Source organism: Chaetodon trifascialis, chromosome 19 (assembly GCF_039877785.1).
Source record: "Chaetodon trifascialis isolate fChaTrf1 chromosome 19, fChaTrf1.hap1, whole genome shotgun sequence".
Taxonomy (NCBI): Eukaryota; Metazoa; Chordata; class Actinopteri; order Chaetodontiformes; family Chaetodontidae; genus Chaetodon; species Chaetodon trifascialis.
Genome location: NC_092074.1, coordinates 22,534,062 through 22,813,002, shown reverse-complemented (window position 1 = coordinate 22,813,002; position 278,941 = coordinate 22,534,062). Strand labels below are relative to the sequence as shown.

Genomic DNA, 278,941 nt, shown 5'->3' with positions numbered 1-278,941 from the left:
CACACACACACACACACACACACACACACACACACACACACACACAGAGGCAGCCATCAGTGATTGAACTGTTTTTGCTTCATAATGTCTGAGTGTCAGAAAGTAAGAGAAGGCTTTTAAAAGGCTGTGAAATGACCACCGTCAGCAGTCAAACACTGTTTTTAGCCCGTCTCTCCCTGTAATCGCAGCGAGCGATGCCTTCAGGTGCAGCCGTGTTAGTCAGCTCGCTCCCCTCCAGCAGCCAGCCAGGCGACAAATTACTAAAAATAAAGTGATCTCCATTTACCTCTCAGCCTCCTTGAATTTGCCGTCTCTCTCCAGCTCCTGAGCTCTGCTGACGTACAGAGCCATGACTTCCTCCTCGGTCATACACTTCACCGCCAGCTGCACAGACAACACGCCAAATGACGACGAAGGCTGCAGTCAGTTTGTCTGCTTCGCGGCTCGAATGACAGACTGAATCAAATGTGCATCAGCGTGATTGTAATCAGACTGTGATGGTTACGTGTGTTGTTCCACTTTGACGAGATGGGGAAAAGGAATAAATATTTTTTTTGATTTGTATTTCTGAATGACTTTTTGTGTCTCCACACCGACCTTGTGAGCCTCCTCCCAGCGTCCTGCTGCAGTGTACATGTCTATAGCATCTTTGATGTGACCTCCCCTCACAAACAGCTGCTCTGCCACCTGCAGGCCACGCACACACACAAAATACACACAGCGCATGAGAAACAGAGGCTGAACGTCACGAGTTATCAGAGCAGAAGCTTGTATCGGACGTTATTTTGGAGAGGAGAATGAAACCTTCCCGCGTATCTGCAGTGCATTAATGTATTAAAGTGACTTTCCTGCAGGGCAAACTGACTGTCACTGCAGGGATTCAGCAGAGATTGGAGGACGCATCCACCGCTTCAATGAGAACACATTTTACTACATAAAGGCAAAGTTACATCCGTGCGCTAACACTGGGATCACCGCGGCGAACGTATGTGCCGCTCAGGCGTCCGTCCTGATTAAAAAACGTCCAGTCATTGTTTTTTCCTGATAATTTCCGCACCGATATCACAGGTGTGAGCTTCCGTCATTGTTTGAGTTTGCACCAAATTACACTTTCCTGCAACTTCCAGAGTTGGAAAGCAAAGAGCTTGTTATCTTAATTACTTTCTGTGAATATGCCCATAGAGCAAACAGGCTGCTATTTTCAGAGGCTGGCAGTCTGCGGAGGCTGTTTGGCTCAGCTGAGCTCATCAGAGTGAGCAGAGCTCCGCCGTCACCGCTCCTCTTTGTATCTATACCAGATTCCTCTTCCTCTTCTCCTCTTCATCGCTCCCGTATTTCTGGTATTTAGGCAACTATTGTTCAAACCGTCCAACTTGTCGTTCCTGCCAAAGCCCCCTCGAGCCTACACAGCTCCAAGGAGAGTGAACTAAAGTGTGTGTGTGTGCACGAGGCTGTGTGTGTGTGTGTGTGTGTGTGTGTGTGTGTGTGTGTTAGGGTGACTGTATATATCCTGCAGCCATGTGCAGCAAATAATTGCCGCTGGCAAAATGTCACTTTATCCCTCCGGCTGCCTCCGTCTCACCGTCCGCTGTGGTGTTCGGGGAGCGTAGCTCAGCTCAGCCAACCACGAGCCCTAATGTGCCGGCGTTTAGGCCGACACACACACAGAGCCTGTCTGAGGGAAGTGTGTGACAACACTCATGGTGAATGATGGAGGGGTCCATGATCTGTGGCAAACAGTGACCTGTTTACACGCAGCAGAGTTAGCATTCATCTCACAAACAAAAGCAATTTTCTGTCTGATATTCACTCTCTTCTCTTCTCACTCTCAGCCTACACCTGTCAAACACCTGGCTCTTTAGCTGCTAAACGCTAACTGTGTCTGCAGGCTGTAAAAACCAAAACAAAGAGCTGAAAGATGCTAAATCTCTCTGTAAAGCTTGGAGCTGCAGGCTTGGATGACGGCGAGAATAATTCACGTTCCGCACAGAAACTTTTAAAGTAAGAATTCACAAACTCCACCGACTGTGTGAAAGAGACAAACATCAGCTGATGTGTTACACCTGAAACATCTGGTGCCTCCTGAGTGAGCAAAGGTCAGTTACTTTGCACACTTTTACACCGTTTCAGCTTAACTTCTCATTATAAACGTATGATATTTGCCCTTTGACTAGTCATAAATTTCAGTTTGTCATGTTGAGCTTTCGTCATCATCCGCCTTCAGCTCCCTCCACCTGTCGCCCCTCGTCTCTCACCTCGTAGTCCTGCATGGAGGCGTAGTGCTGACCTATCTTCATGTAGTATTTCCCTGCCGACGAGTCCTCCTGTAACTCCAGGATGTGGACGGCTTTCTTCCACTGGCGAGCTGCGATGGCCGCCTCAATGGCTTTCAGCGAGCAGCTGAGAGGCGACCGGAGAAAGACAAGTTCATCATCATCATCATCATGAAATCAATATCGACTCTGAAATGCAGATGATGTGTGTAGATGCTAACGTTTGGTTAAGACAGCCAAACTAAGTAAACTCTGGTTTGGGTCTGAGTTAAACCAAATGATTGAAACTTTCCTGGCAGGAGAAATGACCAGCGCAGGTCGTATTTTTAAAACCTTTGTTTCTGTGCAGTTTTAGCTTCCCACAGTCAAAATTCAGTTTCAGATGCTTTGTCAACCTGGAAAGAATAAAAATCTGGGCACCGACTGCACGTCTTTATTTGGTATTTTTGGGAAATGAATATAATGTTTAAAGATATCTCTTCTCATCTCTCTCTCGTGGTCCTGGTGATGATTGAAAGAAGCATTGGCCGTCTCTGTTGGATTGTCTTTCATGTGTAATCTGTCCTCCTCTCCATCTGCCCGAAGCTTTGTCTCCTCACTCCTCTGCTCTACGTACCCGGCTTCAATGAAGTGGTTGATGGCGGCGTCCATCTGTTTCTGCTGGACGAGGTAGTCTCCCCAGGACTCCTCCAGTTTCACCACCTCGGCAGGGAAGGCGATGCGAGCCAGCTCCACGGCTACAGGAAGCAGGAAGGACAAGCTTTATATATCTACTGTAAACCTACACACGTCCACCTGCTGTCCAACATCTCTTCATACCAGTGATCAAATGTAAAACTTGACTAAGAGCGTGCAGCTATGCTAGCTGCACTTTGAGCTGAGTGCTAACGTTAGCATGCTGCTAACAATGACAATTCTAAAATGCTGCTGTTAAGCAGGTGCAAAGATGGCTTTTAGTTTAGCATGCTAACATTTGCTAACTAGCTAAGAACACAGCTGAGCCTGCGGCAGACTGTTCTTGGTTTTGCAGGTATTTGATCATGAGGTGGACTCGAACGTGTGCAGTGAACTGGACGCTTCAGTGAATGACGTCATGCACAGTAAACTGCAGGTGAAGCGTGCTCACGCCACCTCCACGTGACGGCCTTACCTTTCCTGAAGGCGCCTCCCTTGCAGTAGCACTCCAGCGCTCTCTGGTTGTTTCTGATCTTTTCATACAGATCTCCGGCCTGAACAGAGGACACACAGTCAGTTTATTAGGACAGACGTGCACGTGCTCCCAGTGTCCATTATAGGACATCTATTTTCATCATTTCCCATCATGCACCTCCTCTTTCGGCCTCTCACTTTTTATTTATTCTAGTGGGCTGCTTGTCCAAAATACAGTAAGCTCCAGCTTCATTAAGACCAGTGTCAGTTTCTTCGTCCACTGGTTTGAAGGCTGGATACGCTAAACATACCGAACGTCAGCAGCACATATTGGCTACCGCAAGTTAAAATCACACGTTTCCAGCATCCACATCAACCTCCAAACACCTACAGACGGCCATCAGGATGCAGGAGGAGAACTGGTTGTGAGGTTTCTTTCTCTCTTTGCCACCTGTTACGTAAACACAGATGGCTGCAGGAGAAGAATCGAGTTCTCCGACAAAGAGCCGAACAAAGACAGAGAGAGGTAACGGGCAGATGGAGGAGGAGAGAGGAGGAGGAGAGAGGAAGACGGAGTAAACAAAGAAAATGTTGCTCCCCTGTTGATACCTCTCCTCTCCTGGCATCTGTTAGGAGAGAAGAGGAAGACGAGGTGTCTGAAATGAAGAGCTGAAGACGAGCAACGCCAGCTGCGATCAATTCTGCAATAAACAAGAGCTCGAACAAAGACGGAGACAGGCAGACGGAGGACGGCGCAGGCTGCTCACCCTCTCGTAAAACTCTCCCTTGATGAGGCTGGCGGCGATGCGGCTCACGGTGTCGCCGTTGGCGGCGATGTCCGGCCGGCTGATGGCCAGCCGGGCGGCTTTGGCGGGAAGTCCGGCCTTCAGGTAGAGGTTGACGGCGCCCTGGAAGTCTCCCTCGCTCTCCTTCACCTCCCCAGCCTTCTCCTCCTGCCCCGTCTCCGTTAACCACTGGTAATAGTGTCCACGCAGGGCGTCCAGCTCCGGGTGTCCCTGAGGCGAGAGGACTCTGTTTATATCTGCTTGTTTCTAAGTTAGATGTCAAATCCAGAACTGAAGCAATTAAAAGAACTAACAGCAACATTAAAAGATTAAAAACAAAAATCTGCTGCGTTTCCCTCTTTTAATTACTATTGTACATTCAACATCTTTGGATTTGGGCTGTTAATTGGAAAGAAGTGATCTGAGGACGTTAGCTTGGATATCTTTCTCTGATGTAATCAACAGATTAATCATCAGCTGGAGCCATTTTCCAGTCAGTCACAGCGAAGGGCTCCTCCAGGAGTTTACAGTCCTGCCAACAGTCTCACTTAATTCCACTGATTAACACGACGAAGACTAAAATACGACATTATAATATTAAAATACGATTAAAAAAGGTTTCATGAGGAAGAAAACGCGCTCGACATATTTGTTAACCCTCGAGGACACACGTGTTTGGTGTAAAACTCCTCAGGGCAAACTGATGAATGTTGTTCAAAAGGTGTTTTTAGGTGCAGGTTTAGACCGGAGCCACACAGCACAGCACTTATATAACAGAAAACAAGGACATGATCGGTCACGACTGCACGACTGATGTTTCAAATGGTCTCATTCAGGATCCATTTTGACCTCGTTTCCCTCCAGCAGAAAAAGACGTCTGTCCAAAGGAGGATGTACAAAAGGACACCTGACACACTGGAGTCAGTACTTTGTCTGAGTAATGATGCAGCCTGTGTGATCGTGTCGGGGTTTGTCTCTTATTCAGGACTCTGAAGGACTGAAGGACGGCTCCACGGTCTGAAACCACACGTCCAGAGCAGAAGCTCCCTCAGACTGAGTGTGAATTCAGTCCGTCCATCACTACCTTGTCTTCAGCCACGGCGATGCAGTCGTCCCACATGTGCAGCTCCTGGTACATCTCTATGGCTTCATCGATGGCATTCTGCAGACACGAATGGATAAAGGTAAGGCGCTGTCTGTATCAGAGCTCCTGATTGGGTGCACTTGCAGGTAAACTACCTGACCAATCACAGGTGGTTGGTGCAGGCTGAGTGTGACCGACCTGCTCCATGTAGTGAATTTCAGCCAGTTTGAAGTTCTTCTCCAGCATGGCCATGTGGGCCTGGACCTGGAAACACGCTGTTCCATCTCCTCCCTGGTCAGAAGAGACACACACACACACAGTGAAACACACAAACACACACACACACGCACACAGTGAAACACACAAACACACACGCACACAGTGATGACTCAGTTTGTGCTGAGAACACTTAATTAGTTTGACATTTGAGGAATTGCAATGGTGCATTTTAAACAAGAATTAACACAAACGGCTCATTTTCTTTAGTAAATTTTAAACAATCATTGATCTTCAACAAGGGTGATCGGCATGAGTATTGATCCCAGTGCACAGTCCTGGTCCTCTGTGCTCCTAATCCTGGTTTTCATTTCCAGGAGAAGATGAAATCTTTAAAGCGAACACAATCAGATCGATTATTGATGATTGATTGTGGTTTTGTTGCTGCTTTGCACAGAGTTCAGGCTGTTTTGGAATCAGGGATGTGTCACTGAATCACACTGATTTATCCCTTAATCCAAAATATCAGCAGCACCCTCAAAGCTCTTGTGTCTGCTGCGAGCACAGCTGTGTGTGAGCGTGGGGATGTTTTGTGTCTCTGCTGCTACAAACACACCATTTCCTGAGAAACTTTGTCTGCAATCTGGTTTGTTTGGTGGAGGAAACGCACAACTGAGACGTCCCCCAACGCAGCGAGACACCTGGAAGAGAAAAGAGGAGGAAAACGAAGAGCGGTGAACAACAAGAGGAAGTCAGGAAGAAGCTGATACCGACCGGACGAAGCTCACAAAGTCTGCTCACTTAATGAACTGAGATAAATTAGAGCTTTTGTCTCATTAGCCTTTAGATTGGCTGCAGTCTGAGGGCTGAGAAACGAACAGGCACATCTTAGCATTCGGCCGCTTTATTAGCAACTCTCTCTGAACAGTTGCATCAGATTAATGAACAAGTCATGAAAGAAAAAGTAAGAAAAAAAGCCTCCCTCTGTCTCTCTTCCCTCCCTCATTAACATTACCCACTCCAGACAAAACCGTTTCTCTCCCCGATTTCATGATTTATGCAAATCAAGCTCATGCCTAACGAACAGCATATGCATTATTAATGACAGAGGAGCCGAAAAGTTTCTGAAAACAGAGAGGAATAAGGGGGGGGGAGAGAGGGAGAGAGAGAGGGAGGGAGAGGGAGAGGGAGTGGGAAAGGGAGGGGGGGAGGGGGGAGAGAGGGAGAGAGGGAGGGGGGGAAAGAGAGGATGCTTATGATAGAAAATTAAAAAAACTGTCTTTGATGATTAATGAAGTTACAGAGGAAGTCAGGCAGGGACAGTCATCTGCTGTGTGTGTGTGTGTGTGTGTGTGTGTGTGTGTGTGTGTGTGTGTGTGTGTGCTCTTATACATGTGTTCAAAGTGTGTTTTTTTTTCATTGCAGATGACCAACGTGTCCTTGTTGTGTCCCTCCTCCTCAGTCACAAAGATGATCTCAGTTACAATGCAGACTGATGCTGTGTGTGTGTGTGTGTGTGTGTGTGTGTGTGTGTGTGTGTGTGTGTGTGTGTGCGCGCATGTGTGTGTGCATGTCATGCTGACCTTTCTGCGATGTGCAGCTGGTGAGTCTCCAGAGCCAGCTTGCTGAGCGTCTTCCACATGGCTTCAGTCTCTGGTGACATCTCCAGAGTCTCCAGGAATGCTGTGGCTCTATTAGCGCGCGCGCGCACACACACACACACACACACACACACACACACACACACACACACACACACACACACACACACACACACACACACACACACACACACACACACACACACACACACACACACACACACACACACACAGCTGAGTCAGGCAGTGAGACAGGCCTTAAAGTGAGACATGGCAGAAGAGTCTGAGCAGCGTCTGGTGCTGCAGACTCAGCTGAGCATCGAGCACAGACGCAGACACGCAGCACTGCAGCAGCACTCTGTAAATACTGACAGATTCAGGTAATTCAGAAGTCAGTGGTGGGCTCGGCTCAGTGTCAGTCAGTCTTTGTTGACCTGCGTGGTTTATTCACCAGGTTGAATTCAAGACATTTTAACAGCTCAGAAAAGCCACGCTGGCTAAAGTACGATGGAAAAACCTGGAGACAACAGAATGACTGTATTTTCAGCAGTATATGATCAGAATTCCTCATGATACTCTTCATTAAATCATTAACCTCTGCACCCAAACAAGCTGCAGAAAGTGGAGAAAATGATTAATTTATTTGAGCTTTCACCAAAATTGAACTGAAACCTGTTGCAGTAGCTGTCAATCAAATTTAACATCTCCTGAACTAAATGCTGTTTAACACTTCAGAAGACCTGCAGACGCCCTGTCCTATCGTCTTCATGTGAGCTCAGAGCGACGGTGAAGAGGTCAGCTGCTGCTCCTCCACGCTGAGAGGTCAGTTATGGCATCTGACGAGGAGGCGTCATTTTGGAGGTCTTCAAATCAACCACGCTGAGGAGGCTTTATGTCCCAGCTGGCCTGGGAGCTCTGAGGAGACCCTCGAGAAGAGCTCGAGGAAGCTGCTGGATAAAAGGACATCTGGCCTGTTGAGCTGGCCCGGCTGCCGCTGAGGCTCTGACCCAGAACAGCGGCGTGCGGTCCGGATGGACGTGGACAGAGATCACAGCTGAAGTCTGCGAGTACACACTCACCTGTCGTAGTCTCCGTCATCGACCGCGGTGCCAAACTCAATGAGGCCTTCGTCCAGGGTGTACGACACCGTGTTGACGCCCTCCGTCACGATCACGTCTGTCTTCCCATCGGCTCTTTCCAGATCCACAATATCTCCCTGACAACGAGAAGTGAGAGCATCTTAAACCTGGTTTACAGAGGGGGGGTGAAGGAGAGGTGGGATGCAGCCAAGTACATTTACTCGAGTACTACTTCCATTTCATACAGTTTACCACCCAAAGGAACATAAAACAGCTAAAATTAGCTCCACTTCAAGCAGCAACGACAGTAAAACGAAGCTAACATTAATGCATCAGTAATAATCATCAAATTACATCATATAAATGTTAGTATAACACTCACAGGAGCCACTTTTCTGCACTGGGCACTTTCACTTCTGATACATTTCGCTTTCACACTTTCACTAAAGCCACTTTCCTCCGCTGGGATGTTGTAACCAGATGTAACACCACATGAACATGCACGGCAGCACCTGTCCGTCAGCTGTCTGCTGCTCGTCTGTGACACACGCTGTTTGTCTGGTTTTTATTATTCAGCAGAACAGCAGTGAATTTTCCACAAGCCAGTTTTAAAAAGTTGCTTGTGCCGAGGGCGAGCAGCTGCTCCAGGACAGCAGCGCTCCGTCGCCTCAGCAGAGGCACGAAGCTCGAGGACAGCAGCAGTAAAACTACTGGTTTGGGTATAAAAACTTTAAAAAAACATCCACTGCAACCGGCACAAACAGGCCAGAGGCACAAACTGGGATGTTGCCTTTTTTAAAGATTTCGCAGCAGTTTCCAAACACTCAGTCACACACACAGTCAGCGAAGTGTCACCTTGATGGGGAACATGGTGATGCTCTCCGGGCTGTCGATGCTGTACCACACACACAGGTTTCCCCTGTTCTGGGCGACCACCACATCGCTGCCGGGCACCCACTGGACATAGGAGCAGAAGCTCAGCACCGTGGCCTTCACGCTGCTCTCTATGTCGTACAGGTGGAGCTGGGGAGGAAGAAGAGGGAGGTGCAGAAACAGCTCTCTTTGATTGGTTCACATAATTAGATTTATATTTCTCACACAGTGTCTGTCCCTTCAATGTGAGGCTGGAGTCAGGGGACAGTTAGCTTAGCTTAGCATAAAGGCTGGGAACAGGGGGAAACAGCTAGCCTGACCCTGTCTGAAAGAGATTCTGGGGTCGTCACAGCACCATCTGCTCGCTGGCTAACGGCCCCCCCCCACCTCTTCATGACGTGAGCAGCTAGCAGCAGGTGAGAGAAGATAAATGGACTTAAATGTAAGACTTTCTAGGACCTTCTATTACCTTCTGTTGTGCTTTTATGAGGGAACTGACTTCAGTGCTTTTTGAGGATTCTGCCGTTAGCTTGTGTCTTCATGACGAGCTAAGCTAACGGCTGCTAGCAGCTGCTTCACGCTGAGCGAACAGATGCGATCGACCTTCTTCTCCAAACATGTCGAACTACAAAAGCTTGCTTCAGCGCAGTCAGACGGCTGAGAGGACCACTCCGTGTTTCTGAGGGTCTTTCATGCTTTCCGCTTGCAGGAAGTCCTCTTTACAGGTAGATGTTGTTTGGTATGAAGGTTTTGAACATGGAGAACAAAATGCTGCCAAGAGTTCAACCAGAGAGACAACTGAACTGAACGGGCAGAAAGAGACAAAGAACCTCTGAGTTAGATCACACAACAGAACAAGAACTTAAGAAATCACTCCTAAAAGAAACCTGAAGCTGAGCAGCTTCAAATCTGTGCAGATCTTAACAGAAACAGGCTCCCGCTTCAGTGCCAAGAGCACAACAACGATGACAAGCTGGAATTAACAGGCGTGATGCTTCAGCAAAGCTACGCTAAAAACATCAGAACAGCAGCAGGAGGTTAGCCTCAGGTGAGCGCTGCTGGAGCACCAGCTGAACATACCAAGAACTGACAATTAACAGCGTAACCTATTAAATCTGACCGCTGTGCAGACTGCAGAGGCTCTGCTGTGGGTCACTCTCACCTTTCTGGACTGCAAAACATGACTAAAATCAAAGGGTGTTTAGGGGAAAATAGCTGCAACGGTAAGTGCCCACCGGGTGTTATCAAGCCTCTGGAAGTCACTGACAGATATTTCACTTTGTTTCTTCATGTTTCTCTGACCAACATCCCTCAGGGACAAACTCAGGGATTGTCCTCGCTGTCTCAGTCAAAGTTTACATGTCACAGTTTTCATCTGAAGTCATTTCCACCTGCTCTGTATGAACGCTCGCACGCTGCCATCGATTCCACTCTGATGAGCTGAGGCTCTGTATATTCTATAAGCTGCAGCTCCCCGAGCACTTAATATGCATGTGAGGTTACGAGGGGCCGCCCGCTGCTGTAATCAGCTACCTTAATACCCCCCCCCCACCATTTTTAATAACGCTCTGTCTATAGTTTCACCCTGGAGCTCAGCTGGCCGAGTTTTAATGCAACGAGGAAGCGCGGCCTGTTGATAAGCTCACTTGAAAGCAAGTTTCAATTAAAGAGACGTTTATTATCCAACTTGACTTCTCGTGATGTCTCACTGATGGGAAATGCAATGAATATGTGCCACGAACGTCAGCGTCTGAGAAATAGTACGAATCACGCAGCACTCTTCCTGTCTGACGACCACTAAATGCTTTCTACAGCACGTCTGCCGTCACCCGTTCACACACTGATGGCACAGCATCAGCAGCATCTTTCCCGAGGATGCTTCGACATGTAGGCTGCTGTGGCCGGGGATCGAACGGCCGACCTTCTGATAACCTGAGCCACAGCCACAAATATTCCACAGTCTGTCCCACTAAAGTTCATTTTGTACAAACTACACTAGAAAAAAACTAACTTATATATATAAAAATCTTTAACCGTCATTATGTGACATAAGCCACAGAGGGATTCCCAATTACCAGAGTCCTCCGTGTCTTTGCCCCGAGCCTCCAACATCAAACTGCTCGACTACCCCGGGGCAACAACTGACAGCAGCTCCCTGCCACCGCCGTCCTGCACAGCGTCTCAGAACGAAGCTCAGCAGAGCCGAACGCAGGACTGAACCACACTGAGGCCTTTCTGCTCTCAAACCAACAGACCCGAGCAACAGAGGAGGACGTGAAGGCAAGCAGAGCGTCAACAAAACCACCGACTGCGCGTCTGTTTCTGACCGGTTTCCAACACGAGAGCGAGCGAGAGCTTTGAAACGTCCTCATTATTAGAAAAACTCGTGGTCATTCTCAGGCAGTGCATGCCAGCCATGCTGTAGCACGGTCAGCAATAAATGAGCATCAGTTCAATCTTTTTTTCAAATGTTTGAATGAAATATGAAGGATTTATAAAGAATCTTTCATTTGAACCTGGAGGTCCTGCCGGGTCACACCGACAGAAACGCAGAAGAAGGCAGCAGAAACGTTCATGTTTGACTAAACTAAGCTGGATCTGATCAGTGATTGGTCCCTGCACGGCAGGACGTGAGCAGACCTTCATTAATCGTTTGTCTTTTGCACTTGTTTTGTTTGGTCCACGCTGAGAGGCGGATGAGCGACGTGGTCATGTGACATGTTTTGTGATGGAGGTGTCTGCAGCTTCAGACGTGCAGCTCCTCTCCTGTCGTTTCCCCTCGAGCTTTCGTTCTCACCCGCAGCTTCTTGTCCCTGAACAGCAGCTTGCGTCCGGTCTCGTTGAGCTCCAGCCAGTCGATCTTTGAGTCGTGGCTGATGGTTCCCAGATTGTAGCCCGCGGCCAAGTCCACTGAGGGGACAAAAGAGAGGACGACTGAGGTCAGACCTCCAGCGTGACGACGTGTGGGACTAAAGTCTTTTATTCGAGACTAGAAATCAGTCATTTTATGATTATTAACGATTCCATCGGGCAGTTTCCCTCCTCCAAACATTTACCTGCTCTGGGATCAGGTTGATATTATCAGTCAGCTAATTTATCAGCCCACATCAGCTGTTTAATTAAAACAGAGCAGCGTCCAGTCAGTGGAAAACATACAGCTCAGCTGATGACACGCTGCAGTTACAGGAGCCGGAGCACGTCAGAAGTTTACCGTTATCATGGTGCGTCTATTATTTAATAATGGCAGCATCATCAGCGTCCTACAGAGCTAAAAATCTGCAGATTGAAATGGTCTCCAATCAAAAGGCGTCTCACAGTCCCACAGCGCAGAGTGATGGTGTTAATCTGCAGGAGTGACGGAGCTGCTGATGACTCACTGCCACTCGGTCAGGTACTGAGCCATTGTTCTGAAAGCTCGATAACCGAGCTGTTCTTCTCGCTTTGGAACAAAAGCCCGTCACCCACCGAAGATTCAAAACCACAGTTGGCATTTAAGGCTGAAGCTGGCAATAATCTGCATTTGTCTTATTGTTTACAAATCCCACGAAAAGACCAAAACTGAAGTAACAAGTACTGTGAGTGAATCCAAAGCCTGATAGTGTCTGAGCCATGGAGCTGCACCGTCGTCCAAAGACTGTAAAACACATCAGTGAGGCTGACTGCAGCACGGGATGACATGTTCACACTCATCTAATCTCTAATCTGGGCCTTTAACGGTGAACAGCGTGAGCAGCAGCACCTCGTCATCAGCTGCAGGATGTGAATCTCAGCTTTAGGACAGTGAATGTCAGGCCGTCGTCCTCAGAGCAGCAGTTTTAGTTTGGAGGAGCACACACTCGTTCTTACCAACAGCAATGGTCTTTATGTCGATCAGATAGGCCAGCTTCTTGTTGTCTTCAACTCCTCTCCGCTTCCTCTCGTTCAGGCGGACGCTGCACGCACGCACGCACACACACACACACACACACACACACACACACACACACACACACACACACACACACACACACACACACACACACACACACACACACACACACACACACACACACACACACACACACCTTTGTTAAAAGCACTGCTCGGTGTAAATTCAGCTTCAGCTCAGCGTAATTGGCTTCAGCCGCCGTTCATCGTACTTTGAATCCCAGGACAGCCCTGATCTGGATGTTGTCGTGCTACAGAGTCCAGCCGGAGGCGAGCAGCAGTCAGAGCGTCCTGAAACCTGCTGGCCTCTACGGCAGGCTGCCATTAGTCAGTCACCCGGGGGCCGCCGGCCCTGACACGTTTGACAGGGCTGAATATTTTAACATGGACGAGTGCTGAGTGGCAGGCTGTCGCTCTGACTCTCCTGAAGCCTTACTGACACCTTACCTGCATTTCTGCACAGCTCAATACAGCCACCTAATGGACAGAGCTGGAAGCACAGATTGAATATGAGCGATCGGGGCTGTGGTCAGACGTTAGCGTCTGTGTTTGAACTGTCAGGTGTGGATGTTTATCTGTGGATCCGCAGAATCTTTCTGACTTTTCTGTTTAATCTGAAAGCAGATAAACCTGTTCGCGCTGTTACTAAACCACCTAAATGAGGAGTGTTTGTGTTGCGAAACTGAACGTGCCTGATGAGGTGAGGGTTCATAAATTCTGTCCTGACAGATCCCAGGATCTCATTGCTGCTGTATTCCACCAGGCTCAGCTCCCCGGCATTGAAAATCATACACACCTGAAAGGGAAAACAGAGTCCAATAAAAACACGCGAGGAGGAGGCGGCGGCCAAAGGACGAGACGTGACAAGACCTGAAACATGACAGCATGCAGCTCTTTACTGCTGCTCAGAAAACACTGTGCTAACAACAGCCACTGATCCCAGAACAGTCTGCACTCAAAAAGGTAAATAAATCTGAATCAATCATTAACAAACAAACTGAGCTCAGTGACAGCAGTTTCCTGAAGTGTCTCTGAGTCCAGTCATGTGTTCACAAAGTGGTGAACCTCCTCCATCCTCTATGAACGACTGAGTCATGCCCAATCATGATCCTCTCACCTGTCACCAATCAGCCTGTTTACCTGTGGAACGTTCCAAACAGGTGTTTGTGGAGCGTTCCACATCTGAACGTCTGTGAAACGTGTCGCTGCATCAGATTTAGAATGAGACACATGCTGTTTGATATAATAATAATCTTCACGCTGCCAAAAACACACTGTGAGCACTCACGGTTTCATTTTCAAAGAAGAACTTTTCGTTCCCACCAGAGCCGGGCCACGGCACCTGGGGAGAGGCGGGACAATCGAGGCTTCAGTTCACGCGTCAGAACAACACTCACTGCAGAATCCGACAATACGAGGCGGGCAGTCCGCCTCCGTTCACCTTTACGTCCTACCTCGCTCAGTTTATTGGTCAGCAGGTCTCCCAGCAGAAGCGTGTCGGAGGTGTGAGCCACCAGGTAGCGGTCTTTGCCCATGATTTTGACTTCTTCTATCTCGTAGCCGTAATAGGACTTCAGGACCACGCGGGTTCCCGTAGAGAGGTTCCTCACGATCACCTGAGGAGGCGGCAGAGGAGATTAGGACAGCCGGTAATAAAAGAGTCAAATAAGACATGAATTCATTTCATTTGTATTGTTGTTATTGGTTACATTCAACGACTTGATGTCTCAGCAGAGTAAATCTACGCTGAGGTCTTACAGGTTTGTTTACTCTCACGCACACTCATCAGTTAACTCCGGTGGAGTCGGAGGGAAACGACGGACGACTCACTCACAGCGGGAAAAGTTTCTCCTCAACTCTCGACTGGAAAACGTAATCACACATCAGGAGTCTCCTCAGCAGCCACAATTAATTTCTCAATCATAATCTCATCAATTCTAATTTGTTTCTTTACGTTTTCAAACCAGCAACGAAATCAATTCAAGCTTTAATTAAGTCGGGATGTTTTCAGCTCATCAGGAAATCTGATTGAGTTCAAAGGTTCATTTCTATCAGTTGTGTTTCCGACATTTATTCTGTGAGTATTTATTGTTAGAAATGATGCAGAATAGCAGCAGATAAGATGAAGAACTTGTCTGTTGATGTAATCAGACGACCTTCAAACCACCTTCATCAGTGTCTGTGTAGGACGTGCAGATCATTTTCAGTCAGTTTGGTGTGTGGACTCGCTCACATGGCTTTCAGCTGGTCTGCTCTTCGTTTCTCGATCAGGACATTGAGACACTGGGCTGTTTTCTCGCACTCGGATGAATTAAATGTGTTGTTGGTATTCGTGCCACAGAAGGTTAATAATGAGTGTTTCCATCCTGCTTGACCTGAATGTTTCCAACAAACAGTTGACTAAAGCACGCAGACGAAGGAAGGACTCATCGGGCCCTGAGTTTGACTGACTGTTGTTGTGCAGTTAAACATGGCCGTCTCCGTCTCTACCTGGCTCAGGCCGACGTAGGTCATCTCAAACTTGTTCTTGTAGATGGTTCTCCGCAAGCAGCAGTCGAACAGCTCCACTCCTCCACACAGCGTCCCCTGTCAGGACACAAAGGAAGACATCAAACACCATCTGCTTTCTTACAGGATGGCATTAAAGTCACGCTGGATCAAAACAACGCGACAGGTTAAGTATTTACAGCACAGAGGCGTGAGCCGTCCTTCTTCCAGGCCAGGCTGGTGATGGTGTAGAGGTTGAGGATCTCTTTGGGTTTGGCCTCATCCCACACGCCTCTCCGGGGAGCCCAGTTAAACACCCGCAGCCTTGGAGAGACAGCAGGAAGAGAAACAACCTGGTGACACACTGGAATCCACCTGCTTGCACTGACAGCATCACTCACATCCCTCTTAAAGGGGTTCTTCTGAGAGGACAGGCGTCACAGCGCTGTCTGTCACTGAACCCAGAGACCACCACTGACCGGTCGTAGCTGCCGAGCACGACCGACTGCCCGCTGGGGCTGGTGGCGGCCACCGTGAACTCCCTCTCCGTCCGATCGCGGGTGTAGTCGAAGGTCTGCAGAACGTGACCCTCCCTGCCGTAGGCCACCACCTTCTTGTCGCAGCCGCCCACCACGATGCTGTTTGTCCCCCAGGCCAGAGCGTAGGGTGGGCACGGGTGCATCAACAGCTTCCCCTGTGTCAGAGAGTGTGTGTGTGTGTTTTATCAGGCGTGTGATGTGCATGTGAAGGTAAAGTGATGCAGCAGTGCGATGACGTGCGTTGATCTGTGAGGCTGCGGCTACCTGAGACTCCCCTAAACCTTCATCATCAAAGAAGTAACGCACGACCGTCCCGTCGGCGTGACCAGACAGGACGCCTTTACCGGAAACACTGACACAGAACACACAAATAACGTAACTGAGCGTACCACAGAAGAAGAAAATTATACCATTTAAGGCATTTTGAGAGCAAACCAACTGTGCACTTTGTACGAACTCGTGATTATATGTGAATATGCATTTACTTGGATGCCAGTGAGACAACACAGGACTCAGTGCCGTAGATGGTTGATGACTTGTTGGTCTGAGTGTTGGCAAGGCGAACCTACGACAAAAGAAAATTAATTCAAATTTAAAGTGAGCGTGCAGTGTTTTCGGTTGGCCAATCAGAGCAGGCTGGGCTTTTGGCAAAGAGACAGGCGCTAAAACAGTGTGAATCAACTGTACCGCTAACAGACAGACTCCTGTTTCTGACGAGAGGCGACAGCTCGGACTTACCTTGCCATCCACTAACCCATAAACAATGGCGTGCTCTGCAGGCCAAAGCAAGCAGGTCACAGCACTCTGCAATACAGTGAACACAACGCTGCGTTACAGACATGTCGGAAAGCTGGAAATCCAAACTTCCTGCTGGGAAAAAAACTTTTCTGACACACAAAATCCATTAAAGTCTGAATTCTGTGTAGGAATACCAAAAGGCAAAATGTTCCAACCCATGACTTCCTAAATATTCATGTTACATCTCACAAAATTAACGCCACAGCTAATCTATGCTATGCAGCAACATGTTTGTAATCATTAAACATTTCTGGTCCCTTTTCAGCCTTTCATGGCCTCAAATCCCCTAAAAAAATCTGTAGAAAATACTAACTTACGGCCCAAATTGCCTTTTAAACATTAGCTTTTGCATTAGTAACACTATTATCTGTCTAGGTGTGTTTACTTACTGTCTGAACAAATTTGTTGCAAATGGCCTTCTTGTCCCCCCTAAGAGAGAAGATAACACTGATAAAAATCTGCTCACATGCGTCAACACAGATAACAGAATCCAGTTCAGTTTGGGATACGAGAGCAGCCAAAGGACATTACCAATCCTCTCCGATTCTGTAGACAAAGATGATGTTGTCAGACTGACCGATGGCGATTTTGGTGGAGTCCGGTGAGAAGGCCATGTCGTTGACCACATAGCTCTGTTTTCCATACTGACAAAAGATTACACTGGATTATTAAAGGCATGACTTGTACATTGAATTGAAAAGCTCAGGAACATCAAACCTGGCGCTCCGGGCTCAGAGGAACGTCTTTATACGTTTTCATACAGTGTGCTTGGAGATGCCACGCCATGGCCTCCTGCCTCACCTTGGAGTCCAGGGGTTTGGTGGAGAACTTGTCTCTCCTCTCTCCCTGCTCATCGTACAGCAGCACCACTCTGTCCACGGTGCAAACAGCGAACTTGGTGTTATTCGGCGCCCAGGCCATGCACGTCACTTTGGCAGCTCCCTCCTGTGCAGACACACAGAGCTAACAGTGAGCAAACAGAAAGCGCCTGAGCCGAGCATCCCTTCGGCTCAGTTCAGCTAACCTTATCCGGAAACAACCCCTTATGTTCTGCTTGCTAAGCGCCAAACTCCATGGAAAATTTAACTGTCTAACTGCTCCAGTTGATGTAATTTGTAATTTCTGTCTGTGTCTAAATCACCGAGACAGTCTAGAGCTAATTTGTGTCGTGTTAGCATTACTTTTTTCAACCACATAACGCGCCGCTGTTGCTAGCGAGCAAAGTATGATAACTATAAAAGTCAGTATTTAATACCAATTACTCATGGATAACTGAAGTCACTTAGATGCCGAATAGACAGCAGGATGTTAGAGTTTCGTTCCAGCTTTCGGGTCAAGTTGTTTGATCACTAACGTTTCATAGCCACACTTTTACCCGATGTCGCTCTCCAGCATCAGCTAGCATTAGCTAACGTGTCACTGAACTTACCTGGGGCGTTAAAAGTGTCTTAAGATGCTTCAGTTGCATTTTCGGGACTTTTTATGAGGCTCGTACAGGGAAGGATGTTATTACTGCTGAGATAAAGCGGAATCTTTAGATTACGGTCATTTTGTTGACCAGCTCCATGGCAGCAGCTAGCAGGGAGGACATCTTTGCCATAAACATAACTGGGATCTCCTTAGTTACCGCTGGGGCGGGGACTCGTGGTGCATTTACCACTATAGGAAATCAGAATCTCTGACCAAATAGTGCAATTCGTTTTATCTCGAAAATAAAAAATACAAAATTAAAAGCAGTAACGCTGGACGTTGAGAATATCGTCGTAATGTATAGCTCATTAGCTATCATAGACGATACATCAATAAATGCATGTCCACTCAAGACTAAAAACACCTGCGTGGTCTCATAGGCCTCGTGTTTCAAAGCGATGGTCTCCGTCATTGCCATACAGCGATCTAAATAATTAGACAAATAAGGGACAATTCTCTTGTCATGTTATATGTATGACCATTCTAGGGGCAGAAAATGAGTTTTTGAAACTTATTTCATTGAACCGTCATAACCAGTGGAGAAAGAACTTCCCCTACACGCGAAAAGGGAACACTGGAGATGCCGGGGATTGAACCCGGGGCCTCATACATGCAAAGCATGCGCTCTACCACTGAGCTACATCCCCTTCCATGTTACCCACTTGAAATATGGTTTATTTAATCTTACGATCTATATATGAGCTGGTTTCAGATGTTAAATGTGTCCTGACTGAACTACATCCTTCGTCACTGTCATTTTAAAATAATCACTGCACTGTACAGCAATATTTTTCATCTCAAGAATGAAACAACAAACAGTAACGGCAGCGGTTACGACACTTAAGCTGCCTTTCATACAGAAAACTATGGGCTGAGAAAAAGTCAAAGATTGATATGTCCCCCTCCCTCAAAGGCTGCCTCTAAACTGTCCTTGAAGAAAGCAGAAAGACTTCCAGCTGTGGTGAAACCGCTGCAGCAGGTACGAGCCCTGCTAGCGTGATGACGTCAAAGTGATGCCGAACTGTGTTAAGTTTCTTGATGATACCGGAAATGATCGATTTCACCTTCAATCTAAAGCAGGGCATTACGATATCATGGTTTTGGCATAATATACTGTATACAAACTTTGTCCAACTTCACTATCTTTTTTATATGCATTCAGCCATAATGACTTTCAAAATTACATGTTCTGAATTATTGAATAACATAATGAAGTTTGATCATATCCAAATTTTCCAAATCCAAAGATAACCTGAAACTGAACAACCAGCACTGTAAAAACTATTGGCTTCTCAAACCATACTTTTCTTCATTTTCTTCTTCATTTTTGTTTTATTGGTCTTGAAAATACTTTTTCCCACTGTCATCTGTTGTTATCAGACAACTCCTTGCCGTGAATTCATAATGGATTAATAGAGTATACAGCATAACCTAAATCTTGAGTAATTTAGCAGTGTGGCTTTTAATTTGAAGTTCCTCAACGGAAATGAAGCGCGCCACTGCGTTAAACTCACCGGCCCATGCGGCGGGCCGACTTCCACACTGCTGGCGGCGCGTGTGGAACACTTTGCACGGATCGTCCCGCCCGACTAACCGCAAAATAATACATCAAACCCCGCGTTTTTGTCTCATTTTTCCCTAACTTCCTCCGGATTCACCGAGACACTGCCAGAGATCTGCTCGGAGGTCAAATCTGGTCTCCATCGGTAGTTTTGACGGAGTCTCATCTGCATCCCCTGCCTCCTCGCGCGGCGTGAGCTTCACGTGGAGACCGGGGCTCATCACTGCCGTGATTCATCTATCAGTTTTCCGGTTACAGTGGGAAGCGTTAACTATTTGAGTGAAAATGACAAAGATGGCAACCTTGATTCTAGAGGACGGGACGACGTTCAAAGGCCTCCTTTTTGGTGCTAATGTGTCAGTGTCGGGAGAAGTTGGTAAGTCCTTTGAAGTACAGGCTAATTTCTAACGTTAACTTCAATTCGTCACACCGACAAATTTAGCTAGCTCATACAAAATAATCCTCCATTAAGAGCTAACTTTAGCTTAGACCTCTGTTTCTGTGTATTTTGGGCTTTTGGACATCTGATGCCAACTTGTCCTGATATCCCACGATGGTCAGGGATCAGAGTTGTAAAGCGCCAAACCGAGTTCCGCTTTCCCCATAGGAACATATCGCCAACTCTAAAGTTGGCTTGTTTACCGTTGTCACTTGGCACGCGCGCACACATGGCATTACTCTTCCACTTGTAAATACCGCCTACAGATAAAGATGAGCATTTCATTTCACTCTCTTTCTGACTCTGCCTGCTGCTCAACCATCTCCGGTATGTTTGGCAGGTGAATGCGTAGCTAAGAAGGTATGTGGAAGAACCGAGGTTACTCTTTAAAAATGGTCTGTGTTGTAGTTAATACACGCAGCTCAACGTATGGCAGGTGTGCCGAATTAAAGTTTAGGTAATACTGATTTTATGAAAGGCGGGACTTTGCTCTAACATCCGTGCGCGTGTGCCCATGAGCAAGTCAGCAGTAAAAGTGAAGGAATTTTCCGCGCAGCTGTATTAAAGGCATGGCTGGACCGCGTACTGATGAATAATTTGTGCGTTCAGTGTTTCAGACCGGCATGGTGGGCTACCCCGAGGCTCTCACTGACCCATCCTACCGCTGCCAGCTGCTGACCCTCACTTACCCTCTAATCGGCAACTATGGTGTGCCGAAGGATGAGGAGGGGGAGTTTGGACTGAGCAAGGTGGGCATCGTTGATAACCTTTAACGCTCCTCAAAGAGCTGCAGAAGCCTTGAATTAAGGAATTCAAGCAAAGTGAGCTTGTGTTTTTGTTTTCTTCCTCAGTGGTTCGAGTCGTCAAAGATTCACGCTGCAGCTCTGATTATTGGCGAGCTGTCTGAGAGTCCCAGTCACTGGAGTTCAGTCAAGTCACTGGACCAGTGGCTCAAAGAGGAAGGTGTTCCTGGATTACAAGGTCAGAAAAACTGAATCAGACACCTTCAAGAAATTAGACTCCACTGCAAGTTTTAACACATCTATTATCTCCATGAACTCCAGGCGTCGACACCCGCCGGCTGACCAAGAAGATCAGAGAGAAGGGCACCATGCTGGGGAAGCTGGTTGTGGACGGGACCCCTGAAGACAGTGTTCCCTTTGATAATCCGGACCAGAGGAATCTGGTCCAGGAGGTCTCCATGAAGGTAACGCCCCAGAGGCTTGGAAACCCTGAGCCCGGCAGCTGCCTGCGTATTTGTTTAATGTGTTTATTCATTAAATTTCTGTTCTTTTCTCCTTTGATTGTCTCCAGGAGCCCAGAGTGTTCAACCCCAGCGGTGGTTTGCGGATCACAGTGGTGGACTGCGGCATCAAATACAACCAGATCCGCTGCCTGGCTCAGAGAGGAGCCTGTGTTACGGTGGTGCCCTGGGACCACCCGCTGGACAGCGCAGGTCTGTCACTCATTTCTGCTGCCAGACATTCAGCAGCAAATCAGCTGACTGGGACGTCAGACTCGGTTGAGGTGGTTTGTCATTATGGCGAGTTTCCTTCATGCAGAACATGTAGCTAAAACATGGACTGTGTGTTTCAAGGAAACTCCCACACGAGGTTACGTTGATTCAACTTTGCAGACAGATTCATGAAGAGTTTTTTTATTTTTTCTGAATAAAAGGTGGACGAGTATCAGAAACGTTCAGAATCGTTCAAATGTCAGAACCAAGACCCGATCGACGCTGATTTCAGAGCTGTTTGATGACCAACGTGACTCAGCTTTGCCTTTCTTTGCATCTAGCGTGATGAAGATAACTTCGACTGCTTGCTCTTCTGAACTGTAATTGTTAGCATGGCTGCTAATGTTAGCATTGCTAATTGATTATCATCTGTCTGACATCTGCTCTCTGACCCTTCACCTACTGAGCGGGGACACTCGCTCATGCACATCGTTTGGTACCACCTTGTGGCCACAGATGCATCTTGCAGTTTGCTCACAGTTGCACTGCACACACACACACAAACTCACACACACACTCACAAAAATCATGGGTCTGAACCCATACGGGCCTCGGACCTCCAGCTCAGAGCCCCTACCAGTGAACCGTCTGTTGTTTTCTCATCAGTGTTCAGTGAAGTGACTCATACGTGGATCCAGTTTTAAAGTTTGTTGGTAACGTAATTATTTCTGTTTCCTCGTCTTTGTAGATTTTGATGGTTTGTTCCTCAGTAACGGCCCCGGCGACCCTCAGCTCTGTCAGGCCACCATCGACAGCCTGAGGAAGGTGGTCTGCGTGGAACGTCCCAAGCCGGTTTTCGGCATTTGCCTCGGCCACCAGCTGCTGTCTTTAGTCATCGAATCAAAGACCTTCAAGATGAAGTCAGTACCTCAGACTGAACTCTCGCATTTACCGAAAACAGAATTTAAATCCAAAGGTTCAAAAGTTTAAGAAATTGACCTCGAAGTATTAAATTTGCTTTCGTTTTGAGCGTTCTGCTGGTATGCACTCACGCCTGGAGCTCAGCCAGCCTCTCGCCAAGCTTAAAAAAGGGTTTTGGAGCAGGACAGATAGACGTGTGTCCTCATTGACCTCAGCCAGGTCTTCCAAACCCTCCACGCTCAGACATTCGCGCACACACTTTCTTTGGAGCGCTGCGATGTGAACTGCAGGTTTTCGCTGTTCTCAGCAGTCTGCGCCCTCCTGCGCCAGCGGCCCAGCGTCGGCCCGCTCGCCCTTGTTATGAAAAAGACTGAACAAACAAGCCGGCACGCGAGACGGGTCGCTCCGCTGAGCTGCACAGCCACATCTGCGGGGTTAGAGAGGCCGTCCTTCCCCTGAGACTCCTCTGACGGGAGCTCTGTCAGGCTCGGCGTGAAGGTCACAGCGGCCGGCCGATGTTTGCGTCTCCCTGCTGGAATGTGGACACATGAGATTAGAGTGAATCTGAAATCACAGATAGTTCACAGGGAAGAAACCGCAGGTGGTTTTCTCCACCTGGAAGTCCAAATCTAAGCGTAGCTGGATTATTTTAACAAGTGAGTTTATTAATGAAAGGCTTTTGAGGGTTTTCATGTTCTGGAAACAGCTTGTTTCTGCTGTTTGCTGCTTTAAGTCCGTGCACTGACATGCACTGAAAGCATTTTAAACTGGAAACACCTCAAATAACCAGTATGAGGGTCTCGTTATTGAGGGCTGATATTTTGTTCTGTCCAAAAGTTTCACTTTTGATAACTCAGATTGGAAATATCATGTTGTTTTCTTCAACACAGTGCGTTTTTGGTTTTCTTCCTAAATCACGGGGTGTCTCCAATAAATGTCTCTTGTCTCTCAGGTACGGTAACCGTGGCCACAACCAGCCGTGCATCCACAAGGGGACAGATCGCTGCTTCATCACCAGTCAAAACCACGGGTTTGCCGTCGACCCCGACACCCTGCCCGACGACTGGGACGTCCTCTTTACCAACGCCAATGACCACACCAACGAGGGCATCGTACACAACACCAAACCCCTGTTCAGGTAACGCACGAAACTCCGGAGTCCAGTCGGCTCGTATGTGAATGAACAGTGTGGTTAAACCTGCTGTGGTGTGTTTCCAGTGTCCAATTCCACCCGGAGCACATGGCCGGTCCCACAGACCTGGTCGGCCTGTTTGACGTCTTCCTGGACACCGTGAAGGACCAGAAGGAGGGCAACGCCACCAGATCTGGTACTAATGTCAATGTTTATTCTCTCGCTTCACCTCCTGATGTTTTAATAGCAGCATTCTCAATCTGTGCTGTTCGTTGATTTGGGACTTCCTCGCAAAGTTTGCATGATACTTTTTGCTTCGCCCCCCCAGTGAAGCAGCGTCTGATGGACCACCTCACCTACCCGGGTTCCCCGAAACCTGACGAGGTGGTCAGACCCAGGAAGGTCCTCATCCTGGGCTCTGGAGGGCTGTCCATCGGACAGGCCGGGGAGTTCGACTACTCCGGCTCTCAGGTCAGTCAGGAGCTCCTACCTGATGAGACTAGTGAAGATATTCTGATGTAAAATTTAGTTATTTTATTTTAGGAGAACGCAGCCAATCACAGGATTTGACCTGTTTCTTCCTCCAGCTGATGTCATTGTCTTTTGTTTTTCAGGCAATTAAGGCTCTCAAGGAAGAGAATATCCAGACTGTGCTGATCAACCCCAACATCGCCACAGTCCAGACCTCCAAGGGCCTGGCCGACAAAGTCTACTTCCTGCCCATCACGCCGGAGTACGTCACTCAGGTGCGGATGAACTGTCTGGACTCTGGGGATGTTTCAGACTCGTGTGTCAAAGCTTTTATCAGCTCAAATCTCTCAGTAAAAGCTGCTCATCATCCCACTTTCTTCACTTTCAGGTGATTAAGAACGAACGTCCGGACGGCGTGCTGCTCACCTTCGGTGGTCAGACGGCTCTGAACTGCGGCGTGGAGCTGACCAAGTTGGGCATCCTGGAGAAGTATAAAGTCAAGGTTCTGGGGACGCCGGTGGCCTCCATCGAGATGACCGAAGACCGCAAGATCTTTGTGGAGAAGATGGAGGAGATCAACGAACACGTCGCTCCCAGTGAAGCGGCGCTGTCTGTGGAGCAGGTGAGGAGACACGTCGATTCATGAAGAGCAGCTCGGCTTCATCGCCTCCGTTCCTTTTCTTAACGTGTCTGTTTAACTTCCAGGCGGTGGCAGCTGCAGAACGTCTCGGCTACCCTGTTCTGGTCCGGTCAGCATTCGCCCTCGGCGGTCTGGGATCGGGCTTTGCAAACAACAAAGAGGAGCTAACCACCCTGGTGACTTCAGCCTTCGCCCACACCTCCCAGGTCCTGGTGGACAAGTCCCTGAAAGGCTGGAAGGAGATCGAGTACGAGGTGGTCCGCGATGCCTACGACAACTGCGTCACCGTGAGTAAAGAGGCTTTTTACCCTTAATGCTCAGTGATCCTCGTTTTTGGATCAATCAAAGTAAGACAATGATTGAAAGACAACAGCACGTTCTGTCTGTTCTGTGTCTTTTGTAGCATTAGCATCATTGTGGTATTGACAGCATGTGTGAGACTTGATTCCTTCTTCTTGTTCAGGTGTGTAACATGGAGAATATTGACCCTCTGGGCATCCATACCGGAGAATCCATCGTGGTGGCGCCCAGTCAGACGCTTAACGACCGCGAGTACAACATGCTGAGGAACACGGCCATCAAAGTCATCAGGCACCTCGGCATTGTGGGAGAGTGCAACATCCAGTACGCCCTGAACCCCGAGTCTGAGCAGGTATGAACGGAATAATCCAGAAGCAAAGAGAAATGTTCTGTCAGATTCTGCTGTGACCTGCGTCTGTTGGTGCGTTTCAGTACTACATCATCGAGGTGAACGCCCGTCTGTCGAGGAGTTCGGCCCTGGCCAGTAAGGCCACAGGTTACCCTCTGGCCTACGTAGCGGCTAAACTCGGGCTGGGGATCCCGCTGCCACGGCTCGTGTACGTCTCTCACTTAATCAGCCAATGAAAACAGATTCCACTGACACGCCTCATCACGTCCTGCGATTCACTAATAAAAGTCTTTGGATGTATTTTCTGCAGGAACTCTGTGACCAACTCGACGACGGCCAACTTCGAGCCCAGTCTGGACTACTGTGTGGTGAAGGTGCCGCGCTGGGATCTCAGCAAGTTCCTCAGGGTGTCCACCAAGATCGGCAGCTCCATGAAGAGCGTCGGTAAGAGGCGGCGGCCGAACTGCGTTTTACTGTCACGCCTTCAACAGCGGGGTCAATGAGAAGCTCTTCACCTGTGCTTTGCTCCGCAGGTGAGGTGATGGCTATTGGCCGCAGCTTCGAGGAGGCCTTCCAGAAAGCTCTGAGGATGGTGGATGAGAACTGTGTTGGCTTCGACCACACCATCAAGCCTGTCTCTGAAAAGGTATTTTTGTTGTTTTTACTGTGTTTTAAGTCACTTTTAAATGTTGAAATTCTTTCGTTCTTGAACCTGCTGTGAGTCACTCAGGGTCCGTTATTCACATGATATCAGATCACCTGTTCAGTCGTCATCAGTGTGTCGTACCTGTATTAAGGAGAAATGCATTAATTCAGGTTTTTTTCCCCCTCTGCCCTCCAGGAGTTGCAGACGCCGACAGATAAGCGCATCTTTGTTCTGGCGGCGGCGTTCCGAGCCGGCTACACGGTGGACCAGCTGTACGAGCTCACCAAGATCGACCGCTGGTTCCTGCACAAGATGAAGAACATCGCCGACCACGAGCAGCTGCTGGAGACGTACAGCCAGGTGAGGTGGACGAGGACGTACCTGGCTGGGAATGTTAGCGGCAGCTGTCTTCTCCTGACTCTTCACATTTCTTGTTTGCGTTGCTCTCCACCAGGATGGCAGCGCCATGCCTGCAGAGGTGATGCGAAAGGCCAAGCAGCTCGGCTTCTCCGACAAGCAGATAGCGTTAGCTGTGCAGAGGTGAGTGGGACGGACGAGGACACTGAAGACGATGTCTTTGTACTGCTAACCTATCATCTGTTTGCCTTCATTCACGTCTAAACGATGGAGGTCTGAGGTGTTTTTGTTTTTTCCTGCTACAGCACAGAACTGGCAGTGAGGAAGCTGCGTCGCGATTGGTCCATCCTCCCCGTGGTGAAGCAGATCGACACAGTGGCGGCCGAATGGCCCGCCCACACTAACTACCTGTACTTGACCTATCACGGGACAGAGAACGACCTGCACTTCAACGACCAGCACGTCATGGTGATCGGCTCTGGGGTTTACCGCATCGGCAGCAGCGTGGAATTTGATTGGTGCGCGGTCGGCTGCATCACAGAACTCAGGAAGGCGAGTCTCTGAGATTGAAGTACAATGCTGATTGGATGTGCTACCAGTCATTCGATGTTTAAATGATGAAGATAATCGTTTGATCTTTTTATAGGTTTAATTTGCTGACATGTCTTCCTAATGCATAAATCAATATTTATCCATGTTATCGTGTTGCAGATGGGCTATAAGACCATCATGGTGAACTACAACCCAGAGACGGTCAGCACAGACTATGACATGTGCGACCGTCTCTACTTCGATGAGATCTCCTTTGAGGTAAGACTTTAGCGTCCACAAAAAGCCCGCGATGAGCTCTGTTCTGATGACGGCTTCGAGGTTAATGACTGCTGGACGTCTCTCAGGTGGTGATGGACATCTACGAGAGGGAGAACCCAGAGGGAGTGATCCTCTCTATGGGAGGCCAGCTGCCCAACAACATCGCCATGTCCCTGCACCGTCAGCTGTGCCGCATCTTGGGAACGTCGCCCGAGTTCATCGACTGTGCCGAGAACAGGTTCAAGTTCTCCCGGATGCTGGACACCATCGGGATCAGCCAGCCGCAGTGGAAGGAGCTCTCTGACACTGAGGTACAGCCGGTTCGGACCCGAAGAAGACGCTTTGTCTTTCTAATGGAGTTCATGGTTTGAATTCTGTTTCCTGTTTCTTCCCGCCTCTGTCTAGTCTGCCGTGAAGTTCTGTGAGACGGTGGGTTACCCCTGCCTGGTTCGTCCTTCATATGTTCTCAGCGGGGCGGCCATGAACGTCGCCTACAGTGACCGCGACCTGGAGAAATACCTGACCAACGCCGTGGCTGTGTCCAAGGAGCACCCGGTCGTCATCTCCAAATTCATACAGGAGGCCAAGGTGAGAAAAGGAGTCGCAGAATCACTTAAAGACTGTAACTTCACAAGGATTTGTTGTATTTAAAGATCCCTGTGTCCACTTTCCAGGAGATAGACGTGGACGCCGTAGCCTGTGACGGGGTGGTGATGGCCATCGCCATCTCCGAACACGTGGAGAACGCCGGCGTTCACTCCGGCGACGCCACGCTGGTGACGCCGCCTCAAGATCTCAATCAGAAGACGATGGAGAGGATCAAGATGATCGTCCACGCCATCGGCCAGGAGCTGCAGGTCACCGGACCGTTCAACCTGCAGCTGATTGCCAAGGTGGGGGTCGGTGGGGGTCGCTGTGGAGGCTGTGCCGGGCTGCCGCGGATCAGACGCTGGACCATCTAACGCTGTGCTTTTTCTGCCAGGATGACCAGCTGAAGGTGATCGAGTGCAACGTTCGAGTCTCCCGCTCCTTCCCCTTCATATCCAAGACTCTCGGCGTGGACCTCGTTGCCCTGGCAACTCAGGCCATCATGGGGGAGGACGTGGAGCCCGTGGGCCTGATGAGAGGGAAAGGGATTGTGGGAGTCAAGGTAAGCGAAGTGGACTGAACTCTTCAGTCTGCACTGCAGCCTCTGTTTCCCATCAGTCATCATGCCTCCTCCCTGCCCGTCGCGTCCTCCAGGTTCCTCAGTTCTCCTTCTCTCGGCTGGCCGGCGCCGACGTGGTGCTCGGGGTGGAGATGACCAGCACCGGCGAAGTGGCCTGTTTCGGGGAGAACAGATACGAAGCTTACCTCAAAGCCATGCTGTCCACGGGCTTCAAGATCCCCAGAAAGAACATCCTGCTGTCCATCGGCAGCTACAAGGTACCTGCAGGGCGTGATGACGTCAGCGTTAACGGAGTCTGTTACTGCTAGTTTGCGCTCTAAGGTTTCATACGTATCCGTTTATTGTGTTAATCAGATCTTATTGATCACTGTTTGCAGAACAAGAGCGAGCTGCTGCCCACCGTGCAGGCTCTGGAGTCTCTGGGTTACGACCTGTACGCCAGTCTGGGGACTGCAGACTTCTACACCGAGCACGGAGTCAAGGTAACTGAAAAGATTTCTTTTATTTCATCTCACCAGCAGCCTCGAGCAGAGGAGTATGTTCACACGTGTCGCCGCCGTCGTCTCTTCTGACGTTTTCCGCCTCCTGTGTCAGGTGACCGCGGTGGACTGGCCGTTTGAGGAGGACGACAGCGAGTGTCCCACCAAAGAGAAGCAGCGCAGCATCATGAACTACTTGGAGGAAAACCACTTCGACCTGGTCGTCAACCTCTCCATGAGGAACAGCGGCGGCCGCCGGCTGTCCTCCTTCGTCACCAGAGGCTACAGGACGAGACGCATGGCGGTCGACTACTCCGTCCCGCTCATCATCGACATCAAGTGCACCAAGCTCTTCGTCCAGGTTTTTGACTTTTTCATCTCACTGATGGGAAAGCTTTTAGTTTTTCACTGAACATTAATAATCTGAACGGATGTTTTCAGGCTCTTCGTCAGATCGGCAGGACGCCACCGGTGAAGACTCACATCGACAGCATGACGTCCCAGACTCTGGTCCGTCTGCCGGGTGAGTCACTGCCTGACGTGTCCGTCCATTCTGACTGATGCTGGACGCTTTGCAACCTTTCAAATATGAGACTTTCCATCATTTTAACGCAGATGCACAGGACTGGACAGACCGTTAGCTTCATGCTAAGAGTTTCTTTCCCAGCAGACATTTTGAGTATCTAGTGTCTGTTTTGCGGATCATATCCTGCGTCCACAGACGTTTAAGTAAATGTTTAATCCCACATATGGTGCAAACCGGGATGAGACTTAGAAACACAACCTCGTGTGGTCAAATCTTTGTGTCTGTGATCGATTCTCAGGTCTGATCGACGTTCACGTTCACCTGCGGGAGCCTGGCGCCACACATAAGGAGGACTTCTCCTCCGGTACGGCAGCTGCTCTGGCAGGAGGCGTGACCATGGTGTGTGCGATGCCCAACACATCCCCCGCCATCACCGACCCCGCCACTCTGACCCTGGTGCAGAAGGTAAGGTCCCGTTTGTCCGGGCCTGTGAGCAGGAGGACGGGACGGACGTTTCTAACATGGCGCTGGTGCTTTTTCAGTCACTGTTAACTGAAGTCATGAATAAATAAACCTGTCGTATCGTCAGCTGGCCAAAGCGGGCTGCCGCTGTGACTACGCCCTGTATGTGGGCGCCGCTTCAGACAACGCCGCCGTCCTGCCATCCATCGCCAGCCAGGCTGTCGGCTTGAAGATGTACCTGAACGACACGTACTCCACCCTGAAGATGGACAACGTGTCTCTGTGGATGGAGGTGGGCGGTTACGGTGTGTTTTCACACTCTTTACTCCTCCAGCCTGCAAACTGAAAGCTGAACTCTGTCTGTCTGTTCTGTACGAAGCACTTTGAGAAGTGGCCCAAGCAGATGCCCATCGTCGCTCACGCCGAGAAGCAGACGGTGGCGGCCATCCTCATGGTGGCGCAGCTCTACCAGCGGCCGGTCCACATCTGCCACGTGGCCAAGAAGGAGGAGGTAAAGCACGGCGTCTTCTTTCCTCTTACACTGCATGTTATAGAAAATGCAGAGATGTGCTGCTCAGTATCATGAAACTTCTGACCTCCTCTTTTTCAGATCCTCATCATCCGGGCAGCGAAGCAGAAGGGCATCCAGGTCACGTGCGAGGTGGCGCCTCATCACCTCTTCCTGTGCGAGGACAACGTGGCAGAGATCGGCGGTGGGCGAGCGCAGGTTCGACCCATGCTGGGAACACGCGAGGACATGGAGGCTCTGTGGGAGAACCTGGACATCATTGACTGCTTCGCCACAGACCACGGTCAGCAGCCGCACAGACACCGTCCCGTTACTCTTCTGTTGGTCGAAGCGCTTCGCCTCTGAAATGTTCTGTCGTGTCTTTAGCTCCTCACTCTGTGGAGGAGAAGAACAGCGAGCGTCCTCCTCCGGGTTACCCCGGCCTGGAAACGATGCTGCCGCTGCTGCTGACCGCCGTCAGCGATGGACTTCTGACTCTGGACGATATCGTCAGGCGTCTTTATGACAACCCACGCAGGATCTTCAACCTGCCCGTCCAGGAAAACACTTACGTGGAGGTAAACAAACAACACAACGTGATTTCTACGTGCTGATGGATACTCGTCTGTTTATCACACTGCAGTCTAGATTGTTGTGCTGTACATTACGCTAAAACCACGTCTCTGTCTGTGTGTCTGTCTCTGTCTGTGTCTTTCAGGTGGACCTGGAGCAGGAGTGGGTCATTCCTCAGGCCATGCAGTTCACCAAGTCAAAGTGGACGCCTTTCCAGGGTATGAAGGTGAAGGGAAAAGTCCGCCGGGTGGTTCTGCGTGGAGAGGTGGCCTACATCGATGGCCAGGTCAGCAGACACACGTGCTGTTAAACTCCAGATATTTATCACTTTGTGTCATTTGATTGTTTGATTGATTGTTTACGCTCATTCGATGCGTCTAAAGCTTCGGTTCCTCGTCTCTCTCAGGTGTTGGTGCCTCCAGGTTACGGTGAAGATGTGAAGACCTGGCCCACCGCCTCGATCCCTCCTCCTGAGCCCGTTAAAGAAAGTCCCAGGGTACTCAGAGTGGACCGAACGCTGACACCAAACGTGTTGTTTGTGTTCATTGTGATTGTGTGATTTATTGTGTTTTTCCTCGGGTTCAGACTCCGGAGCACCCGCGTCCGACTCCTCCGCGGGACGGCCTGATCCGAACCCGAGCGCCCAGCCCGCGACGATCGGCGGGAGAAAGCCGCTACCTGCTGCCACCTCGCATCCACCGCTCCTCTGATCCCGGACTGCCACCAGGTACTACAGCTCCCATAATGCTGTGGGGCATCTGCTCAGTCATGCCAGTTGGTGTAGATGCAGTAAAAGCGTAAATTGTGCATCGTGTCACTTCGCTGTCTGCAGAGATGGTTGCGCTCCCTCCAGCCGCCGCCGCCGCCACCACCACCACCGGTGATGGTTACAGCCACCCCCCTCCTCTGTCCAGGCTGCTGTCCCCTCAGTCCGGAGCAGGACTCGCACCTGCTGGACCGGCGTCCCACTTCCAGACCTCACCTCTGCTGCACCCGCTGGTGGGCCAGCACATCCTGTCTGTCAGGCAGTTCAGCAAAGAGCAGGTAGATCACTCACTCTGGACGAGCTGCAGAAATACCACCCGGACATCATTCTGATGCTCATCATTTTGGCTTTTTTGGTGTTTGTTTCAGATCTCACACCTTTTTAACGTCGCCCACACTTTGCGATTGATGGTTCAGAAGGAGCGAAGCTTAGACATCCTGAAGGTACGTCCTCGACACAGACGTCTTCACCTGATTACTGTTTACTGTTTACTGTTTTAATATCTCCTGTCTGAAAGCAGCTTAGAACTTGTCTTTGTCGAGCCCAGCTCAGACACTCTTCTTTGCCGTCCAGGGTAAAGTGATGGCGTCCATGTTCTACGAGGTCAGCACTCGCACCAGCAGCTCCTTCGCGGCAGCCATGCAGCGCCTGGGCGGTTCAGTGGTGAACTTCAGCGAATCCACCTCGTCGACGCAAAAAGGAGAATCTCTGGTGGACTCGGTCCAGACCATGAGCTGCTACACCGACGTCCTGGTGCTGCGACACCCGACGCCTGGAGCGGTAGAGGTGGGTCTAAGATAAAAGGGCCTGATGACACTGAAGTGCTCGTGATGGCTTCTAGTTGAATTTGTTAAAATCTTTGGCGACCCCTAGTGGTGTTATCAAAAAGGACACATGGTGCCAACCTGGTGGCTTTAATATAAAATATATAAATATAGTGTGAAGTTACAGTAATTTTAGCCAGTACTGTGTGTAATACACACCGCTTCAGTGACACTCTTGTGTTCAGAGTATTTTTGACATTTTTGTCTTTATGTTGACTTCAGAGTGCTTCACGTCATTGTCGTAAACCTGTGATCAACGCTGGAGACGGCGTGGGGGAGCATCCGACCCAGGCGCTGCTGGACGTCTTCACCATCAGAGAGGAGCTGGGGACGGTCAACGGCATGACGGTGAGGGACAAAACGAGCTCTCCTTCGCTTTCCTTTAGGTTTCTTCCGTCTCACGTTTTCGTATGTTTCCTGTCAGATAACCATGGTCGGGGATCTGAAACACGGCCGTACGGTTCATTCCCTCGCCAAACTGCTGACTCAGTACCGCATCACGCTGCGCTACGTGGCTCCCAAGAACCTTCACATGCCGGCAGAGATCATCAGCTACGTGGCCTCGAAGGGCATCAAACAGGTTCAGCAGTGCGACGGATGAAAACAGACCTGAGCAACAGGAAACGCTGTTTTCTCTGACTAAAGCAGGTTGTTTTTTGCCTGCTTGCAGGAGGAGTTTGACAGCATCGAGGAAGCGCTGCCTGAGACCGACGTCCTCTACATGACAAGGATCCAGAAGGAGAGGTTCGCATCCGAGGACGAGTACAACGCTGTGAGTGACCTCTGTTTGATCGCATCCACTGCTTTCACTTCCATGTATGGAAGGTTTAAAGCGCCGAGACAAGAAGCTGTAAATAAATTCAGAATTAAGGAAAGCTTGACTGAATGAAAAATAAGCTAATTTAATGCTAATAATTATAATAAGATGCTCAAATAAATATCTAATTGAATCCTTGTAAATAAATCCATCACCAATCATGAAACTTTAAACATAAACGTTAAATGTATTTATATATTGACACATTTGTGTCCTGCTTTGTTCATTCTTACAGTAAAATTATTTTCTTAAGCACAAACTTGCGTATGTGACTATAAATCTGCTTTTTTCTTTCTTTCTTTCTTTCTTTCTTTCTTTCTTTCTTTCTTTCTTTCTTTCTTTCTTTCTTTCTCAGTGTTTTGGCCAGTTCATCCTCACCCCTCACATCATGACCGTTGCCAAAAAGAAGATGGTGGTGATGCATCCTCTGCCCCGGGTCAATGAAATCAGGTAAGACCCCGTCAGCACTGTGGCCTCCCACCGTCTCAGGTGTGTCCTCTGAGCACCTGAATGCACCAAAAAGATAAAGTTTTCAAAATTTCTTGTTTCTTTTTTTTGTTCCTCGAAGAATATTATTTTTGACTTGAAATATCTCATAAAACTGTCCTTATAGAATAAAGATGCACATGTTTTTGAGATTGGTGCTACGTGACCAGAGAGCACAGAGACACAGCGCTTTGGTCATGTGCATCACACGTGAGCTGAAACTGACCCTCTGTTTCACTTCCTCTTCTTCTCTCAGTGTGGAGGTGGACACCGACCCGAGGGCGGCCTATTTCCGTCAGGCAGAGAACGGCATGTACATCCGAATGGCCCTGCTGGCCACCGTAGTGGGCAGATAGATCATGTGCTGCCTGTTAGCAAACCTTTATAGTAGTAAGTGTTAGCCGCCAGTGTTTTCTTTCCTGGGATCTGTGGATTTCTTATTTCCAGTCCTTGAAGGTGTTAAAACAACGCTAAGACTCGTAGTTTATAAAATCATGCTGCTTTTCTTCAGTTTGACAGACCGTGACTTGTGTAATTACCAGGTTTCATTTCATAAACTGAATAGTTTTTTGTCTTAAACGCACATTTTCCATAAAACTGTTTCTTAACTAAATAATCATTTAGATTTAAGTGTTTGGACCAATGAGATTTTGTTTTTGTTGGACTGTGATGTCAGTATTTCAGTAAAGAACAGGAAGGTGGCCGTTAGAGATGTGTGATATTAATGAAATCAGTGTCACTCTGCGGCTGCACAGATGTTTCCTCATCCACTCAGCAGTTGGTGAATTTAAAGGGACCAGTGAGGACGTGAAAAGGGAGAAAGGTTGAGATTATTAAGTGATCTGTTCTGACCAACAATGGTTCCAGCCGTCTCCTGAAACTCTCTTTGAACATGTGACGCTAACAGGTCGCTGCTCTCATGGTCTTGATGGTTTTGGGCTGATTGCTGGAACAGTCTGTGATTTCTTACACTATAGCAGTTTAGGAGCAAACTTTCTTTTTTATGCAAATGGGATTAATGTCATTTCAGTGTTGGTGAATGACTTTGTATTATAAGGAGAAATAAATAATAAAAAAAGTTTTGCAGCTGACTTTGTCGTTATTCTGCATGAAGCAACACGAGAAATGTGACGTCCCCTTGTGTCCAGACTGGACGTCCAGGTCGTTCAGGTGTCATGCAATAACACTGTAACATCACCTTTCTTCTGATTTAGTGAGTTATTATGTTTTTGCTTATTAAGATGAATTTCAATTGAGTCATAATGAACATGAACATGTCTCATGTTAATTCAAATTGTAAAAATATTTGTTCAAAAGAAAAAAAGGTCATAACCGTCCACATCCACCTGCTGCGTCTTTTTAGAGACATGTTTTTATGGTTTCAAATGCTGCTGTCCACTCATTGCTATTCCGGATGTCAGAGTTTAATCTGAGACGTATTTTAGAAGAAAACAGAAAACTGGAAAGTACTCATGTGACAGCAAATTAAATAAATCAACAAAAATAAAAAGTGGGGGAAATGGCATCACTGTCTCCACAAAGCTGTTGATTGTCGGACCGTTTATAGAAACGTTAGGAAATAAAATCTTATAATACTGAGCAAAACAGTGTTTCTAACAAAATTTGAAAATGATTTGATAAAATGCTAAAATCTAATTTGATATTTATGATCAGGAACAGAAGACAAGCAGTGAAAGCATGTGATGGTTTTTAAAAAAAGTGGGGTTACACTAAATGCTGCGTTCAGTAACTGTCAGAAAAATCCACATTCAAATGAATTCAGAGGTGTGCACGAATGACTCAGCAGTGTTTTAAATACTAAAACAGAATGAGATGAAATTTTAAGAAATAGATAGAAAGTCGGGCTGCTGTATGACACTGGACCTGCTGAGGTGTTTAAAGGCCAGACTGGACACACCTCATGGCTCTGAATTCCCTCTACTTTCATGTTATTGTCCTACATCCTATTGACATAAAGTGAGGAATTGTTTTCATTCTTTGTTTACTTTAACATACACAGGCTAATTTTCTCCTGAAAGTACTGAAAGACATACGTTTTGGTGAATAATTAACTTAAAACTGTTACTGAAAGTGCTATTTTATTTCTCTTTATTCTTCAGCTGCTGCATATCAGCTCTGTGGTGAGTAATTTGTGGTATAAAAAAAATCATCTGGTTTGAATATTAGCTTAAGCGCTTAAAAGGTGGATTTTGGACCAAACCTTGAAAGCAACATCCCCTCCTCCTTCATTTCCTGGAAGGAGGAATCAGCCAATCACCGCGCAGGTCCTCCAGTGGCAGGCAGTTATACGCGAAGAAGCGACCCGGCGGCCGCAGCAGGCGGGCAGGCTTTTAGTTCTCTGTACCGGGCTAATATGAGCCCTTAAATTGAGAGTTAAGACATTAAACCGGATGCCTCTATGATCCACCAAACCTTACAGCGAGATATACAGTGTTCAGTTTGCACAAGGTAAGACATTTCCGCAGTACCACACCAGCTAGCATGATGTTAGCTAACCGTGCATAGCTGTCACGGTGACGTACGCCGAACTCCATTCAAAAAACTGTCAGTTTAACGTTGACTCGCTTGACAACAAAGGTACTACAGCTTTATTACCTTGAGACTGTAGAATTATTCAAAACATGTTATGAAACGTTAAGATGCGTTTTGATATCGGACAGTTGATAAAATACCGTATAAGGCGCAGTTTCATAAGTTTAACCGTACAAAATTGGAGGGCGGTGGCAGCAAACGGTTGTAGATGACTGCTTGGACGGATCTGCACTTCTGTGGGAATATAAGAGCATGCATGTGTTTGGTTTGCGATGAATCGTAGCGTATGCACGGAAAACGTTGAGCAGAATTTTAAAATTTGCACGTTGCACCTGCAAGTTATCATACATTAAATTGATAGATTTTCAAATGCAGTTTGGTTTATCTTTGTATTCACGCTTCAGCGGTATCGGGGCTACTACTGGCTAGCAGGTAGTTCAATAAAACGGGCCAGTGACATTTTTATACATGTATTCCTGAAGTCTTGACTTGGATGAAACAAATTTAGTCGTCAGGTGTCACCTGTATGGTCTGGCAGTTAGGTTAGCTGACGGCTAGGTGACGTTACCTGTTTACCGTTATCCGTTTCTGTGGATAATTACAGTAAGAAACCCGGAGAGAAACAACTTGACAGAACGAGACGAAACACGAGTCGTTCAGTGAAACTGTGAAATGATTGTTTATGAATAAACTAAAAATCATGTAAAATAGAAAGTATTTCTCCATGTGAAGGGAGATTAGCAAAGGATTAGGGCTCCACAAGGACAAACAGACGACTATCACGCGGCATTCCTTCCTCCGTCATACCGGACCGTTATTCCCAAAACCAGCCGGTTTTTATCCCAGACCGACGTGTCTGTTTGACCAGAACACCGTTATATCACCCGTCTGTTAACCTCTGTGAGTATTTAACACGGAGGCACGCGCTGCAGCCTAAAACTTGAGAGCATCTGTAGTTTGTGTACGTTCACGCCTGATTTAATGACCTAATTATGCAAATGGAGTTTTTTGCCCTGAATCAGGTCTCCCAGGACGCGCCTTCCTCTCTGAGCTGCCTCCTCTTCTGCCTGTCACATCAGGTTGCTTATAAATGGGACTGTTAACCTGCTCTAAGTCAGACTTCTGCAAACTCCAGCGCCTGACATGAACTTGCCTCACGCACAGATTGCACTGTATTAATCTAATACACAGTTTATGATGCGCCCACACAGTCAGCGGCTTCACGTTTTATTTCTAAGTGGCGTTTCTCACTTTTTACTTACCGTAAGCAAACGCAGCATTGCAGGTAGAGCCTTGGTCAGAGTCTGCTGGAGACACATCCTGAGGGTGAAGTCTGCCTCCACCAAACTGTGTTATCCATACCTGCACGTAAAAATGCAAATGTCACTTCTTACAAGCAGCAAAGAATTAGGGCGATAAACTGACCTCAGACATATGTTTTGCATTGCTGTGCTGCAGTTAATCCTTAATTATTGGCTGATACAAAGTGCACACTGACATATCTACAGTAATTTACTGGCTTAGTTCGGTCTTGTAAATTTGTCTCGTCTCACCCAGCTGTTCACGCCTTTGTAAGAAACCTTAAAGGGGGGCTGCACCCACTGAAACCTGTGTATTTTACAGTCATTTATGTCGCCTTGTAGGAACTTTGGGCTGCTTGGCCTCGGCTGCTGTGATTGCACAGTTAACATGTCGCCCACCTCAGAAAAGCGTCTTTATTTTTAACAATAAAGGAGAGAGAGCTATTTTAAGATGAACGGTCTATCTTCAGTCGTCACTGAGAGACTTTTCGTGGGAGTTGTTGCTCTTTGTCTTGGCATGATTTTTCTAATTTGTGGATTTATGACAAGCACCTCTGCCTCCAGCAATAAAAATGCCCCGTTGAACCGGCACAAAAAAGGACTTTGATGTCTTCAGAGTTTAATGTTCTGTTATAATAATAGCCTTTTGAAAGTGATGATTCAAGTGTCTAAAAATGGACCTGAACAGTAGATTAAGTGGTTTTGTGTGCAGATTTGTTGATATCTATGGCTCTTTGTGATTCTGATAAACTGGCTGAACATCTCAGAAGACGGTTTGGTCGCAGTCGTTCAGTGTGAGACAAATATCTGTCTGAACGTGTTTGAGTCAGTGCTGCTGACAGTCTGTTTGTGAATAATCTTCCTCGTCGCTTCTGCTGTTTTTCTGTTTTTTGAGATGTTTCCCTTTGTCACATTTGCTTTTGCAGTGACTGAGCAAGCTTGATGTTTAAGTGACATATTTTTATATATCAAACTACAGAACAACTAAATAATGATTAATTCAGATTGTGTAAAACACCAGTTTCTGTTTTTCTGCTACAAGCCTCTCTCTGTTTTTTATTAACCACTAGCACGGTCTGAAGATTTCAATCTAACCTTAAACACATGCAGCAGACACTCTGATAGCCTCATTTCCTGCTTTTGTCTGTCAGCTGACGGCCCTTCAGCTCAAAGCATGCTGCATAGTGGCTAAACTTAGATTAATATCTGCACTTCATAAAACTTGGAGTATAAAAGGGTCCCAGTCAGCTGTTTGGAGAGGAAGACAAAGGACTCAGTGTGTCTCCGTCTCTAGTTTTAGTGGCTGTGCTGGGGCTGCTGTTGTGTTACGGTTCATTTTCATACCCTCAGCCTCGTTAGCGTGATAAATGAGAGCCGTTTGCATGCGTGCAGGCAGGGCTGGTTTTATAGTCTGCACCACAGCAACTGCAGTTAGTTAATTAACCTAATAGCCCGGCTGATGCTCGATCGATGCTCCAGTGTGAGCTGCAGGGTGGCACTTTGATCGGTGGTCTTGAGGGTTTTTGTAGAAAGAAAGCGTGTTCAGGCCTCTTCATGGACCTGCTCCTCCTGCCAGGCTGCCGGTGGCTTGTGCAGCATGTTTGGAGAGTTTGGAGTATTTACATCAGCCTTCTTGGCTTCAGCGGGCGCGCCATCTGGGCCTGCAGCGTCTCCATCGTTCACAGAAATAAAGGTCTTTGTGGCGACATCTTTGCAGGGTTTATTCTGATCAACATCCTCAGCAGGTTTTCGTTTCGTCACGCGCACTTCATGCAAGACTTTGGTGCTGTTGACGTCCCGAACACGCAGATGCTGATTGAAATGATGCTGTCACAGCTTCTGCTGAGGCTGAAACGTGCAATATGTGCAATAAGTGAAGGAAAAGCAGCTAATTGTCACTCCTGAGGAGCCGGAAGCACGTCTCCAGCGTTTTTGAGTTAACTGGTCATCAAAATCAAGCCGATGCATGAATAATTTCTGAATGGAAACTCTTCTCACATAGTCTGTCAACTAACTTTATGCCCCAATTATGGCAAAGTGATGAGCATGTTCTGCTGTGTAATCTGTAATAATCCCCCAGCTGGCAGAAGATATTGAGCCTCTTCACCTCCCTATTTATTCTCAACTTTTTTTTATTGTATGCAGCCCAATATCACTGCATGTTTGCCAGTGCAGCAGCGTCAGGCCTCATGTGAATGTACTCAATGTGAGTTGATTCAGCACGATATGAAACTGTCACGATACAGTGATTCTGCAATACTTCATACACTCAGTCATCTACGATGCATTGCGGCGTCTGAAGGAAAAATAACACTAAACAGGCAAAAATTTCCAGGGGAATCTGTTAAGAGCGGCTGCATGTTTTAATAATAATGCTGACATTTGGTGTCGATCAGGATATGCTCCTGTATTGATATTTTGTCCATCCCCTACAGTTGATATTGACATTTGAAGCCATTTTGCCAAACCGGTTATCCAAAAAAAGTGAGCTGCACGCCATCTTTTCTCATTCCAAACGCATGTCAGCGGCGTAAAGCTTACGGCCTGTTTTCACAACAGGAGGCTCTCGACTAATCGGATGACAGATAACAGAAGCAAAGCTGGTTTCTCTTTCACTGAAGCAGCACGAGAAGTTGATTCTGGGCCTTTTCTCATTAAAAACGAAACATACGATCTGGATTAATCTGCCTCTATATTCTCATATATCTGTATCCTCACTCTGGTGGTCGGCTTGTTTCTGTCTTGGCGTCAGCTAACTCAACTATTCCCACCTCTGTGAGAAGCATGAAAGGAGGGTTTCACCCATTCAGACCTGTGTATTTGTCATTACATGTACACACATACATCATACTGGATAACCTGTCTTGTAATGATACCGTATGTAGTATCTACAGAGTATTTCTGAGTATCCAGAAGCTCTTTCGTAGGAACGTCGAGCTGCACGTCGTCCACCTTTTGAGAGATATTAAGCAAGCGTGACGTTGACTGCACGCAGCAGTTTCCTCTGAAAGATGCCCTCAGGACGGCCATCTTTTTATAGCAAACTGTACAGAATCGGGATGTGAGCAGAGCGACGCGCTGCCTGTGGGTGGCTGCTCGGCCTGTCATCATCCAACGAGCCGTAACTCGCCTCAGAAGTTAATAAAGTTCAGTGTTTTACAGGGAAATCTGACGAACGAGATGTACCGCTGTTCCATCACAGCGTGTCTGGATCAGTCTGTACCATCTTTGTTTTGTCCTTCGTGTACCCCCAGATGAGTCCTCAGGTCAAGTCTTCAGCACGAGCTGTAGGTCTGCAGAAGCAGCACCAGAGAGGACGCCGTGGATCCACCGGCTCTTCTCTCTGAGTTTACCGACAGCAGACGTCTGTCCGACGGTCAGCTCAGATGACAGAGGCATGTTCGACCGTTAGCCGGCGTCGCTGTGTGACTTTAATAACTGCAGCGTTTTTAATCTCACGCAAATCTGCTGACTTTGCAATAACAGAACAAATCCAAGCAAATTACCTGCCATATGCCAGAAAATAAGGCTGCTGTGTTACTATTGCTTCACTTTCACAGATTTTCTCCCTCGTGGAGGCGGCGGGTCAGCCTGCTTTAAGGCCGCTGTGCACAACGCTAGCAGCCTCTCTAACTCCCTGTGTGTGCGCGCTCCTTCCCATGATGCATCAGGCACAGAAATCAAGATCTGTGGACACTTTCAGCAGAGTTTGTGGTGGTGGTGTGTGTGTGTGTGTGTGTGTGTGTGTGTGTGTGTGGTGGTGGTGGTGGTGGTGGTGGTGGTGGTGGTGGTGGTGGTGGTGGTGGTGGTGGTGTGTGTGTGTGTGTGTGTGTGTGTGTGTGTGTGTGTGTGTGTGTGTGTGTGTGTGTGTGTGTGTGTGTGTGTGTGTGTGTGTGTGTGTGTGTGTGTGTGTGTGTGTTGGCCTGTCTAGCCAGACTCTGACCAGGACATTGGCCCTCTCTGACATGGACTCGAGCGAGTAATCTGTGAGATCAGCAAACTGTAATCTTCTTTAGTCAACGACCCGCACAGCATTATTTGTATGGCTGAGTAAGAGTGTGTGTGTGTGTGTGTGTGTGTGTGTGTGTGTGTGTGTGTGTGTGTGTGTGTGTGTGTGTGTGTGTGTGTGCGCAGTAGTTCAATAGAAATCCCTCTGTATATTGTAATTGCGCAGCACCAATTCCAGGCCATGAAACAATGGTGATTATGGGGGTAAATAAAGGTGCAGTGTGCAGGATTTAAGCAGATCTGTCAGCAGACGTGGAAAACAATATTCATAGTTATGTTTAAATAAGACTCGTTGTGTTTTTGTTCCCGGGTTCTTCTGGTCCTCTTTCATGAGGTCCAGGCGAGGGGTGTTCAGTTGATTGCAGTCTGCAGGGTCAATCCCACACAGTCGTCCTTTTTGGTTTTATTTCTCCCACAAATCCGGTGGGAGGTCGGTGTGATGCACTTAACTCCTTGGAAGCATGAACTCTTCTTCTTCGCTCGCAGCTCAGGGGTGAACACAAAAGATGGAGACTGTTTGATTTCTGCTTTAAAAAGCTGAGAGCTGACGTCTGATTTCACTGTAAGCAGACCAGCTGAGATCTGCCTCTTATTCTACCTGCTGACAGACTGAAAGCATGTTGTCTTCTCACGTCTGTCCCCCGGCGTCTCTCTCCTCGTCCCTCTCCAGCTGTTTAAGCCTTCGCTAATTAAAGTCGGTGCAGCTGCATCATGTGTGTGGGACCATCCGCCGAATGACTAATTGATTAACTGTTTAACTGAAATACTTGCAGCTTTCCTCTCGTTTGGATCACAGATACGTTTAATGGACTTGTTTTGACATTTAAAAGAGTAAATTATTAATAAATCAATGGGAAAAATCTTGAGCATCATGAGCAGATGAATCAATGCAATAGATATAGATATAGATTGATCTGCTCAGTCAATGCTGCTCTGGTTATCATTAAAAAACTGAATCAAAGTGTGAGAAGCAGCAGCAACATAATGAAGTGCAATAATAAATGAAATATTTTGTCTCTCAGCTGTGAGTTAACGTCCCTGACGCTGCACGCAGAGATGATTTTATCTGTAATAAAGACTTCTGGACGGAGGACGCCGCTCTCTTCTCAGGAAGGAGAATCTCTTGCTGATGAAATCTTCTGCTGATGCTGTTCACTCTGCACTGTAAGCTCAGAGAAGCCCCCCCTTCACAAATCCAGAGTGACTGGTTTATATGGGAATTAACGTGGTAATCCTGCTCTTTGTTAACAGGGGGAGGAAGAGGAGGAAGTCCTCCTCATGTCCTGTAGAGACGTCTCTGGGTCTTTGCTTCTTATCTGGGTTCTTCATCATAATTTAAAAGCATCTCAAAGAACCAGCAACTCGTTTCATTTACTGCCTTATTCGTGTTTAACATTTGCTAATGTCCATTATTTCCATATTTAACTGCGCATTTGTATATTTTCTACTGTGCAATAGTACAAAACACTGCATTTTATGATCCATATCTTATTCAATAACCCTGTCTGAGTAGCTTGTTGTGTTTGTATTGACAGATTTGCTCTGTTTTAGTGCTTTATTTCCAGTTTGCTGCTGCAGAAGCAAAGTTTGCATATTGTTTCACTTCCACCAGGTGTTGCTTGATGTCTTTGGTCTTTGGAGCACTTTGGAGCTTAAAGCCTGAGCTCTTATGCATCGTTCAGCCCTGCAGCGCTGTGTACATTTCTGAAGCCCGTCACGCCTGCTGACTGGAGCTGCTGAGCAGTTACACGCCAGTCTGGCTGCTCCTTTGGTAAACAGCGGCGCTGGGAAGTTGAAGCAGGACGTTTCAGGCTGGCGGGTGAACTGTGCTGAGAGGCTGCAGCTCTGGATCTCTGAGCCCTCAGCAGCAGTTCATAACATCAAACTCATCATCTCAGGATATCTTCTGACTCTGTTTATCTTCTCTTCGCGACAGAGGTGAGCCATGGCTGAACCGAACTCCTCCCGTCCCCAAAGGAAGATGTCCACCGCTGGGGAGAGCGTGTACAAGGTGCTAGGCCTGGAGAAAGGAGCGTCACCTGAGGACATCAAGAAGGCGTACAGGTGAGCAGTCTGAACGTCCAGTGATGGGAGTTATTAGTCCGATGAAGCCGTCTCAGCTGTCACTTCAGAAAGGATTAGACTCTCCGGAGCAGCCACGCCAGCCGTGTTGGAGTTATTGCTTTAGGTATTGCCTTAATCCTTCGCTTTAATTTGTGTAATCCTGCTGCTGATTGTGTTGGCAAATTCCCCTCATAAGTGGTGAGATGACTGGAGCTCTTCGGAGACGTTCCTCCACCGTCGTGTTGCTAAAGAGCAGATTTCTGATGATTGTTTCGGTTATTGGTTGATCTGGTGACTTTCATCTAAATTCTGCATATCCGCTACGTGTGCTCTCGTCTCCTGTCAGGAAGCTAGCGTTGAAGTACCACCCGGACAAGAACCCGGACAACCCGGAGGCTGCGGAGAAGTTTAAGGAGATCAACAACGCCAACTCCATTTTAAATGACGAGACCAAGAGGAAGATCTACGACGAGTATGGCTCCATGGGCCTTTACGTGTCCGAACAGTTCGGAGAGGAGAGCGTCAAGTATTACTTCCTCATGTCCAAGTGGTGGTTTAAGGTTGGTGCCTGATTCTGAGGGCTTGTTTGAAGTTCTGTTTGCTGTCATTCGGCTGGACGCCGGTTAAAGGCTGCACCGTTTCTTCCTGCAGGGTCTGGTTCTGTGCTGCACACTGTTCACCTGCTGCTGCTGTTGCTGCTGCTGCTGTTTCTGCTGCGGCAAATGTAAACCACCAGACGACGACGAGAACTACCAGTACGTGGACCCTGAAGACCTGGAGGCCCAAATCAAAGCAGAGCAGGACGGAGGTGAGAGACGGTCCCACGTTTGGACGTTTCACAGTCATCTGTGTACGGTGAAGTAAGCAGAAGCTTTAGTGTGAAGAGAGAAAGGTTTATGTTTCAGTCCTGGAGATCCTCCATATTTCTACATCTCAAGTCAAGATTCCAGCTCTAATGGAGTCTGCAGTGATGGTTTCAGTGCCATCAGTCAGCTGTTGGTCTTATTCTTGTGTTTGTTACTGGAGCCGGCGCTGAAGGCCAGAAGCGTTTTGGACTCGTAGCAGGCTTCCTGCATCGGTCATGGCTTTTTGTGGTTGTTCTTCATGGAGGAGAAACATTAAAGTAACCTGTTTGTGCCTCAGCAGCTTCAGCAGAACAGCTTCCCGAGCCGACGGCTCGCTGTGCTTTTCACTGTTTAGCTTAACAACGTGAGACACGTCGCTGTAACTCAGCCGCCGTGGGAGCTAAAACGTCTGCTAACTTTTTATCTGAAGCTAGGTCATAATGCCCCCAAATTTTAAATTCTTCCACAGTCTCATCTTTTAATTTCTGGCGTTCTGCCTTTTGTTTGTGAGTCGACCTCAGCGAATGCACATCAAACATGGGCAGACAGCGATGTTGCTCTAATCTTTGACCAGTGAACGAGGCCATAAACATCAATGATGCAGTTTTATTACCTCCATACAGTACAAGTATCTACATGTTCTACAAATGTACAGGTCTGCATGTGTACGTGTTCGCTAATATTAGCAAACATTAGCCATCATAAGCTAACGGTCATACCAGTGGAGCGCAGACATGATGGCTGACTGCGGTCGCCTTCCCGTCCTCCAGACAGAAACATGCTTTATTCTGAAGTAGAAGAACAGTTTTTATCTGTGCCAGTTGCTCCACATGGTGTCGCGTTTCGTTGCTTATGAAACTTTTAACTAAAACTTGAAGTCTGTTAATGTGCAAACAGCGTCTGCAGTAAAAGAAGAAGAGCTTCCTGTGACCTCACCAGTGAATTTAACGTCTCTCTCACGCTGCAGGATTCGTGTTTTCATGCTCCAATCCAACAGGTTTCACAGTTATCATAGGCCAGCCCACATCTAATGTGGGTCCAGAAAGCCCAGAAGGCCAGAGTCAGCCCATCCCCCTGCCGATGCCGATGCCGATGCCAATGCCTCCAGCTGAGCCCCAGTCGCCGCCCAGTCCAGCAGCGGAAGAAAACCCCGGGGAGACCTTACCAGAGTCAAAGTGACTCGTAAGAGCCGCCTCGCCTCATTTCTGTGTCTCATCGTCCGTCCGTCCGTCCATCCGTTTGTCCTCATCCTTGTTGCTCGTCAGCCGCCTGCCTGGCTGCTCGTGGCTCATCGCTGCTGCTTCACTCATCCGTGACAAAGCGCCCGTGCTGTCCAGTGACCGCCGCCACACGTCTCCCGCCCCAGTCGCCGTCCTGTGCATGCATGTTGTCTCGTGCTGTCCATATGGCTGCTGTCAGTGTTACATTAAGCACGGTGCGCTTGAACATAAGCATGGCTGAATGAACGACTGCAGCTTCAGCCTTTTGTACCGTGCAGCTTGGACTCCATGTTGTGCTGATGACAGACTGGAAAACCTTTGCTTTCACCATGTGGAGACAGACGACTGAAGAAGGAAGCGTGTGGTGTCGCATCAGTGATCAGATCTTTGTTGTATTTGTCAGATGTGTCTTCAGAGCTCCTCACACTGCATGTCCACTAACATGTGACTTTATGATTGGATTTATTTCCTGTTGTTGCTCTGTGTCCTGCCGGAAAGCTGTGGATGCTGCATGAAAATAGCCATTCTGACCATCTGTGACTGTTTGTATCATGGTAACGTGAGCGTCTTTCTGTCCTCCCACAGGAAAGTGACAGCGTGGACGAGCCTCGACGAGCAGAAGCAGGTAGGAAAGAGACTGAGTGATGTTTAATTATTGTTATTATTGGATGGATAATTGTTATTTGTCCACATGCTTCAGGTAGAAGCTCCGTGTTTGTTTGACCTCCTCTCTCCTCCCTCTCCAGCCTTTCGAGCCCCTGTTACGATCCAGCCACATTTGACTGCTGCCAGCGACGCAGAGACCAACCAGCCCAAAGCCACCAGCCAGCCCAGACCCACGCCTCCACCCCGACCCCCCAGCCTGCCTGCTGTACCCACTGGACGACACCTGTGAGTGGGCACTTCGAGGCCCTTGGCCCCCTCCATGGAACTCAACTTATGGGGGAGAATTCATGCAAATTAATCTTCCAGCTGGACTCTGAAAACACTGAGACACCTCACTGAAAATAAAGGTCCCCTTCCTTCAGCCCTGGCCGGGCGAGCAGCTCCGTCATCCCACACGCCTGGACTTACTAACCTGTTCTCATCATACCATCACAACCAGTAAGGACGTGACACTGGGCAGGAAGATGGCGAACACTGGGTGATACGAGGGCCAACACAGCCTGGAGCGATGATGGTCATCTTTCATCTGCTGTCCAGAGCAGGACTGGAGTTATCTTTTCTATCCTCTCTCTGTCCCAAACCTCTCCGTCTCCCTCCATGTTGGACTCCGATGGTCACCGACGGGAGCTTTTCTTACATTTCTCCCCCTTTAACTTGTTCTGGAAAGAAGCCCAATGAGGGGTTTTGGTAAAAAATAGTCCAGTACGGAACTGGATGCCATCATCAGACGCCAGCAGCACGACACCCCCCCCCCCCCCCCCTTCAATCGGGACACTTCTACTTTCCACACAAAGACATAAATTAAATAAAATAAAATAAAATAAAATAAAAGATGTGAGGCAGCAGAAGTGCCAGATGATGTTTGATGTCTGAGCCAAAACCTGGAGCTGAAGATCCGGAGCGTGGATCAGGAGCAGAGTCCAGGCGTCCTGCCCCAACGTGCATGCGTTGTTTTTGTTTTTTCAGATGCATGCCCCCCCCCACACTGTACAGCACTGAAATACAGTACACACCCCAGACCACAAAACATGACAGAACTGCCTGTACAGACTCTGGTTACACACACACACACACACACACACACACCAGCCCCTCTGTCATTGTGCGCCCTCTGCTAGAAGAAACATCCTGCGCGTAACCTGTTGACTAAATGGACAAAGACAGACGCCATACAAGGACAAAACACTGAAGTGTAAACAGGGAAATGATAGTTCAGTTATGTTTTGTTGGCTCTGCATCGTTTCGATCCCTCTCGCGTTGCAGTCAGACCAAAGGCTCAGCTCCATGTAGCCTGCCGGCCCGCGACGCTCCGGTCCAAGCCGGCGTCTCCTGACATGCAGTTTGCTCTGGAAGCCGGCGTTCAGCTCGTCAGCGCTTTGTATAAAATGCATCTGGGTCTATGCACCTCGTGAAGCGGGTCTGTGTCTTGTTTCTTTAAGCTGTTCAGGTTGTGAATCTGTAATCGTACCTCTAAACCTCCAGAACTACAGAAACCGCCATCGTCACAGCTGCTTGATAAGCTCAAGTCCAGGCTGCACGGCCGGTCTGCTGGTGACGTTTTCAGTTTGCCCTGAAGCCACATGATGCTATGCTAATTAATTTATGTCTGTTTGATTTGAAGGAGCACTGAGCAAACAGTCAGCCCTCTTTACTGCAACTTTCTGGCACTCTCATTTCATCTGGAGGACTGATCCGTTAAGTCCTGCGTCCTTTCTCCATGAATCTGCTGACACGATGGTGACAGCGACGCGCTTTGGCGAAACAGCTCTCGATGCCTCGTGCGTTCATGTGTTCTGCGGCTGTTGGCGAGTGCACGACCACAGCTGGAAAAGAGGCTCCGTTCACTCGTTTGCTGGTCGGGTCATTCGTTCTTGCTTTTCCCCGTGCAGTCCTTTAGTGAACCTGGATCAGCGTGGTTGTTTTAGCGTCATTGTTCTGAAGGTCGCTGTCTCTCATTCGACGTCTGTCATTTGGATCTCAGTTTGTTGCACAGGAGCAGTCGTCAGTTGTCTTCATGGTCGACGTCAAGGTTGCAGCTAACGGTTACTTTCTGGATTCATCCCTTCGTCTTCATGCCAGAAAACACTGAAACATGGCCGCCACAGTTTCCCAGAGCCCAGGGCGATGTCTTCAGATGTCCAACAAACAGACCAGAACGCGAAGACATTTAGTTTTCTGTCCTGAAGCAGCAAATGTTCACTGAGAAACTGGAACTCGAGAATGTTCTGCGTTTTTGCTTAACATACTCAAATGATTAATCAATTAACTTGATCCATTAATTGACTGATTGTTGTTAACTGTTACACCGGGACACTAGAGGTCCCTTTACGAGTTACTGCCACAGGTCACGACAGCTGATCAGGGTTTGAACTGACTCCTGTGGTGACTGATGTGTGAATAAGGCTGCATTCAGAGGCTGCATTCACAGCTGCGTTCACAGCTGTTTTCCCCTCAGTTTGAATTAAACTTCATGAGTTCAGAGGAATAAACTGTTGCCAACAGTCGGTACCACGTGAACCGTTGCGTAATGTTTACTGGAGTGGGCACATGCTGTAATAGCAAAGCTAAGTGCGACTTTCCTCCAACGTTTTCATGTTTAGTTACTTTCATCACAGGTGCTTTGACAGGTTCAACGCACTTTACCTCTGGAACATGATTATTGATCTTATGAGCATTTGTGCCACTTTAACATCGTCTCACCTCGTTATCAGCATTTCTGATTTGTTGAAACGCACCAGAAATCTACAAACTGAGTCCTCTGACGTGGGGGGATGGACACTGACGCTACGGTTTAATATGGTGAAGCCAAATCTGCATCGCAGGGTGATTAAACACTACTAAAGGAACAGTTTGACGCTGTGGGAAATGTGCTTATTCACTTCCTTCACCCTGTTCCTGGCTAAAAAACAGTCCAGCACATAGCCAACAGTAACAGCTCACAGCTTTTTTTGTTTTTTGTGTTATTTAAATGAGATATAACATGTTACCTGACAGGATTAACCTTCACACAGAGCCACGCTAGCTGTTTCCCCCTGTTTCCAGTCTCTGTGCTAAGCTAAGCTAAGCTAAGCGTCTGCTGGCTGTAGCTTCACACAGACTGAACAGACATGAGAGAAGTGTTGATATTCTCATCTGTCTCAGCAAAAACATGTTCCTTAAAATCTTATTTATTTGAGCTAAACTAAGCTCGTCAAAACAAACCTTTAAGGTCGTTTACTTGTTGATGTGCAGAGTTATTCTACTGTGGAGTATTTGTTGGTACATTTTTGCAGTTTTAAGCAAACTGTTCTCCCTCTGAGTGAACTTTGTTCTTCTTCTAACAATAAATAAAGGTCGTGGCGTGTGAAGGCTTCAAGTGCACCGTTGAACAGCGACACACACGCAGTTCAACTCGTCTCTCAGCTGCTAAATGTCCTCAGTATCACCGTTAACTGCAGTACGCTGAAGTCGACCTCCTCGTCGGACCAGCAGCCAAACTCTTTGTGTCATTTTGTGATTTACAAACCAGCTCAAACATCTTCATCGCTTTTCTTTGGCTTTGGTCGATCCTCAGAGGGACGATCCGCGAGCCCGAAGGTCGTCGCGTCATCGAGTTTTTAACCATCAGCAGCCAAAACCCGCCGTTTGAAAGTGTCCCGAAACATTTCAGGAATAATCATTTTTGTCTTTTTTCAGATCCTCTCAAATCAGATCAGTGAAGCGTAACGCGACGAGGCCGCGGAGCACGGAAAGAAGACATTATTTATTATTTTTGTAATTGTTGTAAATAACTCATAAAGCAGAAGAATAACAGACAGAACTCCTTATTGTTAACGGACGTTTTATGAATTAATGTCTCTTTTAACAGTGTACATACATTTTTATGATTTTTTTTATTTGTCACATAGAAATACCATCATTTGACTTAATAACAGTAGAGTTGGTGAGTTTTAAACGATGAGCGCAGACTCTAAAATCATTTCTGTGTCTGCTCTAAAACACTGGCTTAAATGCTCTCTGCTAACCTGTTAGCCTAATGCTCATGTATGCTAAGACAGTTAGCATGCAGCTAACATTCTTCCAGCGACAGATGGATAATTTTTTTCTGTGTTCCCGTTGCACTCAGTTGACCGGTGGGACAATCTACCCAATTTGCTGTATTTCTCTTGAGAGTGACACGAAGCATTAACGTGAACTTTAGAAGAACGCTACGAAGACGTTTCATCAGCGTAGACGAAGGTTTTTCTCACCGTCGTGGTTCCCTGTGGACGATCTGTACATGACTTACTATGAAATTCAACCAAATAAAAAATGGGGATTTTATAACTTCCTGTCTGTCGGTTTGTTTTGTATTTCCACGATATTAATAACATTTACTGTAAAGTATAATTCATATTTAACAAACCGTATAATTGTACTGCCATAAATCCAGCAGTGTGTTTACTGGGACTGTTTTCAGCGGCGGATGAATCCACATCTGGTGCTTTGGTGAGTGTTTGTGGCAGCAGGACAGTCGAGCTCTGTGACACAGAAGAAGAAGAAGATGAAGAGCAGGCTGTCGTTAGGAGGATCAGTTAATTGCTGAATATCTCACCTTTAAGCTGAACAGCCAATCAGAGCTGCTGCTCGTGAAGCCTTTGTGATGCACGATGACGAGCAGGAACAGTAGCCGGCGGTTCAGAGGCTTGAATATATCAGTGTGCTGGTATGTTTAGCTTACTCTGCAGCAGCCCCCCCCCACCCCTCCCAGCCTATAAATAGCCCAGTAATCCCATTAATAGCTTAGTCTGCTTAGCCGGCTCCATTCTGTTGATTAGCAAATAGCTGGTGTGTTCGGTCGCAGAGGAACCGACCTCAGTGCTGCGTCTCGCTTATCAGAGCGCTGACAAAGGTCAGAGGGCAGGAGGACAGGGTCTGCGGGGAGGACGGGTTTTGGAATTGATCACTGATTTGTGGCACGTTAGTCTGGTTTATTCATTCATTCATGAGCTCGTTTACTGGGGTTAGGCAGTTGATCCAGTTTGTTTGTTTCTTCTGCAAAAACATTTTCAGGTGCAAAGTTGAAAAACAAACATTAGTTTTTGGTGTTCTCAGAAGTTTGACAACAATCCACATTCAGACACTTCTCATTAAAAAACAGTCGTTTTTGGAGCTTTGCAGGTCAATGGATCTGATATCCAGAGACCAGGAAATATCACGTCATTAGTCTCCTGATGCAGCCAAACTCCTTTTTATTCTAAATGTATTAATTCTATTTTGTTGATATTTCTCACATTTAGCAGTTAAACCGTTTACATTCCACATAAACGGTTACGTCTTATAAGTTTTCTGTTTGGCTTCCACCTAAAAAACATTGCATGTAGACAAAAATTCCTCCTCTGATCCTTAAAATCCCCAAATTTCCCCCCAAAACACATCTGGTGATCACAGCGGGTCTGTGTTTTGGTGGTGCTGCACCTTCGACACACTTTCAGTAAATTCAGTCTCTCTTAATCCCACGAAGTTCAGAAGAAGTCTGGATGAGAACATCAGACGTCGTGTTCGCTTCAGAGAAATATTCTCGTTATGAATCTGGTTGAATGTTTTCTGGCTCTCCGTCTGTTTTATTGTCACGCTGCTTCTTCTGCCTCGATGACTCGAACACAGTTCACGTTTTATATTTAGCACGACCCAGCGGGTATTAAATATTAAAAAAGAGACGTATAGATTTCATGAATTGAGCCCTGATCTCTATTAATAACTAACTAATATATTCATGAGCCAGTGCTCTGATTGGCTGGCTGTAGTCTTGTATTATTGTCACTCTCTCCATTGACAGTCTGGAAAGCTGTTTGACATATAAAACATCTAATGTGCATGATACAAAACTGAGTGCCTCAACTGTTTCTCAAGTTGTTTTACTAACTTTAACCAAAGTGATTCAGTGTTATCGTCTGTATTTTGACTCAAACATTATGGTTTAATCCAGTTTTGATGTCCAGACTGAGTAACTTTAACAGGTTGTTTGCAGATGACGTCACGTCGCTCTCTTGTTGTGGCGCGAGCTGCAGATGGAGGGCAGGAAGTGATTTTCTGCACAGGAGGCTCTATAACACAAACTCAAAATGCTGTTTTGTGTTGTTTACGGTTGCTCAGATCGAACAAACCGAGAAACCACAAAGAGCTTTGATTGAGTGCCAAAAGTTGCAAAAGGTGAAAAATGCAAGAAATTGACCAAAAACGTCAGAAAAAATGTCCTGTTAACGGTCTGCGACCAGGAGTCAGATAATGGTGGAAATGGTGGATCATTAGCCATCGTGTTGAATCTGTGCTGATAGATTACGCTCAGTTCACCTAAACAGAGTTTACTTTGTTAGCTCTTTGAGAAAAGCCAGCGAGCTAATTCAGCAAATAAAGCAAATTTAAGTAAATACAACTCTGACTCCAAAACACTCCGTGACAGAATCAATCATCAATAATCAAACTGTTCACTGACAGCAGCTTCATGTGTTCATCTCTTCATCCTTCATGTGTTCACAAAGTGGTGAACTCGCTCCATCCTCTATGAGCGGCTGAGCCTTTCATACCCAGTCATGACCCTCTCACCTGTTACCAATCAGCCTGTTTACCTGTGAATGATCCAAACAGGTGTTTCTGGAGTTTCCACATCTTTCAGTCTGTGAAACGTGTCGCTGCATCAGATTCACAATAAGAGATGTTTAAATATATTGACTTTGAGCTGTTTGCAGGTCAGTTTGTGTCAGAGAGGATCAGCAGGAAGCATGGTTGAGTTAGCAGCTGTGGTTTTGACTTTGACTCATTTCAGAGACTAAAGGATTCACTAAACTAGCTAAACAATACAAAACCAGTATGTTACATCAGTTTCCATCAACAGCTCTGCTCTGGAAACTGTTGTGACAAACAAAGTCTAAGTTGAGAAATGGAGCGAGCTGTTTATGCCGAAGTGCTAATGGCCTCAAACATGGCGGCCAGAGGTTGCATTATGCCACCAGGATCCCCTCTGAGGTATCGGACTTCGTACAAACATTACGGTTTGAACCCGGTGCTGAGCACTGTCGCGATCCTGTGCCGCGCCCGGACTTTCCAGTGGTCTGGCTGTGGAACGCAGTTTAGACAGTAACCCAAGCCAGAACAAACTGAGGAGCTAAAAATATCAACAGTCAACAGTGTGGGGCTGAGACAGGGGCATGGGGGGGTCTTTACATGGGGGTAGGACAAGCTGGCAGAGGGCTAAAGGGATGGACAGCTGGGGAAGGAGAGTTTGGAAGAGCTAGAACAGAAGACGGAGAAAATACAGCAGCAGCGACAGTTTCTGAAGGCAGAGAAAGTCCAGACTGATGAATCGGATGTTGGATTCCAGAAGAAGTCGTTAGAATATCCTCCAGCTTCTTGTCGGTCGACTTTGACCTTTCACTCGCCGCCTCTGGAGGTGATGAACTTTACTCTGGGCTTCGAGCCTCCATCGGCAGGCAGTTCTGGGCCCGGTGCCGGCAGAGGAGTCGTCATGGAGAACCTGGAGAAGCAGCTGATCTGCCCGGTGTGCCTGGAGATCTTCTCCAAACCCGTGGTCATCCTGCCCTGCCAGCACAACCTGTGCCGCAAGTGCGCCAACGACATCTTCCAGGTGAGGCGGCTTCACGGGTTGTTCGTTTGACCATTTTCATGCCAGCTAATTTCTGGAAACTTCTCAGTTTTTGCCACAAGTGCTCCAAACTGTTGATTCTGTCAGAATACGGCTAAAAACACACCACGAGAAACAAAAGGGACCGTCTGTCCTCTGCACTCCTGGCTTTTTCTTGGACGGGCTGCGAAGACGTAAACTAAAGATCTGTTTGACTTCAGTTTGTCGTTCAGGTGATTCTATTCTAACGTCGCCGTGTGCAAATGTCTGCATGTGAGCGGTAGTAATGCAACATCAACACGTTGACACACATCGAAGTGAAGCAACCAACTGTCACGAAACGTCGCCTCACGCTGGGATTAGACGACAAATATCAGCTGTCAGCAGCTGTAAACATGGCGTGAAGTAATGATGCTGAGGCCGTCAGGTGAAACGACCTTAAATAATCCACGTCCAACATGCGACCTGAAAAGAAAAGAAGATGGCGGCCGTGTCTTTGTCCATCGTTGGACTCTTTTAGGTTTCTGTGAGCGTAACTGTGAAAGTCTTTTCCTTCTTTGGTTGTCACACCTGAACAGACTCATGTTGAACCTTTCCTCTGTCTCTATCCAGTCAGCTAACCCTCTGTGGCAGCCCCGCGGCTCCTCCAGCATGGCGCTCAGCGGCAGTCGCTTCCGCTGTCCGGCGTGCCGTCATGAGGTGGTCCTGGACCGCCACGGAGTCTTCGGCCTGCAGAGGAACCTGCTGGTGGAGAACATCATCGACCTCTACAGACGGCAGGAGTCGTCCAGGTGGGTGTGTTTGTGAGGCCTGACTACACACTTACCTGTGGGGGCTTCCTGTCATTGTAGGACAATGTCAGGTCCCCGTGAGGGTTAAGGCTCGGTTTAGAGTCAGAGGGGGGTGTCGGTTAAGAAAACATTAAGAAAAAGGAGCAACACTTAACTTAAATCCCCTCATTTAGGATTTCTAACAAACTTGAATCAGTGGTTTCTTACACAGTATGATGTAGTTGTGAGGTTCACCAGGAAAAGCCGTTATATAGAATCTGAGCTCAGTCTGCACGTTGTTGTAATATGAGTGACCACCAATAGGGGGCAGTATTGTTTTCCCTTACTGTCCACAGGCTCCTGACTGCAGCCTTTCTTTGAGGGTCATGCAGAGTTGGGAGCAGACAGCAGTTTAACATTTTGAGGCTGATATAAAAGTCACAGCAGTCAATACGTCAAACTGACGCTAAAATGATGTTTACAGCAGTTTTAAAGGCAGAAAACAGCAGGAAGGGTTATTTTCTTTTTAAATTCACGGTCGTTTGCCTTTAAGTGATGACACGCTGATTATTTTCTCCTCAGTTTTCCCTCATTTGTCTTCACTATGACAGATTTTTGGCCGGTTCTGTGTACATGCTGTTTTGGTTCTAGACTTAATGTGTGTGCGTGAAAAACAGGTGAAGAGCATCAGAGAAAGGTTTCTGTATCATCATCATCATCATCATCATCATCACCATAAGGGTAACGACTGATGCTCTCACTCTGCTTGAAAAAAGTCGTGTTTTTGTGTTTCTAAAACGCAGAATTTCAGCTCAGATCTTCTGAATCGGAGCATCTTCTGCCTGCAGGGAGCTGCAGAGATTCAGGACGGTTGTAGTTTCACTTGCTTTGTGAACCTTTTTCATAATTAATACCTTCAGCAATGCAGCAATGCAACAATGCAACACGGCCGAGCAAATCAGGCCGATGATACGCAACACTTTAATTACTGGCCTGCATGAGGTCACAGCTTTGTTAATTTGGCCCTGAAATATCAACCTGTTTTAAAACATGTTGTGTGAAGTTCACTGCGACTGACGGATCTGCATACGAGCCTCTTCATGTGCACTTACTACGACTGCACGGTGATATTTAAGTCGTCCTCGGTGTAGATTTGTCACTTTGCTCTAAAATAGAAGCCGAGTGAGTCACCGGTGAAGAAGAGACATGCTGGCATTCATTAGAGACAGAAGGACAGGACTCCCCTCATTATCTGTGTGGGCTAAAATAGACGTGATTGTTCACTGAGAGGTTCACAAATGTTTTGTAACTTGTAGTGTCTCATCATTTTTTGATGTGTGGAAACATTTCTCATTACTTAATCATCATTTCTGTCAGAGACACCTACGTCAGAGCACAAAGGACCGTTTATTGCATAAATGTTTGCTTCCGTTAAATAAGCCTGTTGTTAAGTAGGACGCTCCACAGTCTGCACCGAGACCACACCTGTCCCAGCGGCCTCCGTGTGAGGCCTGAAGGGAAACCCTGGTGGGACTGTGGTGCGTTCGTGTGTGGGATAATTGAGCGTTTGGCACTGGATCGATCACACGCTGTGATCATAGTGACGAATCACACCGAAGCATACATTCATTATCCCCTTTGGATGAATACAGTGGGCAGCTGACTGAGTTACTGGGAGCAGTGACACCAAGGTGGCAAAAAAACAACCAGTCAGTCAAACTGTGCAGTTCTTCCATCATCCACTGACGTCTGCTTACGTCAGCGGCAGCAGACGTAAACCCAGCTGGGCTAGCTGCATCGACGAGCCTGAAAGAAAACAAAAAGCTGTTCACGAACCTTTGATGATCCGTTCACACTTCGTGTATTTACACCACGTCCAGGCTTGTGGACGTGAAGCGGGAGCAGCAGCAGCAGCGGCTGATGTGTGAAGACCACGAAGACGAGAAGATCAACATCTACTGTCTGTCCTGCCAGACGCCGACCTGCTCCATGTGCAAAGTGTTCGGAAAACACAAAGACTGCGACGTCGCCCCGCTCAGCGCCGTCTACGTGAGACAGAAGGTAAAGAGCCAAAGCCGTCAGCTTCATCGAGGTTTATTTCATTTAACTTTCCTTCATTCTGCTGCGTTCCATTTCACTTCACTGCCCTCTGCGTAACTCAGTCAACTTCACTCTCTGGTCATCTTCACTTCATTTGACTTCACTGTAGTTCACTTCACCAGCTTCTCTTCATGCCGTCCACTCCCACATAACTCAGTGGACTTTGTTCTCTACTCACCTTGGCTGTCTCCCACTTCATTTAGCTTCACTCCACCTCACTTCCCTTCACTTCAGTCCACTTCCCTCCACCGTCAGGCAGAGCAGGCGGGTTTCTGGGCAGCAGACACTGAGCTGAAGCTGAAGCTTGTTTAAAGGTCAAAGGAGCCTCACAGACAGTGCGGGGGTCTAAACTGAGTACATTTGTCCATGAGCCACACAAACACAGAGTATTCAAACACTGTGCAGCCACTGAAACCAGGACGCACCTACACGCACCTGGAGGAGGTATTAACACCTTTTACTGAAGTAGAAACACCACAATTTGTGAATACTCCTGCATTCAAATCTTACTTCAGCAAAAGTATGTGAAGTATTGTCAAGAAAATCTACTGAAAGTATAAAGTAAAAGTACTCACATGCAGCCAAAATGTTACGTTGTCAAATATCATACTATTAGATTACTATTGATGCAGTAATTGTATTTCAAATTGAAGTTGGCTGCAGTAGTGGAGTACTGTAGATATGTAAAACCCTGAGGTATTTGTACTTGTACTCCCCATTAGAGGGAAATACTGCAGTTACTGTGATACCAGACGTTGTGTTTAATGCAGAACCTGCACATCAAACATATCAAACACATCTGCTGAGACAAAGTCACAGAGACGCGGCGCGGCAGCTGCGTTGTCATGCAGATGGCGCCGGCGGCGCCCGGCGTGTTATTGAGCAGTTGGCTTTGTTGACATTTCAGCGGCGGCCTCTCCATCGCTCACTCCGCCTCTGATTCACTCATCTGAAATTCAGATGAGCTCGAGGAAAGTTGTTGATCCTCCATCTTCACCCTAAAGGTTAACCCGAAAGACGAAAGCGGCTGATTTAATCCGGCCGCCGAGAACATTTGTTAGACGAATAACACTTTAAACGACACTCAAACTGCACAGACGCTGCAACAGCCTCCAACAATGTGCATGATGTCACATGGCGCCCGGAGCAGATGCACGCCGGTGACTCATGGTGTTGTGCTTCGGGTGGTGACGAGCTCACTAACGAGAGAGCAGAGCCAACGCCGCTCACAGACACTTCATCTGGCTCTGCACAGACGCCAACGCTGATTGGTGCATTTACCACCGCTAACTAACTTCAACCATCCATCATGCTTCTGTAGCGCCACCTGTAGGTCAGTTGACATGTGCACACCTCGAGCTCAGAGGACTGACGTCAGCCATGTTGTGCGTGTTTGCAGGCCGAGCTGAGCGACGGCATCGCCCTGCTGGTCGCCAGCAACGACCACATCCAGGCGGTCATCTCTCAGATGGAACAAGTGTGCCACATCACGGAGGTCTCACACACGCACGCACGCACGCACGCACACACACACACACACACACACACACACACACATGCACGCACGCACGCACACACACACACACACACACACACACACAAACACGGCGGCATATGATGTTATATTATTTGATATCAGAGAGCTCGCTCACCTCACAGGCCTGTAGGTGAGTGAGTCACATGACACATCCCACCTTCCCTGACCTCTGACCTCAGGAGAACGGGAAGCGGCAGCGGGAGCAGCTGGCTCACCAGTTCGACGTCCTGGTGGCCATCTTGGAGGAGCGGAAGCAGGAGCTGGTGGGGCTGATCAGCAAACAGCAGGACGACAAGCTGAAGCGCGTTCGAGCCCTGATCCGTCGGCGCAGCGACGAGCTGGAGGCCGCCGTGACGCTGGTGGAGTCGGCCATTCAGACGATGGAGGAGCCGCACATGCCGCTGTTTATACAGGTGAGACAGGTAGATCAGCGCTGAACACTGAACTGTGTGAGGGTTTGTCTTTCTGTTCCACCAGCAGAAGCACGTTTACAGCCGCAGTGACAAACTTTACCTTCAACACCTGCTTCATGGAGGTGACCATTAAAGTGCCCGGCTCACCTGTTGGCCTCGTTGCTTGGCGTCACAGAGCGGTGATGAAACAAGGCAAACGTTCAGCTGGAACTGATGAACTTTGAAGAGTTTGCTCGAAGTTTTGAACGAAGCGTCTTTGAACTTTCTGACTCTTTCTGAAGCTGCATTACGTCCCACCTGACGCACAGGAAACACACAGAAGAAGAGAAGACGCTCAACAAACAGTCTTAATGGGACTTCTGGCTTTATTGAAAGTGTCAGTCAGGCGTCACATGTTGGTTTTTGTGCCAATATTATGAGTAAAATAGTCAATTAATTACTAAATCTCACTAAATGACTGTAATATTTACACCCTGATTCAAGCTCCTCGTCCTGATTCCAGAAAACTCGTTTTACTGTTTTGTGACATTTAATAAACCAAACAATTGAGGGAAAAATCGTCATTAATCGCAGCCTTAATTTGCATTTTCAGGAAACCAAAGTTACTTGTTCTTTAAAAACAAGATTTCAACATGTTTGTTTTAGTGAAATGTGCTAAAAGTTAGTTCAACATGGCGGCAGATGGTCCGACCTCAGTCGCCTGAAGAGACAAATAGGATGTTAGCAAGTTCAGCGTCGTTAGCGCTGATGCGACATGTCTGCATCAGTCCTGTGAGGAGTGTGTGTGTGAGTGTGTGTGTGTGTGTGTGTGTGTGTGTGTGTGTGTGTGTGTGTGTGTGTGTGTGTGTGTGTGTGTGTGTGTGTGTGTGTGCGAGCCTCAGGTGTCGCTGTTTCATGCTCGTCTTCTGCCAAAGCAGCTGCTGGAGCAGACAGAGTGAGTGGAAGCAGGTCGTAAACACGGCGAGGCCGATCTGGCAGCGTTCCTTCAAATCATGTTTTACTCTGCACGCCGACGTCTGTGACAGACACGTCTGACAGATGTCTCTGGCACAGAGAAGTGAAGCACAATGGGATTAATTCGGTCTCTTTCCTCCTCTCTGTCTGTCCTCTTCACTCTCACAGAGCGCCGACGTCCTTCTGGAGAAGTAAGTCGAGCGTTTGTGCTGAAGCTCGGACTCTGAGCTAACGACGCTAACGGACTGACTCTAACAACTCTGTGCTTTGTTTGCTTTGTGCGCTTTGTGCTTTGATTTCATAACAATCTAAAGTACAATGCATTTTCACACAGCATGTTAAACTACTGAAGAGTCGATGAAGTCGTTAAAATTAGCTCCACGTCAGCCGACCACAACATTAAAAGGTCACACGAGTTCTTCTGTTCAACTGTCAGGAAGTGAAATTCTTCTCTAATTTACAAAACTAGACGTCTCGATTTGAAGAAAAGCTTCCACTGAGGTCAATCACAGCTGATTATTTCGTGATCATCAGGTTCATAAAATATGTTTTTATGATCTTGAGGAGGTCAAATTATCATTTAATACACAAGAGCAAAAAAACATGCATGTCATTTTCTGCTTTCCTGTCCAGTGAATCATCTTGAGACCGCTCAGATTCACCTTGCAGACCCTTTTAGGGGCCCTGAACCTCAGTTTGGGAACCGTGGATTTGTACGTTTCCTGACTTAAACGAACTGTGAGATCAATACAGTCTGATCCTCTCTGCACTGAACACTGAATTCATGTTCAGCATGGATATTAATATGAGTTAAACTCCAAAAACGCTGGCTCCTACATTTCCCATAATGCAATATTAAGATGTCCTCATCTGACCATCACTTAACACCACAGAGCAGGCTGAAACCTGCTGGACTGATTTCATGTTGGGACTAAATGAAGTTCAAAGGTTTTGAGGCCACTCGAGCAAACGTTTTAATTTAAATAATAGATTTAAATCTGTCGTTTCCTCTGAGCTGAAGACTCTCAAACAAGAGCCTTCAGAGTGAAGTTTATGGATCAGCGCCGGCTCCTCTGAGCAGCTCTGACTCACACCTTTAGTCATTTCGTTTACATTATGCAGCAGACGATCAACCAGCTGCCGGAGATCCAAACAGCAAACTGAAGGCTGCCGTCAGCGATGGGCCTCGGGAGGCTCAGACCCGAGCGTCTGTGGAGGGACGGAGTCGATGCTGGCCTTCGATTTAAAGCCGGCAGCCTCATTAAATACGTACTGTGGAAGTGTTCAATACTGCAAAGGCTGCGGGTTAAAGTTAAACCACACGAAGGCGATATCTGACTCTGAGCTGTTCCTGTTTTTGTCCAACATTTAAGTTTTTATTTGCTTATTTAAAGGGTCAGTTTTCAAAAAATCCACTTTCTGTTTGTGCGAATGTTGCTTCAAACTGTCCTCTGGTTTATGATAGACAGACGAATCTGGATCAGGATCTGCTTTTACAAATTTGGATTGTGTGTGTTTGTTATGTATTCCTTACATTGTGGGGACATACATCTGTTTGCGCTGTCACATTGTAGGGACTCACCATCCTTATGAGGACCAAACGCAGGACACATGATGTAAATCATTAAATTTAAGGGTGAAGACTGGGGTTGAGGTAAATCTCCAAGAAATAAATGTAAGTCTATGTAATGTCTTCATAAATGTATGTGTGTGTGTGTGTGTGTGTATGTGTGTGTGTGTGTGTGTGTGTGTGTGCAGGATGGCAGCCACAGACAGGGCGTCTCACCTGAGGCGTCCACAGCTCGGTTATGAGAGTTTGAGCCACCTGGTCGTGGACACGGACGAGCTCGCCGTCATGCTCATGAACATGGACTTCTGCTCCGGTACGAGTGTTTTCATTGGTCGACAACACACCAATCAGCTGCTCCTCAGGTGTCACACAAACACTGGATTTAAGCTCTGTTTACTGTCTAAATAAAAGTGTGTGTGTGTGTGTGTGTGTGTGTGTGTGTGTGTGTGTGTGTGTGTGTGTGTTCAGGTGAGGGAGATGATGCTGAAGAAGATCCTGAGGAAGCCGAAGAGTCAGACCTCTGCTCCAGATATTGAGACCAAATCTGAGGTATCTGCAGTTTTTGACAGGATGAATTCATATCCTGAGACGCCGACAGAAGACGTCTGTTTGAGTTCTGAACCCCGTCGACCTTTACTGACCAATCGATCGGGGTTTTGCTTCGCCGAGGCTTTGTGGCGTGTTTGATTGTGGTTTAGGAAGTGTCAGACGCCTCTCATTAGTGATTCAGCTTCCAGGGCTGGAGGTGAGGCGGCGCGTCCCTGCGGCCTCGTCTCCTGTCCTCACAGCCCGAAAGCCTCACCGATAATGTTTAGTTTGAGGAGCGAATGAACAGTTACGACATTAGATTCCAGTTGATAGTCTGAATCTCAGATCTGTCGTCGCTGTTCTGGGTGAAAGTCGAAGCTAGAATTGTGGCCAAAATAAAAATGTTAAAATCTCACTTACTGGCTTGGAGATTTCAAGCGCACCTCATGGTCTTCATTAGCAGACGGAGTTTTCATGGAGGCCGCTCACGTCAGACAGACTCTAAACACAAACAGAGGTTTCAAGAAGTTAAAATCAATTTCGAGGAGCCCTTTGTGTTGTATTCTTGCATTTTTCACCCTTATGAACGACAACTTTTGGTACTCAGTAAAAGCTGCTCGTGGTTTCTTGGTTCGATTGATCAGAGCGACCGTAAATGATGCAAAACATCTGCGTTTAGAGCTTGTGTTATTCTGCTTCCTATGCAGAAAATCACTTCCTGCCCTCCATCTGCAGCTCACGCCACAACAAAAGAGCGATGTGACATCATCTGCAAACAACCTGTTACAATTTTGACGAGTTACAATTCAGATTAATGGCAAACAATTCAGATATCTCCAGTAAAAATGTTAATTATTGATATAAACAGTTAAATAAATGGATTTCTAGAGTTCTGCAACGATTGCTTGATTAACTGTTTTGATAATTGATTAATCGTTTCAGTCATTTTTTAAGCAAAAATGTCAAAAAATTTGCAGCTTCTTAAATGTGAGAAATTGCTGTTTGCTGTTGGTTGGACGAAAGAAGCAGTTTGAAGAGGTCAGAGTACTAATTGCAAAAAAAAATCAGCAGATTAATCAATAATGGAAATTGTTTTACCACTTGCCATAGCCTGACACTGTACCACAATAACCAACTCATCCAGTGATTTATCTTCTTCACACACCACTGGCTCAGCTCCAAATGACAAAATTAGCCACTAGCTGGTGAACATGGTGGAGCATCTAATGCTAAAGAGCCAGAAGTTTCCCTTTGGAGCTGGTGGAGACCAAAAACGGAGCTAAAAAGAGGGAATATTGGACTTAAATTCATCATGATGCCAGAAACACGACTACAGATGGATGCTAATGTTGTGTTTGTAATTTGTCTCTGCTGCCCCCAAGTGTTCAAAAATAATAGTTCTTGCATGTTTAAGTAGATGTCAGAACATGTTAGATTCTGCATAACAACAGTAAAATAGCAGAACATTGGAGCTTTACTTGTAATGTGTGTGTTTCTCTGAATGTGCTGCAGACACACTCATCTCTGAAGCTGCAGAAAAAGCACTCGAAGTGAAGCCGTGCAAATGTGTCAGAGCCTGTTTGTGGATGTTCTTGTTGCTCTGCTGATTAACTGTAATATTTGGACATGTGCACAGTCTGAAGTCAGCAGCAGCAGCAGCTCGCTGTGTATCGTACAGAGGGGATGTGTGAAATCATCTCTAACCAGACCGCTTACATAAAGAGAGCTGCAGAGGGCGAAGGATTCCCCTCGTCCTCTCAGGAAGGGGACAGCATCAGTGTGTCCATGCTGACTCAGTCAAAGGCAACAGCAGCATCCTCCTCCGTGCTGCGTTTGCGCGGCGTGGGAACGCGAGGCCGAGCAGCTGGAGAGTCGCTGGTGGTTGTTCAGGCGTGGGATGAAGACACTGATCTCATGATACTTCGTCTTTTGTTCTTTACTCGAGGTCCCTGCTGCAGTCCGGAGGAAACCTGAAACAGAGGCGGAAACAGAGGTTTACCATAATCCCCTGGAAGAAATCCACGGCGACAAATTCAGCCGCGAATCACCAAAGACAACGTGGGGAAAATAACAGCATAAATGATTCAAATCGTACCTTCATATACATTATCCATCTGTGCTTCCTCCTGCAGCAGCCCCGGTGCACCAACACTGACTTGGCTGGATTTTTGCCTCCCACATTGTTGCCATTGTTCAGTGAAAAGCCGACGTATTGTGTGTAAATATATCTCTCCACGTAAAGCTCGCTGGACACGTATGCAGTGGATTCAGCACTGCGTTGTGTTGTGGGAGGAAAGTAGAAAGATTTTGTTCATGTGTGTCTTTTTCTGCAGGATTTAAAGCCCCTCCGCAGCTTCCTGTCACAATACCTTTTACAGGCTTCCGTAGAAGACTACAGTTTCTGCATATTGTCAGTTTTATAAATCTTTTCACATGTTGTGTGAATTTAAAAAAACAACGTGAGGATTACAGTCAGTAACACAGAATCTCTGAGCGTTGACTCATTTTTCACATTATTTTGTCAATTCATGCAGCAAACTGTGTGCTGAACAGCTGAATCGTGTGTTTTAATGCAGAATGAGCAGGATGTAAACCTGAAGGAGTGGGCAGATAAGCTCATTACTGTCCGCAGGACTGTAGCATGTATGACCAGGAAATAAACCGATCCATACTGCCTCCTCTACAGCTGAGTGTTGGTTCAGGTTAGCTGTCTAACACTGTTTGCTTAAAGGAAAAGGTTTTCTATTCCTCTGACTGTCAACAATCCCATAAAAAAATCATCCTCCAAAAACTGTTAACAACACAGCAATGAGCAATGATCCTATAAATACCCACTACAGCACCAAATGTGTATTAATCCATGGCTGAAAATAGTCCCCAACAAATGCACCATTTACTCCCCCTTGAGTCACGCTGGGATGTTTGTCGGTCCATCCACCACTTTGCTCCAGACTGAAATATCTGAGCGACTATTGGATGGATCACCATGAAATTTGGTTCAAATGTTCACGTCCCCTTCAGGATGAATTCTTAAATCTTTGGTGATTCCTTCAGACGTTCCCATCTGCCTCAGATTTCCTACTAAATACCAAATGTTAGCATGCTAAAATGCTAAACTATGATGGCAAACATGACACCAGCTAAACATCATGTTAGCATGTTGGTGTTGGTATTTAGCTTAAAGTGCTAACGCTGTTTGCCTGATTGGCTCCAAAAATGACACGATTTGTGATTTCTGAAGAAATCAGTGTCAGGAGGAGCCGATCGGGGGGTTTGGAGCTCGGAGACGAGCTTTGGGTTTTTCATGAGATTTGTAGACAATAATAAAATAAAAAATAATATCAAGTTTATTCTTTTAGGATTTGAGATGACGTTGACTGTTGGAGGAGGACGTCCGGGTGTGGTGGACAGGCAGGTGCATCTTGGGAGTTAAAGAAATGTTATATCAGAGGTGATTGTTGATTTATAAAGAGAAATCTGTTCTTTTATGTTTTCATAAAACTATTTTTGACAGTGGAAAGTCAGTTATGACAAACATTTCAGTTATCTCGTGTCAAAATGTCAGTAATTGACATGAACAGTTCAGTTGTGGTGATGTTCTTTGGAGACGGTTGTTCTTTCAGACATCAGAAATGGAATTCATTTCTGACGAGTCAAAATTAAAATGTTCTTTCTACTTTTTAGGCTTCGCTCCAAAACGTCGTATTGATGTGTTTTGGCTTAAAAACATTTGAAAGTGAATATTTGCCATGAAATGCTTTTATTCCAATGTTTCTTTCATTAAAGACGTGCCTACAGTTGTGTTTTGATCTTGAATGTTTTTCTTCCTGTGAAATAACTTTTTTTAACTTAATGAAATTGCAATTATGATGATGATTATTTAAAAAAATGTGGCACAAGTGTTTATTTCATTGTGTAATCTGATAGTTTGTAACAGTTTGTGGGGTTTTGTAAATACACCAAAACGTCATCTGTCAGCGTGATCTTCATTCAGTTTCAGTCCTGGTGCTGCACAAATACAGCAAGTCTTTGATAACCGTTATGTTTTGAACCGTTATAATAAAAATTTTAATCAAAGAAAAAAAAAAAATATGCTAAAGCCACTGTTCAATCAATTTTTAATTGATTTTAAATATAAATCTTCATTATTTAACTATGAAAACACTGAAATGTTGGGATCCTGATTGTGATTCTGCTTGAATGCAGAGCCGCCTTTGTGGAGAAGTCTAGAATTTAAAGAAATGACAAGAACGTCGATCTGTAAATGACATGATTTACCTTCATGCACGAAACAGTTTCACATGTTTTCACGCAGAGTAAGAAATAATCTCAGCCACGAGCTGCTCTGGTCACTGAGTCTGTATCATGTTCTGGATCTTTTGAAGTCTCTTCTGCAGATTAAAAGTACGGTGACACAAAAGTTGTCAGAGCTTTGATCTACAGAGTGATGTGAGACGGCGTTTGTGAAGCACAATGAGCGAGATGACGCCGAACAACACATACACACACATACATGTGCTTGTATACTTGTGAGGACCCTGACATTTGACATAATCCGTCCCCCTAGACCCTTACCCATCACACCTAAATGACTAAGCCTGAGCCTGAGCCTGATTCTAAGATGACCCTTAAAACCACGTTTCAAACAGCACTTTGAGGACGGGCCAAAATGTCCTCACTTTGCAAAATGTCCTCACTCTGTTGGTTACAACTTGTTCCGGTGTTTTTCCAAGGACAAGCACACACACACACACACACACACACACACACACACACACACACACACACACACACACACAAACACACACAGGGTGATATGGCAGAAGAATCAGTAACACACCCACAGTTTGGACTGAGTCAGAAACAAAGGAGCCAGAGGCCGTTTTGCCTGCTGTCTTTGTTTTCTCCCTTCGAAAATGTTTTTCTGTTGCAACGATAAGTTTCAACAGATGAAAGATCAAAACTCAAATGTCACTGCAGTTTATATGTTCTATCAACGTTCTGCAGCCCAGCAGGGGTCTGATTAGACTGGTGGGTTTTATTTAATTTACTAACAACCCACATGAAGTGATGATTTTCACAGGAAGCTGCTGGATGCAGTGAACAGAAACATCAGCTCAAAACCAGATTCCCAAACACTGCCTCCTCGCACTGCTCTTAATAACAGCTGACTGTAAACGCAGCAGCAGGTACAATCAACGCCAACAACAAACAAACCAGTGTGAAACTGACACAACTCACCGATCGATAACACTCTGATATAAACGGCTCAAACATGATTATCATCCACAGAAAGCCGTTTTATCGTCCCAGCAGACGTGCTGATAATCCAGTTTTTATGTAAGTGTTTGGGATCTGAATGGCCGCTGCTCTCTGACCTTTCCATTGACGCCTCACTTGACTAATTAGGATGTTCCATTTCATCTCTGCAGCCAACAATCGTCAATGAGAGTCCACATTAAAAAGACGTCCCTCCCTCTGTCCTTTGTGTGAAGATCGAGTCAGTTTGTTAGTGACTGTGCAGATGACTGGTGTTTGTACAGACGATGAAACCCCAAAAACAAGCACATGATGTCTCAGAAGGTAGTTTGCATCCAAATTCAGTGTAAATTGAGATATTACACAGTTTGAAATAGTTTAAATTCCCTGGATATAGATGAGTATAATAAGTGGGCTTTTTTTGGAGAATGCTTTGACATGCCATTAAAAAACATGCAAAATATTGATTTTCTGTGGTATTGTTATCAGTTTTTATTGAATTTGGAGGAGAGTGAGGCTTCATGCTGTGGTCCTATTGTGTTTTCCAGCTAATAAGGAACAGAAACAGTCATCTGCAGGCAGGTACGCCTTGGATAGGCGTTTTAGGCTAATTAACAGTTCTGTACAGTGACCTTAAAACTTCATGAAGGGTTTAATACTACTAGTAACTGTTAAAAATACGAATGAGGGAAAAATGCAATGAATACAGCGATGAACAACTAATGAATACATGAATGTGACAGCAGACAGTGAACGGCTGAACGCTGATGTCTGAGCAGCGAAAGCAGTGAACGACAGGAAGCTGAAACACAGAAGATCTTTGAGTGGCAGTGACCTCCCTGATACAGCCTCCATCATCATCATCATCATCATCATCATCATCATGGGGCTACAATAACAGAATCGAGAGCAGTGATTTTTACGTCAAACTTTTTTATTACAAAATATAAATGGCAAAAAAAAGCTTTTTTATTCTTTTGCTAAAACAAGAACGACGTGATCAGTGTCAGACATGAATGTTTACGGTAAAATAAAGTTTTTTTTCTTGTTTTTTGTAGATTAGCATGCTACAGTTGGTACAGTACAGGTGGTAGTGCTCCCGCTCAGATCCATTTTCACACAAATCCCATCAAGTTGGATCAATCAGAGTGGATTTAAAACAAAGAAACAAGGAGAATTTTGAATTTTCCTGCTTCATTATTTCACACCCTGCAGAGTTACAGTAATCTTTTTTCCAATTTAAAGGCTCCTTACAGGCTAATTGTGTCTCGAGACATCTGCAGGTGGTAACTGTCATTTTCACTTCAAGCATCGAAACATTCAGACAAATGACAAAGAACATATCCAGATTAAATGTGTCCAAATGTCAGAGTGTGAAATCCAGCGACACCCGACAGCTTCCAGAGGTCCAGTGCGGAGAGGAGTGTGTGTGAGGAGGGTGAGGGTGGAGGTGAAGGTGGGGGTGAAGAGAGGGGAGAGGGGGTCTGAGAAGTCCGGTCCCATATTTTCCATCAAAGTCTTTAAATAACACTTAATTTACATTATACTCGTGGATGCTGTGATGCGTAAAATGGCACCATTTGTGCGTAAAATGCTGTGGAGAAGAAGGCAGGCGCACAAACAACAACTAACGTCAGAGGTCTTGAATACTTAGACAGCGTTTGGGCTGCTTTAATTAAAAAATAAAAATAAAAAAATAATAGAGCTTTACTTCCCGACCTCATCGAGGACTTTGCGGTTGAGCTGAGCCTGCTCCCTCTGGCTCTCCATCTTGGCCATCTGGATCATATTCCTCAGCAGGTGGAAGGTCAGGTCGATGGACAGCGGTGGCTCTTCGCTCCGTTTCAGCAGCTGCGCCGCCGTCCTCACTGCCTCCTCCTCCTCGCCCTCCTCCTCTGGTGGGAGCAGCCGCAGGGGGTCCGGGTTCCTTCTTTGGAGAAACCTCAGGATGTTGTCGCCCAGCAGATCCGAGGCGGTGCTGTCCCCGGCGGCGGCCGCTCTCAGGAGCACCTCGTCCAGTTGCTGCGTCTGGAGGCGGCCGCTGCCATCCAGCCAGCCGGGATGGATGCGCGGTCTGCCGGCGGCGGGGCGGAGGTGCGACGAGAGGAGGAGCGAGGAGAGGAGCAGGAGCAGGGGCACTGGCTTCATGTCCTGCGAGCACAGGAATTTATGAAGATGAAATACAGACAGTTCATCAGGGAACCATCAGTGAACAGTCAGTCACATTAAACACTGCTTGTTGCGCCTTTTTTTGCAGCAAATTCTAATTTTTCCTGTCATGAATTAACGGCCGCCAATAAAGTCAACCAGCTTCATGCTAAGAGTCAGATGCCTGTAAGAAACCTGCTCATTTCATTGCTGCTGAGGCTGATTTTCAACATGCAATCTGTCATTAATTCTATTCAATGTAAAACAGGCGTTTGGTCACGATGAGCTGCTTCAGGCTTAAACTACAGGATGTTTGTCTTCTACAGATCATGAGATGCAAGGAAACATTAGCACATATCAAGATTTTGGAACTTTTTAGAAGATTTAACTTGATTAAAAGGTACAAAAAAGTCATGGATATCAGCTGAATTTAACAGACAAGAAGAATAAAAAACTCGGATATTGAAGCGTCTGAAGATGCTGCTGGTCTGCCTGCACCGTCTTCTCTCTACCTGTCATGTCCTCTCCTGCACAAATATGTCCAAATCCACCAAACTTCACACTGCAAATTAACAAAGAGTGAACACTTCTTACTTTATTCTGTCCAGATGCTTCAGCTGAACTTTGTGGTCGGCCGCTGGGATCTCAGGTCGGAGCCGAGTGTGAAGAGTCGCTGCGAGCCGCAGAGGACGGAGGGTTTTATACATCCAGCCTGCTGCTTTGACGTCAATGGAGCACAGAGAGCTCTGGAAAGTGGACAACTATCGAGACGACGAGGCAGTTCAGTCCCGAGGGGCAGCTGGGGATGCTGTGATCGACAGAAAACAATCATTCAGGTTTATTTGCTGTGAGGGTTGAGATGAGGGTCGTCCCAGAGGTACAAGAGGAGGGTGCAGAGGGGCTCCGGGGGGCCTCTGAGGTCGGTGAGTCATTCAGAAAGTTCATCATGAATAAAATGTTTTAATCAGACTTAATGTGTCTTCTTCTTCTTCTCTTCAGCTCTTTCTGCTTCATCACATTTCTGATTGTTTTTATAAATTGTTGGTGTGATCTGTTCTGAATTTGAACTGAAATAAAGTGAATCTCCTCTTGCACAGTTCAGAGTTTGGAGTGACAGTAACACACTGCAGCTTTTACATTGATGAGGTATGATGAAGGATTAAAGTGAGCGTCTGTAGATCAAAAGCCAAACAAAAAGATGAAAAATGCCATTTAAAGTTTCCGTGAATGAATGTGGGAGCTGTCCGCGGTGCTGAGCCTGCAGCTGGAGGTCAGCAGCTGGAGGCCTGCAGCTGGAGGTCAGCAGCTGGAGGCCTGCAGCTGGAGGCCTGCAGCTCGCACAGTTTCTGAGCTGTTTACGCACATCTGAGGCCAAAGTAAGTCCACACCGGACGAACCTGCCAGGAGGCCACAGGAGAAGACTGAGGAGACACTGTCTGCTCTGCAGGAGGATGGACAACAGCAGCTTTCCTTTCTCTGATTTCTCTCTGATGGTTTGAAAACTGCTCTGAATCCAAACTGGGTGACAGTTTTGGGGTCATTTGCTTATTTTTAAGGCTGAGCTGAAGCTGTTTTTCAGTGTGAAAGTCACGAGAAGAGTTAACAGAGGAACTGAAATCGTTGCATATTGAGTCATGAGCGAGTTTTCAGGGTCTTTAAAGGAGAAGCTTACCGTCTTTAAGCTGCATTCAGTCAGTGAAAATGACTCATTTGTTTGTATCAGATAGTAAATAAGTGTTTTTCAGTGCAGATACACATTGAAGGGTTGAATTCAGGGGAAAAACTGAAGCTTTATGACTCAGATTTGTGCTCAAAAAGCCATTTAAAGCCCACTTTCAGTCTCTGCCTGTGACGACTTCAAGCTGAACGCGTTCAATGCAGATGTCAGCTCCATCGTGTACACGTTAATAAGACGACGCACTGGGTCTTAATTTAATTACCTTGATTTAAACGTAATAACGCAGCAGGCCTCTGCCGAATCAAAAAGGATTCCAGCTTTCTGGGGAGAGGCTCACACACCTCGGGGAAAGAGGCTATTTGGCGGATTTTCAATGGATTCGTCAGACGATTTCCGCTCGCTCTTCCCTGATTTAGCCAGAATGTGTTTGTGTGGAAAAAATGTGTGCAGTCAGTTTGGTTGACAGCCCAACTGAGCAGAATCCACATCTCCCTCCAAACAAGCCCCATCACAGCAAAGCCGAGGCGGCCATAAAGTTAGAGAGGTCAAACACACCATTCACATCATCCCAAGTAAAACTTTATTCACTCATCTGCGAGAGGCGGCCTTTGTTTGTACAAACGTGCACATTCTGAGTATAAAAACTTAAAATTTACTTTGACAAATAAAAGAGAAACCCAAACTTCAGCAGCCACTGACAGTCAAGTCAGATGATAAAATCAGTAGACCCAGCAGTCAGTTAGCTTAGCTTAGCTTAGCATAAAGACCAGAAACAGGTAGCTGCTCCACTGCAAAGGTCAAAGTCCTCCCAACAGTAACAACACAGCTCATGAAAATCTGCAGATGTAAAAATGCCAAACTGCAGATTTTCAGGTGTTACAGACTATTTACTGGACAGGGGCAGACTATTTCTTGACTGCACCCAGTCAATAAATAATCCAGCACAAATCAACCTAAAAGTGAAACTTACACAAACAGATGTGAGTCAGCGGCATCATCCTGAAGTATGATTGGCTGTCTGCGCAGTGGGAGGCGGGACCTCTGCTTGATTTTGGATGTCTTCACGTGTTTCGTTTCCTGTGTAGTCTCACATTCATGGTACAGTTTCTTTCTGAGGACTTCATATTATATTTGTACAGTGTTGTCAGTGTTGTGATTTTAGGACTTTTAATCTTTTAAATAACAAAGTGAACAGTTAGTAATTAGTCATGAGAAATGTTGAATTAATGTTATCCTGATGACGCTTTTCCAGCTCAAACTGTCTTTTTATATAAGATGTTCTTTATTTTTTCCGGACAGATGATGTTCGTTACTTCACCTACAGACGCCTCAAGAGACCACAATGCATTGCAACGGGCATCTGATCAGACTTGGTTTTACTCACTTTATGTACATTTAGAACAGGTTTGTGAGAACGGAGGGGCTGTTTTTTCCTGAAGGGCTGTTAAAAAGGCATTTTGGGAAACAGTCAGTGAAGCAGAAAGTGACTAAACCAAACATGGAAATCTCAACACATGATGATAAAATCTGGATTGTATTAAAACTCTGAGGATGAGACGAGAAGTTCCTTCATCAGAGGACAAAACACGCTCGCATGAATGTGTAAAAAAACGTTTTATTTCAGTGAGCAACAACACATCAACTGCATGAGAAAAGCTTCCTTTGTACGCAGTGGGTGTTGATGTACGAGTGAGAGTGTGTGTGTGTGTGTGTGTGTGTGTGTGTGTGTGTGTGTGGCAGCACCACTGCCAAATCCCATTTCCATAAATAACAAACTTTCACAGACATTTCTGCAAATGCAAGTTTGACTTTCAAGTGTGAATTTGTCACTCAGAGGAGACGAGCGCGTTGTCCGACCTTCAGCGCTGACTCAGTCACAGTTTTACACGTCGGAAATATCAGAGGAAGAAGAGGCATGAAGCAAGTTAGAGCAGCCCGGCCCGTCACACACGCTACAGACGAGAGTCAGATCCTCCTCATCATCATCATCATCAGCGAGGCAGGCCGGACCTGAGATCATCGGTCACATCTTATTGGCCTTCCAGGTCAGGTAGGAGTTCCAGCCGACAGCCACGACCTGGACGACGGCCAGCCTGCAAGCAGGAGCACAGCCATGAGTTCAGAGCCCGAGGAGCTTCATCAAGAGGGAACCTAAGGCTAAAAAGACTTTTTTTCTCGTTCTGGTGGCATTTAAGAGGTTTTCATAACTGATGATTATGAATTCATGAATATTGTTCAGCGTTGTTCTGCAAGTACCAAAAGCTTTCAGCTTTACAACAAACAGGCAGCAAGAAAAACGAGATTTAAGTCAATTTTGAGACGTTTTCAGACGTGTTCGGGCTGGGCAGAGGCTCGGTTTAGTGTCTTTGAACGCTGCGTGTGATCAGTTCAGCTGGCTGTATGTTAATACAGTCTGAACGCTCACCTGTGGTGCAGCGGGACGAAGTAGAAGTTGGCGATCTGGATGGGCGGCCACAGCTGAAACACCGACAGACGACAGTCAGGGACAATTTAAGAAAACTGATTCCAATCAGCAGGTTCATGTTCACAAGACTGAGATTTTATTTTACATGCAGATGTCAATAAAGAGGTGAATCCTACAGGAAGGACTCACGTAATAATTTGAGATCAGGGCGTCTGTGTAGTCCTGTGAACAAGGTTAAAAACAGTCATTAATGATCATAATCGTTAATGATGGAGGCTTTAAGAGAAATTCACAAAGTATGTTCAGACTAAAACATTTACATCATGCGGCTCCTTCAGATCCTTTAAATAACTCAAAGATCTTCATCTCGATCTCCCTGCTCGCGCTCCTGAGCTGGAAACGTCTAGCAGAGATCAGGACGACTCGCAGGTCGAGAGGTCGACACAGCCGACCGTAGAAAAACTGTAAGAAAGCCGAGCTGCTCGAGAGATGAAGCTCTGAAATGCATCTTTGTTCTGGCCTCCACACTCAGGCACCAGCTTCAGCCTCCACCTTCCTCCATCAGTGAACAGCTGAAGCTGCCAGTGGAGGACGATGAGAGGAATGATGATGTGATGAAGCTGCAGGCGGTGAAGAGTTTCCTTCCAAAACAAAGCAGGACGGACGTTTTACAGCCAACAACACCAGCAGCAGCCAGGCGACTGTTGAGCAACTGTCAGTGACGGACGTCTCCATCGCCTGCAGATCCACCATGTTCCAGTCAGTCAGCTCGAGTCTGACGCAGCAAATCTCTCTGCTCATTTAACACTGACTGCATTTTCATTAAAGAACGATGGATCTGATGTGACACAAGCTGCATTTTCTACAGGAAACTGTACTAAACTGAGCTTCTTATCTTCTGGACATAAAGAAACAGATGAGCAATAATTAGTTAAAGGAAATGAAACGAAGCCAAAACTGAAATCCGAGCAGCTGAAACCAAAAGAGGAGCGGCCGTTATGCGACGTTAAAACATGAGCTAGCATCATGGATCAGCTGGTGAGCTAGCCAACTGCAACATCCACTCAGTTAGTGTTTTGCCAACGATAACGTAAGCAAGCTAACAAGTTAATGTTAGCCAGTTAGCTGTAACTTAGCTACGCTGGATGGATCTGGTGTATCTTTAGCCGATAAAGTGATTTGCAAACAACAAGTGAATCAATCTACCGACCGGATCAGCCCCCGGTATCAGGGTGACTTAGCTGACGTTATCCTCTCAAGATGTTTTGCTACGTTAGCTAGCTAGCAATTAATCTGCCTTAGCAAACAAGCTAATGTTGGCTAACGTTAGGCAGCTACAACCACAGTATATGTTATATATGTACAATAATGTTGTTTGACTTTGTCTGACATTAGTGGACTCAATGTCTAAGCTAACGTTAGCTAACATTAGCTGGTCATTTGCTGACGTTAATGTTTGCTAATGTAGCTAATGTGTGAAGCTAATGTTAGCTTTTTACATGGATTCATGTAAACTGCTTCGTGTTCTTGCATCTCGTCCCTTTAACTTAAAAACGTGCGTTAGCTTTTTGCTAAATGATGAAACAAAGGTTGGTGGATGCAGACTTTGACTCCACAGTAAATATGAAAGGTGTGTGTGTGTGTGTGTGTGTGTGTGTGTGTGTGTGTGTGTGTGTGTGTGTGTGTGTGTGTTGTTTACACACAAACAACTCTCTCTCTCTCTCTCACACACACACACAAACACAAACACACACACTCTCTCAAACTGCCGATGTCATCTCCTGAAAGGTCACCTGAACACGTCTCGACGTATGAAAACAACGAGGTAATGTTCCGCTGACGCTCTCTCGGCTCGGTTTTGTTTCTCGGGGTGAAAACTGTTTTCTAATTACGGCCGAACAAGGTGCTCCAGCACCTGAGGTGAAACGAGCCAATCACTGCGTCACACACGTCCAGATGTTTCCTCACACACTCTGGAGAGGATGGGACCTTTCTCGGCTCTGCGGGGTTGCAGGAACAGGAAGTGACACAGGACAGGTGACACAGGTGTCAATCAAAGTCAAAACAGCTGCCAGCTGAACCTAAAGAGGAAGCTGAATGTTTGTTTTGCTCTGTTGTGATTCTACATCAGACTTTCAGCCCGTCGTGTGTTCTGGAGCTCGCAGACGCCATCCCTGAATTAGACTGTGCAACTGAATTCACATCACACTGAAATCACGGCTCAATTTTGCTTAAATTAAATAGTCAGATAACTATTGGATGGTTTGTCATTAAATTTCGTGTTCATGGTCCGCGGTCTTACGTAAAAACCGTGGACGGCTGCAGAACAAAGTTGAGTTAGAGATCGCTCACAGGTAGGACTGCTGGTCAGTGCTGCCCTCTGGTGGTTGGGAGTATTAACGCCTCTCACTACAGCGATCATCCACAACAATATTTACATGAAGCTACTAAACTAATTAACTAATTAATTTCATACGCAGTAATTCATTAAGTAATTTGATTACTTTTGAGAGAAGCAGCCCGTAAGTGCAACTAAGTACTGATTTTCATTAACTTGCACACCTCTGATCTCAGTGACTACTGGATGAAACTTGGTTCAGACGTTCATGTTCGACTTAAAGCACAAAGCACGGACCTGAAACACAGCAACCATCAGCCGGTGGAGGTCAGAGAGGTGAACAGGTGAGTCTCAGGTAAAGTCTGAAGGCTTCAGCAGCGTTTGCTGGACGGCCGCATTAATTTTCCCCTCACATCTCCTCAGCCCGGCCCGTTTGTAATGAGCACATTTGTCATTTATTTTCTGTCCTTTGTGACATTTACCAGTTTGGCCTTTCAGCTCGAGCCTCCCTCGCTAAATAATTGATGGTGACCAGCCGCACGCTGGGTAAGCAAGGCGCTGATGGACGTCTGAGCGGCTGGCACAAGACGACAGTTCGCCCTGACCCGGCATACACACACACACACACACACACACACACACACACACACACACACACACACACACACACACACACACACACACACACACACACGTATACATGAAGCTATGAGTCACTCCTGCTATTTCCACAGTCCCCCGCCACCCTCGCCTCTTCCTCCATCTCAGGAAATAGTTTCTAATAATAATGAGAGGTGAGTGCTGGAGGTCAGATACTGGACCTGCAAATCCAAACTTCCTCTGTGTACTCTCATGTACCTGGAGCAGTATTTTTACACAGTGCGAGTACGGAGGACCAGGTCGTCACACGTCTGATGAAGAAGAGTCCAGCGCCAGCTTCAAATCTGAAACGATCCTTTTTGAGGCCTAACAGGTCCCGCTGAAAGACCCCTCACCCTCCTCTACAGTGTGCGCTCAAAATGCAGAAGTCAGCGTTTGGTTTGTCCATTCAGGCTACTGTAGAAAGATGGCGGACTCCGTGGAAGAGGACCTGCTCGCTCTGAGCTCGTTTTGAGGTACCGAGAACACACGAGTGATAACATACGCATCATATTTGACCTCTGCCCTCTGTAAGGCAACAGATCAGGTGACCGCTGCCCTCCTCTTGCCGCCGATCCGCCGCGATGTGGCGGCGAGCGAGAGCGAACTCACCCTCTTCAGCTTGTTGACGTTCTCCTCCACCGTCAGTCCGTTCAGAGCTCCGGAGATACAGAGGAACGCCGCCAGGAAGCCCGGAGCGAAACACAACTACGAGGACACACAGACGGAAGGAAAGACGGAAAACTGGTTTATACTTGAAGTCAAAACTACATTTAATGAAATACGACTTCTTTCGTGTGATTTTTCTCTTCAGAATTGAGGAAATAAGTGAAGCTACGCTCGTCTATGTTTGTGTTTTAGATCGATCGATGACATAGATCCCGAAAACTGATGCATGTCAGCACATCGAGGCTCCAGATTCAGAGATTTCCACATGTTTCCTGGATCTTCTGCATGTGAATGAACACAGAGGACGCTCCATCTGAATCTGAATCTTGTTCAGGTCTGACGCAGAGGGACCACAGACCCATTCAGCGCACAATAAAACATAAACATTAAAACAATATTCGACATAACGAATAACCTTTAGGAAACATCCTGATTATCACATCAGCGTTTCCATTGGGCGAACACAATCCCTTACGTGTTATATTCGGCCCTAAACTTTTGAGCCTGTCTGAATTTTGGACACTAAAGCTCTGAACTGGCAGCTGACGACGAGGACGATCTCATCTGTCTCGTGATCGTCAGCTTTGGTCTTCGACGGCCTGAAGCTGCACAGTTCAGTCACTGATCAAACAAAAATCCAGCTTCTCGAGGTTTGGATGTTGAAACAGGAAACAGATCAAACTGATCGACGCTCTGAACCCTTTTATGAGCCAAAGCTTTGTCATAATGACAGCAGATGCACTGAAGGGACTGAGGACAGGAGGTCAGGGCGGGACGGGGACTCACAGAGGACACGCCGGCGCCTGTCAGCCTGATCTGAGGGAACAATGTCCGCTCCCCCCGTTAGACACCACTAACGAGCACGTGGAAACAAACACGGCGAGCGGCTCGAGTGCATCACTGAGCGTCTCCTCTGTTTCTTCGTGTGCTGCGTCTTCGACAAACAGCAGCGGGTAATTCAGCAGCAGAAGAAGAGAGGAGAACGAGCACAGGTGCTTCTCTCACCTGGTCGAACAGCATCTTCTTCATGGCGGCGCCTTTAGTTCCTCCGACCACCAGCCGGTCCAGGACTTTGTACCAGCTGCCGATTACCGGACCCTGAGAGGCAGAGCAAAGCCACAATCACAGTTAATTCTTCTTCGGTGGTTTTCTCGAACTCTGGCGTCGGCGCGCTGACGGCAGGTTCATTCATAAACGGCCACAGCTCGTGTTTTATTGATGCGAGGACGAGCGATACATGATGCATGGAACAGTTGTGAGTTTCTAGCTGAGCGAGCGTGACATGACTCCTGTGTGTCTGCACGCCGTCCTCCATTATTCATGACGACAGGCAGCCGATTGGAGGAGTTTACTCGTCTACGCGGCGGTGATGTCAGAACGGAAATGTGCCGCCGTAGAGGTGAAACGAGAGAGTTCACACACATACAAAGGCATGAAGAAACACTTCAGCACACACACACGCACGCGCACACACACACCTACAAATACGACTTCAGATGCTGTTATGTTACGTTTTTCCATGAATATCTTCAGTTTGCTTTATATTTGCTTTCTTGTGTTGACAAATAAACATCAGAAAAAGCACATTTTTATATAAAAAGTCTAATCAGAGTGTAGTGCAGCAGCTGAATGCTTTCATCTGTCTTCAGCGCACAATAAACTTTATTTATACATCAAACCAAAGCGGTCACGTGTCGTTTAAGACGGAATAAAATCAGTCGAACCATCAAACGACTTACCACGAAGAAGAAGCCGATGCTCATCATCCGGGCCGTCCGCCGCACGTTGTGATGAGCCAATCCCCTTCTCTCGATCACCTGCTGGGAGATGACATCGCCGACGCCCACTAAAGAGCCTGCAGGACAAGCAGGTGCAGAGTTAGCATGAACACAGTCAAAGCTGCTGATCAAGAAGCTAACGTGCTAACTGAAGTCACTGCAGATGTAATGACGTAGTCACTGCGGACAACACCAGACTCACAGCTACACAGGGCTTTAAACCAGAGCACAGCTGACAGTTTACTGTAGATTTCTTCTGTCCCGACTCATAAAAAGACAGGAAACACCTGTTCAGCAGGTGGAAAAAGCTCAGCGCTGCGCTCACATTCTGCCCCACAGTTAAAATCAGCAGCACAGAGTTTTAATGTAGACTAAACGAGAGCTAACCTTTGCTCAAAATGTCATGGGAGGACTAATAAAGGTAGCTGGGGTGACGAGGTGGACGCAGGCGGACTCACGCTCGTGTGTCGGCTGTTCACCTTGAAAGCAATAAACTCGAGCATTTCCTGTGGCTTTGACGTGATGGGCAGTAAAGCAAAGAGGCGAGTTAAAGCTCCGGAGCTTCAGTCACTCAGAGCTTCACTTTACGACGATAAAAAACAGTCAGCGAGGTCACCGATGGAGGCGAGGACCAGGCGGACAAAGAGGACAAGGACGATCCTCACATCAAACGCCTCAAATCTGATCCAGAATCAGAGTGACGGAGCTCCGACTCGCCTCCAGTCAAACCTCAAACAGTCCTGAAGTCTAAATGTGAATAAAAGTACAGAAAAATGTACTGTAAGTATTGAAAGTATTTATTCTGCAAACCTTCAAAGTTCTACTTTCATTCAGTTAATGTTGTACTTCATCAACAGTTTGAGATGTTTTGTCCACTACAGGGTAGATCAGTAACACAGTACTGCATCATATCATGTAATCCTGTCGTCCTGGAGGATAAAGTGGCATAAAATGGAAATATTCAAAAACTAGTACGTCAAAACTGCGCTTGAGTAAATGTACTTTGTTCGGATCCACCACAGTCGATGAAGAGTCTTTGAGTGTTGACAGTTTTCAGAAAAGGATGCTGGTTCAAACATCTGCCTCCATCTAGTGGTGGTGAGATGTTACTACACTGGAGGTTATTTCTGACTTTGTTGGCAAACGGTCTGAACGAAACACAAGTTAAAGCTGCTGCAGCGTCGACAGATCAGCTGCAACAAACATTTTTAGTGCTGATGAATCAATTGATTGTTGTTCTTTTACTCTTCAGAGGTGAAAAAGTACAGTTACTATGAAGGACTGTTCCAGCATCTTCAAAAGATGTCGTAGGAAGTTGTAGGAAACACGTCTGAGATGTAATAACTTTATTGACAAAGAGCCTGAAATAAGCATCGAACAGCTGATTTCTGAAGATTCAAAAGGTTTTAAAGGGATGAAGTTTTACAAGAGGAGGAGGAGCAAAGCTACGATGTCCTGGGATGTGACCAGCCAAAACCGGCAGGGGAGACAGAGCTGACTGATTATTAGGAACAGAGGGGGGACATCTCGGCCCCTCGGGTCAAAGGCCTCTCTCTGTTGATTCTGACTGGAGGTAAACTGGGCCAAAGGTCATAAAACATGAGCAGAGCCTGTTTGTGCCATCACTTAAAGAAAAGTGAGTTTGAGCTCTTCGCTGCATAATTAAGATGATTGGTTTACAACATGAGGTTTGTCTTTAGGAAATAAAAATGGAAGCGTTGATCCTACCAGCAGTCACCGTCTGCACAGCCAGCGGGTATTTGGTCATCAGGGCTTGGTAGGATCTCCACAGGCCAGCCATTATCCCGCCTGGGAAGAAACAAGACAAATCTTAGTTATCACTAGCCCGCCCACCGGCAGGCAACGTGACCCAAATCAAGCGCTCCCTCTAATGAACGCCGTTAAAGTGTCAATTACGGCTGGTCGGTTATTAAACCAGGAGGAAGCTAAGTTAGCACTTTGTTCAAAACACAAATTCTGTCAGTTCAAACTATAAAACCTGGATGAACAAACACGTTTTTACACATCATTTTTACGACTAATTTACAGGAAATAGCTGAACATCCGGCGACACTTTGAGTTCATTTTCAAACACTTCATCGACACGACGTGCTAGCTAATATCCCCACTGACTGTAACGGCGGAATGGTTATAATATAAAGTTACTTAAAAAAAAGAAAAAAGTATGTCCTGTGTGAAATCTGTCAATGCCGAATTTAAGAGTGGCCTCAAACGTGAGAAAAAATAAAAATCAGGGTCTGACAGACACGTACACTTATCAACAGTTGAGGAAACCTTAAATTGCCAAGTTTTTGAACGGAGTTCGGCTCCACTCTGGCTAAGCTAACGCTGAAAGCAAGTTCACGGTGATGCGTGTGAACGAACGTTTAGCGCGCTTTAAAGCTCGTCGTTCCTGGCTAACAACTGCAGTCTGTAACAGCATCAAAACAACCTCTAATGTTATTATCCTGAGTGTTGTTACCGGAAGACAACTGAGATGCTACTCTCAAACACAAACATCCCCGCACGCAACTGAAATGCGTATCAATAGACTCTACATTACGAATCAATGTAACTTACATGCGTGCCTACCTGAGCCCGGCTCTGCAGAGTGGTGATGCCTTCACGGCCCCGCATCAGCTCCGACATTTGTTAGTAATTTATGTGAATTGGTTAGAAACACAATAAATGACAAGCATACGCTGAACAGCACATTTACAGAGATATCAGGATTGTCTTTCACACATAGTAACTTGTCCTTTTTCCTCTTTGCTTACCGCTAAATGCACGGAACACAAAGTTTAAAACAATTATTTCCTACAGTCAGGGAAGGTAGCATAATAACAGCAACGTGCGTCACGTCCGCTGTAAACACGACCCACGACTGTGGGACTGTGCTGCCCCCCTGCGGCCAACTCCAGAACAACACTGACAGAATGAAGCTCGTTTCACAAGTTATTTCAAGTTCATATTTTTATTCTGTTCAAGTGAAGCAGAATTTACAAAAACACGACAAAGCGACACCAACAGATCTTCCTCACAAAGGCCACGCTGACTTCCAAACACAGGTGTAACCACTACCATGAATCATGGCTGCATTCCATTCAGGTGCACCGGCGCATGCTGACACCTGAATGGAATGGAGCCATTGTTGGTGTTATTTGTTACACCTGTGTTTTCCCCTCTGTGACGTGGCTCACACTGAGGTTCACCTCTACAATGAACATATAAGCAACACTTCACAAAACAGTTTCCTGTAAATGAACGAGAGGTAAACGGCTTGTGTTGTACAGTACAGATGGGAAGTGACAGCAGCTCACTTTCTTTTCAAGTTTCGAGTAACTAACTTGCATAAATCTGGACGTGATGCAGGACGACATTTGACCAGAGCACAGGTGTAACTACCTGAGAGAGACTCAGGTGTGATAGTTAAAGCTGTGTCGGGCTGTTTGACATGATCTGGACAGCGGGTGAGTCTGCAGGACTCCAGTGTCATAGCATTAAAACAGTCATATATTGGTTATGTAATGAGGATAAATGGCTGTAATGGAAACAATAAATAAATAAAAACATTAAAAAAATGGCCAAAAGCAGCAAAAAACCACAACATGTAAGCGCCAAGTATGGATCAGTTTCTGTATCACATCCAAAATAAAAAAAAAGGGGCAGCTCACATGAAAAGCTACGGAGACTTTGAGCCTGTGACGAAGTGTGTCTGAACACACCTGTCCAACGCTAACAAGTGCTGTCGTTTGATTTAAAGCGACCTCTGGGCGGAGCGGTAACACCTGGTGTCGTTCCGCCTCCAGGTCGAAAAGATTATCAGAGCTCAGAAGTGAACAGTGATGCTAACGAGCTGCTACAAGCAATGCAATGCTAAGCCTTTGCTAGCGATGCTTTGGCTGAATTAGCAGCTAACGCTAAGTGGAATGCTGTTTGGTACGATGGTTTTTTAACTTAAAAGAACGAGTGTTTTCCTGAACTGTTATTGCTGGGGTGAAACCTGGAGAGTGGGACCGTCAGGTAAATCTATTTCACAGAGGAATAAACTACAACAACCACAGCTACGGCATGAAAAGCACTTTGACAGTTTGTGTCATCAGTCCCACGGCCAGAAGGGGGAGACAGAGGCTCCACACTTCAGGTTTACGCTGCAAGATAAAAGTTAAAGATAAAACAAACATATTTGACCTTTTCCCTTAATCGTCACCAGTCGTCTTGTTCAAGTATGAATCCTTGGTGTTGTTTTCAGTGAAAGTTGCCTGAGATAAAATCATTTTAGAGTACAGACAGCTGCAGCTTCGTCCAAAGCTGAGACTAAATGACAGAACGCTGCTGACGAGACACGATGAGCGAGCTCAGACTGAAAGACTTCAGCTCGTGAACGTCCAGGACGTCAGATCAGCGCTCGAACACTCGCTGATGACGATTCGATTGTGACTGATTAGACAGAGCAGGTGGATTCAACGCGATGACGGACGTCTTTCTACGAGCGCTGAGGATTCAGTGAGCTCAGTCCTCCTGGCTGACTGCAGCTGCACGTTCTGAGCGATGATTCACACGATATTTGGTTCATGAAGGCGAAGAGACTCCAATCCTGTTCGGATCTCACAGATTTGAAGGTTCTTCCAGCAGACGGACAAAACGTGAATTCAAGCATTTCAACATGAAGCGCGAAGCTTCGCGGCGACAGAAACTCATTACGGGCGACAGCATTTACATCATTATCAAGCTTAAGCTGCGCGTCCTTTTGAGGCTGCAGTGGACTCATTGGAGCCGGATGAGAAGACGTTAGCTCCAACAAACGTCCCCTGTCCTGCAGGACAGGAGACACTTTGGCCCCTTTGATAAACTGTGCTGTGAACGTGGATGAGAACGGTCGAATCCTGCCTCAGATCAGCCGTTACACTGACCTAACGCCGACCTCCGCTCCGCTCCTCTGAACAGGAAGCAGTCTGTCCAGCACCGCCGCCCCATCAGGAGGACGTCGACCAGCCGGTCAGAGCAGCGAAGGTCGACGGAGGCTCTAAGTGCTTCTGTAACGACCCTCCTCGTCCCCGAGCCTCTCCTCAGAAGTCCATCCCTTCATCACTTTCACACCAGTCTGACGGAGCGTCGGTGCCAAAGTAACGATCCCCAAAGTTACCTGGAAACGAACGGAAAGGTGAGACGGTGAGAGGAGAAAAAGACAACAGGAAGTCTTCAGTTCTACTTAATTATTCATTCCAGCCAGATGTGGCTTGTGGCACACCTGGATCACACCTGTGTGGAGAGCTCTCGCTGCTGCAGCTGCTGTGGCTTCAAACAGCAGCAGCTAATCGATGAATCGTTGCAGCTTCTGTACAGAAAAGTTCATTTTTGTGTGTTTTCGCAGTGAGAAAAGCTCAGCTGTCTCTAACATGAACGATGGCTCCTGCTGCAGCAGCTGAATGGAACTCAGCCGTGACTGATCTCATCATTTACATGTGTGCTCTTCCTCCTGAGCTGCCTGAACGTCGCCTGTGTCGAAGGCTTACTGTCACTGCATTAAACTCCATGAGAAGCTGCACCTGCGGCCACACCGGCAGTCAGAGCAGGTGTTTCCATTCATTTCGCTGTGATTCAGCCTCGATTTACCGTTCAATTCCTCCTCTGACGGATCCATAAATAAACGTTTAAGAGAATTCATAAAGTTTTGCAGCCGCTGGCTCTCGCGTACACGGCTGAGCTGCTGAGCTCTTACGGCTCTGCGAGGTCATTTAAGGCGTCTGAGGCGATGGTGCGTTCACTGCTCGCTCTCGCTCTGGAAACCCCAGAATCACGTCAGCTGGCTGACCGGCTGAGCGTCGTGCTTCAAGCAGCACCTTCACACATCACGCCTCATTCTGTCTGATCTACACTGAAACGTGAAGCTGCTTCTCGAGGGGAACAGAAACCTCACCGATGCCTGGTATGATGTGGAACTGGTCGTTGACCTCCTTGTCCACGGCGGTGGTGATGATGCGGACTTTGGGGAAGGCGTAGGCCACCGAGTGGACACCCATCTCTGCCATGAGGAGGGACAGCAGGAAGATCTTATCCTCTGCCACATCGTGGTCCTTCAGAGGAGAAAGGGGACGTTAAACACCTCAAGCCTGGTCTCCTTCCCACCAGCCTCATCTGAGTCAGACCTACCAGCAGCACTCTGACAGCCATGAGGGCGGCGGCGCCGGTGGACACGGTGCTGTCCATCAGGATGACGTAGTCCTCACTGATGTCTTTGGGCAGACGGAGGTAGTGAAGCTGAAGCAAAGAGACGAGACGCACTGAACTTTCAAACTGTGCAGATGTTTCAGATTCACTGCCTGCATCGATCTGCTCGGCTCGGCTCTCGTACCTCTGGTTCACCGGTGTCGTGGTTGGTCTGGATGAGGATCTTTCCCAGTCTGATGTCTTTGCACACGGCCATCAGAGCCTGCTCCATGGTCTCACCTGCCCTCAGGATGGAAACACCTGTGATCTGCAAACACACGCCATGTTTGAACCTCGGTCTGAAGCTGAGCTGGATCTGAGAAATGATGATGAAGAACAGGCGCACGAAGGCAGACTCACTCTTTTACCGCTCAGCCTCTTGCCGTCATAGACGCCGCCCTGAGGCGTCTCCACAGACACTGGCTGCAGAGGACGAAGAGGAGACAACAGGAAAAACACTTACAGCAGTGGACTGGATGCTCGAAGCAGACTCAGCAGGTCAGTTCATCTTCACTTTCACACCAACAAAACTCACCTTGAGAGGCAGGAAGGAGAGAGCGTGTTCGATCAGAAGCCTCATTAATCTCTTGGAGTAGAAGATGAACTCGTCTCGGTTGGTCTCTTTGTTCCTGCACAAACACACAGAGGTGAGAATCCAGTTTGTCCCAGAGCGTCTCCTCCTCTGCTGCTCCGGCTTTCACGTCCTCACCTGATGATGGTGTGCATGCCGCGGACCTGCGGCGTGCTCTCCATCACGCTGAGGGTTTTGGGTAAAGGCTGCCCCTGATGAGCCGAGGCCAGAGCCGATCTGTGAGAGTCAAAGAGACGCAGACACACAGGAAGTGACCGCCATGCAGGAGCGACCGGGAGCGATGAAGAACGCACTGCAGCAGCCTCATCTTACTCTCTTTTGGGTGAAAGGTTTTTAATTTAGAGCTGAATCAATGAGAGTTTCTGAAGGCCAGTCTCAGTTTGATCGATGAAGTGCCAGTTAACGCTCCTGCCTGCCAACATGCATCTTTAAATTAGACCTTTTAGGGTCTTTAGGGGTGAAATCCAATGCTGTGACGGCCTTGGAACGATGCATTCGGGAGGGTGGAACAGCTGCTGAAAACGCACTCAGATGATGAGGGAGAGCAGGGAGGCACGATATGGGACTTCTGTGGTTTGGGTCGATGGCTGATGCAGATTCAGGTTCATGCAGGTGCAGAGAACATTAAACCTCTCCTGTGGTGGAGCGAACACATGATTATGCTCCTCTGATGGTGATGTGCCTGCCAAACGTCCCAGAAAGCAGCTTCGTTCTCAATTTTGGACACTTAAAGCGTCATTTTATGAGCAGAAACGTTCATTCTGGGTCAACAAAGAGACCATCGTGCATCCCTGAATCCACAGATCATGAAAACGCTTTAGGTCCAGCAGCTGTTAAAGACGTGATGTCCAACCACACCTGCACAGGAGCAGCAGCAGCCTGCAGCACGAACATCGTCCTAAAACGAGCTGCAATCAGCTGACGGATGAGCTGGACTACAGAGAGCCTTCATCACTAAACAAACCTGTTCTGAAAGCTCGTAAACACACGAGAGCAGGAGGACGACGCTTTGAGCTGAACCAGGACGCAGGAGGACGAGCCACAGGGACGACTCAGCAAATCAGCTGCTAACATTCAAATGACGGGCGCTCGCTGCACACGGTACGCTGCTTCTGATCACATGCTGGCTGCTCGTTACAGGTAACAGGTGTTTCCAAACGCTGTACAGGGGCGGGTTTCACAAAGACAGAAGGCCGACTCTGCTATGCAGGAACGACTGGACGACCTCGTCCAAACGCCACACTGATTTGCACTGTTTTCCAGCAGGTGGCGCTCGCTGGTGTGATCTTAAGGATTATAATTCAGTGTCTGACACTCTGCACAGCATCTTTGTGCAACTGGCCCCAGTTTGGAGGTTAGACAAGCTGCTCTGATCTAAAAGCCAGACGAGTTTGGACCAACACAAGCAAGCCGAGGTGAAGGTACGTCACCTGTTCGATCTCGTGTTGAACTTAATTCTTTATTGAGAACATATCACTGTGCGTTCTGTGCTTAAGCCAATGAAATGCAAAACAGGAAGTGAGATTAGCACATGTAGCCAGCGCACTTTCAGACACATGCTCCTCACGTTTGAGAGCGATGAAGCAGCGTTTGCTCCGCCCGACCCTCAAACACACACAGCATGCTTTGGCTTTAACACTCACATCTGCAGTTTGAGGCTTTACAGCCAAAACAAATCAAACGAGACCAAACGAGCACGCCGGCTTTTCTAATTAAATCAGTTACAACAAGCCCTTTTTCAGACAACACTAAAGGAGGATGCACACGGTGAGCCTCACATATCCCAGCGCAGCTTCCTCTGGAGAAGGTGGCAGACATTCATTTGTCCAGATTAAGTGATAAAAGAGACGAAAGACACAGAGGACAAGAGGAGGGGAAACAGAGAGGAGACAGAAGAGTATTAGTGCAGTGGACACGACGTCACTGCTGTGCAACACTGAACAAACACTCTGTAGTTCAGGCTGAAGAGCAGAGATCAGTTTCAGCGGGTTCCCGTCAGGTGACTCATTCACTCCTTTTCCATTGGTCGTTACTGCCCAGGTGGGTTCACCGCTGAGGCTAACGAAGCACCGAGAGCCTCTGAACACCTAAGCTGACAGCTTCATGTGAGTGTGTGTGTGCAGCTTTTCTCAACCAGTCCCATGATGCACGTTTCACCTGTCTGCATGTGAGAGTTTATGTCAGGTGTTCGCCTGAGAGCGTTTTACTGCTCTGCTTCAAGAGGTGTTCGACTGCAAATGTCATTTTTAGAAGGTGACTGATCAGAAACGTCTCCTCTGGACTGACACTGCAGGTTGGTGCAGCCAGTAGTAACTGATTATTTGGGCCACTAGAGGGCAGCAGAACAAGCTGTGAACAGCGTCGCGTCATTAAAGCTATTTGTCTGTCATCACCTGAGGGAAACATCTGGCTCTTCAGCTGCTGAACGTCTTCACGAGCTAGCTGCTAACTTTGCCAGCAGTTTGTTGCTGGCAGGAGGCAGATTATCAGCAAACAGCTGCCGGCGACGGCGTGAATCAACGGTTAAATCCAACATTTCTGAGCGAAAAGCACCTGCATTTGCTCATCAATAAAACAAAGACAAATTTTTATTTTGGCATTTTTCAAGTGAAGTTTGGCTGAAAACAGAGTGAAAACAGGAAGAAGGAGGAGGAGGAAGAGGAGGAGGAGGAGGAGGAGGAGATGTGGTAATAAGAAAGCTGCAGTCATACCTCACTGTGATCTCACGCTGGAATGGTTACAGAGTTCAGCCAGGCAAGGAGAGCCGTGCACGCACACACACGGGAGGGTGGGCGTGCGTGTGTGTGTGTGTGTGTGCGCAAACAGTGAGACACATGAGGAAAAAAACAGGAGATAAGCCAACCTGCAACACAAAACCTCTGAAACAAGACAAACATTTAAAGCAAAATAAATGTTTGTTAAAACGTGGAGCCGGGGACGCCTCACCTGCGAAACGTGAGAGCTCAGGTGAGCAGCATTACCTGAAACTGTCTGACATGACCCTGCCTGGTGGATGTTCAGAGGCTGTTCCTGCTAATCTAATGAACTCTGACCTGCTGGGAGAGTCAGGAGTCGTTCCTGCTTTCACAGCTGGAACAGGAGCTTCATGCTAACCTGTGTGTCTGATCTACACTGTGTGTCCTGTGAATGGAAATGTCGAAGGTGGAGCAGAAGATGGTTTGTGCAGGTCATAAAGTGACGACACCTCTCCGGCTCCAGGCGCTCGTTAATCTCAGGCCTCGGCTTCAGTGGAGTACAGAGAGGAAATGAAGGGATAACGAGGCCGGGAAGTCTTTCTGACGGCCGAGGAATTAAATGTTTAGCTTGTTTTTAGCGTCATTTCATCATGTGGAAGGATAACTACAGCTCACTGTGCCTGACCTCCTGAATGGTGAACCTAATGGGACAGGAAGTTAAGCAGGCAGTCAAAGACAAACACTTTCATCCAGTTTTCACCTGCAGGAAGCAGCAGGAGAGGCTGAGCCCCCAGCCGGTGGGTGGGGGGGACATGAGGTTTAACAAAGAGCACAGACTGTAGAGACCTGACCTGAAGATGCATTCGTCTCACGTCTTATTTAAGACCGCACAATGCTCGACAACCAGTTAACAGAGCTTTAAAAGGTGAAGCCAGCAGAGAGCCTCAGCCTGACTCGGCTTAACGTCGTCACTCTGCGAGCTCTGCAGAGACGCAGCAGATGTGATGAAGATGTTAAAAAGCAGCAGTGAGTGAGTGTCAGCAGACTTAAGAGAAATAAAACCACCGATTTTCTAATGCAACTTCTAAGAGAGGGATGCAAACGACTCATGGTGTGATGAGAGGTGAGGTTATCAGCGTGACATCTACAGGCAGCACATGCAAACCAGCAGACCGACAACTGAGAGGAGGAGGAGGAGGAGGAGGAGGAGGAGGAGGAAGAGGAGGTTTGTCTACGAAGCACCACAGACCACCTCCACACAGCCAGCGCCTTTTCTTGCTTTAAGTGAGTAAAAGATGGCTGCCAGGCAGACTTTCCAAACTTAAGGAAGCTTCTAGAAGAGCACGTGAGGCTCAGGTTACTGTGACTCAGCAGATTCAGCAGCTGAGTGCGTCTGATTGGTTTGAAGGCCGCGAGCTGTGATGGAGGTGAGACTGTTCTAGAAGAGAGACAGTTATTAGCAGAACATGCAGCTGAGGCAGCACTCTCCCTTTTTTTGGGCATTTCTGCTGTTTTATGAGTGGCAGTTGGGGGGGGGGGGGTGGGGGGGGGGGCTGAATCACCACCATGAAGCAAACATCAGGCTGAAGAGGAGGAACTCTTACCTTCTCCAGCTGACTGTGGACGTGCTGCACGATCAAGTCCAGAGCGACAAAGTTTTCTCCACCTGAGACACATGAAGACACAGAGGACAAGGACTCGCTGATGGTCTCTGAGTGGACGTCCCACCTTCAGTCAAACTGGCGTCCTCTCACCTCTGGGCACCACGATGTCCGCCGACTGCACCGTGGGCTCGATGTACTGCTCGAACGCCGGCTTCACGAACTTATTGTACTGTTTGATGATGCCGCTGATGTCCCGCCCACGCTGCGAGATGTCCCTCTTCAGCCTCCGTATCAGGCGGATGTCGGAGTCGGTGTCCACGAACACCTTCATGTCCAGCAGCTGGCAGCCAGGAGGGTGGGAAGAGTTAATCTGAGAGCAGCAACAGTTCCTCCAGAGCGCGTCCTTTCTGACGCATCAATCGATTGTTTTATTGATTACTTTGGACTGACCGTCTCTGAGGCTGCACATCAGAGACAAATACTGGTCAGATTACAGAAGTATTGAGCGAGATGTGGACATTTGATCTGATGAAATACTGTCAGAACATCAAGAAGTGAGTCCATCATCAAATACTCTGCTAGTTATTTTGATCCCATGTTTACTTGAGTTGGTCTTTAATGATCGTTATGATTCTCCACAGTGTGAGAGGAGTTATTCAAGTTGTTTTGTCCAAACAGCTGTCTGAAATTTCAAAGATATTCAGTTTAAGAGCAAAGATGGACGCTGAACGTCAGTGGAAAACTGTTTCTGGCTGCTTCTACGATTCATCACTCCTGCAGCTGAGATGCGACGTCGGGGTCAGGACGAGTGAAGCGAGAGGACATCAGTTATCGTCTCTTTAGAGTCCGTCTGCTGTCCGTCTGTCCACCAAGCGCCATTAAACCGAACCTCGACTCAGCAAAACCAGGAAAAATCAATGCGGCAGCTTCACGACAGAGCTGGAACAACAAAGAGGCAACAGAGCCGCTCGGCGAGCGTAGATGGCGGCTGAAAGGAGAGACGTTCATGAGTGATTTAGACTGGGGGGGGCAGGTATAACTCAGACGGACAACAAGCCGGTGGACTCTGTCTGCTGTAAATCTGACTGACCCAAAGACGACATGTTGGACGAGCGCGGCGGCGGCGGATCGTGTCTGACAGGAAACCACTCGGTGGGTTGAAGCATCTGTGCGTGCAGATGGTCGACGTCTCACTGACTTTCATGGGATTGTTTTGTTTCTGAGTATTTACAGCAGATAAGTCTGTTAGATGGCACGATTTCCATGTCCACGTTGTGCAAAATATCCAAAATTCCTGTAAGTTTCCACACCTTTTAGAACCCTAATCTGACATAATCTCTAATGAGTTGCATTATGGGAAACGTAGGATCCCATGGTTTTGTTCTTGGTCAATAGTCGGGTGTAAAGGTGAGGATTCTCTGCTGCTACGATTTTTTTATATCTTTTGCTTTTTAACCTGGCTCTGGTGAGTCCCCCAAACTTATAGAGGAGTAAACTAAATCCCCTGAGTCCACCTTAAAAACCTGAAACCAAACCACTTCATCACACTGACGTGAAGCAGAGCAGGACGGTCCAACGACAGCGTTTAAGAGAAAAAGCACTTCGGTCCTAAAAGTAGAATAAAATCCTCAATGACTCACAATAATCTGCTTTTATACGCTCATATCACAGAGAGTGTGTGTGTGTGTGTGTGTGTGTGTGTGTGTGTGCGTGTGTGTGTGTGTGTGTGTGTGTGTGTGTGCGTGTGCGTGTGCGTGTGTGTGTGTGCGTGTGCGTCTCAGTTTCTCAGACTGACCCTCTTCATTAGCATTTCAGATCTGCAGCTATAATCGACTTCAATTACAAGAACGGACACAAAACACAATGAATCACTGCGGCTGTTATTAACTGAACCGGAGGGGAATCAACCAACAGCTGGGTCTCAGGGGAGGCTGCGGGCTTATCGCCACGGTCCAGCTCTCACACACACACACACACACACGCACACACACACACACACACACACACACACAGGAAAAGGTTGAACAGAGCGAGTGTGTAGCAGCGGTGTTTCTGCTCTGCTCTTCACAAACATCAGTGGAAATACCAGCTGAATTTTGCGTGTGAAGGTTTTTTCTTCACCTTCCCATTTTTAGTTTTGACATCTTTTATGCACACAAATATACAAAACAAACGTCTGTGATCACTCAGTGGTTCTCCCAAAATTCAATTACCCTTAAAAATATCTACATAATGTTATTATCTAACGTTAAAGGGAACAGGATCAGCATTAAAGAGGAATTCTAAGAAAACTTAGAAACACAGCCTGATTTAAGATAAGACTTTCTCTAAGATAAGACCTGCGCTGCATTCACTGCCCACTGTGTGTTGGTTAAATGGGACACTTGGTGCGTGACAAAGAGCAAACAAAGCCTCTTACCTTCAGCAGCTCCTTGTTGGCGAAGGCCAGGATGCCCTCGAAGATGACAACGTTGGCCCCGTACACCGTTTTCTGTCAGGAGGAGCAAATTAAAAGGAGTGTTTCACATTTTTCAAGCCCAGCTTAAAGCTCACAGGCTCGTGTGTGTGTGTGTGTGTGTGTGTGTGTGTGTGTGTGTGTGTTGGTTGCTGTGATTACTCCTCCTGTCCATAGCGGCTGTGATGCGTTCGCTTCCTGATGCAACTCCAGTGTAAAAGATGGGGTCAACGTGCAGACAGTCTGCAGTGAACCAAAGCTCACACAGACTTCAGTCGAAGCTGAAGCTGAAGATAAACATCGACTCCCTCTCAGTCCAAAACCACATCAAACCTGCTGAAACTGCGTTCAGACTTCCTGTAAAGCTGCTTTAAAACAAATCAGACTCGTGTCGAGTTTTTAGAAAGCAGCAGACAAACGTGACAGACACACGAGGTGAAGATCAGAGACACACAAACACGACCTCAGCACATGTTCAGGTGCGTCACTTCACCTGATAAACCTGATCGTGCACTCTTTCACGACAGAGGAGAGCGCGCGTGTGTGTGTGTGTGTGTGTGAGAGAGAGAGAGATTAATCACTGTCTCAATCAAACACACAATAGTGCTGAGTACATCACAATCCCATTACCTCCCTCTGACCAGCTGCATGCTAAAGCCAATGGACTGGACACTTTGGTTATTGATTAGGAGAGAGCGAGCGAGCGAGCGGGCGAGCGTGAAGAGACAAAGCCGGAGAGGCGGCGAGCGTCCACGCCAGGCTGTGCGTGAAAAAGCAGAAAGTGAACTGTGAAGAAACAGATGAGCGTTTATCGATTGGTTCGTTTCCCTTTTCTTCTCTCAGAGGTGATTTAGTGGCTCTTTAACATGTTTAAGAGCTGCCTGAAGGTGACCTCCAGGAGGAGAAGAAGAAGAAGAAGAAGAAAGTTGAACTGTGGCCTCTGCTTCCTCCACAGGATTGAGGGAAAAACACATAAACACACGCAGCCTGAAGCTGGTCGGCCCCCGGCCCCCGGGGGGCCTGAGGCTTAATTACATTCACCTCGGTACAAACGCCGTAAACTGATTTCAGAGCAGTGATTTCCCGCGTGCTGTTGCGCCTTTCAGCCATGAAATTACATCGCAAAGAAATAGAGAGGAGCTGTCAGAGTGTTACGCAGCCGGATTGATTCTTCATACTGCGTTTTTTTGGGGGGGGGGGGGGGCTCGTGCTCTGTGCTTCGGTTAATGCCCTACACTCACTAAATCCTTAATAATTAGCAAATTAGCTGCATCTCAATTGGCGTCAGCTCAAATGAGGAAGACGTCCCTGGAGGGCTTCGCCAGTTTGTAACCGGAATAATAACTTTACCCTGTAAACGGCACAGAAAGGAAAAAATCCAGTTCAGTGCTTTTATTTTGGTGAGTCAAACTCTCTGCCACGTACGTCCAGTTGTGCCCAGTTTACCCAGTATGGAGTGAAATGGTTCTGGAGGGGTGAATCACAGTGAGGAGGTCTTACCCATTCTTTGCGCCTGCAGTGAGACGTGAAGTCGTAAACTGGGACTTTGATGCTTTTTCCCTTCTTCAGCTTCCTGAGGACGGTGACCAGCAGCTCGAAGTCGAAGGCGTCGGGGTGGTCAAAGTTATACTCGTTCTTGGCGGCGAGCTCCTGCTCGTCTTTATTCAGCACCTGAGGCACAAACACAAGGTCAGCGCGACGTTCAGGACTGAAGACGTTTGTCTCTTCACTGTTTGACAATCAACAGTCTGCTGGCAGAAACGTCTGAGGATCAGAGATCGATCAGCGTGATTCTGAAAGCCAGCGCTGACACTGAGAGAAGAGCGTGTGATACTGAGAAGACCTCATGTCTTCATACAGAAATGTTTGAGCACACACATTAAAAACCTGAAACCTGTCGCGTCTCATGTTGGTTAAACATCTGTGTCACCGACAGCTCGGACGACGCAGACCTTCCTGTTTCACTCATTCTCTCGGTTTTGTTCCTAACACCCGTTTCCTGCTCTGAGGTAACGTTTTCTCAGTTTGGTATCAGCTGTCTTTCACTCTCATGGGCTGCAGGAACAAAAGCGTCTTTAATCTTCAGAAGAAAAAACATGCAGCGCCTCAGGTGTAAAATTGAGTTTAAAGGCGGCTCAACGAGCAGAAAGTAAAGTTCTTCATCCTGAATGAACGCGCCTCCTCTTCCATTCACCTTCATTACATCACTGAAAATCTGCATACTGTCCAAAGTATGACCAGCACATAAAACCCATCCGTGCAGCTGTAATTCAGTTCTCTGCTGGAGGTGAAAACTGGTCACTTTAAAGCAAACAACAACAACAACCAGCAGGATCGATCCATGCAGACATAATTAGCTCTACAGGACTGAAAAAAACATCAACGCCTGCTCTCAGACCAGAGAACAGGATAATTGATATGAACTCACTCGGCGATCGATCAGCAGTTTTCAGCTTACTGTGTTGATCTCAACACTAAAGACCAATGAGGACGTTTGATTTTAGATCAGTTTAATGGTTCATTTCCATCGACTGGCTATTGTTTTAAAATAAAAAACGACGTAATTATTATGGACCACTGCGCTTAAAATGCGGAAAGAGTGATGTGAGAAAAGACTGAAGTGATTTATTAAACAGCAGCTGGTGTCCATGAATCAGTGCTGCTGAAATACTTTTAAAGGTACAACGTGAACGATATGGACAAAGTTTCAGTTTAAAACGTTCACAAAGTGAATTAAAGTCATCAGCAGAACGTGAAGAGGATCTGATGGTATCACAGATGTTTCCCGTGGTCACATCGTCCACTCTGCGCCTTCAATCAGAGCCCTCGTTCGTACGTTAAATCACACGTCACGTTGAGCGTCGTTCACTGGATTCCTACCTTGTAGAAAGAGTCCATGGAGAGCAGGACCACCCAGGGAACGTCCAGCGCTTCGATGATCTTATTGGCCACTGTGGTTTTCCCAGAAGCACTTCCACCGCACAGACCTTCAGGAGGAAACAGGAAGAACGTTGACATCTTCACCGACAACCAAAGATCTGCACACATCGACAAATCAAACCTTGCGTCTGTGGAACTTCTCAAAGCACAAAAATCGTTCCAGCTTCTCAAACGTGACGATTTGCTGCTTTTCTTCGTCTTTTCTGGCAGTGAAATGAAAATAATGGAGGTTATTTTTCCAGACTTAAAGACTTCATAAACTGTGTCAGACTGAGCAGAACTAACCAGGACCAGCACACTGATGTGGGTGTGCAGAATCACCGCAGTGGCCCTTCACTGGTTGATACAGGTAGATATGCTGTAAGCTAACGCAGCGCTCCAGTCTTCAGTGTTTCCTTCATCTCACTGTCAGCGTCCAGACAGACTGTCACAGAGACGGTCCAGAGTCCTGCAGCAGGCTGACAGTGACGGAGCGTGTTCACAGCTCAGGTACGTCATGACCGACTGCTCTTATAGAGGACACACATATACAGAACATACAGCTCGGCATACCTGCAGCCGCTCATCCACTCTGCTATTCATCGATAATCTGGTGCTTGTCATGGAGTTCTCTGTGTTTTTAGTGCATCCCTCTACTTTCTTGTTCAGTCTATTAACTGATCGATTAGCTTTTTGATTGGACCATTTACCTTTTGGGCTCAACAGGAAGTCAGAAATAGTGACATCGTCAGCACTTATTAGCATGTTGTTTAAACAACACAAAACAGCGGCAGCACAGAGCTCGTTTGATTCGCACTGCAGAGATTTGTGGTTGTGGAGTCAAAGATGTGGAAATAAAAACACTTTCATCAGTTCCACCAATGAAAAAAAAGTCTGGGAAAAGGGTGAAAAACTCAAGTTTAGGGTCAAAGAGCACAACAGAAATCCTTCAGCACAACAATCCTGTGAAGACGGCCAGAGCAGACAGGCAGGGAGGTGAAGAACAGGAGGCCTCCTGCAAACGGCTGCGTGTGTGTGTGCGTGCGTGCGTGCGTGCGTGCGTGCGTGCGTGCGTGCGTGCGTGCGTGCGTGCGTGCGTGCAGGGACTGAAATAGCCTACGGAGCTACTTCTGCGGTATAAACAGCTCTCTGTGAGGTGCTGGAGACGTTTTCTGCTCAAGTAAGACCCATCAAGGTCAAAACTGCTGACGGGGAGTCTGAGGCTGCAGCGCTCCTCATCTCTGCGTTTGATTGGAGCTTCAGAGGGCAGAAATACTGGTCAGACTCGCAAACTGAGTGTTAAAAAAAGGGATCAAACCCGGTTTACGGCGCTCCTATAGATTCTGCCTCCGTGCTGAATTTGCGGCTTGTTGCAGCAGATAAAACTCTTTTCTATTAGCAGTAAAAGCTGAAGAGATGGAAAACAACCTCTGCTGTCTGCGACGCTTCACAGTGTCTTCCTGTCCTCGTCTCTTCGTCCCTCCTCTTTCTCTTCATCCATCCATCTAATCCTTTTCTCTTTCTCGGTCTTCCGTTGACCTTTAACGCAGGTTGGTGCTTCCTCTCAGGGCACGCTGGTCCAGTTTCCTGCAGTTACTCAGTCTTTTTAACGACGACGGCACCACCGAGTGTCAACCTGAAACCGGTCGCTGCGGCCCGTCGACAGTGACACACTGCCTGCTGAAGAGAGCGTCCCGCTCTCCCTACACGTACTCCCACTCACGCCGATCTGATGTGTTTGACCACAAAACATCGGCTGCATGGATGTCAAACACACACACGCATGCAGAGGTGTACGTGCGCACACGCACACACAGCCTGTCACGCTTCAGCTCCTGCATCTCCTCCTGAGGCAGATATTTTACTGTGCTGATCAGCAAGATGCCGGAGCGTCACGAACACTTAAAGATGGCTGACTGGGCAGAAACACACAGCCGGTCGCCGAGCTGAACGTGTTTTATTCAAAAACGTCCAGAGCCGAAATCTGGATCAATTAGTCGATTGGTAAAATTAATTTAATTCATTCATCTACGGCTTGAGCTCCTCGTGTCAGAATTTCCTGTTTTTATCTGGTTTATATCGTTAGAAACTGAACATCTCTGAGTCTCAGGCTGAAAATGAATCAGTTTATTGAAGAGGATCAACATATTAATCATGATGAAAGTGATCACTGGTTGCAGCTCTTAAAGTGTTTGTAACTGTGAGTTTCAGCTCAGTCACACTTCTGCTCTGCAGATATTCACTCTGTCTCACATCCACCTCAGCTGAAGCTGCAGGAGCATAAACTGACACACAGGCAGCAGGCTGAGCCAATCAGACAACAGCAGGGCAGACAAAGATGGCAGCCGCCTCATCTCTCACCTATAACAAAGGCCTCTTTGAAGGTGGTCCCGGTGACGTTGTACCAAGGTGGTCTGCCGGCGGTGTAGATGGTCCGTTTGTTGGTCCTCAGCAGAGGAGGCTCGGTCTTAGACTGGCTCGTGGTCCGCTTCTGCGGCGATAACGACGGGGTCAAAGGGCATCGGGGGATCCGGTTTCGGAGGCCGTCCAGGGAATCGTCTCCGCTCCCGCTGGAGTTAAAGACGGGAAGACGACACATGTGGAAAGATCAGGAAGCAGCACATTGACCCTCTTCTACAGGTTCAGCCCACTGGTCTCTTTTCTTCCATTATAAACTGCACTAACAGCTGGGACTGGTCAGGAACTCGCATCTAAAGTCAGACACAACTCAGACAAATGAGAAGCTACCAAACACACATCATCTTGAATAAGAGGCCATCAGAGATGCCTTGTGAGCTCATAGTCGGCCCCGTGCTGCTGCTCCATCGCGGCAGTTCATTCGTTCGTGTCTGCAGGTTCCACAAAGCTAAAAGCAGGTTTTACAGCCAAACGGCGACTTTGACTGGAAGACCTCAAAAAGGACTTCAGCAAGACCTCTAATATTTTAAACACTGGCCCAAATGTGGCCTTCAGTTTTAGACTTGTGTGGCCCTGCAGACAGTCTGTCCAGCAGAGAGACGGGAGGGACTCTGTCTACTGTCGCGTCTCTCTGAACTCGTCTCTCCGCTGTGAGGTCTCTGCTGTCGGTGTGGCTGAGGGGGAGGAGGGGGAACTTGCCAACACTCCCCAGGAAATCACATCGCTGCCCTGGACGCAGCGCGGCACAGGGCGGGGCCAGCATTCACATGAGTAAGGCTGTCATCACTTGGCCGAGACGTTTCGATAACACTTTAAGAACAGTTTGGAACGCCTCCTTCCTCCGTGCAGCGTTTGGTTTTGCCGTCTTGTAATAGAAGCTGCTGCTGTAACAGCTGCAGGAGGATCAGCTCAGGACGTAGAGCAGAGGAGCCGTCATTTGTGAGGTTGGTGGTTCAATCCCCGGTCCTCCTGTCTACTCGTCAAAGTGTCCACGAACAACCCTGAACACCAACAAAACTGCTCCTGTTGTGTGTATGTGGCTTTAGATGAATGCACTGTAATATAAGCTTGTCTCTAATTGATTCGCATACTGAAGCAACAATTATCAAGGTTTCTGCCTACTTAACTTAAATTATGTCTCTAATGATAAAAAAGGCCCTGCTGCTGCTTTCAAGTCAGGCATGTATTAACCTGATATATTTATAAAAAGGGTTTGGTCGTGAGACAAAATGACACGAGCTGGATCCTCCCATTTCAGAGTGATCCTTGTGGGAAATGTAATACAGCAATAATCACAGATGAGCTGGCCGGACATGTGTTTGTACACGTAGCTGCAGGATGTCCTGATTCACACCACCAGGTCTGCATGGCTGCCAGACACCTGCACGTCCTCAGTGCTACGTGTTACGAATAGGCGAGCGTTAGCCGTGAAGTAGCATTAGCTCGCGCTGATATGAAGGGCAACATTACTTGGCATCACTGCCTGCTTCTCCTTACAATTGTATCTATAGACTGAAGGTAGTTTTCAGTTATGGTTAGTGGTTAATTATGCCGAATTTACCAGGCCACTCTGAAACTCTGTCAGATAACATTATGTCGTCCATAAACGTTAGCAAACACGATAACGTGCATAATTCGTCAAATTTTCACTGGAGTCTGGCGTGGCGTCCTCCATGAAACTGACCGTTACAAGCGTCAGTTATGTCAGTCATAACATATCTGCACGTTTGTATGACGTTGCAAAGAAACGTACGGCTAATATTTCACGGTTTGACCAAAGCCATCCTGCTGTTACGGTGTTATTTAAAATTCCCTCATCTCTTTGTCCTCCGCTTTTGTGTACTGCAGCCACGCGAACACAATGCGTGGGTATGATTGTGGGAGCTAGCCAGCTAGCTGCGTTAGCTAGCTAACGAAAGCCGGTTTCTCTGCGTCGCTCCGCCGCAGTGTTCCGGCTCGTGCCACAGACATTATTCCGTCATGTTTTACCTGTCAGACCTGGACATGGATCTGTCTGCGTCCATACTGTCATCTGTCTGCTGCTCGTCAGGTTTAGTATCGACGCTGGTTTCCATGTCGATTCTCGGCGCGGCGCGGAAAACAAACACGGGAAGCGTCATGACGTCAGGAGACGTATACTGATGCTGTATTTATAGTATCCGGAAAAATGGGATGAAATCCATACACCTGCTCTTGCTCGTAATTCACAAATTTGAGATTAGTGTGCAGATGTAAGTATGCGTTGTGAAAAATTGAAATCACCTCAGATTGCCATTCAGCGTGTTATTAGCCGAAAGAAACAAGGATTAAATTATTTACAGAAATTATATGGTAATTTCGATTAAAACCTAAAACTTACGATCACTGTCAGCACGTGGCAAACAGCTTTGTAATATCAATGTGCTCAGTGTTGTAATGCTTGTGGTTGAAAATACGTAGCTGATAAATGACGAGCAACTTTTTCTACCACGCACAGCGAGTGATGATTGATTTGTCCCATCGACCCCTGAACGCAGCACTGGCTCGGTTGTCAGTGTACCGCAAATCCGCACTGGCCCCATGTTGCGTTGAATTTTTGTATCCTTTAATACATCACGTTATAAATGTTGTCCAAAGGGACCAAGACTTCATCAGTGAATAGTTTAATTGTTTGCATCTCAGTCTTTGGCCGTTTACAGCCATAATTAATAAGTAAATAACTCCACCATTTAATGTTTTCAATGAAACTAAAAAAAAAAAAAACTAAATTTTAAGCAGTTCTTACTCGATTGACAGCAATAAATAAATATTAACGTAAATTTATCTGGTGTATGTTTTCGGACACATTGAGCTTGTGTTATCTGAAATATTCTATTGCATGAATCCTGCTTTTATTTTGTTGTACTGTTGCCTGCACGCATCTGATTTTTAAAAATCTTTTGAGAGGATCATGAATCTCTTGAGCCAAATTATTTAAACTGGCATACATCTTTGCACATAAACAAAAACACTGTAAGCTCCTGACTTTAGTCTGAGGATTAGGCCTATGTTTAAGACTGGCAGAATTAAAAAAAAAAAAAAAAAAATCCTTTCAGACGCAGAGAAATGTGCATTTTTCATATCACAAATATTTTTTATTTTAAGACTGAATATGTGACAATCAATAATGTTCTGCTTTGATGTAATTTCCACATATTTTCAACATGGCTTGTCACCACATGTCCAGCTGGTTGATTTCAAACCTGCTGCACTGATTTAAGTGAATATCTCCTCACACTTGGTGAGGTGAAAAACACGTGAGCCTAAAGGAAATGATTATATAAATATGCTTATTTACAGATGTTTTATTCTAACAAATGATTTATTATTGAGGGGGGAAATCTTAAAAAGCTCAAAGACACGTAAGCTGATGTGTTTCTGGGAGTGAGATGATTTGGCTCATGCTGACGCTTCTTCAGGTTCACTAACCGGAGGTCCTGCCTGCGCACCAGTCATGCTTCAGGCAGCCTGTCTGTCCTGTCCATTCATAACAGCTGCAGTGTGCCTTATTACTGTTGCTGCATCTCCATGTTCGAGGCTACAACTCCAGCCTAATTAAAGCCTCCCTCAGAAACCCCGCGTGTGCGCACCGCAATGAAGGAATTTCTCCGTTTGTGCTGAAGTGTCTGCTCACAGAAATGAAGTGTCGGCTGACTTTTCCCCGCGTCGACTGAAGATCAGGGAGCCGGACCTGTCGATTCCCACCGGCAACTCCTGCAGCATCCTCCAGAGAAGAGCAAACCGCCTTCACTTCTGCTTTTCTCCGACGGGACAGCGGCTGACTGCAGGCGGAACAAATGGATAATAACGCTGCGAATTCGGAGAAATCTCAGCTGATACACGAGAAGAATGCCAAAATGTATTCTTTGAAACTACAAAGGTGGGAGTGTCATGTTTCATATTGCAGCCGCATGGAGGATAATGCATGTGGGACAGGCTGCCCTGCCAAGTTACCTGTGCATGTTAAATATGACATACGATTTTTTTTTTAAATGTGCAGGCTACGACCAGAAAAAGTAGGAAATCATGCCAAGTTTAAAGAAATATGTATTATAGTTATTTATTGATTGATTTATTTTGGAGGAAAATGAGCAGTGTGAAGTAGAAAGTGAACATTTTGCACGCAGCACCTCCTGATCTGGCTCGTGTGTAACGTGTGATGGCAGCAGTTGTTTCTGTGGTGCATGTTAAGCAGCCCGCCGCTCGTACGGGCTGTTTTATGTGAATGAACAAATTCATTTCCATGCTTGGCTTGTTTCTGGACAGCCTGTGACAAATGGCCCCGGGGCCAGTTCACTGAGCAACGCTGAAAACTCATCATCTGTCATTAGGGAGGCACGAAGCGGCTCCGTGCGCGTCCGGTCTGCGGGACGGAGGGAAAAACGACAGTAAAACACACGGAGGGGTTTGCACCTGCAGGAGGAGGCAGCGCAGATAAATCCAGAGAGGGTTATCATCTTTAATGTGTTTGAATCAGGAAGACATTCAGAAATAAATTTAGATTTAAAAACTGGTCCTCAAAATAAGTAAAAAACGAGGAAGATGAGCCTTTCAGAGCAACTGTGATGTCACTTATTCTGCAAAAAAAAAAAGAAAGAAAGAAAAAAAAAGGGATAGAAATCAGTCTGATTCCTCTAAGACACATAAATCTTAAAGGTTTATAAAGGTATTTATATTTACTAAATGACACCTCTACATTTGTGGAGAGGTAATTGTAAAAACACAAAAAAGAAACAAAATAATTTCAAATAAATAAAAATCTAAATCTTAAATCTATGAGCTGACGCGCGTTTGTCGTCTCCAAAATACGGCAAATAAAAAGGCCTGTTTTAGGTGCTGCATCAGACCAGCTGCTGCAGAAACACCTGCCGGCTCTCTGCGTCCCTCTGAGCTGATTTAACCTCAGAAAAATCGGCCTGCGTGCGGAGAAACGAAGTCTCATCCAGGTGAATCATCTCTCAGCGTCAGGTCGTCTGCAGGCCTCCCGACGCGCCTGCTTTCATGCACCTGATCAATAACTGTACCGGCGAACTGATCCGTCTGATAAACTCTTTAATGCTCCCTCATCAGCTGTTTCTCCCCTTTCAGAGTCCATCAATCCACCGCGTTAAAACAGGTGAACTGATTCATTTTACGCGTCAGAAGCGGGAGAGAAGCGACGTTCAGGAACCTCTCTGCGGAGGTTTAGGCCTCTGAGGAAGGACCCAAACATCTCCCAACCGAAGAAATGATTAAGGTTCAGAGGCTGCGGTGCGTGCGTGCGTGCGTGCGTGCGTGTGCGTGCGTGCGTGCGTGCGTGCGTGTGTGTGTGTGTGTGTGTGTGTGTGTGTGTGAGAGAGAGAGAGAGAGAGAGAGAGAGAGAGAGGTGTGCATATGGCAGATTTCATGCACCATTTGCACCGTGCGTGTGCGGGATTGCTTGTGTTTGTGTGTGCGTGCGTGCATGCGTGTGTGTTTATTTACTGTGTCATCTTTAGCACTTTTTTCCAGCTGGCAGCAGAGAGGTTTATGGTCAGAGCTGGAGGAAGTACTCAGTCCTTTAAACTGAGTAAAACTAGTGATACTACAGTGAAGAAATACTCTGTTCCGAAGAAATCTTACTGAAGTAAAAGTACATGAGTGTACTAGCATAGAAATTAAAAGTACTCATTTCTGCTGACTCTTCATCCATAATAACAAACCCTAATTTATTTGTTGATTAATACTTCATATTAATAACGTGATTCTGCAAAGTACAATTAAAAAAAAATTAAATACAAATTACTACAAATGCTCATGAAAACTACAATACTTGAGTAAATGTAATTAGTCACATTCCACAGAATAATCTACATAATACTTTGTCAGAACCTGAAGAATTAAAAACTCAGATTTGTTTGGTAGCACCTTCTGATGAGGCCTCCTTTGGTTAATAACAGAGAAGTCATTCAGTTATAAGAGCAGCTCAGGCTGTGCAGGGCTGCAACAATCAGCCAATTCATCAATAATCAATCAACAGAAAATTATCCAACTGTTTGGAAAAATGATTCTTCATTTCAGCCATTTTTCAAGAAAAAATACAGAAGATTGTCTGGTTTGACTGTGAGGGTTCAGACAGCAGATAAGAGACGCCAACGATTCGATTAACGGTGAATAACTGGTAGTTTCATTGATCATGAAAATAATCTTTAGCTATATATATATCTATATGTGTGTGTGTGTGTGTGTGTGTGTGTGTGTGTGTGTGTGTTTTACATCAAGCCATCAGCAACAGTTTGTAAATCACTGATCGATGAATCCATCAGTCCAGCTTTTGTTCTTGGTTCGTGGTGCAGACGCTCAGCTGTGGTCGACCGCTTCAAGGAGTCTTCATGATGATCTCAGGAGCTGTAATCAATGATTATTTTTTATTATTGATCTGTCTATGAATTATCGTCTTGATTAAATTATTAATCTTTTGATCTAAAAAATGTCAGATAATTGTAAAAAAGAGTCTATCAGTGATGCCTTCAAGCGTTTTGTCTGACCAGCCGTCCAAAAAGGAAAGACATTCAGTTTCCTATCGGGGGGGGGGGGTTGGCCAATTTTTGTTTGAAAAAGTATTTAAATGATTAATTAGTTTTTACATTTTGCGGACTGACTCATTGATTAATCGACTAATTATTGCACATCTTAAAAAGACAAAGTGTTGTGCTGGGGGAGGATAAACGCTGGCAACAACCTGGCAACCCAAAATATCTTATTAATGGCTGATAACTGAGCTATCGAGGAAATCCATCAGCAACAGCTCATAAACCCTGGATGGCTTTTCACAGAATCTGATGTGGAATAAGCTCACAGTCACTCTGACAAACAGACAGTTTTCACTCACTTTGTCTTCACAGTTAAAAGTAAAGTACCTCAAATTTGCACTTAAGTATTTCCATTTTGTGTAACTGCAACTAAAAGCTATTTCAATTATCGAGTAATCTGCAGATTATTTTCTAAATCATTTTGTCTATAAAACGATGGTAATCTGTCGGCTGTGAACTCGTAGCTGAGATGTAACCTGCAAGCAAAGATTTAAGAAGGTGGTGCAAACGATTACTTGATAATCACAATAGTTTCCAGTAATTTATTTATTTAGCAAATAGTTTCAGCTCTGATTTAATCAGACAAAACATCTAAAAACACAGTGATTGAGGAGCAGACCATCAACAAACCATCCAAAAATTAAAAAAGAGCCAGACCACGTGAGGCATGAAACTTAAACCAGATCTGACCAGACGACCACCACGAAGCCTCCCTGCTGAGTAAAATAATGCTGCCATGTAATGAAGGCTTATGATTCAGACAAGCAGAAAACAGTAAAAATACAGAAAAGCACAGTTCAATGAAAACATGATGACTCAGCAGAGTAAAACCCATCATTCATTCCCATCCCTTCATAGCACCACTTACTGCCTTATTACTGGGCCTTTACGATGTTACCCAGCTGTACTTACCAAAGCCTATTTGTTGGGTCGTTTCCTCCCTGATAATTGTGATATTTCTGGCAGCATAATTGGCTGAAGGTTAATGGGGATCTGGCGGGAGATGCTGGGTCACTGCTGCTGCAGCCTCCACAAGCCAGCTCACGACTTCTGCTCTGACGCACCAAAGACGAGTTTAACTGAATGTTCAAAGAGTAAACGAGTGTTAAATCATTGTTAAATTAATATCAATGAAGGCCAGAGACAAAACGTATTGATACTCTATAAGTTCAAACATTTATTGGAAAGTGTTGACTTTGCATTGCAAATGTAAATATTAATATTCCAGCAAGACAAATCACGTATTTAACTAATTCCACTGCTCTGGTTTGACTTAAAGGCTCATTAACTTCTGATAGTTGCACATATGATGTTGAACATTATAGCTTAGCACGTTGTCATGCTAACATTTGCTGATTATGAGCATAAAGTACAGGTGAGGATGATGAGTGCCATTATTTTTTCAAGTATTTGGACATACAACTAAGCATTAGTCAACATGAAATACTAACCAGATGATGGCGCTAAACGAAAGTTAAGGGAATCACCAAAGTCATCAGGATATGTCCTCATGTCTGTCCAAACGCGATGCCAGTCTGTCTGACAGGTGTTATGATATCTGAGTCTGGACTGACCAAAGACACGTTGCCAAAAGAGGATTGCGATGGCTGCTGCCTTGGTTACAAAAACAACCAAACCAATCAGAGCTTTGAAGGCGGGACTAAGAACTGGACGACGTGTTCTTGTGCCAGAGCCAGAAAAACAGAGAAACTGGCACGTAAATTGGAAAAAAAAGCATTGATGACACTGAGGAAGGCGGCTGCACAGGTTATTAGAGACCCAAAGTAATCAATATGAAATAAATACCACAGTGACAGCCAACTGGCTCTGCCCGCTGATACTTTGTGGTTTTACAGGGTCCCGACGTGACACCCCAAAAAACTACAAATTCTCATTTTCACTTTTTTTATGGATGAAACAAACAAACATAACATGCTCAGTAGCTTCTAGGTGATTTTCAGACCATTTGTATTGTGTTTCCCCTTTGTTTCCAGTCTGTGTGCTAAGCTAAGCTAACCGTCTGTAAAAGAAACAGCAGTTATAAGATTAGCATCGCCGTCATCTCGTCGACTTGTCCGTTAAAGCAGCTGGACGAACATTTCTCCCTCAAAAGACAAAGCGTTGACTTGTGCTCTGCAGCATCGTCTCTCACTGCAGCCCTGTTGTGTCAGTTCTAGAAAATACAGACTGCAGAGATAATTAAATGCTGCATGGCTGTTTCTTTGAGTGGACGGCTCCTCTGAGGTCTCTACATATCGTATCATTTCACAGATGACTGAACGCTCCCTCAGGTCCCTGCACTGCTGACACGGCCTGTCAGACGGACACTGTTCACCTGCCCTGCGGGATAATGACAGATGATCTCTGATATTTAGGCGACACAACATGAGCTCAGTGTTGCCAAACAAGAACTTAATGCAGCAGCTACAACAAACTTGATTCAGTGTCTCGTAGACAGTTTGCCGCCGTGGGCTGGATGATTGCTGCAGAAGTGCTCAAACCACTGCGTTAGACACGTGAGATTAAATATGAGAGCAGCAATAACTGTAAAGCTCTTTATTAACTTTGGATTGCTCATCAAAGTGGTTTATTCAGCACTTCACACTAACGCTTGAACAAATCCATGACAGGCGGCAAACGTGAAGCAAGCCTAAGAGCTCTGAGAAACAGGAAACAGCACCAGGTGCACGTCGATATTTTCCCAAAACAAGTCAGGAAAAAGAATCAAGAGAGTCACCTTACGTCTTAATATTTGGGCAGAAACTGAATATCAGATATGAAACGTCATTTGTCCACCAGCATCAGAACTGATGTGCTTTGCCATAAAGCAAAGTGGACCGACTGTATAGAAGAAAACAATAATGTGCTCTGCCGGAAATCTGACCGATCCGAAGAGCAATGAGGAGTTTTAGCATTAGCATTAGCTTATATTAGCTAAATACGGTTATAAAATCTGTCATCATTTTAGCCCACAAACTCCAGCGTCGTCAGGTAGAAATGAGAAGTCTGCTTTTGTTTACTGGACAGGAAAGACGTCAAAAGGTCCGTTAATGAGTTTTAGGTGAAAAAGCACGTCAGGTGAACTCAGGTAAAACGGAGCCAAACTGGGCTAAAATGTGGACGTTGCTAAATGCTAACAAAATAATCATCTTTCAATCTTTGTTGAAATAATGAGTGGTTAAATTTACTTTCCCGGTGCTCATTTATTTTCAACAAATTAACAGAAAATTATTTTGGCTTTGAAAAAAAAAAACTAGTTTCTTTATGAGGAAACTTACAGAAGCTAGCCGAACTGATGCTAGCTAGGAGAGCTTATTGAAGCTAACAGCCACTTCTTCGGTCTTGATAACGTGTAAACGTGTGTGTTATAATCTGCCACATTAAAGCCTCCATGTTTTGTTCCTGTCTGGGTTTCTGTGGTTGTTCATTTGTTGTATTATCCGGATTCAGTTGAGGATATTTTGCATAAATGCTCTAAAGACTAAAGACGATGAGTCTGTTTTATCTTAATAATAAGCACATGGTCCCATTTGAACACAAAGCTGCCCTCAGGTTTCAGAGCTCCAGAGTGTGTGTGTGTGTGTGTGTGTGTGTGTGTGTGTGTGTTGTGCTCATGTACATGCGTTTGGGGGGCGTTTGCTCTCGTGTCCCAGCGGTATAATTGAACAGAATCTGTTTTCCACTTGGCTGCTTCTTTTCAGCTTGGACATCCAGTAAGACGTGTGCGTGCGTGCGTGCGTGTGTGCGTGTGCGTGTGCGTGCGTGTGTGTGTGTGAGATAAAGACTAATCATGAAACACTGGCAATCTCCCATGTGAAGTGTGACATTAAGTGTGTGTGTGTGGTTATCTCAAGTGAGCCCAAATTAGTTTTTTTCCACCTCATTACCCACATCATCACAGCTCTCCCTCACTGCACACGGCAAGAACACTATCCTGAGAGTGTGTGTGTGTGCATGTGTGTGTGCGTGCACGCTCGTGCGTGCATGTGTGTGTCTGAGGAAAACGGAAAATGGAAAGTCAGCGTTTTGTTTTTTCCTCATGATTGAGGCTACTGTACTGTCAGAGGTGAAGTGTCACTCCCTGTCACTGTAACCAGGTAGAGACATGAAAAAGAATCAGATATGATGCTGATTGATTGAGAACATAGAGAAGAATCGATCAATAGTACAGTAACTGTAATTGGGAAGGCCCTGATCTAAATAGCTCAATGGATGGACGTCCATCTTTAGCTCAGACTGAAATATGCTAACAACCATTGGATGGATCACCAGATCTGTACAGACATTCATGGCGCCCTGATAATGAATCCTGCAGGCTTTGGTGATCTCCTGACCACCATCATAAGTTGTGGGGGGCATGTTAGCAGCATGCTAACACGCTGCTAACATCAGCATTGTTAGCATGCCGATGTTAGCACTTAGCACAAAGCTTCTTTTATGCTCCTTGTCAGTCGATGAGATTATAATTTCATGGCTGTGAAATCTGAATGTCAGATAAGCTTTGAACTGATGAGTTTTAGGTCAAATTCAAGCCGTCTGAGGTCAAACTGGGCTCCACCTGTCTGTGAAGATTCTCATTCATCCAGGTCATGGTACATCTAAGAGCTTGTTTTAGGTTCTAGAAGACCTTTCTTCAGTTCTAACTGACTGGTTTTAACCCATTCACTCCGTGACTCATGTGACCCTAATGACTCACTTGATGGCTGGGTGGGTCGACGACCCACGTGACCTCAATGACGCCCGAAGTGTGAACGATCCTTTAAAAGGATAAATGCCTGGGACTCCACAGAAGTCCGTCTCCAGAACCTCAAGCAAGTTCAGTTACCTTTGAAAGGACCTAGATGGTCTTGATTCACCTGGTTGTAAAGTTTCCTGCAGCAGCATGTCTGTGACTGTATTTTAGCTATGAATTACATATATAGCTAAGATGTATATATAAGATATATGTTAACATTCGCTCATATGCATTACATCTGTGCAAATATCTTGTACAATATTACACATTTTTTCTACTGTGTAATAATACAAACAGTGTATTTATTATCCATATCTGACTCGTGTAATTCAATATGGCAATAGTATTCTTGATTTTTATATTGTATCCTTTTTTTTATTTTTTACTTTTGATCTTTTCCATGTCTTGCTTTTATTATTTGCTGTCTGTAACAATTTCATTTCCTTGGCATGGAGTTTTATCTTACTTTATCTTACCTTATCTTAGACTACATAGTTGAGGTCTGCTTGATGATAAAATATAGTAATTAAATGATGTTGAAAAAACATTTAATTGCAACCTTTTCTTTAAAAAAATGTACTGTTCTAAAACATTTGGCCCAGAAATAACCTAAATGTTTGAATATTTTCAGACCTGCGAATCTGCTTGGAGTCAGTTTCCCTCCGTCTCACTGCCAGCATTCATCGATTTCACCTCGCTCTTTAGTGGTCGACCAGTCTCACCACTCTTCCACGATAGTGAACATTGATTGTAACCCACTTAATCAGGATAAGATCTGTTTCCACTGCAAACAAAACTCTTCTCTGCAGCAACATTTACTCAAAAAGTCAATGTAGTCAATGCTAAGTGTACTGTAGATCCATGTTTGTTACAGAGTGAATGAACCCTGATGCCAGTGTAATGCGGTGTGACCTGAGGTAGTCTGAGAGGACATCACCATGTGCATTGTTGTCAGCCTTTAAAAACTGAATAAATGGAAAGGATGAACCATCTCTGTCTTCATGAACACACACCTTCTGTACCCCTGCAGCTCCTTTCCAGACTCCAAAGAGCAGTATCCCGACTTCCCTTTCAAGAATGGCGGCATGGCCAGCGCCATCGAGCTGAAACGACCCGTCGGCGCCCACTGCCACGGCACCAAAGCCGTGGTGTGCGAGGACAGCGTGGACAAGCTGCTGGCCAAGAAGAAACTCTACATCGCCTCCGCCGTCTGCCTGGTCTTCATGATTGGTGAAGTCATAGGTAACAGTGAAAACGCTCACATCACACAAACTGACTGTTTCTGAAGGGAAATAAACGCCTTCCGCGCTGACGCTGATGTCATAATAAAGGAAATACCGCCTCGCTGAAGAGTAACTGCATGTTTCTCAATAAAGCAAAGAAACTGCAAAGAGCAAAGCCTCAAACTTTTTACGGCCAACAGCATGAAACGGCGTTTTAAATTCACTGGCTGATTGCCCGGATGTTCATGACAACATAAAACATCACATCACATCTCTTTCACCCGAGGCTTCACTCTGCATCTTAGTATCAACGGTTCAGGGTTTGAAGCTGCTTTAACAAACCTTTAAATGGCTGAGACACATGTCATTAAAGGTTGGGGGGGTTGATGCTCAGAGGATGCTTTCACAGGTGGTGACACACTCCTTATCAGCAAGTTTTTACGTCTGGGTGAAGGAGTAACTGTGACATTTCTCACAGTCGGTCACGTTCTGGTCTCCCACAGGAGGCTACCTGGCCCACAGCCTGGCCATCATGACGGATGCAGCCCACCTCCTGACAGATTTTGGCAGTATGATGGTGAGCCTGTTCTCCCTGTGGATCTCCTCCAGACCGCCCACCAAAACCATGAACTTCGGGTGGCACAGATCAGGTCAGGACGAGTAATCAGATTCCTCTGAGTGGATGGATGGAGCGAGGACGGAGGACAGAGAGATGACAGATGCTTGGAAGGATGGATGATTGCAATATTGCAGAATCAGCAGATTCATTTTTAATACATCTAAGCAGAACTTAGTGACATCAACTTAGAAGAAAACCTTTTAAAAGTAGATTCAAACATACTTTAAATTAAGCAAAAGTAAAATTGTAATTGCAGTGACTTTCTTGTGCTTAAACTATATTTCTAATACACTTGAGTGTCTGTGCTGAGTGTCTGTGCTGCGAGCGTCTTTCGTGTCTGTCACTGGTTTGATGATGATGAAGCTCTTCCTCTGAGGGATGCAGTCTGTTATTTAACTTCACGTCTTCAGACAGACTTGTGATTCTTTTGCATGGAGTGTGATGAACTGTGCTGCTGTGTGAAAATGATTAAGACTCCTCTCTCCACAGAGATCCTCGGGGCGTTCATCTCAGTCATTTCCATTTGGATCGTCACGGGGGCTCTGGTCTATTTAGCCATCGAGAGGATTGTACGCAACGACTATGAGATTGATGGCCACGTTATGTTAGTCACCTCCGGCTGCGCTGTCATTGTCAACATCATGTGAGTGGGCCTCAGCATAATGGATGCTAACATGGTACATGGCATTGCTACAACAAAGGCAGAAATTCAATTTAATGCTGCACACTTCTGTGCAAAGATGCCCCTCAAACGTCACTAACGCATCCATGCATGCACGCTAAACATGTTTTCTAATATGAATATGAACCAAGCTGACTGAAAGAAATGCAGGCAGTTCCACAAGTAGCTTAATCAGACACCCAGGCCTCCGTTCGTGAGTGCAGAGCAGCTTTAAACACCTGCAGAACATACTGTAAGAGTACATGCTCGTGCCTGAAAACAACAAAACAGAACAACAAAACAACAAATATTCAAATCTGGAAAGGATAAGAGAGTATTTTATGATTATTAGTCAAACCTGCTGTTCCCCGTGTGCACTGTCGAGCAGTTGAAGTCCCTCTTTGCCTCTGCAGCATGGCCTACATCCTCCACCATTCCACCACCTTCCACGCCCACGGCAGCGGTTACCACCAGATCGACGAGGACGGGCGGAGTCCTGTGGGCCACTCCCACGCTCTCCTCAGTGGCCACGGCAACACGAGCGTCCGCGCCGCCTTCATCCACGTGGTCGGAGACCTGCTGCAGAGCGTCGGCGTCATGGTGGCGGCGACCGTCATCTACTTTCGGGTCAGATATAGATCACGTTCACGTTAGGGTGAGACTGACACGTCAGTTTGCTGATGTCGGCGTTTTAATAAAAATCAAGAATCTGTTCTGAAATTCGCGGCAGACACTGAATTGATTTTAAATTTTTCAGGATGAAAATACTCAATTTGTTTTATTTAAATCAAAATACAAAACACTTAAAGGGTTATTTTAAAGCGTCACATTAATCATGAAGTGTGGTTTAAATGCACATTTTAATGAAGCGTGAGATGAAAACATGAACACTTTCATTTATTCTGCGTCCTGGTTATTCTGGATGAAAGGGTTAAACACTTTCATCTTCATGCAAGATGTTCCCTTTTTGATTTTTGCCCTGGGCGCTTTAACGGTTTATGACTGCAGAAAAAAACACCATCTGATGTCCCTTTAATCTCCTTCAAGTGTCCATAACTGATTTTCTCTCTTTCAGCCTGAGTATAAAGTCGCAGATCCCATCTGCACGTTCCTCTTCTCCGTCTTCGTCCTCTGCACCACCGTCACCATCCTCAGAGACGTCTTCAGGATACTCATGGAAGGTACTTCACACGGAGACCAATGAGCTGCTTTTGACTGACAAATTGTGGTTTTAGGAGGTGAAAGGCTGCTTTATGTATAGTTTGACATTTGGGACATATTCACTGTCTTTCTGAGCGTTAGATGAGAAGCTGTTCTCATATTTGTCTGCTACATATGAAACTATAGCCTGCTGCTGGTTGGCTTAGCTTAGCATAAAGACTGGACACTGGGGAAAACAGCTAATATCGCTTTGTCCAAAGTTAGCATCCTCTAACAAAAGCTCACTAATCAACATGATATAATTTGTCTGTTTAGGAAACCTCAGCAATCAAACAGGATTAAACAAACGAGATATAACATGTTCATTAACGAGCTTCTGAGGTGCTGGTAGGTACATTTATTAACCTTGAAAAGACCCATGCTAGCTGTTCAGTGTTAATGCTAAGCTAAGACAACCAGCTGCAGCTTCATATTTAACAGACACACATGAGACGGCGGCATCGATCGATTAACTCTCAGCAAGAAAACCAAACGTACCCAAAATGTTGAACTTCTCCTGTCCTTGGCACAGGCTGAAGTGGTCTTTGTGACTCACACTCAGATGTTTCCTCGCCTGCAGCTGACATCAAGCTGTTAAAGTCTGACCTGATCCGACAAGGTCGACGTCCCACGATGCTGTGGGCTGACATGTTCTGTGCATTCATAGATTTGAAGCATATTTTTAATGTAGTGAAGGCAAACATGTCCTGGTTGGATAAACGGTGATTAGCACCAGGATTTGGCCTAATAAGCAGAAAAACCTCAGTTGGCTGTTTAAACATTTGGGTCTGTGCAGAACAAAGAGCACAGATGGCCACGTCCTGAGGACGACATAAAAGAGTTTGGGACATTTTAAAATTGTCTTTGCATCACTGAACTTCTTAAAGACGAGCTTCACGAGTAGAGCCAGAGCACCACAGGCCTGTGGTGTCAGAGAATCACTCATTTTATGTTAAAAAACTGTCTTACATACTTCAGTCATGGCTGTTTTTACTGTGTACGCACACATTTAACCAAATATGACAACTGGAAAGTGAACTCATTGGTGAGTTAAATGAAATAATTCCAGGTTAGTTGAAAAGTAATGAAATGTGCTATACAGTACTACAAACCTACAGAGCTAATTAAGTGTTTGGTGTCCGTTAACATGAATAAGAACAAGATAAACCTAAAAACTTTGCACACGAGGAACAAACTCGCACACACACACGATGGACACTGACGTCTCTTACGTCCTCTTCAGGGTCTCCTAAAGGAGTGGAGTTTAACTCAGTGAAGGAGGTGCTGCTGTCCGTGAAGGCTGTGAAGTCGATGCACTGTCTGCACCTGTGGGCTCTGACTCTGAGCCAGGCACTGGTCTCTGTCCACCTGGCCATAGGTAACGTAACATACTGTCTATGAGCTACACTAAGAGATAAAGCTGTTTGGGAAGTTGTGGGCTGAGGGATAGACGTGTTTCTATGTTGTGCTGATGATGTAAAAGCAGTGCTGATACTGCATAGTTTTACCTCACTGTTACTGGAAACCAAAGGTGGTTTTTACCAAAGACTTCACCAAATTCAAGCCAGTGGTGGAAAAACATGAGAGATTTCTGCTTCAACTAACGTGAAACATGAAATTAATGTGACTCTTCATCCTATTTCCTCCAGTCAGTCATTTTAAGCAGATTTCATTCCACATTTCAAAACTGATCTTCTCGTCTTTTGAATGTGTTTGAAAACAAAAAAGAAGAAAAATGTCACGCAAACTGTTGTTTTCCACTTCTTGTTTCATGTCAGAGGAGGGAGCCGACGCTCAGTCTGTGCTGCAGGAGGCCACCGATCTGCTCCACACCAAGTTCGGCTTCTACAGCATCACCATCCAGGTCGAGCTCTACTCTGAAGACATGAGCCACTGCTCCCACTGCCAGGACCCCAGTGACTGACACTGATGCCGGGACGGACAAGACTGGACCCAACAGGACATGGAACGGGGCTCATTTTCATTCCGTCTGGGTGAGCTGGACCACTGAGAGCTGTGTTCACAAAGCATCTTCCTGTTAAAGGAGCAGAAAGAGTTTTTTGGTTGCGTTTTCCATTAAGTCACAAGAAATTAGACAACGAAGTCATCCATGTGTTGGAGGTGAGAGCGCTGAAGCTCCATGCTAACATGGAACAGGCCAACTAAAAGGGAACTCCAGTCCTCAAGGCTGTACAGTTTTTAAAAATACTGGGACACTTTCACAAGACTGAAATGTTGGTCCTGTCTGAAAAATATGCAACCGGTGATAAATGGAAAAAATATCTACAATAGCAGAAAGTGTAGACCAGGCGTGTCCGCTGGCTAACAGCTGGTTTACAGCAGGTGCAAATACTGCAGCTCACAAACAAAGCTGACAAACAAAGTTGTGGGTAATACGCTGCCATAAAGTTTGTAATGATATGAGTTAGACCAGCAGGAGCAGCAGGGGTCAGAAACAGGACGAGGAGATGTGTTAATGAAAAGTGAGGACACAAACACAGCTCACTCTGATTAATGGAGGACTGGATTATAGATTCTGCTTGATGTCTTCATACTAAACTTTTAAAATAGACAACTGAAAGTCAATTTAATGAATGCAACAAAGTCTATTTATGCAACTATTTCAGGACAAACAAACGTTTGTTTTTCAGTCTCGGTTGGCGGTGCTTTGTGAAAGTGGCTGCTGCTGGTGGAAAACACTGCCTTACTTCCAGTATTTCATGTAAATCAAGGAAAACTGCCAGATACAGGACCACACATTGTTCACAGTAACTTTACAACTTTGGGGCCACTGCTCATCTTCTGCAATAACTTCCCTGATGCAGATCTCGATATGTTAACATGGAGCGTCTGTGCTGAACTGTTAGCATGGAGCACCCGATGTAATGCTCCAGCCGCACACATGGATGACTTTGTTGTTTCAGCACTAACTTTAGCAAACGGCTCGTCTCGCAGACTCACTCTACAGCTCACAGCCGTTGACTTGCTTTCCGCCAAAGATCAGACAAGAATCTGCAACGCTGGCTCGTCATGAGTGCCATGTTTTAAGAGTTTCACTTGCCGAAAGTGCTTTCTTGACACAACCTCATTGCAAACATCACCGTAGTATGTGCTTAAGGAAGAAAAGCATGAATAAGACCTCTGAAAAATATCCATTTTCTACATGCTGTTACTGGTCAGATTTGTGGTAAACAAATAAGGAAGAATGGCAACGATTAACTATTTGAACCTTGACCTTTTAATCAATGAAAACTGCACCGTTGGTCCCCAAGTGGAGCCGAAACAGCGGCTGAAAGTGAATAGAAGATTGACAAATACAACAGCTGACCATCATGATGTCACAGAGCTTTTCAGGCAATCCTCAAAGAATTATGTTAAGAAAGATGATTCCAATCTTATGGACGTACAAACTGTTTGATTTGGTCAAGACCTCGTTGGCACTGGTCCTAAAACCTACAGCGTCCTGGTCTAAACTGGTTTAGAGCTCCCTTTAAACATCGCACCGAGCTGTACCTCATCACACATACCATGCTGGCTCAGCTGTCTGTCTTCTCTGTGATAGTTCAGCTCAATGTGGACTTGACCAAACTCTCTACTGTACTGTACTTTGTGTCACTGTTATCACATCAAGCCAAAGATGAAGAGTCATCTCTACTCTTCATTCCAGAGGCGCCTGGAAGATCCTTTAGATAAACAGCAAATCTGGACCAATGAGGTTTGACTGAGGTGGAGCCGATGTTTAGGATCCCAGCAGCCTCCACGGTGGACTCATTAAGGGCTATTTGTGATGGTAGTTTCTGACGGTTTGTTGTGCTGCAGGCGGTCGAGGTTTCACTGGTCAGCTTCTCACATGGAGAACTGGGAGAGTTTAGCTAATGGTGTGCGCTGTATAGATTGAGCGGAGGGTAAATGAGCGAGTGTCAGACTGAAAAAGCATTCGACCGCTTTTCAGTGTCAACTCTGGGCAGACGTTCAGGTCTGAGGGCAGAAATGATTCAGTCCAGCAGCCGGACGATTAGTTTCAGCGTCACGCTGCCATCCGTCTCATCCATCTCCAGTTCCTCCTGCAGCTTCAGTGCGATCCATCTATTAAATGGCTCTCTGTTCCCTGAGCTTTCATCCATCTATCAGTCTGCCTGTCCGTCCATCCGTCCAGCCAGTCTAATATCCTGCAGTTGGCTGGTTTGCGACAAGCTTCATGAGCCCTCCTGACTTTCAAAGTAAAGATCTCAATGACTTTTTTCTTAACACACACACATACTTGTTCTCCCCTTGTGAGGACCCTCGCTGACTTCATGTATTCCCCGGCCCCTTACCTTAACCTTACCCATCACAACTAAATGCCTTACCCCAACCTCGACCCAAACCTAATTCTAAGTCTTAACCTTCAAATTGCCCTTTGAAGTTGTGAAGACCGGCCAAAATGTCCTCACTTTGCTGCTTAAAGCATGGTCCTTACTATGTAATTTAAATTAAATTTTGCGTTGATGGAGACGTTAGGGGGACGATTGTGGCGTCACTAACATCATTATAACTGCTGGGGACCACAAATATCCACAGCATGTTTCGTGGAGCTTCACCCAGTTTTGGTTAATACTTTGGACTCGAGTCAAGAGAATATTTTTGAGATCATTTTGCACCAAGAAGAGAAGCCAGCGAGCCGGCTGACACGCCTGTAATGATTCGCAGCTACTATAACGTGTTGATCGTCCGTTACTCTGAGAGAACGGACAGACGTACATTGCAAACACCTCGTCGGCGTCCATCTGACACACATACTTGCATGGTTGTTAGCTGTTATTCAATATCATGTACAGTAAGACGTTTCCTGTCCAACTGCCAATCAGAATATGTTGATATACCATGCAGAGGATGAATCAAAGACAAAAAAGTCTTCTCTAAAATTCTATATTTTCACCAATTTTTAAGGAGATCCTGTATATTTAAATACATTTTTCCCTTTGAAATATTGCAAAATGAGAATATATACTAACGGCTATGAAGACTCAGTTACATCAAAGTGAATGTAAGTAAAACTAAAAGCATTTCACCGTGTTCGTTTTGATATACGTGAAGTTTCCTCTCCGGGCTGTGCCGTTTAACTCCAGTCTTTACGGTCTGATTAAGCTCATTTCACTCCAGAAAAACGCTGTTCCTGTTTGTTCACGATGGAAGTCTAATGTCTGAGAATGCTCTGTGTTGTGCTGTAGCTGTCTTTGTGTGACTGTTGTAAATATGTCAAATATTGTGTATTTTCTGTGTACGACTTTGTGTATCCTCGTGTAAATACGTTTATCTCTCTTGTACAATCGGTCCTCTTTGTCTAAGTGTTCTGGTGACGTTGCATAAATCCACATGTCACATCCGTGATGTTTGATATTTCATTTTTATGTGTGGCAACGTTTTTTTTGTAATGTGAAATAAAAGACTGCAGATGACGATAAGAGGCTGGATTATTTCAGAGACGTCACTGAGACAACAAACGATTTTTAACGTTTTTTATTACAAAACATAAAAAAACAAACATAGTGACAGAGCAGAACAACAAAAAGCAGAACATGTTCATGTTTTATTGTCATTTCCATAATGTTGCCAGTAATGAAGTGTTTTTCATGATCGGCAACATTATCGTGGTGTTTCCTAAACATCATTCCCAAACTGTCGAGGAGATTTTTAATTAATTTAAAAAACAAAACCGATAAAACCCCAAATTTAAAGTTCAAAGAAGCTCTAAAAAAAGAGTTTCACAGATACTGAAACATAAAGAAGGTCACGTCACGATGCCGCAGCTGTTTAAAAAAAGAAACCAATCAAAACCTTTGAATCATCAGAATTATCACACTTAAGTTCAACATTTAAAGAAAGCAACAATGGAAAGTTATTTAGAAACCTTACATCCAGCAGTTACAATAAAAAAATTCAAGTATTTCCTCTCAGTCGCAGCCTGAGTTATTCTGGACAATTATAAAAATACAGCAGCAAAAAAACAACTTCAAAAATAAACCAGCTTGCGCTTCATCATTGATCAGGTCAAAGTAATGCAAGAAAAAGGTTTAAGCTCCTGATTTTAGAAGAGTGGAAGCAGTTGATAGCTCATATTTCTACTTCCCTGGACTGCTGTCGACATCAGATTCACCGCCATGTTTGCAATTTTTATTCCAAATAAGAGACGCTGGACTAACTAAAACCCGACTTGACTTAGAATCAATAACCACTGAAGGACCCGTGTGCTGGATTTAGTGGCATCTAGTGGAGAAGTGGAAGACTGCAACCAGCTGAAAACCCCTAACCCCGCCCAAAACAGTGATTCTTATTGGATTACACACTAATCAAAACATAATTGTGGATATTAGATTTAATTTCTGCCTGTAGATCCCCATAAATCCTACAAACTGGACCTTTAATGGATGCTGATTCTAAGCAAGTCAAACATTTGAAGCAAGGCACTTCACCGCCAGCTGCACAAAAAGTGTGGAGGAGCGTGGAGGAGGTGAGCTTATGGGAGGAAACTCGTACCGATGCTCCTGCATTGACCTGCAACACTTTCAGAGCGAGCCGAGTTCATGAAGGAGGTCCAGTGAGGAGCTACTGAGGAGGTGTCACAAAACCTCCATCATGTTTGCAGTTGAACGGGTCGATCGGTCATTTCATGTCTCTGTCGGCCTTTGGATACTTCAAACAAGAGCTGATAAACAGCAAACGTGTACGCTGCTCTGTATGTGCTGATGCAATATTAATATATATTTGATTACTGTTAAAAATACATTTTTTGCATGATCCACCTTCAGTCCAGCTGATCTCCTGCTATAGGTCGTCCGGCACCGTTTGGACGGCCTCCTTCGAGTCTTTGGGTGGGTACAGTGTATTGAACTGGGCCTGGCTCTCACTGATCATCGTCTTGGCCTGGGAGGTGATCATACTGCTCAGACAGTGTAGTCTGACCAGGCCAGCCTGGCCCCCGGACACCACCCAGGTATGGCAGCACATGTTGGGGTTGAAACGCACCTGAGGAGAGGAGGAAGAAACAAATACGAAGGCCTGAACAAACGCTGAACATGTGGTACAGAACAATACTGCAGAGCAACGCGACCACAGTTAGCGTGATCCAGACATAAATATGCCAATAAGACCCAATAACAGCTACAATAAGAAGCACCAGTTCTCCACCCAGACATAAAAAAATCTACAAAAACATTAAATATCTTTAATTTGTGGCACAAAATACTGAGCTTAAGTCTCAAGGATGAGGACAGGTAGGACTGTGTGTCGCACTGAGGCTGAAGCACAGTGGGCCGAGTATTGATCCCTGAGGGACTCCACGTATCATGTCAGCCCTGCTAGACTCTATTTATCATGACGACTACGTTCACCTCTATGTGAGTTATTGTTATTGTGAACAAATATTTTTTTTGTTTCTAGCAGCTTTTGTCCACTCTTCTGTCCTCTGAATGACTCAGCTGCAGCTCTCAGTGAGTCAATACCATCATCTCCTCCGTCACCCATCTATCCCCCTCTTCATCACTATAAATCCTCCCGCCGCGCCTCCTCTTTCGTTATTTCTCTTCCTCTTTCTAATCCATTTATCCCCTTCAGACACAAAGCCAGTCAAACACCCAGTGGCGTTTTGTTTTCGAGATTGTCCCATGAAGTGGCCGTCCATCATCTCGTCCCAGAGGGCACGGCGACACCCTCCACTCTGCCCCTCTTAAAATTAAACACATCAAGTCCTCAAATGGCTGCTTTCCATCTCCCCCTCCCTCCGTCCACCGAGGGTGACATTTTTCTCATTTTACACATCATTACATTCAGCCCGTCTTTATAGCGTCCCATCAGAGGAGGAGGAAGAAGAGGAGGGAGGAGGAGGAGGCTCTTCCTTCATCTCTCACCTCTGCTTCTATTCTTTCCATTCTTGTGTTTATCTTTCTCTTCCTTCATGTTGAGCTGCAGCGGGAGTCTGATGATACCTGCACTGTGTGTGTGTGTGTGTGTGTGTGTGTGTGTGTGTGTGTGTGTGTGTGTGTGTGTGTGTGTGTGTGTGTGTGTGTGCGTACCTTGTGCAGTGCAGCCACCGGCATATCGTCCAGGTTTATCTTTGTCTTCACCTCCGTGTCTTTCATGTGTTTCCACACAGCTCGCTGCTCGCTTCGTGCGAAGGTGCCCTGTGGTCGCAGCAGACGATGGTTATGATGCTCAATAAACAGGAAACAGTTTAAAAACGGTGAAACTAAAACATTTTGATCATCACTAATCAATGGTGGATTAGTCAGTGCAGTGAAAAGCATCTTCAATCTAGATTTAAAGTGTTTGATCTGAATGGATTAACTATTCATTCATGAATTGGTTTGATTTGTCTGATAGTGACACGAAAACGTTACTAAAGCAACAATTAGATACTTATTACTTAGACAACTGACATAATCATCAATATGTCTGATACAACTGGTAACTGAAGACTGCTGCTGGATTATATTTCATGTTCATTATGTTAAAGTCTGAGTGGTCAATGTGTCACGCGGCTGAAAGACAAATGTCCCCATGTGGACGTTTAAGTTAAAGTTAAGAATCCTGACTATGTTTTCATAGACCACACATCAGCGCGCAGTCCATTTTCAACAGCTGTTTCACCTGGATGAGAACACTGAAATGGAAACACTGCATATCAAGAATAAACTGCATAAATGTGGATCATGAGCAGCTCTTTCCTCAACTAGCTGTCGCGGTATGACTGTGTACGTGGAAACAAGGCGTCGCCGAGTGAAGCCAGGTGGAAACAGATGTTCTGTGGAGGATGAACACAGGATGGGACGTGTCCATGTCCCCCAGTGTGCGTTCATGTGTTCAGGAACATGAGACGTGTCATCACTGCATGTTCACAGCGTGACTTCGTGGCAGCTGGCCTGATTTTGAAGAGGAGTTATTAATAAACCAATGAAATCATGGTCCGTGCATGAAAACCTTACAGCTCTTCGCCCATTCGTCAAATGTTGGGCAACTTTGGAAAGTTAGCCAATCAGAAGGAAGTTCTTTGTGCAGAAGAAGAAAAACGTTTCCAGGCTGCTGCCCGGCTTCCCTCTGAATGTACCCACCATGTTGTTGTCCGTGTGGTGGAGGCAGTATTTCCTCACGGCCTCTTTGTACGTCTGGAACCGCAGACGAGGACACGAATCCTTCCTCCCTCGTCCTCCGTCTCGTCCGTTTCCATTCCTGCTCTCATTCCCTCCTTCAGATCCAGGATCTGCTCCTTCTCTCTCTCCTCCTGCCTGCTCCTCAACAGCAGCTCCCTCCTCCTCCTCCTCCGCTCCTCCCACCACTTCATTTACTTCTGCAGTTGTATCATAAGGCACCAGGGATGTGAGGTAGACGGGCTGAGGACACAATGAAAGACCACGTCAAAGGAAAGGACAGTTTGCTGCATTTGATCCACTCTTTAAAGACACAGTAATGTTCCTTTTCTCCTTTAAAAGTCTAAAAACAAGCAGATCTATGTTTTATGTCTTTCATTGATTAGAGTACTTACATGATCGCCAAGGTTTCAAAAGAAATCTATCATTTTATTCAAGGTGCGTTTCATTCGATCGCCTCCAGAGGCGACGCAGGAAACTCCCGCTGACACGTCAGAGAGTGACGAGGACTAAAACTTAACACGTCACCTCCTCTGTGCACAGTCCTGTCACTGACATGTTCATCGCAAAGACAACTCCCATGATCCCATGCTGCTTCATGACGTCATCAAACGTCTTTTGTTTTCATCGGCAGGAATCAGATATTGTGTGTTTAAACTGTAAAATGTGTGTTTGCTGTGACAGAACATCAAATTATTACTTTAGAAGGTAAATAAAATAAAGAACGGCAAACTTACGAAACGTCTCTCTAACGTCTTTTTTACGTATTGAGGACTGAAGCATATCTGAGGTAACACGGCAAGGATGACCTCGCCGAGGCTGTCTGATGTCACCACGCTGTTCAGCCAATCAGTGTAGGATATGGACTGCAACGAAACAGAGACAAATCAGCATTTAAACATGCAGCTTAACCTCTTATTTTTTCACAGAATATTCAGCTCTTATTTCATTGTTGAGTGTAACTGAGTGAAGAAGACGGTTTGTAAATGACTTCCAGTGAATTTAAGACAGTTAAAGGCAGTTTGAGTTATGGGACTAATTTCTGCACAATTTGCCTCCAGATAGCAGCTGCAGACACACAGAAGGTGCAGCAGAAGAAAGGTTTTCAGACTGCTCACGTGACTTGTTTTACTGTTGTTTTACTTTACAAATGACATCACTGCTTTGTAAGACTTATGTCTTCAGTAGGAGCCAATGGGCTTCAGGCTGAGCGCCACAGATAGGAAGGGAAGAACTGATGCACTGCTGGTTTTGGTCTTTTATGGGTTTTTTTGACAATAAGAAAAATATAAAAAGACACATGTCCCAAAACAAAGCGGCATCCGCTCCTCCATGCTTCTTCGTCCTCGCCAACATGAGCGTCAGCCCCCAGTTCAAAGACTTCCTGCAGAGCAAAGCTAATCTACTTTGTGCCTCACGGCTGATTCAGAGGAGATGAAGATTAAAACGCACATTAAAACACTCACCCACACGGTGCCGGTCCGAGGGACTGCGAAGACGGAGGGCATGTTATGGTGAAAGTAACGGACTCCATGTGAGCCCGTGCTGAATGAGAAAAGACACAATCGAATGAGACGTTAGAAGGAAAGAAGTGAGAGGAAGAAATTAAATCAAACGTGTTGAAATCTCAGAATGAGCCTCAACCTTTCAGAGCACTTCAAGGACAAACCCACAAATTTTCAAAGTCAATTTTCTATTGATGGACTGTGAAGACATTCGTTGGATGTCTTCTGTGTCTCTGGACAACATTTATCAGGTCTCATGCAGATGAGGACGAGGTGAAGATTTATTCCAGGAAGTCAGAAAATAATCGATTTGGTCCAATCCTTTTTTAATCTGCATGTTTTCCAGAGACAGGTGAGAGACGCGAACTCTGACTTCACGTCACACATGTCCTGCCACTTTATGGACGTTTGAAGGACAAGCTGTCTCACGCTGCATAGGCGCTCTCCTGGGCCAACAGGACGCCCGGCGCGTTCAACGGCCAGTGGATTTCATTGGTCAGGTTGCGTTTGAGGACGTCGACGGGATCGTAGAGCCTCCTCAGATCCCAGGTCTTCACGTAGCGGTCCTCTCCGGACGTCACCAACAGGTATCTGACAGGAGCACAGAGAGAGAGGAGTTAAAGCAACGGATGAAAGGTTTTTAGCGTCAATTCTTTGACTTCAGACGTGTGAATGATCACTTCAGACTGGTGAGACTGTTTCAATGTTGCTGACCATTTTCGACGCCGCAGGGAAAAACTTCAGGTGCTTTGCTAACGTTCTTGTGTTAGCATCTTTCATTAGCTGTGCGGCGTCGCTTGCTTGTTTCTATATTTGCCTCAAACGGGAAGTATTTCCAAACAGCACTCTGCTGTTCTGTCAACCCAAAGCGGACGCGGCGGCTCTGCGCTTTCCATTTTTAATGAGCTAACGCTGTGAGCTAACCTGAGCGGAGTGGCAGGAAGAAGACAGAAAGCTCAGCTGCTATCTGTGTGAAAATATCCAGAATCGATAAGAATCTAAAAATGTCTGTTTCTGACAGCACAAACTTGTGATGCAAAGCTTGAACTGGGGAGCATCACTCCCCGACATTGATCATCCCTGACAGTGGTGTCTGCGGTAAAACAGATGAAGACGCAGAAATCAATAGAAGCAGATTTCATTGTGTGTGAATGTGGAGAGAAAAGATGACAAACTGCTCAGGTGTGACAAAAGAAGACAAAGGTTGACGTCGAGCTCACAGAAGTGTAGTTTTAGCTCTTTCGACACGGCTGTGTAATTAAAAAGCGGTGATCCAGAGAAGACACGTGTCCTCTCTGCTTCCAGGACGGCGACTCTCTGGAGGATTAATCTCGTCTTCCACTTCACTTTAACTTCAGCTTCACACCTTTAATATCTGCCTTTACGGAGAGGCGCTTCAAACCCTGCTGGCCGTCTCCCCTTTGGATGCTGAGCTAATGTTGGCTAACATTATACTTTCTTGTCTGCTTGTCCAGAGATTATTAAATATTACTGGCATGCACTCAAAGTATATGTTCTGTTAGCATTAGCTGCAGCTACAGCGTACAAGGCTGGAAAATGACGAGCGCTTCACGGTTTATCCCTCTGCTGGTCTCTGTGCACAGTGAAAACATGCTATCCTCACTGTTTAATGCACAAGGTCGCAGCCGGCAGGTTCAGAATAAATGCTGATGAAATGTAAAATGTGATGCTGCCCTTGATCTGATGGGGGACAACAGGGAGCAGAGACGCTGCAGCGACGGGGCGTTTTACATTTAAAATGGCTCACTGTTGCAGATGTGGCGCTCTGGCCTGAACCCCTTTTAACGTGAGATTTAAACTGAAGCTGGAGAGCATCAGCAGGGTTTGAGAGCCGATGCTGATGCCTCATATTTTTACCTGATGGTCAATACGCGTTTAAAAAATGTTCTTCAAATCTGTTCAAAGTGAAATCTCAGCATTTCTACAAAAACTTTCTGCATGTGAAGGCAGAAAAAGCCTCTGTGAAGACAGATTAAACATTTTTTTAGGTGGGCTGTCAGCACCTTAAAAGTTATTTTTTCTGACTGTGGATGTCGCAGATTACCACGTCTGGAGCAGTTCGTGCTTTTTAATAAAAAGCCAGTTTTGGCGCAGGACTTTATGAGCTTTGAATCGTCGCAGCAGACACTCGTGATGTAAACGACCGCTCCATCTTTCTTTTCATCACACATACATCAGCTGAGTAATGGAGCAGAGACGAGTTAAAGGGGGATGAAACGTGTCTTCGAGGGTTACAGTGTAATGACGAGCTGCGACCTGTCGTCACATAGCTCATTCTGGCCGCTCAGTGTTCACCTCTGTATGCATTAGAATTTGGGACGCACTCACATTGAGATAGTTATGAGCAGTTTATATGAATTAAAGCAGAATATGTCCTAATCCTGTGGTTTGGTTTGGCATCGTGGGGTCACCAATTAACTGCCTGAAGACGCAACTGTAGCTGTAACAGTGCTGTTAGATCTGAGCTCCACGGCGAGAAATGTAGGCTGGACTTTCCAGGAAATCCTAAAATGATTAAAATCCCTTTTAGAAAACAGGAAATGCTCTCGTCCTGTGGTAACTAGACGTCACAACTACACAAAATGGGATGGAGTTCCACATGGATCCCTTCTGGGCCCCTTTCTGTTCAATCTATACATGCTTCCATTAGCGCAAATCATACATAGATCATAGCAGCAACCACATATCTTCATTTCTTACAGATTAAAAATGATAAATGCCTCCAAAAGAAATAAAAAAGACTGAAAGCCACTATCTAAATAAACTGTTTGATTTTCCTCTGTTCACATTCCTGGGTTGTATTCTCTGAAAGTCTTACACTGGATGACTCTAGACTTCAGTAATTTAGTGAAGATCTTACTGAAGATCATCTGAGGCTGCAGCCTGAAGGTCAGCTGGCCTGCAGGGAGGTGAGTGAGGCTCCCTCATCTGAATGGTGAGAGCTTCGAGAGGACATGGCTGCACGCCCGGCCTCGTGCTCCACATTTTGAATTAGTGCCTGAACACACTGGAGCAAAGGCTTTTCTGCCAAACCTCAGCACAACTTTCTGCTTTCAGGGTTTACTGCGCTGCATTTAGCCACATTTTAACCGGCTGCGAGTAAAACTACACTGGAAGGACAAAAAACTTAAAAAGATAAACAAGCAACCAGAAAATCCTGCAATCCATTTAATTAACTCTCTCTTCTGTGATACTACCCGAGTCTTTCTTTGCCTGAATCGGGTGTTTCGTCACTTTCCTTTTAAACTGTTTTAATGATCAGAGGTCATACAAACAAACTTGATTTGCCAAGAATCCATTTGAAGCTGTTTCACTTCACTGATTTACAACATTATCCTGGTGTGCTTGTAGTAGACAGACACGGTCATGTAACATTTACTCTCATAAGTATAGTCATATACAGTCATATGCACGACCCATCAGTCCAAACGGAGGAGCTGCAAGAGAAATGACTCTGATTTCCTGATTCTGAGGTCACGATATTTCATCTGCAGACTCATCAGAGGCAGCAGTGGTTAAGAGTCTGTGTGCGACTGCTTGGTGTGAAGTTTTTCACAATAACAGCGACAGAAAATGTACCGTACTCTACTTTTCCTTTCACAGATGACTAACGATGACAGACGTAAATGCAGCGTCAGCCGACAGGTGAGGTCACAGTGAAAGAGTCTACCTGGAGGCGGGGCAGAAGGCCAGAGCTCGGACAGCGTGGTCGTGGGCCAGGAAGCACTGATAGGGCAGCAGGCTGAGCGACTTGTCGGGCTCTCGCACTCGTAACAGCGCAGACGTGGTGGACAGATCCCACAGACCGACTACACCTGCAGGAACGCACAAAGTCAACAAAAATCCAAAATCCAGCCTCAAACTGCAGAAGACACACAGATGAAGGCAGGGTAGGAGGGAAGCGCCATTTCTAAGAAAAACACAATCAGCAACATCTGCCAAGAAATCAGTTCATACCGTCGTAGAATCCAATAGCCATTATATTATGCGGCTTGTCAGGCAGCCAATCCATAGACAGCACCTGTCCACTTCTCTCCAGGCGAGGAGCTTTGAAGGAGCCCAGCTTCAGCGTCAACACTGCTTTCGCCTGCAGAAACAAAAGCAGGAGCGGACATGATGTTTCCTGACGTTCACGGTCATACGTGAGTTTCATGACCTAATGTAGAGATTTTTACTGGGAGCCTACCTGGTATACTGGCAGCTGCTGGCTGTGGTTTCCTGCAGAGACAATCATAAATCACACCTGATGCTGTTGTTTATTGATAATAATTCAAACTCAGCATCAACACAATGAGCATTTTCAGAGGACGAAAAGCTTGAGTCTAGTGCTGAACATAAACATGGCAAGCTTGAGTCGTCTGTTTTACCTCAGTGGGCTAGGCAGAGTTTAGCATGTTAGCACGCTAATGTTAGCATTAACATGCCTATGTTGTGCATGCAGTTTAGCATAAAAGAGAACAACGCGACACGACATCACATACAGATGAGAAGCTTCGCTGCACTGACTTCTGACGGCTAACAGGTGTGTTGCTAATGTTAGCATTAGCTCAAGGTACAGCTGTGTTTAACACGAATCCTGATGTGAAGTGTGGAAACTTTGACCTGTTGGCTGTAGATGTAAAGTCAGGAGATTTATCCAGCAATCCCTCCTCTGCTGTGATTAAAAAAGCCTGGACGTTAAGCAGCAGTTTAGAGGCGATTCTGCCGAGCCTGCCTTCACCTTCACTGCTGTGTTTAATAGATGTAAAATCCATTAACAACCAAAAAAGGTGTCAGACTGTTCCCCATCATTGGCTTCTTCTCCTCCTTCAGTTTAGATTACCGAGAGATCAGATCAATACAGCGTCCTCCTCACTCCTCCACACCTTCCATCAACTCACCTCAGAAAAACACACTCATACTCTTAAATAAGCCTCTCAGGTCTGAAATCAGGTCCAGACCAGGGTTCAGACCCCGGGTGAACCCAGACCTGCCTCTAACTGACATTTTCCAGCCCGGCTTCACAACCCTGAGCTGATCTGATGTGATATATGACACAGGTTACCACAGTGACAGCAGGATTTAGATTTAATCACAGCTTCATTGTTTTGATATGTGGTTGTCAGCCTTCACGGACATAAAACTCTTCTTTTATGCTCAGTTATGGAGGCATTTAGCTCTCAGGAAATGACAAAATAAAGTAATTCTGCCAAATTAAACTATTCTGACAACACAGTTTTCCATTGTTCTGCATGTTTATCATACAGCAGTCACATTTTATGACCTGAAACCTGACAATCCTATTAGATTTAGACAGCTCCTGTAATTCTGTGGTTTAGCAGAGATACGTGCATCACTGCAGCTGCAGAGCTGCTGCTGCGTGACGGGGAATGAGCAGTATTTGCTGGTGTAACTGATGGTGCTAATTAGCCTGTACACAGGGTTTCTGTGAGAAAAGAACAACACACACTGAAGCGCATAAACTCGGCCGTCCCCTGACCATCCCGCCTCCTCCCTCGCCCAATCCCGGGTAAGTCCTTGATGACTGACAGAGTGGGGATACAAGGAGTGTCAGCTACTCGAGCTAAAATTCATGGCTTCCAACACTAACAACTGGCTCAGTGATGCATCTTCTTTGTCATTTCAATTACAGATCCTTGTCTGATGGAGAGCGGCGCTGTAAATTATGTGCGTTCTCGACTCTCCCTTTTGTCTTTTTTTCCCCTCGCCACGCGCCTCCGACGCCCCCCGCCCACCAATTCTGCAGCTTTAACAGCCTCCTCTCCTCATTCGCCGCTCATTCATTCTGCCGACCGGACGGACAAAAGCCATTTACAATTATCTGTGGCAAACAGCACCGGGCTGGGGGGAGAGAGCGGCGTGCACGCACACACACACACTGTTTAACCCCATCCAAGCCAATTTCACCTTTAACCCTTTCAGCTGATACTGAAATCACTTCCATGCATGCTCCTCTAACCTTCATTCAGTTAGCGCCCATCATGCTAGGCTAGGCTAGGCTAGGCTAGGCTAAGAGAGGTGAGATGCTATAAAGTCATTCACTGGTCACTTTACGCTTGATGAAATGAACCTTTACCACCTCCACCCCTCCCCCGCCTCTCCAGGGCCTCTTCAAAATCCATTTTCCTCTTAAAACAATCGAGCTGATGAAAGGGATTTTCATCCACGTCAGCGACACGTTTACAGAAACGTCCACATCCTGCATGAAACCACCAAATGATGATGGGAAGATTTTTTTGCTTTATATGACACAATTACACTTTGCTGGAAATACAGATCATCAAGCCTGATTTTGGTGCTACATGTCCGGCAGCTAGCGTGGCTAAAAATGGACCCTGCAACATGACGGTTCATGCTTTTAATTTGTAGTACTGGGACAAGCAAACAGCACCATATTCATGACAATGTTGCCATTAGGCCTTGATATCTTTAACCCACAGGTGAAAAGGGGTTTGGCGGTGATGCTTCAGGAAAGGTCAGAGGTCTTCAAAATCATTAGAGTCTTATAGGACCTGCAGTGCAGCCTCTGTCACTGCTTGTCAAGGTGTGCTGCACTGGAAAAACGTGTTGGACAGACCAATCAGCTGGCCAGGATCACCACTCTGAGGCTCTGCTGCAAGCGGCAGAAATGTTGGATTTATATACAGTGAAGTGCATCATAAGGAAGTGACTGTTAGTGCTTTCAGTGCATTGGTTTGACATCATGCTGGCCTTTAAAAGAAGGGTCGTAGCGACCTTAGTAGAAATATTTAGAGCCTTGTTCTGGTGGTCCTCAGTATTTCTACACCCCCGTTCAAATGCTCAGTATTAGTCCAATCCAACAATAAGTTTCTCTCTGCAGTCATTCGTGTGCATGTTCAGGAGACGCCATCTTTAAATGTGAGCGCTCTGCAACCTTTCTATCCAATAACTGTAACCTGTGGTTGGAGGCAGGGGGGCTGATGGAGGAGCTCTTTGGGAAAGGGACCCAATGACCCGAAGCCACAAAATGGAAAATGGAAACCAGGGGCCATGAAGCAGAGGGGGAAAGGGAAAAAAAAGAATGGAAATGTCAGGTTTTATATGGCTTTTTATGTCCAAACTGCCCGGCAAATTCTTCTTAATTGTAAAAGCAAGCCAAGTGGAATACAGCCTGTTTTCACCCAATAAACCATCGTTCATTCAAACTCCTCACATCTGGAAAGGCAGCTGTGCGTTGGCCTGTTCCAGCTCCTTCTTGTGTGAAACATGGACGTACAGGTGAATAACGGAGCTGCTGTTTGTGCTTGACGAAAATTAAACACTAATTTGGGCAAAGTTCACGCAGAAGAACCGAAACTGTTCGGCGGAGGTAGGCGGTGGTTTAAGACTGTGAGAGGAACGTCGAATATCAGCGTTCTCCACTAAAAGACTCGAACATCAGCCAAAGCTCTCGACAGTGTGCTGCGGCGAAGATTCGCTCCTTAAGACGAGGTTTAATGGGATGTCAGGAGGCTGAGTCGACTGTGACGCACTGAGCGCGAGCGCGTTATCGAGGCGTGTGCTGCACTGAAACGCCACGATCTCAGTCTGGTGTGGTGTGCATCCGATTAGCCTCTACAGGGCTGACACACACACACACACACACACACACACACACACACACACACACACACACACACACACACACACACACACACACCAGGTTTCTGTGTATGATGGATGTGGCAGATAAGCTTCCCATTAATCTCATTCATACAGTCTTCTATCAGCAGAGCCCCAGAGGCAGCTGACGCAGTGATCTGAGCAGGCGAGACCACAGCCTGCAGCATCTATAACGTCGGCATAGACTCACACTCCTGGACAACACTGTGTGTGTGTGAGTGTGTGTGCGTGTGTGTTTTCAAGCCCCTCAGAGGAGCAGTTAACCACCGCCGCTGTTAAAGCTGCATTAACAGCCTGAAAGACCCCCGCGCACTAAATATCCCACTGAGGGTCCGCATGGACGCTGTCCTCACACACCGACTGTGAGATCTGGTCAAGTTAGTGAAGTCTGATATGATTGATGCGGAGCCGTTTGATTGATCACAGACTTACTGCTGAAACCTGAAATCAGTCATGAGGCAGTGAACCTGCTGCATTGTTTCAGTCATTTCACAGATCAATAACCATTATCCATTGGTTTCAGCGCCTTTGTTGAGAGCATTATACACCAGTGCAAACAGAATGTTTTAAGGTTTTGGGCTGCTGGCAGTCGGAAGTTTTTTTAGCCATTTTTTACTGTTTTCAGACATTTTTCAGCCCAAACCTTCGTCATTTAATTGAGAAAATAATCTGTGATTAACTGATGAGACCGTGCCTGTTCACATGTTTTTACACTTCGACAGCTGAAGGTGTGTTTCACATTCGGCCCTGCTCATCGTTAAAGTCAGTTTCCTGCCTTTTTTGGCTCCTCTTTGGCTCTTCCTCCACCTCGAACTGGCTAAATATCAAACGTGTTTCATGGCAACTCTGAATGCCTGATGTCACCAAATGGACCCACAGTACACAGCATCACTCACAGGTGCTTCAGAGTCACTGCGGCGTCTGCTAAAAGCTCCTGTTCTTAACCTTTAGTCACCTGTTGTCGTGGCGTGTGGAGAAACAGGGTGAGGGAGGCGTTACACACCGCAGCAGAGCTAATGTTGGCTGGCTGAGGTTGACTGAAATGTGAGCAAATGCACAGCGCAGCTGCTAATCTGTACAGTTCTGCCATGATCTGCTGCTGTACTGCAGTCTCACGTCCTCTCAGCAGGAGCCAGGTAACAGACAGCCCTGACACCAGGCTTCAGAAAGGCAACACTGCCCCCTGCTGAACACCGGGCACACTGCATGCTCTGTGTGTCTGAATCAGGTCCAGTCAGGGTGGGAGACTGCAGCCCGAGTGTTCGGTCTTACCAGAGTTAGCTTCCTTCTTGTCAGAGCGCAGAGCGTCAGGGTGGGGCAGGCTGTAAATGGTGACCACACTGGTGGAGGTGGCAACCGCCAGAAGACCCAGTCTGGGCAGGAAAGGAGCCTTTGGGTGACGAGGATTTACAGTTTTTTTAACCGTCTTGCAAAGCATTGGCAATAGGCTACTCCAGACCAGATATGCTAGCAGTGGCTTCTGAAAGCTCACCTTTCTGTCACAGCTGGGGGGCTCCCAGCCGCCTGCAGGACACCACTTCAGACTCCAGATGAAGCCTTTGTCCTGGGCCAAGCCATAAGCCAAGGATGGCTGGGAGTCCGGTCTGCAGAGACACAGGGGGGACAAAGAGACGGCATGAGACGCATCATGGAAACAAAAGAAGGGGACACAATATGTTGAAAAGACAAAACACAGATAAGCCTTTGATACAGAAATAAACTCCGGCAGCGATGAAGCCGCATCAGCCCTGAAATGATCCCACAGCGCCCCCTTCAGCTGCACCTGCTGTTGCACTCCAGCCTGCCCACGTCCCACAGCTGGACGAGTCCCAGTCCAGCGTACGTCTTGTGGACGCAGTGCCGGTCGTCCATCCCTCGATGGCAGGCCAGAGCTACGTACTGGGACGCCGGAGCGCCATCGGGTGTAGGACACCACTCCATGGCCCAGACTGGTCCACCTGCAAACAGCAGCATGTCCCAGCGGCCTGGGTGAGCGGGGACTGAGGCGAACCTGGTCAGGTGAGAACAAAACAAAGCAGTAAAAGACGCTTTTAGCAGAACAACCTGCGCTGAAATCCAAATTAAAGCCAAAACAGGGGCGTCGAAACGTCTGCATAGTGAAGGATGACGGCTGGATGCTGCTCAGTCTGACCTGCTGAGTCTCTGCAGAGGCGTCTCCTCCTTCCTGAGGCCTTCTCTGGACACTTTGAAAGCAGCCGACTGAAGCTCCTGAGGCAGGTATTTCTCCAAATCACTGAGCGACACATGAAACACACAAAGCTGAATGATCACGTCTCAGCAGGAAACAGCACACAAACTAAACACATCTACGAGGCTGTCCGCTTCGAAGCATCATCATCTGCTGACGGCCGCTGCTGCCTAAGACCTGACAGCGTCCAGCACGGCGTCCTGAGGTGGGACGTCTCAGAGTGTAAAATCCCAAAAAGTGATGAAGCTCAGCGCAGCCAGTAAGCAGCTAAGTTTATTTTTATGGCACCTTTAGAGTGTAAAGACTTCCCCATTAAAAATAAAGCATTAAAATATGGCTACAGCCGTATTTTGATCTCTTAAAGGTCAAAGGTCAGCTACCTTTGTGGTACAGGCTGCCAGTCGCTGGAGGAGGGGACCCACTCTGGGAACACCCAGCTGCTGTAGTGCTCCTCCCGGCTGGAACACACACAAATAAACAAACAAACAAACACACCTTGTTTTGTTTACCCAGTACATCAGCGTCACTGAATGTGTAATACCGGTGTCTCTGCGGCTCTTCATTCATATTCTGTGCTGGTAAAACAACGTGGGCGGAAACACCAACAACCACACGACTACTTACAACTTCCTGGTGACCTCAGCGGCTTCCCACACAGTTTTCATGATGCCGACCGTGAGGCCGTTGGGGGTTTTGACATTCGAGCCTGTCTGCAGGAGAAAAGGAGGGCGGATGAGATGAAATGTTGTCTTCAAGAAGATGAAAACTTTTGAATTGATGAGTCATGATTTGGCTTGGATCAGCTTTGATCGCAGTTACGAATCGACAGCAGAGGTAAGAAAACCACTAACACACGTCCTGTTGGCATGGAAAGCTGCTGGACTTCTTCCAGCCGTCCCCATGTCTGAGTCAAAGTCTGAGTCCTCTGCTTCCTCCTCATCCGCCATCTCCTCAACCTCCTCTTCTTCTTCTTCAACATCCGGAACAAAGTCCTCATCTTCTTCAGGATCACTGTCATACTTTCGTTTCCTCTTCCGGCCTTTAGGCTCTGCAGAGCACAAAGAGCAGAGGTGATCCGTCACAGTGATTCTGCTCAGTGGTTTGCACTAATTGTCCAGAATAATGACATTAAAGGACACTCTCTTATTCCCAAATGCCCAAACCAGCAGAGAGCCAGACTCTCTCTGCCTCTATCCTGCGCCTGACCTCTGACCCCTGACACACAGCTACCATGGCAGGAAATGCTGAATCAAGGAAGCAAGAAACATTTCCGAAAATGCGCTTAAAGATGAGAAAATCTGGACCGTTCTCATGTCTGCGAGCTAAGTGTTGAGCTACAGCCAGGAGGTGATTAGCTTAGCTTAGCATAAAGACTGGAATCAGGGGCAAACAGCTAGCATGGCTCTCTCCAAATCCATCATTATTGCACTACCCCTCATCTTCAAAATGCCTGAGTGACATCTATGATAAATGTAGGCATAAAGGCTGTGCTGAGCTCTTACTGGTGCACTGACACAAAGAGGTGGTGCGTGGTGGTGGTGGAGGTGAGTGGTTTCCACTGTACCTTTGCTTCCACTGAGACCTTTGCTCTTTGTGTCTGAGACTGGTTCTGGGACATCACCTTCACTGGGATGACTGAGCACCTCTTTCGCCAAAATATGGAGGTACTTCAACGCCCTGGAGACATGTGAACAGCGTTTAACAACAACTGCGTCCCCGGAGAACATCTGTCGTCCTGCAGATGTCTGAAGCTGAACGCACTAAATGTAACTTACGCTTTAGCGGCACCTCTCCTGCGGCGACCGCCCGGCTGGATCTCCTCCTCGGGTTCAGTCGGCGGCTCTCCGTGAGCCTCCTTACATGCTGGTTCTGAAGCTGCTTCCACTTCCCGTGCAGGCCGTTTTCTCACATACTTTCTCTTTGGCGTCCCATTTTCCTGCTGCACTGCATCAACTCCACCCTCCACAGCTGGGAGGGCCCCATCAGTTTTCTTGGCGGGAGTTTTTTTGGCGGGAGTCTTTTTGGCGGGAGTCTTTTTCGTCAGGGTCTTCTTGCCTCTAGCTGCTTTTTTAGGAGTTTCCTTTGTAATTTTTCCGTCAGCCTCTTCAGGTGTTTCGGCAGCTGCTTCTGCCCCCCCGCCTGCAGGCTCTTCTGTGGCATTCTGCGCCTTTCCACGCTTTGATGGACTCCTTTTAGACGCTGCTGCACCTCGTGAGCTCCGTCTGCCCGGTTTTTGCTGAGCAGTCTGCACGTTAAACTCGTCACCAGTGTCATAATCAAAATATTTGGGATTTTTCTTCCGCTGTCGTCCTCTGGAGTTTGATGACAAATTGGAACCCTGCTCGGACGGCGTCTCCTGCCCTGCGTGGAGAGTGAAGTCAGTACTCCTCAGGTGTACAGTATGTACTTTATAGAGCATGAACAGAAGAAAATTAAATTAATTAAAATTAAAGATAAGGCTGCATCCTTACAAATAGAAAGCATACTCTTTGAAACTGGGAATGAAACAAAGAATGAGAAATTTATGCTCATGAATTTGTAATTTCTGCAAATGAATAAATCATTTTTTAACTCAAATTAATCATTTATGTGCACAAATTAATTCTTAAGTTACACAGCGCGTATGCGCAAATTAACATCATGTTAAACAGTACTGCTAAATCTCCAACGTCCCACGTTTGAGGGATGTCAGAGAAAACTTGATGTTGTTTAATGGGCAGATCGAAGGTGTGTTACCATTTATCTCTGTGCAAAATGAACCCGACACCGCAGTTTCCTGGATTATCATCATGCATGACGTGACAGTGTTTGCTTCAGTCAATCCAGGAGTACAAATGAGTTATTCTGAGCTATTTCTCTTCTTTATGAAAGATAGCAACCTGATGCATTTACATCTACGAGCTAGTCAAAGAGGCTGGTGCTGGAAACCTTGTCCGGAGTCAGTGGGATCCATCTGTCCTCGGTGTCTTCTGCTGTCTCCTCAGGTGAGTCCTCATGTGTGGAGCAAGCTGCTTCCCACTCTGCTGCTCAGACAAGACACAGAAATTAAGACGTTTAAAAACTTTATATTACTTTTATATTATCTCAATCTTAACTTTTATATTATTTCTAAAAATTTGGCACAAACAAACAATTTCTGAAGTACAGAAGACATGCCGTAATATTTCATCATAATACCTCAGTGTTTCCTCCCTCAGCGCGCTCTGGACTGTCAGCCACAATTCAACAGCCTGTAATGACAGTAAGTAACATTACCGGAAATGTGTTTACTCTGTTTACACAGCTTGACGACTTGTGTTGGATAGTTTAAAATAATTGCTGTGGTGTCATAGAGCCAGGTATAATACCGATATAACCTCGATATCTCGTTGTCTGACACTGACAAACCAAACCTCGTTCAGAAAACCGACAGTTTAATGTTCTCTTCAGTGCTAGAAAGTATTCATGGACAACAGACAAACAGTGACTTGATATTTCTCATAAATTTGGACCACTCGTGCATTCGGCACATGTTTCAAACACCACACAACCCAAGTTATTAAAACAACACACTTTTGTTAGCCGTTTGCTCTCCTGTGCCTCTCATCGTCTAGCCACGCTATTGAGCTAACACCGCACAGCTAACGCTAACTGGCTAAAGTGCAGGTGGACGTAGCGCTTCTTACACTGACGTTAGGTGACTGGAGCACTTTTGAAATCGGCCTGTAACCGACACACGGTCTCGGGAGCACTACCAACACCGTTATAAACTCACCCTGCACGGTACGGAGGCTCCTTCCTCGGTGGCGAAGGCTGAAACGCCTCGTACCGAACCCGGGAAGCTAAAGTCTCGCCACTCGGGATCGAATCCCAAACTCTGCTACCGGGAAGGACGCAGTGAAAGACCACCGAGCACAGCGGACATGAGAAAGCTGTCCTTCTTCTTTCTCGGCTGGCAGAATGTGAACATCACCCGCGGTGTTTCCACTGACTCATGTTGCTGAAAGCACATTCTGCTTACACTGGACCGCCATGTTACTGTACAGGCACGGTGACCACACCGCCCCCTATCAGCACAACACGGAATGACACCAATTAACTTCTGCAGCGGCCGTGAGTTCAACGCTCACCGCCAGCGAAGCCATCAGGTCCTTTTAACAGCAGTTTCAAACCTGGAGAACACGGATAACACCTGTTATTTTAATAGATTTGCTCTCCTGTGTTATTTATTTGACTTATTTGCTGCTACATGCTCATTTGCACTGTTGTGTATTGTATGCACTACTGTATGTTTTCAATGGTGTGCTGTGTTGTCTGTGTGTTGTTTGTAGGGGACAAACTATTTACATCTTGGACAATTTGGATAAAGTGTCTGTATAGGTAACTTGTATCTGTGTTCTCTTTGTTAACAGTCACAATATTGACTGAAGCACCACAAGTCACATATAACATCTGCCTCCATGTGCCCCTCAGACAGCCTGAGTCCACCACTGTCCAGGAACATGTGCACCAGGCTAACAGGCCTGCAGCAGCTCACCTGGACAGGTGAGGAGCACTCCAGCAGACGGCTGAGGACCACAGGTCGAGCACGAGGTCTGACCCCTCTGATGAACCTGTGGACAGACACCTCAAGCAGCCAGTCCACTCATCAGTTACTGAAGACACAGAGACCAGAATGACCATGAATTAAACTTTTAATCATCTGTAGTTATAACACTGCTGGTACTATGAAATAGCAGCACGAAACGTCCAAAAAACAAGTAATAACATATTAAATGCACATTTTTAATGAATTATTTTCACTCAGAATAGAAATGACGTCCCACAAAATGGAAAATTTAAGTGCTTTCTGTAAGTTTATGAATGATACGAGACTACAAACTGAACCTTTATTCAAGTCTGGCCTAGATTATACAGACTGTATATTTTCTGTGAGGGTGAGGACACGAGATCAGATCAGCGTTTCATCATTTTCACTGTGAGGCTCGTTTACTCTCACTCGTCCTCTCTGATGTGCTTCCTGCTGGTCACCGTTAACAAACTTCAGTTACATATTCAAACTGGTTCGGTTCTGTTGCCTGTTGGCACTAAATTAAAAACCAGCATTAAGACAAAGAGACGCTTCTGCAGGTGAAGTAAGAGCAGGAAGTCGAGGCGCAAACGATCTGATGAAACGTGAAGTTTTATCATTTCTGGTCTGATTCTGAGCAAAGTTTCACTCAAATATTAACGTTTAGACTTTTTTAAAGACGCTCTGAAAGTAAGTACCCAGGGACCCGACTGCTTTATAAAACAGTGTAAAAACGCTGAGCGATGCTTTCTTTTGTGCCATCAAACAGGTCAAAGTGCATGCACGGTGAGAAAGATTTGGTCACAAGCGTAAGTGGACGTGGGAAGTATTTCGACAGCGAGGAAACTTCCTGAAAACTTTTACAGTCTGAACCGAATCAAGTGGAAAACAAACAAAATAAACACAATCTGCTGCACAGTCGGATTCACTTTTCTGCTTCGTTTCTTGTGAATTACAGATGCATTAATAATAAGGATTGAACAGGTGATAACCCACCGACATTAAAACCACTGACGAAGGGGTTAACCATGATCCTACTGTAATGGTTATGTTTAGCATGAGCACATATGACCACAGCGTCTGAACAAACACTGCATTTAAACTTCATTCATCTGTTAAACAAAAGGTTGAAGTGAAAATAAAAGTGAAATAAAAGCCCGAACAAAGACGACGGGTCTGAAAACTGTCTGCTCTTCTAACAAAGTGTGACAACAAAGTGAAATACTTCCCACGTTCGAGGAGGTTTTGCTCTTCCAAAAGGCATCTGACGGAGGCCGTGAAGGGCAAAGCACTTCCAACAGAACCACATCCAGTAAATATCTGTCGACAGAATACTTTTATATAGTTTGTTAAAGACAGATTAACAGATTAAAGGGAACTCCTCTTCAAATCAAGACCAGCGATGAAGTGCACAACAGAGGGGGGGCGATAACCAAATACATTCATAAATGCAAAAAAGTTGTAAAAAAACAGAAATAAAAGTGTTAAAACATCACAAACAAATGACTGACAACCATCCAGAACCAGACGCCACGACAGCAGATACAAAATGCAGATACATAAACTTTAGGCTACATGCTATCGGTTAAATACTCTGAAGCAGGTCGGTCGCTGCAGAACGAACAGAGAAGAAGAACGTCCACCCTCCATCAGCTCACTTCACCTCCACCAGGCTGCTGTTCTGCGCTCACCAGTCCTGCCTGGAATGTCTAAAACGTTAAAAAACGAAGCTTAAAAGCTATTCGACAAGAACGTCTCAGCTCAAAGGTCCACTTACGAGCTTCTCCCAGAGCTTTCGAATGCATCCTGCAGGATTCCTCAGCAGATGGAGCGCTCTCATTGGTCATCACACTGACACCATGTGACCATCGGTCAGCCTCCATCCGCAGAGGAAGACTGAGAGACAGTGGAAGTGCCAGAGAAAGTCAGTAAGGGGTCCTTGAATCTAAATTTTTTTGCTGGATTAAAATAAAAATAATTACCGCAATTCAAAAGACGCCTTTTAAGAGACCGAAGGGACACACGTCTCAAAACCGATGAGCTTCACTCGACGCCAGAGTCAATTTAAATCTGCATCGAGAGAACGGCACGGTGAGGTAGGCCGAGGTGATGCTGCCGTTAAAGGAACAGTCCAACATTGTGGGAAACAAACCTTCTTTCAGGCTCACAGCTGGTTTAAGAGCGGAGCTGCAGCCTGGAGGCAGCTAGCTTAGCTTAGCATAAAGAGTGGAAGCAGGGGGAAACAGCTAGCCTCGTTGTTTTCATGTTCCAAAGGACACCAGCTAACACCTCTAGAGTTCAATAACAGGTGGAGGCTTCTTCAGCAGTTCAATACTTGATCTTAGCCGTGAACCAGGTTGCATTCGCTGTCATTTCAGGTCAAAAAAGTAAAATTTAGTCAAAAACTCACTGATGGAAATGTGGTACAGGAAGGAACAGAGCGAGAGGAACCCAAGCCAGACAGAGCTGATCCTCTTTTCTATCGCTTTTTACCACAAAAGTGACGTTTCCAACGTTACTCAGCCCAGAAAAGGCCCATCAGCTGTGAGGAAAAGTGGTGAGAAGAAGTATGAAGTTATACAGATCATACTTAAGAGGCACAAAATGTTTTCAGAGAGGGAGACTACACAAGTCTAACAAAATACTCCACTGCAGCGTCCGCTCTCAGCTGACGTTTCCCTTCAGGTAAACATGACGGGCAAAGGGTTTATCAAACGCTTGAAAGGAATAAGACACGTTCAGAGTTGGTGAAAAGAATCTGTTACAGATAATCACACAGATAAACGCTATACTATAATTCTCAAGGCTATACGACGACAACCATTTGAAGACAGAGAGCGAGCCTCTAACCCCGGAGTGAGCATAGTCTCATATCCACAGCGAGCTCCTGCTGAAGGTCATCGCAGCTCCGCCGTCAGCTGCCGTGTCACCACACACAGGTTTGTCTTCCTCTAGCTCACACCGTCACGGCTAATAAAGACGGACGGACGGACGCCCGCCGTCTTCTACCTTAAAATCAGCTCTGGAGCGTGACGAGCGCTGGGCGAAGTGTGAATGTCGGTGCAGATCTTAAGTGTTCCTCTGTCGCTTGGCGGCGTCAGAGCGGGGCTCCATGACGCCCGGCCGCTTCAGATTCCACTGGTCGATCTGTCTCTGCCGGTCCTGCTGCTCCACCTCTGATTCGCTGGATGAGCTGCCAGTATTGCTGCTGCTACTGCTACTGCTGCTGCTGCTGCTGCTGCCGCCGCCGCCGAAAGCGAAGCAATCCTTCCTCTTCCCATCGGCCTTCCCCCTCTCCGTTCTCCTCTCCCCCTTCTCTCTCCTTTTATCCTCCACCATCCCGCCGCCGTCCTCTCCACGTTTGTCCACACCAGCCATTTCCATCTCGATCGGGGTCTGCTCCGGCCTCGGCACGGCTCCCCTCCGGTCCATATCCACCCACATTGGCCCGGGAGGAGGCTCTAAGGGGGTGTAGTGGAGCATCGGTTGCTGGAGCTGGGCGTCCACCTGTGGGGGGAGGTTCTGGTGCTCTGGGTGGAGGAACTGGGCTTGGTGCTGGAGGTGGTGCAGTGGTTGCAGAGGGTGCTGCAGGGGTTGGTGCTGGAGCTGGTGGTGGTGGTGGTGCTGCTGCTGATGATGGTGGTGATGGTGGTGGTGGTGGTGATGCTGCTGGAGGTGATTGTGGTGGTACTGATCCACGATCTGTTTGTCCACATTATGGACAAACTCCTTCGGCTGGTTTTTGAGGAACTTCTCAAACTTCTTGGAGGCCTTTTTGTTTGTCACAAACCAGTCCTGAGGTGGAGGAGGAGAAGGAGGAAGAGGAGGAGGAGGAGGAGGAGGAGGGAGAATACAAAGTTAGGGGGGAACTCCTCAGAGTCTGTTACACACACGTTAATACAAGCTGAAATACAGATCTGATGTAGGAGTAAACATGCACAGAACAGATGCAGATATTTGTTTTCCTTTGACACAAAATGTTCAAATTTTGTGCATGATTTTCTTGAGGGAGTCTGGGGCTGGTTTTCTGCCGCTTCACACGCAGACAGAGATCTGATCTCAGCGAGGACGCATTAAAAACACCAGCTGTAAACACAAAGCCAAGGTCGCATCCCATTTCAGTGCCAGCTGAGGAACAAACAGAGATCAGGAAAGTCAGGAAACGAGCTTCCAGTTAATTGTTACCTGTGAATGAACAGAGTTGATGTGATATTTCACTCCACTTTCAGAGTTAAACTCTTTATTGCAGATCAGACATCTGTATTTTCCAGCCTCGAAGTCGCCCTGAAATCAGTCCAAAGGACACAAAAGAGCCATGAAATGATGGTCAGTCTGTGGACAATGTGATTTCATTTTCACAAACTCTGTGCACCTCGTTAAAAAGTTTGTTTTTCAGTATAATTCAGTACTTTTCAGACTATTTCACAATTAATACTTTTACTCTGCCACTAATCCCAATAAGCACCACTGCATGTTCAACGGACGGCGTGTTTGATCCCAGAGACAAAGGGAGGGGCTGACGTACCCTCGTGCAGAGTCCCAGGTGAGCTTTCAGTCCTGACACGCTGGTGTAGGTGCAGCCGCAGCCCTGACGACACAAACACGTACATTACAGAGAGACACTGAACGCAGCTGAAACTGCGAGCGTGCTGCTGCTTCCTACCTGGTTGGGACACTGGACCTTCCTCTGCAGCTTCACCTCGTTCTTCCACTTCCTCAGCACCTCTTGGCTGAAGGCCGGCAGGCCTGGTCGGGCGTACTTCAGCTGGAAGGACGGCATGAAGAAGACGAGGTCAGTGAAGGTGTGACAGCCTGTTCATTCACACCTGATAAACACGTTCAGGACTAATCGCGCTCCTCTTGCCTTTTTGTCATCTGGCACCAGGTCTGACTGGAACTTCCTCTTGGGCCAGTCTTTGGGCAGCTCGTTGTTGGCGATCTCGGCCAGGTGGAAGTTCGCCACCTGGGCCGACGCTCGCTGCACCCTGCCGCTGGCCGTCCTCTCGGGGTTGGCCTCCCTGTGGGCCTTCAGCGCCTCGTCTTCCTCGTTCTTCTGGGGCGTCTGGGTAACAGATGTTTGAATACACTGTGATTTCACCCAGAGCAAACCAGGCAACATCATTTCATTTTGTGTCGTCTCGTAATCTGCCATCAGCTTCTTTGGCCTGACATGAAGCAGACGCCATGACTCACGGGAGCATGCTCGGACTTCAGGTGGTACTCCAGACCGGCCTTGGACTTGTAGGCTTTCCCACAGTGAGAACAGTTCAGCAGCATCTTCTCCAGCTCGGACTCCTCCTTCCCACACTTCTTCATGTGGTAGACGTAGCCCATGATGCTGGTGAAGGCAGCACTACAGCCCTGAGAGGAAACACATTTGACCTTGAGCTTCATCTTTTCTTAACTTATCTTAACAAAGCTTCTGTCTTAGATTAACACTGACCTCTTTAGAGCACTTTAATTTGCCCAGCCTCTTCAGGATTTTACGCAGTTTGTCTTTGATGACGCGATCGTCCAGGTCCTTGGCGTCGTCCGCTGAGGGCTGAAGACACACGTCACGTGAGACACACAGTGAAGCTAAGACACACCTCAGTGGGTGGACAACACACCCACGAAACTACACAGCAGAGAGATCAGCTGTGTGTCTGAGTTAGAGGAAATAATTCAACGTCTGAAAATGGAGGAAGGTCTTACCAGATAGCTGTGGTCTGCCATGATGTGATACTTCATCCCTGTGGAGGACTTCAGCTGCTTCCCACAGTGCTGACAGGTGAAGGGTTGCTGCACACAGCAGATTAAAGTCATGTGCCATTTGTCTTCTCTAGATAACAGCAGATTGTATTCAGTGGTAGTACTCTGGGATACTTCTATGCTGTATGCGAGGGCTTCACCAGACTATCTCTGTGAAAGACCACATTGATTTAGACCGTATTAAATGTCTTTATGTGTCCCATTTTCCCGTGTTTTTGTATCTAAATGACTGACGACAAAGCAATTTTCAAAACTGGTTCAGTGCTGAGTGAGAACGCTGCGACGTCACCGCTGCAGCGGTCCACGTATGTCCACTGAAGGAGTTTGTTTTTGCCAGCGACGGCTCAGATTGTCATCCTAACTGTGTGGCAGCGCTATGGAGAGGACGACCACAGAGACAGACCTTTTTGTTAAAGAGTCAGATCCTTTTTGTTCGGCCAGACGCAGCAGCTGCATCGCTGCTGTCGAAGCCACCAGACTCTATTTACAAAAACACTGATTTTAGCATCGTGAACACGCTTCGTTCAAACTCCACAGAAACTAAATAAAACTCAATACTAACTGTGCTTTGGTTGAAATAAACTCTTAATTCACAGAGTTAGATGTGAAAATATGTATTTTTCCCGGTAATAACGGGATAACGGACACTATGGTTTGAAGACAGTGCTCACCAGTCTGCAGTTCTCCATGTGCTTCTTCAGCCCCTCCACAGTCTTCCTGCTCACACTCTTACATTTCGGACAGGTGACTCTGCCTTTGGCCACAATCTGGAGCTGCCAACGCTCCTCTTGACTTCCTGGTGGATGTCAACAAATGAAGACGTTATTTCATTAATTTTGGCTGAGACAGTGGGGATGGAGGACAGAAGGTGAACAGGTGCTCAAAGACACGCCTGCCTCACCTGGAGGGTAGGTGGGAGGCTCCTTCTTGGTGGAGGGGACGGTGGGCTTCTGCTCCTCGCTGGGTTGGACCGTTGAAGCCTCGGCAACACTGGCTCCGTCTGAACCTGAAATATTCACGTCAAATAAGTGGATTTTACTTTGACCCAGAACATCTTCTGACAGTCATTCGCTGCTTTCTCTGCTGCTCTTTGTCATCGCAAAGAAAATCAGTTTGGTCTGCACAGACAGCTGCCAGAAGAATTACAGGAAGTTCATTTCCCCTCAGTGAAACTCAGGTTCATCATAAACATGGAATCAAAGTGCGCCCTCCACTGACCAAACAGTGACACTGCCAGCGGGTTCGATTTCTCTTTATTCTGCATTAATTTCAACTCATGAGGACGTGTTTTAAGAAAGACTCGAGGACATGTGGACGTCCATCACACTTACAGGAGTCTCTGCCCTCTGGTGGCTGAGGGAAGTTATTGACAGGCGGGCTTCGCTCCATCTCCACTCTCTGGACTTTCTTCATGTTCAAGTCTTCAGAGAAACACAAGCGGAACAAAGTCAGCATCCAAAACCACAAAACCACAAAAGCAAACAATATCCAAGAGTCTTACACACACCAACCCCCCCCCCCCCCCCCCCCCCCACACACACACACATTAGGGATTTAAATACTTTTAAATATGTACACATATGGAATCAGAGCACTTGTTTATAAAGCAGAGGAGCGGCTGCCGTCAGTCAGGATCCAACTATCATTTCCACTCTGAGATGTAAAATATTTGACATCAAAAGTGTGAAAAAGGAAAAAGGGGTCTTGAGAAACTCTGTCCTTGACTCACGAGGACGAGCACCCACCAGGTCTCCAGACATGGCCTCTGTCTCTGCCCGCCGTGCTCCAGGCCTGGTCTTGGCTTCGGCCGGTTCCCCACGCCTGCTCTGGCCCCGACGAGGCCCGGTCTCTTCCTGGGTCCCTGCCTGCGTTCCAGGCCTGGTCCTGGCCTCGATCTCTGCCGGCCGCCCAGCCCTGCTCAGGACCGCGGTCCCGGCCCGTCATCCAGGCCTGGTCCGGTCCGGCGTGGGTCCTGTCCCGGCCCGGAATCCACGTCTGGTCTTGACTGGAGTGTCCCGCCCGGTCTCTGCCGGAGCTCCAGACCTGCTCCTGCGGTCGGTCTCTACCCGGGGCCCAGATGTCGGGGCCTCTGTCCCTGCTGGGAGTCCAGCTCTGGTCCTGCTCCCTGCTGGCCTCCGGGCCTTGAGGCCACATGTCCTTCACCACCAGCCTCGGAGGCAGCCTTGCCGTGGGCGGGGCCATGGACCCCGGGTCTGCCCCATTGGCCAGGCCACCTGATGACATCACTGAGCAGCTGGTGGTTGGGTAATCTACTGTTCCTATGGAGACACTCTGGAGGTCCTCGTACCTGATGAGAAACGACACTCCACACCTTTTATTTGGGAAATGAAAGTTTTTGAAGTGCTGAGCAGATTATTTACTGTCCTTTCTGAACAACAGTCTGTGTGTCTGTAGCTGCGTTTCCATTACCCCTAGAAATGCGCAAAACCTAAATATCGCAATAAAATACTGGTAATGGAAACACCTATATTTCGAAAATCCTCTCAAATATCGCAAAAACATTTTTACGCTCTCATGAGGTGGTTTTTCAGACGTATCGATATAAAAGTGTATCGCAAAAGTGTAATGGAAACACTTTTTTCGCATTTAGATGCGCTTCCGAGTAGGAACAGCCTCCCGGGGGCATGACACATCTGGTGCCACAAGAGGTTCAAGAACATCGCAAAGCTCGTTGAACGTGGCCCGGGTCATCCGAAAATGTTGTATCCACAGTTCGTCTGTGAATTCCTCATTTACAATCTTCTCCCAGAAATCCCTTATTCGTGGCCGCTGCCACACATAAGGGCTTTGCCTTTGAACAGTTATACGTTGCCTCCGCCTTCTGTTCATAATAAGTACAGCAACAGCCGTAGCGGCTCCTGAGATCAGTGCACCGAGACGCATAACGCTTTCGGCCATCTTCCAGTCTCGCGGGACGGCCGAGAATTTACGAGAATTTCGGTTAGTTCGCAAAACACCGTTCAATGGAAACACCTGCAAGTAGCACTTGAACTTTGTCGAAATTTCAGAAATATCGCTTTTATTTTGCGAACAACTGTAATGGAAACGCAGCTTGTGTGTCTGTCTGTGTGTCTGTCTGTGTGTCTGTGTGTCTGTCTGTCTGTCTGTCTGCCTGTCTGTCTGTCTGTCTGTCTGTGTGTGTGTCTGTCTGTCTGTGTGTCTGTCTGTCTGTCTGTGTGTCTGTGTGTCTGTCTGTCTGTCTGTGTGTCTGTCTGTCTGTCTGTCTGTCTGTCTGTGTGTCTGTCTGTCTGTCTGTCTGTGTGTCTGTCTGTCTGTCTGTGTGTCTGTCTGTCTGTGTGTCTGTCTGTGTGTCTCTGACAGGTGAGACGCAGCCTGATGCACATTCACTGCACGACCGACCCGCAGGACAGGAGCTCACTGCAGAGACACTGAAGACAAGGTGTTTCTGACTGTGTGGCAGATGTCCCTGTTAGACGTGTGACGGCAGCTCGAGCGTCCTGCGGCTGAATCAGACAGACCGGCTCTGGTTTGATCTCCTGTTTGACTTCATGAAGCAGTGATTTGTCGAGAGTATCTGAACAGTTCGGACAGCAGCTGATTAAAGCAGCTACTAAAGACGCTCGAAGAGCTTCAGCTTGTGTTTCCAATACAGCTGACATTCATGGGAAGTGTAATAACGTGCACTTAAGGGCTGTTATTTATTTATTTATCTATCTATTTTTAAATGTCAAGACAGATCCATCAGCATGCAGAGCGTGCAGCATCTGTCACGCCATTGGTCACAAATCAACAGGTGTTTCTTACCTTTTTCTGCCGTAAGTCCTCTTCATCTTTACAGCATCTTCGGCCTGAGACTCTTCATTCTAAAACACCCGAGTTCAGAAGAGTGAGGCGGAGATCCAACGGTTAGCATGAAGCTAACAAATTCTGATTATCAGAGGGCACAAATGGACAAACGCTCAGACTAATCAGAATAATAACGTCTCCTCACTCTCACCTTCGGGTATCCGGCTGAATTGGACTCACAGCTTCTCTCTGGCATCCGCTGAACAACTGTTGGAGGGCGGGAAATAAACGTCATTCAGTCAGAGGGGTGACACGGCGTCTTTTCCCTGTTAAAACCAGCTGCTCAGACTGGTTCCTCACCTGGACACGGCACTCCACCTTTAGCTTGTGACTGGACAGACTTTCTCTTTCTTGGCACATACAGAGGTGACATGTCCCCGCCGCTGTGTGCAGGGTCCATGCTAGGACAGCCAACTCTGCAGAGACCACCGCTGAACACAAAGAGGAGAGCGTCAAACATTCACTCTGCGCCTGTTTGCAAATCTGACGAAAGCGTCAGAAATGTCAAATAAAGCTTCCGCTCGGTTACATAATTCTTAATTATTTGCACGTCTGTGTTTGTGATGCATCTTCTCAGCCGTTAATGTACGAAATTAAGCAATCAATGATTGATGTTTTCTGATGTACTGAAAGGTATTTCTGAGGTGTACTGCTTCAACACAAAGACGATAATTGTGAATTTACACATTTGGCTGAAAGTTAAAGTTTCCTTTAAGCTTTTTTAATCTCTCCAAAACTAATGTTTCTTATTTACATACTTTACAAATGTCTTCCACAAATATCCACAATATTTGACGAAGCAAATTAAACGTTTGCAGATACAGTTTTAAATGATCTGGTGTTTGTCTCTGATGTTCATTTTGACACAAAACTACAAGTCGTAGTTTGTTTATATCTTTGACTCACTAAGAAATGAATTTAGGTAATTAATACAAAATAGGAATCAGCTAAAATCTTATAAAATAATGAAAATGAGCTCCACCTTCAGCAGCTGCAGCAGTCAAGTGATGGACACCTGAATGCATCATTAGCTATAACCCTGTCATGCATACTTTTCTTTTTTAAGTATGCTTTTTGGTTTAATACTTTTATGTTTCTACTTAATGAAGAGTCTCAGAGCAGGACTTTTACACTTCAGCACTGCTGTCTCTGAAGCCTGCTTCAGCTCCAGCAGGCTGCTGGTTAAACATGATGCTGCTGCAGAGCAGCGACGGTCGGCCGTACGGCACACGGTGCGGTTCACGGTGCAGCCGTTAATGTTTACACCGCGTGCAGTGTAAACATCACGCCTGAGCATCTGAACGCTGTTTGTGTGTGGCTGCGTCCCTCGCATGAGACGTTCAAGGCCACTAACGGTCCAAAAAAACCGAACCGAACCATAACGACAGAAACCGTCCAAGCAGTTGAAATGTAGTTAAAGTGTATGATTTTTTTTTTTCTTTTTGTCGGTAAATTCAGCCATTTCAGGGCTGAAGAAGAGACTTCAGACCACCACCATCATTGTCTGTGTGGATTAAAAAAAACAAAACAAAAAAACATTAAAATTTTCCTTTTGACGACGACGATCAAGAAAACGCGTCTGCAAACTGCGGCTGCAGCTGAACTGGTGTTAGCTAGCTAACGAGCCGTTTTCACCGTAACCTGTCCGGTCCACCTTTCATTGTTTCTTAACGGGGGAGGAAATACGAGAGAGAGGGAGACAGAGAGGGAGGGAGAAGGAGAGCCTACCGTCCTACAGCTCACTCCCTCCGCAAGGACGGTTAGCCTCCATGTCTTCGAGCCCGGCCTCCTCTGTCGCCTTTCCCCCGGCAGTGATACCGCCAGGACGGCTAACATCAAGCGAGGCCTGATCCGGGTGTTAAAAAACTCCGAGACACGACCCGAACTGTGACGGCCTCTTAATCCGGACCCGCACACTCGTACACCGGCATATCTAAACCCAGTGGATGAGGGTCTTCTCCGGCGGAACGCCCTCCTCCTGCTGGAGAGAACAAATAAGACCCGCATCTGCTGCTGCCTTCATGGCCTGTGGGAAACCCCGCCATGCAGGAAAAGCACACAGCCCTGGACGCCACAGCCTCGTCAGAAGAGTTTCATGGTTTATCACATCATTCATTAATCCTGAGCAGTGGTGGAAAGTAACGAAGTACATTTACTTAACGACTGTACTCAGGTACAATTCTGAGAGTGTTTTCATGTTGCACTACATTTTGGAGGCAAATATTGTACTTTTACTGCTACTACTACATTTATTTGATAGCTTTAGTTACTTTGCAGAGTTAGATTCTAAATAAACTGATATATTATGATATATTATGATCGGTTGAATTATGCAGCGCTAGCAGTGTGTAAAATTATAAAAATGAATGCATGAATGCATCACTAATTATTATCCAGTAATACAAACTCATACAAACAGTATACCTCAAATCTGTACTTAAGTACATTAATTAAGTATATTTCAGCACAAAATGTAAAGTTGTTGTTGTTTTTTTTATCCACCTTAATGGACTACAGCAGTACTATACATTGTGTACTTGTATGCACTGCTATATATATTCCAATGATATAATATATCATGCTAAACTCCCCTCTGAGGATCAATAAACTTTTTCTTTTCTGATGTAATTATAGGACAATTCTGCATGAGTACTTTTACTACTGATACTTTGAGTGAACTACATTAACTTCCATACTTTTACACATGTAACATTTTGAATGCAGGATTTCTACCTGCGATGGAGTATTTTGATATTTCTGTAGTGCCGCTTTCACATCAGTAAATGACCTGAATGATCACCGATCAATGAAAAGCCATTGATATGAACGTATTCTACATTTCCTCTGCACCTTTTGTTCTGCGTGTCTGGTCAGTCATAGGCTCTTTCACAACGTGGCAACACTTATCAATTCTTATCAATCGTATAAAACTGATCTGTACATTTTTAGTAAATTATTGATCATATCACCATTAATGCAGCCATATAATTCATGAACCCTTTATGAAAGGTGCCTCGTTAGTGGAAGGTACCAAAGTGGGATCACTGCCTCTCCCCTGACACAATATGTGCATAAATGTGTTGAATTATACACTAAATAAGTGAGTCTGCAGCTTTTTTAATAATTTCAAATGCTTTATTTATTAATTATGTGCATATGCGTGTCAGCTTCCTGCGGTCATGAGACCCTGAGGCGTGGTCAGATTAACTGCTTGATGGGAGAAAAGGAGATGTTGTGCATTGTGTGCTGCACTTCTGCTGGAGCTCATTAAGCTTATTAAGCATTTTCATTCATCATTGTAACATGGGAAAGAATTTCACACTTAAAATGACTTAAAAAAGACAAAACATGACACCTGTGAGGCAGTGGAGCACTAACAATTCCACTGCCTGGTTCAGAATTCGAGTGTGTGGGTGGCGTTTGCGTTAATTCAATATACAAGTTGAAATTAATTTAACACAATGGGCCTTTTCCTAAACACCAGGTAATATCCCTCATGCTGTAACAAGCTCTAGTCACCGAGTCGAATACCGAGCAGAGACGGCTTCAGCTCAGACAAATCAGACCTAACAATGTGATAATTGCAGCATGGAAAGTCTGAATTTTCTCTCAGTGCTTCTCAGTTATGAGTCATGATGAATCCTGAGTGCACAGCAGTTAATTCCAACTGAACGCAGCAGGATCTCAATGAGTAATGCAACCACTCAGATACACCGAGGGGGGGCGAGAGAGGGGCTGCCGTGGTGTTTGTTTGGTATTAAGACAGCTATTGATCATTCCACAAACCCAACCCACTGACACAGAGCCCGCTGTGGCGTTCAGGGACCAGACAGCTGACATGTTACTTCAAGTAGGTAATATTTTTTACTTTACTTGAATTCACTGATCAGTTTCGTGCCTGATGTGCATTTGTTCCTCCTCCTCAATCGTAAAAACTGACTTATTTTATTTATATTTTCCAAAATGTCTGAATGCATCAACAGGATGCATTACAGTCATAGAAGCTTTCGAGCAGTCAGTGAAGGCAGCAGTGGGAGGGTGTGTGTGTGGGGGGGGTCCTCCTGGCAGCAGGCTGTCTGTGTGAGGAGGTGGGCAGGACGGGAGCAGGCAGGCAGTACATTTGCCAATATTAATGTTTTTATCAGAAATATCCAAGTTTCTAATTGGATCCATGAGCAGTGTGGATTTCTTCCATCATTATCTTTATGAATGTGTCTATACTGTTTTGGCAGAAAGCCTAATATTTATTCACAATGTGCAGCATATACAGTCTTTGGCCACTTTATTAGGTACACATGTGTGATGTAATGCGACCCAATACACCTGTTCTGCTACAAAGCTTCTTTTATTTTGACTTTCATATTCAATACATTTGTTCATACAGCTACACGAATGAGCACAGAGGCCATAGTTAGTGATAGACACTGGACAGCATGGGGGGGGGACAGAAATGAAAAACAATGTTCAGCATAAAGCACTTCTGCACAACAGCGCCTTTAACTATGACATAAACAAGCAAGTTTACTCATTTCTGACAAGAACTAAACATCGTAAAGCTCTTAAAGGTTGGATTTCTGGGAGTGTGAGCAGATGCTGCTAGAACGAGATCATTTTGAATAACATGCAACAGGTGAACAGCTGACCTGGCAGAATGTGAATCTGTCCTCTGTGATCAGACTGTGTCCACTGTCCATGTCTTCAGATCACAGAGGGACAGTCCTCTTTGTGAAGCAGCTCACTCACTGCAGGCACACGGGTCAACGTCTCTGCATCTCTGCACGTCCTCTCTAGTGGTGGACTTGAGAACATGCAGCTTGTCAAAGCAAAAGTGAAAGTGCTTCAGGGAGGTGCCACAGTCATTTTCTGGTCCGGGGGACAGACATGCCAGAGACAGAAGCGACAAACTATCAATCTATTTCGTAAGTAGGCATGTGAAAACTGTTTGCAATAATCCCTGAGAGGCTGTGAGCTGCTGACTACCTGCCACGCATCAGAGTAAGATCTGGTTACGGACCTCTGAGGTATTTCTAAGTGCATTTTGTGGGCTGGTACTGGTTTGTACAGAGCAGCTGTGAGCAGTTTGTGAGGCATATACAGCTGCTTCTTGTCCAGCTTGATTTCTTTTTGTTGAATTATGTCGACTAAAGGTTCATGTCTGTTTCTTTATCTCTTCCTCAGTGACATGGAACAGGAAGTGCAGCAAACTGGTGAGATGACAAGTGTTTCATAAACAGATAACATGTGTTGCTCTGTTAAAATAACATCAAAGCTGCTTTAACAGTGTTTTGTGTCAGAACTGGATCATCTGACATGATGTAATATAGGAGGGAGGGGTTTCTCACAGGGCGTTATCAGCTGAGCATGGCCAGCACCAAACGACAGACAGGCACAGCTTGCAACTAGCTGGTGAGCACAATGCAAGATTTAGCAGCTCAGGATCCAGAAATCTCTTGCATAATTAAAGATCCCTCTAGGATCAGCAGATGAAAGTGATGCTATTTTAGATTTTGATTTCATGCTAAAATCACATCAGAGTTTGACTGACAGCTTTCACGCCCGCCTTAACAAACTGTGGACAAACACAGTGAGTTTAATCGAGTCCACAGGCTCCTGCATGCATGTCTTCTCTGTCTTTAGTGTCATGGAAAAAGTTCTTCGTCGTCTTGGCGGGACAAACAAAGGGGGCTCATCTCACCATTGTCGCAAAGCTTGAATCCTCCGGCCAAAATGAAGTGGAGTCTGCTGAAAGAAGTGACTACATTCTGCTTTTCTGTCCCGTCGCTTCACGAGTTGGGACGGACGTCAGCGAGGCCCTGGAGACCGTTCCAGGTAGGAAACGCCTTCGAAAATTGTTTGGCCAGTTTCACTCTGATTAAAAAGTATACAGAGTTTAACCAATCACATGGAAGCTCCTTATTTTGGTATAAAAAAACATACCAATATCTTCTGACGTGAAATTTCTGTTTTTAGCAGTTCTTCTGCTGGTGTTTCCAAAGCCTAAGCAGGACGAATACTGCCTCTAAAAACAGGAATCAGCTTCCATGTTTGATGGCTGCCTCAAGCAAACTTTCTAACCAAGAAAAATTCTCTGTGGAGTTCACGTGTTTCCTCCAAAAAAACAAAAAACAAGACAAAAAAACATAGTCAAATAAAAGGCGGGTCTACTGGCTGCTTATTATATAATCATTATAATCTACATAATCAGCACCTTGTTCTGTGCTACTCATCTAAAGTGTTGTGTTTGTAGTAACATATAAGCACCACAAGATGGCAGTAGTTATATTTCAAGTGCCATATAGGAACCCTGCAAGTTTTCCACAAAATATTCCTGCAAATGTTTCACAATAAATACTTTGTTAAGAAACAGAGGGCTTTTAATTTGAAAGTAATGCAGGAAATCATGAGTTGTGTGAACAGTGATATGACCAATTATACTTATGGAACAGAGGTAATTATAAATAAAGGCCTGTTTCTAATACAAGTCAGTTTCAAATAAAGGCCTTGTTACCTTCTGCAGCTGAGGTAAATTAAGGTAAATTAAGGTAAATTAAGGTAAATTCAGTATGTGGATTATCCACGTTTATTGAGACACTGTTTCTGGAAACAGATGTTGCTTCTGACTTTTTAAATTGTCATTTTTCAGCAGTATGAACGTCCCAAATTCAATTTAATGTAACTGTAAGCAGAAAACTACATTAGTGTAGTGTAATTCATTCAACTGAGAAAGAAGTGTTTTTCTGAATGAATGAGATTATTATGTTGTGTTGAGTAATGGGAATTGTTAATTCTCAAGGACCTCGTGAGTCACACTGTAGGCTGTATTATAGGCAGCTCTGGGTGTGTCTGTTTTTCCTGTGGTGGGTTTTTAAACATACAGGTAGTGTAACAGCCGGTATGAACAGCGCCTCTGTGATCCCACAAACCAAAAGGATCTTTAGTTTCATCTTGTCATCGCTGTCTGTGCGCTTACAGGTGGAAAACCAATCATTCTGGTGGTGATGCATCACACCTTCAGTCCTAACTATGTTTTAGCCGAAAGCCGAAGACAGGTGAACAACCCGAGCGTCCGTCTCACTGTGGACTGTCTGTTCCACGAGGGCCAACTGCTGACGTGCGAGCGCAATGATCGCGCCTGGTCTGAGATCAAGAGGTTTCTTGGAGTTTCTGATTCCTGGGTAATGACTAGATTTACTCTGAGATGATGCACATGATGTAGCTTCATTAATACAAATCTGTTGTGACTCTTCTTTCTTTCTTTCTTTCTTTCTTTCTTTCTTTCTTTCTTTCTTTCTTTCTTTCTTTCTTTCTTTCTTTCAGATCTTCCGAGGCAAATGTAAGTGCAACGCTAACAGTGAACTTCAGATTTCAGATGAGTCTGTCTTTACACTTCACTCACATAGCGATGTGTACATTAAAAGAGGTGGTCTGTCCATACTGGCTGTGAAGTGATACCTTACTGGTGGGACTCCAGTATAACAGACCAAACCTCAATCTGTGAAGAAAAGGATCGCGTGCTGCCAGATACCTGGACAGCATTCAAATACATTATGTAGAGCACTGGTTTGAAGGTGAAAACAAAGAAACTCCCGATTGTAAAGAAATGTTGGATTTTCAGATGACTAATTTCTGTGTTTTTTGTTGTTTTAGGTCGGAGGAACCGTTGGTTGGTGCTTGCAGTTGTTGCACTTGTTACTGTTGGTGTAGTGATCATTCTGGCCACCACTTTAACCCCAAAGAAATAACAAAGATCTGTGCTGACTGTCACGAGCCTGCGTAAGAAAACTCAAAGGAACGTACTACCAGACTGACAGTATTATAACAATAAATGATTCCTGAAGGGGCGGAATAATTTTGCCATGTAACGCATGTGTAATCATCCACAAATATGTAATAACTGAATGATTAGTGTTGTTATTATTGTAGTATAATTGTGAAGGATGACTGATTTTTGTGGAGCTTATGACTAATGCCAGGCATGTAATGTAAAAATAATATTCCATATTCACTGTGAACTATTCAGCCATTCTTCAAAGTCAACACTAAGAAACTACATCAGTTAAAGAGTGAGGGTCTTTCTAGGACAGGTCCATCTTAAAAATGTAATGATATTCATTCATTCGACCTTTATTTTAACTTGTAAATACATCACTTCCAACACAGCCCAGTAAAAATATCATACTCGTGACATAATATGCTCAAATGTACACAGAAAGGTTTAATGTTAATGTAAGTGACAAAATCTTTTATGACAATGTCTGAAAGCCGGAGTCACGTCCAAAGTTACTTCATAACCCCGGTATCTGTGCTTTTTGTGGCATTACACATTTAAATGTAGCGTGTCGTTGAGTCACGTGTGGTCTGATCAAGTTTCTAATGAGGACAATACATTTCTGAAAGGCAATGGATGTCACTGCTTTGTGCTCACTCAAATATCGAGCTTTTATGTTTTAGTCATGAAGAATAAACAAAAACGAATCAGATGAAGTGACTGCATCGTATTTGTGGAGCTCGTCTCTGCTGCATTGCTGATGAACAAACATGATGTACTCCTGAAATGAGGAAAAGGTCTTTACCAGCCTCACTGTGGAGAACTGTGGTGGCATGATGGTGATATAGCTGAGACCGGGAGTCCAGTCAGGATTAAAGGGATGGCGATGGGGGGGTATCCTTTAAAAACTGCTGCATGGTGACTCAGACTGGAGAGAAGACAGCTATGAAGCCAAGAAAACGTGAAACACTTTATGATAAGAGTCGACCTAATAATGAACTCATCAACAAAAAAGGTAAAGTATGAAAACAAATCATCAGTAAATGATTAGAAAGTAAAGTGTTGATGCATTATGAATCACTTTTCAATTCAATTCAATTCAATTTTATTTGTATAGCGCCAAATCACAACAGAAGTTGTCTCAGGACACTTTCCATACAGAGCTGGTACAGACCAAGCTCTTTTATCTACAGAGAAACCAACAATTCCCCCATGAGCAAGCACTTGGCGACAGTGGCGAGGAAAAACTTCCTTTAACAGGCAGAAACCTCGAGCAGAACCAGACTCTGGGTGGGCGGCCATCTGCCTCGACCGGTTGGGTGAGAGAGGAAGAGCAAGAGAGGGAGAGTAAGACAGACAGACAGACAGACAGACAGACAGACAGACAGACAGACAGACAGACAGACAGACAGACAGACAGACAGACAGACAGACAGAGACAGAGACAGAGACAGAGAGACAGACATGCAGTCACAGTAACAGTGACAGTGGATGTAATAACAGCAGTAGCAGTTGCAGTGGATGTCAGGCAGGGCCAAGGCAGGAGACGCAGCTGAAATCCACAATCCAGATTCTGCCACTGTCCATGGGAACCTGCAAGACGACAAAGCACAGAGACTCCGGGGAAGGAGCTAAGTTAGTAACACGCCGTGGTAGGACATGAGAGCGTGCGGATGGAGAGGGACAGAAGGACGGAGGAGCTCGGCACTTGTGAGTAAGAAAGACATGGACTGAATGTTGTGATGGCGGGTGGGACAGAGAGCTTAGCACCAGGCTAAAAGCAGCCATGAGGGCCGATGGTCTGCAGCTCTGAGGGACGGCGGCCATCCTGTGTGGTTTTCTCCTCCATTTTAATGTCCATTTTAGCTTTTTCACGTGGCCAGTGCAGGTCTGCAGGGGTGTCCTCCACAGCCAGCCTGGTTGAAGCTGAACCTGCTCTCACTCGGTGCTCAGACTCCCCCCACCCCACATAAGGCCTGTATCTGAACTCTGAACACACAGTGACTGCCAGCGGCAGTGACACACTAATGTGCTCTCCTCTTTACTTTCACTTTCGCTCTGAAGCAAAAGTGAAAGTGCTGCACTGGCAGGGAGGAGCTAGTTTCCAGCCGAACGAGGGACAGAAAGCCAAGAGACAAAACAAAGACATTATCCACCTATTTCAGTCTGTGTGTGCAGCTGAAATCATCCCTGTGAGCCTGCGAGCTGCTGACTGTCCACCATGCATCAGAGGGCTGCAGATTACGGACCTCTAAGGTATTTTGAACGGTGTCGTGTGGGTACAGCAGTATTTCCTGCTTTGGCTCATTTGCTTTTGTGAGCCGATGTTGAAAAGAAATGAGCAAAGGTTCATCTGTCTTTCTTTATGTCTTCCTCAGTGACGTGGAGCAGGAAGAGTCACCTGGTGAGAAAACAAATCGACTTATGTCAGAGACTGATGAGTGCTGCTCGGTCAGTATGTCACAGCGTGTGCAGACACTCATTCTTCTCTGTCTTTAGTGTCATGGAAAAAGTTCTTCGTCATGTTGGCGGGAAATACAAACGGGGCTCATCTCATCATTGTTGAAGATCTGAAGTACTTCGGCCAAACTGAAGTAGAGTCTCCTGAAAGAAGCGACTACATTCTGCTTTTCTGTCCCATCGCTTCACGAGTTGGGACGGACATCAGCGAGGCCCTGGAGACCGTTCCAGGTAGGAAGCGCGTTCGGCCGTTGTTTGGCCAGTTTCACTCTGATTACTGAAAGCTTACAGAGAAATCTGACTAATCTGCGATGTGAGAACCACAAATTCACCTTCATTCATGAGCAGGAAGACACCAAGTTTCCAGATGCAGGTGACAGCTGTTCTAAAGCTCTGATAGGCCAACTGTGCGCTAAACACAACATGTATGAAGAAGAAGAGCCACAGCTTGGTGCGCTGTGCTACGATGGAGGGAACACCAAAACGATCTCCACTCCTTACTTTCATCTTGTCATTGTTGTCTGTGTGCTTACAGGTGGAGAACCAGTAATGCTGGTGGTGATGCATCACACCTTCAGTCCTAACTATGTTTTAGCCGAAAGCCGAAGACAGGTGAACAACCCGAGCGTCCGTCTCACTGTGGACTGTCTGTTCCACGAGGGCCAACTGCTGACGTGCGAGCGCAATGATCGCGCCTGGTCTGAGATCAAGAGGTTTCTTGGAGTTTCTGATTCCTGGGTAATGACTAGATTTACTCTGAGATGACGCACATGATGTAGCTTCATTAATACAAATCTGTTGTTACTCACGTTTCTTTCTTTCTTTCTTTCTTTCTTTCTTTCTTTCTTTCTTTCTTTCTTTCTTTCTTTCTTTCTTTCAGCTCTTTTCCTGGCAAACCTGCAGGAAGCTGCGCAGATGTAAGTGTGACTGTAATCGTGACCTTCAGATCAGCTTTTTCCAGCCTATCTTTAAAGTCATAGGTCGACATAATAACTTGTAATAACGTTCTTGATGAGCACATAGTAACCCATCAACAAAATCAACTGCTCTGTTCTTCCCTCCTTTAGGGTTGCGTCGCCATCGGGTGCTGGCTGCTTGTCTTGCTGGTCTTGCTGGTCTCACTGCCTTGAGGTTGTTTTTGACAAGAAGATCTGAGCAGGCTGTGACTGACGGCAGCGTGACAGAGCACTAAGGAATATAGCAGCAGGTGACAGTATTATCATGATAAAAGCTTGTTGAAGGAATTAAATAAATGTGGTGCTGTGCATTATAAGTTTATATAAGTTATATAAGTTTAACCATCTGCAGAAAAGTAATAACAGAAGGATTATTGTTGTTACTGTAGACGCTGTGAAGGCTGATTCAGATGATTCATCTGAGAGTCAATAAAGTGATGAAGAAGAACAGACCTGCACAGACAGGCCTTCAGCATGTGGCTGGTTGCACGATTCAAAACTGCCATAAGATGAAAAGCGAGCTAAGGACATTTTTTCCAGTCTGTCTTAAAGCAGCAACGATCTGCCCAAATGAGCACTGAAAAGGAGTTTGGTTGCTGTAATTACTCCCTCTGTGTGGGCCACGTGAGTCCAGCTGAAGGTAATAATCAGTATTCAGAGTTAGACAAATGTGTCTTTTAGTAACATGAAATCTAAAAGACTGACTTTGGAGGGATACGCAGTCAAAGAGGTGAACTGGCACCAAAAACTCTGTAATGTGGAATAAATCCACTTGACTGACCTCACCCACACTGCTGGAGCCTCACATTATCTTCAGCTAAACTTTCACACTTTCAACCCTGTCAGTGCACAAATGGGCACGTCAGCGTCGTTTTAAGATGAAGTACTTCACTACCGCAGTAATTGTGTGTTTGTCTGACAAGTTTTGAGTCATGTGTGATAAAAGCTTGTGTTAACTAATGATGCTGCCGCTTTGTGCTCTTTGTTTTCCTTCATAGGCATCAGTGATTGTAGCGTATTTCTGTACTTTGTCTCTGTAAATGTGGCTCAATGCTGATAAACAAATGTGATGGATTCCTGTCAAAAATGAGGTTAAGGTCTCATGAAAATGAAGATCCAAGTTTCAGCTGCCATTTTAGCTCCGATCCCTTTTCATTTGAACGTAAAGACGTTTTAGGGTCCGGCGCCGGCCGCTAACACAGCAGCGGTGGTGCAGTGACGCCATGAGACGTCTCCGTCTTCAAACAAACACTCAGCAGCATGACAACACTGTAAACTCAATGAAACTGAAACACCTTTAGACCAAAACCAGTGTGCAGACAGGGGTTTTAAAGCGCTGGTCCTCCTCACTGCCAGTACACGAGTTTGCCTGTTTGTTTGTTCTGTTTTGTCTCTGAAATGAAGAACATGCTGGAAAACAGGAAACAGCAGGAACAGCATGGAGGCCAGTGGCAACGTTACGATGGTTACGTTTCACATCCTTTACTTCAGTCTCTCTTTTGAACTCACTGCCAACTGAACGGTTCCCCTGGAATCACCTCGTTATGCTCCTCGTTATCGGTGTTGCACGATTCAAAGAACAAATTGCATTTTGTTCCCTCCGACTCTTAAAAACATTAAATAATCTTGCTGATTATTTTCTCGCCGGACGTCCGGACTTCAATGCAATGTCATCATCCGGCTGGAAAATGAGCATGTCCATGTTGGTGTCATGTTTCCATCACAGCTGATGGGCAGATTTACTGCCGCAGTCATTTGACTGGGGAATGAATGCTGATTGGACGCTTTACCACTGAAGACAAAAGCCACATGTTGGTGGGCAGTATACTGCCAACACTTCATCCTGATCTGCCCTCTCTCTTTACTTGATGACAGCTCTGCACTGCAGTGGAGGTTTGGAGGAGGGGGATTAGTTAACATGGGCCGTGGGGGCTGGGGGGACGGGTGTTAAGGTCACGCCTCTGGCCTAAAAAGGCGAAGCAGAATACCAGCAGCGGCGAGCCGCGCTAAGAATAACTCAGGGCCTGAGGCTCAGGAACACGGCATGAATGTAACAGCACCTAATTATTTTCAGAGTTTTATTCACACTCATCCAAAAAGACTCTTAAAACAAGACTGACTGAGAGATTCTGATTTAGATTGAACTTATTTCTGGAGTGAAACCACTGTCCACACTGTAATCACGTGACTCAGCAGCAACGCTGGCCGGTGGGATAAAGTTACTGTGAAACTCTCTCCTCTCTTTCCCTTCCATCGGCCGTCAGCCCCCGTGGTCGATCTAATTCTGTCAGAGTGGGCAGAGGAGGGGCAGGCTGCTCTATCTACAACCAGCCAAAGGGCAAAGACAGTGACCACCTAAACTTGGTCTCCGTCTGTCTCCCCAGCCTCATCCACCGCTCTCTGGACCACCTCGCAATAACCTGGACCCATCAAAAGTTTCTGACTTCTGGGACAAGAGAGGAAAATGCAGATTTAAGTAATGAGGGTGGAAAAAGAGGTGTAGTGTTACCAGTGGTGGCCGGACGGTTCGGGTTTTCCACATGTCCTCAGCAGCAGCCGTGCACATGACGCTGCCTGACTGGAATTAAACACTGGGATTAAATCGCGCAGAGGAGTCGAGGATCTACTATAAATATTTGCTTTCATGGCAACATAATCTGCACGAGGGAAATACTGTTGGAACAGAGCTTTTATTTTGAAACTATGACTGAAGCAGTTGAAGGTAAAGTATCATCTCACTGAGTGTTCAGTTTCAACACAATGTCATAATGTATAGAAGGAGCTCTTATGGGGCTTTGCATGTTTTGTTTTGCACACAGTCCCTCTGATGCTGTGCTGTCTGGTGTGCAGGGGAATTTCATGATTGGAGGGATCTAAAAATATGGCACTATCACATATCGGCTATTTGCAATGCAGCTTTAAGAGCCCTGTGACATATACAGTGCTGTACAGGATCAGTCACTATCAACACTCGCGGTGGATGTAATCACATCAGCTTGTTTCTGTGTAAACTCTCCTTTGTGCATGGAGACCCAAATGAGACCACTGAGGGCCTGAAAGCAGAAAGCAGCTGCTGTTGCTATTAAAGCTCGTTATCAAGACAACTCATGAAGATCAGTACTTAATCAACACATGCACACACACTTATTTTAATTAAGTTAAATGCCTTCTCACTGAAAGGATGTCTGCAGAATGCTTGACCCTCCAGTTTATTTTGATGCACCTTCTGACATGTCAGGTTGGAAAAGCATTATATTCTTTAAAGTAGATGGAGTTTGTGGATCTCAGCTTAGATCTGCCCATTGCTGACCTGATGAGAGCTAATTAACCTGTGACCTGTGTGGGTGTGTAGGTTCCTTAACGAAGGTGACACAAGTTCCATTTATTAGCTTTTCCTGAGCTTTCAAACACATCTCAGGGTCTTCATCAGTGGATGGAGCTGGAGATGAAAACTGAGAATGACATGATGACTGAACAGCTGAACAAGCTCCAGCTGTTGATGAAAGCAATGACATTTGGTTGAAAGCTCTGGAAAAAAAGAGTTTGCATGATGCGCAAAACATCAATAAAACAGAATGTGATCACCTGCTGATCCTTTCTGACATAAACTGACCTGAAAACAGCACAAAACAGCTTCACTGAGTTCTGTAAATATCTCTTATTGTGAATCTGATGCAGCGACACGTTTCACAGACTGAAAGATGTGGAACGCTCCACAAACACCTGTTTGGATCGTTCCACAGGTAAACAGGCTGATTGGCAACAGGTGAGAGGGTCATGGTCGGGTATGAAAGGCTCAGTCGTTCATAGAGGATGGAGCGAGTTCACCACTTTGTGAACACATGAAGGATGAAGGAGATGAACACATGAAGCTGCTGTCAGTGAACAGTTTGATTAGAGATGATTAATTCTGGTTTGATTTACGTTTTATTTACCAACTTGTTTGGAATTGTTGTATTTCCAAGGTCAGGAATGAACTTCCACACTAGAAAATAACATGTAATTATCTCATTTTCTGGGGCTATCCAATTACCTCTTAATTATCTCCTTATTACAAGAAATCAAATGGTGGTAACTGGCCTCCTTACTTCTTACTGTCCTCTTGATGTTTTCCTGAAAGACGTCACATGACTATGAGAACTGACTGTAAATGTATAGAAGCTCTTCATCCTGTTGGAGATAACATTATTATTGAATACCTATCTCACAATATTACGCTTCAGAACATAAAACTACACATTGGTAATAAAATCAAGTCAGTTAAAATCGCTTAAATGTGGTGATACTGCAATGCTCCTTCCATTTCATTATTTATATGAAGGGCTATTCGATGTATAGACTCTATATATGCAGTTTTTGACAGAAATTGTGGGAGTTATCACAGTTAAGTGAAGTCAGGATTGTTTACAACTTAGCTTTGCTGTGGAAATGGTCCATAGTTGGCAGAGTGAATTGATGTCTGTTAGGTAGAGAGCAGATCAAATACAAACCTTAAATTGAGGTAGTAATACTGTACTCCATCATGACGCATGTAATGTCTGCACTTTTTATTCATGGCGATGTGTAATCCATTCCCTCACACTCATTACTGAATCTGAAACTGTCTAAGAGGACAGTCTGCAGTGTCAACATTAACATTTCAGTGGATGCACAACACTCATGCTAGTTTAAACATGGAACCAGCAGCTTCCTAACCTGATTAATAGCACCGCCGTGCTCATCCAGGCAGACCGTAAAGGTCTCTGCTGCACTTTGTTCAGCTCTGTGCACTCATTAAGGAAATGTTATGAGTACACTTCCCTGTATTCTGACTGAGTGAGCAACCGCTAGCTCCTAATGACTGCCCTGAGCTCAGCTGTCATGGATACCCGGGGAGAGTATCAACACAAATGTCATCCACAGTGTGGAGATAGATCAGCCATAAAAGGAGGAATCGTGCACGGATGGCTGGTCAAACCATTTAGAGTTTAGAAAGTGGTGGTCAACAGAGACGTCAAAGTCACAAGTTCTTCCAAGTTATTCATGTTTTAAGGCCCAGTCATGGCCAAATGGATATGCTGTGTGTAATTTTAAGAGCGTTGCTTGAATTTTGGCCCAACGGTGGCATCTGAGCAAAGATCAAAGGGTCAGTGGAAAAATAAAACCATGATTTCAAGGTTTCAGTTGCCATATGATTAACAGGGAGAGTGGATTTTACCTTGATGATGGCCGTGGAGCAATAATTTTGACTCATGAAGGTCCCTTCATGAGTCAAAATTAAGGTCCCTTATCGTATGGACTGAACATCTGATCCATGTCAAATCTTGGATGGATGACCAGCAGATCAGTCGGTTGGTTGGCTTTCTTATGCAAAAACTGAAATTCTGCTTTTATAGCTGATGGCTGGTTCTCATGAACCTGAGTGCATAAACTCTGCAGGCTGTTACCCTCTGTTTACTCCAGTGAATCTACCAAATGATTGACAACTGACTTTCGTGGACTGGGCACCATAAAAATACCTCAGTGGAGACGATGGTGGAACCAGGAAGCCTCCAATCAGCTTGACTCACAGACTCTAACCTGAACGTCCTCCTAAAAGTTTGAGTTGTAGTCTATTTGTCAATGAGTAGGTACAGAAATATAAATGCTCTTGTGTAGTTTGTGTATTTTAGGAGCTTTGCAAACTCTTGATAAATGTACAGACTGACATCAGCCTCCACAGGCCACCGTGCAATGCCTCATATAGCCGAGAGGCCGTCCATTCATTCGCTGTGGGCAGAAGTTTGAGTTGGGTGTTTGGCACAAAAAGCACATTTTTCAGAACATTTAGTCACATTCACTCAAACGTCCTACAGTAGCCACCGGAAGGTTTCGTATACGAAACTGACCTGTAATGAGGTTGGACAGAGGTGTGTGTGTCTGTGTGTTTAGAACGCTGCTAAGCTGTTTGAGTCAGCAGTAATGGAGTAACCTACAGTCGCTGCCAACAGTGCGCTGAAGAGGGTCAACAGGTGGCCTGAACGTTCCCAAAACACCCACAGTGAATTTAGCAGCTGCACTGTTACTGATTTTACATGATAAAACTGATCTCTTATCATGTTTCTTTATTCAAAAAACAGCAAAAAATAAAATGCACCATTGAAAAGGTAGAATGCAAACACAGCACCAAACAAGAGGCAGGCAAAGTTAGCAGCTAGCTTGTGAAGAAAGTGGAGTGTGTAGCAGCTAAGCTAAAGAGCAGACACTTTCCTCTCGACTTGCTGGAGACCAAAACAGACCTAATATGAGTAAATATTGGACTTATGTTTTGTTGACAGTAGCGTGACTCCAAACAAACAACACAAGGTACGTAGCTTAAATATATGTCTGCTAACATGCTAGCATAAATTTAGCCACAGTTTGTGCCTCTGTTGCTTTAAGTGTATAATTTGAGTCGCAGGGGCAGCCATCGGCTTCTTTAACCGAAAAAAATGGACTGCTGACGTCTGAAAAACAGGCGGTTGTGTTCAAATCACTGGTCATTTTTATGGGTTTTTCAGACTTCACCATCTCAAGATGCTATATGCTACACGAGAGGCACATAGCACAGATTAGCTAAATACTAATTGATCAGCCCAGTGATTAAGCACAGGGCTAATCAACTTTATAGTGCTGATGAGTAGACCATCTAGTTATATGGTGAGCTAAAGTTGGATGGAGTGAAATTATGAATGATGGACAATTAAATTATTCTGTTTATGTCGGCTGATGGTAGAAAAAAAACACTAAATGCTGCAAGAAACATTGACTGCGTCCACTCACATTCAACTCTGCAAGAGCAATTAATGTTAAATAAATAAATTTAAGCTTTACAAGTTAAATTTAAAATCAGTGAAACATTAAGTCCTGCTGCTTGCACCACTGGACCATGTATATGTAGAATTTCCTTGAATATTATGGGATTAAGGAATAGAAACTGTTCTACTGCATCTTATCTGACCACTGTTTCTTTGCTCCTCAGCGAGGTCGTCGACCACCACCACCATGGTCATCGACAGCAAGAACGGAGAGGTGTTGGGTCGAGGCTCCAAGAAAACTTTCACAGATGACCTGTACTCTACCTTCAGCTCCCCACTGGCCTGGATCTTGGTTCTGGCTCTCATCGTTACATGGTCTTGTGTTTTTGTCATCATGTTTGATCTGACGGACTACAAGACCATTTCAGGTGAGGAGAGGCGTTTGCTGTGCTGTGCATTGATACAGGTGTGTATTCGCTCCGACACACTGAAGAAGAGCTACGGACAAATGGTTTTGCTTGTTGGCTGAAATTGAGAAAGTCCTGGGACTTCATAAATATACATTTTCACGCCGGGTACAGCCAGCCGAGTCAGGCAGACTGGTGTTGGCATACTGGGTGCTGCTCCGGCACCAGAGGCCCACATGTGAGCTGGCTCTGGCTCGTTTGGTGCCAGGTGTACTCAATTTGGAATGAGATTCAGCTTGTTAGCGGCACTCAAACTGGTTTTAAGGCCATGTTGTTGCAAAAACAGCTAAAATGTGCCTCAAGTTTACAGTACATAAGGAATTATGTGACAAATTATTCATAACCGTGTAGCATAAGTGGATTCTTGGAGTGCATTTACTTATCACAATCATGAAGGAAGCAGAAAGCCTTGTTTCCTGTTGACAGGCCAACAGTCAGCCGTCCATCCTGTGTTATCATTAATGTTGTTTTTTGCATATTTCTTTTACTTCATTTTCGTATGTTTTATCTTGACATGTCATCTGTGGAGGACATTGAACTGCTCTGACATAAACTACTAACTTTACTTGTTCATGTTTTTCTCAGTAACAGCGACTGATGCAAGCGTTGGTTCCATTTCTCCTCACAGACAAAAAATACCTCAGAAACGTCATTAATTAGAGACGATGGACCAGTGTGAGGACCCTAATGCAACGCAAGCAATTATTATTTTAATTCTTTGTCCAAATTAAGGACATTTTTAGCGCTAAAGGTGCTCATGACACTGTGCACACATGTTAGAAGTGGTGAAAATGTGAATGTTTTATGGGTCTTGGGTGCCAAAATAGCTCGATAACGCCAGCTGCAGAGTCTCAATGGAGGAACCCTCGGCATATGTTTAACCTACATGTATGAAATTCGACAGGCACGTCTCACATCCCAAAAAAGCCTGTTGGAGCCAAATCAGTAGGTATGGCGACTTTTCTCTTCTGCCACACCATGAAAACAGGAAGTGACACTGAACAGTGTCCAAACACAGGACGCCCGTTCAGCGCTGCTTGCAGCTTTAGTTTCTAACGTGTTTAACTCTACTCCATGATCTAACCCTGTACTGCCGTGTCTTTTCCTGACTTAATTAATTAAGGCAAAGTCATGCAAGAATCCAGAATAATGCAGCAAAACTGAAGCCTCTCAGTGCATACATTCCTCTAGATTACAATATTTCTCACTGAATACTGTTCATATTCACATTTCAAAAGAACAAGAGAACAAATCGATGTCTGCATTGATTTCAACAGGAAGCCACTTCTCTTTTGTCCTTTTTGACACAGTGTTCATTAGAATTCACGTTTCTAACCGTCGTCTGCATGTTTCCTCTTTACCATCATCATGCCGTCACAGCAGGAACACAGACATTCTTCATTAAGCAGCACCCCCGTCTCTCCTTCTCTTCTCCTATTTTTGCTTCACAGCGGTGCTAAATGTCTTTGCTTATTGCCACTGTGTCTCTCGTCCAACCAGGTCGTCCACCTCCTGCCGTCAGGAAGGTTTTAAAGGATTCAGGCCGTAGAGGCAAGACACCCTGTCTGCTACTAACTCCTCAGACCAGAAGCTTTTTGTGAAGCCGCTGATAAAAAGCACTAATTGCTTAACATTGACTGCTAATATTAGCTATCAATGTTAGGAAGGACTTTGTAGACAAGTCTGCAGAGGCTCGTAGATTCTGTTCAGATCTGCAGTAGTTTAAGTTGTGATGAGATATTTCTGACGTGCATCATTTCTTTAACATGTTTTTTGGGCATTTTGATTCCAACCTGGAAGAAAAATAAAACATTTGAATATTTTTAAAGGATTTCAGGTGGGCTTGATTTAGCAATGCGCTCCTGGAAGATGTCCTGTCCAATAAGAAATCAGCCTCATCTGAAATCTCAGCCTGGAAAATGCATTTTCCTGCCAATCTTTTTTTTTTTTTTTTACATTTTTCTCTATTTGTTTTGCCTGTTTGCTTTTTGTGTAAATATTGTTGCATTCAGGGCTCAGAAAACTGTGAAGTATGCAAAAATATTCTCTGTGGGTTTAAGCTAATTCATGAATATGAATACAGAGATTATGAGCATCACATAATGTCTAATTAAAGAAAAAAAAACCTCCCAAACATCTAGTTTTCTTACTTTTTCACCAGCTTGTTTGGCGATCATCAGTTTGGGATCCACTTCTGTTTAACTGCCCTGATTCCAAATGAACACAGATCCTCTTTCATCCACCTGCTTTGGAAACAAGTTTCTATTCAAAGGCTTTAATCTGAAGATAGTTTACTGTTCTGACTACGACATATCGAACCTTAAATCTGATGAGAGAAGTCCAGACGTGTGTTAGATGTACGTTTCCAGGCAGATTGGAGCCCTTGAATAATAACTTGATGAAAGAGGGTCATTGTGGTTTTTCAGTGCTTTTGAATGAGGCTTCTTGCAGTGGTTAAACTGGACGGTGGGCGATTCTTCCTCCTAATACGACATCGATCGACTCCTGTTTGAGTCCAGCTCCTGGAGCCCCACCTCAGTTTAACCCTTTGCCCTTTGAGTTTTTGGACATTTCCTCACTGCAATGAATGAGAGCTTTGCTTGCACTGAGGAAATGTATGAGTAAGAGTTCAGAAGCTCTTACTGGACCTGGACATGTTTGGCCAGGAAAGCAGCTTCAATCACACTGATCAGCTGCTGCGTTCGTGTCCCTGCTCCTCCAGGAGGCCTCAGCAAGATGGGCTCAGACCCCATGAAGGTGGTGAACGATGTCGTGGAGGAATCAACAAACGTCTTCACTATGGTCTTAAAATTTGCTGCCAACCTGGTTGCTCCTGAAGAAGATGAAGGTACACTTGCGATGCACACAGCAAAGAAACCAACAGTGATGCCACAAAAGGCGTGAAAACACTCGTACGCAGTGAGTGAAGTACATTTAGTCAGGTTATGTCCTTACGTCCTCCAAAGATGAGGTACTTGTACTTTACCTGAGTCCTTCCCTGTGCTGCCACATTCTACTTCACCTCCACCTCAGAGGGAAATATTTTTACTGCTCTGAATGTATTTAACAGCTTTAGATTACTTTGCAAACTCAGATTTCTGCACACAAAACACACAAAGCTTATAAAACATGAGGTTTTGCTGTAGATTAAGCCAATGGTACATACGAGTACAGCTGAGACGATTACTCCATTCGTTAATCAGCCGAGGGACCCTGATGATCGTTTAAGTCATTTTTAAGGCAAAATCATTTGATGTTTGATCTTCTCAGATGCTTGTTTGCTGCTTTTCTTTGAATTGCTGTTAGTAATTTGAATGTATTGAACTAATATCGAGCTTTGGACTGTTGGTTGGACTAAACAAACATGGTGAAGGTGTCGCTTTGGATTCATTGTGACCACAGTTTCTTCTCCACTGCTGGATTAGCGCTGGTTTATCTCATGAAATCGTGACTCTTGTCTCTCCTCTTCCACAGGAAACCTATACGCAGTGAGAAAGAAAGGTTTGTATTGATTACGTTTTTGAATGTGTCCTGTTTCCTGTCGCGTCCTGCTGCAGACAAACAGATGAAAAAGCCTTTGTTGCTGCTCTGAATGTCGTCTGTTCTTGATGCATTTTGTTCTCTGAGGAGTTTGAGTGTCTGGCCAACGTGCTCCTCCTCTAGACTCCTCGACCTTCGACGTAGTTCAGTGGCCGCTCTGTTCTGTTAAAACCTCAGAAACACATGAACTGTGTCTGTGGCCTGTAGGAGGACAAACATGATGTAGTTTACAACCTTGTCAGAGACTTGATTGTTACTATGGTGACCGTTTCAAGCTGACTTGATCTATGAACGATCTCAAAGATTCAAGATGGTTGGAGGAGGAGGAGGAAGTGGAGGTGAAGATTAAGACAGCTAAAGGTATTTTCTGATTTTCAGATGAAGGTGTGGATTAACTCAGCAGTAAACGCCACCTGTGACTCAAACGTTTGTTTTGTTTCCTGATATCTGCTCTCATGAGAAGGCAACCACTAACTTCCTCTGACAAACGCTTCTGCTAAGACGTTCAGTTTCTACTAAAACTGAAGCATCCGAGCAGCGACATGCTTGAACCAGTAAAATCTGCACTTTTCATTTCTCGTGATGCTGATTTTGATTATTCTTTCTGTGTTTTAGGAGAATTTCTACCGTCCCGGAGTAAAGGTTCGTACCTATACTGCTTGATTGTTTACACGTGAGAAGAACAGGAAACCTCTTTGATGATAGGCTGAGATAAGTACATTTACATATCATTTAAGTGTTAGCGCCCTCTTACACATCACCTGCTTCTCCTGGCCAGGTCTCTCTGAAGGTTCTCGGCAATTACTGTTGTGTTTAAAGCTTGTTGCGCTGCCCCCAAGTGGCCAAAAATCAGTTCAAGCTGCTTTAAGTCAACATTTCTGTTTTGTAACTAGGCTGTAATATACACTTTACATACATTTTATATTATTTTCATTGTAATTACGCTGCTGCTGCAGAAATACATTTGATTACTTCAGTACTCATTTCATTGTGTACAGCAGTATAAATACTAATGAGTAACAGAGGAGTCGCTGCTCTCTGCCATCATCGTTCAGGGACACTTCCACACATCTGAACGTTACTTATGACCAATCAGACCTCCTGAATTCATCCACATGTAGCGTCAGAGGAGCTGAGCGACTTCGTCCAGTGTTTGATCCGTCTGATTGATGCTTCATCACAGTGACATTAACGTGTTTCTTCCAGTTATAAGTATGCAAGCAAAGACCAAACCACCAGCGGTCGAAGTCGTCGAGGAGGAGGAGGAGGTGGGAGACGAGGAGGAGGAAGAAGGAGACAGCGTGAAGGCTGCTGGGGAGGAGGAGGAGGAGGAGGAGTACGCAGAAGAAGAGGAGGAACTAGAGGACGGAGAGGAGGAGGAGGAGTATTATGATGAGGAAGGGGAGTATTATGACGAGGAAGAGGAGTATTATGACGAGGAGGAAGAGTATGAGGAGGAGGAGGAAGAGTATGAGGAGGAGGAGGAGGAGGAGGGAGAGGAGGAGGAACCTGAAGCAGCTGGTGCCGAGATTGATGAAGATGAAGATGAAGATGAAGATGAAATCAAAGAGGAAGCAGCCGAAGAAGAGGCTGACAAAGATGATGATGATGAGGAGGAGGAGGAAGAAGAGAAGGCAGATGCTGCTGATGAAGATGATGATGAAGTTTCTCCTGAACCTATCTCCACTTCTGAGGATGAAGAGTCTCCTGAGTCTGACACACCTGTTGACGTCAAAGACAGCGACGAAGACGTCCCTCTGCCTGATGAAGATGACGAAAAAGACGAAGAAGGCGAAGACGACGAAGACGACACCAGTGACGATGCGTTCACTGACTCCTCAGACATCAGTGAATCTGTACCTCTGTCTGCTGATGATGAAGATGACGAAGATGACAGATTAGCTGAGGATGTCACATCTGATAGCGATGATGTCATTGCAGATGACAGCGATGATGACCTGGAGCTTGATCTTCCTCCTCTACCTGCTGCCAGTGAGGATGATGAAGACGATGAAGTTGAGGATCATAAGCTCGATGAAGAGGAAGATCTTCCTCCTCTGCCTGATCTCGAAGATGATGATGATGATGATGATGACGAACACCTGGAAGAAGACGTCAAAGATGCTGATGAGGATGAGGATGATGATCTGGACCAATCAGACGAGGACATCTCCGTCGCCTCCTCTGAGCACTTTGCAGATGATGAAGATGATGAGGAAGACCTTACAGATGAGGACCTCGGCTCAGACTTGGACGAAGACGAGGATGATCATCACAAACCCGATGATGTCATTGAAGAGGACATGCATGATGATGATGATGATAAAGAGGAGGAGGAAGACGTCGTCCCTCCCTTAGAGAGCACAGACAGCGGAGTCTTAGGGGATGAGGATGATGACGATGACGTCGCTCTTAAAACAGATGAAGAATCTGTGTTCAGCGACGACATCTCCTATGATACAACCGATGAAGATGATAAAGACAATGAAGATATCGATAGCAGCTCATTTGAGTTCACCTTCGATCGAGACGACGAGAAACAGATCAGAGAAACATTCGTTTACACGGAAAGAGACGAAGAACTCACATCAGAGGCCTTAGCAGGCGAGGATGAAGAGGAGCACGATGAAGATGATGAAGATGATGATGACGTCTTGTTAGCAGGTATCGTCCAGGATTACTGATTTTTCATTTTGAGTTATTTTACAGTCTCATTGCCAGAGGAAACGCTTGTTTCTGATTGGCTGACAGTTCAAATGATCTTCATGTAAAAAACAAAGTCAGAAGTTAAACTCTGAATCAATATGGACGATATATCGAACCAATAACACACGACAGAAAAACTATTCTGTCCATCTTCATCATGTTTTCTATGTCAATTTAATAAGACACAACTTTATTCTGTTGTTTTACAGATGAAATTAATAAAAAGTACTTTTACTTCAGTAAAAAGGCTCTGAATACTCCACTGACACTTTGTGTTTGTAGCAACCAGTGCAGCAGCGTTCACTGTCCAGGAGGAGGCAGTAAAGGCTGAGGAAGACACCGACGAGGACGAGGAGGACGACGTCAAACAGGCTGCTGATGAAGACGAATCTGAGGAGGATGAAGCTGAAGAAACTGGTGAGCATCACTCATCCATTATTCCTCCTGTAGCACCCGGTGAGACACGTCATTAAACTGCTTCTGCTCTTCTGAAACCATCAGATTTATGGAGCGTGGCGTCATTTCAGCTGAAGTTAACTTTGACGTTTAGAGTTTTAAAGGAATCATGAAGCCAATAATCAGAAAACCTGCAAAACAGTTCAAGAACATTTGTTAAAAGTGGAAACAAACGAACGAAATGAATCCAACGGCGTTCATGTGCTCACTTTTGTGGCATAAGTAAAGTCTATCTTATCTTATCTTATCTTATCTTATCTTATCTTATCTTATCTTATCTTACTTCCTGCTTTCACCCTCAGTCACCAGTCGGCCCGCTGCTCTCGAGGAGGAGGACGATGGAGAGGACGAAGAGCCGACTTCAGCCAAGCTGAAGAAAACTGTGGACGAACCTGAAGATAAAAAAGAGGAGTACGATGAAGACGAGGACGAGGAGGAGAAGGCGACGGTGGATGTGATCAAACCTGTGCCTGAACCTGAGGAAGACGCAGCGACAGGTGAGAGATGAGGATGACCACAGCTGTTTCTTCACTTTACCGTCACTGGAGGTTAAACTTCATGCTTTGTGGCTTCAGGGTGTCCCTGCGTCTCTGCAAAGACCAAAGAGGCTGCAGCCAAGACACAAGACAGGAAAGGTTTGTGTCCCGCTGGTGCATTTAGGTTCACCGTGTGTTCAAACGGGTTTCTGTAAGCTGAGCGATGCCAGATACAGATTCCCCAGTTTTAAGTCTGTGATCTGATGTTTGTGCTTTCAGAGGCTCCGAGGAAGGTTTCAGCGGTCCGGAGGAGAAAAGGTACCGATAACAGATTTTTAATTAAAGGTTTCCATTAGAGCCATAAAACGTCTCATCACACTCAAATAAAGTACCTGTTCAGAATTGTTTAATCTCTTATTTTAAGAGCGTGAATCTGTGAAGACGGATGAAAAGCCCAAAAGGAAAGGTAACAAGGAACGTGCCGTATTCACAACCTTTGTCCTGAAAACTGAACGGACTCGTTCGTCCTTGTTCTGTTTGTGGTTTCATCAGTTCAATCGTGTGTTTTTATTCAGCTCTTCCCAGAATCGCAAGTCTGGAGCCAAAAATCAGGAGGATCAGAAGAATTCCCACAATTCTCAGAGGTACTCAGAGTCACTGCGGCCCTTTATATATGAAGGCCGGTCAGCTGTTAGCTTAGCTTAGCATCAAGAAACAGAGGAAAACAGCTGGCCTGACGACAGGAGATATCACGCGTTGATTTGTGAGTTGGAGAAGTTTTGTTAGGCCAGGACAAAGCTAGGCTAACTGTTTCCCTCTGTTTCCAGTCTTTATGCTAAGCTAAGCTAAGCTAAGCGATTTATATCTAACTGCCCACCAAATATTCTTCTGAATTGAGCTTCAACTGTCAGAAACTTACAAAGAAAGCTTCACAAAGAGCATTTGAATAAAATCCAGTAAGCGGACTGTAAAACACAAACGTGGATCTGTTGTTTAGACTTCAGCGTATAAACAGTATTTCATCATTTCTGTCACAATGTTGTCACAACTTTAATTAATGAGAAATTTCTCTTCTAAATTCCAATAAAAAGCCAAAAAAGTGGAAAAGACCAAGACTTCCAAAACAAGTAAGTGAAGCAGTCATCAGGTGTTGAACTGTTGAGAGAGAGACGCTGTTTTTCATCATCATCATCATCATCATCATCATCATCATCATCATCATCATCATCATCATCATCATCATCATCATCCTTTTCTTCCACAGAGAAAGAGACCAAAAAGCAGGAAGAGGTCACAGAGTCTGGACAAGAAGGTAGAACAGCTGCTGTTTCCTGTACGACCTTAAAAAGGTTTTTAAAGTAGCTCCCTGTACAAAGGTACATGTACAACATCAGAGGTATAAGAAGTATTCAGATGTACTCAGTAAAGGTAGTAATGCTACAGTGTAGAAATACTCTGTTCCCTCTAAAAGTCCTGCATTCAAACAGGGAAGTATGAGCATTGAAATGCTTCATTTTCATGTAGTAACTGCAAAGTAAATCCACGACACACAGTCCAAACGGTCTTTCTGGACGACACAAACCAGATTTGCTTTGGTCTGTCTCAGTTGGACCCTGCAGACCTGCACCCGTCTACTGCCCGTCTCCCCCCGGCTGGTACGGTGAGTGACAGAAAATTCAGAAAGCATTCATGGAGAAGTTATCAAAGAGGGACATTTAATGCGTCCTGCTTCAAACGTCTCTGGTTAACTGTCCACCTGCTTCCTCCTCCAGTTCATCACATCGTCACAGACAACCCGTACCCTCCTCCCACCATGTCAGGTGCGTCCTCTCAGCCATGACTCACGTGATATCAGCCAATGGCTGCTCTGCTGACGTGTTCTGCATGTTTTCTGTCTCCTCTGCTGGAACTTAAACAGCTCCTTCTGCTCCTGTCCTGACCGCTCACCCCGTCCACCCCGGAGCTCCTCCTCAGCAGCCTCTCTACCAGCAACAAGCGCCTCCAGCCATGCAGCCGCTCTACGCCCACTATCAGCCGTACCAGCCGCCGGTGCAGCCGGCGATGCAGCCTCATCCGGAGCCGGTCCCAGCGGCTGAACCAGTCCAACCAGCTCCACCGGCTGAACCGGTCCAGCCAGAGGCCACAGAACAAGAGGCTCCTGCTCAGCCTGAGGTCCAGACTCCAGCTGAAGCTCCAGTCCAGAGTGAGGAGTGACCTTATCCTCATCTTTCTTTAACCAAACATTCGGAAACGGCAGATTCAAAGCTTTGAACTGTGTGTGTGAGGAGTCCTGAGTCACTCAAAGATGTACAAGACCTTTGTATAGTTTTAGATTTATGAGTTTACGTTTAAAAATGTTGAGCAGATTTTTAGCAGGCAAGGCAGCAGATGATCATAAAACAGGCTTACAGGTGACTTTACACTGCAAAAAATGACAGAAACTCTTTCAAGTGTTAAACATAATATTAGCAATCATAAAGGTGACGTCACACAGCAGCATACGTCCCTGTGCATCACTGAGGGACATCAGACGTCTCCAGAGTGGAAGACTCATTTTAAATCTGTGAACTTTAAGCTGATGATCGATGACTTGAACTGCTGAGATAAACATGTGGATTTACATTAGAAACACACTGAATGAATAAGATTACTGATCATGAAACTCTTCTCTCTTAAAGAAGCGGCTGTTGAGGCAGAAGTGAAGGCTGCATCCACCAAGAAAGGTACAAACTTTTAAACTTTCTTTATTTCTCTCTTAATTTCTGCCGTGAACAAAACGAATATCTGATATTTTCCAGCTGCAAAGAAGAAAGCCAAGGCTGCAGATTCAGAAAAAGGTACCGAGAGCTTCATTTATCAATAAAACTGGAGTTTTCCTGTAACGACCTGCAGCTGCAGCCCAATGACACCATGTGTGTGTGAATGCATTCATTATGGAAAATTAACTGCACGGCCATTTCACTGCAATTATCCCCCCAGAGCCTGCAGCGGCCAGAGAGAAGACAAAGAAAGGTAATTTCTGTTTACAGCTCGGCAGTGTGCTCTTTTCTGTCGTACACTTGAATTTGTTACTGATGATACAGACAGCAAGTTTTTCTGCTAATACACACTTCAGTAAGATATGTATCACTTAATCCAACCTGTTCCAGAAGCTGCTGAACGCAAAGCAAAGACAGGTGAATAAACACTTTGAGGTTTTCTTCAGGAATATTCAATTTAATTCAACACATTTTACTTATTAAGCATTTTCTGTTTCAGAACCACCTGCAAGAAGAGAGAAAAGTAGAAGTCCTACAGTGGCTAAGAAAGGTAACGAACGCTCTGCTTGAAACAGGGAGGATCCAGCTCCTCAGAGACGAGCTGTGAGCGTGTTCATTGGCTGCGTTTGTTTTCACAGAGCCAGCTGCAAAAGAGAAGAGCAAAACCGCTGCAGCTGCCAAGAAAGGTAAAGCATCGTTTGGCTGGAGCTGCTCCGTCAGGTGCAGGAGCCGCCATCACTTCAGTAAGAAAGCAAATGATTCAGGCCGCTAATCACGTCTCGTTCCTCATTATGTCAGAGCCTGCAGCCGTGCGGCACAGGAGGAAGGCGGCCTCTGAAAAGACAGGTGACAGCACGCGCTGACGTTTCATTTGCAACAAGTCCATCACCGTGCATGTCGCCGTCACCGCAGATGATTGGAAACTAATTGTTTTTGCTCCTCTCAGAGGCGTCGCCTGTCCGGAGCAAAGCCAAAGCGCCCGCCGCCAAGAGAGGTAACGGCGAGCGTGCACGAGTCCTCGCGCTCGTTGTCTGTGTGTGTGTGTGTGCGCAGAATTTGGTTCAAGTGAGATATGTGTAAATGTGATATGTCAGATCCAGATCCAGAACCACGTCCACAGCCGATCAGACTGAGAGTGAGAGCGGAGGCTGGCAGCAGGGCCAACGCGACCTCTGAGGCAAAGGCCAGACCTGAACCAGGTGACGCATCAGCTCACTTAACCGAAACCATCACCTTCAGCTCTGATCCACCGTGGAGCCGAGCAGGACTGTCACTCTTCATCAGCTCTTCATCAGCTCTTCATCTTCATGTCTTTTCATTTTCAGCCAAAACAAGATCACAATTACTGGCTGAGAAGAAAAGTAAGAGTGCGTTCATCACATGATGTGTGTACGCTTATGTTTGTGGTTAAATCCATATTCTGCACGTAAAAACATGTTTTTTTACTTGTTAGCAGCCACAGAAGTTAACTATTGTTTTTTTTATTCCAACAAGTCGTCCACTCAACTCCCTGCATTGAAAACACAAACTCGACAATGAGAGCGTAAACGTCTGCTGTTGGACGCCCAAACAACACTTTGATTTCACTGATGTTCACAAGCAGTTTTCATGAAGGGTTGTTTGGCTGTGGAGGACAGAAACAGACAGTTAATGTCCCACAAAGACAAATCAGACAGTGGAGGAGCAGGCAGAGCGTGGACGTCTGTCCAAACAAACGTTAAGTCCCCGCAGACGTCTCTCAGGACTAATCACACTGGTTGGAAACAGTCGAGATTATGAGATTAAATGGGCTGTTTTATGCATGATAAAACTCTAATGAGGGACGTGTCAAGCTGCATCACACTGAGAGGGCAATAAAATGGCAAGAATATTAAATTTACAGCACAATTATGGAGAGTTATTTGGCAGGCTGTAATAGGGCTGTCTCTGCTCTCGCAGGCAAGGCTGAGAGGGACGAAAGGAAATCTGCCAAAGAGGCTCAAGGTACAGATCCAGAATCAGAAATCCAGTCTGATGCGTGCCGTGGACGTCCACGCTGATCACTGTGTCTCTGCTTTCCTGTCTCTCATTTCAGATAAAGAGAAGAAACCAGCACCGCCCAGTGAGTATGAGAGCGTTCAAGTTATTCATCTCCTGTCGAACATCAGGACTGTTACAGAAACCGTGTTTAGGCTGAAGACGATCGCGGTCATGCTTCAAAGACGAAGAGCTGCTGAACTCGCTCCGACAGAAATGTGCAGTTTAAGCTTCATTCGAGATGAGATTTCATGTCATGAACTCCATTCAGCCGAGTTCACGACGTAAAGACACGTCAGAGCTGAATACAGCGAACAGGAAGTACACTCTGCTGTTTTTACGGCCTTTGAGTATACTTTAGTGTACTCGAGTACCACCTGAGTAATACTAGAGTATACCTGAAGAGTAAAAAGATGCTAAATTGGCACAACTTTTTCCAAACTAAGTGTACTGAAGTGCAACAGTGAAAATCATCGTCGTCACTCATCATGAACATTAAAAGCGATGCATTGGAAATAAATGTAAAATTAACTAAAGTCTACTTTAATGTCACTTACGCATGTTAACACTGTGTAACGAAGGACTTTAAAATAAGTCAACTTTGTAATTTATAATACTTTTTCTAAGTACAATTTATAATGCACTTAAAATAAAGTACTTTGATATACCACTATAAGTATTGCAGAATTAGGATATTCATGTTTAATTTTTTAAACTTAATGACAGAAGTACTTTTTTTTTAAAAAAAGGCCAAACATTCGTTAAATTAAGTACAAACAGTAAAAGTGTACTTTTAACGACTTTTTGATACTTAAATCATATTTCTGATACTACAGTAATTCTACTCCCGACCTCAGACTTTATACACAAGAACAATCCAGCAGAAGCTGAGCTGAAGTCTTCTGTAGGTGAGCTCAGGAGCTGATCAGGGGAATGACGGCCAGGTGTGTGGGCAGGTAGAGATCAGGTGACTGTGGAAGAGCGGGAGCAGCTGAGTGTTTCAGCTGCAGACACATTAGTCCTGCTGAATGACAGCACATACTGCTGGAAAAACAGCAGTGAGCTTCTGCAGAAGGCTTCAGTGACATCAGCAAACACGACAGGTGTGAAAGCACCTGCACGCTCACACAGGTGCTGCGAAGTGTGCAGCGGCACTAAGCTTAATGCACCAATGAGAACGATGACAGGCTGCAGCAGGACTGACAGGGCAGTCTGGAGATGTCAGTCAAACACGGTTTGTACACGCCCACACAGCCCTGAGGAGACAGGTAAGTGACAACACCTGTGAGGGCGGGATCAAGGTGTGAAGGGGCTTTCAGGTGATGCCTCACGTGAATGTGTGTGAGTGGCTGCAGTCAGTCCAAGTGATGAACACGTTCCAGACTAAATGAATCAAACTTTTGTCACCTGAATCAGCTTCGTGAAGCGTGTGCGTGGGTGTGCGTGTGTATGTGCGTGCGTGCTTACGTGCGTGCGCGTGCGTGCGTGATCGCAGTAACATTTGATGCGTTTTGCTTGTTATCCATAGACGACGGAAAAAGAGCTTCCAGTAAAGTTTGAGGTATTCAGCTCATTTCCACCATCTCTCCGCTGGTTAACTCAGTATGAATAGACTTTTAACGACATCAGGAACATAAGTGATTAGACTTTAATGAGATGAACCGATTGAGACGAGATTTCTGTCCTTTTGAGCCGCCTTGAGTCACTGGAAGAGATTACGGCCTTTGATGAATACGGCAACAATAATACTTAGCTGGATTGATTAAATCCCTGAACTGAAGCCCATCAGTTCGTCTCTGTTCTCACTGAGTCACCCAGCGGAGTCCCAGCACTCCCCCACTGCCCTGAGTGACTTCACACTTTCCAAACATTAACGTCTGAAGCAGCGTCTGTTTCTCAGGGTCATCACAGATCCTCTGATTTGACCCAAACTCAAAGTTTACTCTGCTGCCTTTGTTGGATTTGGGTTGTTTCAGATGTTTCAAGCAGGAGGAGACAAACATCCGTCGTTCTCTCGGCTGATATCTTCATGTTTAATGACCTTGTGTAGTTTTCACTGGTGCCCAAACTTTAGAGGACCAAAAGCAAACACGTATTGTATTTAATTGTTAAGATTCAAAATTTTTCGAGGATCCCAGGTTCCCTAAATGACTTCTGCACATAAAAACCTGCATAAACAGTGATTATTTTATACTTTTATACGATTCTTTTGTTACTGTTTGACACATCTGGTCAGTTATATCAAACCTTTTGACGGACTGGCTTAGATTTCCTTCATAAATCACAGTTAAAGTCAAAGTAAACTGGACTATTTGTGCAAGGAAATATAAATCAGTAAAGGTGCAGTCAGTTCGCAGAAAACATGCAAAATACAAATTGAGAAAACATCATCAATTTGACAACGTGCGTGTTTTTTCCATTCGATGGAGGCTAGCCAAGGCTGCTAAAGTTATGTTAGCACTGAATGCTAACCGCTGCATGTTATTTCTCTCTATCTTTCTGAGCACTGCGGTGAACTCAGCCCACAGCAGAGCGTCACAACAGGAGACGCCGTCGATGCAGGAAAACGACATTTAAATGTTTTCTGTTTGTTCGTGACAATCAGTACAAAACATGAACTTCAGCAGCAAAGACGAAGATCACAGCATGTTTCCCGCCTGGCCTGCATGTCCACGCTCATCCTCTGACTTCTGTCTCTCACACCAACAGTGTGTAAAAGTACTTCATACACTGACATCCTGTTTCTTGCAGAGGAGCCTCAGACTGAAGACAACACAACAGAACAGAAGAAACCAGGTGAGTCTCTCACTTTGCTTTCAGTCTTGGGTTCAGCTCACTGAATGCTAACGTTAGCAGTGGTGGAATGTAACTAAGTACATTTACCCAAGAAGTATGCATAAGTACATATTTAAGGTATTTGTTCTTTACTTGACTATTTCCATTTTATGCTGCTTTTCCACAGTGTGATGTTAGTACTTGTACTTAAGCAAAGTATCTGAGTACTTCCTTCACGTCTGTGCATTAGTCTACAGAGTTTGAGCTCAGTTTGGACTCCCCGTCCTCTCCTGTTTTCATTGTATCTGACTCCTTCCTGTCCGTCTCCCCTCGCTGTCTTCACAGGCCAGAGATACTTCCAGTGCATTTATGTCCCTGGTAAAAATGCACACTACCCCCTGCGACCTTTCACCCCCGCCATGTCCCCCACCATGATGTCCCCTGCGCTCAAGTCTATGCTGGAGCAGCAGAGAGCGGCGAGGACGTCGGGACAGTAGGACAAGCTGAACTGTCGTCTCTTTTCTGACAGCGTTGCACCCCCCCAGTCCAGCAGGGGGCGACGTTTTAGATCTGTGAAATCCTTAAACTGTGAGGAAAACACAGACACATCAGAACGGACACTTTGTCTTGAATGTCTTTGTGTTTCCTCTCTGTGGTCGAGCTCCTGGGGTTTCTGTCCACGCTTCCTGTTTCCCTCCCAGCTGACGCTTCGCTCGTCTGCTTCTGTCTGAGATTTAATATAAAATCCAAACATCCAAACGAACAAGCATTTATGTGAATACTCTGCACTCAGCATCATGTACATAATGGTTATATTTGTGATTCAGGACGACACAAACGTACTTTTGCATGTTGTTTTTCAGCTTCAGCATCGTCAGCTTTTTGCATCAAACAGAGACTTTTGGATTTGAATGTGATTAAACGTCACTTGAATTGACTTGTTGCATATTTCATCTTTTTTTTTTTTACAGGAGCTATTAAAAGCTAACTTGAGAGTATGAAAGATGAAAAACGTGCATCCTCTTTTATTTCCGGTCACAGATGTAAATCGGCCGCGTCCTTCGTAACGAGACCAGTCGTGTTTTGCTGCTTTGCTGCGTCTGCGACACATTAGCATGTAAACGCTGGGAGGTCAAATCCCAGGAGCTCCCACAGCTCATCCCAACAGCCTCCCTGCCTCTGATCGCTCTCATCAACATGCTAAACGTTGCTGAGCGATGAATAACCATGAGACATTTCTTCCTGAGCACGGCTGGTTTCTTCTTTCAAAGACGTCCATTTGTTTGGACATGTTGGACGACACATTTCATGTGTTTGACGTTACAGTTTACAGTATTCTGTCCATCTAATACTAACAACCACTGAATAATTGAATACTGTTGTTTTTTTTATATAATTGGCCTTTAGTTTCTGTTTCCCGTGTAAATCTTTAAAGCTCAGAAGTTAAAGTTGAGGCACAATTCAAAGTAAAAAAGACGAATGAGCGTGTTCAGAGGCAGGAAGTCTGTAGGACGACTCCGATGTGACCAACTCATGAGACGCTGTGATGTCTGCCGCAGTGGATAAATGTCATTTTTATCATGTTTCTCATCATTGTCATACTTCAGTTACCTCACTCGCTCTGGTTTTGCTCCGGACCAAAGCCTGAGGCCTTGTTGTTGGAGCAAACCGTTGCTGAGCATTATCGGCCGTTTGCTGATGTCTTACCGAGTGAAAACCTCGAACCGAACGGGGTTTTCACACGAGGCTACATCCTGGGATAAGACCCACATTAGTCCAGGACCTGCTGTGGTGTTTGTTCACACCTGAAGCTCCTGAACAGATGATAACCCACCAGGTGACTCACGTTAATTCCTCTTTGTTTTTAAAGTTCACTCTCACCTGTGAAGTACAGGTAGCGCAGCGTACGGCACAGCCTCTGATTGTTTGAGGCGTGGGAGTAATGCGGAGCTACCATTGGTAGGATATTTGTTCCTTTTTAACATGGGGGGGGGGGGGGTGCCCCAAATCCAACCCCATAACCCTCTAACCCGAGAACTACACCTGTAGTTGTGTCTCACCTGAAGTATTCAGCTCCAGAGGTGGTTTGGTGTGCAGGTGTGACCTGCTGCTTCAGATAAAGGATCAACATATTTGACATGGAGACTGACATGTCAAATAATATTGTTTGGAATTTCCCCTCGTGGGACTAATAAAGGAATATTGAATATTGAATTGTGAGACTTCAGGTGTCTTAAGGCGTGTTCAGACTGAAGCCGTGCTGAGCCGTGGTGATGATTGGCTGCAGAGTCAAACAAGTGCACACTGAGCACCTGAAGACACACCTGAAAACGTTTCCTGCAGCTGCAGAGACACGAGGAAATAAGACGAGTTGGGGATGAAATAACAGAGAAGCAGAGTCAGAGTGAGCCAACAGCAGCAGCTCCCCCTGTAGGCTTTGTCATCGGCTAATTATGAGGGGAAACTGCTTCATGTTCACTCTGAGTGCGCCTTTAAAATCACTGCTGGGAATCTGGGTTAGAAGCAGCCCAGTCTCAGCTGGTTGTTAGCTGTTAGCACGCCGAGCACGTTAGCTGTGGCTGCTGATTTAGAGTGTGAACGTTTAACCCGAGGCTCGATGTAAACTCTGGGTTAATAAGTCCGACTGTGAAATGAGGGCAGCTCGCCCCGGGCTGTGACAAGCCTGAGAAATATACGAGTCCTCGCGCCAAACGTGGCCAAACGAGACCTGACAGACATTTACAGCAGCAGCCTGATTAGAGGCACTTAAAAACACACCTGGCGTGGGTGTTAACTTCAGGTGTAACACCTTCTGTTTCTGGGCGAATCATGCTTAAATGAATCGTCTTCTGGTGGGGAGACGCAGCCGGAGGTGTCTGCTCTGTGCCGTCTGCAGGCCCTGCATGAACGATATGAAGAGATCACACCGAGCAGCTGGAGCTGTGCGCTGCCTTTAAGATGAACCTGATCTCGTCAGATCTAATCTCAGCGCATGCAAACTTTCACAGCCTTCACAGAAATCCATGTGATCAGAGTGGAATACTTGTTTTCTCCATCAGTGGTTACACGTTCTAAATATAGTTAGATAAGTTTGTGTGACGCAGTTTTAAAAGTGCACTTAAAAAATGTGTTTATGAGGATGTTTCTTCAGTTTTTCAGTAGATGAAGTGACGCAGAGGCTGCGTTATGTTTGTTGATCCGCCTGTTCTCAAAGAAACGTTTTCATTATGGGATTCCCAGATTTGTTGGTCAGTTTTTTGATAGTTTTGTGTATTTTATTCACAGTCTAATGTTATAAAAATGTCAGTATTTTGATCAGTTTCACAAACTCTCCACAAAAACAACCTGACTACTTCCCATTAAAGGTTTCCTGTGGAGGTTTTGACCACTAGAGGCGCTGTAGAGCAACGTTTAGAGGAGTTTGTGCCAGCTCCACACCTTTCGATAGCTGTTAACCAAAGTTTGACCTTATCTTATCTTATCTTATCTTATCTTATCTTATCTTATCTTATCTTATCTTATCTTATCTTATCTTAGGTCGATGTATCAAAGCTGACATCTTTGGACAGTCTTACCTTGGAAATGTTTGTCTTTCCTGTCTCACCACCTGATGTTTTGACTAAAAATAAAGGAATTTAATTCAAAAACAGGAAATGTTTTATATGACAGAGGTGAAAACTGTTCTTTTAAATTCTGTAATTTCACTTATTTTCCAATAATCAACAGCTGGTGGCAGTAAAGTCAGTCAGAAAGCAGCAATAAAAGATAAACAATGCAGTTTTTAAAACATGGAAATGTTCATATTGAACGTTAAAACCTCTAAAAACTAAACTAATCTGGATTTAATTTACTTCATTCAACAGAGACACATTAAGTCAGTATAATGACGTATAGAAAGAAGAAGGAAGCCGGCAGTAAACGTTGTTCTCGCAGTGATTTGCTGGTTTTCGACCGTCCCATCAGGAGAGTTCAGGTTTGTGTGTGTTTCACTTTCATACCTGCAGCTTCAGAGTTAATGTGTTAAAGCTCTGTTAGGACTTCATGAAGGTGCAGAGATCAAACTCGCTGATGTTTACGTACCAAACAACGGTCCCGATGTTCTGAGACTGAAAGTCAGAGAAATATGAAGGTGGTGTCATTGTTTCATTGTTAATGTTGTTTTTGAATCATCTGTTTTGATTTGAGGTTCTTTTTGTTTCGTTTCATGATTTCTTCTGTCATTGCATGACGGTGTCATTTAAAGGACACAAACACGTTGTTGAGCGTCGCTCTCCAGTGTAAAATACCCATGAGGCAACAGTCCGTCAGATGCTGTGTACACACTGTAGATGTAGTTCATTTCATGTTTTGTTCTCTGGAGCTCGATGACGTCTGAAACAGAGTTAATTCATACGCAGAAAAATGTTTCAATCAGAGGATTTTCTGTTTGATTCAGTGTCCTCAGACTGTTTGTGGGCGGTAGTTTTAAAGAGGTTTCATGCAGAGACGTTTTGGCTGTAACCTGCTGCATGTATCATAAAGCAGAGGTGTGAGATTTACCAACATGAAGCCGCCTGACAGCCATGATCCTCTCACCTGTCACCAACCAGCCGTTCACCTGTGGAATGATCCAAACAGGTGTCTCTGGAGCGTTCCCAGTCTGTGAAACGTGTCGCTGCATCAGATTCAGGATCAGCAGATATTTACAGAAATCAAAGACTCGCGTTCTGTTTTATGTCCAGGTTTCTTGTTTTTGGGCTCAGGCTCGTCGGTGACAGTTCAGGCTGCTGAGGTGGTTCTTAACAGAACGTCTGCTGTGGCAACAAGCAGAGCACGTCACCAAAATGCATTGTGTGAGTCATAATTTCAATAAATATTTGCAGAAATTTGCGAGGTGTGTCTTTCTTTATGTCTCTGACGAGCTGGAATGATCAGTGAGAGGCGGCTGTGACGAGGACGCAGACGGACGTTTCAGCCTGAAACACATTTGCTGACGTCAGAGCGACAAAACATCCAACCCTGTCGAACACGCTCTGATTTCATTTGCTAAATATGTTTGGAGGCTTCATAATGGCCGCCTACATTAAATCAAGCTCTGGCTGTTGAAGTTTTAATCTGATTTCCCTACATTAAGTAAAGATATGCACATATATAAAAACAAACTGAGACGGGGTTTGAATTCTGGTCTCTGATGTTCAAGTCAAATGTGTCGAGCACCCAGGAAAGCGTCTGCCAGCCACCTCTCTACACATATTGATTTCTTAATGATGTGAAACTAAATGCTGCTAATGAACAAATTTGTTTACTCAGATCATATTAGAAAGAGCAGATCAGGGTGACATGAGCCCCCCCCCATGCGACTCGTCTCCCACAAATTAAAACTGCGCTTGGATGAATCTTCGTCTGTCCACGGCGTCACTGTGGGCTCTGCGGCTGCTGGCACGTCAGCGGTTGTGTTTTAATTTGAAAAGGATTCGGGTCTGAAAATACAGGATTAGAAGTGAGAAGTGTCTGAAATATGAAACTGTGTGCAGATTCTGGGCTTGAGGCCATTTTTCTAATCGAGTGTCTGAATTGTTTTGATATTCTTGAACAAAAGCTCTGAAGTGTCAAATTATGAGGACAAAATCTCCTCTCACACGAAGAGTTATTGTATTACAAGCTTTCTGAAATGTTATGCATCAATATGCAAATGAGTCAAATAAAAACCTAAATGTGTATTTGAACATTTTTGAAAGCAAAACAGCCCAAAGTCTGAAAACTGACCAGCTTCCCTTTCAGAGAACAAGAGAAATGTGAGAAATCTGTGTGTCCATATTTATTTTGCTCGTTTTACAGAATGCATTTCAGCAAATTGTCTTTGAGGACATTTATACATTAAACACCTGCTAACTGAACAGTTTTTGCTCCTATGATAAACCGGCTTTCCAGAATAACGTCACAAGTCAGGTTTGAGTTCGGTCTCCCTACAGCTCCTACTGTCACTATACAATCAAAGAACAGTGATGTGAAAACCAAAGAAATATATCACCAACTGAACGTTACGCATCCAAATCCTCAAAGAACATGAGGTGGCTTTGGCTGGGATGAACCAAACATTAGTCAAAGAGTGAAAAATGGATCTTATTCGTCCAGTCTGCAAGAAAATGACTCATCAGAAAGAGTTTGATTTCATAAGGATGCATAATTGTGAGGAAACACACTTTAAATTAACATGTAAACCAGATAAAGATGGTCTGATTCATTTACTTTGTCCTGGTGGGGTTTCCTTGCAGAGCTGGCGGCTTTTTATCGCCTCACTTTGGAACAAAAGTCTACATGTGAACATTTAATTACTGATCTATACAGTGCATGTGCTGTCACTGGGTCCAGTTTTACACATCCATCAGGCCAAACATGCATCCCAGTGAAGGAGCCTCCACGTTTCAGCCAAATCAAAGGTCAAACTGGTGCCTCAGCAGACAGACGGCTGAGGCAGGACCTGGACAGACCAGATCGGAGCTTTGACTGGACTGAGCTCCACATCTCAGCCCTCCAGATCACACAGATCTCACGTCTGTGAATGGAGTCTTCTATGTGTCCCAAACTGGGATCTTACAGGTGGAGAACGCCACCCCAGCTGGTCTGCTAACCACATTTTCCACCATCATGGAGGTCTATGGGAGGTTTACTGGAGTTGTTAAAAGTAATAGATAAGCATACCAAAGCGTTAAAGAGCATGCACATCCAAAAACAATGTCCTGAGGAAACGTCTGCTGTTTTCTCCCACACAAAATGAAACGCTGGAAGTCTGAAAAACGACGCTGAAATATGACAAAAAGTTGAAAAATCCATAAACAGATGCCACAAACTGCAGCTTTGTCTCACATTCCCTCCCACTCGTTTCACTGTGGCGTGGACGTTAACGTTCGTTCTTCTGTGATCGCGCGTTTCCGCCTCATGGCTGAATGTTAGCTGCATTATTAAGATGCAGTTCCTCTAACGGCCACTAGATGTCGGCTCCAGTAAGATTAAGAACACATTATGTCTAAAAAGTTCGTTTCACTTCTTCTGATTTCCTTGATGAAGCTGCTTGTGCTTAAAGCAAGCGTGTGATTGATTGACAGGTGTTTCAGGCTATGGATTTTCTTCGGGGCCTGTTTCATAAAATCGATTTTTGCTCGCGGTGAACAGTGACAGCGTCGCATTTCATGTTTGTAAATTAATGCTAATTGCGGCTAAATGTGGCCTTCGGGGCTTGTGCACGTCAGGAACGTGACATCTGTTTTGATAGTCAGGAGATGACAGCAAATCTCAGCTGGCATGTTGAACGTTTGGTGAAACAGGCCTCATGTTTCATTCATGTCTGCGCTTCATGATCACATCTCATTTTGCATGGGAGAATAAGATAAACACCAAACATGTGAGCTGGCTATTAACCAAAGACAAACCCAAGTTTCCAGTCAAAACCAGCGTGAGATGAGTCATTTGTGGGATGGCTGAGTCAAAACGTGAGGAGGACCTCCAGGATGGCTTCCTGGGCGGCTTTGAAAACGTGAAAAGCATCGACTGGTTTCAGAGCAGCTTTCTGAAACGCGCTGGTCGATACTTTGATCCGAGGACAGCAGCAAAGACAGAACAACAACACATTCCAAATGCTGAATCTTTTCCAATAAAAACAGATTCTAACTTCATAATTCTGTTTACACTTCATACGACATGTACCGGTCTGTCACCTGTGTGAGAAACAAGGTAGATATCAATCTCAATAAAACACTGACCGAAGAAAAGAACGTTTAAAAAATCTCAAACGTGAGGCGAAGCAGAGCATCGCCACATAAAGTATATCTGTCATAAAATTAAAGTCTATACGCGTGTTACTGTGTTTAAGTTCCTCTACATACGATAAGTTTTACACCCGACAACGTCGCCCGACACCACCTGTGACACCGTCACCTTAGAAAGAAGCAGGGCGTCTGTGTGAGATCGGCTTTGCTATATTCAAGCAGTATACAGATGTTTATTCAATGTAAACTTTGTATCCTAACAACTGGAAGCATCTACAGTGGCTGTGTGAGTGTGAGTGTGTGTGTGTGTGTTTTCCTCCGTGTTTCCTTCCGCCCACACTGTAAAAACCGAGGCCTGATTTTGCAGCTTGTGACTGCAGCTGTGAAAAATACGTCTCAGACATCTTTTAGCGCGCTTTAAAAAGCTCGATGAACGCGCTCTGACCCACAGTTTTTCTCTCTGAGGTGCACAAAACTGGCAGCTCTACATCGCACTGATGGACGGAGGGATGACGTCTCTAACGAAGCAGCAGGAAACGGCTGAAAAGACAGCTCAGATGTTTAGATGTTAATAAAAGATGGATTCATTACCAAACTGAACATGAGATAAATCATGTTCAGTGATGATGTTTTTAACACATTTAAACATTTTAAATCACGTCTTCATCTGTGGTGGCGGCAAAAGATGAAGTCTCAAAGGCTGTTCTCACGGGACGAGGATAATACCTGGAAGCTTCAGTCTTTTGTATAATTGTGGAAATCAGCGCAGGTTTCTTATTTCCTTTGCACCTTTTCTCTCTTTCCTGGTTTGGAGGAAAGAGGTTTTGGAGGCTGCATCGGTGATTATGAATAAACCTTTGACATCACTTTGGGTGCAGCCTCAGGAGGCTCTTTGTCATTCAGGAGGTGGATGCTGCACGGAGCCGAGGATCATATCAGGGGATAAAGTCAGTAAATTCATGTAAAAACGAAACCGCAGCAAGAAAAGAAAGGTAATTTTAAAACCACACGAGCTTCCCTGGTGACACTCGTCCCGTGCAAACAGGGATTTAGTTTTAATCTTGCTACATGAAGGACGCACTGCTCCACGCACCCACTCTTAAAGGTGCTGCAGCAAGCTCTCGTGGCTTGAACTGACAAATTAACTTCTCAGTAAAAAACAAATCTGTGGACTCTTCGTCGCTCCTGGTCTCATGATGAAGTCTTATTCATCTTCATGTAAGAATTAATGGGAGCTCTGAACAGACAAATGGATGTGAAGAGTCGTCAGTCAGTTATGTTTCCAACTTTTTCCCTTTGAAACACAAAAAGTGTCGTGAGAGGCGTCCACAAACGTTTGGTTTGGTTAAATATTCTGCAGCTGCGACCGTCTCAGACCGCAGAGCTCAGCCTGCTTTGACTCGGCCTGAGGTGGAATCAGTGGGCGCAGACTAAAGTGATTATTTGCATGTGATCTGTACTCATGAAAACATGGTTGCTGAATCAGTCGGACCCTCAAACAGCCCTTCAGCGTCGCCTCTCTCTGCACTCTGCTTATGAACTCGGCTCAGTTCCCCAAAACAGCAAAACGTGAACTCTGAGCTTCCTGTTCAGCGCTTCGGTCCAGTTTTGTGACTGATGATATGTCTGTTTTATGGATAAAAATGTGCCCTGTTGAGGTTCAGAGAGTAACACCATTTTCCATCATTTCTGTCCTCGTTAGCGAAAAGCTTTCAGAAATCATTTGTTCCCACCGCATCGATAAAGTGCTGCTTTGACGGCTGCAGTTTAAATAACATTTTCTTTTCCCTAAAATGACTTTTAATGCTGCAGCCATTGAAGCGCATCAGGAGCACTTTGATTCTATCAGAAGTGAATGTGAAGAGATGATCGAGTGTGCTGAGTGTTTTCAATCCGCCTCAACGACCCGCCTCACTGTCATTATCACGGCCGTCAGTGTCGGATGTCACCTGTAGCCACTGAGGCGAGTGTTCAGGCCTCAGTGAGACGACGAAAGACAGAAGCTTTCATGACGACGTCTTCTGTTTTTAGCCTTTAAAGGTCCAGTGTGGAGGATTTAAGGGGATAAAATCTTTGCAGTTATGTTGCGTCAGTGTTTAATCAGCTGAAAACGACGATCGTTGTGTTTTCGTTGCCTCAGAACGAGCTAACTGTAACGAGCGACACAAACGAGCCATCGAGCATCCGTCAGCCTGATTTCCCGCCTGCCTGCCTTCAGAGGAGCGGCTGATCGGCCGTCAGATAAAAGGACAGAACGAGCCTCACGTGGCCGAGTGTTATCTCACTGTGTTAAACAGCAGGCAGATCAGCGAGAGCCTGAAGAAGGAAGCACAGAGGCGGCGTCTCACTCGGCTCGGCTCAGGGTCGAGCCTGTGAGCTGCTGTAAGTGGGGTTGACATGTCATGTACGCTGGTGTGATAGTTTAACATTCCAGCTGTCTGCTCTCGTTGCGGCCGGCCACCTCACGCCTCCTGCCTGCCGGCCTTTGTGCGATCTGCTCGGCTGCGTGTTTGCCAGCCTGACCGGCTTTTCCTCCGCTGCTCTGCCGGCCCGTCGGCCTTCCTCGCGCTCAGCTGTCGCACCGCCTGAACCTCACGTCATAAACCTGCAGCGAGCTGTTGGTTTGGAAGAGCCTAAAGTACAGCGTGTCGAACGGCCTCAGCTGGTGCCGGTTTCACATGAAGAAGTAACAGTGAGTGAAGCAAACAGCAATAAATAAACATCCTGCTGAAGCTACACTGCAGCGTTTAACTGAACTCTGTGGTTCTAAAATAAAATACTGTGATTTAAACGTGTAAAATAACACTTAACGTAGACACCAATCATGTGTACATTACTGCCAACTTGAATACTGCCTGAGATAAATAATCCATCAGTGTCATTATCGGTCTGGTAAGTGTATTGGCTCTGATGCGTTCACGTGCTGTCAGGACATTTGAGTTTTCCTCAGGGAACAAAAGTTAAGTTTACATTCAGTGTTTCTCACCAAAACTGAATCCAAGAGGTCGAACAAACACGTCGAGTGTTCGTGCTTGCTCATAAAACATGCTAATGCTAACAGCTAATGTTTTGGCTATTTTAAATTACGCATGTTTGCTAGCTAGCGGTCTTCCTCTTCGTCGATGATGTTGGCGCGTTACTACACCTCGTCGTGCGCTACCTGTCGATTAGAAGAACACTGTGAAATTAATGGTACTGAAGTAAGTTTCTGATCACGTGACGGCACCTGAAGGCTCGAAATCGTCCGTCAGATCTGTAAATTAACAGCTGAACGTGGGATGTAGCTGGAAGCTAAGAGGAAAGCGAGTAAGTGCACCTTGAGTTAAGATTATCAACATGTACTAACGCTGATTAATACTGAATTTTTTTGCCTGCATTGTGAAACACTGATAAAAGTACTGAAATAATGCAAAAAAAGTGTGATTTTAGAGCAAGTTTCTAATGTTTAAAACGTGCAAAAAATAACTAAAAACACCAGTGCGGCTCTTTAATGTGCACTTCTTTAAATCGTATAATACTGCTGTGTTTAGAGGCAGACGCAGTTTTTATGGTGATGAAGATTATTATTGCCAAAAATATGACAAATGTGTCTGAAAGTCACATTCTCTCTGCTTTTAGAAAGTTGAATTTAGGCTTTTTAATTTGTCTGTGAGACTTTCTTCCTGTTTTTGGGTTTTCCTGACGGCAGGAGAAATACTGTTTGACTTCAGTGGGTCAGAAAAAGAGCGAAAATGACCGAAAAGGAGGGAAAAAAAACACATAATTCACAGCCAGCTCGAACTGTAAAGGGCAGTTTGCTTTTTCCAAGAGAAAACTGGAGCAAGAAAGATAGTTCACATATTATGTTCACAGCAAAGACGCCCATTAACACCCCAGTGGACTCCCAGTAAACCCAGCGCCCGCCTGCCTGCCTGTCTGCCAGTTTTGTGTCCAGGAGGTCATTAATATCACCTCTGCTCATCCTGAGCCGTCCGTTTCTTCAAATCACTGTACAAAGATGGAAAAAACACTGCAGCTCTGGAAGCGAGCCCTCTCTGAAGAATGATTTCCAGTTTCTCAAACACGTATATTACACACCTGCGGCAAACACCTTTTTCTCGTGTTGCGTTCGTCTCCACGCTGAGGGCCGTTCAGACGTTAGTTTACAGTCGCTGGAATTGGCACTTGACAAATAACTAAATAAATAAATATATAGAACAACATGAGTAGCTCTTCGGAGGCCGTCCTGCGCGAGGAAACGTCCTTCTCGTCTGCTTCCTATCGTAGTTCAACAAGAATCCAGCAGCAGCAGCGGTGGCGGCAGCGTCCGCAGGAAGGTGTTCTCAGGGCGCGTGTCGCTCACAGCAGGTGCACAGGTAAGTCAGTGTGTTTCTCGTGTGTGTTAATACTGATCTGGGAACGCCGTCAGCTGCTGTCGAGCGTGTGCGCTTTAGTCCAGCGAGAGCAGCGGCTGCATGTTGTCTTCTTCGCTCTTGGCTTTGTCGGGTCGTTTGAGGACGCCGGGTTCCACCACCGACTGGGACCTGCATGGAGACACAGCACAGGACGACCTGCGTTAGTGCGGGTCTGAAGACCAGATCTGGGGTCAGACCGGGTCCAGTTTATGGTGGCCGGCAAAAAGTTAAAGAAAGACGAGTTTTATTTCCATACTTTATTCTAATCTTCACGTCAGACTGATTTAAAAAAATGGCAGCATTGAGCTTCCGTACAGGTACCGCATCATGCATGAAAACACTGTATTCATGCACGCTGGTTTTACATGAGAACACCTGTGACATGCTTGTAGTGTGACGTGTTTATGTTTGCAGCTGATTAACACAGAGTGGACCTGTCAGATACTTAATCTCTGACTTGTGACTTATGGATAACGTGTGGACGCCGGCTGTCGGAGCTCATGCTGTTGTTTGTCCTCCACAGTCTGAATGTTTCTGAGTGAATGAGTCAGCTGGTGTCACACAGTGCTCGGATGGTTTACTGTCACAGCGAATCATCCTGCCTGGTGGCCTGTGGGGGGAGCGATGTCTCTGAGACGTCCAACAGACTGACAGCAGCAGGGGGACAAAGACGTTCTCTGTTAACACAGAGGAACTCCCAAAAACTCCCCGACGACAGAATTTAACCGCCTTTTAAAGTCAGACAATATTAGACTTTGAAAGCCAATAAATGTTTTGAACTGGATCGATCAGACTGATTTCAGCCTCTTCAGACGGCGGGTGGTGGCAGGGAGGAGGAGACACAACCTGCACATTAATTCCTTCATTTGTTTATGCTAATAATGCAAAGATAACATCATTAGTTTGACAGTATGGATTCACATTGGAGATAATTACTTAACTTTGCACATTTTCTCACATTTCCGTCTGACATTTCCTGCAAAATAAGCACCACATGAGTTTAGTTTATGAACTACTGGTCCCCTTACAGTGCAGAGTTTGGAAAGACGTTACCAGAAAGTTGCTGGTTCAAATCCCTGCAGCAGCGGGGAATATTTTGGACGGGGAAGATAAAAATCTGCTGTGAGGCTCTAAAAACCGTTTCTACAAACACAGCAGGTGAACACAGGAGATGAGCTGACCTCTTCATGGTTTTCGGGGACAGGTTTTTCTCCAGGTCTCTCTCCAGGTCTTGTACTGACAGCGTGTAGGACTCCGGACAGTAGTCCGTCTCCTCGTCGTAGGCGTGGTCCAGCAGCGTTCGTGCCCACGTGCCCATATCGTACGGCGGCATCATCCCTCCGAGCTCCGACGGGAGGATCTCAGGGTGGATCAGCTGGTGGAGGCTGTTCAGGTTGTTACCGTGCATGAAGATCTGAAGGGGAAAGACACAAACAGGCAGATTTCAGTCTTATGATAATGAAAATACAGACTGAGAAGCTTCACTAACTTGGTGTAAAACTCATTTAAAGCTAACATATTAGCCTGCGTTTTAGCCACAGGTCGCTCAACAGGTCATGGCGCTGCGTTCACGTGACAGGAAACTAATTATAACATGAACTCATTTCCAACGAGGCTCAATCTGAATCATTTCTCCAAATAAATAAATGCTCCAAAAGAGATATTTCTTCTAAAATTTAAACAATAAAGCAACATTTTTTTTTGCTTCCTCAGCAGCTGAAATCCTGTTTAAACCTGCATTAAATGTTTGCAGTCAGCAAAAACAAGAGTGTGAGGCTTCATCAGTCTGAGACCTTCAACACATCCAAGGACTTTAGAGCAACGTGCTCTGGCCTCACCCTCTTCCTGGTCTTGTCTTTGAGGAAGGGTCGTATCACGGTGTACAGAGCGTGGATGTACCAGGGCTGGTTCACAAAGTGGATTCCTCCAAACCTGGCAGGAAAACTGTCCTGTTGGACAAAGAAAGAGCACAGATGAATCAGGCGAACAGGGTTAAAGGTGACAGGCCCAGTGAGGGGCGGCCGTCTGAAACACAGAGGAGAATCCACGATCAGCTCCTGGTTATGATGCACTTCTCTCACCTGAGCAGACTCAACAATGCTCAATCACTGTAATTATAGCTCATGAAAACTAAAATTCATCATGTTTTTTATCACAAATAACAAAGAGCCGGTCTCAATCAGTCTTCTTTGAGTTCCAGCAAATGAGAAATGACCTCTGTGGGTTTCCTGTCCCTTCGCATTAGATTACTTCTGAAAATGGGCTCTAATCTCATCGTCAATAGGAAATGGTCCGGTCTATTCTGGAGTCACCGCGGCACCCCCCCACTCCCACCCCCACCCCCCACCCCGAGGGAAATGAGTCCATGTTCAGACAGGTTAGCGCAGGAGTCTGAGTCTGACACGCTGCTTCCTAGAACGCTGGACGCAATTATGATAATTACACTGCACCGTGTGTGTGTGTGTGTGTGTGTGTGTGTGTGTGTGTGTGTGTGTGTGTGTGTGTGTGTGTGTGTGTGTGTGTGAGTCATGATTCGGCCCTGGTCCAGCAGTATGGTGAAATTATATTCTGACATAACAGAGCAGGATGGTGAAAATAGCTCAGGGCAGACGTTTCTCTAAAAACTGCTGGCAGTCTGAGGGAGGGGCCGGCGCACTGAGAGCCTCTGAGGTCAGGCCAGGTTTGGAAATCAGGTTTTGACTGATGTGAATCACACAGAACGAAGTCGCCGGCGGTGGTTTCGCTCCGCTCGCAGACTTCGATCCGGACAGCTGAGGCTCATGCTGACATGAAATCTGATGTGAATGTTGACGATCTGAAGGGTTTTGGTGACACCTGCCTCGCTGCGCTGGCAGATTCACCTGTGGCCGACACTTTGGACCGTGACAAGCTTCATCCCTCCATCCATCTTTGCTTCAGCGCCAAACAGCCAAGACTCCTACCAGCTTTTACAGAAAACATCCAGATGTTCAAAGAGTTTAAAAGGATTTGAAGCTACAGATTTTGATGACGAAAAGTATTTTCAAAGGAGCCTTTTAAAGCTGTTTCCTGTTTATTTGTCCTACGACAGATTCACCTCTCCCACCAGGATAAGACAGAGCTTGCAGTTCTCATACTGCAGCCACACATCGACCACCAGCAGCCGCTCGCTCCTAAAGGTTCTCGTTCGGCTTAAACGGCGGCCGACGGCCTCTCCTCCCTCAGCCGTCACGTCGCTCTGACTCTGAACCTCCAGCCCGCCCTCTGCTCTGACGGACAGCTGCACTTTGATGAAGGGACCTGCTGAATTATACATGAAACCTTGGAAATGGAGTATGAGCCGCAGGAGGGACTGAAGGAGGAGAAGAAACGGGAGGTTTGATCTCCTGCGAGTGAAGGAAGGAGAATAATGCGAGGCGGCTTCACTGCAGCACAGATGAAAAAGACCAGGTTTCCCTGTGAGACGGTTTCCAGTGATGAGAGGCAGAAAAGGTCATTAGTGCTTTTTGGATGCTTTTTAGAGGACAACAGCGAGCCTCGCCGCTCCATCTGAGGAGCAGACGCATCGAGCCATGTTTGACATCACGTTAATCAGACTTTCAGAAGGACTGAGTGAGCGTTAAACACAGCCAGTGTTTGCTAACGCTTCAACCCGCACACATGCATGAGCTGTTTACAGGCAGGGACCACATGACTGCTGATCACTTGATTGACTGAAGGTCTCGTTTGAAGATTTAAGGTGGTCTGACACGAGCGCTGGCATTAGGGGACGCACGCGCTCGGCTCAGAAAAAGGTCGAGTTGAGCTCTTTGATGCTTCAAAGGGACGACGTCAAGGCTCAGACACAGGACGCCCTTTACGAGGAAGCCTTCACTGCAGGCCGAGAGACGAGGTCCGCCAGCTGAACCGCGTCAATACGAAAGAACGCTTTATCAACAAGCTGGATAATTTCAGATCGGGTGTGCGCGAGCTGTGAACGGCATTCTGGGTGATAAAACATGTAGTGCTGCGTTTGATGAGGTCAGTCAGGACACAGCTGAGACGCTGCTCTTTTTTTGGCTGCTTTCCAAAACAATTTGTCATATTTTGAATAGATTCTGACTGAGTGGAACCTAAAATCAGTCCTTAACCAAAGAGGGAAAAGCAGACCTGTCAGCGAACTCCATCAAACGCTAAAAATGGATTTCATGTGTATCCTCTGCCATCGAATCTAAAAACCTGCCTGCAGAGCTCGTGTTCCCTCTCCTCGCTGCAGATGTTCGGGGCGCACTGATGTGTTCGTCTCATTAAACTCTGGTTATTTTCATAGTTTCAGACAGGTCTTTGGTTTGGTTTTTGGTTGCATTTCTGTTTCAGTCTGAGTTGTTGCACATTTACTGTTATTTGTCTGTAGCTCACTGTTGGTGCTGCTGACACTGAAGCTGCAGGACGATCTGCAAAACACACATTTACAGACAGACGTTACAGGATGTGCTGATAACTGAAATATAATGTGGACAGAAGCCTAACAGCCGTTTTCAGAGGATTGTTTTTGACCTGAAGCTCTGACCGGGTTGAAAATAACTACCGGTGGGGACTAGTTGGTGAGCAAACAGCTCAAACACTCATTAAATATAAACTGCCAGCTCCAGAAAGCAGCCGTTTATTCTCTGATGTTTGGCTGCTGGAGGGAAACATGGACACCAAACAAACGAGCGACTGCGGGGATTCACTTCTAAACTCTGGCTGCAGGTCAGAGGAGAAAGTCTGACACCGACGGGACGCCGAGGAGCCGTTTCCAAAAACACGATCGCTTCACGGACAGATGTGCTCAGCTTTCTCCCTCCAACCCCGCGTCGCCTCATCTGACGCCTCCCCCTCCGCAGCCTGAGGAGCATAAACACATTAGAAAAGATTTTCTGTGCTGTAGAGAAACTGCGCCCACCTCCTGCTTTGTGACACGAAGCAAATCAGCAGCTTTTCCTCTAAATCTGACCCCGAGCCACGACGTGTAAAATGCAGCGAAGAAGAAGCTGTCAATCTTGTTGGTGATGGTCTTTTTTCCCTGTGCAGTAATTACAGCGATTAACTCAAAATGGATCTGTTTCTTGTTCTGTCGGAGGGGAAACTGCTCATCTTTTGTCCTGAAATTCAAAATCAGAGCAGCTTTTAAACGGCGAGTTTTGGCACTGACGGGTTCACTTCCTGTTTCTCAAAATGGCAGAAACATATGAGTCGACACTGCGTACAGGACAGAATTTCATGAGCAGATGAAACACGAGCAGAAAGGCTCAGTGCGAGCAGCTTTATGCTGCGCTCACATCATATAGACTCCTCGGATATGGAGCTCAATAATACAGTGAGAAACACACATCAGCTAAAGTCCTGGTCCAGGATGGCTCATATTTATGGTTTTATAATAAAAATAAGTGTAGTTTAACCATTTCTTTAAGGGAAATACAGTTCAGAATCAGCAGATCTGATGTGTTTTCTCCCTTTTTTCTCTGCTCTCGTTACAACAAAATGCAGCATTTTGCATCATGCAGCAAGAAAAACAGCAATTTCTGGATAAAATGGGTTAAAATCTGGGTGAAAGTTTTGTTTAAATTAAGCATTTTTCAGTGAAAATCCTAAAAAAAGATGAGATTTGGATAAATTGTGATCTTTGTGTTGAATTTTAATCCAATGAACACCTTTTCTTCATCTTCATGTACGATTCAAACTCATTATGTTTCTTCGTTATGAGCAGGAAATGAAACTCGTCAGTCGTAACAGTTGCCATCTTGTGCCTTCTGATGTGTGAAAGCGTTTCAGTTGTGCCACATGACAACCTCTCCCTCACCCCGTTCTGTCCCACGGGACCTGAACGCAGCGTCAGTGGAGTTCCTCATGTGTTGCTGGTGTGCTGAGATTATGAAACCTCGCAGGTCCTGAGGGGACGCAGACACACAGACAGACAGGCAGGCTGCCACCAACACTGACGGATAGACACTGAGTGTGTTCAAAGGCACACACACACACACACACACACACACACACACACACACACACACACACACACACACTCAGCAGTAATGACATGCGACGTGTCCCCTTGATGGCCGAAGCAACGAACGGATGAAGTCAGCCAATCGGCAGCAGCCACAGCTGCTTCTTCGCTCACTGTGGATTAAAAGCTGCACTCTGGCTGCTCGAGCTCGAGCTCGGAGTCGCCTGAAGGATCCTCCGTGTGTCCTTTAACAGACAAAAAAACAAGCACACACACTGCAGCTCCGAGCATCGTTCACATTTTGGGCCCAGCGCTGACGGACCGGTGGTGTGACTCTGGATCAGGTCGGGCTGAAGATGACAAGATGAAATGAAACTGAGGAGATTTAACGTGTTGATCAGTGAGCTTCAGAGGTGTTACCGCTGCACAGAGCCAGGCTAGCTGTTTCCCCCTGTTTCCAGTCTTTGTGCTAAGCTAGGCTAACTGGCTGTAGCTTAGCTTCACACATGTCCCTTTATCCACTTGTTCTGACCTTTCTTTGCAGCTGTGTTTGTGTTGCAGTGAAATATTCAAATCGAAGCGCTGTGTCTTTTTCAAGGCTGCGGCATCGTGTTCAGAAAACAAGAATATTCTCAGCGTCTTGTGAATAATTTCCCCAAAAGGCTTTGATTTGGAAAGCAGAACGCTGTCCTTGGATCTGTGTAAAAACACATGAAGTCATGGCCAGCGGTGTTACACACAGAAGCGCCAATATGAGATCATCACAAATAAATCAGAAATGGAAATGAAAAAGATGCATTTGAGGACATTCAAAATAACGAATGTCTCTCCGTCACATGCTTTGTCCACCAGAGAGTTTATAATTCAGCATCGGTCTGGCCCTGCAAACCGTGGATATAAATTGAATCTGGCAAGGATCTGAGCTCAGATTTCAGTCATTAAAGCGAGCTGAGTCAGCATCTGATGTACACGCCAAAATCTAAAAAAAGACAACACCTCTGATCCACAGAGCTGCAAACATCCTCCTGCAACATAAAGAGAGAATTTATCTCAAGTAAGAGAAGAAGAAGGCGAAGAAGAAGAAGACGTAGGCAGCTTTCACGTGACCACATGAGGAAGAGGAGGCTGGAGTGAAGCGTCTCTGAACCTGCTGAAGCTGTAACATCAGGTCGAACAGTGATTCAACCTGTGAGTCACATTTATTATTCAGCTGATCAAACGGGGGCTGTGACAGCAGCGCGAGGCGGGATGGAAGCAGGCGACGGGAACCAGATGAACATCATCCAGCCCGTCAGAGACACGGAGGGCGAGGACAGAGGACAGCAGGTGGAATCAGTGAAGACGTTGGATTCGTCCGTCAGTGACGGTCCTGCATGAGCTCGGCTCACTCAAAATGTCCTCCTGAAGTTATCTGAGGGGACTCTGCGGCGTCCCCGGCTCAGACTGAGAGGTGTGACGCTGATGTCCCTCACTGCAACAACACTGCAGACTCATGGAGGACATGCTGGTCCTCAACCCAGCAGGCAGGCGGGTTCAGGTCCAGGCTCTTGTCCTCTCACGCCTTGACTACACCTGGACACCTCAGCCGGGATGCAGCAGCCTGACTGGTCTTCAACCTGCCCCAGTCCTCCCAATCCTCTCCTCTGCATCCTGCACTGACCACCGGGGGGCGCTCGACTCTGATTCAAGACTGCTGCCTGGCCAGCATGCAGCTGTAAAGACGTCTTCACTCCAGGGAACATTTAGCAACAACTTCTTTCATTCATTCAAAGTGTGCTTGCGTCCACCGCCTTTGCTCTTTGTTTTGGTCTCCACCAACGTCTGACATGTTTCTGCTACAGTAAAAATTAGCTAGTTAGTTAGCTTGTCGCTAACTTTGTTGGTCTGCCATCTGGTCTGTTTTCCTTTTCCTCTTTTCAATTCATGTTATCTGTCCGTCCCCCTGTCTGTCCCCCTGTCTGTCTGTCTGTCTGTCTGTCCATCCCCCTGTCCGTCTGTCTGTCTGTCTGTCTGTCTGTCTGTCTGTCCGTCCCCCTGTCCGTCCCCCTGTCCGTCTGTCTGTCTGTCTGTCTGTCTGTCTGTCTGTCTGTCTGTCTGTCTGTCTGAGGATGGGCGTGGTCTCCTCCACTCTCCGCCTGCTGCCTCCTGATCACCTATGCACCTGTCGCTCATCAGGCTCATCAGGCCAGCAGTATTTAAGGTCGGTTCATCCTGATCTCTCCTGTGTCAAATGAGTTTCCTTTGTGTGAGTAGAAGTTAAGAGCGATTGTTTAATAAATTTCCTTTTGTTTCTTCATCCTGATGTCTGGTCTGCATTTTTGAGTCCAGTAAGAATTAAGAGGCAAAGCCCAGCAGATGTTAAAATGCCAAAACAGTGACCTAAAAGAGGATAAAAACTAAATTATGAGTCATCAGACACTGAAGAAATGTTGAATAGTGGAGCTTTAATGTAACTAAATGTAAGATTTTTAAATGGTACTTCTGCACCAAATCTCAGACTGCAGGCACAAAGGAGGACCGTGTGCTCACTGTCAGCCTCCAAACTTAAAGTCTGAACGACGGGATAAAAATGTCATTGTTTTTAATAAAGCTCGCTGGTATTGTGTGAGAATTCCACAAAACTTTATTGTCCTGCACAGCTGTTACAGCGAGCGATTTGTCATGAATCAACATTCGTGTTTGATTTGCTGCTTTTCTCTGTTTCATATCTGAAGTGAATCTCTTTGAGTCTGTTGGTTGGAACAGAAACATGTGAAGATCTGGTGAAACTGGAGCAGCTTTTCACAGTTTATTGATATTTTAGAGATAAAAAAAAGATGTATTAATAATAAAAAAACAACATAGCGCTTGCAGTTAGTCTCCTCTTACTGATGGAGGTAAAAATCATCTGTTTTTTGGATCTTTTTGTCTCCTGATCTGTGATTTTTGCAGTTCAGACGTCGAACGCTGCAAACTGAAAACAAATGTGTAACCTCCAACATTTCAGCGAGCAGCTGACGTGACAACATGTGACACGTGTCGTCCGCCGCTCCGTGTGTCGGGGTCGCGCTCGCACAGCTTCTCCCTCCGTCATGCTTTTTCAGTCCTGGTGCAGCACATCAGGTTGATGAGCTCTCTCCACTCTGCTCGGCTGCTGTCACTTCTCATCCGCAGAGGGATGAGCAAACGTGTCCTCCAGGAAAAAAGGGGGGAAAAGCGAGTTCAGAGGAAAAAAGATGGCATCCATTTGAGGGTGGGTTGCAAAGTGTAGCCTGGGGGGACGACTTTGTTTTGCTGCCGGCTTCTTCCTTACAAAGAGCTCCTTGGTGAGAGGACTGGGGTTAATGGTGAGCTTTAACAGAGGAGGTAATCTCACAGAGTCACAGGAAACAGAGCTGAGGCGCTTCGCTCGTCTCTGTGGCTCCAGATTTTCAGCCACGCTTCTTCTTCACTTCTTCGCTTCTTGGTTTGGGTTTTGTCATTGTCTCGCCTGTCCCTCGTCAGTCCTCCTCCTCTCATGCGTTCATGTCTCCTCAGTCTGACCCACAGCTCTTGTTCAGGCCTGTTTGCTGCTTCTGGGTCCTGTTGAACAACCGCAACTTCTCTGATAAATTCAACCTTTAAGTGAACTTTTCAGGGACAAATGCAGCATTAGTTCAACCTCACACTCTTCCTCCATCTTTTCTCCTCTTCCTCCTGCTGTACCTCCACATCCAGTCGATGCATTTCCATCTGTGTCTACACTCAAACCCGTTATCCCGTTTGTTCCTTCCTCGAGTCACGTATTGATTATGTTTACATGCACATGAATTTTTCACTATTATTCCAAATATAACTTGAGTTTAAGCAGCATATTTCTTTTGGATATTCTGAATTAGATCTTGTTCAGAATGGAGCTTTCTGATTAAGACATGTTGGATGTGCTGATGTTCAGGCTTTAGGAGCTTTCTTCAGACATTCAGAACATGCATCTCAACTTTTCTTACACATTTAATCCAGTCAAAGGTTCAGTTTCTTTCTTTAACCCAGATTCTGTCGGTGTCTAAACGTAAGCATACAAAGCTTGAATGATGCTGCAGTCAGAACGAGTGGATCTGAACTGAAAGCCTAAAACAAATGAAAGATGCTGTCAGACATTTTACTGATGCATCACCAGATATATTAATTATACATATATATTTATTTTAAGCTATATTATAGATTCTGCATGGATGTATTATGTCAATGCAAACTTTTGCTGAAAACCTGTTTCAGTGCTTTTAAATTTAAAGCTGCTTCTAACTCAGGACCAGCTCTTGACACTCAACCGGATCATTTCCTTAGATTTTATTTCTTAAAATCATTTTAATGCAATCAGACGTGACAAACGTGTCACGTCGAAGGCGAAACATCAAAGAACCTGACAAATAACCACGAGACCAGAGGAGAATAAGCTGATGTGGAGAGGAAGCAGCTGCTGGGATGTACAGACTGTGGTTATTGATATGAAGAAGAAGAAGAAGAAGAAGAAGAAGAAGAATATGACGAGCAGGGCCTCACACGTCTGAGGATGAAGGCGTGCTGCTCGCGCTGATGTGCACGGAGGTGTGAGGAGGGCAGTTAGTGACAGTATGAGAGCTGAGCCGATCCACAGAACAAAGGAAACAGCATCAATAACAGCTATCATTATCACCGAGACCACCGTCGCCCACGCGCTCTATTGTTGCTCATGATGATGATGAGGATGATGATGGTACCCAGCAGCCTTTGTTCTCCATATCATCTCTCAACAACATAAATGTTAAACGCTGAGATTCATGCTGAAGTGTGTAAACTGGAGCTTTTCTCTTTGGAAATGCAGACGAGCACAGACGTTTCCCTCCATGTCTTCCTCCTGTGAGGCCTCAGAGGTCAGCAGTCCGAACTAATTGAACAGGTAAATGGCACCAGGTGCACATAATCAGAGCAGATGTGTCAGCACAGGCTGGAGGAAGAGCAACATGCCAAAATACACTCATCCACAAGTTAAAATGAAGTAATTAGACTTTTATCTCCCGGGTCGCTCCTGACTCGTCCTGTCGACAGCAGGAAACAGCAGGTTTCCACACGCGAAGCGACGGTGAAACGCTCGTCTGAGGCGTCCGCGGTGACTTCACAGGCTCCTTCCTGCTCCAGAGTCACGCCGACAGCGAAGGTCACACCAATTAAACTGCAGCCTCTGCAGGTTATTAAGATACTGCAACTTCGCTCAGGAGCTCTGCGAGGGAAGGAAGCGGAGACGTGAAGTTTCCCTCCGACTGACAAACTGAGCTGTGCGTGTGTGTGTGTGCGTGTGTGTGTGTGCGTGTGTGTGTGTGTGTGTGCGCGTGTGTGTGTGCTGTAAGTGTGTGAGACAGTTAACCAAACTGTCAAGTTCTTGAACTTCCTGCTGACCTGAACACTGCATCCTTCACTCCAGAGCTTTCTGGGGTTTCACTGGTAATTAAGGACGCTCTGTCTGCTCGGGGGACATCTCCACGACTCGAGGGACAAGAAAGACTTGTTTTCATTTATTACAGGATTCGCCAGCGCCGCCAGGTCGCCGCCTCTCGTCCGCCCTGTGTGCCTTTGGTGCAGCTGACCTGAGAGTCCAGATTGTGGGCTGCAGCTCAACAGATTTTGTCTTCCTGCCAAACTCACAGAGCGACGGAGGCAGAGACACGCGGGGACAGAGGACGGATTTGGCCGGTTTCATCACTGCGTCACGATTCCTGAAGCAGGACGGACCGAGTCTGCGCATCCTGAAATTCATCCCCCGCGAGAGGTCTTCCTCAGCGTCCGACCGACGCTGTTGTCTCCTGGTGAAGACTCTTTCAGCAAACAAACAGAATCCAGGAACAAACAGACCCTGAGTGTTGGCGCAGGACATCAGCTGCTGGCAGCGTCTTCTGGAACCAGCTTCAAACCTCATATCAGTCAAACCTTGAGTAATCTATGTTATTGAAGCGGCAGAGACGGCGGCTGTCGGCGTCCAGCTGCAGCCGACAGATAAAAGGCGGAGAGGAGACAGTTCAGCGTTTGTTAAGACAAACCTGGTCAAAGCGTGTTTGTTTACAGCAGCTCCACTTCCTGTTTACAGACCACCAGCAGCAGGTGAACTGGGAGCAAAACGACCTTTTCCTCACACGAGGCTTGGTTCTATTTAATGAAATAAAAGGTAACGAACACTTAAACCCATTTCCTCGTTTAAAGCCTGTAATGAACTTGCTGTCTTCATTATGCTGCTTTAGATGAAAAAGCCAAATTATAGGGTGCTTAGAAAGCTTTTATCATTTATTATACATGCTGACGATAAGAAGGAGGAGGGTCAGAGTGACGCTCAGACATCAGACAGCTTCCTTTTAGCTTCCTAAAGAATTCAAATCTGCTGCTGGTGAAGATGCAGCAGGTCAAAATGTGTTTCATGTGTTTTGTGTTGGCACAGTTTTCTCAGGAGTCCCATTTCTTCTGGAGGTGTCTGTTTGTTACGTAACAAAGCTGATGCAGAGCGAAACCACAGAGAGCGTCAGCGGCTGCAGCTGTGCTGCTGTATGTTAATGTGCTTAATATCTGCCAGAATTCAGCCTCTGAAAAGAGACGAGTGCACTCATGTCGAAAGGCAGATTGAATAATGTTGACACTAAGAGTGATAAAATGATTTCACTGCAGCTGCAACTCAAACTTTTTCACCGTTGGTTAATGTGCTAATGGTTATTTTTTAAACAAGTGATCATTTAGTGTTTAAATGTCGGAAAACTGTGAAAAATAACCAAGTTTGTTTTTCTCTCCGGACATTAAATCATAAATTAAACGACATAATTATCCAAATTAAAGCTGTAAATACAGTGTGCATATAATCAGCTGAAAGACACATGAACTGAAAGCTCAATGCTAACATGCTAAACATGACAATGCTATCTTACAGGTATGCAACGTTTACCATCTCTTTTTAGCCTGTTACCGTGCTACCATTTGTTAATTTGCACTAAACACAAACTACAGCTAAGGTCAAAGTGTTTGTTTGTTTTTTTTAATATTAGACGAATTAAACATTTGACCTGACGGCGGCGCTCCAAAGTCAATTAGATTCATCCTCTGGGAACTACGACCATTGGCTCAAATTTTAGGGCCAATCCATCCGGTTGATGTTGAGATATTTTACTGGATAAGTGAAAAATTTGACCTGCTGGTGGCACAAATGCTAACAAATACAATTATAGTTCATCCTGAGGGGAACATGAACATGAATGTTGTTGGCGCATTTAATTGAAAAACAAACATGTCAACCCGGTGATGGACACCAAAAACCTCAAACCAACAACACAAAGACGTCCTGAAGAAGACAGAATGGATTCAAATCTATTCAAGGTCCAGACTGTAGAAGTCAGCAGCATCTAGTGGTGAAGTTTCAGGTTGCAGCCCGCTGAACAGCCTCATAAAAGGCGTCTCTACAGCCAGAGTTTGGTTTGTCCGCTCTGGGCTACCGTAGAACATGACGGTGCATTATGGAGGACCTGCTCGCTCTGAAGACATAAAGAGTCAATTTTAAGATAACGAAAACACAACGACAGTTATTGTCAGGTGATGGTACACTCATGAGAGCATAGCTATGAATATTTAATATTATTCTTCCGTTTCTGCCAACAGGTCCTAAATCCAACAGACTGGACCTTCAAATGTAGAGGAACTAGTTCTTTACTTCACAGTATCGCAGTACTGTGTGTGTTAGTATTGACCGCTACACTATTAATTATTCATCATACATTTACACAAACACAGAATACATTTACAGTTTTTTGTGGTGCATTCACTGACCGGCCGAGCGGCCGCCCGCGAGCATCTTGGAGGAAGACGAGAGCAAGATGAAGAAATGTGTTTCTGTCTGCGCACAAACACACACGAGCACAACAAAAGGGAGCCCATCTGGAGGAGAGGGCAGAGCAGAGCGCGGCGGTCCGACATGTTGCCGTGGCAACGTGGCGAGGGTGGGATGCAGCGGGAGGGAGCTGGGGAGGGCGGGGGGGGGGGGGAGATGGATGAAGCACACTGTGTCATTCACCTGACTGCTGATGAAGACGATGATGCTTCTTCAACGTTCAACAAGAGGAAAAACAAACAGCAGCAAAGATCTGAAAGACTTCTGGAGGATTTCTGTCACTATTTTTTTGCTTTGTGCCTCTGTGGAAATAACTGCTGCCGGTAATGATTTATTATTCAAAAGCTGCGATTCTGTGTGATTATTGAGCTCATTTTTAAACAAACAAGCTGCAGATTTTCAGCAAACAAACCGGCCGAGCGGCTGAACAATGACGGAGTGACTGAACTGAGAGAGCGAGGGGAGACATGAGGGGGAAGGGGAGGATGATGATGCTGCTGAGGAGAGAGGGGGAGGGTGAAGAAAACAAAAGGAGTCCAGAGGAGGAGGAGGAGGAGGAGGAGGAGGAGGAGAGAGAAAGCAGAAAAGGACGTGTGAACTTCACCTCCTCCTGTATGATTCTCTGTTTCGTCAGTGTTGAGTCATTTGCACCCTCACAGCGTTAAAGGAAGATGACTAAATCAATGAGTCCACTTCCTTTCATGCTCACTTGTTCAACACTGGAACGGCGAAGTGAAAGTGGAGGTCTCAGAAAAGGTCAAGATGTCAGCTGAAAGGGCATCGTGTAATTACGAGAGGACAAGTGTTCATTAAGGTCGGAGCAGACGAGAAATCTCACTTTGGAGGACTGTTTGTCGTCAGACTGACATTTCGATCGAAACAGAAATATGAAAAAGTTGTTATGTTGAAACTCATCAGGGTTCATCCTGCAGGGAGCATGAATCCATCCAATGACACATGCACGAATCCCATCAGTCAAATCATTTTAAGCCCATCAGTTATCAATGAGACAAGACAGATCCACACGACTGCAGCTGATTCATCAAGTTAGCTAACGTGAGCACAAACATCCAAAAGCAAATTTCCTGCACTTTTTGTTGGGAAGTCATATTGAAGGGCTGCAGAACAAAACAGATTCTATTACACAGATAACGAAGCTTGATAAAGCAGAGTGGCTCACAGCTCCAAAAAGTTACGGCTTCGTGTTACTGAAGAGCTCCACACAGTGAGGTGGAATTACACTGATTTTAAATTTGGGAGGAAAATTCTGTCAGATCTGCAGATTATCAGGACAGAGATTCAAATCAGTGCATCCACACTTAAAACCACGCGGTCCAGCGTGTCTTAGAGGTCTAAAAGTGCAGACAGACCTGTGGGACGCTGACGGTTATTGAACCTGAACTCTTCTTCTGAAGAGACGCCGACGCTGCAGCAAACAGCAGTCTGGGTAAAAACGAGCAGCGGGACATTTTCCCACACTTCACGCTTTCCGTCTGCTGGAAAAACGGATTTCCATGATGCACCAGAGCCGACAGTTCATCCATCCATCCAACACTCTGACACAGAGCTGAGGAGCAGCTACAGAACCAACTCCATTAGATTTAATATCATTTGGGCTGGACTCTCGGATCCTAGACACCACGTCACGTGAAGATTAACAATGCTTCTATGTAACTGTGATGCCATCAGCTTTGTTCGTCTTTATTTAATTAAGACTGAACCTCATGTTCCTACAAAGAACAGGAATATGTCTCCTGCTGTCAGCCTGCTAGGAAGTCGCATATGTTGCCTTTTCAAAGAGGAACATTCAGAGGTCTGACCAGAACAAAATCCTGGATCCAGATCAAATCCAATCAGCTGATTCCTGAGTCAAGCTGTCACCAGATTTGAGCCAAAGCCTGCAAACAGACAGATGTAAGAACGCTGCTCTGGTCACATCATTAAGACATGAACTGCAGCTTTAAATGCAGGTTTCACACATGAAGCCGCAGCGTTGAGTCAACAGACTGTCAGCAGCCGTGCAGCCAGTCATCTGTCAGAGACTCAGGACAGCTCATTGCTCACCGAGGAGCAGGTAGCTGATCTGAGGTCAGGTGGTGTCAGACTGTGACGGACCACCTTAACGACCTCATTCACATCTCCGATCTCAAGAGACAAGATGTCTATACGACTGCTGACGTCCACGTCCAGCGCGTTCAGGCAGCTGAAACATGAGCAGCCTGGAAGAAAACATCAAGCAACAAGCAAGTATGATAAAGCTTATGTGACTCATTTATAGTCAGAAAAACACTGCAAACACTTCTTTTTGTGCTTTATGTTGTGAGTATGTAGAAAATGTACTTATTGGGCTAAATTCAAAGGATGGTTAACGGTGACATTTAAATCCAGTGGCAAGAGGCAACAACAACAAAAATATGTGTATGAAAACAATAAATCTCCAAAGAAAAAGCTGATCGATGCACAGCCGGGATGCTTGTGTGAGCTGTGTGGTCTCATTTTCTTCTGCACTGCATTAACTCTGAGGGTTTAAAAGAGTTTGTGTTCCCTGAAACGGCTCGATGAAACCATGAGATATTCTGGCCCGAGCTGAAACTCGAGTGGCTGCTTAATTTCAGTGTCTTAAAATTGGCCAACTTCGCCTCAAAAGCCCTGAAAAAAGGCAGGACAGGTCATTTAATTAGGGTTTATTCTGTTTTTTTTTTTTTTCAGAGCCACACAGTGAACGATTCTGACAGGGATTCATGAGGTCTGATGCAGACAATGATGGTGTGAAAGATGCTTCGCCTGTTTGTTGCTTGTAAATGAACATGCTGCTCTGTAGGTTGGACACTGTCACAGTAAATAACGCAAAATGCGTTTTCTTACACATCTCAGACTCCAAAACATGTCATGTGATTCTTTTTGATGTATTCTCACTCAAAAACAGTACAAATATGCAACATATTTAATGTTTTGCCTCACCAGCTTCATTGTTTTTTGTACATATACTTCTTGTTTTTTAGTTAGGAAAGGCAACTGTGAGGCAGCGACCTCTAGTGGCTGTAGTTATTATGACGGAGCAAAGGAGGAAGTCAGGTGACAGAGTATAAAGAGCAAGAAAGTCCACATTTGGAGGAGGGTCAAACAAACACAGGACTTTGATCCAGGAGACAGTTGACTTATTTTAACTTAACAAACGTAACAGTAACACACTTATTTTAACCACAATGATTTAAAGCTGACTAAAGCTAACCGAGTCGTTTTGATGCCTTTCACAAAGGTGCAGCCTGTCGCTGGCACTGTCCAACCGTCATACATGTTGTAGTAAGGACGGCGTGAGGTTCTCCACTACATGGGCTCAGGAACACGCAGTAACACTGTTTTAATGACTGCGTTCTGCTTTTATTTTGGTTTTACGCACAGTTCAGACTTTTATTAGACTTCTGAAAAGGAGGTTCTGCGACGTAAAACTTTAATCCGTCTCTAACATTGTAATCCTGGAGGATTATGACTGGATGGGCTTGTATCCCAGCCTGCACACTGTCTCACCTCCTTAATATAATGTCTTTTCTCAAAGTGTAAAGAAACCTACAGTAAGGAAAAAATGGGCCGTTGTGTTCTGTGCAGACTGTATCTGAGAGGGAGAAGCTGCAGACAATGAAGTCTGTGGCACAAACAATCAGCAGCACATTAAGAGCAGGACTATAGAGACGGTCAACTTAAGGACACACAGCTCTGTTGGGTCCAATTCTGAGTTTGTCCCATTAGATTTGACTGTTTTCAGATATAAATCAAAGCAAAAAACTACAGGAAACAGAATTTTTCTTCCTTCCCTGTGGTGGAGATAAAAGATATCAATGCAAAGCAGATCGTCCAGAGCAGAAAACTGTATCCTGACAAAGACCAGACACTCATGACACCCAGAGGATTATTCCTAAAGCTGAACTGACACGACGTAGACTCAGCCTGAGTTTAGTCTCCCTCCGTCTAATTTTAGAAGCAGGCCGCATTTCTCCCAGATCAGCTGTTGTTGGACGTGATTAATGATGTGAATGATCAAAGATCTGGCTCTCTGGTGATTGGTCGGAGGGTTCAGCTTCTCCATGCGTTAGAAACTGTGCCGAGCTGCTTTAGTAATACTGCAGTAGTACTGTACAGTATGTACTACATGTTATGGTTAAAAGTCTGCTTGATATGAAACTGAACATATCGTCTCCATCATCCAGCTTTGTGGTTCCCAAAGGATGAATCCTAATGTTTTCAGATCTTCTGAGGACTCCTGCTGTGTTCTTCTTGCTCCACAATGAAACCACGATTGATCAAGCTGATTGGCTTGACAGTCACGCTCCCCAGAGGATCAACCCTTCACGTCTCCAACAGCTTCCCTCCAGTGTCACACTCTCCACAAAACACCTCTTAATCTAACAGACATGCTGTCACCCTTAATAGCTGGTGAGACATTCAGGGCATATCTTAGCCTCATTACTGTCGAGGCTTCAAGTACAGAAGTGTCAGTATATTGTTAAGTCTCTGCAACAGTAAACCACAACGGTCCAGGTTCAAAGCCAGCCAGGGTCCTGATTATCTGTCCCTGCTCACATTCTGCCTCTTGACGACACACTTAAAGGTACAAATGCTCCAAAAATAATCCAAAGAAAACCAAACAAACATATTCAGAGTGTAATACCCATCGAGCCCTCCAGGAGGCACCAGGCTGCCAGTCCTACTTCTGCTGTGATGTGCACAGCATACTGTTCTACAAATGTGGATCCCAGGGCATGTGGCCTACATGCTATTTGTATTTGCTCAAAGCTAACATCGTCATGGTTGCCTTGACAAAGAGGAAATCACAATTGAGGCTGTCTGAGCAACAAAAACATGGAGGACGAGACAAAAGACAGCAGATGACTCAGAGCAGGCAAAGACGAACAAAGATTTAAGAATACCATCTTATTTCAGGATGGTTAAATCTGATTTTCCCTTATTGGGGATAAATAATACGGCCAGGCACAATTTGACTCTTCAGCTGATTTCAGGGTAACTCGTCTTCATTGGTCACATATTCAAACTCTTTTCCAGCTGATAAGAAACAAATGAGAACAGTGGATTCAATGTTGGTCACACTAACATCCCAAATATATGGTCAGAGATTATTTTAAGAATTACATCTATATAGTTAAATAAAAAGTTAGTTAAACTCAACTTTCTGGGCCAACATGAACAAAACGTGACGTTTTAAGACTGATATCGGTAAGTTTCTCTGGAAAATGGAACATTTTGCATGTTTGTTTAAAGTGTAATTGCTTGTCACACTGCTGTCGGTTCATACAGACATCAGCTCATCCAGCACTGAGCCGTGAAAACTCTGTGGAAACAAAGAGAAACAAGGACGGCAGCGGCAGATATGAAGCTGCTGATGCACGCAGAAGTTCACAGAGTGATGTGTTCAATGAAAATCAGCCACCGAACGTTCGTGCAGAAGAAACTGCGCCCTGCACACGAGTGTGACTCAGCTGCTCTAAAACACTTACTGGTTTTCAGATTGGTACCCAGACCTGCTCAGACTGGAGTGATTCACTGCATCTGTTTTAAAATATTTAGATGTGTGTGTGTTTGTGTGTGGGAATGACTCAGCTCCACTATTCTCACATACTGTACACAGGCTGAAACATAAACGTTGAATGTGTTTGCAGTTGATTAACTTATATATTAGTTTATTTAGGGATGATACAGATAAACTTTGCAACATAGGAAGCAGTAATGCAATAATGTTTATCTAACTTAGTGCCCACAGTCCGGGTTAGCCTCTCAGTTCAGGTTATATTTGTTGAAGATGTCCAAAAAGCAATCAATAATCAAATGTGCTGACAAAAAAACGCCCATCCAATCATTTAATTCAGCCTGATTGAAATGACTGGACGGCTGTCCTGTCTGTCTACCTGCGTGCCTGCCTACCTGCACACACACTCACTGCACATGACCGGAGTCTTCCTCACGGTGAGGCAGACAAATTGCTAAAGCTACAGCAAGCTAGCTGCAAAAGACTGTAGATAAAGTGCAGCCAAAATGTCCCAATGCTAACATGCTAGCTTAATAGCTGCGAGTGCTAACAGCAGCCATGTTGGTTGTTTACATTGACTGCAATAATGTTGGAGTATCTTTATAACTGATGCATTCCTGAGAGAATAACGGTGTCTTTAATGCCCTCCTGACGATAGCATGTATGACATCCAGGATCCTTCATAACTCCTTTTTCCCACCCTTTTCTCTCCAGGCCACACCCCTTACACCTGTGTTCCTGGAGCAACAGGTGACCAAGACCAAGCAGCAGAGCTTTAACCTTGCAGGGGTTTAATATGAAAGCTCTGGCGTCGGTGCCTCTCAGCTCTACGTCCCGCTGAAGATGTAAAGCTCTAAAAATGAGTAAAAGATTTTGAAGTTGTAAAAAAGGCGAAACAGTTTCCTAAAACAGCTGATCACTGTGACTTTTAACAAACGTTACTCAACCCAGAGAAAACATTTGTTTGGGACTATTTTCAGTGGAGGATTTACACACATTTGGTGCTCTAGTGAGCATTAGGGGCAGAGGGTGGTGAACGTGTGAAACCACAGCGAGGTCCTGAAGGTGAACGTCAACCAGTGTGATTTTAAAGGTTTCTGGATCACAGAGAAATCAAATATATCAGACTTTGACACACAGATACTAGTTTTGTTGGTACCTCTAAGTACTTTGTTGGTTTTGGTTTTAATGGGATTTGTTAACAATAAGGAAAATAAGTATTTCTTTGTTGCCATCTTGATGATTTCACTGAAGTGTTTCATGCATTTTATTTGTCAAAGCAAATCAAATCAGCTTCCTTCTTCTGCATTTTACACAAAATGATGAGCGGCCATTTGTGTGAGCAGTTGCAGAGCTGGGAATGACTCAGGGCTCAGCTAATAGCTCCCATCAATAATTCAGGCTCTAATCTGTGTCTGGAGAGCCATCAGAAACGTGTCGTATATGGACTCGTCGCAGTGATACACTGGCCTGCGTCTGCAGTTGTTCCCTCAGCCTAAAAAGGAGGAAGAGGAAATCAAAACTCTGTGTTGACACTGCAGAGGACGAACGTTTGTCCACAGAAAGTGGGAAAAGGTATCCTGCTCCTGTTGAGATATAGTTATTATAATATTGATTTACATTTATTTTGCTTATTGACATATTTTTATGGAATAATTTCTGAAAAGGCCGGAGATCCAGAAGGATTGCCAATAACAAAATAACATTTAATCAACTGATTAACGACTGAGTCCATATTTATTTCTGATTCACATACTGAAAACTCACCACTAGATGACGCTAAATCCAACACACTGGACCTTTAAAGGAACCCCACTATGGAGCAGTGCTTTCATCAGTGGGTTCCTGTTTTATTTTACTACACACATCAGGATAAACAGTACAAGAAGAAGAAGACAATAAACAATTTGAGATATTTATAACATTTGTCCTGGCAAATGTCCAGCGGATAAGGAAAAGCATTGACACATCTGTAGACAGCAGGCCTGGGTGAAACGGACAGAACCTCCTAATTTAAAATGCAGTCTTCATTTGTCTCCTGATGCAGTGATGATCTGATCTTTTTCAACCAAGCAGCCATTTATAGATAAAATCATTATCACTGTCTTACAAGAAAAATTAGGGTACTTCATTGATGCAAAACTCTTGTAACTCCAAATATTGCTATGATGAAGAATCAAGAAAATACTTAAAAAATTAATAAAACTCAGCTGATTATTTCCACCTCTTGTAACTTGACAGTTCTTGGTGCCATTTTGTACCAAATACACTTTGATATCCAGCTTTACTGTTAAAACGTCTTCACAGTCATAACCAGGTTTGGTGCAGATCCATTTTCAATTAGCAATTTTTTAGGAAACTCATTCTGAAACTATAATATTTGTGTTTGCTAAAAGAAGAAATGTGAAAGATGAAACACTCAAAAAAAAATCCTCTGAATTATCATCACTTTCTTTTACCCTCGGGGATAAGATTTCCTCCTCTTATTTTTGTCATGTTTAAAACAAAAATATTGGATGTAAATTAAGTGTAAAATTCAAGGAAAGCAACTCTGACAGTTTGGCATCCGTCACAAGCTCATCAGATAATCTTTGAGACCACGCTGCGCCTCACTCAACACTTCCCCCTGGAAACACTTCCCCTTAGATTTCACTTTGACTAATGGAGCCCAGCAAAAATTGGCAGTTTCACAAGGATGTTGAGAAAGCAATAACAGCGCTGCACACACGCACGCACGCGCACACACACACACACACACACACACACGTTTCCATCACTTTTAGGGGCATTACATTGACTTACGTTGATTTCCTGGAGACGTCCCCTGAACCTTAAACCAAGTCTTCACCATAAAATGTAATGATTTACATTATGGGGGGGGCAAGTGTTTTGTCCCCTAAGGAAGACAAATCCTCACAGTGTGACTGTGTAAACAGATTTATGTCCCCACAACATGAGCAACACATGTCTACACACACACATGCTTGTACTTATGTCTTTGTGAGGACACTCGTTAACTTAATGCATTCTGTAGTCCCTTAACCTTAAATATAAAAAATGCCTTCCCTTAACCCTTAATCTAAACCTAATTCTGATCTAACCTTTAAAGCCAGGTCTGAACCCTCAAACAGTCCTTTGACATTGTGAGGACAGGCCAAAATGTCCTCATATTCCAAAAATGTCCTCACTATGTAGCAAGGTGCACACACAGACAGACAGGGACACGTGGGTTTGGCTAGACGTCAGAGGACAGCTGCACTCTGCCTGTGAGCCTTTTTTCTTGTAACTCATTTCAATAATGATGTTAAAGGTGCTCTGATGGCCGAGAACACTGATGCATGTTCGCGCCGCAGAAACTCCTCAGCGCTCAGATACGAATCTAATGAGAACTGTCACATTCATTTCATGTCTGCGTCTCCCCCCGAAATACCAAATCTCATTTGAGAAAGCGAGAACTAAAGAAAACCAAACTGACAACCACTAAAAATGACTCTTTTTTTTCTTTTTTTTGCATCATCTACCTGCCAAACGAGCCTTGAACAAAACCACCCAGCAGCGTGTAATCAAAATGGAAATGTCATTATTCCTCCCATTGCTCTTTAAACAAGCTCACAGCTTTAACACGGTGCTTGACTCGTTCTTAAGTGGAACATTTTCAGTGCAGTGGCTGATGGGAAGGGAGCTGGAGGTTTGTTCTGCCATTGTCAGAAAATGAAAAACAGTACTTCAGAGTCAAGTAAGGCCCAGGATTTAGCTTCTCCCTCCGCTAAAAGACACAATTTCTCGATGTTAAGATCGAACTGGGACACTTTATGGTGTTGAGCTGCGACTAACATTCATTTTCAAAATCAATTAATCTGTTGATTGTTTTTCAATCCACTGACAAATTCTTTACTCTTGAAAATGCCAGAAAGAAAAATGACTGTAACAAGTTCCCAAATGCCATCGTGACGTCTTCAGATCGCTCATTATGCAAACAAAAAGTTATTCAATGTACAATTAAACCAGAGAAAAGCAGCAAATCCTCAGATTAGCTCTAATACAGTAAACAGTCGCGTGACAAAGTCAGCAAACGACAAACTATTATAAACTGTAGATCTGCTTTGATGTCATTAACCTCCTGTAAGACTGCGATGTTTGGTTTCTTGTTAAGAGTTTGGGAAAGATCACAGCCTCCAGTATCAAAGCCCACCCAACCACAAGCCCACCACAGCAACATCAACGAAGCCTGTGACAGCGGGGGCTCACCTGCAGCCCCTCGATGGCCAGCCGCAGCATGCTGGGAGTCAGTTTGGACGCCTGCTTGAAGGTGAAGTTGCTCCAGTCGATGATGAGGATGAAGCCGTTGACTTGCAGCTCTGGATCTTCAATCATGGACTCCAGCGACAGCAGGATCGCCCTCAGTATGTCCACAAACGTGTATCTGCAAACAACAGAACAGTATTTTTATTTTCCAGCCAAAAGAACACGAACAGAAGATAATAATTCTGATTGAAAGTGGTGAAAACTGCATCTTTCAGCCACAGCTTGTCAGTAGAATTCACTCGTAACGTCCTTTCTGTGTCATTTAGTCTTGAATTAATCCTGAGGTCTTCAGAGCCGGTCGCTGTGTGTCAGCAGATGATTGTGGAGGAGCTGAAATGTGGCCGCTGGCTGTTTGCGTTGCATGTGAAAGCTGCTTTCAGCTGTGACCGCGTGGCTGCTGGTGCCGCTCGTCACGCTATTTGCTGCCTCATCGGGTTTCTATCCAGCTGATACCTCGGATACTTTACTGTCCAACTCAACGGTCGTGTTTTTTAGCTGTTTGCTATCGGCCTCGATATCTTGTTTGACAAGCTGAGTCTACTGCAGCTACAGTACAACTATACATGGAACCACTGTAGGAAAGTATTTCTGAAATTTGTCAAATAGAAGAATGAAGACGAGGAAAAGAAGCCTGACATGAACTAAGCTAAAGATTTTCACAGACTGACTCAGGCTCAGAGAGGAGAAACTCGTGGCTCACAGTTCCTCATCACGATGGCTTTGTTGGACCTACATTTTCTAGAAGAATCAGGTCAGAGCTGGATGGCTCCACACTTGTTGCCCATATTTTTTATATCAGATACACAAAAAAATTAATTTTAGCTCCATAATCGGGCCCAGTGACACTTTTATGTGCTGTTTCTGAATTGAACTGCGAGATGAGAAAAGGTCAAAATCTCTACAGACTCTGCACAGGAAACAGAAAGCAGCACTGATTCCTTATTAAAGCCAAACAAAGCCGAGTCTTATTTCTGCCTTATTTAAGCTGAGCCTGGGTACTAAACCTGAGCCGCTGCCGGCCGTGACGCCTCATATGAGAGACTGGACTCTCTGAACAGGCTGTGACCCACTGGATCATCTCGTATCTCAAACAAAAAGAAAGATTTATCCCTGATACGATCCCTTTACAAAACCCTTCATTAAATTACAAACTTATGAACTCACGACTGAGAGTTATGAAGCTGATCCAGATCAGGAACTTCCAGCAGTCATGTTACTGCATGAGCAACTTGCATTCACTCTTTATTTTAGAAGGAAAAGCTGAATCTTACATGAGAAGATTAATCAGCTGAGCGTCCTCCTGCTCCAAACTATTAGTGATATATCGACCTTTAAAACTGCACTTCTGGTCAACCTCTGCAAAGACGTGATCTGACAGCAGTGATTACAGGTTCTCTGCAGAACGAGTATTTACGGTGGACATGATGAGCAACAGTCTGTAGTTTAAATCAGCCTTCCTCAACCTGCTGCACAAGTCAGTGACATGCAGCGTGTGGCGGGTGAACGATGCTGTTATGGTTTATCAGGTAAAAAGGCTTAAATCACTCAGACCTGCTGATGCTTGTTTCCCTTCATCGAAATAAAACGCTAAACGCAGGAGCCAATAAGAACACCACATGGCCAAAAGTATGTGGACATGCTGTCCCTTCTGGTCTAAAGCTATTTTTCATTGACTTTTTTTTTTTTTTTTTTTTGTGCTTTATCATGATAATACCCCCGCAACCCCAAAAGGGATAGGCGGTATAGAAAATGGATGGATGGATGGATGGATGGATGGATGGATGGATGATAATACCCCCGTGCACACAGCCAGGCCCACAAAGACATGGTTTTAGTAGTCATTGTGTTTCTCCATAGAGTTGCTCTTTCTGTCTACTTTGCACTTCTGTCACATGTCTGTGGAGAATGGATTCCTCCTCTTTTGCTCCTCTAAAGTTTTCTTCCTTTCTCCCCCTGAAGGAGCATTTTTGAGATTATGTTCTTTATCTAAATTTTGCATGACAGGACAATGGGCTTTGTATATCATTTAGACTGTGAAGCCCTTCGAGGCTGATTTTGTGATTACATGAATAAAATGATCTTGACTTTTCCCAGTTTGCTTTGGAGGACCCTGACTGGCCTGCACAGAGCCTCGACTTCAACCCCATCCAGCACCTCTGAGCTGATCTGAGACGTCCACTGTGAGCCAGACCTGGCGACCCAGCACCAGCTGGACCTCAGTGATGCTCTTCTGTCTGAATGGCGGCAAAGTCCTGCAGCCAGCTCCTAAAATCTGGTGGAAAGACTGAAACCAGAAGAGTGGAGGCTGTTTTACCATAGGATTAATGCTCATGGATGTTATGTTTGGGTGTCCACACACTTTTGGCCACTTTACACAGTTGATTTAAGAGAGAGATGAGTTCATTTCCTGTTTTCAGTGATTTTGTGGTGCTGAATGGACAGTACTAACAACCATTGACTTAGAGTGGATTTTAAAGCAGTGACTCTCTTTTGTTCTCTGTGTCCTGGTTCTTTGTATGTCTGATCAGATAACAGAATCACAGACTTCACAGCCCACCAGCAGCAGCCCACCCCCTGCCTCCTCTTTACCTGCTCTGGTCCCAGTTGGCTGCGAACAGGACCAGTATTTTCCTGCCGTATCTGTCCAGATTGGAGAGCACGCCGGGGAAACCGTCCTTCAGGGCCTGCTTGATGCCCGGGTCCGTGGCTTTCAGGTTCTTGAACATGTCCAAGTTCTGCTGTCGGTACTCAAAATACTGTGCCAGCAGCCGAAACGCCTCGAAGTGGTTGAATTTCCTCGCCCGGAGGAATCTGAGGATAAACGCGTCGTCTGTCCTGAGGAAACCAATGTCGGGCCGGGTGATGATCATGTCCCGGACCTCCTGGATGTCCTGGTGTAAAGTCTCCGGGTTTTCCTTCAGCTCCACCTTGGCCTTCTCCAGGGTCTCTGGAGAGAGGCCAGCCTGTAAGTGAGTCATCTTTCGCAACAGCTGTCCCTCCACGGGGGACCACACCGCACCAGCTTCCAGCGAAACAACAGAGCAAATGTAACCTCCAGCAACAGGGTGAAGTGTATCACCTGATTTTCTTGATGGCTTCCTGATCAGAAGCTGACTTCAGATGGAGGCCTGCTGCTCTGTAGACGTAATCCACCCTGAACTGGCACAGACGCTGCTGCTGTGATGCTCCTGTGATGCATTATCATCATATGGGCCATTCACTTTTACGCACAGAAACACTCAGTTCCACGTTCAAGAATTCAACTTTATTGTTATTTTTCCACCCTGTAGAGCATGACTCAGGTCCTACAGGCTTCAGGCGGTAAATCCAACCTGCTGATCGGGGCGGCCTGAGCTCAGAGCCGACGAACAGCCGCTTCCCTCCATGTCAAAGCCTCTCCTCTCTTTCTCTCTCTGTCTGTGGCACAATGACGACGACAGCATCACCGTCTCCCCGGCGTCGCTCGCGGCGGCCAGGCAATGCGGCACGACCCTGCAGCACCTGCTATATCATCATCATCATCATCATCATCATCATCATCATCATCATCCCTCCGCCTTCACAACGCATCTCCATCCGCCGACCGACTGATGCTGCTGTTGCTGCTGGTGGTGGTGCTGCCGCTGGTGGTGCTGCCGCTGGTGGTGCCGCCGACCGCTCCGTCACCGTCAATCGAGGCAGATTTGGCCGCTTGTTTCCGCGTCTACGTCTCCGTCTCAAGCATCTCTGCTTCCCATCAACATCCACAATTTGGGTGTGAATTTAAAGCTTAAATCATGTTTCACAAAGCCAGAAAGGGGGGGCTCCAGCAGCACAGGTGTCCCGGGAGGTTTTGTTCCCCTCCTGCCACCAGTTAGTGGGTTTCGGAGAGGGTGGGGTGGACCGGGGGGGGATTACCGTCTCCGCTCCTCCTGCTGCTGCCGCTGCTGCCGTCTGTTCGCTGGGAAAGTGACTGACAACAAGAGAGTCTGCGCTCCGGTCGGTGTATGGACGCCACCGGCGGGGGGGAAGGGAGGGAGGGAGGGAGGTGGGAGGAGGGGGTGGAGTGTCAGATGAAAAGGCGACGGATGGAGGGGAGAGAGGGAAAGGTGGCAGAGAGATGGAGAATAGCGGGAGAGTGGATGGAGGAAGGATGCTGAGGGAGCAGTGAGGGGAGGAGGGATGGAAGATGAAGGGAGAAATGTGAAAGGCTGGAGGGATGAAGGTGGGGGTGGACCCTGGATGATGGAGGCCTGAGGCAAAATTAGGGGCCTCAGTTTCCATTTTTCTGCTCAGTTTTCTTTCCAGCGCCAGAAGTTTGAAGGTTTTTAGCTCCTGAATCACATGTGGACCATTTTCAGCTGCATGTCATCCAGCTGGAGATTCTGGGGTGTGTTTACTGCCCTTCTGGCATTTCATGGAAGAAATATGACACTGTTTTTATAGAAATACTAAAAGACTGAAGGCTAACACTGATCTCCCCGTCACACACCGAATGACTGCCTATGATTATTATTATTGGACTAATTTCCACATTAATCTAACAGTTCTGTCGTATTTTCTGTACATTTTATTTCCATAAATGACGCGTTGAAGCCTTTTCACACTGACAGAATAAAATGTTAGAAAAATACTGAATGCTTTTATCATTTCAGTTTGATTTCAGGAATCTTTACAGATATTTTGTCTAATAAATCAAATCAGACTTCAAATTCTCTCTCGTCAATTATGTTTAATTATAGTGTGAACTCCTCTGTGAGGATATTAGCTTCTCATTGTTATTTATGACCCTGAGTTGAAACAATATGTAGTTATACTCAACGCAGATGCCTCAAATCTTGAATTTGGGTGTTTTTTGACCTATAAGTCATCAAATCATTCCTTACTGGTTAGAAACACTGAACCTGCTCGCCGCTCCGTCTCACAGTCATGAGAAAAGAATGATGTTAGCTTCAGCGGGAAACTGTACTTCCTCACGGTGGAGAAAGGAGTTATTAATGCTAAAATAGGACGTAAAGTAGCAGCGTGAGCGAACAGCAGGCTGAGATGGTTTTGTTTCCTGATCGTTTCTTCTTTCTCTGCCTTCTCACATCATGAATGTGTTGAATTTTTATTGCAGAAACTTTTATGAGACTCTCTGCCTCATTAGCTTCCCTTAAATTGCCTCTTGCAGGTACAAATTAAGCTCTTTTTTAATTAAATTTGTCAGTATATGCATTTGGCGGGTCCATGTCTGTCGGGGGCCCCAGGCCAGTGTCTCTGTTCTTGGTATTGATGCTTTCTTCGGGGTGGAGATGGAGGATAAAGTGACAAAAGAACTGGAGGAGGGATTAAGTGACAGAGGAGCGCCAAGTTTTGGACGGATGGACAATCAGGGACACGTTCTGTCCACCATCGCAGTGAATCAAACTTCCTGGAGTCAAACAGAGGACAGTAGCTGTGAGGGTTTATTAGAGAGCTGCTGACTCAGTGAGTCAGTAGAAACAGATGAAATGGACGGGCGTATGCATGAATAGATGGATGCAGAGGGGAGGGGAGGTGGAGGAGTGGCACCTGCTCAGCGGTGACCAGACAGCTGCACTTAAACATGCTGAATTAATTTCTTTTGTATGCGAGCCGTGGTTCACTGTGTCAGCGCTCGCGGCTCAACGTGCAGCTCGGTGACATTCGCTGCTCTCTGCTACGTCAACGCGGTCAGACACACACGTGACGAACGCATAAAGGAAGCGGAAGGAACACCGCGAGTAAGGGCTGATCTCTGTCCTCCATCGTTCAGAGAGGATGAGCCGTTACCGATCCTCGCAGGGAAAGTCAGGCGCTGCTGCAGCACAGGGACAGAAATAAGAATAATAAACATGGAAAAGTAAAGTTTAGATAATAAGAATGAAAAGAACCTAAAACCAGTGTCAAAGCGAGCAGCGTACACGACTGTAATACACAATATGACTCAGTAATGACACTTTGTGCTTGTCTGTATTAATAGTATAATATAATAGTGAGATTTTGTTTTGTATTATGCAATACAACAGTCTAATGTATAATATATTATGTGAAAGATATGACAGGATATTAAATACGTGCTGTAATGTAGTCAGAAAGTACACAGCCCTGGTTCAGAAACAGTTCAGAAACACATAAACTGACCTGAGAACAGCTCAAAGTCAATATATATTTCATGGTCTTCCTCCTCAGCTTCATTGATTTCTGTAAATATCTGCTGATTGTGAATCTGATGCAGCGACACGTTTCACAGACTGAAAGATGTGGAACGCTCCAAAAACACCTGTTTGGATCGTTCCACAGGTAAACAGGCTAATTGGTGACAGGTGAGAGGATCATGATTGGGTATGAAAGGGGCGTCCTGGAAAGGCTCAGTCGTTCATAGAGGATGGAGGGAGTTCACCACTTTGTGAACACATGAAGGATGAAGGAGATGAACACATGAACTCAGAGACACTTCAGGAAACTGCTGTCAGTGAACACTTTGATTATTGATGATTGATTCCGGTTCTATAGCTGTTTCAGGGTTGTAACATATAATCTTGCTTTCATTTAATAACAGTAATACAATGAAATATGTAGATTTTTTGTACAATAAATTCTTCCCCTCATCATCATAAAGTCCATAAAAAGAACACGCAGACAAAGATTACACACGCCTTCATGCATCAGTGACTTCATATAAAATTCAGGATGAAGAACTCAGGAAGACTCTGGCTGATGTCTCTTAAGGTCGCTCAGAGACTGCAGCTCATCTCAGCGAGCACATTTCCAGCTGAACCAAACACAAAGAAATGACCTCCCGCTCACATCCAGACAGATCGGAGCGTGTTCGGATCCTGAACCAGTCCACTATCTGCTCGCGTCGTCTTGTCTCTCATGCATTTTTCACACTAATTCAAAGACATGTGACCCATTCTTCCTCGCTGAAGGAGGTTATGATGCTCTGCTGCTGCCTGCCTCTCCGTCTCCTCACAGATAATCACACGGGATCTGTGATGTCACGCTGCCCATACGTCCTCTGTGTGAAGCTTGAATCAGGCAGTGGGCAAAGAGCCGGGTTAGGATGATATCCTTCACAGAGGGGGGCAGAGGGAACGTCCAGGGGGAAGTCTGCCTGCGGGGGGAATAATTGCCCTCAGCTCTGATGGGCTGCTGCTGGAGCGAATGAATCTCTGCATGCATTGGAAATTACCTCTGGCTGTCAGTGGCACAGCTGTCACTTTGTGGAGTGCTTCTTTGATTCGGCTTTTAGTCTCTCAGGACTGAATGTCTGATTAGAAAATGACAACTGGACTTAAAATGTTATCACGAGGACGTCCAGAGAGCCTGAGGCTCTGGTGACTGAACAGAAATGCCCCCCCCACCCCCCATCCCCAATTTTGATTTGTTCATTGTCTCCGACTTCAGTGCCCCGCTCCACCACACACTGTTACTTAAAATAAAAAGATACCCGGTCTCCAGTTTATTCGATGCACCTGGTTGAACCTGATGTAGTTTAGTTAACAGTCAGTGAGTCCTGCCTTCATGAAGGTTATAATGCAGGCGTACCTAATAAACTGGCCACTGACTCTATATTTTATGGACTTTTAGTTTTATATGACTTTTAAAGTCAATGACATTGATAATCCATACTCAAAACAGGACTGATTATATATATTAGTTATTATATATATTCTCGTGTCTTTGTTTGGCTCATTTGAGCAGACAAGCAGGTGAAACCTGAGGATTTAGCAGAAGGCCGTGAGCAGTGGTTTGCACAAAAGGGGACATCTTAAATCTGAGGTGATTACAGAGGCGCCATGACGCCCTCTGCTGGTCAATGTGGGATCCACACTGTACTTAAACAGGAGACGGTGAGGAGTTCACCATGATGGGATTGTGTTTGTTTCCACACTGCACGGGATTATTTAAGTGTGCAGTAATCAAACATATGTGTGTGACCTGCAGTGTGAGTCTAAGGTTTCCTCACGATCCCTCCTCATTGACTGGATATCCAAAAACTGGTCGAATGTGTCAGTGATGGAGGATCCTTCACCTAAGAAATGTGAAAATACTGAATGACTGACTGAATGTACAGTCTGAACATTTGGCCTTTATGGACGTTACCATTAATTCAACACCCAATTAGAGCAAGACTGCAGCTACGAGCACTCACAGTACTTTTGTTGTAAAGCAGCTCTCGAGCCTGCAGACCTGCAGCAGCAGCTTAAAGCGTCGACTCCATCAGCGAGAACCAGCAACACCACTGGACGAACAGCAGATGGCAGCAGTTAATAAAGCAACTCCTAAAACCTCAAATGTGATTTCACACAAATAACATGAGCTGGTGGTAAAATCAGTGTTAATGCAGCTGCAGTCTGTATGATTACAAGTTGTATCTTATGTTTTATATACATTATGTTATTTGTTCCTTATGTTGCTTTGAACTCTTTTTCTCTTTACATACATGGACCACAGCTTTGAAATGTTTTGATGTATGGAGGAGGGAAAACAGGAGAGAAAACTGACAACACGGGACAGTTTGCAGAGACATGAAGAGGTCACATCTGTCAGATATGCTCTGAACACTTGCTGTCTCACAGGTTTGCATGAATGTGGCCACAATGACGACAGACCACTGCTTCTATAATGATCATATTCAGATAATGAGTTTGTCTCTTTGACGTTTGTTTCATTGGACCTGGAAACACGTTACAAGCACAGCGCTTCAATGAAAAGAAAAGTTGGTAAAAATGGAGGATTTCTGGTTCCCCGTGCACCTCCCCTGAGCCTCAGTCGCAGTCGTTTCTCCGCTGGGGGTCGGACCACAAGGTCAGTACAGTGTCCATCAGGTGGAATAAAAAGGGTTGTAACCCCCATCGTGATCAAAGACACTGGTGGACATGCCACACCCCTCTGCCCCTCTCTTCCTGTACAGACCTCTCTGAGGGCAAACTCAGTGACCCTGCAAGCCGAGCGGGGGGGGGGCTGGGAGACCCTGAGTGAGGGAAGGATGGATGGAGTGAGGACAGAGCAGAGATTAAGCATTAACACTCAGCTTAACCTCCTGGAGAATTATTAGCTGCTGCATGTCTGCAATATGGCCGCTGTGCGCAGGAAAGAGACGCAGTAAAGGGATGAAGGAAGTGCGATGGATGAGTCAGACAAATGAACCATCGTGTTTAGAGGGATTCATGTGACAGCTTCCTTTGCCTTCACCTGGCAGGTGAAATAACTTGTACTTAAACCTCAGAGGCGCTGAGTGTCACCTCAGTGAAAGAGTCCTGCAAAGGTGAGCTTTGAATTAGTTGTGTAACAATTAAGGATCCACGATGGATCCCATGAGGGGTGGGTGATACAGCAGAGTCCAGTCCTGCAGCCACAGGTGAGGCACACCTGTCCCAGCAGACCTGAAAGGTGGGAGGTGGGCCATCGCATGTCTTCATGGTACTTTCCTTTTTTGGTTATTTCAAAAGCATTTCAAGTGTAGAAATCCGCTCCACGTGATAATAAAATGACTGAGATCAGCAATAAATCAGGATCTCAGCTACATGTCTAAAAAAGAAATGTTTTAATGTCTTCTCTCCTGCAAAGCACCAAAACCAGATTTTAGCAAATCTGTTTATTGATTTTCTGGCCGGTGGAGAGTCAGACGAGAAGACTGACATCATTTTCATGTCTGTCTGTGAAATATTAGCTGGTCAGCAGCTGTTAGCTTCCTGTAGCACGAGGACTGGAAACAGCTTCCTACCAGCACCTACAGACTGATGAACCACACAAAAATCAAACTGGAAAAACTACAATTTAGCCAGTTCAAGGGAGGTTCCTGCTGGGCAATCAGGCCAAATATCAGGCCAAAACCCAAAAAGCTGAACTACTTGTTTCATAACTTGCTGGTTAAGAAGTTGTCATGGATGAACGTGATTTTAAAAAGTAATTAAACCATCGGCCAGCTCCAAACTGTGACTGTGAGATGTGGCTGAAAGCTCTGGAAAAAGCAGCTGAAGTAACCAGTGAAAGCCCTGACAGAGAATCAGTGCAGCCAGCATGCTCTGTTCTTATTTCCACCAGTTTATCTGAACAAAACGTGAGTTTTTCACACGCGTCCACGTCTCACCTCTCCAGCGCTGCCGTCACTCACGCAAAGACAAATTCCACAACCCTCAAGCATAATGAGTCCCTCTTTCAATGGCCGCCATCTTTTGGTGGCCATTCATAAATTCAGCAGCACAATAATCACATCTTTGTGTTCTCGCACAAAAGCTTTACTCCAGTGGGAAATGTACAACTCCCGTTTCTGGGTGAAATTTTAATTGGAAGCGGAGACTCGACCGTGCAGCCGGCGTGTTAGGAGCTGACCTGCTTCCAGCTCATTCACACTGACACACACACACGCGCACACACACACACACACACACACAGTGTTTCCTTCCTGGACAGCAGCTCTCTAGAAAGGTTGTTAAGTAAGTTGTGTAAGTGTTGGCTGCTCGGCTCATTGTGACTGTAAGTGATGACAGTTTTTCAGATGTTTGAGTTTTGTCACTGGTGGGACTTTACAACTCGACTGTTTTAAGCTGTTTCAGGTTCAGTGTCTTGTTTGACGAGGTGCTGATTGGTTTGTAGCCACAGCCGTCGTGCTCTTCACCAGTTTAGGAGATGATCCCGTGTGTCCGCTGTGCCTCTGCATCAGAGCGTCCACATCGGGGATGAATCGTGCTCACAGATGTCAGAACATTTAATATAAATTCAAACACCAACATTATGTTTTACAGACGCACATTGGACCCTTTAGTGTCTGTATGAGCTTCATCTCACTCCACTGTGGTAATATTAGACCCTCAGAGACAACCAGGCAGTATGAAGAGTACGTCCTGCATAAGGACGGTCAAACACTGGACTTTCACCCAGGAGACCACCGTTTGTGTCGGCCGTCAGCGCTGACTCATGATTTTAACCCACATCATGATATTTATATAAAGCTAACCAAACAGCGTTAGAAAGACACCAGGGGAAAACGTTGTGTTGACGACGACAGGTTGGCCTGACAGTGTTTGATGAAACGTGCATCACTGAGGTCGTCTTAAAGGTCCAGTGTGCAGGATTCACGGGGGTCTATCAGCAGAAATCCAATCTAATATGAATATTCTTGGGTTGTCAGCTGTAAAGTGAACGTCTCTCTTCTCTCTGTCCTGCTTTCCTGCTCTCCTAAAATTAGCATTTTCTCGGTGGATGCTGGTCCAACCTGACACAGCCGCCATAAGGAGTGAAGTAATGGGCTTCGAGGAGTCTGATTGGCTGCTGGGGAACGGCCTATGGTGGGCCCATACAAGAGCGATCAGGGCTACAAGAAGCTTAGAGCAAACTCCAGCCTGAGACCAGACCCCCACTAGTGTGTACACACACACACACACACACACACACACACACACACACACACTCACACGCACACACGCACACACACTCACACCAGATTGCCTGTTGCTGTCTCCACTCGCTGATGAAGGAGTCCATTCATGCCCGCTAACAAATTACTACTGAAGCATGAGACTAAAGAGACCCCCCACCCCTCCGTCTCTGTGTCTCTCTCTCCATTATGGACTGTGTGAGACTTGGGTGTGAGACAATATCACACGGTAGACCGGCGTTATGAAAGGAGCTTTATGTTTCTGACAATCAGCACAACACGAAGTGTAAAGTTTGACTGGAAACAGTAATAATTCCTTTTAATGGTGTTTCTCAATACAAGTTATTTCAGGGCTTTAAAAGAGGGGAAATCTACAGATGAGAGAGAAATAAAATCCATTAAAATGCTGCTTTGTTGTGTTTTTTACTTTTCGGATAACAAACAGCAGAACAGTTCAGATATTGGCCTGATTGTTCAGCCTCCGCGGACGTCTCCGCCTACCTGTTCAATATACACAGAGGACAGATTAAAGCCTTTTCTTTGCTTTACTAGATCTTTTAATGAGATCAGCTGCATGGCGATTAGCGAGATATGCTCACACATGATGCGGGGCGGCGAGGGGAGTGTGAGGAGGGGGTTTAGACAAGGAGGCAACAGTTAAAGGTGATATTCAGAGACGATTGGTGAAATAGCACATGAAGTCAAAGGGAGTCTGAAAATGTTGCGTAACGCTGCTCTTGTCTGTCAGTGTAACAGCGACTCAGCAACAAACAGCTTTAATCACTTTTAGTCCAATCCAGACCAGACAAGGGCTGTTTTACACAGAAGGATTAGCTCAGGTCCAGAAGGAGGGGGTCACCTGGGGTCACAGGCCACTGCTGACCCTGCATGTGAGACAAAGAGCTGCCCAAACGTGTTGGATCTGCAGGCCCTGAGTCCAGCTGTCCAAACTGAAACCAAAGCCAAACCTTCAGGAGGACGGTCAGATGAACAGCGGGGCCCCTCTCACACAGCACAGGGTCTACATTTGGACCCCTGAATGCTGGAACTGATTTGATCATTTGCAGGTCAAAAGGCATCGAGATCTCTGCTTTTAAAACTTTACAGCCCTGATTCTAAAAAGGTCACTGAAAATCAAACTGAGTTCACTGACGGCAGTTTCCTGAAGTGTCTCTGAGTCCATGTGTTCATCTCCTTCATCCTTCATGTGTTCACAAAGTGGTGAACTCGCTCCATCCTCTGTGATCGACTGAGCCTTTCCAGGACGCCCCTTTCATACCAACCATGATCCTCTCACCTGTTACCAATCAGCCTGTTTACCTGTGGAATGATCCAAACAGGTGTTTGTGGAGCGTTCCACATCTTTCAGTCTGTGAAACGTGTCGCTGCATCAGATTCACAATCAGCAGACAGCCAATGAAATATTCCACTTTACTCATGATATATCTCTCCCTGCAGGAGACCACCGGCTCCTCAAACGTCAGGGAGGGACAGTGTTTAAAACCTGAAGATGTTAAAAGGGATTAGGTGAGCTGGGAGCTTGAAGGGTAATGGTACACACACAGATTCCAGCTCCGCAGGAGAGGGCCGTTGGATGCTATACTGTCCTGACAGTAATCCTCAGATTAACCGGCTGTGGGGCACCACCAGTCAGACAGTCATTTAGGAAGACAGCCGCCTTATAAGAAGGTTTCTAAAGGTTTTCAGCCGCTGGATCGCCTTCAGCAACAATCTCATTAGTACTCTGTTTCAGAGTATTTTTGCATCGCTGTATTGCTTCTGCCTCCTGGTCCTGCCTCCTGTTTGCTGACCAGCTCCAGTGTCACTAACTGCCACCATGTTTCAGGAAAACGAATGATTTAATGTCAGTGCAGAGCAAAACTGTATGAACAAGCACATCCTGAAGAATTCGGGCTATAGGGGTAGAAATGCATCTTATTGCTGTATTATATGATGATTTTCTCCAGCCATATACACTAAATTAGCAAATAAAGTACTTTAAATAGCAGCATTATCATTGCTCTTTAAACCAGTTTGGTGATCGCTGCATAAAATGATGTTTAACCAGTTGAAGTATTATTGTTCTGCAGAAAAAAAGTTTGCCTCTGAAACGTAGTGCAGTAGAAGCGTAAAGTGTATAATGTACTTCAGAATTGTACTTAAATACAGTCCACGACTGCTGTTTTGTAGTAAATATGTATATATATGTTGTGAAAATAAAGAGCAGCGGTAATACCTTTCAAAAACTGCATGCTCATTCAAGCGTATTTAAAATTGGCTGAAATTTGAATGGAGTTTGGTGGAGCAGTGAGCTGGAACAGCGTGTGAGGCTCTCCCTCTCATACTAACACACAGACCTTTCTGTGCTGACTGGCAGGTCACTGGTTAAATAATGGCCGCTAACAGTGACCTCAGGGACGGATTCGGAGGACTGAGGGCTCTGCTGCCGTTACCGTGGCAATGGAGTCCTCGCCATCGCCATGCTCGCCACGAACTCTGTCTCCAGGGTTACGTTCTGTTAGGCGCTGAGTGGCGGGACGCTCAGCTCAGGCAGGAATAATAATGGCGCTGGGGGCACATGAGGGGAACGACTTGAACAAAGACGCACACAAAGAACAGATTTACAGCTCGAGGCTCGAAAGGAGACTCAGTCTGTCTTTTCTCCACCTGAAGTTTGAATAATACAAACAGTTAGTGACATAAATGTTTAAATGCAGCTAAGTTAGCACATTTTAGGGGTATGAGGAGCTAAAATGATCCAGTAATTCACAACAAATACACTGCAGATCTATAAATAAACTTTGGAGGGTGATGCAGGTTAGGAAACACTGCTCTGGAGAATTTTCTCGTTTTGCAGCCAAAATCCAATTTAAGCAAAATATGGCCAATTTGGCTGCTGCAGCCCAACTTTTGTTGAGTTGGGTTGGAGTTTTTTTGCATGAAGAAGCTGCTTTAGTGAGGCGTAATCAACATTTGAGGAGGGAGGCGAAGGGACAAAAGAGCAGGGAGGGTGAAGGGGGGGGCAAATGCTTGAGGCGGTGGCTGAGAAACAAGAGGAGTTTCGGGAAAGTTTGAACAGGCCTTGAATAAGATGAGGGGGCTGATGGTGGGAGGGGGTGAAAGTGATGTGAGGGGGTCAGATGAGGTTAGTCACTGTTCCTCTGCACCCCCACCCCCACCCCGCAGAGGCAAACTAGCCTGCACAAGTTTTCACCGCGGCCTTCGAGTTAGCAACTGTCACAGCGCTGCGCTTAGCTTCTTCATCCTCAGCGGCCTCATCGAGCTGCTCCTGGAACAGACGACGCTTCAAACACTCTGAATGAATGAACACCTTTATTTAGCAGAAAAATAAAGTGCAAAATTAAATCAGACGCTCATTTGTAACAGAGAATCACCACAAGTTAGACGTATTTCTGGTGCACGTCATACATGATGGAGGTTTGAAGAGCGAGTTAATCCATCCTCCATCAGATAAAAACACACCTGACACTGAGCCAAAGCTGGTAGAAGAACATCAATATCAAAAACTGTTTTAACCTCCAAAGGAGTGCAAATGACACCTAATTTATTCACTTCTCTCGTCCTGCGTCTGAGCTGGACGAGTGGGTTCGGGAGGTGTTGGTGGAGGTCAACAGTCCTTCTATCCCTCAGAAACGCGTCACATTACAGAAGATAAAGACGCTCAAACTGCCGTTTTCCTGCCACTTAAAAAACAGCATTCAGGATCAAGCAGCACCATCGGCTCAAGCGATGGTCGGCAATTAGATGGTTCCTGAGATTAGGAGTAATCCATTAGTGCGAGGAGGGATACGGGGACAGACCGGTGTGATGGACTGACTCCTTATTATGAGGTGCAGCGTCTACAGGCGACCACGGCTCAGTGGTTTCCCTCATAGCATGACAGCAGCCTCAGAGCTGAGGCGAGCTCGAGAGGGTTTTTAATGCTTTAAGGCAGCAAAGTGTGTGTGTGCTGCATTTGAGGTCCGCACTGCAGACGATTATGATGTTAGATGGAATATCACCTGATGAAGGAAAAGCATGCGATACCCCTTTTTCATAGTTTATTCAGTAAAAAAATATAGAATTTCTCAATAAATCATTTTGAAAATCAAAACTAAATGTGAGTCCTGAGGCAAAGCCCTTCAGTTCCTTCATTTTTGAGACTTTTCTTACAATCATCACACTGTATTGCTTATTTCCTTCTTATTAAACTACTGATTCACTGTGGAATTGTGCATTTTGTACTTCTGAAGCCAGAAAGAAATATATTTGGATTAATGAGTGCGTGGCTTCCTCCTCGTGATTCCAGCAGAGTAAATCAAAAAAAGGCTGATTTTAAAACTCCTGGCTCCTGAGATAAATTCCCATTTTCATCCACGAGCGCGCTACCATCCTCCCTTTGCGACACACCTGGAGTAGGACGGCTGGTCCAGGTAGAGCACGGCGCACACCTGGCTGAGCTTACAGTCTCCCTCGCAGACGATGCTGCTGTCGTAGCCGACCATGAAGTGGCTGAAATACTTGTCGAAGGCTTTGGTCCGCGGCAGCCTGAAGCTCAGGCCCAGCTGGAGGAGGCTCAGCGGCCGCAGGTCAGCCAGTCCAAAGGCCTCCGTCATGACGTACTCCAGCCTCCAGTCAGATCTTTGTTTCTCGTTGGCTTCCGTCAGATTCAGATAGTACTGCCAGATATCCTTCAGAGAGGCAGAAAGGCAAGAAAAGAGCGAGAGGGGAGAGAGAAAAAGTCTTTGAGTCCTTTTCAACGGCAGAAACAGTTTTTGTGTGCTGACTGACACCGTGATTAATCATCAGGAGGGACTTTTTCTTCTGGCTTTGATCGGGAGACAAACGTCAGAGGAGGCGTTTCAGGGCTCATCTCCCTGAACCCTTTCAGACTTTTACTGGATTTACCGTCAGCTTTCATAACAGACGGAGTGAAGACTTTAGAGAGAGCTTCATCACCTGGAGCAACGACAGTCACCTGAGGATCAATATCAGCTCAACCAATCAGGTTTTAAGGTTTCATTGAGCCAACACTCTGAGTGGAAGAGCAGGTCTGCATCACCTCTGAAGCTCAAACTTGTCAGATTAAAAGCATCAAACCTCCAGGTTTTAGTTTGCCAGCTGTGATTTCAAGGTTTGGCCCTCTGCTTTGTGGGACGTGTCCACACATTTCTGTCTCTTTCAGGGCTGGTTTAGTTCCACTGAAGGGAAGTCTTAACGCAGCAGAGCTTCTTACCATCACAGCGTAGTCCGCAGCGTTGTACATGTACATGCGGAAAGCCGGGTTGTTGGAGTAGGGCTCCAAAACATGTTTGATTGGTGTAACAGCCGGAGACACAAAGAGCGAGTTCACTGGTTTACCTGCAGGAGACAAAACAAACAATATGACATACGTCCAATGTAAAATATGCAACGTTCAACAATACGTCTTCTGTGCAACATTCTACTTATTAACAGATTACAAATACAGAATATGATGAACACGTCTGCTGTCACCCTGTTTGTCCAACAGCACCATGACGCTGTCCCGGTGGGTGTGGCCGTAGAAATGCCCGGCGATGACGTGACTGTACTCCCTGCAGATGGCGACCAGCCTCTCGTTGTGGCTCTCTCTGATGGCGGTGGTGTTTCTGGCAAAGGGCAGGTAGCCCACAGGTACATGAGCGATGATGTACACCTGCAGCAGGAAGGCGTGATCATTAACATGCAGCGCTGTGAGGAGGGTCAAAGGTCGGCAGGGCTCAAGAAAACACTGCAGACCTGCTCCAGGCTCTGAGCTGCTTTCTCCAGGGTTTTCTCCAGCCACTCGAACTGTCCAGCCGGGTCGGTCATGTTACTGGTGACTTTATCAGGACCGTAGTAGAGGATGGTGTTGAGGCTAACCACCCGTAAACCAGGCTTCACCAGCTGGGAGTAGAAACCACCTGCAGACGCAGAGCAAAGCTCAACGTGAAGCTTCAGTCAATGCTGAGGAGAGAGCGTCAGCGTGACAGCCAAAGCTGTGTTGAGTTCAACAAAGCTCAAGATGACAAGTCGAGTCTAATGCGTGCTTAAATTTAACTTAAGGTGTGAACACAGGCATCAACTTTTACATGAACATGATTTTCTTCCTCATTTCTCAATGCGGAACTTTAAAGTTTGCAGGATTTTATGCTGATATTTCTGTCGACTTTCACATGATTTCAGCGTTTCGACTGTGCTGGCAGCGCAGTGAAGTCACAATAGAAGAGCTTGCATTCAGACTAAATCCAATAAATAATGAGATTAATGTGTTTAGGTCTGGGGGGCTTGAGGAGCATTACTGTGGCAGAAAGACCCTCGCAGCAGCTGATGGACCAACATGTCACCTTGTGAGAGTGTGAGCAGAGCCTCAGGCTGCAGCCAGGCTTTCCACAGCTGGGCGGCCGCTTGGTAGATGGCGTTGGTGGAGGTCGGCATCTGGTCCTAAGAACAGCGAAGCAAACGGCGCGTTGGACGGCAGCATCGAACGCACGCTCACACACAACACAGCAAGTTCATAACAGGGTGACGCTTTCATTTCACCTCACAGCTGCTTCATTTGACCTGCGTGCGTCACCCTGCTGTCATGTGACGGGTGTTACCTGAGGCCAGTAGTCGTGGTTTCCCAGGGCGGGGTAGACCGTCAGGTTGGGGAAGTGCTGCCTGATGGTCTGGGTCATGTTACTGATCACCTGGATCACCATGTCTGTGGAGAGCTCGTCTGCAGGGACGTGAGGTGGACTGTCGCTGGTGGAGAGGGAAAAGACGGCGCAGCGTCATTCACCCAGCTCACGCTCATGACCATCTGAACAGGCTTTGTTATTTTCTGAGGTTTTCAGACTGTGTTTGACTCTGAATCCACACAAAATGTCATTCTTTCTTAAATGAATTACAAAGAGCCATAAATCGATTATCAGAGTTTGATATCTGACAACTAATCAATGAATGCATAAACTGCTGCAGCTCCGAGGTTTAATGATAAAAGACTTCCAGCAAAGAGAACTAAGCCTGACTTTAAATGAAGTAACGGCACCACGTGGTCTGAAGGAAAACCCTCATGTCTCAACACGACTGTACTTCCTGTCCATCAAAGCGCGGCGGCTGACTCTCTCCCTCCAAACATGGCCGACTCAGCGGAGCTCCACTCATCTGCACAGTCCTGCAGACGTCACGTGATTCCTCTGCACGGTGGATTAAGAGAAAAGGCAAACTCATGCCACAAAGCCCAAGAACAACAGAATAAAGCAAAAATCTGCTTGCACAGTAACTTAAACTTGAAAAGGACTCCCGGTGTGGAGGATTAAGTGGCATGGCATCCTCTTACGCGTGTTTAATAAGCCCATGAATTCCTGGATTAGCTGATTAGCTGCTGATTAATGGAGCTGTGTGGACGCACTGCTGCTGTGACTGATGTTGCTCACAGCTTTTCTGCCATTATCAGCTTCCTCAGAGACGCAGAGCAGCACTTTGAGAGACTTCAGCTCATCTGCAGACTTGATTCGCCGTCTTTAGACACGCTGTCGGCCCTGTGCCCTCATTATGGTGAACAATCGTTTGAACCCCACTCGCTTCTGACATCTTTCTTAACTGTGGACATTTGTGAAATGGTGGGTTTTCATATTCAGGAAGCGCCACTTCTGCTTGCTGACACTTCTTACGGGAACCACCGCGACGATGACACTCTGACCTTAACCGTAAACGACCTCACGTCTTCATCCGGCGCCACAGTAAAGGTGTGTTCAGACCACCTGTGAAGAGTGACTCAAGGCCAGGATGTGTTCATCAAGAGCTCTCCACTGATTCAGCTTTGCACAAAGAAAATCCAGCTGGTCTAAAAGTGGACAGTGAAAACCAGGCGGCCGGACCACCTGCTCTCCACAGAAACTGCTAACATGACGATGTTTAGCAGGTAGAATATTTGGTACACACATAGTTTGGTGTGTTAGCATAGCATTTTCTTATTAGCATTAAAGACAGACTCCAGCTGAGGCCGACGGGACGTGCAGAACGTGAAGGTCCGTACCTAATAAAATGGACACTTCTGCTTTTAGTGTGGCTAAAAACAACCATGAAACTCTCCCTTGAGGAAGCAGGGAGTTCATCTCATTACAACATCCTCGTTCTTCAAACCTCAAAGCGGTTTGGTTCCCACATGAAAGCACAGGACGCACACAGAAACACACGAAGCGCCGGCCGCTGTGCCAACAGGATGTGAAACTCCAGCGAAGCCACAGATACTGTTTCTATGAGCTGATCACGGTCACACAGAAAAACCACTTCATTCTGTCTCTCCCTCGTCAGCCTACCCACCCCGTCCAAATGATGAAGTCCTGCGGCTGAGTGAGCGCGGCCATGTGAGCCAGCGCTGACTGGATGAGGCGGTACGGCGAGTCACACAGGAAGTCCCCGTACAGGCCGGCGTGGGCGGCAGGGACTCCTTTGGACGAGAAGCAAACCTTGGTGGGATCTGGGGCCAGGTGGTAGGTGGGGTCCAGGTGGAGGTCCGTGATGTGCCAGAACCTGCCTGGACGGATGGAGGGAAAGTGAGGAAGAAGAAGGGATGAAGGGTTGTGTTGTGAGATGAAGGGCTTTTATCAGACCTACTGTTTTATATTTTTATCTCACAGTACAGTCTCTCTCTCCCTTCCCTTTTTTATTTTCATCATTAAAGTCATACTTCATGCGAGGTTCAACATCTTGCTGCAAACCTGTTTTACAATTAAGTAAAAAAAACAAAAAAAAAACATCAGCTCCAGTAATTGGACGTACGTCGTACGTCGTCTGCGTGGTGACGTTTACGCTTGAACTCCGTTTAAAAAATCGTCAATTTATACGTTTTTCTTCAGTTCAGGCAAAACACAACTTTCATAGCAAAACTGAACCCTTCACATAAATCCTCAGGGTCTTTGGGTAAATTCGGGGACATTGACATGCATCAAGCAGCGGCAAATTTCAGAAAACACCCACTTTTATAGCTAAACGTCAGAATACATTTGATGCTCGTCCCGCTAAATGAAGCCCAGCAGATAAACAAAAGTTTGCTGTACGTTTTGACCTCTGTGGGTCTATAAATACTGACACAATGCGGCGGCAAACTGCTAGACGTTCACCTGAGTTCTCACTGACATGTTCCGGAGTTTCCACTCACCTGTAGCCGGCAGGTAGCTGCTTCCAGCGGGCGCCGCCGCGAGCGGAGCCGCGCCACATGTCAGCGTCACAAACCACCAAACACAGACCGTGTTCATCGTGTCACAGACCGACTGAGTAGTTTCATAAAGACGACATGTAAAATCAGCAGCAAACCAGAGCAGTTCTCTCTCCTCAAACACAAACAGGAAGTGGAGGCGCGGTCACGTGACCGCCTGTGTTTTGGCGCTCAGATGCGGAAGCTGAAGAAGGATTTCACTGATCAATGATCTGTTAAACAGGATCAATAAGTGCAGTTTATAATAATGTAAAACTACATATATTATATATAATACTGTCAGAGGGCCATTATTCTGTCATTTTCAACACTTTCGGTACTTTTCCTGAGTTACTTTAATTTAAATAACATTCACAATGTAGGAGCTTAACACATATTCCTCCAAATATGTCGGTTGTTAATGAAAAATCTTGAGTTTTGGGGCATTTTCTCCCTCTGTTGCTTTATGTTCATGTACATAACAAAGCCTGGATGAGTTTGTGTGGAATCATTGTTCAGTGCAGCCCATCAAACAGCAGAGGTGCAAAATGTGTGTGTGTGTGTGTGTGTGTGTGTGTGTGTGTGTGTGTGTGTGTGTGTGTGTGTGTGTGTGTGTGTGTGTATGTGTGTGCGTGCGTGCGTGTGTGTGTGCGTGACGCTGACAGGAAAGTCTTGTATTGATCAGAGAAATCCTTCATCCAGTGCATGGCATGAAATAAATATTTAATCTCACAATATTCAAAAACCCCAAATAGCACTTAAATTGTAGCTACGATCGTTTAATAAGAGGACATGTGGCCTCTCATCATGTGGGCTTGAGCTATGAGCCTTTAACGCTTTCATTTTAAGGATCTGTAGAGAACCAAAGAGGAAAAACTATCCAGTATGTGACGCACACACAGAGAGATGGAGAATTATATACATCACTTGTGTACATAACCTCTTTTCTTTCCTGTCTGTTCAGTCATCATGTGACTCTTCTTCTTTTCGTCTTTGGGCTTAAAATAAAGGGTCAGTCCTCTCAAAACCACGAAAACCACATTTCCAGCTTTCATGGGGTAACAGACTAACAGGGACACTGATCCTGGACCTGCTGCTGAATATGTGAAAAACTGGACGTTCAGGTCTTTTTGATAGAGCGCTTGAACACACTGTGAAAACATGCCTCCATAGCAAGGACTGACGAGTCGTTTGAGGCCTTAAAATCACATCAGGGGAGAAATCAGAGACCGAATGTTCGCTCTGACGGGATCATTTGGATTATTGATGCAGCTGCTCCAGAGAATAGTCTCATTACGCCTCCAGGTTTTGAAGCTGCGCTGGAATATTGTGTCAGACTTTGAGGAAATTTTGTCATAATCAGAGACTGTGGTGTGTTATTTTATTGTGTGAATAGAGAATAATGTTTCAGCGATGCAGTGACACATGAAGTCATGCAGAGCACGTTTTCTCTCTTTTAAAGAAGGGATTCAGTATCTGAAGGTTAAAGTCGATTCTCTGTTCTTTATATTGACTGATAGAACTGTTACAACACAATATGAACACATCAGAGAAGACACAAACATTTACTCTGTGTTTGTTTTTATTTCATGTTTCACACACGGCTGCAAAGACGATCCATCCATCACGACAGAAATGTTTTCATATAAAAAAAATTCTTACAAAACACGTGCAGCCTGCAGGCCGAGTACATGTGGAGGAAGACGAAGTGCAAAGAGAAGCATACAGTCAACAATAATTAGAAAATCAACACTTCCTGGCCGGTTTGGGACGCTGTCAGCCCGAGCGCTCATGCCTTCTCGTAGGTACGCACGGCGTGGATGTCCTCAAAGGTCAAATTCTGCAGAGGAGAGAGGACAGTTACCAGGACAGCGAACTGGACGCTCCCAGTTTGCTCATTTCACCGACAGAAACAGCTCAGCGCTGTGACAGAGGAAGCTTTGGAAGCTGGCTGGTTGGTAAAGAGCAAACTAATTTGACTATGAATGCATGAAAAGGCACTCTCACTCATTCACTCTTCTCAGCTGGAGCTTCAGAAAGGCAACAAAAGTGCCTGAAAAGTGTTTTTTCCTCTTATTTTCAGCCCAAAGTGACGACCTGCAGAGGTTTTACTTGTAATAACACATGAATGATATTTAACTAGCTGCACATTTTCTCCTCAACATGTTACATTCTCTGAAATCCTCAGGATTTTTTCAGGATATTTCTTTTTATTTGAGGGCGTTTGATGGGAAAGTGATTGGATATTGATCTGAGAATTGGCATTCCTGCCTGTTAATTTGCTTTCTGAGTGCACTGAAACATCATAAACATTTTATAAAAATAAGCATTTCTTGGTGCTAGGCTTCAAAATGCAAAGCAAATTTCCCAGAAGGCTAAAAAACTGTCATTGATGGCCCCATAAAACTTTCAGTTTGAGCGTCCCTCTCGTCTTTGTCTCTAAATGTTCTCCACTGAAGTCCTTCGTGTGTGTGAAGGACCATCAGGCAGGAATACGACGTCTGACAGATCTGCGTCTGCTCTTACCATGACCATCTTGCCATCCTTCATTTCTCTGACAAACTTGGTCTCTTTGCCGTCCCACTTCTGGACGTGGACCAGCTTGTCTCCGTCCATAGTCACAGTGGACTGAAAGACAAAAGGCAAGATTGTTTTGAAGTGAGTGAGGAGGAGGATGGCTGCACTGAGATGCTGCCAACGCTCGTCTGTTTCTGGAGGTCTTAAGATGTCAATCCTAGTCACCGACCCACAAAGGGAAACAAAAAACACCCCAAAAACAATACCTTTTGTCTTAAAAACAAACAAAAATCTGCATTAAATAACATCTTTTAGACAAATGTTATGATTAGGGTTATTTGAATTAAAGCCCAGTTGAAGTTAGACACCCCCTCAGACACTGCCTGCATGTATTTTATCTTTTGAAGAATAACCAGACGCAGACGAGGATTTTGAAAAGGTTTCGACTCACTTTGCAGTTCCTGTCGTCAGCGGTGGTCTCGTCAAACTCCTCTCCCAGCTTGAAGGAGATCTCTGTGTTTTTGAAGGTGCTCTGGGTGCGGATCACCACCTTGTCACCCTCCTGGCTGATGATGACAGTCGGCTTGGTCACATTACCAACCTGCCGGGTGGCGAAGCCCACACCTGACGGGGGCACAGGGGTGAAACATGACGGCCTGCTTCACGACAACCCCTGAACGTATCATTTGTTACAGACACACTTATTCCGCCTTGATTCACTGCATGTGTGAGTGAACAGAGACAAAGCAGAGAAGAAGAGTCAGCTACTCACCGAGTGCTTTCATGTACTCATCGAAGTTCTCACTGTCGACCAGTTTCCAAGTGGCACAGAAGGCGTCGACCATGGTGAAGGTTTTCAGAGGCGAAGTAACTCCAAAGCACACTGAGCAAGCTGCAGCTTCTCCAAGTTTCCCCCCTTGTGTTATTATTCTGCTCCTTATTATTATGCATGCAGGTGGGTGGCGCCATGCTTCCCATTGGCTCAGGAGATTTCCTCTCAGTCGTTATTGGATATTTAAATTGGGTCATGATCTTACGGACCCTTGGGCGAGAAAAAAAAAGCTTAATTAGCTCATTTGTATGCCTAATGATGCAATTCTCTCATCAGTGGTGTTTGGTGAGGTCGAATCTCAGCTTAACGAAATCCACATTTCAGAGTGAAAGACAGCAAAGACCAAAAAGTTCGATTTGTTTTCGTTTCAGGAGATCAGAAAGAAGCAAAACCTCGCAGGGAGGCTTCAGTGAGGCCTCTGTTTGAACGAGCTCAGACTGAGGAAGCTTCCTCAACCGGTTAGCAAGCTTTAGCGGCTAATCCATATTTATGTTTGGATGAATGTTCTCATCTTAATCCCCTGTTAGCCTCGTGCTGGAGACAGACCTCCTTGTGTCTGGAATGTGTCCTGTAGGGGAGCGTCAGTGGAGCAGAATCAGTGTGTTTGACAGCCCTTTGTCCTGGACTGCATTAACGACCCCCCCACTGCAATTTCTTCATGCTCAACACACACAGTAATTACTGTCTCCAAACGTGTGTGTGTGTGTGTGCGTGTGTGTGTGTGTGTGTGCGTGTGCGTGTGCGTGTGCGCGTGTGTGTGTGTGTGTGTGTGTGCAGGTTCTGCTCTCTCACACACAGTGGATGTATGTTAGTGTCATGTCTGCCTCCAGCTCTGCGTGGAAGAGTGTTTTTCTTGTTGATGCAGTGAGTAAAGGAGGCAAACTGCAGCTTCTATCAGGCAAGTTACAGCTGATGTGTGGACACAGTTTATGAGCTGAGGACGAGCGTGTCCCAGCTGTGTCCATCACTTTTTAATGTCCCCCTGGAAATGTCATCTGTTTTTTCTAAAGGCTGCGTTTGTGTTTCTGCCGATGTTTTCTTGAATTTGTTGTGCTGTTGTGGGTTGAGCTCTCAGGGCCACCGTACTTGCTCCCTCAGAGCCGCGTCTTCATGATGAACATCAGTTTGACAACGTGAATCTGCTCTTTTCTATGAGCCAGTGCATGTTTTCTGTCAGATATCTGTCTGATAAGGGCTGGCATTGGCCTTTTTCTTGCATGTCAGAGAGAAATATTTTACGTTTCCTCACGTTTGACCTCATGGTGCACTGGCACTCAGCTAACTTAATGGACAAAATATCACATTTCTCCTTTTCATTTCTTCATCCCCCTTTCTGCTTTTCTCTCCTTCTTCTTCATCTAATCTGAAAACATGAAAACAGAACTCGTCGCCAAAGAGCAGGACTTGGTTTGACACCACTGTGTCTTTGAAGGCATGTCCTGGTCCAGTTTCTGCAGCTGAAGCTCGCTCTGTGTTACTCTGATTTCCTTTGCGGGGGCTCAGTCTGCTGGTCCAGGATCAGCAGCAGACAGTATTACACAATGCTTTTGGAACAGGATCAACAGTCACATATGGCTGCACGTTGAGGCGTCCACATACTTTTGTCTCTGCAGTGTGTGGGGAGTGGACAGCACTGAGCTCCACATGCTGTGGAGGATCTCTGGCGCCACCCTCTGGTGAGACACAGAAAAGCATCTGTTTGTAGTTTATATTGAGATGAGCAGCGACTGTTTGTCATATTTTAATTTCTTTTTTCATGGCTGACCTGGCTGAGCTCTAAGGGCTACATGTCATTGTGGATTTTCTTGTATCGTCCCCTCTGATTGGTCCTTTCAGTGAGTTTGTTACATACGTGTTTGAAAAGCTTCTTAAATTATATGACGTTTTTTTTAAAAGGAAATTAACTTTTAAGCAACTGGAGCCGTCAGATTTAGGTGCAATAATGAAAAGTTATTTGTGATATTTTAATGACACACACTCTATTCAACTTAAAAACAATATAAACTTTATTTGTATGGCACCTTTTGTACAGGAGCTGCAGCTCGAAGTGCTTCACAACAAATAAATCACAAATTAAATGTAAAGCATGAAGAATAAAACCCATTTGAGAATGATAAAAGATGAAAATAAAGACATCACATGAGATGGAAAATAGAATAATAAAATAATAATAATAAAAAAATCTAATAAAACATCAGTACAGAGAATGCATAAAGTCAAGTAGAATACAACAATTTGAAAGCCGTGCAGCCGTGCATCAGCATGAAGCAAAGCACCAAAGTTTCAGGCCGAGTTAAAGGCCAATGGAAAAGTAAGTAAAGTAAAATAAGTGGAACGATGTGAGCTGTAAAATACTGCGGTCTCTTATTTGTTGACGGTGGCGTAGAGGTTGCGAATATCTTCAGAGGCTCGAGCTGAAGAAGAGGAAGCTTTCACAGTCGTGTAGGTCACATCTTCATCTTTCTCCAGAGCCTGGAAAACAACAAGCAGCACAACATTAAACGATCATGCAAGTAAATGCAACATCATGATGTCAAGCACTGTGATGCTCAGTGAAGAAACAACAAACAAAGAGACCTTCATCACTGTAAGCAGACAGCTTACCTGAGCTTTACTGCTGCTCTTCTTGGAGAAGCTGATGGAGGCGTAGGAAACACCATCTTCAGGATCAGCCTGCACAGAGAGGACAACATGGCCGCTCAGTCACATGTGGATTTAGACCGTCTGGATGTGCGGCTCCTCCTCAATCATGGCTCACCTACACCTGAACCTCGTGCCAATCAGCCACCACAGCTGCAGCCAATCCACCAATCAGCAGCCACAGGATAAAAACCAGCTTCTTCTCACCTGTCAGACTGTCGTATCCACCCGCCTGATAACACGTCTCGGTCTCTCAGCTCTCACGGTGTTTTGCTCTTTGCTCTAGTTTTTGCTTTTCCAGCTCAGCTCCAGTCCACCACCTGAAATCCTGCTGAGTCATCTCACCTGCCTGCCCTGGTCGTCTCCCAGTGATCAATCAATCTACCTTTTCGTGACAATAAATCCTTTCTTTCTGAAACCAATACAAAGAATGGATGGAGAGGTAGAGCGTGGGTGGAGCTGAGGTGGCTGAATGAAGCCTGGCTGCTGAAACCACGTCGCTCGCTGTTACTGAAAGAGGCCGTGCCCATAATTATACATAACTTTAAGCCTAATCATCATTAAAACTGCTGACTTATGTCAGTGAGTGAGTCACAAACAGGGAGAATTAGCTGTAGAGACCAGGCTGTAAACACGTTTATTATTATCCATTTTAATGTGGGGGTCTATGAGGACTGACTTGCTTTTGGAACCAGCCTCAAGTGGGCATTTGAGGAACTGCAGCTTTCTGCACTTCCCTTTGTCTTCATTTTTTAAAGGTTTCAGTCAACAATACAAACATCAGAGATGTTCATAAGTGTTTTTTTATTTTTTCCTCAGATAATTCGACCCAGTCTCGCTCTCCTGCGCTGTGATTGGCTTGTACTCGTTTCCTCGGTGTGTCTTTCTGATTGGATGGTGGCTGTGGACGTGTTTCCCGCCCTAAATGTCAGCGAGAACAAACTGATTTAGCAACTTTCTGTCTACGACTGTCTGTGAAACATCTGTCATTGGTCAGATTATCTCTGGTTTCCTCGCTGTATTCTGAACTTCCCTTTTCATGTTTGCTGCACATCCTCTCTCTCATCACTGTACAGAAAGTGAAACACAGTTAGAGTCAGAGAGGGTGACTTTGTGCTGGTGGAGGGTGTGATCTCACTGTGTCCTGGCTGCGTCCTGGAGGAGGAGGCTGAGTCCCTGCAGGGTTTGAGGTCAGTCGCTGGACAGACACAGTTAGAGCTGGTCAGAAAGCGTCTCACAGTTCAGTTCATGCACATGCTGTCAGGACACAATGCAAACTGCTGGACCACGAGACAGTGTGTCTGAATCCACCACAACCAGCACAAATACTGTCGCTGTGAAGCCTCTAATGTCAGAGCTGATGAAAGGCTGCAGCCACTGAACACAGGACAGTCAGCACTGTTCATCTCAGCTCATCCTTTCTCAGCTACAGAACCAAATTCACACTTTTTAAACTCACCACACTGTCGTTCGTCCGTGTTTTGTTGCCTGAAAAGACAAAAAGAGTCGACTTCAGCTTCCAAACAGATCATCTAGTTTGATTTAAACTTCCCGGTGATGAAAGTTAAATCTGAGCTCTCACCTTCAGCTCTCCTCCCTCTGATGACTTTCACAACAATCATTAAAAGAGCGACTAGAACCACAGCCACAACGATGCACAACCACCACCAATCTGCAAACACAGTGAAAACATGTGAAGCTTCGTGGCTGCAGCGGCCTGTTCTGTTCAGTCACTGAGCTGAAAGAGAATTACTTCAGATTTTCATTCACGGTTTTAAACAAATCAAACACTTTTAGTAGAAAAACACAATCTGCAGCTTCTCAACAAGACAAACACTGAGCTCAGCTTCACTCACGGCTTCTTCCCACAGCTTTCAGCCTCATGTCACAGTTGAAACGGGGTTGAAAGCTCCACAAAAAATCAGAAAGTGCAGCCGCAGCTGACAAACGAGACGAAGCAGAAAAGTCCAAACATGAAGCAGAGACACAAAGTGTCCGTCAGGATCTGAGCGCTCGTCTGCCTGCAGGTCTTTGCTGACTGAATTCAGCACAAACAGACACATGAAAGCGTTCAGTCTCGACCTTTAAGTTCTGTTGAAGCTCCTTTGATTGTGGTGATGGTTCCTGCTTTTGTGCTTGATTCTGTTGTTATTGTTGTTGTTGTTTTGTCCTCACCTGAGCAGATGAACACAGCTCAACAAACTGTTCAGTACAAAACTTGTGTTTAAATTTGTGCTGTCAGGCGATTAAAAAATTAATCTAATTAATTACAGGATTTGTAATTAATTAATCTAATTAATCGCATTTTAATCTCATATCTGCTAAAGGTCCCCAAATAAAGAATTTGAATTCTAGGACATTACAAAATTGTAGTGAATGACTAATCAATTGAATGCACCAAGAAGAGCAGATCTGATATCCACGTTTTTATTGGTAAAGTGTGCTTCATAATCAGAGGAGCAATCAGCAGCAACCCACTTTGCGATTGAGTTTGTCAGTTTTTCTGTCGTGGCTTTGCTCATTGTTAAGTAAGAAATTTTCTCTTCGCTCACCGCTAGGTAGGGCGCAGAGGCGCTGAGCGGAGGCGGCGGAGCTCAGGGTTACGTCATCAACAAGTGTGAGCGATTCACCGTTGCTAGGCAACGCAAGTAGTAGTAGTAGTAGACGCAGTAGTCACTGTGTCTGCCTGAAATAGCGAACGTACACAAACAGCTAAGCTAACGTTAGCATTGTATTTAGCTTAACGGTAGTTCGTAAACGCTGCCTGGAGCTGTTATCTTATTGGTTGCGCTTTGAAAGGTCAGCGGCAAACGAGGTCAAAGTTAAAGTAATTTGAACTCTGAGTGCAGCGGTAAGCGGCAGATCCGAGCGGTGCGCCACGCCGAGGGTAGCGGTGCCGTTTAGTCGGGCGCCAGCGCTCTCTCCATAGGGAAACAATGGGACAGCCGGCGCAAAGCGTTTTTACCGCTGATCATGTGTCGGAGCCTTAACTCAGCAAGTGTGGGTTGGCGGAGTGAGCTCACGGTAGCACTAGCGGCACTAGCAGCAACTACATGTTTAGCGTTTAAATGATAATTCAGGCTGGAGCTGCTACGGTGATAGGAAAATTCTTTTTTACACAAGGTACAAATCACTGCGTCCTTGTTAACAGTCCCGCCTTTGTTCTTTTTATAAATAAACTTGCCGTTCAAAGGTCCAAGTAGGCTTGGCTCGCTCTCCGGTGTCGCATCCATGTCTGTTGTCACCCTGCTTTTGACTAGTGGCGCAGGTAGGATGCGACCTGCCGCTGCAGCCTACGGGTCACTCAAAGGGCCAAATTTAAAATGCTTGCGCATTGAATTGCTACTCATGTTTAACTGCGTTAATTTTTAGGGCGCGTTAATTTGCAGCGTAATCAATTAATCTAATTAACGCGTTAAACTGACAGCCCTAGTTTAAATCCATAAAATAAAACAATATTTCAGGTAATTATTCAGTGTGAAGTGACTTTAAACAGCTCAACATATTCTCACCTGGTTTCTCGCCTGAGGGCTGACGGATGAAGGCAAACAGCTCCTCTTTGTCACCATTGGTCACGTTACACATGAATAATTCATACTTTGGTGTGTAAATGTAATGTGAAGACAGAAACTTCACAGAGTCGACGCAGGCAGACTGTGATGTCCTGATTTGTTGGTTATGTTCATCCCCTTCTTGACCGTTATATAACCACTGCACTTTGAGTTCACATCGTTCATATGTCGTCACAGAGCAGATTAACGTCGCCTTATCAGTGTCCTTATGTTCAGTCACTGGAGAAGATGGAGATAATGAGAGAAAGACAACGAGAGTGAAATCAGCCTCATCACTGAATCATAATTATTGTAATGTTTCAGCATTTTGTTCTAAAGTGACAGTTTGAGCTGAAAACACTTTGATGTAAATACTCACTGTGAATAACAGACAGATGAACCAAAGAGTCTGAACCTTGTTTTCCTGATATGAACTCTCTGCATGTGTAACGACCAACATCTTTGTCTGTGACCTCCTTCATGACCAGAGAACAGTCCTCTGTGACGCTCAGTCTGTCTGATGCACGTTTGTCAGGGTTAACTTTTCCATGAGTAACCAGCTCTACTGTTTGTCTGTTTCCTAAAGTATTGGAGATCCAGCAATAACTGTCACATTTACGCTTATTTTTCACTGCATGTTCACAAGGCAAAGAGACGTCTTCTCCAGCTCTGACAGTGACGGAGCTGCTGTGTTGTTCAGCTGCAGCTGTTAAGAAGATGAGACAAAGTGATGAAATCAGTGAAATGAGAATGACGTTCATCATTAATGTGAAGATTATTTCTTCATCCTTGTCTCCAGGAGTTCACTGAACTCACCATGTTAAGAACAAACCACAGACTTGGTCGTCTTTGATCAATGAACTTGGATAATAAAGTCGCGGTAATAATAATGCTGAAGTTATTTTTTTATTATTTTGTGATTTATGTCTTCTTACCTGTAAACTGAAGCAGCGCCGTCAGAAATAAAGAAATGTGAATCCGTTTGAAGTCAGCCGTCATGATTCTGTCTCTCCTCTGTCTCTTGTTCTCACGCTCTCGACAGTCTGAGTTGCTAAAGTAACGCTTTGGTGGTGATATGCTTTATCCACTTCCTGCTGCAGCTGTGATGTCACTTCCTCATCGCAGTTTTTGGTGCTTTTAGATTTTCATCTGTCTGAATTTCTTGGAAACCTTAAAAAGGCTCTTTGAAACTTTTCACTTTCAGTTTTCATGTATTTTTCTCTCATCCACATCGACTGACAGCGACGCCACAGTCTTGATCAGCAGCGTGAGATGCTGAGACGTCGGTGAAGACGTCAGAGGCTGCAGCAGCTGATGAAGGTCCTGAGCCCGTGAAGAAGACAAAGACCAAGTTTGTGCTTTCACTGAGCCGATCGAATGCCGCCACAAACAAACTATACGAAGACTCCCACAGAGCATTTCTCACAGTTATGTGTTTCACCTCCTGAGAAGAAGAAGCAGAAGTTCAATGTGTTGAGATCAACTAAGATAAACGTTTTCTATCATGCAGCTTGTTGTCTTTAGAGAGTATTTCTCTGAAACAGACAGCGGTCACGGCGATGACTGACAGCACAGACGAACAGACAGACAAAGAGTCGAACTCCTCGTCCAGCAGAGTTTGACCGGAGACGTTCATGGTGCAACATGGGGACACTGTCGCTGCTGCAAGAGAACACATGAGAAGACATTTTAGTGGTGAGACTCGTTTGTTCCTCATTTTATCTTTGCAGTTTTTTTGGTCAGAGAAGTGAAGAAGTGTCTTGATGAGAATGTGGTTCAGCAGCAGCAGATCAGATAACACTCACAGAAACACTGTTTATTAGCAGAGTGAAGGAGGGGAAACAGCTGAAGTTATTGTCATATTTGCACTGTGAGGACCTCTAGTGTGCCGTGCGTGCACCTGTCCTGTAACTCACCTGAGCGTCTCATGATGAAAGATATGTGCATCCCTGTTTATTAGGACACAGACAAAAAGCTGCTGATTGAACTCTAGTTTAAAACTAACTCCTGGGAGGTTTGGAGATTAGTTACCACACGTGGTTGAAGCTCTGATGAGCATCCTGACTGAACTGTCTTTAACTGTCAGAGCATGGAGCCTCCACAGTATGGACTGCTGTATGTGCTCTGTTCAGTTACACGGTGTGGACAGGGGCGGCTGAGCTTGTTTGACATCAATATTTCACCTGTGCTTTGGAGGCTCGACATGCTACATGCTTACTGCAGACACGTCCAGCTGAACCTTGAACATGTCTGACATGTATTCACATTGATTTCAGGTTAGAGTCGGTGGTCATGTGCATCCAAACCCTCTGAAAGTAGGCTGAGTTATTTGATGTCTGTGCATTCTCAGGTCACTTTGGCTTCATTTCTACCTTTATTACGGACGGAGCTGCTGTGTTGTTCAGCTGCAGCTGTTAAGAAGATGAGACAAAGTGATGAAATCAATGAAATGGGAAAGTTTTGCTGCTTGAATGCTGACATTTGATGTGAGGACAGTTTTAGATCCAACTGAAGTCTGTTTTGTAACGTCGCTGCTGTTCTGTACATGTGTGCATCCTTACCTGTAAACTGGAGCATCAGTATCAGAAACAAAGACGCTTTCATCCACCTGAATCCAACCGTCATGCTTCCGTCTGTCTTTCTGTCCCTTCTCAGGGATTAACTGTCCGTCTCTGAGCTGATGTCTGCTTAATGAGGACATGAAGAGTCCACTTCCTGTGATAAGCAATGTGTCACTTCCTCATTCGGACTACTATGGGTCTACTTTTTGTGTCTTTTGCAAGCTGCTGAACTGTTCTTGTCAGATGCTCAGCCTTCATGCTTTTACAATCTCTCTGACAAAATCTCAAAACTTTCACATTTTAGAAGCTAAATATATATTTTTACCAAAAGACAGAGTGAAGACAGTTACTTTAAAGGCAAAGCAGCAAATTAACTGAAACTCATTCAAAGTTTAACTAATAACAAAATATGTCGTCCTTTGCAGCGCGTTTCTTAAAATCTTCCAGCTATTAGTTCCTTTTTTGGAAGTTATAAGACCCATAAAAATGTTAGTAAGATTCAGTGAAAATGCAAGCAGGGGAGGAAGCTGTGGTTCAGTGCGCACTTTTCAGATGAGCTCCCACACACAAACTATTCACTACATCCTGCGGTCTTACAGATCAGACCTCATATTTCTGATGGTGAAGTGTTACGACGCTTTGGGGCTTTTCTTTCTAAGAAAGGTTTGAAGTTTCAGGGCAGCGAGCACAGTGACATCTGGTGGTTTGTGGGAATTAAAGCAGCTCAAGACTGGAGCCAAAGCACTGCAGCGCCTCTCTGACACTGAAAGTCCAATAAACCTGATGCATATTAAAACTTTCACTCACAAAGAGCACGCGATGACGGGCAGATTTATAATGGTTTAATGAAAGCAGAGGTGATGAAGAGGATATGTGAGGATGCAGGCGATGGAGGGATGAGGGGAAGCAGACTCTGGCTTTCATCAGAAAACTGTGCTTATTTAACAACAAAAACACTTTTCCCAGAGTTTGTTTTCACAGCGTCGTCAGACTTCATTGCTTTGACCTGAGGGACCCCTCGAGGCAGAAATTACACACTGTGCGTTTAAGCCAAGAGAAGGAACACATGAGCAACTATTAGGATTAATCTCATTGTAAGTCTGAAATTCTAAACCTATCATATAATTACACATCGTAGAAAAACACCTCGCGTTCAGAGATTAACATCTTGTTTGTCTCGGTCGTTGTCGGCAGCATTGAAGTTTCTGGGATCAGTGGAGGCTCCAGAGGAGGAGGAGGAAACTCTCACTGCGCTGTAGGTCACCGTACCACCTTCATCATCATCAGCATCATTATCACCCTGAACCTGGAGGAAAGAGAATTACAAACGCATAAACACAACCTGACAGCAGCTCTGAATTCACCACCATTGAACAACTGAGATGTCTGGTGGGTGAAGTTCACATGTTGGTCTGATGGTGGCGCCAAAGGTCACCAAAAATACCAGGACTCATCATCTGGTGACCATGAATACTCAGATATTAAACAGATCCTTTCAGCGTCACCGCTATAATCCACTGGACAGCTCACCTGAGCTTCACTGCTGGTCCTCTTGGTGTAGCTGACGGAGGTGTAGGAAACTCCGTCTTCAGGGTCGGCCTGCACAGACAGACACATGTGGACTGAAAGTCTGTGGACATACAGCTCAGCTCCTCATGCCAGGACACCGCACAAGCAATATCTGTGCATTGTAATGCAACATATCTGTGCAGGCTGTTTGTCGGGCTGATTTGGCCGTCTGGAGGCTGTTGTTCTGTTGCTTTGCTCACATTTTCTTTGTTTTCTGTTTCTATTCAACACAAGGAATCATTTGACTGATACTGCTGCACAGCCACGTGTTTGTTTTCTTCCTCTCTTTCAGGTGTAGAGCTGTTATAAACTCGTACACGAGCTCCAACTTTATCATATCGTTAAAGCGTTTGGTTATTTTAAAACTCACCTTGTTTCCATCCTTCTGCGTTTTGCTCCCTGAAAAGTCAAAAAGAGTCGAGTGAAAATCCAGATTTTATTACAACTTCTTTTTTCTAAAAGTTTCATCCGTGGACATCCGCACCTTTAGTCCTCCATGTGATGAAGGCCACGATGATTATGAAGAGAGCTGCTACACCCACAGACACAATGATGAACCACCACCAGCCTGGAGAGAGAGCCGAGGAGGGAATGAGCGACCTGTCAGGGATCTGCGTGATCGTCTGTTCGGCCGGTCCTTACCTTTCCGCTCTGGTCCACCATCATCGTCTGTTAATGACGTTTTGTTTGTCCCTTCCGATCCGCTCAGAGTCACTGATGTCCATTTATTTCCTGTTGCCGACGTTCGTCTTGGTTTTATCGTAGCCGTCGTTGCATCATCACCTTCATGGATGCGACAAACTGCACAGTTAGAAAACACTCAGCCGAATGACAAAGAATGATGTGACGTCAAACCAGGAAACAATTGTCCAGTTTCTCATCATCTTCTCACCTGAGGACGGACGGCTGAAGGCAAACAGCTGCACTTCTTTTCTATAAAAATTAGTAATTTTACATTTGAATAAGTCATGAGACTTTGACTTGGAGGTGAGGAAGGTCACAGTGGCTGAGCACTCAGATGTCTTCATGTTGCTATCTTCACCCACGTCTTTACCCTCATACAGCCACCTCACTGTGTGAACACATCGTGGACGCACTGACACAGAGCAGGACAGCGTCACCTTGTCTTTGGTCTTTTGTTTCGTCACTGGTGAGGATGGAAAGACAGCAGTAAAATCAGCCTCAGCCTGTTTCAGTGTATAGACGGTCTGAGCTGAAACATTAAGAAGTAAACACTCACTGTGAATAACAGACAGATGAACTTGAGTGTACTGATGTCCTGATTTGAGCTGTTTGCAGATGTAGTTCCCGCTGTCCTCAGCCGTCACCTTCTTTATCACCAGAGAGCAGTTTGCTGTGACGCTCAGACGGCCTGCTTTTGCGTTGGTAATCTGGCCATTATCGATCAGCGTTACTTCTTTTCCTGAACCCATATGGAGCCAAGTGATCCTGTTACACTTATACTGATCATCTGCCACATTCACACAAGGCAACGTGACGTCATTTCCCAACAGGGAATATTTCCCCTGTGCTGCTGTTGAGGAAAGAGAGAGAAACATGAATATGACCCTTATGTTCATACATATGTTCATACAACGCTGGTTCAAAAACAGCCCAGACGCTGTGGAGAACATCAATGACACCAGAATCAAACATCAATAATCAAACTGTTTAAACTGACGGCAGTTTCCTGAAGTGTCTCTGAGCTCATGTGTTCATCTCCTTGATCTTTCATGTGTTCACAAAGTGGTGAACCTCGCCCCATCCTCTGTGAACGACTGAGCCTTTCCAGGACGCCCCTTTCATACCCAATCAAAGGAAGAATTCTTCATAAAGAACCATCAGTAATACTTCTGCAGCTGAGCAGAGTTTCATATTAAAAATGTGTTTAATGGATTCTTACCTGCAAAATGAAACAGCAGCATCACAAGTAAAGAAAATACAATCCGCCTGAATTCAACCATCACGCCTCTCTCTTAGTGCTGCTTCTTAAAAAATGAGAACTGCATGTATTTCCTGCGATAAGTAAAAGCCTCAGTTCCTCATTCTGACTCCAGTCCGTGTGTTTTCACCTGTTTCCTGTTGAGTTTATGTGTGATATTAACTTCTATTCTCTGTGAAAACTTCAGAACTTTGACATTAGATTGTTAAGATAGATCGTTGCACCAGTTGGAAAACAGACAGGATGCATGGCCAGAGAGGAGGAGAGTCAACGGTGACTCTGCAGCAGCAGGACAGAACAGAGACCAGATGATGTTTTAGAGCTGAGACTTTTTTCAGGGAACCAAGAGAGGTTTGATGAGAGGGTGTGCACATCCGCCGCAGAGCTTTAGAGGTTTTACGCCCTGATGATGATCAAGTAAATGTCACAAACACAAACGATGAGCGCGTTGATGAAGTGAGCACATGTGGGAGCAGTTCTGTCCTCGCTGATAACAGATATTTACCGAAATCAATGAAGCTGCTGAGGAAAAACATTAAATATATGATGAGCTCTGCGCTGTTGGTGCTGTGGATCGTTCCTCAGTTTGTTTGTTCATTTGGAGTCATGTTCCTGCTGCAGTCAGAGTTCATGTGCACCCACCACGAACACCCACCCAACATCTTTTTGGATGTGATTCTATGTTATTTAGACAAATGTTGGAGCCCAGAGCGAAGGGACGTTCAGCCCTAACAGAGGGGGGGTCGACTGAGGTGAGCGGCTGAGCAGAGGCAAGGTTATAGTGTGTGTGTGTGTGTGTGTGTGTGTGTGTGTGTGTGTGTGTGTGTGTGTGTGTGTGTGTGTGTGTGTTTGAAAGAGACAGAACAACACTTTGTAAAATTGAATATAAATACTTTTTATTTGAAATTAGATCATCTGCCTTTAATTACAGATCCCATTAACACTCAAGCTCATTAAAGCTGAACGTCATCCAGTGTGTTTAAGTTAAAGTCACAAATAAATTACATCTTGCAACATGAAACCAGTTTAAATTCAATATTAGAGCAGACTCAACTTTGAATCTCCAGAACAAGTGCTGATGCAACAAAATGCAATTTAACGTCCAGAAGTGCAAAAAGCAGCAAAGTGCAGAGTATGAATATGTTAATTTATGTACAGCATGAACAGTATGTGCAGCAGGTAGAGCAGGAAGTGCAGGTATAAGTGCAGTAGTACACTATGGATCAGATATATACAGTATGGACAGTGGTAAGAATATGTGTGGATATGTGAGAGCCTTATTTAGAGGCGTTATGTGAGAAATAAATGAATTTAATACATTATCTTCCCTGTTAGATGAAGTTGAGGTCCAGCTGTTGTAGAAACATTTGGTGAGTTGATGCTGATGATCAGCCGAGTCTGACAGACGCAGAAGGCTCTCTGATGTTCTCATAGGTCACTGTGTCATCATCTTCATCATTATGCACCTGTGGAAAACAGCACAGGTGAGATTCTGAAGTGTTGGTGAAGAGTTGAAGCACAGAGCAGCTCTAAAGCAACAGCTGGAGTTTAGTGCCTTGCTCAAGGGAACAGAGTGATCGTTATTGGAGCAGGTGAGAGTGTTGCTTCACATCCTCAGGTTGTATTTCTTCACCTACAGTCCCACTTCTCTGATTTCAGGCGGCCACATTAAGCACGAGGGGATGTGAAGAAAATCCCATAGAGATAGAGGTGATAATTCAATTCTATGGTCGCTTTGGGAGCTCTTGTCTGTGGTGTCAGTTGCTGTCTGTCGTATATCCACAGCTAACAGTGTTTAACAAATATTACAAACTCTGATTAAACTCACAATGTTTTCTTCCATCTGAGTTTTGTTCCCTGAAAGGACAGAAAGAAGAAAGAGTGTCAACTTTAACTTCAGCGGTGTATGAAGTGGACGTCTCCTCTGTCAGTGTCCTCACCTTTAGTTCCTGTCCACATGTTGACTGCCACAACAGTGATCATGAGCGCCGCCAAACCCGCAGACACGATGATGAATCTGAACAGATCTGCAAACATTAAGAACATTTTGGCTGCCACTTTCTGCTCTGTTGAGGATTACATTTGCTTACACAACCTGATATTTATCAGTGCTAAAATCAGTGGCATGTGTTGTGATGACAGTATTTTGACTTTGTATCTCCTGGTAACACAAATATTTTTTAGGTCTTCACTTCAATAAAAGGCTGTATGGTCATCATGTCAAGAACATTCTTTGGCTGTTTGCTCATCAAACCTTAAAGAAAAGTTGGTTTTCCTCTTTAACTGTGTCAACAAAATGAATCCAATGTGAATGTGGTGGAGACATTTCAGACTGCAGGTTACCACTGTGAAGAGATTTCAACACATTTAAGCAAACCAGAGAGAGATGCCAGCTCTTAACTCACTTTCCAGGGATGTTGTTCCAGGTTGATTCTTTGCAGACGATGTTCTGTTTCTCCTCTCTGTTGTGTTTCATTTGGAGTTTGTTGAAAATGAACACACAGTCGTGAGAAAAGACCCATTCACCATCTGCACAAGCTGAATAATATATTCTCTAGAAAACTCTCACCTCGTGTCCCACATGAGGACAAGTTACACTGCTGCACTTGCACACTGATATCTGTCACAACACACTTCCATAACTCCAAATGCTTTGATGGATGGTTGAAATTAAAAGCCATAAATTTCACGGTGGCTGAACAGGGATGCTGCAGTGTCTCAGTGCTTGTGGAAACTTTGCTATCACCCTCATAAAGCCACTCTACTGTGTGTCTGCACCCTCCATATCTGGACACGAAACAGGACAAGATGACCATATCATTGTCCTCATGTTCAGTCGCTGGAGAAGATGGAGACATTGAGAGCAAAAGGCAAAAAGAGTCAAATTGACTCATCATTAAATCACAGTTGTTGTAGTATTTCAGAATATTGTTCGAAAAGAAACACTTTGAGCTGATCTAAATACTCACTGACAACAACAGACAGATAAACCTGAGAGTCAGGACCTTGCTGTTGTCCTGCTTTGAACTGTCTGCAGATGTAACGACCGAAATCCAGAATGGTGACGTTCTTTATAACCAGAGAACAGTTCGATGAAACGCTCAGTCTGTTGGATTTAGATTTGTCCTTTCCACCAATCTGCCCGAGTCTAACCAGCTGTGCTGCTGTGAATCCTGAGCGACTGAAGACCCAGCTGATCCCGTCACATTCATCCTCATTATCTGTCACGTTTTCACAAGGCAAAGTGACGTCATCTCCAACTCTGACAGTGAACCAGGAGGTGTGTTGTCCGGTTGCCACTGGTGAGAAGATGAGAAAGAAATGACACATTAAATGAACTGTAACCGACAGCAGAATTAAATAATACCCACAGATTATTACGAAATATAACAAAACATCACAGCTTCTAGTCATCGTGGCATGACTCTAGATTCGAGATATTTGGGACGTAGCCACAATTTTGTTCTGAACAAATTCAGTTCTGATTTACGCTGGACCCAAATCAGCTTTTTCCCCACAATATACTGCATCTTACCTTACTTACAATTATGAGAAATTAGATGATTCATGGCCTCCACCTACTGACAGCTGCACTAGACTCCTACTCAGCTACATGTCAGGTCTCAAGATTTACCTCGACTCATGCTGTAATGCCTTTGCTCATTATGTGTGATGTGAAAACATCATATTTCCACACAGAAAATAAAGTGTGTTTCCAGGCCAAAGTTCACTAATAAAACCTTTGTGCGCCACAGAGCTGAAAGCATCTGAGCAGCAAACTAAAACTAGCTGTCCGTCAACCGACTCTATTTCCATTACAGTTGGTTTTGTCATTTCCTGACAAGGCTCAGTCTGTCGAAGCTTGAAAGCTGCCATGCTCCAAAGGCAGAGGAATGTGCATAACAAAATAAACTAAATATCAGTGAGACTTGTCTGCAGATAGCCTCTTATTCAGTGGCAGCAAGGATGAGTTATCACTGACAGGAAGTGGTGTATCGTCGGCATAGAAAGGTGTTGGCTGGTCTCAAAGACTGTGTTGGCAGTGTTGCCTTGTTGAATTGTTCGACCAAGTGACTGAAGAGAAAGTGTAAACAATAAGCAGGTGGAAGCATAAAAGCTGCTAGAACTTGGATTTATATATCAAAGCTTAAAGCTTTAGATTCAAACCACCTGTCTCATCACAGGACTTCAGTCTCTGGGCCAAAATTATTATTATCATAACTCTATCAGAGTCTCTTTCACTCAACCGAAAAGTAAATCATGTATAACAGCAGCAGGCCTAATTTATCTTTTAGTTCTGTGTGAGTTTAGTTTTATATACAAATTTTGAGCGAATTCATGTCTTAAAAATGACGATTCCAGCTTAAATAAGCTATAACTTTGGGGTTTTGTGCATCCTTACCTGTAATCTGGAGCAGCAGTACGAGGAACTGAGACATTTTAATCGATCTGAGTTTAACCATGGTTCTTCTTTGTCGTTCTCTCGTGTTTTACTATGTTTGACCAAAAGAAGCTTTGACGTACTCGTAAATGTTTACATCCTGTGGTGAGTAAAGTGCCTCCTCCTCATCGAGACATCCGTTGAGAACTGTTGAAAGTACAGGTGGAGCATATTTTGTCTTCGTCCTCGTGAACCTCTTCTAGATATTTAATGAGTATAAACCATTTCAGCTTTGACAGTTTATACATCCAGCTCCCATTTCCCATTTTCACAACAGTCCCACAAAATCACTTCAAAGCATCGGTTTGCAACAATGCAACACGTTTGTTCAATTGTGCATCACCACCAACCAAAACCACAGCACACTTCCTTTCTGCAGAGGTATTTTAGGATTAAGGTTCTTCCTGTTTGTAGTTATCACTTCATCATATGCTTTTGAGTGGACTAAACATATTTATTTCATTTTACTTTGCCACATCTAAAAAAAAAAACAGGTTAAAGAGGCAGAAAGCTGGCTTGTTCTCTGCTGAATGGACCAACAGAAACCAACTCACACTTCCTTACAGTAGAATAATAAATCAGTAGCACTCAGCCTGTTCTTTCATGGTTTGGTGCAGCGTAGACTGTGAGGAGGATACATCAGCATCTCACGCCCTCGTTAGCAGTGACTGTTAAACCTCTGATGTCTTGTCTATACGTGCACGTATGTATACACGCATGTGATCTGGTCATCATGCATACTGTGTCGAACATCCCCTGACTTGTCCTTTGAGAAAAGAGTGAGAAGCATTCTTCAACACAAAATTATCCCTGGAGTCCTCTGAAGAGCCTGCTGATGAAAACGTGAAGGTTAAAAAGCCTTTTAGGCCGATATGAGACAGAAGCTGTCCGGGAATCGACCCCAGATGTCCAGTCGCTGTTGACGTCTGTGCCAGATTTACACAGAGGCACAATCTGGGTGTGTTTATTTTAAGATTTGTGCGTTCCCAGGCCCGAGATGGCTCAAGACCAAGTGCACTAACTGTGGAAAAAAATTGCCGCTGTTTCCATCTTTGCTGAAGCTGTTTATGTGTGTTTATCTCATTTAAAAACACAGCAAGCACTAGTCGCCCTCTGAGCCTCAATAGAAAGGAAAGTCTCACTGGCACGAATCCACCGCTCAGTATCTCCTTCAGACACTTCTCAGAGTGTTGTTCACCAGCGCCTTGTCTCCAGTCCATCGGGGTTTTTCTGGGACAACAGAAGGAACAAAGAACGAACAACCTCTGCTGTGAAGTAACAGTGCTGAATGCTTTGGTTTGGTACTCAAACAGAAGCCCAGAACACATTTCACTCGCTCTCATTTGATCAGCAGGGAGCAAAAGTTAAGCATTGGTTAGTGGTGACACGAATAATCAGAAAGACTTCAGTGCTAGTTGTGAATGGACGAAAGCCTTGAGTCGGTGCATCACTGGTTGCAGGGCGACTGGCATTTCCCAAAATGTGAATTGAATCCTTGAATGCTTGTTATTTCTGTCTGTACTGTACGTTACATGAGGCACAGAGTGGGTGTCCAAGGGAGCCCATAGCTCGTTTTGTGCTGGGGCCACCTGCTGCCCGGTAATGTGGCTCCAGTTTGGGAGATTTGCTATTTGAATTGCTCACTAGTCTCAAACATTGTGATGAGTGTGATTTGTCTCAGCTCAGCCAACAGCTTGAGGTTCAAGAATGCATTCAGATTTCTGTTTAACGTTTGGCCTCAAAAAGAAAAAAACAACAAGCTGTTTTGTCCTTAATTCCTCACAAAAGGCCACCGATATGTCAGCTCTATTATCTCGGCGCCAGGAATGTGCAGAGCGGCTCTCTCGGGAGCTGCAGAGCATCACTTAACATTCCCTGTGAAGAGCCGTGCTGTCAGGCAGCGTAACCTAACAACCACAGAGGAAACAAACAGAGCTGAGGGGTGACACCGACGGCTGCAGGGCGGGCAACGCCGCCGCCATTCACGATTCATCCAAAATGGACGTTTGGGAGTGGAAAGCTGACAGCAAGTCCCCTAAAAACCAAAAAAAGAAAGTTTTGCTTGTGTTTTAGATTTCATGTCACAGTTAGCACCGAGCCAGTGAACAGGAAGCGCTGAAGCTAAAGAGGCAGATCAGGACCCACACAGATCGAACAGGACAGTGAATGATGGACTTCAGGAGCACGACTGATGAACGTTGCTCTGTAGCTGCTGGACCTGTAAATAATATTCATCATACGTCAATGTGGTGTGGCTAGCTTGTTGCGCTGCCCCCATATGGTCAAAACAGTTAATGCAGGTTTAAATGAATGTACAAAATTGATACAAAAGTATCCTTTGAGATCCTTTTCTGAAGGAAAAGTACTAAGACCACACTGTAAAAGTACTCTGTTACAAGTGAAAGTCCTGCATTGAAAATGTTCCTCAGGATATCAGGAAAATGTATTTTAGGTATTCAAAGTATTCAGTGCAGTAAAGTGTCCCCTGGGTCTTTTTTCTTCTTCTCTCTGGTCTCATTGGATTATTCGGTCTCCTGCATTTCATTCAAAGTAGGATTTCACTGTTTGAGGTGGAGCTCATTTTAAAGTATTTAGTGATTCTTTTCATTCTGGATCAATCTGCTGATCATTTTCTCCATCAATCGATTGATCGTTTGGTTTGGAAATATCCTGAAAATAGTGAGAAATGTGGTCACAGTGAGTCACCTTCACCATGTTTGTTCAGTCCAAAGCTCAACGTTATCACAAATACATTCAAATTAAATGTTTTTTTACAGGAAAAATGACTGAACGATTATTTAAACATCGTTTCAGCTGCAGGCGTCCTTGTTTATACTGTTGAAAACATCATATTTTATAAACTGTTCATCTTATTTGTGTCCAAAAATGATAAATGTAGTGAAATAAAAAGCACAAGTAGAAGTAGAGGATGGCATGAATAGAAATGACTCGAGTACAGTACAAGTACTTCAGTGAAGTACTTACATTCCTCCTCTGACTGTGAGGATGCGAACTGCATGACGTCATCGCGGAGGCGGGGTTATGCAGATGAAGGAGAGGCAGGGAGGATGTGAGCGTCGGTCTCCCATCATCATCATCATCATCACCATCACCATCCTGTGAGGTGTGTCTGCGCCGCTGGAGCTGCAGACTGACGGAGCGGCTCCGCATCTCTTTGTTCGCGGATCATGGCGTCAAAATGTCCAAAATGCGACAAGACGGTGTATTTCGGTAAGTGCGTGTCCTCTGTGACACCGCCCGACGTGGAGCTTGAATCCGAGGCGACAGCTCTGACTGCCGGGTGTGAGATCAGACGCTGTTCGCTCACTCTTCATCGTTTTAAGGCTTTCCGTGCGTTCAGACCAGACTCAGCCTGCAGCGGCTCAGGGCGCGCAGGGGCGTGCAGCCATGGACCAAAAACCAGGCTTCATTTTCTAAAATCATTATTTCATTATTTTATTCATATGATGTAATAACATCTAACAACTTTTTAGGAAGCATCGTGGAATATTGTACAAATACATCCTGAGTGTTTGGATTATTGGATTATCAGATGGACAATTATCTGATGAATCGCCTTTAATTTTTAAAGGGATGTTTTATTAAAGGCTGGGCTGGAGGACATTAATGTGGTGATAATCCAAATACAGTTTTCTGATACTGAATCTTCAAAATCACATGAAAAGTTAAATTCATCCCAGTGAGTCCAGCTGAGTTCTGATGATTCAATTTTCAATTCAATTCAATTTTATTTATTTGTATAGCGCCAAATCACAACAGAAGTTGTCTCAGGACACTTTCCATATAGAGCTGGTACAGACCAAGCTCTTTTATCTACAAAGAAACCAACAATCCCAACCAATCCCAAGAAACCAACAACCAACAATTTATTAGATCCCAAATCTAATAAAATATAAATATTCCAGATCTCACGTTGTAAAATATTGTGGTGAAATTCAACTTCGTATGGTGCAATATGGATAAAAGGAGCAAAAAATGATTGTTTTCATTATCGATTAATCAGTTAATTGTTTAGTTGATAAAATCTCTGAGAAAAAAAGGTGAAAAAGTCTCATCGCAGTCTCTTAAAGACAAAGTTTAGATATTCAGAAAGCTTCTTTTGTCCATCGCCATCGGTCTGAAACCCAAAGATAATAAGTTTACTGTAATAAAAGATGGAAAAAAAAACAGCCAAAACTCTCTTTTCAGAAGCTGGAAGCCGTGACTTTTTCGACATTTTAATCAAAAAATGATATGAACGATTCGGCTCACTCACTGATGATGGAGTCTTGGAAAAAAAAAACATCTGTTTATGCACAAATAGACGAAGCAGCGACCGTCCAACAGGCCGGCCAGCGTCATGTGTTCATCCAGTGACGGTACGGGCTCCCAGTGCTTTCATGAAACAAATCAGAGCTGAAAGAGAGTAAAATGACTCCACGCTGTGTTTGCTTTGGGTTGTATTAAAGCCTCTTTGCAGTACTTCCACGGTACAAAACTTGAAGTACAAACAGTAATATTCCAGGAACATGATGAAACCTCAGTTCTAATGTGGCTGCTCAGCACCGCCGCCGTGCAGCAGAAGCCTGAATGTGTCATAAGGGACAGAAAGTGATCCAATAACCCTCCTGCTGTAATGATGCTTCAGTGTGCTTCCTTTTTAATCTCTTCAGACTGTGCTGTGAAGCGAATGTGACAGTTTCTCTCAAAGAAAGCCTCGGACGGCAAGCGGCAGGCTCAAACTGGTAGCTGCTCAGTTCACGCAGCCCAGACTGAGCTATTATTGGTTCACTATCTTTGGATAAGATTACAGGGAGTCACGAACAGTCCTGCTTGGTTGTGGTCATCAGCTGTTATCTGACAGCTTCTGACCAGTCGTCATCTTTACGTCCACCTTTAGGCATCAGCTCAGCTCGCTCGGAGCAGGGGGGCTGCTCTGGGACCAGGATCCCACGGGTCCGGGGAGGAAACAGGCGGTTTAAACTTTGAAAATAGAAATGTAGAAATGAGTAGCTTTATGTGAGAGTCAGTCACTTCATGAAGGCCATGAGGACAGATCAGTGGACTGAACCTGAGCAGGGTTGTTTGGCATGGATGCTCTTACAAGGTACGGTGGCTCAGAAAGACCAAATGTTTTAATGCAGAGGAGGAGAACGCCATGCCAGACAGGTGTGCATCAGAGGGCTGCAGTGGGATTGGGATGTCACGGGATCAGGTGGTCTGGAAAACAGGCCCGTGCAGGACTTTACTTCCAGGCGAGCCGATCCGATCCGAGCCGAGCCGTGCCGAGCCGAGCCATGCTGAGCCGTGTCGTGCCGTGCCGTACCGTACCGTGCCGTGCCGTGCCGTGCCGTGCCGTGCCGTGCCGTGCCGTGCCGTACCGTACCGTGCCGTGCCGTGCCGTGCCGTGCCGTGCCGTGCCGTGCCGTGCCGTGCCGTGCCGTGCCGAGCCGAGCTGTGCCGTGCCATGGAAACAGGCTTTAGGGAATGATCTCAGCTGGTTACTGGGCACCACCTTTGATAAGATTAAACACCACTTTCTTTTCCCTGACTGTGCTCAGTGTTGCTGAACGGCCATGGGAAGCGGTGATATCATCTTACTGAGGAGCCAGTTTAGTTTTTGTATCAGGTCTTAGCTGCACCACATGGCATTGTAAATAATTCATGGATGGCGCATGGGCCATATGGATGGACCGGCTTCTTGTTCTTTCCCTTCATTTCTCTTTCAGACTTGAAACTCTGCAGTAAATGTTGGAGAAATGCGTTTCCTCTGTTTGTCGTAGCTGCACGGGGAGTTTGGTTGTGGTGGAAGTGCATTTCAGAAATATGAAACTCAGAAATTTGATCCGTTTTGGGATTTTGAGCATCAAGGTTGTCTGTATCTGTCAAATCCTTTTTGTGTAATTTCTACATGTTTTTTCATTTGCACACACACTGGTCCTCTCACATCAATGCAAAGTGCTCGCTGTGTGCCAAGGTGACTTTCCGGTCACATATCGCAGTGACAGGCTGCCCGGTGAGTCTCAGCAGGAAGTGTCATGTTGTATCAGGGCCTCGGCGTCTCTGCTGGGATATTCTGGGACGAGGACAAACAGATAAATGGCTGTCAGTCTCTCCCTTCGTCCATCCTTCTGTCCTGTCTGCTGTTGAGTCACTTGAACAAAGGCAGTTTTTATGGACTCTACAAAATGTATTGAACCCACATCCTCAAAACTCAGAGCAGCCCTGTATCATCCTGACCTGTTGGACTGGACAGCTGGACCCTCGTCTTCAGTTGTCCTCTGGCACTTCTACACTCATGGAGACACTCGAGAATCAAACCCATGACCTTAAAACTTCTGAAGAGTTCTTTCACTCCTCTAGCCATTCAGCCCAACACACTCAAACTCCATTTTTAAGCTTTTCAGTCTTTTCTTTAGATTTCAGACTTCAAAATTCATCCCAGCGGACCTTCAACACCCACAGCTGTTCAGTCCAACCCTGGCACAGTCTGGTTTTGGGACTTCAAAAAGCACCTTCCTGCCGGAGGGTCAAACCCTCACCTTCAAACCTGCCCTCTGACTGAATGAGCCAGTCAAGTAGACACAGAACTGAACTGCTCTTTCTTACAGCTTTTTACTCTTTCCTTTGGACATCAGCCTTCAAACGGCATGAAGCCACCCCGAGGATCGAACCTACGGCCTCAAAGCTCCTCCATCTGCTGCTAACAAACCAAGATACCCCCTACAGCAGAGGCAATCCTCTGGACTTGAAAACTCTGAGCTTGTCTGAGGTGTGCTCCTTTGTCCAAGGCACTGATCCTGAATGAACCTTAACGTTGTTATGGTATAGCAGACACCTCCAGAAGAAGTCTGAATTAACACGACTGCCCGAGCTGCCTGCGACTCGTAGCTGAATCCATGCCTTAGTATGTGTGTGCGGATCTTTAAGCATTTTTAATGAGGATGTTATTAGTCTTTGGTCTTGTTCGACCTCCTAAAAACACTTTTCAGTTGTCCTTCGTGTCTGATTTCATTGCTTTATCTGTCTACTCTGTTATCTGTTACCCAGGACTGAGTGCCTGGTCCATTCACCTCAGCTGCATCGTTTTTACCTCATTTCTGTCTCCTCTTCGTCTGCAGCGGAGAAGGTGTCGTCTTTAGGGAAGGACTGGCACAAGTTCTGTCTGAAATGTGAGCGCTGCAACAAGACGTTGAATCCCGGAGGCCACGCTGAGGTAGGCTTTCATCGAGAATCATTTCGAGAGTCATATGTTGACATAGTAATCCCAGGTTTGTGTAAAAGATGCACAGGCTGCAGATCGTCTTTATCTTACTGTAGAATAATCGTTTGACAGATCATGAAGGGAGGAGGTGTAAAGCAGTGACAGAAAGATAAGGAATAATCACTGATGGGTGTGAATCTGTTTGCACTCACAGGATGTTGTGGTGTGAATGCGAACTAGAGCTGAGACGTACCTTTTTTGGGCCTTTGACAAAAGAGGACATGAGCTCAGCAGGAAGTGCTTTGGTTTCCTTGTGGTCAAACTCGAGTCAGCTCAACTTCAGTGCAGTGACTGACTGACCACAAAGAAACCGCATGCACATCCTGCTGAGGTTATATTCTCTGACATCAAAGGTAAAAACTCAAGGTTTTAATGGCAGAAAGAGAAGACTGTTTCTGACTGAGGCGCTGCAGGATCTCACTGAGACCAACCCAGAGAGCTCCAACTCATCAATCAGCAGCGAAGGCAGCAGGTTTACAGAGCAGCAGATTCAGGCCTCAGTCTGTCTGCACACGATGAGTTCAGGTGCAGCGCTGAGTGTCGGTCACCTGCCTATCTGCAGCTTTTGCGGCAAACATTTGAACAGTAATGTCAGCTAATGCATCACTGTTGAAGTGCACCTCGGTTCATACAACAGCAAGTGAACGCATCACCAGTCAGTCAGGTTCAGTTTAAAGTCTGTTGTCTGACAGCTGGAGAGATTAAAACAGCTGGAAAACACGGCTGAAACACCTCCTGTGTGGATGCAGTGCTGCAGACATGTTTGAATCAAACCATTTCAGAACATTTACATAAAGAACACGAATGTCTGAACGACAAAGGGTCGTTAGTTTAGATGAAACCGGCGATGTTTAATGCATGAGAGGGGTTTTATGTGGACAGTGGAGCTGAAGACGTTTCCTGGAGGAGACGCATTCATCTCTGCTGCTTTGGTTAGTAACAGCAGTGCGATGTGTCGCTTCCCAGGGAAGTGGCTTTCAGAGGATCATAAAGCAGAGCACTGAAGGGCCAGAGCTCATAATTAACTTTTTTGTCACGTTATAAATGGTGTGAACAGAGAAACAGAGAGCAGACTCGTCTCATAAACTTCTGTCGTTGAGTCCTGGTTCATTCGTTCTTTGGCATCATGTGAATCCAGACTAAACTTTTCCGCTGTGGTTCAGATCAGAGAAACCGGACCTTCAGCTGCTTTGACAGATGGACGCCTGCTTACTTTCCCTCTCTCGTGTGTTTTGCAGCACGATGGGACGCCTTACTGCCACAAGCCGTGCTACGCCGCCCTCTTTGGACCAAAAGGTGCCATTTCTTATTTTTCACCCTCAGAAAGAACATTTTCTCCATCTGCGTTGCCCTGGATCCAGTTTGTGAACGCAGTGTTTGCATGTGTTTCAGGCGTGAACATCGGCGGAGCCGGTTCCTACGTGTACGACAATCCTGTCAACGAAGCCCCCGCTGCCGTTTCCATGGAAACAGATAGCAAACCAGAGGAGGAGAAGAAAGCCCCCGCACGGGGACCAGTGAAGGGTGAGAAACATGTGCAGCGGAAATAGAAAAACTGTCATATGTCGGGAACAGAGCAGCTCCGTCTCTGGAGGGAGTGGGAGGCGGTTTGGTTTACAGATGATGAAGATGATGAAGATGTGACAGAGGAAAACCGCACAGGGCTGATGAGATGAAGATGTGATCTGAGAGAAAGCGATCATCTGAAGATGTGTTTCAGGAGAAAAGCAGAAATAAAAATAGCCAGAACATGAAAAAGGTTGTAAATCTGCCAGAATGTCATGATAAAATTACTCCACAGCAAACATCATCATCATGTATTCAATCAACCTTTATTTACACTCTGAGATCACTGAACACACACACTCATATCAATGAAAACAAAGCAAAGAGATATATCAACAAAGAAAAGACACAAAAAGCCGTTTAAACTGTTAAAGTAGAGAAAATAATTTGATAAGATAATTAAAATAAACTGCATTTACATAAAACCGTTATGAGTTGAGGTGCTGTATTTTGTTGCAGGAGTCAGGGGCTTAAAGCCTGACTGAGGACAGCGTGTCTCATAAAACTGAGCATGGACCATAAATTTGACATTATTCCAATTCAATTTGCCTTTTCCAGCTGCAAGCTTCTCATCTTTCTCTGGAGGACCCAACATCTGCCCCAGGTGCAACAAGACGGTGTATTTCGGTAAGCACAGCGTCTCTCTGTGTCTCTGAGTGTTGGAGAGTGTCGGGGTGACTGTCCGTCCTCGTGGCGGTGTGTTTGTGTGCAGCTGAGAAGGTGTCCTCTCTGGGGAAGAACTGGCACCGGCCCTGTCTGCGCTGCGAGAGGTGCAGTAAGACTCTGGCTCCCGGCAGCCACGCGGAGGTGAGAGATGACACCACGCTCACAATGTTCATCTTATCAAAGTAAAGCTTTTCAGACGGCACGAGTCCACTTCAGGCGGAGCTGAGAGCAAATGTTTTCTTCCTGCTGCAGCACGATGGACAGCCGTACTGCCACAAGCCGTGCTATGCTGTGCTGTTTGGACCCAAAGGTATGAGGACAAAAGCACTTTGAACACACCTGAATCAACAAAAAACACCACATCCACCATCAACCAACCGTCTGCGGACGGTCATTTTAGATGTGTGATTGTATAAAATATGGCTGCAGTCTCTGTGACGTCACTCACAGGTTTCTGAAGTCTTTAGCCTTAATATCATTTAAATAATTGAGTTATATCAAAATTCACCCTGTACAGTTGTCATGAAGGAGGAAATTAGCTGCAGAGGCCAAAACAGTTTCTTGTACTAAGCTGTAAACATGTCTACTTCTGCTGTAAATCAGGCATTTTAATATGAGGGGTCTGTGGGGAGTTTGGAGTCAGCCTCAGGTGGCCATTAGACGAGCAGCAGTCTTTTCAGAAACAGCGCCCCCCTGTGGATAACCTGTGGCACACACTGCCGAGCTCTCACAGGGACTATTTCCTCCATATTTGCATGATCTGACCCTTTAAACTGTGTTCCTCTCAGGTGTTAACACCGGAGGAGTCGGCAGCTACATCTACGACGATCCCGAGGGCGAGGCGCAGCCCTGAGCCCTGACGCCGCCTCCAGGACCCTCGATGTCTCTGTGATTTGCCTTTTACAGTCATGCTGACAAACAATATGTACTGCACTCACAGGGACGGATATTTAGGCCTTTATGTTGTATTTGGATATTGTTTATATATCTATTTTTTGTACAAACAAACCTTTAACACGTCCTCCCGATGCAACGTTCAGATTTGCCTTTAAGTTTCTTGGTTCTCTTTGCCAAATGATTATCAGCCTGTTATGTTGTGGATTAAAGCGCTGGTGGTTTCTCGCTCATTAGTGATAGTTTTTCAGACTTCTGTGCACTCAGACGACGTATGGATAAACAGCATCGCCCCCCAGCCCGTCAGTTTGTTGTCAGTGTTTCTTGAGCAGGTTCTTCCTGGTTCTAAAGAGGGACAAGGTGTAGCCGTAGCCGAGGTACCGTCCACACAGAGACGTGTATTTACTGAATGTTTTCAAGGTGAGTTCGAGGTCTGTTGTGAACTAAGTGTTCAGCTGTGCATCACATTTTCTACAGTAAAACTATGTGACACCAAACCTGTTCAGAGTCTGTGGATTTGTGTTTCTGCATAGTTCATTTATTACAAAACAGCACTCAGGAGCTCTAATTTAGCAAAGCTATGTGTATTTATAATTGACATGATCCCCTTGGTGTGTTGGTATTTCTGCTCAATTATGTATTATGTAATTTTTATGTATATCAATTATGTATATATTTCTATTAATAATTGTCAAAGACAAGTTCATGACAGCTGCCAGAGCAGTGCTCTCAGTGAACAGTTTACTTTTTACTGTAGTTTTTCATGTTGCATTTGCGCCCCACCCCCCACAACTGCAACCAATTAAAAAGGTAAAACGTCACTGACTGGATGCAGTTGGCAACGCCCCTTACCGAAAACAGGGTAGCCGGAAGAGAAGACTTGGAAAGCTCAACAGAATGTTACCGGACGTCACAAGAGTCTGTCTACAAAATAATGGCGAGAGAACAGTGGTGGAATTTTGGGTACATTTACTCAAGTACAGTTTTAGCAGCCTTTTTATGCTGATTCCAGAAATCCTGGATCAATTAAATTAAATTTGACTATTTAAAAAAAACTATGTCTGCTCACTATATTCTGCCCAGAATTGTATTCCTGATCCTGATGTATTTTGCCTGGTCGTCAATACGCCGTTTTATTTTGAAATACAGTACCGGAAGTTATATGTTTCGTTCTGCTGGCTGCACCTTCTTGTGGCTAACTTCACCATTTATGCTACTTCTGCTTTAACAAGCTCACGAGCACCGACGCCATCTCGGTATACGGGAAGTCGATCGATTTTTTTTTAGCAGCAGAAATAATTAAAGTCACACAAGTTTACTCTCAGGACTTCTCAGACGACAAAATAACGTTATTTCCGTTTACTATTGGGAAAGAGTAAGTGTTTCACCCACTCGCGAAGAAGAAGCTTAGTTAGCTAGCTAGCTGTTAGCTTGTGGCGTTGTTAGCTAAAGCGACGTAACTGCGGAGGATTTTTCTGTCTGTTTATGTTTTCGCCAGTCCAGAGAAATGTTGGACGGGTCTCCGGCTCTCGGCGATGAAGCCAACATCGGCAACGTCGAAAACAACAACCCCATATCGTTGATTTCGAGCAGCGATGGGGTGAACACGGGCAACAAGACGAGGCAGACTATGCTGAAGAAAGGAGGAAGGAAGCTGCGGTCGACGACGCCGCAGCATCTCCAGAAACCCCCGAGAAACAACTCCAACATCCGCCTGTGCGACCACAACAACAACAACAAGATGTGGACGGCTTCGCCTGCCAACAAGCCCGCAGCTCAGCCCGGGAGCGAGCTGCCCGCCGCGCCGCAGCCCGTCCTGACCCTCCATCACCTCAAACAGGGAGCCAAGAAAGAGGTAACTTCTGGGTTTGAGATGTTGTTCTGCTCTTCTGTTAGATGACAAGCACCGTTTACCAGCCGGCTGACAAAGAGCCGAAGAGAGGCTGCTTCAACCTGACGGACACGTGACACCTAGTTTTTACTTTTATTATGTAAAATTAAACCAGAAATCAGACACAGTCCCACAGATGTGTTCACACCTGTCCTCTCCTGAAAGCACCCACCTGCTGTGCATGTCTTACATGTAAAACTTCATCAATCGGTTTGTCGATTGACAGAAAAATAAGTTGTTCTGATCGATTAATCGTCATTTTTCATGCACAAGTGCTCAAACTTCACCTCTCATGTGAGAGTGTTTGCTGGCTGTAACAGCCATCGCTGACTAAGTCTCTCTGTAAACTGCAGTCTGGCTGTTGTTGTTCTGTGAACCCAGAAAAAAGCAAGCAGCTGAAAGTGAAAGTTAGCTGCAGCACATGAATAAAACTCATCTGTCCAAGTGGATTTTAATCCGCCGCAGAGCTCGAGGCAGCTGGAAGTGACGCAGCTGTTAATCCTGATGTTGAAGAAACGAAAGTGGACATGTGATGAAGGAGCTGGTCTTCCTCTCTGCAGGGAGGCGCTTCTGTGAGACACCTCACGGACAGGAAGCTGATGTAAACCCTGCAGAGGACGCTCGCACGATAATAAACTGTCTTCTTAAAAAGCCAAAATCACATCGTGTTGCTGAAGGTTAACTGTTCGTTCCACTGATGAGCATCACTGGTTTTTATTCTGTCCCATAATAAACTGGACATATCTTCAGATGTGTTGTACTTACATTCATACTTTTACCAGATGCTTGTTCACTGATGGATGTTAAAGTGTAGGCTTTCAAAATTCCAGGAATATATTAGAACTTTCAGGGGAATTAATGAGAAATAATAGAAATGTGGGGCTCATTTGCCTGGATTGTATTTGCTATGTCGTGTGCAGATAGAAACAAACCTTTTATCGTATCATGAGAGACTTGATTTAAAACAGAAATGAATAAAATCAACAGTTTAGTTGAACTTTAATTAAATGAATTGACTCGTTGAACAAGAACGATTGGAGAATATGCCTAACCTCCCTGATTAGCAGTCAAGCTACATGGTAACAGCTCACAAGTGAAAACTAGCAGAGCGAGTTGTACAAGTTAAAGTACAAGTAATAAACTGTGTTTAGCTTCAGGCTGCAATCTGCTGCTACATGATGAAAATCTGAAATCTTTGGCTCCAGTGAAGCTTCGGCTCCGGCGGTGCCGTTGTGTGATGGGACGTGCACAGAGCGCCCAGAGGGTTTCTGTTTAATGGGATTTAACCTTGAAAGTGTTGGAAAGATTCAACATTGATTCTGTCTGTTTGTGTTTCTTAGCTGCTGAAACCCAAAGGAGGCAGATTGGAGCGAGGGGCCGTGCAGCCAGGCGGCCCGCCGGCCCGCAGCCTGCCCCGCCACGATCAGGTCGCCCACAACGGGAGTCCGCGGAGCCACAAGCCCAAGCAGGGCCAGACCGCCGGCGCCTCTCCCTCCGCTAAGAAGAAAGATAACAGCAGCCCTAGCAAGCCCTCCTCCCCCCGCCAGCAGAAGAAACCCCTCCACGTTCAGATCGCGAACACGCCACCCGCCGAAGCTGCGGCCGAAGACCTCAAAGATGGCGACAAGGTGTACGCCGGAGCCAAGTTCAGTGAGCCGCCGTCACCCAGCGTCTTACCCAAACCGCCCAGCCACTGGGTGGGAGAAAACGAGCCTGGACAGAGCGACCAAAGCCGCGAGCAGATGACCGTTCACCTGAAGTCGCTGCTGAAGGTTCAGGTTAAATCGTGACGGCGTCCCGGAGGTTCAGACCACACAGAGCGCGTTTACGCTGAAAGCCGATTGGAAGATTAGCATCGACTCAAACAGATTTTGGCCTTGAACACACTGCAATACAATGTCGGGAGTTTCTATTCGCTGCAGTACAGTTTCCCATAATTCAGCACGGCGCCGGGCTCTGTGAACACTTTGGAACGACGTGTTGCTGCTGACACGGCGTGCGTCCTCGGCGGCAGAGGAAAGAGGAAGTGACAGTTGACGTCATTGAGTTTGTGAGCAGACTGATCGTGAGGAGGTCGCCTCGTCTCCGGCCGCGGCGCCATCGGCGTCTCGTGTTTACATGACGGGAAGTGACGGCGGCCTCGTGTTGATGGACTTTTAGAGAGCTCGTGTAAATGTACAGAATATATCGCGAACATATATTTGTGTATATTTTTCCTTGTTGTTTTAACTGAGATTCTAGTTTTGTTACTGAGGTTTTTTCAAAAAAAAAAAAAAGAAAATTTCTCCTGTGAACTGAGGCACTTTGTTACGCTCCTCCAGTGTGAAGCTCAGAGCGACAGAAAGACTTTTCACACTGATTTGCACTGAAAACTCGGGGAGGCGGGAAACCTCCCCGACTTCACCTCCACCAGCCCGCTCAGAGCGCAGAGGGTCTCCAGGCTGGCGGCCTTTCAAAGAGGCGCACTCAGCGGACGAATCAGAAGGTGACGGCTGAAGATCTGTCCTTCCCCGATCACGGGTCCAGCCGGCGGAAAGCTGAGAGTCCAATCAGGACGCGCGAGGACAAGAGAAGCCGACAATGTGAAAAGCGTCACCGCCAGCTGCTGCAGAACGCCGGCGTCCGGCGTCCAGACTGAGCGCTCTGCTTTTTAACCCCACTGCACTGACTGAGAGCGAGTTCACGCCGTTTAAAGCTGCATCTGTCTCTGTCTGTCTGGGCCGTCCGTCCACACGAAGACAGACACGTGTGATCTGAGTCTTCTGTCTCTTCTGACTCTCTGTGATCCTTTCAAATGTCAAAATAGTCGATCGTGATTGGAGCTCGCCAGAAAAATCATCTGCAGCTGTTCTGATGAGTGTTTGAGTCGTTGCCCAGCTGACGCGGGGCGATCTGCTGCTTTTGTCTGTTTTCTGTCCTGAATTTGATGGACGAGACGCGACGTTTCAGTTTGTCAGTTGCTTCAGGCGTCTGAAGCTGCTTTCTGGTGTTTTATCGAATAATGGGAACAGCTGATCATTGGATGATGAAAGGAATCATCAGCTGTAGCCTTCGTCAGCACTGAAGCGCATTGCTGTGCAGCATTTATGAGCTGAGACCAAATCATGGTGTCCTCATTCTGACAGGAAGTGGATTCAGAGACGATCCAGGTGATCACAGGTGAGCAGGAGGGACAGAAAAGAGGCTTAAAGAGCCGAGATCGTCCTGCTCTTCACCACGCATTGGCGGGTTGAAAAGAGGGTGAAGAAGAAGAGGAAGAGATTATGCTGTTTTTTTTTTTTCAGTGTGGACGAACAGCTCTGCTGACATGACGCAGAGACGCACCTGAAACGCACCTGAAACAGTTTTAGAAGGCGTCCGGCTTCATGTGGACGACTGTACTTTTTTTTAAAGGCGACCTGTTTTCTCTCTCACACACACACACACACACACACACACTCACTCTCTTTTCCTCTGTGTAGTCCGGCGTGTGCTGAGTCTGCACAGGCGACCCATGAGGTTTTTTTATTCGTCTGGTCTCTGTGGACGCAGCAGCTGGGTCGTCTTTCTTGACCTCTGTGACGTCGAGTTCATGGAAAATTGTATCACTGCTGCAAAAACTGCCCGTTTTATTGCAGTGTTTTGAAATTATATCACTCCAGCTATGAGATTATGCTTCACAACACGTCTCCTCGTGACAATTTGGGAAAAAAATGTAAATTTTTATGAAGCCTTTCGTATCGGCGGCGCCTTGCGTGAGCGTTCGCCCTCTTGGACTTTCTGAGATGATGATGTGGGAAAAGTCCTGAATACTTCTGTAAGGCACTGTCAACTGATAATTCTATTAAAATATTGGTTACCCCATTACAAGCTGCCTCTGTGTCATTGTGTTATGAAGGACGAGCTGGTTGATGTCAGTGTTTGTCCTGTTGCAGACATAAAACCAGGATGTGGTTATCAAACATGTTTCCTCCACGCTTTTAAAACAGCTGCACGTGTGCTGCTCTCCTGTGGAAACTAACAGCTCTGCTGCTGCTGGAACTTCACTGATTACCAAACGGCTTCCAGCTCGTCTTTCGACACGTGAAGAGCTGAAATGATGAGCAAACAGCTTCCTCACTAACTGTTCACTTCAGCTTTGATTGATTGAAAAATACAAACCACAGTAAAGAAACTTGATGGATGACTTTAACCAGTCTTTTCTGTTGGAGTTTTCTTCAGATTTTTTATCTCCAGGTTCAGGTTCAGCTGCGTCCAGAAGACCTCTGAGCTCTCAATGGAAACCGTTTCTGACTCCTCTTCCTCTGCAGGCTGAGGAGGTTCAACACGGACTCCAGGACCTGTATTCGTCTTCTAAGAGCTCCTGACTTCGCCTTAAACTTCCCAGCAAGGAATCTTAACTTAAGAGTGATTCAGGAAGTGTCTGAGAGCAACTGTGAGCAAAGAGGGAACACGGACGTTGATCTCAGTGAGGAGGTGTGTTGGCCCTGTTGCTAGGTGTGACACACTCTTCTAAAAGCTGTGATTGGTTGTTACAAAAAGGGAAAAAGACATATAACTTGGACTGTATTAAGAAATGTGCAATCGTGACATTAATGTTATGTCATGATGATGAAACTCAGCAGAATTAAATGAATTGTGACACAGCTTCAAAATGTCTGAACGTACTTCAGTGTGTTTGATATGAAAGGTGGGCGCAGACTCAGCTGTCAGCACTTCCTGTGTCTCCTGGCGTCCAGATAAAAAGCGGTTTGGTTTGGCAGAATGAGCAAAACAATGAATGAAAGGGACAAAAAGAGAAGAAGAGACTGGACACAGCGGCAGCTGCTGCTGGCACAGCTGGTGGATGAAAGTGAAACTGTGTTAAAGGGAAACTGGGTCCCGGGATCACAGAGCGACAGATGAGTGTGAGAAGCGCTGGCACGTGCGATCCCAAGCGAGAGCCGGGATTGGCTGTGACAGATGTCATCACTGCTGCACTGTTGCATTTCCCCGTGATGACTTTGATCTCAGGCGTTATTGCGTCACTGCGCTGGCTGAGACAAGTGCGCTCATCCCTGATGAGGTCAACCACAAACATTATCCCGCTCCACCCAGCAGCGTGTTATTACATCGCTGTCCTCTAACGTACAGAGAATATCTGTCCTTCCTCTTGGTCTTCCTCATCCTGTCTGTCTAAGACACTCTGAGGCGTCTTCAAAGTCCTCCTCCCTCCTAACAGTCTTTCACCTGAGGAGCTCTCTTAAGGCCTAAGACGCTTTGTGAAGAACTTTCATCCTACCAAGCAAAAATCTTCTCTTAGAATGACGTCACTGAGAGCTACTTTTAGCCGTAGGGTGCTTTGTGAATACGGGCCCAGGGTCCTCTGCAGCTCCTTCAGGTGCACCGCCCTCAGCAGAGGGTGGTGAAAACAAAAACGCGTCACCAGGATGGAGCTGCCGTGCGTGGACAACCTCTCAGCCCAGCAGAGCAGGAGCTGGTCTACCTGCATCTGGTCCAAGCTTCTGACCAGGTCCTCTTAAAGGTCTCATGTCACAGCAGTCCAGATGTCTTCACACCAGCTTCACATACAGTCCAGAATCCAGTTCAAGATTCGGGTTCAGGACAGGAGGAGAACCGGAAAGCAGCTTGTTTGGACTTGATTCGTTTCATTTGTCCAGTTTATGTTTTGTTCTTCCTCTTGTTTGTTTGTTGTCTCTCACCTGCTTCTTTACTCTTCTCCATAAATAAACATTATTATTGTTGAGTTTTGGGAGGAGCTGATGTGTGTTGGTGTTGTAAATGTGGGGTTTCTCCAGCAGACGCAGTGACTTCACATCTGAATGCTGGAAGGAACAGAAAAAGGGAAGTTGCAGCACAGACAGAGAAGAAACCGGCAGCTCGTTAGCCACAGACGTCGCTAACCATCACGTCTTCTGAAGCGCTCCACCAGCCCTGATTTTTGGGAGTTTGTTCGTTTGGGTCTGGGTTCCTGCAGTGTTTGAGTCAAGCCCTCAAACAAACGTTTTCTGTGTCGGTGACAGAAAAGTGTCGTGAAGTCAACAGGAGGAAGATTCACCACAAACGAAACGTCTCTGAGGACACAGCGGCTCGTTGGACAGAATGTCTGCTGTCAGGTGGACTCACGTCTCACTGCTCCTGATGCTGCTTCATGTCACAGGTGAGACTGATCTCATCTTCGTTTCCTTTGGATTTACTTTTCTTTTCCGCGGTGAATACAACGGCAGCGTGTTGATTTCACCTCATCTTCATGTTTCTCTCCTTTGCTCCAGCTGTACCTGCACAGAATCCCTCCTTCATCGTCAGAGAGGGGGATGACGTCACTTTGCCCTGTCAGGTGATGCAGTATCAGCTGGAATGTGACTTCACCTCGTGGCTCTTCAGCGGTTCTAGTGGGGTATCAAAAGTGATCAGACCCGCAAAGGTCGGTTCCAGATCTCCAGCGGGCAGACTGGGTCTAACGGAGAACTGTTCTCTGTTTATCGAGAACGTCATGGCCGAGGATGGAGGTGTTTACACCTGCACACAGTTCGTCAGAGAAACTCAAAACAGTCAAGTCGGTCTGTTTGTCACGACCAGTGAGTATTTTCAACAGTTCAAACAATGTACAGACACATCCCAACAGACTCCAGTGATGAAGAGTTGTCTCGTCTTCTCCACCTTCCCCAGTGACGGAGCACAGGAACGCTGTCTTCACGAGGCTGTCCTGCTCTGTGTCACAGCTGGGACGCTGCCATCACACAGTGAGGTGGCTGTTCGAGGGGCGATATGTGGAGGAGGACGTGGAGGTGTCGCAGCCTCTGTGCTCCGATGCTGTGGTGCTCCCTCTTGATTACCTGAAGCAGGTGGATGGTACGACGTTCAAATGTGAAGTGACGCACCGTGACACTGGACCAGTGCGGCGGTTTGACTTCACTCCTCAGTCCTCAGGTGACGAATCAGGTGAGATGATGATGAGACCACGTCTGATGCTTTGACGGATTTGAATTTTTAAGATGATGTCATTCATTTCCACTTGTTTTGTTTTTTAATTTGTCAGATGAAGTTACAACAACAGCAAGATCAACACCAGGAGCAACAACAACAACAACAACAACGACAAAAAGGACAACAACAACTACAACACAAGGTGAGAAACAAAGCAGCTGGCTGTTCAGAACCAAACTTTGGGCTGTGAAGGCAGTTTGGACACGTTTGGGTCTTTGCTCCTCTCACTCTGCTGAAACATGAAAACAGGTTCTTTTTTTTCCCACCTGCTCAAGTTTCACAAATGAGCCCTTTAAGGAGTTTGCTGGTTGCAATCTGCAGACTCACCACTAGATGTCACTAACTCCTCCACACTGGACCTTTAAGGACAGCACCGGCTGTGCTCAGTACTGGTGGCACTTTGAGCTTAATGCTAACATCAGCTGCTAACACAGTCAGTGTGGAACAAAGTGGAGGGTCTGACAGGAACCTCCTTCACTGACGCTGTTGTTCTGCTCCACAGCTCGTGCAGATTGTTCTGCTGTGAACTACATCATGTTGGTGATGCGTGTGGCTGAACTCGTCCTCGTTACTGTGATCACTGTTCTCCTCATCAGAGCTCGAGGTGAGAACGTTGAGAGCAGCGTTTGTTCAGACTGATGAACACAAAGGCTGAAATGTTGCTCTGTGTGTTATTTCCAGGGAGGCAGAGACCACCTGATGACCACACTGTGAGTGGACCATCACACTGAAGTGAAGCCATGAGTCAAATGACACGTGTGTGAATGATCAGGGCTGCTGCTGGTAACTGTTCCTGCTGCTGAACGCAGGACTGTGAACGCCTCACTGTTTGTGTTTGTGCAGGTTTAAACTCAGGAAGAAGAGCAGTGAGGCGTTCAGGTGCAGCAGCCTTTAAACTCAGTTGTGATTCTGTGTTTCACAGGAGCCTCATGGTGGAGACCGACATGGCGGCACAGTGAAATATGAAAACATTGGAGAGCTGTCTGCTTCTGTTAAACTCGCCAACCTCCACACCAACATCAACTCAGCGCAGAAATAAGGCCGCTGCTGTTAGCATGAAAACAGGAATCCTGACTTCATTTTGAGGTCTTGGTGAACGCTTTGAAGAGAGCTGATGTTACACATCAGACTGATTCTCACTTGCAGACAGATATTGAAGTCGCTTTCATCTCATTTTAAGAAACTTCTTGTGCATTTAAGAACAGGTCTTCTGTGCAGTCGGGTTGTGCTGTGCTTTTATTTCTAAAATTCTTGCTGAAAAAATTATTTTTGAACGTTTTGAAATGATGCCTGTTAGTGTCCGAGCAGTGACTTACAGAAGCTAAACGCTTCTTATTTAGATAACATTTCTGCATTAAAATGCCTCAAAACAACTCGATCTGCGTTACGTATTTTGTTGAGCTGTGCTCTTACATGATCCCAAACGTTTCCACTGCAGCAGGTCGGAGATGCTGTTCAAACAGACACCCTCATGTTTTTTAAGAACTGAATTGCTCCATCAGTCTTTCTTCTTCAGGTCGCGTCAGTCGATGGTGCTGTGGTGCTGCTGTGGATCCATGAAGGAGCCTGTCGCTACGTGCTGAGCTCAGAAATGACCTCTGACCTGAGCAGGACCCCGAAGTCCTCTCTGTAGATCCACACGCAAATTGTTTATGTGTTGCTTTGTTTGTGTTTGTGTTTGTGTTTGACTTGAATGGGTTTTTTCAGTTACGTTCCTCCATCGTGTTCAACAGCTCTGTTCTCATTGGGCGCTGAAATGTTTAAGTAAAGATAGAAATGCCCTCAAAGCGACCTGAGAATGCACTGAACTCAGTCTACTTTCTCAAGTTTTGGATGCACCTACAGATAAATATAAATACACTCACACTTTAAGCACTCAGCTTGGTGTTTCTGCAGTGAGAATGGAGCATAAAAAGCTCCAAACCGCAGGTGAAGCACTGATGTCAGACTCAACCACCCGTCTGCACTGTGTAACTGAGCCGAGCATGTGCAGAACACACTGCCGACGCTCCTCGTCCTGATTCTCATCAGTCTTTTTATATTTCACTGAATCACATTTTTGTGTTCTTTTCCTCTTTGTAATGTTTGTTGTCTACTTGCATTATTGTGTCATGTAATGTTGTGTGTTTTATGTGTTGTGCTGCTTGTTGTGTCCCCGGCTCCGGCTAAATTATCTTATTTTATGAAGATGATGATGCTGCTGTGACCTTCACGGCTGTGAAAGCTTCCTCTTCTACCATTTTGATGGTTTGTTGCTATGAAAAGCCTTTTCCCCAGCGAGAGGTGTGGCAGGTTAGCCAGTCACAGCACAAAGTGGAAAGGAGAAGTGATAACCAGTGGTGCAACAAGTACATCTTTAATAAGTACTAATACCACACTGACAATATCCAAGGAAATTTGACTTCAAGTATGAAAATGAAAGTACTGCAGCAATAAAATGTGTTTTTCTATCTGCAGTTTGTGGATTCATGTTGCTGCTGCATTCATGTGTTTGCTGCATTTTACTGCTGTAGATGTTTCGGGTTGAGCTCATTTGAACTCCTTTATATCGATCGAACATTTTTCTTTCAGAAGTAAGAGAAGCAGAGAGAGACAGAGAGGCACGATGGCTGAATTCAGATGGATTAAAATA

At 45.6% G+C, this 278,941-nt stretch overlaps 19 protein-coding genes and 1 non-coding gene across 25 annotated transcripts in view; 9 read left to right on the top strand and 11 right to left on the bottom strand.

Moving 5' to 3' along the window:
* The window catches only part of ift172 (intraflagellar transport 172), a 29,574-nt gene extending 11,095 nt beyond the window's left edge, over nt 1-18,479 (bottom strand). The window contains exons 1-27 of the mRNA XM_070986938.1: nt 18,241-18,479; nt 17,613-17,756; nt 17,343-17,455; nt 17,201-17,240; nt 16,752-16,817; nt 16,499-16,578; nt 16,278-16,365; nt 15,954-16,168; nt 15,675-15,798; nt 15,478-15,573; nt 14,442-14,603; nt 14,276-14,329; nt 13,680-13,783; nt 12,907-12,992; nt 11,858-11,970; nt 9,043-9,210; nt 8,188-8,324; nt 7,091-7,198; nt 6,124-6,208; nt 5,490-5,582; nt 5,292-5,369; nt 4,190-4,438; nt 3,424-3,502; nt 2,890-3,010; nt 2,256-2,400; nt 598-687; nt 287-384 (exon numbers count right to left, since the gene is read on the bottom strand). Coding sequence (XP_070843039.1) covers nt 287-384; nt 598-687; nt 2,256-2,400; nt 2,890-3,010; nt 3,424-3,502; nt 4,190-4,438; nt 5,292-5,369; nt 5,490-5,582; nt 6,124-6,208; nt 7,091-7,198; nt 8,188-8,324; nt 9,043-9,210; nt 11,858-11,970; nt 12,907-12,992; nt 13,680-13,783; nt 14,276-14,329; nt 14,442-14,603; nt 15,478-15,573; nt 15,675-15,798; nt 15,954-16,168; nt 16,278-16,365; nt 16,499-16,578; nt 16,752-16,817; nt 17,201-17,240; nt 17,343-17,455; nt 17,613-17,756; nt 18,241-18,279 — 2,975 coding nt within the window. The 5' untranslated portion in view covers nt 18,280-18,479. The remainder of the gene's footprint in view (nt 1-286; nt 385-597; nt 688-2,255; nt 2,401-2,889; nt 3,011-3,423; nt 3,503-4,189; nt 4,439-5,291; nt 5,370-5,489; nt 5,583-6,123; nt 6,209-7,090; nt 7,199-8,187; nt 8,325-9,042; nt 9,211-11,857; nt 11,971-12,906; nt 12,993-13,679; nt 13,784-14,275; nt 14,330-14,441; nt 14,604-15,477; nt 15,574-15,674; nt 15,799-15,953; nt 16,169-16,277; nt 16,366-16,498; nt 16,579-16,751; nt 16,818-17,200; nt 17,241-17,342; nt 17,456-17,612; nt 17,757-18,240) is intronic.
* Nucleotides 18,480-18,856: 377 nt separating this feature from the next.
* On the bottom strand, nt 18,857-18,928 carry trnaa-ugc (transfer RNA alanine (anticodon UGC)). Its single transcript has one exon. It is a non-coding gene; the product is annotated as a tRNA-Ala (tRNA).
* A 903-nt stretch (nt 18,929-19,831) lies between these two features.
* On the top strand, nt 19,832-35,062 carry cad (carbamoyl-phosphate synthetase 2, aspartate transcarbamylase, and dihydroorotase). The gene is made up of 44 exons (XM_070987315.1): nt 19,832-20,218; nt 20,891-21,030; nt 21,133-21,262; nt 21,346-21,488; nt 21,596-21,737; nt 22,486-22,657; nt 23,611-23,796; nt 23,877-23,986; nt 24,119-24,261; nt 24,405-24,536; nt 24,650-24,883; nt 24,967-25,188; nt 25,365-25,553; nt 25,634-25,758; nt 25,861-25,994; nt 26,084-26,196; nt 26,392-26,556; nt 26,651-26,736; nt 26,859-27,105; nt 27,265-27,363; nt 27,450-27,674; nt 27,769-27,951; nt 28,038-28,256; nt 28,346-28,513; nt 28,606-28,788; nt 28,909-29,013; nt 29,126-29,371; nt 29,452-29,533; nt 29,835-30,001; nt 30,126-30,290; nt 30,378-30,509; nt 30,609-30,810; nt 30,894-31,084; nt 31,225-31,365; nt 31,486-31,575; nt 31,665-31,806; nt 31,912-32,123; nt 32,214-32,288; nt 32,419-32,631; nt 32,892-33,017; nt 33,094-33,249; nt 33,340-33,441; nt 33,842-33,936; nt 34,229-35,062. The coding sequence occupies exons 1-44, from the start codon at nt 20,128-20,130 to the stop codon at nt 34,326-34,328; spliced, it is 6,723 nt and encodes a 2,240-aa protein (XP_070843416.1). The 5' UTR covers nt 19,832-20,127; the 3' UTR covers nt 34,329-35,062.
* Nucleotides 35,063-36,270: 1,208 nt separating this feature from the next.
* dnajc5ga (DnaJ (Hsp40) homolog, subfamily C, member 5 gamma a) lies at nt 36,271-48,926 on the top strand. 2 transcript variants are annotated; one of them, XM_070987469.1, is made up of 7 exons: nt 36,271-36,441; nt 43,771-43,898; nt 44,245-44,458; nt 44,550-44,706; nt 45,741-45,925; nt 46,549-46,588; nt 46,710-48,926. In XM_070987469.1, exons 2-5 carry the CDS (start codon nt 43,780-43,782, stop codon nt 45,920-45,922), a joined length of 672 nt encoding a protein of 223 aa, XP_070843570.1. In that variant the 5' UTR covers nt 36,271-36,441; nt 43,771-43,779; the 3' UTR covers nt 45,923-45,925; nt 46,549-46,588; nt 46,710-48,926. The 2 variants fall into 2 exon arrangements, with proteins under 2 accessions (XP_070843570.1, XP_070843571.1); XM_070987470.1 differs by lacking the exon at nt 45,741-45,925 and having other exon boundaries at nt 46,710-47,432.
* A 5,016-nt stretch (nt 48,927-53,942) lies between these two features.
* trim54 (tripartite motif containing 54) lies at nt 53,943-64,123 on the top strand. The gene is made up of 9 exons (XM_070987274.1): nt 53,943-54,232; nt 54,842-55,020; nt 56,880-57,060; nt 58,499-58,594; nt 58,816-59,049; nt 60,172-60,194; nt 61,762-61,886; nt 62,042-62,122; nt 64,047-64,123. Exons 1-8 carry the CDS (start codon nt 54,041-54,043, stop codon nt 62,107-62,109), a joined length of 1,098 nt encoding a protein of 365 aa, XP_070843375.1. The 5' UTR covers nt 53,943-54,040; the 3' UTR covers nt 62,110-62,122; nt 64,047-64,123.
* A 4,934-nt stretch (nt 64,124-69,057) lies between these two features.
* Nucleotides 69,058-70,320, bottom strand: uts1 (urotensin 1). The gene is made up of 2 exons (XM_070987504.1): nt 70,103-70,320; nt 69,058-69,511 (listed from the first exon to the last, which is right to left on the bottom strand). The coding sequence occupies exon 2, from the start codon at nt 69,506-69,508 to the stop codon at nt 69,068-69,070; it is 441 nt and encodes a 146-aa protein (XP_070843605.1). The 5' UTR covers nt 69,509-69,511; nt 70,103-70,320; the 3' UTR covers nt 69,058-69,067.
* A 2,462-nt stretch (nt 70,321-72,782) lies between these two features.
* On the bottom strand, nt 72,783-81,744 carry mpv17 (mitochondrial inner membrane protein MPV17). Of its 3 annotated transcripts, none has more exons than XM_070987419.1 (8): nt 81,628-81,744; nt 80,764-80,844; nt 78,997-79,112; nt 78,263-78,355; nt 77,201-77,296; nt 73,801-73,833; nt 73,612-73,664; nt 72,783-73,279 (listed from the first exon to the last, which is right to left on the bottom strand). In XM_070987419.1, exons 2-8 carry the CDS (start codon nt 80,834-80,836, stop codon nt 73,210-73,212), a joined length of 534 nt encoding a protein of 177 aa, XP_070843520.1. In that variant the 5' UTR covers nt 80,837-80,844; nt 81,628-81,744; the 3' UTR covers nt 72,783-73,209. The 3 variants fall into 3 exon arrangements, with proteins under 3 accessions (XP_070843520.1, XP_070843521.1, XP_070843519.1); XM_070987420.1 differs by having other exon boundaries at nt 81,616-81,643; XM_070987418.1 differs by lacking the exon at nt 81,628-81,744 and adding an exon at nt 81,309-81,613.
* A 252-nt stretch (nt 81,745-81,996) lies between these two features.
* On the bottom strand, nt 81,997-100,031 carry LOC139347848 (uridine-cytidine kinase-like 1). Its single transcript, XM_070987669.1, has 15 exons — nt 99,919-100,031; nt 97,873-98,081; nt 95,473-95,579; nt 94,093-94,263; nt 92,557-92,628; nt 90,288-90,477; nt 90,138-90,199; nt 87,616-87,635; nt 85,955-86,053; nt 85,781-85,874; nt 85,606-85,668; nt 85,391-85,513; nt 85,189-85,296; nt 84,956-85,112; nt 81,997-84,181 (listed from the first exon to the last, which is right to left on the bottom strand). The coding sequence occupies exons 1-15, from the start codon at nt 100,002-100,004 to the stop codon at nt 84,105-84,107; spliced, it is 1,638 nt and encodes a 545-aa protein (XP_070843770.1). The 5' UTR covers nt 100,005-100,031; the 3' UTR covers nt 81,997-84,104.
* A 1,576-nt stretch (nt 100,032-101,607) lies between these two features.
* Nucleotides 101,608-114,860, top strand: slc30a2 (solute carrier family 30 member 2). The gene is made up of 8 exons (XM_070987611.1): nt 101,608-101,827; nt 110,264-110,475; nt 110,960-111,106; nt 111,565-111,718; nt 112,150-112,363; nt 112,812-112,917; nt 114,180-114,314; nt 114,715-114,860. The coding sequence occupies exons 1-8, from the start codon at nt 101,745-101,747 to the stop codon at nt 114,858-114,860; spliced, it is 1,197 nt and encodes a 398-aa protein (XP_070843712.1). The 5' UTR covers nt 101,608-101,744.
* Nucleotides 114,861-118,559: 3,699 nt separating this feature from the next.
* Nucleotides 118,560-137,454, bottom strand: gtf3c2 (general transcription factor IIIC, polypeptide 2, beta). The gene is made up of 21 exons (XM_070988174.1): nt 137,171-137,454; nt 136,594-136,646; nt 136,345-136,439; nt 135,192-135,777; nt 134,981-135,093; nt 134,268-134,464; nt 134,041-134,126; nt 133,797-133,874; nt 133,360-133,461; nt 132,991-133,218; nt 132,700-132,811; nt 132,480-132,597; nt 127,771-127,802; nt 127,542-127,671; nt 127,255-127,399; nt 123,993-124,154; nt 123,525-123,603; nt 122,796-122,924; nt 122,023-122,301; nt 120,988-121,095; nt 118,560-119,941 (listed from the first exon to the last, which is right to left on the bottom strand). The coding sequence occupies exons 3-21, from the start codon at nt 136,367-136,369 to the stop codon at nt 119,741-119,743; spliced, it is 2,910 nt and encodes a 969-aa protein (XP_070844275.1). The 5' UTR covers nt 136,370-136,439; nt 136,594-136,646; nt 137,171-137,454; the 3' UTR covers nt 118,560-119,740.
* Nucleotides 137,455-138,071: 617 nt separating this feature from the next.
* znf512 (zinc finger protein 512) lies at nt 138,072-149,370 on the bottom strand. The gene is made up of 16 exons (XM_070987717.1): nt 149,273-149,370; nt 147,845-147,975; nt 147,696-147,751; nt 147,503-147,561; nt 145,462-146,024; nt 145,048-145,137; nt 144,618-144,722; nt 144,388-144,512; nt 143,660-143,746; nt 143,409-143,507; nt 143,159-143,326; nt 142,830-143,027; nt 142,629-142,730; nt 142,491-142,553; nt 142,151-142,249; nt 138,072-141,760 (listed from the first exon to the last, which is right to left on the bottom strand). Exons 2-16 carry the CDS (start codon nt 147,942-147,944, stop codon nt 141,035-141,037), a joined length of 2,640 nt encoding a protein of 879 aa, XP_070843818.1. The 5' UTR covers nt 147,945-147,975; nt 149,273-149,370; the 3' UTR covers nt 138,072-141,034.
* Nucleotides 149,371-157,394: 8,024 nt separating this feature from the next.
* LOC139347880 (uncharacterized) lies at nt 157,395-159,810 on the top strand. 2 transcript variants are annotated; one of them, XM_070987718.1, is made up of 7 exons: nt 157,395-157,568; nt 157,691-157,716; nt 157,812-158,003; nt 158,308-158,510; nt 158,653-158,689; nt 158,840-158,979; nt 159,118-159,810. In XM_070987718.1, exons 1-6 carry the CDS (start codon nt 157,534-157,536, stop codon nt 158,962-158,964), a joined length of 618 nt encoding a protein of 205 aa, XP_070843819.1. In that variant the 5' UTR covers nt 157,395-157,533; the 3' UTR covers nt 158,965-158,979; nt 159,118-159,810. The 2 variants fall into 2 exon arrangements, with proteins under 2 accessions (XP_070843819.1, XP_070843820.1); XM_070987719.1 differs by having other exon boundaries at nt 157,401-157,568; nt 158,840-159,686.
* A 1,384-nt stretch (nt 159,811-161,194) lies between these two features.
* LOC139348156 (triadin-like) lies at nt 161,195-170,153 on the top strand. Its single transcript, XM_070988107.1, has 6 exons — nt 161,195-161,450; nt 165,708-165,911; nt 167,451-167,501; nt 168,673-168,798; nt 169,425-169,438; nt 170,106-170,153. The coding sequence occupies exons 1-6, from the start codon at nt 161,432-161,434 to the stop codon at nt 170,151-170,153; spliced, it is 462 nt and encodes a 153-aa protein (XP_070844208.1). The 5' UTR covers nt 161,195-161,431.
* A 16,308-nt stretch (nt 170,154-186,461) lies between these two features.
* On the bottom strand, nt 186,462-220,489 carry clvs2 (clavesin 2). Its single transcript, XM_070987746.1, has 5 exons — nt 219,050-220,489; nt 216,404-216,578; nt 194,656-194,766; nt 193,999-194,231; nt 186,462-192,946 (listed from the first exon to the last, which is right to left on the bottom strand). The coding sequence occupies exons 1-5, from the start codon at nt 219,436-219,438 to the stop codon at nt 192,853-192,855; spliced, it is 1,002 nt and encodes a 333-aa protein (XP_070843847.1). The 5' UTR covers nt 219,439-220,489; the 3' UTR covers nt 186,462-192,852.
* Nucleotides 220,490-231,871: 11,382 nt separating this feature from the next.
* On the bottom strand, nt 231,872-237,159 carry smpdl3a (sphingomyelin phosphodiesterase acid like 3A). Its single transcript, XM_070987335.1, has 8 exons — nt 236,974-237,159; nt 236,136-236,349; nt 234,428-234,572; nt 234,173-234,269; nt 233,586-233,749; nt 233,322-233,502; nt 233,062-233,186; nt 231,872-232,516 (listed from the first exon to the last, which is right to left on the bottom strand). Exons 1-8 carry the CDS (start codon nt 237,068-237,070, stop codon nt 232,211-232,213), a joined length of 1,329 nt encoding a protein of 442 aa, XP_070843436.1. The 5' UTR covers nt 237,071-237,159; the 3' UTR covers nt 231,872-232,210.
* Nucleotides 237,160-238,573: 1,414 nt separating this feature from the next.
* Nucleotides 238,574-240,435, bottom strand: LOC139347733 (fatty acid-binding protein, brain). The gene is made up of 4 exons (XM_070987488.1): nt 240,299-240,435; nt 239,978-240,150; nt 239,536-239,637; nt 238,574-238,849 (listed from the first exon to the last, which is right to left on the bottom strand). The coding sequence occupies exons 1-4, from the start codon at nt 240,369-240,371 to the stop codon at nt 238,799-238,801; spliced, it is 399 nt and encodes a 132-aa protein (XP_070843589.1). The 5' UTR covers nt 240,372-240,435; the 3' UTR covers nt 238,574-238,798.
* A 2,287-nt stretch (nt 240,436-242,722) lies between these two features.
* The window catches only part of LOC139347268 (uncharacterized), a 233,030-nt gene continuing 196,811 nt past the window's right edge, over nt 242,723-278,941 (bottom strand). The window contains exons 8-9 of the mRNA XM_070986694.1: nt 242,963-243,031; nt 242,723-242,830 (exon numbers count right to left, since the gene is read on the bottom strand). Coding sequence (XP_070842795.1) covers nt 242,723-242,830; nt 242,963-243,031 — 177 coding nt within the window. The remainder of the gene's footprint in view (nt 242,831-242,962; nt 243,032-278,941) is intronic.
* On the top strand, nt 260,101-268,386 carry LOC139347271 (cysteine-rich protein 2-like). Of its 2 annotated transcripts, XR_011603314.1 has the most exons (9): nt 260,101-260,293; nt 264,184-264,278; nt 265,565-265,622; nt 265,719-265,850; nt 266,451-266,519; nt 266,605-266,699; nt 266,811-266,868; nt 267,347-267,872; nt 268,210-268,386. XR_011603314.1 is itself a non-coding variant. In XM_070986698.1 (8 exons), exons 1-8 carry the CDS (start codon nt 260,251-260,253, stop codon nt 267,409-267,411), a joined length of 615 nt encoding a protein of 204 aa, XP_070842799.1. In that variant the 5' UTR covers nt 260,101-260,250; the 3' UTR covers nt 267,412-268,072. The 2 variants fall into 2 exon arrangements, 1 of the variants encoding a protein (XP_070842799.1); XM_070986698.1 differs by lacking the exon at nt 268,210-268,386 and having other exon boundaries at nt 267,347-268,072.
* LOC139347269 (proline-rich nuclear receptor coactivator 1-like) lies at nt 268,668-273,179 on the top strand. The gene is made up of 2 exons (XM_070986695.1): nt 268,668-269,307; nt 270,684-273,179. Exons 1-2 carry the CDS (start codon nt 268,960-268,962, stop codon nt 271,131-271,133), a joined length of 798 nt encoding a protein of 265 aa, XP_070842796.1. The 5' UTR covers nt 268,668-268,959; the 3' UTR covers nt 271,134-273,179.
* LOC139348080 (uncharacterized) overlaps nt 278,875-278,941 on the top strand; it is a 1,253-nt gene continuing 1,186 nt past the window's right edge. Inside the window, exon 1 of the mRNA XM_070988026.1 lies at nt 278,875-278,941. This exon is cut by the window's right edge and continues 34 nt beyond it. Within this exon, the coding sequence (XP_070844127.1) occupies nt 278,915-278,941 (27 nt within the window). The 5' untranslated portion in view covers nt 278,875-278,914.

Excerpts from the sequence above, each read along its gene's own strand:
- cad (XM_070987315.1), top strand. The coding sequence starts at position 20,128 with ATGACAAAGATGGCAACCTTGATTCTAGAGGACGGGACGACGTTCAAA. Across the intron at positions 32,124-32,213 it reads GGCAGTTCAGCAAAGAGCAG|ATCTCACACCTTTTTAACGT; the intron begins GTAGATCACTCA and ends TGTTTGTTTCAG. Across the intron at positions 33,442-33,841 it reads CCGAGGACGAGTACAACGCT|TGTTTTGGCCAGTTCATCCT; the intron begins GTGAGTGACCTC and ends TTTCTTTCTCAG.
- dnajc5ga (XM_070987469.1), top strand. The coding sequence starts at position 43,780 with ATGGCTGAACCGAACTCCTCCCGTCCCCAAAGGAAGATGTCCACCGCT. Across the intron at positions 43,899-44,244 it reads GACATCAAGAAGGCGTACAG|GAAGCTAGCGTTGAAGTACC; the intron begins GTGAGCAGTCTG and ends GTCTCCTGTCAG. Across the intron at positions 44,459-44,549 it reads TGTCCAAGTGGTGGTTTAAG|GGTCTGGTTCTGTGCTGCAC; the intron begins GTTGGTGCCTGA and ends TTCTTCCTGCAG.
- trim54 (XM_070987274.1), top strand. The coding sequence starts at position 54,041 with ATGAACTTTACTCTGGGCTTCGAGCCTCCATCGGCAGGCAGTTCTGGG. Across the intron at positions 54,233-54,841 it reads GCGCCAACGACATCTTCCAG|TCAGCTAACCCTCTGTGGCA; the intron begins GTGAGGCGGCTT and ends GTCTCTATCCAG. Across the intron at positions 61,887-62,041 it reads GAACATGGACTTCTGCTCCG|GTGAGGGAGATGATGCTGAA; the intron begins GTACGAGTGTTT and ends GTGTGTGTTCAG.
- uts1 (XM_070987504.1), bottom strand. The coding sequence starts at position 69,508 with ATGAAGCCAGTGCCCCTGCTCCTGCTCCTCTCCTCGCTCCTCCTCTCG.
- mpv17 (XM_070987419.1), bottom strand. The coding sequence starts at position 80,836 with ATGGCTGGCCTGTGGAGATCCTACCAAGCCCTGATGACCAAATACCCG. Across the intron at positions 77,297-78,262 it reads AGAAGATGCTGTTCGACCAG|TTGTGTTTCGCTCCGGGCTT; the intron begins GTGAGAGAAGCA and ends GTGTCCTCGTAG. Across the intron at positions 73,665-73,800 it reads CCCTGATCTCAAATTATTAC|CTGTGGCCGCCCATCCAGAT; the intron begins GTGAGTCCTTCC and ends TCGGTGTTTCAG.
- LOC139347848 (XM_070987669.1), bottom strand. The coding sequence starts at position 100,004 with ATGGAAACCAGCGTCGATACTAAACCTGACGAGCAGCAGACAGATGAC. Across the intron at positions 98,082-99,918 it reads TCCATGTCCAGGTCTGACAG|CGGGAGCGGAGACGATTCCC; the intron begins GTAAAACATGAC and ends CTTTAACTCCAG. Across the intron at positions 85,113-85,188 it reads TGGCTGTCAGAGTGCTGCTG|GACCACGATGTGGCAGAGGA; the intron begins GTAGGTCTGACT and ends TCTCCTCTGAAG.
- slc30a2 (XM_070987611.1), top strand. The coding sequence starts at position 101,745 with ATGGATAATAACGCTGCGAATTCGGAGAAATCTCAGCTGATACACGAG. Across the intron at positions 111,107-111,564 it reads CTTCGGGTGGCACAGATCAG|AGATCCTCGGGGCGTTCATC; the intron begins GTCAGGACGAGT and ends CTCTCTCCACAG. Across the intron at positions 112,918-114,179 it reads CTTCAGGATACTCATGGAAG|GGTCTCCTAAAGGAGTGGAG; the intron begins GTACTTCACACG and ends CGTCCTCTTCAG.
- gtf3c2 (XM_070988174.1), bottom strand. The coding sequence starts at position 136,369 with ATGGATCCCACTGACTCCGGACAAG. Across the intron at positions 135,778-136,344 it reads TCCCACTGACTCCGGACAAG|GGCAGGAGACGCCGTCCGAG; the intron begins GTTTCCAGCACC and ends CTCTCCACGCAG. Across the intron at positions 133,219-133,359 it reads CCTCTGCAGAGACTCAGCAG|GTTCGCCTCAGTCCCCGCTC; the intron begins GTCAGACTGAGC and ends TCACCTGACCAG.
- znf512 (XM_070987717.1), bottom strand. The coding sequence starts at position 147,944 with ATGGACCCTGCACACAGCGGCGGGGACATGTCACCTCTGTATGTGCCA. Across the intron at positions 146,025-147,502 it reads AGGACTTACGGCAGAAAAAG|GTACGAGGACCTCCAGAGTG; the intron begins GTAAGAAACACC and ends GTTTCTCATCAG. Across the intron at positions 145,138-145,461 it reads AGGCCATGTCTGGAGACCTG|ACTTGAACATGAAGAAAGTC; the intron begins GTGGGTGCTCGT and ends GTTTCTCTGAAG.
- LOC139347880 (XM_070987718.1), top strand. The coding sequence starts at position 157,534 with ATGCATCAGAGGGCTGCAGATTACGGACCTCTAAG. Across the intron at positions 157,569-157,690 it reads GCAGATTACGGACCTCTAAG|TGACGTGGAGCAGGAAGAGT; the intron begins GTATTTTGAACG and ends TGTCTTCCTCAG. Across the intron at positions 158,690-158,839 it reads CTGCAGGAAGCTGCGCAGAT|GGTTGCGTCGCCATCGGGTG; the intron begins GTAAGTGTGACT and ends TCCCTCCTTTAG.
- LOC139348156 (XM_070988107.1), top strand. Across the intron at positions 165,912-167,450 it reads GGACTACAAGACCATTTCAG|GTCGTCCACCTCCTGCCGTC; the intron begins GTGAGGAGAGGC and ends TCGTCCAACCAG. Across the intron at positions 167,502-168,672 it reads AAAGGATTCAGGCCGTAGAG|GAGGCCTCAGCAAGATGGGC; the intron begins GCAAGACACCCT and ends CTGCTCCTCCAG.
- clvs2 (XM_070987746.1), bottom strand. The coding sequence starts at position 219,438 with ATGACTCACTTACAGGCTGGCCTCTCTCCAGAGACCCTGGAGAAGGCC. Across the intron at positions 216,579-219,049 it reads GCCAACTGGGACCAGAGCAG|ATACACGTTTGTGGACATAC; the intron begins GTAAAGAGGAGG and ends TGTTGTTTGCAG. Across the intron at positions 194,232-194,655 it reads AAGACAAGACCAGGAAGAGG|ATCTTCATGCACGGTAACAA; the intron begins GTGAGGCCAGAG and ends TTTCCCCTTCAG.
- smpdl3a (XM_070987335.1), bottom strand. The coding sequence starts at position 237,070 with ATGAACACGGTCTGTGTTTGGTGGTTTGTGACGCTGACATGTGGCGCG. Across the intron at positions 233,750-234,172 it reads TCTGCTCACACTCTCACAAG|GTGGTTTCTACTCCCAGCTG; the intron begins GTGACATGTTGG and ends CTGCGTCTGCAG. Across the intron at positions 232,517-233,061 it reads CTGCGGACTACGCTGTGATG|GATATCTGGCAGTACTATCT; the intron begins GTAAGAAGCTCT and ends GCCTCTCTGAAG.
- LOC139347733 (XM_070987488.1), bottom strand. The coding sequence starts at position 240,371 with ATGGTCGACGCCTTCTGTGCCACTTGGAAACTGGTCGACAGTGAGAAC. Across the intron at positions 240,151-240,298 it reads TGAGTACATGAAAGCACTCG|GTGTGGGCTTCGCCACCCGG; the intron begins GTGAGTAGCTGA and ends TGCCCCCGTCAG. Across the intron at positions 238,850-239,535 it reads AGGATGGCAAGATGGTCATG|AATTTGACCTTTGAGGACAT; the intron begins GTAAGAGCAGAC and ends TCTCCTCTGCAG.
- LOC139347271 (XM_070986698.1), top strand. The coding sequence starts at position 260,251 with ATGGCGTCAAAATGTCCAAAATGCGACAAGACGGTGTATTTCG. Across the intron at positions 266,520-266,604 it reads CAACAAGACGGTGTATTTCG|CTGAGAAGGTGTCCTCTCTG; the intron begins GTAAGCACAGCG and ends GTTTGTGTGCAG. Across the intron at positions 266,700-266,810 it reads CTCCCGGCAGCCACGCGGAG|CACGATGGACAGCCGTACTG; the intron begins GTGAGAGATGAC and ends TTCCTGCTGCAG.
- LOC139347269 (XM_070986695.1), top strand. The coding sequence starts at position 268,960 with ATGTTGGACGGGTCTCCGGCTCTCGGCGATGAAGCCAACATCGGCAAC. Across the intron at positions 269,308-270,683 it reads AACAGGGAGCCAAGAAAGAG|CTGCTGAAACCCAAAGGAGG; the intron begins GTAACTTCTGGG and ends TGTGTTTCTTAG.